General features: G+C 42.8%; 1 protein-coding gene and 2 non-coding genes across 4 annotated transcripts; all 3 read right to left on the bottom strand.

Annotated features, from left to right (window-relative positions):
• Positions 1-9,309: 9,309 nt before the first annotated feature.
• LOC126162418 (tubulin alpha-1C chain) lies at positions 9,310-123,082 on the bottom strand. 2 transcript variants are annotated; one of them, XM_049918916.1, is made up of 8 exons: positions 122,985-123,082; positions 109,872-110,019; positions 30,574-30,796; positions 30,153-30,454; positions 25,430-25,713; positions 12,921-13,067; positions 11,096-11,192; positions 9,310-10,344 (listed from the first exon to the last, which is right to left on the bottom strand). In XM_049918916.1, exons 2-8 carry the CDS (start codon positions 109,899-109,901, stop codon positions 10,048-10,050), a joined length of 1,380 nt encoding a protein of 459 aa, XP_049774873.1. In that variant the 5' UTR covers positions 109,902-110,019; positions 122,985-123,082; the 3' UTR covers positions 9,310-10,047. The 2 variants fall into 2 exon arrangements, with proteins under 2 accessions (XP_049774873.1, XP_049774874.1); XM_049918917.1 differs by lacking the exon at positions 109,872-110,019 and having other exon boundaries at positions 122,985-123,070.
• Positions 22,349-22,423, bottom strand: Trnas-uga (transfer RNA serine (anticodon UGA)). The gene has a single exon. It is a non-coding gene; the product is annotated as a tRNA-Ser (tRNA).
• Trnas-cga (transfer RNA serine (anticodon CGA)) lies at positions 102,063-102,137 on the bottom strand. The gene has a single exon. It is a non-coding gene; the product is annotated as a tRNA-Ser (tRNA).
• Positions 123,083-252,736: the final 129,654 nt, after the last annotated feature.

The raw sequence follows: 252,736 nt of genomic DNA, 5'->3' as shown, positions 1-252,736 counted from the left end.
CACTTAATAATGAGAACCCAAAATTACTTATAGCAATACATCATGGTAAATAAATACACACTTAAGCACATTGAATTCTCTTCATTCTGTTTTCACCATACCTCCTCAGCTCAGTTATATTTCACAGACCCAAAAGAGTAGACCAGCCTGTAGGCATTGGGGTGTGGGCATTCTGTTACTTCAAATCGTTCATGAAACAATTCAAATAATTTTTCTGGTTTCCTAATCAATATCACTAGATTTTTCTTTAATTCTGACTAACAAGGGGACTGCCAGGGTTGGGAAATGAAGTTTGGAGTGGGACGACGCGTGTTTGCAGCACTACCCCATAGAATTTCAATGCCCCAGCCATACGGCCAGATGGCCAGCCATTCACAAGATAAACGCTCCGAAACTTTCAGTCCTACAGTATATAATACCCATGCTTCCGCTCACTGAACTGAATGACGCGGTGGCCGATGCAATATTGGTAACAATTTGTGCTTCGTATTTTCAAAGTATCTATTTGCTTTTCCTTATTGAGAAAAAAAATACAATGACGTTCAAATTGAAAACTTTTGTTCCTTCAACATTTTCAACTTTTCCAACCAAATTATTTCCTTCAAATATTCGTTCTCATTGTATATTGAAAACTGTGTGCACGGAAGAATAATATTCATATTGTGAAGACTATGAATAATGATATGTTTATTCACTGGATTCTGAAATTACACAAGAGCCAGAATGATATTTGTCATAAAAACACTCGAAACAAAAGATGTTTGAACAATTTGTGCATCGAATAAATGAAGATTTTCTACACAAGCAGCGAGTTTTGAGGATATCTGTTGAAAAGCAGACCTCGTTAACATTTCTAAAGATGTGTCCTTCTGTGGTTGGTTTTGACACGAGCCATGTGTATTGGATCATATTGTGAAAAACAGGAGATGATAACTGATGGTGAATGATCGAGTGAATTTTAATACAATCTTCTCGTGAATTAATCTCTCGTTCCTGTTCAATTAATGTAGTGCAATTTTGCAGGCATTTAATGAAATTTTTCACCTGTCAGTAAAAATAAACATCACAGGACTGCACTAGTGGTGTACACTTTGGTGGAATAACTTTGAGGGTACAGGTGGGATGTTGTTCGTCGTCCTTGAAAACCTCATCATACAGTTCTGGTTGTGTTTGCCCTCCCCGGGAGTCGATGATGAGGAGAAACCTTTTGTTCCCAACATAGGGCTTCAAAGATGTTTTAAGAAATTCGTTGTACATGTCTGTAATCAACTTTCCAGATTCTGATGACGTCATAATGACCTTCTTGTATGTTTTGGCGTATTCATCGATCGTCTTCTGGATTCAGAAGATTCCTGTTGTCTCCTGCAGGCATACGAAAACACTCGGCAGGACATGTCCAGAAAAAGTAATAGCATATTGTGCTGTATATGAATGCGTAACTTTCTTCATGTCCATTCTCTTCACAAGTACGGTCTTGCTTCCTTTGTCGGTGAGAGTCCGGTTGAAAGTAGACTGATACTGACATCCTGGAAGCAAATGAAACAGCACAATATTTAATGACCGAAACAATTGTACAATTACATGATTATATAAGAGAATTATTCAAATAGGTATTTGTTGTTTGAAATACCATTTATAGAAATTGATTTCATTTTGTGTCACATACCTGCTTGATCTGTGTTGATAATATAGACCTTGTCAGAAATGGGTATTAAATCTCAAGTTTGTAGCCAGAAAGTTTCTGCAACAGCTAAGGTTTCTTCCAATGTCACTGTTTCCTTTTGTGATATGAATTTTGTTACTTTCCATTGACGAATTCTGTGCGGTTGTTTAAATCTCACCACCCATCGACTAGAAGCTTTAAATTCAAAGTTTTCATATTGTGCAGCCACTGCTAAAGCCCATTGTTGCAGATTTTGAGTGGTAACTTGCTGGTAATTGTGCCTAGCTTCGACAAAACGATCATAAGTCCACGAATTTATCACTGTTTATTTGTCAAATATAGATCCACCCTTTTTAATTTCATTTTCCCATCGTGATAAATATTCTTTTTTTTTTAAACAATGACATCCTTTACTTTTCAGCATGTGCAGACTCCACCGAGGATGTGCTTTCACAATGTTGACGCATTGTATTTTGCATTCTAGCGAAATATACGTAGACTCTTTGGATTTTTTCCCTGGGGGTTCATACTCATCTGAAGAATTGTCTATTGTAACCTCTTCGAATTCTACATCTTCACCACTTTCATTCTCGAGAAGTAAATCTTCATCAACCACGATAGTGTTTTCACTCAAGAACTTCTGTGTCATCAGCATAGCTTCGTGTGGAATTGACGGCAAACCTTCTGACGCAAGTAAATCGTTTTCAACCAGCAGCGCATTGAAATGGGTAACTGCATCTTTAATCAGCAACTTCGAATTCTTGCTGTATAGAGAATTGTTGGTAATATCTTCTACAAGTCCCTCAGAACTCACGATGTGTTCACTTCGAAGCATTGTAACCACAAAACGTTAGCAACAAGAAAAACTTTCACACACATGTACTCATTCCAAGTGCACAAAAGCAACTGCTAGGTTCTTCTTCCGTGTTTGTGGTGCAGGGAGCGCGGATGCACAGCTATCCTTTCGCTCTCCAAGTTTGTCAAAGGCCCCTTTATGGGGACCCTCGTTTATAGCAGTCTCACGACACTGAAGTCGATCGTGTACCTGAACTAGTCGGGTACAAGCTGTATGCTCCTATTGACAGATGTTATGTATAATATACATGATAGAAATTAAATATTGTCAGTATACAATACGAACGAATATTTGAAGGAAATAATTTGCTTGGAAAAGTTGAAAATGTTGAAAGAACAAAAGTTTTCAATTTGAACGTCACTGTATTTTTTTTCAATAAGGAAAAGCAAATAGATGCTTTGAAAATACGAAGCACAAATTGTTACCAATATTGCATTGGCCACCACGCCATTCAGTTCAGTGAGCGGACGCATGGGTATTATATACTGTAGGACTGAAAGTTTCGGAGCGTTTTTCTCGTGGATGGCTGGCCATCTGGCCGTATGGCTGGGGCATTGTAACACTATGGGGTAGTGCTGCAAACACGTGCCGTCCCACTCCAAACTTCATTTCCCAACCCTGGCACTCCCCTTGTAAGTCTTTATTTCCCCATTTAAATTCAACTGTCTTATATTTTCCATCATGTCTCTTCTTCCTTTCAGAACTCTACTTTAGCAGATGTTGAGTAACTAGTGCCTCCCCCTCTAGTGTGATTAAAAGATTAGCTGATGGAAACCCAGTATTCTCTGCTATCAAATTATCAGGTTTTCTTCCTATCATTACTTCATAAGGAGAGAAACCAGTGCCACTACTTTTAATGATATTCATAAGATCTTCAAATACAGTCACATGCCACACCCAGGTAGTGTGTTTCTTGCTGCAGTAGGTCCTGCACAACCTACCCAGTTCCCTCATGGACCTCATATCCTTATGTGTCTAATACCTGCCCTTTCTACACATTTGTCCCACACTCTAGAAGCAAATTGTGTTCCATTGTCTGATAAGATCTTTTCAGGCAATTTGATGTTCACTATATAGTCCTGTTCTAATTTGTTAACTACACTCTTATTTGTGTCTCTTGATAGAAAGTACTATTTGACAAGTTTAGAGAATACGTCTACAGCTAACAAAATATAGTTCGATCTACCACAAACTGCTGGAAGGTGTCCAAAAACATTGATTGCCTGTAACTCACCCGCTCTACTGATGATGATGTTCTGCATTTCTTCCTGCTTCACCCTTTGACATCAGTATCACTCTTTCCTCTCGCCATGTTCTTAAATATGACATATTCCTGTATTATTTCTAAACATTTTGATGCTCAAAATGTGTCCTGGCTGTGATGAATATAATTAACTAATGTTTCTACCTATCCACCTGGAAACACAACTTCCATTCTTTCCTGTCTAAACTTTTTTGCCTAAATAGTACACCACTTTGTGTTTGTGGCACCCCATTGCTCCCAGGTGTGAGTGACCTTGCTAATAAGGATGCAGACATTAACTTCTTATGAGAGACATTTTCAACATATCGTCCAAGGAGAAGCAGTTAGGTAGTTGTGAAATTTAAACCTTTCCCAGTGTGCACTATATTCTGATAACTCATGAGAATGTGGCCGAATACATTTGTAAAGAACTCTGACGTTACGACAGGAAACCCCTGTCATTTTCAATGCAAAAATTGGCAAATGCCTTAAAATGGTGGGGCAAGGGGCGGGGGGGGGGGGGGTGGGGGGGGGGGGGGGGGATGGAGAGAGGGAAGGGACCTGTTGAGATATCAGTGGTTTTTGACATTACCAGGGAGCAGTCCCTCATGTTCTACATCTACATCTACATGATTACTCTGCAATTCACATTTAAGTGCTTGGCAGATGGTTCATCGAACCACAATCATACTATCTCCCTACCATTCCACTCCCAAACAGCGCACGGGAAAAACGAACACCTAAACCTTTCTGTTCGAGCTCTGATTTCTCTTATTTTATTTTGATGATCATTCCTACCTATGTAGGTTGGGCTCAACAAAATATTTTCGCATTCAGAAGAGAAAGTTGGTGACTGAAATATCGTAAATAGATCTCGCCGCGACGAAAAACGTCTTTGCTTTAATTACTTCCATCCCAACTCGCGTATCATATCTGCCACACTCTCTCCCCTATTACGTGATAATACAAAACGAGCTGCCCTTTCTTGCACCCTTTCGATGTCCCCTGTCAATCCCACCTGGTAAGGATCCCACAACGCGCAGCAATATTCTAACAGAGGACGAACGAGTGTAGTGTAAGCTGTCTCTGTAGTGGACTTGTTACATCTTCTAAGTGTCCTGCCAATGAAATGCAACCTTTGGCTTGCCTTCCCCACAATATTATCTATATGCTCTTTCCAACTGAAGTTGTTCGTAATTTTTACATCCAGGTACTTAGTTGAATTGACAGCCTTGAGAATTGTACTATTTATCGAGTAATCGAATTCCAACGGATTTCTTTTGGAACTCATGTGAATCACCTCACACTTTTTGTTATTTAGTGTCAACTGCCACCTGCCACACCAGCAATCTTTTCTAAATCGCTTTGCAACTGATACTGGTCTTCGGATGACCTTACTAGACGGTAAATTACAGCATCATCTGCGAACAACCTAAGAGAACTGCTCAGATTGTCATCCAGGTCATTTATATAGATCAGGAACAGCAGAGGTCCCAGGACGCTTCCCTGGGGAACACCTGATATCACTTCAGTTTTACTCGATGATTTGCCGTCTATTACTACGAACTGCGACCTTCCTGACAGGAAATCACGAATCCAGTCGCACATCTGAGATGATACTCCATAGGCCCGCAGCTTGATTAGAAGTCTCTTGTGAGGAACGGTGTCAAAAGCTTTCCGGAAATCTAGAAATACGGAATCAACTTGAGATCCCCTGTCAATAGTGGCCATTACTTCGTACGTATAAAGAGCTAGCTGCGTTGCACAAGAATGATGTTTTCTGAAACCATGCTGATTACGTATCAATAGATCGTTCCCTTCAAGGTGATTCATAATGTTTGAATACAGTATATGCTCCAAAACCCTACTGCAAACCGACATCAATGATATAGGTCTGTAGTTCGATGGATTACTCCTACTACCCTTCTTAAACACTGGTGCGACCTGCGCAATTTTCCAATCTGCAGGTACAGATCTATCGGCGAGCGAGCGGTTGTATATGATTGCTAAGTAGGGAGCTATTGTATCAGCGTAATCTGAAAGGAACCTAATCAGTATACAATCTGGACCTGAAGACTTGCCCGTATCAAGCGATTTGAGTTGCTTCGCAACCCCTAAGGTATCTACTTCTAAGAAACTCATGCTAGCAGCTGTTCATGTTTCAAATTCTGGAATATTCCATTCGTCTTCCCTGGTGAAGGAATTTCTGAAAACTGCATTCAATAACTCCGCTTTAGCAGCACAGTCGTCGGTAACAGTACCATCGGCACTGCGCAGCGCAGGTATTGACTGTGTCTTGTCACTTGTGTACTTTACATATGACCAGAATTTCTTTGGATTTTCTACCAAATTTCGAGACAATGTTTTGTTGTGGAACTTATTAAAGGCATCACGCATTGAAGTCCATGCCAAATTTCACATGTCTGTAAATTTTAGCCAATCTTCGGGATTTCGCATTCTTCTGAGCTTTGCATGCTTTTCCGTTGCCTCTGCAACAGTGTTCGGACCTGTTTTGTGTACCATGGGGGATCAGTTCCATCTCTTACCAATTTATGAGGTATGAATCTCTCAATTGCTGTTGCTACTATATCTTTGAATTTGAGCCACATCTCGTCTACATTTGCATAGTCAGTTCGGAAGGAATGGAGATTGTCTCTTAGGAAGGCTTCTAGAGACACTTTATCCACTTTTTTAAATAAAATTATTTTGCGTTTGTTTCTGGTGGATTTGGAAGAAATGGTATTGAGCCTAGTTATAACGGTCTTGTGATCACTAATCCCTGTATCAGTCATGATGCTCTCTATTCGCTCTGGATTGTTTGTGGCTAAGAGGTCAAGTATGTTTTCACAACCATTTACAATTCGCGTGGGTTCGTGGACTAACTGCTATAAATAATTTTCGGAGAAAGCATTTAGGACAATCTCAGAAGATGTTTTCTGCCTACCACCAGTTTTGAACAAGTATTTTTGCCAACATATCGAGGGAAGGTTGAAGTCCCCACCAACTATAACCGTATGAGTGGGGTATTTATTTGTTACGAGACTCAAATTTGCTCTGAACTGTTCAGCAACTATAACATCGGAGTCTGAGGGTCAGTAGAAGGAGCCAATTATTAACTTAGTTCGGCTGTTAAGTATAACCTCCACCCATACCAATTCGCACGGAGTATCTACTTCTACTTCACTACAAGATAAACCACTACTGACAGACACAAACACTCCACCACCAATTCTGCCTAATCTATCTTTCCTGCAGAACTTATTTCAGGCTTTAGCCAGCTTTCTGTACCTGTTGTTCACAGAATATGGTTACTTGCTTGCTTGTTCCATGGATCGTAAATGTTGCCTTTCACTGTAATGTCGAATGAGCTACTTTACACTATAATGCTTGTTGGCAGCAAAAAATATTACATACTCATTTTTTACACAACAGTCTTATGCATTAGTCTTTGCTACCAGTAATTCTTTTTTACACACAGTGATGTACTTTAACTACGCTCTAACATACCCACACACATGCATTATAAAATCACACATTTTTAGAAAACTTCTGTGGAGTAGAAGTAGTTGTCCAGCAGATATAGTGATTTCACTTGGTGTTTGAAGTTAACTTGTATATTACATTTTTATTTTTGATACAGTCCAATTCACAATAGAATGACAAATATTGTATTGTCGATGACCATGTCATTAGGCAATTGTCTTTTTGAGAAAAATTGAACTTGACATCTTAACAAAGCTGCATCATCTGTCCTCAACTTCTGGCATGATGTGGAAGCTGTGGAGCACATTTCTCTCATAGAAAATTCATCAAAACAGTTTTAAAATTTATAAGTCTCCTCACATATCTGAATGTATAATATGGTGTGTCATAGGAAAGTGAAACTGATTGTTGTCGGCAGTAATATGGCCTATGAACCTGGACATTGTTTGTCTGGTCTCTGCCACCACATTACACAGACCTCATCCCCTCATATTACCCTATCGCTCCACCTCTCTGTGCAGAAGCATCTTTCTACATGACACAGACTATAGCAGCAGTCATGTAGCTGTCTTAGTAGCAGTTTCATAGAATACCTGTATTTAGAACGAAAAACATATCATTGGTCAAGCAGTTTTTTGTATGAAATATTGAAGCTGTATTTGATAATGAGATAGCACGAGTTTATGTGACATCAAAGATGCTGATTCATTCCAAAGGTCTCACCAATGTGTGACAATGTGCCAACTTTAACACTAAGTATTCAGTAAGTTCTGTGTTCTCATCCTAAGGTAAAATTGTGCACTAACGGGTGAGTGCCTCAGATTAATGACACTGTTGCCATTGCATATTTAGCTGTAGATAGGAGGGCATGTACTAAGAGGATATCTGGGCCATCAGGGGAGTGATTGGTAGAAGCACTGCCTCACATTTACCACCAGTTTGGAACATTTTTGTGTAGCCATGCCCATGAGTTGCAAAATTTGTAATTCCATTTCTACATATTAAATGGGGTTGCCACAGTGTCAAAGATGACAAATTTTCACACTTTTTCTCTTTTCTTTTTTCATGTTTAGTAGAGAAAATAGCATGTTCTATTTCTGACTGATACATTTGGATCTATAGGTTGAGCATAGCAAAGCACACACCTATGTGTAATATGGTACTATTCTTCAGGGTCTACTACAATTATTTTGGTTTTGGGAACTGATGATGAATATCAGCTAGAAATAGGAGCAGAAGAAGAGGTTGCCAGGGAATTGGTGACAGACTGTGTGACAGGGTGGAGGACAGATACTTTTCAGCAAATAATTTGATCATCATTCAAAGTTTGAGGTCTTTGTTCCGTGAAGATTTTCACATATCTTAGTTATAGGGCAGAGCCAAAATTTCACTGAGTCTCAGGAAATGATACATTTTATCATGAACAATTTGGCTACCAAATAAACTAAAGAGATGTGGGAACTGCTCAAACCACAGTGATTCCTATCATTCTTGGCAATGCACTGCCAGAATAGGCTAAAGCCACAGTTTAGTAGAATCACATTTTTTGGTTGTGGGATAATTCTACAATGAACCCAATATTTGAACTTAAGATTATTGGGGTGCAGGGGCGGGGAGATATTGGGGGGGGGGGGGGGGGGGGGGGGGGGTGAGTCAGTGACAAGTGCTTCTTGCTGTTGTCATGCCCCCTTGCACCCACATAAATATGAGTATACAGGCAATCATCACAGTAATCAGCATGATGCAGATACACAATGATCATTAAAAGAAAGCAAACACAAATTGCTTTCATAGGACCTTAGTGACACACTAGTTTCGGATATATCCATCATCCACTATTCCAAGAACTAAGAATAGGTGAGCCATTTTGTAATACATTTCTTTCTACAAGTTCAAAGCAGCCTGTCCATTTTTTCATATTTTTGTTTTTAGCAATGAAATTTGCTTGATGTAAAGTGGGAGAGATTACTTCTAAAGAATCATGCCATTCTGTTAATGTGAATGGATACTCCAATGAGAATGAAAGAAAATACAGAACTGAAATTAATAAATAAATTTGTTGAGTAATCTTGGAATATTTTATTCAAGAGATTATAACATTACAGTCATGTATTAAAAATAAATGTGCAACCACATATGCAATTTTTATAGTAAAAACTATTCTCTGTTAAGATAAAAGATATTGTGGAACACTTCTGCACAATAAATATTTATGTACTGAATTAAAGTTGTGAAGGTACTAAAACTCTTACACTATATGCATGTTACACAAGACACAAGTTGATACACATATTCCATCGAATGTTAAATAACATAATTATTCACAACCTATAAAACAGGTGTTATATTTACGACTTAATTTTCCAAATATAGCCACAATTTGAGGCTTTACATGTGCAAGGAATGTGGCTAAAATATTTCTCACACCATAGCTATCTTAATAAGTACTACGGGTCTTCATACAATATGACAAGAGGTATCCATAATGGCTCCACAACTACTGGTAGAGTTTTAATGCATATTTCATTTTGCAAACTATAACTGCACTAAAATGTTTATATTATTTGTAGTAATATCACATTTCTGTGTAAAATACATTTATGCTAGGCACATTAAGAACTATTGATGTCATAATGCTGATTATATACTGCCAACATCTGTTTCAATCACTGTCATTATACTATTGGACAAAATAGAGGTGATGTACTTATGTCAAATTTTCCCCAAAATTTTTGTTGGCCACATTTGAGTCTATCAAGGTGACATAAAATAGTTTCATTAATTCTTAAAAAGGCACTCAACCTAGTATTCATCAGCTTCATCAACTTCTCCATCTGCTGAATCCACTCCCACTTCTTCATAATCCTTTTCTAAGGCTGCAAGATCTTCTCTTGCCTCACTAAATTCTCCTTCCTCCATACCTTCTCCAACATACCAATGCACAAATGCTCGTTTTGCATACATGAGATCAAACTTATGATCCAGTCTTGCCCAAGCCTCTGCAATGGCAGTTGTGTTAGACAACATACAGACAGCTCGCTGAACTTTTGCAAGATCACCTCCTGGTACTACAGTCGGTGGTTGGTAGTTAATTCCAACCTGTTACCAGAAAAATAAAAAATGGTTAGGATACCTCAAACAAATAACTCTTTTACATAAAAGTATTTGTAAAATCTGAAGCCATTTTGACTATTTTTCGACTGTGACTGTCTCAAGAAATATGTAAAGGCCTTTTTAAATTATGGCTACCAGCCACAAACATTGTCAACTATTACTTATTTATTTAGTGACATGTTTCAAGGGTTAAATCTCATCTTCAGGCTAAATAGCATTACAAAAACAACTTTACAGTTTTGTAATGCCATTTAGCCTGAAGATGAGGTTTAACCCTCAAAACATGTCACTAAATAAATAAGTAATACAATAGATGAGAAAGTTTGTGACTTGTAAGTGGTCTGGTCTAATGTAAGAGTGGGTCTGAATTTCCAAGGTAAACAATTAATTGAATTTTTTTTAAAAAGTAATCTTCAGTGTTCTTTTTAGTTTTCTCCTTTTCCTTTAGTGAGTGCATGATTTTTTTTTTTGCCAACTGATATTGTTGTGCAGCTGCTGCTCAAATAATATGATGCTTTTTAATTTGCCAAGTAAAATTTGAAACTGAAATGAAAAGAGCACTATATACCTCTTTGAAATCTATTATCCTTTAATAATAATAAAAGAGAGAGAGAGAGAGAGAAAGAAAAGAAAAGACAATTATCTCTGGAAAAAGGTTTTCAGTGGAACTGTGTTTTTTACTTCTTTCTTTTAAAAAAAAATCTACTACAACAGTATCCTCTGATTACTTACTCACCTTGAAACCTGTAGGACACCAGTCAACAAACTGTATTGTACGCTTTGTCTTTATGGTTGCAATAGCAGCGTTTACATCTTTTGGCACCACATCACCTCTGCAAGGAAGTACAGATTTTAAACAAACTCTCATTGCAAAAATAATTGAAAATTGAGGCAAAGTGTTTACAGAAGAATGAAAGCATTGCACAGAAAAAAAGTTTGTTTTGTTGTGTAAACACCTAGATTACATCTTGAAAGAAATAAAGCAATTAATGAAATAAAATAACATTATTAAAAAGAAGCAAGGTAGCACAGCATTGTGTTCACTGCATCGGTTTTTGGGAGATGTGTTGTTTAACTCCCAATGTTACCATCCTGGTTTGGGCTATGATGGCTTGCCTAGACTGCTTATGGTGACAGTCAGAATGATTCTTTTGAAAAGGGCATGGTCAGGTTTGTTTCCCAGTCTTGTACCACCTGAACTTGTTTTCAATCTTTAATTACTTCAGTGTTAATGGAGTGTTAAACCACAATCTTCCTGCATTATATTAATCTTGTGAGTGATGGATAGAATACTCGCAGCTTTCCCAGCTTTAAAGTTGTTTTTGAGTAGACATGGATGCTTGTTATTGTTTGTTGGATTAAAATAAATAATTAATGTTATCATCAATGTGAAAAAGGCTTACTGATTTGCAAATTTAATGTTTTATAACTATTTATAATAGTTACTGAATTTTTCAACTGGTTCAAATTAATATGGAACTGTTCAGGCAACAGTTACAGCTATCATTTGCAGCATATGCAAGTAGTATGAGACTAAGAAGTAGCTGTTATGACAAGAAAAATAATTTTATTTTATTTCCTAGCTGCAAGACTGGGATGCAGTAATGGAGTTCCTTTTTATCCCTCTATCTTTTTAATGTTAAACATGAATGAGTGTGTCATCCTTCAGATGTCAACTGGATACTCTACTAGTGTTCTATATTCTCAGTATTTACAGCATCAGACCAGTGACCTTGCTGTTTATCTCTTCCCCCCAAAACGACCCAATTTATAGCATCTCCTACATTCCCACAATCCCCTCTGATCTGAACACAGTTTAATACTATGTGCTCTCCCAGTATTTACCCTCATTTCACATTCATGATCAAATTTCCAGTTCCTTCCTTAATTTTGTTTATGTATTCATCTTTCATCTCTATTTTGCTTTCTACAATAGTTTCCAAATAACTCTGTATTCTACCAGCTTGCTAGTGTTAGGAAATGCTTCTGATGTACTTTACAACTAGAAAACAAATACGTAGAGATTAAAGATTCATGTTTCATTGGCACTGAGGTCATTAGAGGTGGAGAACAAGCTTGGACTGAATGATAATGAGAAGGAAATCAGCAGCATACTTTTCAAAGCTACCATTATAACATTAATAATAATAATAATAATAATTTTATTGTCATTACACCAACAGACAATGTCTCACACACACAGTTGACAATCTTGTCAGACAATGGGATAAATGTATTAACAGTTATGACAATTACTTTTGAAATAATAATCAGTTTACTTACTTTTTTCCATCTGTCTCATTTTCAATTGACTGTCCCTTATACATTCATTTTTTTTCTGTTGCTTATTGAATGCTATGAGCTTTGTCTCTGAAGTGATTGAAGATGTTTCTTATCAAACAAAATGAATACTAATCAGGCTATGAGTGTTTTGAATAATATTTCTTTGTATGGTGTACACCCTACCTATGTTTTCCTCTTTACTATATTATTAAGTTTGCACTATGTCCACCCTCTCTTCTCCTTGTTTTCCATTTTATGGATGACAGAAATATGCTTACCTGTACAACATACAGCAGGCCATATACTTTCCATGGCGTGGATCACATTTTACCATCTGATTTGCTGGTTCAAAGCAAGCATTTGTGATCTCAGCTACTGTCAGCTGCTCATGATATGCTTTTTCTGCAGATATCACTGGTGCATACCTAGAATAATACAGATATGAAAAGCAATAACAAACAAATCATGATATATGTAACTATCAAAGATGTAAATAACTGGAAAATCATGCCAGTCTGTAGTTTGTGTAAGCAAAATCAAACAATGCACAATCCAGGATGAAATAATGACAGTATTATGAAAAGGAGACAAGAAGGGCTTCTGACTGAAAGCCTACGCGTTTAGTAGCCTTTTTGTTATGCCTGTCTGCCACTCAGCATCTCTGCTATATGGTGAGCAGCAGTCTATCATTTTCATAATATTGTCTGTTTGTGGAAGACTTTGATATACCATTTGTGTATGGGAACCTTTCTGGATATTTTTTAAGAAAATATTTTTGAGGTTTGTCAAAGCAATGCTAATGTTTTCATGTGAGTATTACTGTATCTTACTATCACTGCTTTGTTCAGGCACGCACTTTCCTCAACTTATTTTATGTTTCATCAAGAATATTTTGAGCAGACTGAAGGTGTCGCCATGGGTAGCCCCCTGTCTCCTTTGGTCGCCAACCTTTTTATGGAGGATTTTGAAGAGAGAGCACTTGACTCAGCTGCCCTGAAGCCAACAGTTTTTTGGCGGTATGTGGATGACACTTTCATAGTGTGGCCTCATGGAGAAGATAAATTAATGGAGTTTCTACATCATTTCAACTCCATTCATAGCAACATCCTGTTCACCATGGAAATAGAGAAAGATGGTTGTTTGCCTTTCTTGGATGTCCTGGTTTGAAGGAAGAATGATGGTTCTCTAGGGCATTCAGTTTACCGGAAACCCACTCATACTGATTTGTACCTGCAAGCATCGAGTTGCCATCACCCATCACAAACCATGAGATTGCTTAAAACGCTTGTTTATAGAGCTCATACTGTCTCAGATCTAGATAGCTTATCTCAAGAACTCGCCCATCTAAAGACAGTATTCAGCGAAAATGGGTATTCCATCCGGCAGATTAACAGGGCACTAACAGTTAAAACTAAGAAGCAGGAAGCGAATAAAGAGGAGAACATGCCAGAACAATCTTTAACTTTTCTTCTTTCGTTGGCAACACTTCGTTTAAAATAGCAAGAATCCTCCGAAAATTTCAGGTAAAAGTGGTTTTCCGCCCACCATCGAAGATTGCAGACCTCGTGGGATCAGTTAAGGACAATCTGTTACTACGAAAGGCCGGAATTTACAAGATACCGTGCCAATGTGGTATGGCTTACATACATCAAACCACATGCACCGTGAAAGAACGCTGCACTGAACATCAATGTTACACCTGCCTTTTGCAGCCAAGCAAGTCTGCTATTGCTGAACATTGTATTTCTACTGGACATTCAATGGAGTATGAGAAAACAATGATTTTGTCCACAGCAACGTCTTTCTGGGACTCCATTATTAAAGAATCCGTAGAAATACGACTGGCGGAAAATCTGTTAAACCGTAACAGCGGCTACCAGCTGGACAGTGCATGGAATCCCATCATCTCCACAATTTGCTCAAATCGAAGATGACAGAGTGCGTCGACGGCCATGGCAAACAGCAACGCAGAGGGCGGCTGAGTTCCACTATTCCACCAGCGAGGGTGCTGCCGGCGGGCAGTGTTGGTTCAACTATCAAGTTTTCGACGCATGCGCAGAATAGTTACAGTACGCTATATATTGCGGAGTGGAGGACGTTATCGCCAGTCTGCGACAGCTCAACTGAAGATGACTGGCAGGTGCCCAGTTGAAATATCGTGCGAAGTATTGAACGACGACTGGCTGCAAGCCCGAAATTTGTTTGAACATTTTTACTCTTACCTCTAGTACAAAAAGCATAGTACAATGTTCTCACACATACTACTTGTAGTTTCTTACACTGTAGTGAAAAGTGTGATATTGTGTGTAATGTCATTAAATTTATGTCAGATGAGGCAAATGAGGGAGTTAAGCATTTGGTCTACTGCAAAGTGGTTATTCAAAACACAGTCACTACCTCCACTGCTGTCTCCTCTTTCCACACATCCATGCAGCTGCGGCTACAGTTACAAGTTGACTTATATTGCTCAAACTCTAACAGTTACACATTGCTACATTGCCATACACTGTTTGTACTTACACAAGCTAAATTTTTCAAGGTAAAATTAGCATGAGACAGCTACTTTTGAAAAGATTCTGCCTCCACAGTTGTGTTATATATCTGTGTATCTCCTACTGTTACCTTAATACATGACCACACCGATATCTATAAAAGAATAATAGTCCTCAGTGTCTACATCAATAACAGCTAGTTTCTCAACGTTGTTACTTCATTTAAAGCTAACATGACTCTTCAAGCCCATAATTATATTATTTGTAGAATGAGTGGCTCATTAGATACACTTTCAAGGAATACATGTATCAGAATACAAAACCCCATAAAACCCATCCTAAAAGGCAAAGTAAATATTACATTTTTTTTCTTCTGTGTTGTGATTTTATTTAATTATTTATTAGGATGTACTTTGTTAACTTACATACACACCAGTAATCACCAGTAATCACTGAATTTTGTGACTTATGGTTTGTGTGAAACCTTAATTTCATTTACCTGGTCGTTTGTTGTTGAGCCTTGTTTAATAATGATACTGATTGTTTGATTTTTTCCAAGAGTGTTTTACATTTTATCTCCATCCCTGCTTTGCAAACCACTTTGCACAGTAGGAATACTTCTCATTGTTAACCTTCTGCCGCCGAGCAGTGTGTCAGCAGTGCACAAGTAGCAGCAAGTGGCTTATTTAGTGTTCATAGTGTAGTAGTCAAGTTGAAAATTTATTTGAGTGTTCTTAGAGCACTTGTTTAGTTAAATGCGTCAAATCATTGTGTAGTTTTGTAATTAGCAGGGGCAGATTTGCATTTTAATATCTGTGATGTGTAAAGTCACATAGTCTGTAATTTGTTTATTTCTTTCAAATAGTCTTTATATGTTACTGACAGTACAGTTAGCCTTCTGCCACCAAGCAGTGTGTCAGCAGGGCGCAAGTAGCAACATTACTGAATTTACTAGGCAGTCTTGTATTTTAATAACCATTTAAATTTTGTGTCGAATTATTTGTGCTCTCTGTAGATTAGTTCAGACGTTCTTTGCACAACAGTATTTAGCATGGATAGGGACTGCAACTGCTGTGTTCAGATGTGGGCTGAGTTGGCATCCCTTCGCTCCCAGCTTCAGGCAGTGTTGGCTTCGGTCACACAGCTTGAGGCTGTTGCCAATGGGCATCGCTGTGGGAATCCTGACGGGGGGTTTTCGGGGACGGCCAGCTCGTCCCATGCATCCCTCGATTGGACTACAGCTGTGGCTGCCCGGGATACTGCCCACAGTGAGGCTGACCCCTCACCCATGGTAGAGTGGCAGGTCGTCTCCAGGTGTGGCAGGAGGCAAAAGACATTCCGGAGGGCTGAACAGAAGGCCTCTCCAGTTTGTCTGATGAACCGGTTTCAGGCTCTGTCTCCAGCTGATACTGATCTTTGGCCAGACATGGCTGCTTGCCCTGTTCCAGAGGTTGCCCCTCAGTCTGCAAGATCTGGGCAGTCACAGAGGGTGGGCTTACTGGTAGCTGGGAGCTCCAACGTCAGGCACATAATGGGACCCCTTAGGGATATGGCTGCAAGGGAGGGATGTGGAAAGGGTCCTTCTGGATGCCATGAAGGGTACAGGGTGCACCCATCTGCAGGTGGTCGCTCATATCAGCACCAATGATATGTGTTGCTATGGATCGGAGGAAATCCTCTCTGGCTTCCGGCGGCTATCTGATTTGGCGAAGATTACCAGTCTCGCTAGTGGGATGAAAGCAGAGCTCACCATCTGCAGCATTGTCGACAGGACTGACTGCGGACCTTTGGTACAGAGCCGAGTGGAGGGTCTGAATCAGAGGCTGAGACGGTTCTGCGACCATGTAGGCTGCAGATTTCTCGACTTGCATCTTAGGGTGGTGGGGTTTTGGGTTCTGCTGGATAGGTCAGGAGTCCAATACACACAGCAGGCAGCTATAGGGGTAGCAGGGGTTGTGTGGTGTGGACTGGACAGTTTCTTAGGTTAGATGCCCTAGGGCAAGTACAGAAAGGGCAACAGCCTCAAAGGGTGTGGGGCAAAGTCAGGACATGCCGGGACCAAGCAGCAATCCGTATTGTAATTGTAAACTGTTGAAGCTGCATTGGTAAAATAACGGAACTTCAAGAGCTGATAGAAAGCACCGAAGCTGAAATCATTATAGGTATGGAAAGCTGGCTGAAGCCAGAGATAAATTCTGCCAAAATTTTTACAAAGGCACAGACGGTGTTTAGAAAGGATAGATTGCATGCAACTGGTGGTGGCGTGTTTGTCGCTGTTAGTAGTAGGTTATCCTGTAGTGAAATAGAAGTGGACAGTTCCTGTGAATTACTATGGGTGGAGGTTATACTCAACAACCGAGCTAGGTTAATAGCTGGCTCCTTTTATCGACATCCCGACTCAGCAGCATTAGTGGCAGAACAACTGAGAGAAAATTTGGAATACATTTCACATAAATTTCCTCAGCATGTTATAGTCTTAAGTGGAGATTTCAATTTACCAGATATAGACTGGGACACTCAGATGTTTAGGACGGGTGGTAGGGACAGAGCATCGAGTGACATTATACTGAGTGCACTATCCGAAAATTACCTCGAGCAATTAAACAGAGAACCGACTCATGGAGATAACATCTTGGACCTACTGATCACAAACAGACCCGAACGTTTCGATTCTGCAAGTGCAGAACAGGGAATCAGTGATCACAAGGCCGTTGCAGCATCCCTGAATATGGAAGTAAATGTTGTTGATGTTGTTGTTGTGGTCTTCAGTCCTGAGACTGGTTTGATGCAGCTCTCCATGCTACTCTATCCTGTGCAAGCTTCTTCATCTCCCAGTAGCAAGAAGTAAATACGAATATAAAAAAAGGGAGGGAGGTTTATCTGTTTAGCAAGAGTAATAGGAGGCAGATTTCAGACTTCCTAACAGATCAAAATGAAAATTTCTGTTCTGACACTGACAATGTTGAGTGTTTGTGGAAAAAGTTCAAGGCAATCGTAAAATGCGTTTTAGACAGGTACGTGCCGAGTAAAACTGTGAGGGACGGGAAAAACCCACCATGGTTCAACAACAAAGTTAGGAAACTACTGCGAAAGCAAAGAGAGCTTCACTGCAAATTTAAACACAGCCAAAACCTCTCAGACAAACAGAAGCTAAACGATGTCAAAGTTAGCTTAAGGAGGGCTATGCGTGAAGCGTTCAGTGAATTCGAAAGTAAAATTCTATGTATCGACTTGACAGAAAATCTTAGGAAGTTCTGGTCTTACGTTAAATCAGTAAGTGGATCGAAACAGCATATCCAGACACTCTGGGATGATAATGGCATTGAAACAGAGGATGACACGCGTAACACTGAAATACTAAACACCTTTTTCCAAAGCTTTTTCACAGAGGAAGACCGCACTGCAGTTCCTTCTCTAAATCCTCGCATGAACGAAAAAATGGCTGGCATCAAAATAAGTGTCCAAGGAATAAAAAGCAACTGAAATCACTCAACAGAGGAAAGTCCACTGGATCTGACAGGATACTAATTCAATTCTACACAGAGTACACGAAAGAATTTGCCCCCTTCTAACAGCTGTGTACCGCAAGTCTCTAGAGGAACGGAAGGTTCCAAATGATTGTAAAAGGGCACAAGTAGTGCCAGTTTTCAAGAAGGGTCATCGAGCAGATGTGCAAAACTATAGGCCTATATCTCTGACATCGATCTGTTGTAGAATTTTAGAACATGTTTTTTGCTCACGTATCATGTCATTTCTGGATTGGTTGGTTGGTTGGTTTGGGGAAGGAGACCAGGCAGCGTGGTCATCGGTCTCATCGGATTAGGGAAGGATTGGGAAGGAAGTCGGCCGTGCCCTTCCAGAGGAACCATCCCAGCATTTGCCTGGAGTGATTTAGGGAAATCACGGAAAACCTAAATCAGGATGGCCGGACGCGGGATTGAACCATCGTCCTCCCGAATGCGAGTCCAGTGTCTAACCACTGCGCCACCCCCATCATTTCTGGAAACCCAGAATCTACTCTGTAGGAATCAACATGGATTCTGGAAACAGCGATCGTGTGAGACCCAACTTGCTTTATTTGTTCATGAGACCCACAAAATATTAGATATAGGCTCCCAGGTAGATGCCATTTTCCTTCCAGAAGGCATTCGATACAGTTCCGCACTGTCGCCTGATAAAGAAAGTAAGAGCCTACAGAATATCAGACCAACTGTGTGGCTGGATTGAAGAGTTTTTAGCAAACAGAACACAGCATGTTGTTCTCAATGGAGAGACATCTACAGACGTTAAAGTAACCTCTGGCACGCCACAGGGGAGTGTTATGGGAACATTGCTTTTCACAATATATATAAATGACCTAGTAGATAGTGTGGGAAGTTCCATGAGGCTTTTCGCATATGATGCTGTAGTATACAGAGAAGTTGCATCATTAGAAAATTGCAGCGAAATGCAGGAAGATTTGCAGCGGGTAGGCACTTGGTGCAGAGATTGGCAACTGACCCTTAACATAGACAAATGTAATGTATTGCGAATGCATAAAAGAAGGATCCTTTATTGTATGATTATATGATAGTGGAACAAACACTGGTATCAGTTACTTCTGTAAAATATCTGGGAGTTTATGTACAGAACGATTTGGATTCCTTGGGAGAGTCCTTAGAAAACGTAGTCCATCAACAAATGATGTGGCTTACAAAACACTCGTTCGACTTATACTTGAGTACTGCTCACGAGTGTGGGATCCGTACCAGGTCAGGTTGCAGAGGAGATAGAGAAGATCCAAGGAAGAGCGGTGCGTTTCATCACAGCATTATTTGGTAAGTGTGATAACATTACGGAGATGTTTAGCAAACTCAAGTGGCAGACTCTGCAAGAGAGGCGCACTGCATCATGGTGTAGCTTGCTGTACAGGTTTCGAGAGGGTGATTTCTGGATGAGGTATCAAATATATTGCTTCCCCGTACTTATTTCTCCCGAGGAAATCACAAATGTAAAATTAGAGAGATTTGAGCGTGCACGGAGGCTTTCCGGCAGTCATTCTTCCTGTGAACCATACGCGACTGGAACAGGAAAGGGAGGTAAAGACAGTAGCTGATAAAGTGCCCTCCGCCACTCACCGGTGGGTGGCTTGCGGAGTATAAATGTAGATGTAGATTGTTCCATGAATTACCATTCAATTCTATTTGGATATGGAGCATGGGAAGAAAGACTGCTTAACAGCCTCTGAGCATAATGTGATTAGTGTAATGTTGCCTTCTAAGTCACTATGGAGCAATACATTCGAGGCTGTAGTATACCTGTATTTCTCCACAGCTTATTAGGATGTAGTAAATGTATTTTGATTTTTTAATGTTGGAAGGATTTTGCGATGTCACTAGTAGTTGAGTATTGACTAGAACAGGTCTTCTGAGACACACAGAGCCCTCCCTTGCTCGTACTAGATAAAGACAAAACAGTGTTGTAGGAATATGTTAAAGAAATAGTTAAATTTCTCATATGAACTATTTACTATGTAAATCTCTTCCCAACACCCGTCCCCACACTGCAAATCAGTTAGTCTCTGTGATTTGCTTATATAAACCTAGGATTTTCTTTTTATGATCTGGCTTTTATTTGGTTGGATTGTTTTATTGTCAACATCTGACCAGTTTGATCTTCATTAATTGTACATCATTTACTGGTATTGTGGTTCAATCATATATTGATTTTCATTTTTTAATAGCTCATTGTAGTGGGACTTTGAATTTTGCCGTGCTACACTCACTCCCTCAGATATAAATTATACCGTCGCAGTGGTATGAGCGCTTGACGGCAGAGAAAATATATAAGAAAAGGAAAGTACTAAAAATGTAACTCTTTTTGTTTTCTATCCATTTTTTGTCTCTCAAGAGTGGAAGCTTCATGCAGACATAAAAACTTATTAGCTAGTCTTGGTCTGATTAAGACGAAAAACAACTTATTGATATGCAGACGTACTGTGGAAATTTGTATGAAATTCAGAGGATGGAAGCAGCAACATAAAATACATTGCATTTAATCTCAAGACGATTTTGATTTGTATAAATTAGTGATTCCTGGACGACTGCAAGATTTTGGAGCAGCTACTACTTTTCACTCAGAAACGAAGTAGGAGATTTTTGAAGACCTGGACGCCACACGAAAGAAGACATGTTAACATGGTATAGGATGAACTCTTATCTACGCCATTGCCCCCTGTTAATCACGTTTTGTTATTCTCTGTTCATTTTCAAATAATTTTTGTAGTGCAAATTGGTTTGACTTTTGCTCAGAAACACCACAAGGACCACCCCAACAATAGCTTTCCCGAATCACGAAGTCCGATAACTTTTCTGTAATACGAAGTAGACTTGCATTTCATTCTTTCCCTTTTTCACAGTCATTAACGATTTTAAAACCCCCTTTTTATTCTCCATTTCTTCCCACATTTTCAACCTTTTCTTTTCTTCCCTTTTTCTTTTTTATTAACGACTACATCATGTTATATAAATTTACTAGAATTGATCAAATAGTGTAGGTTTGGTGAGGCTATGCAAACAAATTACGAGGCTTGTAATGTCATTATTGCATCTTTTGCCTAAAGTGAATGATGGAAAATATATGGAACATAAATTTTTTAGACTGGGGTGAATCTGCTTCTTCTCAAATATTGTTTCTATATGTTACCATTGCAACAAATTATGCAGTAAAATGTATTGAAACAGTTGAAATGTATTGAAACAGTTGACACTTCCAGTTTGGGCATTCCAACCAAAGCTCATCACTGTTGAAGATTATAATTTACAAATTAGGAGCCACTGTGAAAAATGTAAGCTATGGAATTATTCCAGAATGAGATTTTCACTCTGCAGCGGAGTGTGCACTGATATGAAACTTCCTGGCAGATTAAAACTGTGTGCCCAACCGAGACTTGGACTTGGGACCTTTGCCTTTGGCGAGCAAGTGCTCTACCAACTGAGCTACCGAAGCACGACTCACGCCTGGTACCCACAGCTTTACTCCTGCCAGTACCTCGTCTCCTACCTTCCAAACTTTACAGAAGCTCTCCTGCGAACCTTGCAGGACTAGCACTCCTGAAAGAAAGGATATTGCGGAGACATGGCTTAGCCACAGCCTGGGGGATGTTTCCAGAATGAGATTTTCAGTCTGCAGCGGAGTGTGTACTGATATGAAACTTCCTGGCAGATTAAAACTGTGTGCCCGACCGAGACTCGAACTCGGGACCTTTGCCTTTCACGGGCAAGTGCTCTACCAACTGAGCTACCGAAGCACGACTCATGCCCGGTACTCACAGCTTTACTCCTGCCAGTACGTCGTCTCCTACCTTCCAAACTTTACAGAAGCTCTCCTGCGAACCTTACAGAACTAGCACTCCTGAAAGAAAGGATATTGCAGAGACATGGCTTAGCCACAGCCTGGGGGATGTTTCCAGAATGAGATTTTCACTCTGCAGCGGAGTGTGTGCTGATGTGAAACTTCCTGGTAGATTAAAACTGTGTGCCCGACTGAGACTCGAACTCGGGACCTTTGCCTTTGGCGGGCAAGTGCTCTACCAACTGAGCTACCGAAGCACGACTCACGCCCAGTACTCACAGCTTTACTCCTGCCAGTACCTCAGCTCCTACCTTCCAAACTTTACAGAAGCTCTCCTGCGAACCTTGCAGATCTAACACTCCTGAAAGAAAGGATATTGCAGAGACATGGCTTAGCCACAGCCTGGGGGATGTTTCCAGAATGAGATTTTCACTCTGCAGCAGAGTGTGTGCTGATATGAAACTTCCTGGCAGATTAAAACTGTGTGTCCGACTGAGACTCGAACTCGGGACCATTGCCTTTCGCGGGCTAGGGCTCTACCAACTGAGCTACCGAAGCACGACTCACGCCCGGTACTCACAGCTTTACTCCTGCCAGTACCTCGTCTCCTACCTTCCAAACTTTACAGAAGCTCTCCTGCGAACCTTGCAGAACTAGCACTCCTGAAAGAATGGATATTGCGGAGACATGGCTAGTTTTTCAAATGTCATCTAGGAAATGATGTAAGCTCCTTTATGTTAGCAAACTGTCCACCATAGTAAGCAACAGTTTGGGGGGAAGGGAAAAAATGGGAGATCAGTCAGCACTAGACTTATGGAACATTCTAGAATGTATGAGGAAATTGCAAAAATCCAACTGTACATTTTCACAGAATTGCTTAGAAGTAAGAGATAGACACAGCAAATTTGTTGAAATCCTATATGCGGGGCAAAGAGGACATGAAGTCTACAAATAAAAAATTAAAAAAGTATCATAAGGGCCATCATGAACAGCTATGCTACTCCAAGGTCAAGCAGATCGCTCACTCACTGCTACTGGATACTATAACAACAATTAAAGGTGAAGCTGGTTGAGCCCCTGTCTTCAGTGTTTAGTCAATTATTAATACTTCAGTACTACTCCATGGCTATGTACTTGTAGTAAAACATCACCTTCAAATTCTGTTAGGATACAGGGGGGGGGGGGGGGGGGGTAGGTGGGCGGCGTGGGGACTTTTGGTGACACTTATTCCCTATGTTCTGTAGGGAATCATACTCCACTGTCATTACAGTGTAGATGTCAGCTTATACGAGGGTTGACTGAAAAGTATTGCCTCTACCTTTGTAACTCTTCAACAGTTAGCAGTATTGGTATGCGGCAGGTATTGTCTTGTTCCGTAGCCTCTTCTCTACTGCTCCAGTTGGCGGGAAGCCTTTGCATTGAAAAGTTGTCTTGTTACAGTGTGAAATATGGAACCCTGTGCAAATGATCGGCCATTGCGATTTAAGCAACTTGCAGTCATTGAATTCTTGACAGAAGAAGGTGTCACCCCAAAGGAGATTCATCAGAGAATGAAAACAGTTTATGGTGATTGCGTTGATGTGAGCACAGTCTATTTTTGGGCAAGTAAGTGCAAAGATGTTGAGGCAGGAACATCTGACCTGCATGACAAACAAAGAGTTGGATGTCCTGTGCCAGCAACCACCTAGTTTCACAAGCAAAATATTGACAGACTGATTCAGGCTGTTTGTCGTATCACTCAGAGAGAAATTGTAAGCACAATCGGCATTTCACAAGAACATGTGTGTCACATTATTGCTTTGCTTGGCTATCGGAAGATCTGTGCATGATGGATACTCCAGATGCTGACTCCTGAAATGAAAGTGCACAGACTTGAAATTTGCCAGGAACTCCTCTTGTGTTACGAGAATGAAGGTGACACCTTTCTCCAGGAGATGAAACATGGGTACACCATTACAACCCGGAGACGAAACATCAGTCTACGGAATATCAACACAAAGACTCACCTCAGAAAAAGAAATTCAAGACACAGCCCTCAGCTGGAAAAATCTTGGCCACAGTGTTCTGGGACGCAGATGGTGTTATCTATGTTGATTTTCTTGATCATGGAACAACAATAAATACAGAGTGTTACATCACAATGCTGCCAACTCTGAAACAATGGCTAACAAGGGACTGAAAGAAAAAGGGAAATGTTTTCTTGCAGTGTGACAATTCCAAACCACACATTCCATGTGCCACCAAAGCAGAACTTCAGAGACTGAATCTCACCAACATATGGCATCCTCCATACAGTCCAGAATTAGCACCATCTGACTTCCATCTGTTCCTGATAATGAAAGACAATCTGCGGGGACATCATTCTGCTTCTGATGAAGATGTTGAGAGAACTGTGAGACTGTGCTTGCAGAAACAGTGTGTCAACTTCTTCTGTGACAGCTTCAGAAAACTTGTTCATCGTTGGCAGAAATCTATCCAATTGGCTGGTGAGTATATGGAAAAGTGAATATTGGTAATTAAAGATCACATTTAAGGATTATTTCTGTGTTTGATTTATTAAAATGGTCCCATCCAAACCCAATTAACAAAGGTGGAGGCATTACTTTTCATTCAACCCTCCTACGTTTAAATTTACAACAAAAGATTCCAATGAAGCATTTAGAGTTATCACGTAATATCAGTAATAATGTGCTTGAAACTGTGTAACAGAATTAATTGGGCTTGAAGGTCAAAACCTCTGAATGAAAATTGTAAAACATAGGCATAAGTGTATCTTTCTGTGTAATAATATAATTCAGGGCTGTTGTTTGTTGGCCCAGGCTTAATATATCTTGCATAAAACTAAACTTTCAATATTTTTTTATATCCACTGTCTACATATATCTAACAGCAAAAGTTAATAAAAATGGTAGCAGCATTGTACTATGTCTATGATTCATACTAAATAACTTTGATATACTTACGTTGCTAACGGAAAGTGTATGCGAGGATATGGCACAAGGTTTGTCTGGAATTCAGTTAAGTCAACATTAAGAGCACCATCAAATCTGAGAGATGCTGTTATAGAAGAAACAATTTGTCCAATAAGGCGATTTAGATTAGTGTAGGTTGGTCTCTCAATATCCAGATTCCGTCTACAGATGTCATAAATAGCTTCATTGTCTACCATAAATGCACAGTCTGAATGCTCGAGAGTTGTGTGAGTTGTCAGTATGGAATTGTATGGTTCCACAACAGCAGTTGATACCTAAAACAACACACAGGAAACTATTCCAGTTTACAGACAAGTCATTTACATTTATTTTGTGTAGAATGTTTAAACAACAAGTGGTACCAAAGCAAAAAAAAAAAAAGAGTTCTTTTATAGACATATGGTATACCAAAACACAGTTGTCATTCTAAGATGTTAAAAATAAATGAGATTTGTATCAAAGACTTTCTACGCAGTTTTTCCAGTTGTACAGAACTTATTTTTGTATAGCTTCATTAAACGTTCTGCGTACTGCTTGTTTTGCTAGATAAGCTCCGTCTAGGACATCTGTGATTTATCAGGATCCTCAGGCACAGCTTTTATGAATTAGCTCTTTATGAAGTGCTAATGAAGTGCATCATAGATAACTTAGATAGGGTTCAGACAGCAGAACAAACAATACTTCAATAGAATATCAGCAGCAAGGTTTACAATTCTGGTTCATTCTTTGCTCAAGTATGGATTGCAGTCATGTAAGTGATAGTGAAAGAATAGTGTTGGTAGGATGCAAGATACAAAGAAGTTTTATTAATAAAGTTGTTATGTATGCATCAAAAGATAAATGACCATGAGAATCAAAATGTTTTTGTAATCAGTTTCCAACTGTCCTGAATGAATGCTTCAGAAATGGGTCACATGATATTTGCAGGAGATCTTAGTATTTTAATCTTTTTTTTTTGTGGTATTCAAAAAATTTAAAAACCTCTCTCACACCGGCCTGATTTAGCTTCATTGATCAGGATAGTAAAAAATATGCCTATTTTAAGAGAATTTTCATTCCCAAAGCAGGCTTATCACATTCACACAGTTCAATACTGTTCTATCCCGATTAAATTGAGCTTAACTTAAATTTCATAAGGCAGTGAAGCAATTTCGAAGTCTCGGTGCGACGAAAATTGTCAGTAGATCTCCTGAAAACATTTGTAATAATTATCAACTTTCGGTGATCACATGGGGAAGACCGGAGATCTGCTGGTAAGACCATGTTAGCCTATTTATTTGAAGTAACTGGATATCTTGAGCATACAAAATGGCAGGTTCATCCAGTGTAAATCAGACGTTCCCCACTATTCCTGTGCAACACAGCGTAGTAAGCAGACACTGTCAATAATAATCAGTTAAATAATACGCGAACACACTTACTTTAGTTTTGTTCATGTATTCTCATACAGAATCTCATCAAGATGGCGATTAGCTCAACAATACATACATATACATCCTCCTTCTTTCACAGCTAATCGGCAAGATCCGAATCCTCATTCTTTTCATAAGAGAAAACAGATAGCAGAGAAGCTATTCCATGGAGTAAATGGACACTCCAAGGAATAATATGGCTTGAAACTACTTTGCATTGATAATCATCGTATATTTAAGTTTAGGAATCGGTAAGATAAGAAGAGATATTTCGAGATATGTACTGAGTTATATAATTTATAAAATTTCTGAAAATATCGCGGAGAGACCACTGCAAGAGACATTACAGTGTGACAACCAAAAAATGGAACAATTACTAAGGGGCTGGCACATATGGTGAAGTATAAGCAATCTAAATGAAGAATCGCTTTGGGATTTTTCAAAGTTGTTACGAGTAGCCAATAAATTTTGGAAAGTACATCTCTTAAGGGTGCCATCAAGTAATATATGAAGCAGAGATTGATCAGTACTTTAAAAGCTATTTTCAAAGTAACAACAATAACAGAAGTGGGATATTTTAAAAGGAACGGAAAGGATAGCAAATTAATATTTAGGCATGAGAAAGAACAATGAGATTCAATAAAAAATTGTTGTAATAAAAAGAAAGTCTTCACAAAATGCTTGCCAATGAAGAGTTCAGGCAGCCAAATTGTAATTCACAAGAGGAATCGATGGAGTCTCATGACTACAATACATAAAGAATGAAAGAATCAGAAGAAGAATCAAAAGTGCATGATATTCTGAAGGCAGTTGAAAAATACTGAAATAAATGGATAAGCCACATGCAATGTATGGATGACAGCAGGTTCAACAGTACTGTTGTAAACTATTAGCCTGCAGGGAAACCAAGTGATGGGTAGTCAACCACAACATAGGTGCAACAGTAAGGGCCATAATAAGTCTTACTGCCTAATGCTTGAGGAAGAAGGATGAAAAGGAAAATAAAAAGAAAAAAGAATCTCAAATTCTGCTTCATTTAACATTTGTCAACTTTGAAAATATTTAATTCACTTAGTCACATTGCAGTCATAAAAGCCCTGACAGAACAAGGGGTAGAACAAACTTACATTAAGATCACCCAAGACATCTACAGCACATTAGCAGCATTAGTCACCACTGACAGAACCCACTGAGGAATTTTCACTGAAAGAGGCACAAGGCAAGTAGACTCAGTATCATCAAAACTGTTTATAGCTGTGCTGGAAATGGCAACATCAAATGGAAGAAATGGGAATCAGAATTTGTGAAAAGCAGATAAACTAATCACACTTTATAGATAATTTTGTGTTCATAGCTAATGACTTAGAGGAACTACAATTTCTGGTTTGCAATCTTTCATAAAATGTGGAGAAAATGGACTCATGATAAAAGACAAAAAACTAAACTTAAAGTCAGCTGGTAATGGACATACTAGAGCTAGTTGAGGAATATGTATACGGTATACCTTACACAGCTATTGAACAATAGAGGTAACTTAATGTCTGTATAAAACCAGAAGAAATTTGATCATCTTCAAGACCAAATGCCAATAAATGTGAAAAATAAGATTTCTCAACCATGCCTGCAAAACGTGAACACTAAGTCAAGTCTCAACAGGTAATTTGATTGTTACAGGATCCACAACCATGATGTAGCAGACGTGTATTTAACAGGTTAAAGTTTTACTTAAAAATGGCTACACAACAAAAACATTGTATAACACAAAATAAATATAAAATTGAAATAAATAAGAACCAGGTGCACAAAACTTACTTCTTTCAAGAAGATCACAACATATAAGTTACGAATTGTGTGTAGAGGTATGGATAGATTGATAATAGGCCTAACTAAAATGGATCACAAAAGAGCTGATGATATTCATGCAATAATACCAGTCGATGGTGTACTGCAGTAATTCAGGAACTGAAATGGAAATAGCCAGGACATATGGCAAGAAGAATTAATGGGAGGTGGATGAGAGCAGTCAGTAAGTGGAATCTAGAAGAACAGAACTATTTGCAAAGAAGGCCTCCAGACACTGAAAAAGACATAAATAGTGTGAACTTTAATGACTTACCACTCAACTTGAGGAGGCTTAATCTCTTCAGTGGTTGAAAATAGATGTATTAAAAAAATAAAAAATAAGAAAATGGTACAGCACGGGCTTTTGCTCTAATCCTTGATGAAATTTGCAATGGTTGAATAAAAAATTGTACCTTCTAATTCAAGTTTCTGTTAATGAACAAGAAAACAACATTAAATTTATACAGTCTGAAGTGCCAAGATTCATGAACAATTGTTCATTTCCAGTACAATTTCTGTCTTTTGCAGTAGGATCCATCTATCTTTGAACAATGGCATGTATTCATGCATGATGAGTGTGCCAGATAAATGGTAATTTACTGCATCTAGTGAATATGGCAGATTAGAGAACACTTATCATGCAAGTTTTGTTATCTCAGCACTGGTCTTGGATTGTTATTCAGAAGCAGCAGAACTGTGGGCAGATAAAGCCTGTGAAGGAATTATTTAAATTTTGTCTGTGTGCTGATGTTGTGAGGGAACTGATTTTTATTCCATTGTAAAAAAGATGCATCAGGATCTCAAAAGACAATTATCACAATTTTGTCTTGAGATTGCAAAGTTTAGAATCTTTCTTTTTCAACAACATAATGTTGATTAATTTTTCAATCAGGTTCAAAGAAACAGGCCTTACATCTTACCTCCTATCATAATATTAAAACAGAGTCCCTCTCATTTTAATCTGATGCAGTACAAAAATATCAGATGCTGATATTTACAAACAGTCTGGGAGGAAGTTTGAACATCAACTGTATAGTGATACTTGTTATATTATTATAATATTTTATGAGACAAAAACAAAATCAAGTATTTACTGACCACTCTTTTTACTTTTTCAAAAGTATGATTTCTTCATCTGTATGCAACAAATGTAAAATATATATGGGAGAGATATCAGACAAACAGAAGAAACATCATTGTCAACATATGATGGGACTGTAGCAAAATGACAAGAAAGACAGAAATGATTTTCTAGTAATTGGAAAGGAATTTTAGAAGATATTAATAAAGAAGGACTTTATTCACAGTTTTGATACACACAATTATAAGAATATAGCATCTTTTCAAACATTAAATAGTGCAGCAAACATACAGCAGCCATCAGAAATTACTCCGCATATCTGATACTTAGATCATATGATTATTTTTTTAAGTTTCATAAATTATACAGTAAGATGTACCTGTGGTGCTGGGTATATGGAGAATTCCAGTTTGCTCTTCTTTCCATAGTCAACAGAGAGTCTCTCCATAAGAAGAGATGTAAACCCTGAACCTGTTCCTCCACCAAAACTGTGGAAAACAAGGAAACCTTGCAAGCCTGTGCACTGATCTGAAAGCTTACGTACACGATCAAGAACAATATCAACAAGTTCCTTGCCAATGGTATAATGTCCACGTGCATAGTTATTTGCAGCATCTTCCTTTCCAGTAATTAATTGTTCAGGGTGAAAAAGTTGACGATATGTTCCTGTGCGAACTTCATCTAAAAATTGCAAGAAAATGTATGCCATAATCAAATATTATGAACTGAAATCATATAGTATCTAATCTGAATTATTTATACCATATCCATATATTTTTAGATTAAATGTGTGTACATACCAACAACAGTAGGTTCCAAATCTACAAACACAGCACGAGGAACATGCTTTCCAGCTCCAGTTTCACTGAAGAAAGTGTTGAATGAATCATCCCCAGAGCCCAGTGTCTTGTCAGATGGCATCTGCCCATCTGGTTGAATTCCATGTTCAAGGCAATACAGTTCCCAACATGCATTGCCGATCTGGACTCCTGCCTGCCCTATGTGGATTGAGATACACTCCCTCTGAAAGGTGATAATGAAATGCTCAGATAAATAGTTGTTTGACACAGAATCACAGTTTAGTGTTATTCATGTTTTCCATTCATAAAATTCCAATTACTGCAAAGGTGTTGATTATTTGCATAGGTTAGAGACTACAAAGTTTACATTTCTTATCAAAATTACATGGGGACAGAAGAAAAAATGCACTTGACAACAATAAAAGCTAGAACATGAGTACAACAGCATTACAAGTATAGAGGCAATCAATATCACTAATGTCACTGAATTTAGGCTCTCTGTGAAAGGGCAGTTCTTTTAGTAATTTCAATTTGTTAACAGACTGACAATCTAGCTAAGAGGTTAGGTCATCACCTGACAAGTCAGTTTATTGGTCAAGGTGGTGGGTAGGAGCTTGTTAAAATATAAACAATTCATATCAATTAAAAGTTAATGTACTGGTCTTACCCTACTTTCCCGTACATAAAATATATTTTATTACTAATTTTTAAGAGTTCTTCAGCTGAATAAAATTCATTGTACTTGTGGGGACATCATCAGTGACAGCAGGAATTATAAAATAAATTTTGTAATAATCTTTGGCAAAGATATGCATTTAGCACTCCTTCAGGGAGGAATATCTTTGACTCTCTAGCTCTCCTTAGTCACTGTGAACAATTGTTTTGTATTCACATGATCTTTCTGTATGCTTTATTATTCGTAATAAAATTTGTGTTAACTTCACTTGCTGGCTTCCAGCTTCCCACAAGCCACTCACATCAGAATTCCTACAGTGGTGCCCACGCAATGAACAGCAACAACTATTTCAGCATAACAAGGATACTTTGTGATATAGTGTTAGCACTGGCAATGGAGTCATTCCATGATCACTGTCTTTTTGAGCAATTTGAACAGAATGATGACTTTGAAAGTGATTCACATAGTGTTCTCTTCCATCCTGAGCAGCCCATGAAAGTGACATTCTGCCATGTGTCACCATTGACAACAACACTGGCGAATGTGTACACAAACAATGTGTAATGCATTTCAAACTCCACAGTGATTTTAATGATGAGACAAATCTAGCATCATATCAACAAGACAATGTTCAGGCAACTAGTTCATGTCTGCACGATATCATCGCAAGTGATTTTATCATCAATGTTCAGCACCCCAAGGGTTCAGTCAGTGTCGTGGTGTATTATATATCTCAAGTCAGTGCACTATTGATTAAGATCAGATATGATGATCTCACCAAAGCTCAACAACATGATCCACAAATCTGCAAACTTCTACAAGGTACTATCACTGGACGAAATTGGAGCAGTGCACCATCCCTGGTTCCTCCACACAAGTCTGGAGTGACATACTGTAACACCAGCTCCATCCATTATTTCTGCTATGAGGAAGCCTGTCATCAGTAGCTTACACCAACAGTCACACCTGGGGTATGCCATACTACTCAGCTTGCCAAGAACCAATTTATCTGGCTTGCTGTGAAGTGATACTGCAAACTATGGACTCAAACCTGCATGGCTTGCCAGCACGCCAACATACACATTCAAATCTCAGGAAGTATAAAATACCAAAATGCTGGTTACAACATGAAACCTTGATTTGGCCAGCCTGTTACATGAGTCAGAAGGTTACATGTACATTCTTTCTGCAATCAATTGTGTCACTTGCTGGGTTGAGGCAGCAACTTTGCTGGACATTATGATGGAAATTACGGTGACAGCATTTGTAAAATTGTGGGCATTGCATTTCATCAGCCCAGTGTCCATCACTACTAACCAGGGCTGCCAGTTCAAATCCATATTGTTTTCTGGGCTATGTGACATCTGTAGCATTCAGCACTAATGCACCACAGCCTACCAAATGCAGAGCAACAGATTTGTGGCATCGAATACTCAAGGCTACATGTATGTGGTCTGAGAGCCAATGGACAGAGTCCTCACATTGGGTACTATTGGATGTTTGTTCCACGTTTAAAGAAGACCTCCAAGCTTCATTAGCAAAGATATTATACAGCAAGCCACTCAACCTACCAGCACATTTCATCTCTCTAGTACATTCACTGGCCACTACATTGCTACCAGCCCTAGTCTGGAGAGTGAAACAACATGCTGTGGAAATAAGAAAACTGCCACCCCAACCCCAAGACTCACCAAATATTTTCTTGCACAGGGCTCTAGCAGACTGTGAGTTTGTTATGTCTCAAGATGATACAGTCAGCACTGCAGCCACTGTATTCTGGACTACATTGGATACTGGGACGAGGAAACAATAATTTCAACATAGTACTACATGGGATGTTAGTCATGATCTCCCCTCATCACCTCAAACCTGCCTGGATTTTGGAAGGTACACCTTGAACAGATGACGCAAATGCTCCTCAGACAGAAGATGACACACAAGAAGAGGGGGTGACAGCTCACCACCTCATTCAACACCACCACAAATGACCTGTTTTCTGCTGCAAGACAAGAACTTCGACACCAACCAGCAATCTCCCTAAGGTCGTATCTCACAATCTCTCCGATACATTAGCTGGTATCTCCTGGACTAAGGTTGCTTCTCCAACTAGAAACAGTCCAGTCATGTCCTGCCTTGCAGCTGGCCACAGCTGGGCTAGTCATGCACAACTGCACAAAGTACGCACTAGTGGCTGGGACCTTCATTAGCCTCCTCCAGGTAGTGTTCTGCAGTGCAATTTGGAGGAGGAGGGGGGCGGGGGACCTCAGCACTGATGAAGCAAATTATCATATAAAAAAATCTCTTTGGCAGTGATATGAGTTTAGCCCTCCAGTGGAAGAATATCTTTGACTCTCTAGCCATCTTCAGTTCACTGTGAACAGTTGTTTTGTATGCACACTATCTTTCTATACACTCTGTTATTAATAATAAGACTTTTCGTAACTTCACTCATTGGTTTTCAGCTTTATTTTGCAAGCCATCCGCACCATGATTCCTAGATACTTATGCCAAGTTTGTGATACTTTCTTATATTTATTTAAGCTGTATGCCAGCTTGAAAAAAATTGTGCTTCCAAATTAAAGACATAGTGCAACACAAAGTACTTCGTTTTAAATGTCTACCCTCAAAGACACAGAGACAGGTTCTGCCTCGGTAGCTGCATGATCAGCGTGGCAAATTTGCTAAGCAAAGAGCTCCGGATTCAATTGCTGAATTTAAAGTGGTCGTTTATGCAATGAAGATGGTCAGTACTCAAGACATCATCGAAAAACATGTCCGACCGACGGAATTATGGTCAGTGATACAGCGGTACTAAAGCTCGCTAATATTGCCATAATCTCGAAGACACTGTCCACTATATTTTATACGACATTTTGGGCATCACGAAGCTTTGCGATCATTGGTAAGCTAGAAGAAGATTCACATCATATGAAATAATTTTCATGAAGTTGATCAAATCATATTTTGGAGGGGAGGATTAAAAATTGAAATATCGTTGAACTACGGTAGAAGGTGGTTTTGTTGAAATAATATGAACCTTGATAGCTTAAACTGCTGCCACATTGAGCACCTTTTGACCGTCCCTTGCAGTGCAAAGTTAATGTTTCTCAAACTGGAACAGAAATACCATTAGTATCGTGAAAAATTGCTTCATGGGCGCACTATGAGAATTAAAGCAGGTCAAGTATCTAGAAGGCTGCAACTTCAAGGGCAGCTGAACCCTTCATGAAAGTACACTCACTGTCAGAGAGAGGAACTGTAGAAAAATAGTCCGACGGTGGTTTGCAGAACCCTCTGGTAGGCACGTAAGTGTGAAGTGCAGAGTAATCATTTAGATGTAGATGCACTACGTTGGTCCTAGTGTAGGAAAGCAACTACTACAGGAAAGCTTCATACAGGACAAGCGCTGCATTTGTTGGATTCTTACCAAAAGCAAATACTGAAACGGATTTCTCTCCAATGCTGAGACCATTTCAATATTCAAGTAACTGACTTGGTGCGACGATTTGTGACTGTAGATGATACGTTGCTCTGCCAGCTCACACCAGATACAGAAATCAGTCAAAGTAGTACGTGGAAGCTGGTGGCTCTTCACGATGAAGTAGATTTTATATTCCGGATTTTTTTTCTAGAAAGCAAAGCGTTTCTTGCAACTGTTTGCTTTTTAAAAGATAAAATAAAATCTTTTTAATTCCGCGCGAGTCTTCTTGACTATATGGGCGAAGAAGAGAGACAGAGTGGATTCTGTTGTTGAACGACTCGCTATCAACGTAGCAGATCACAGTTCCAGAACTTAAATGTACATCTCGGATTCGGATGAGGAAGGAGCTCAGAGATTACCAGACGACTGACTGTAATGAATACATTCAGTGGCTTCACTATTCAACAGTACAGTGAAATCCCTGCAGTATGCTTTTGCGTCACATAGTAGCTCGCTCAGAAAAATTATCCTGTGTTTAAGTTAGGAATTTTCATCACTCTTGCTTGTAATTAGAGTACTATGTTGGTGAGAATGTGAGCATTTTATGCTTTCCGTCTGGTCAGCTAAGAAGCATGCGGTAGTGCTGGAGTTTTGCCGAATATTATTTCATTCTCTTCCAAATTTAATGACATTCGAAGCTACATTGTTTCTCTGCTCGTCCCTTTTTACGTCTGAACGTTAACTGCTCACATCATTGCAGGTTAGTTGGGCCAACTGGCTGACCGCCTGATCAATGCTGTACAAGTTTAATGCCCCGGTCGCTGATGTCCCGCATTATCGTTCGCGTGTAACATATTTTAAAAACTTATCCTTATTACCGTACTTGACTGTACAGGGCACAGCTTGCCTTCCACTCTACGTGAAACAAAATCCAATGAGATTCAAGCAAACGCGGAAGAATACATGGCGTAATGTTTACATCAGGTTTATTCTAATGATGAAAAAGTATAGCTCTCCATCGTTGAACAACAGGGGATACTGAACATATACACTGATGGGCAGCACGAATGGTCACAGGCTTGTTTGACCATGGGAGTTGTTATGCAAATGCTGAGAAACCACCCAGCTAGCACTCAAGCTTATTTCAAGGTGGATATTGAGTTTAGGTTCAGTTGAAAATTCAAGATTGATAAATCAACCTGTTACACAGCTTGTTTCAAGGTGGGTATTGAGTTTAGGTTCAGTTGAAAATTCAAGAGTGAAAAATCAACCTGTTACACAGTTTACATCAAGCTGTAAAAATTTAGCTTGAATTAAAATAATTTTCCCAAGCTTGAAATAAACTGTAATTTCCCTGGAAGGCTGTACAGCAGATGCGCGCGCAGCATAGCTTCCGTAGACGTCCACGGGAAGCGCCACAAGCGTTTATAAGCCGTGACGTAAGGGTGTTGTCGTGTGTGACGTCATGACGGCGCGGAGTTTGGTTTGAGTGTGGCTGTCTCCAGTTCTGTTTTATCTTATTTTATTTACTTTTCTGAGCCTTGCTATGTTTACGGCCATTTTACCTTTGTGACGCGCGTTAATGGTTGTGGTTTGTTGACAAGTTTGTTTTATACTAGAAAACAGTTCGGTACGTTAATGTTACAAATGTTAAATATTACGTAACGTAAAGTTACGTTTACGGCCATTTTACCTTTGTGACGCGCGTTAATGGTTGTGGTTTGTTGAGAAGTTTGTTTTATACTAGAAAACAGTTCGGTACGTTAATGTTACAAATGTTAAATATTACGTAACGTAATTAATTAGGTTCAATAAATTCAGATTAATATTTATATAGCTTAAAACAAGCTGTAAATACCAGGCTGTATTCCACGTGTGTAGATACAGCTGGAGCCAAGCTTGATAAGTCAAGCTTGAAATATAGCTTGAACTCTGCCAACTTTGATGTTTGTTTCAAGCTTGAATCCAGCTAACAGGCCTGAATATTCCAGCTTTGATCAAGCTTATATACTTGAACTTTACAGCTGGAAACAAGTTTGAAACCGGCTTACTGTGCTATCTGGGCAATACTGGCAGACGCTTGAAGCTAGATGCCACCCACCCCACTAAAGTCTATTTACAAAGTTTCAAGAACCGTCGTTAAATGAGGAATCTGGGAATATAATACAGCCTGCAATGTATGGTTCCCACAGGGACTGGGAAGACAAGATTAGACGTCTTACCCTGCGTACAGAGATAAAAAATGGTTCAAATGGCTCTGAGCACTATGGGACTTAACATCTGTGGTCATCAGTCCCCTAGAACTTAGAACTACTTAAACCTAACTAACCTAAGGACATCACACACATCCATGCCCGAGGCAGGATTCGAACCTGCGACCGTACAGAGATATTTAAACTGTAATTCTGCTCGTACTACATACGCGAATGGAACGGGAAGAAACGCTAAAACGTGGTACAGTGCACCTCACAGTGGTCTAAAGAGTGTGGGTGTAGGCGTCGCCTGCAGAAAGTCTTCCATTCTGCCGTTTTGTTTGACCAAAATTTCAGTGACTAGTTAATGTCAAAGTTGTAGGAGCGGCCGTAGAAAACCGTGTATGGCCAGAACAGACACGCGTACGCAGATGTCAGAACAAGCATCTGCGCGCGACGCTTCACGATCTGTTTTGAGAATATGCAGCGGATACGTACAAGGGAAAGTACTCGACGATACTCAGCAAGTAGCTCACTGACAAGACCGCTAAGCCCCTTTTCACGTGATTCACTATTGAACCTTTTTGTGCATTATGTAACGAACGTACTTTGTTTAGACGAAGAACCTTCATGAAATTGTCATATTGTGATCATTTAACGTATAAATTAGTTGCCTTTGTGTTTTTCTGATTTGTTGTTTATCAGCTACAGAAAAGTGGCGATTGATCCGTAAATACTGGATTGTGTGAAAAATGGTACATCAGTTTTCGTACATTTTGAACAATTATCTTATGCGTAGAGGTTGATCCCTTTATATTGATCACCTCAAACAACTTTTTATCTTGGAAGCAAAATAAAAAAAATGTATTAAATATGGGCGTGCGGAGATAAATAAGAGGGGGCAAAACTCCAAAATTACCATTCTTTATGCAAGTGAATCGAAGAATTTGGAGACATACCACGCCCGGAGAATTCATTTTGACAAGAAGTCCACAATACTTTCTGTATCCCACAACACCGATAGTTATCCACTCAATGTGGTTATTAAGATGAATTACTTGGATACATAAAAAAGTAAACGTATTTCATTATATGTTTTATATTATTAACATGAATATTGATGCCATCTTTTCGGAGTTAATGTTCTGAATCTACGTCCTGAGATGATTAAATGAAAAATATCACTCGAGTTATGTATTAATGTCGGAAAACAATCACAAAATACAATTCTGTCCAGATAGTGGTAGGTTAATACTGAAATTTAATCATCGTAAATAGAAAAAGCGTTAGAATGACGGGAAAAAATTCTGGATATAAGAAAAGCGCCCCCTTTTGCTCCACCCTTGCGGATGCCTATGGTGTCATGCAAACGTTGTTTAGCTACCAGGGGGGCATTAATGAGCATGACTGTCTTCCTTGCGTCCTTGTTCGTTACGAAGATACGAACAGCAGTAAGTCTTTTTTTTTAATAGGACCCTGTACGTTTTACTCGATCTCCTCAAGACCTGCTCGAAAACGGGACTACAGGTTTTTCGGAAGAGGGAAGGGAGAGAGAGGAGGTACTTTTCTTGTATCCAGGTTTTTTTCCTCGTTGTTGTAACTTTTCTTCCATTTACGATTAGGCTACTACGTTTCAGTGTCAGGCTACCATTATGTGAACAGAACTTATTTTGCGAATATTTTCCGTCTTTGTAACCTGACTCGTGTGATACGTTTGATTTCATCACATGAGGACGTAGTTTAAGGTCAGTAATACAGAAAGAGTGGCATCGGTAATCGTACCATTGACGTAAACAAAATGTTATTAAGAACTTCATGCAAAACTGACTTGCAGGCACCCAGGATTAAGTTGCCCGTCGACTGGTTGGAGTTGACAGTAAACAAATGAAAACACAAGGAAAATGCACCCCAGTCATTCAGTCAACCATCTTCTGTTGAAGGTCTGTGTAAGTACAGTGTCAAAGACAGTTGACTGAATAAACAGTGTACATTTCCCTTGTGTTTTCAGTTGTTTACTGTCAACTCCAGCAAGTGGATCAGCTACGTCAGTCCGGGTACTTAACACTGTGTGCCGCTACGGTAGAGTGAACGTCGGTTTTGTGTGAAGCTTTTCAAATGTTCAAATGTGTGCGAATTCCTAAGGGACCAAACTGCTTAGGTCAATGGTCCCTAGACGTATACACTACTTAAACTAACTTACGCTAAGAACAACACAAAGACCCATGCCCGAGAGAGGACTCGAACCTTTCGGCGAAAGGGGCCCCGCAGTCTGTGACACGACGCCTCAAACCGTGCGGCCACTTCGCGCGGCGTGAAGCTTTTAATAACGCCATGTTTACGTGGATGGTACACTGTGATAAGTTTTTGAACAGATCTTGAGGAGTGGAAATGGATTACGTAATGAGGAATACGGAGTGCTATTTTAGACCGACGTATTGTTGTTCATATCTTCGTAATCAGCAAAGTTACAAGAAAGAAAGTCGTGCCGATTAATGTTCCCCTGGTAGCAAAACAACATTTGCTTGATATATTATTTTGCTTCTGGACAAAAAGATATTTGATGTGGTCAACATAAATGGGACACGCTACTTGGCGAACCTGAATTTTACCGACGAAAGATTCTTCACGTATCTACGGTGGCTCGTTGCAGGGTAATAATGTAATTACTAGTTCTTCGGCATCTTACCCCAATTACCTTTATTTCTGTGAAAAAACGATCACAAAGAATTAGCCTGTAATATACAATCACCATTCGTTGAACACAAAACAGGGCGTAAAGAAATGCAGATGCAAAAGTACGAGGGCGCGCTGATTAGTAACGCCTCCGAATTTTATTGTGAAAATTTTTGAAGCCGTTAAATAAAACAAACGCTATTAACATCCTACATCTTTGTTCTTTATGTCTACATATTTATCCCTCTGTGTAGTCACCCGTGGCGACGAACGCATTTCTCGAAGCGAGAAAAAAATGGTTCAAATGGCTCTGAGCACTATGGGACTCAACATCTGTGGTCATAAGTCCCCTAGAACTTAGAACTACTTAAACCTAACTAACCTAAGGACATCACACACATCCATGCCCGAGGCAGGATTCGAACCTGCGACCGTAGCGGTCACGTGGTTCCAGACTGAAGCGCCTTTAACCGCACGGCCACACCGGCCGGCTTCTCGAAGCGAGAGACCAGTTTGTTGATACCGTCGCTGCGAAATGTTTGACGTTGTTGATGGAGCCACAAACACACCTCTGTTTGCACCGCTTCATCACTATCAAAGTGGAGTGCTCGAAGGTGTTCTTTAGGTTTTGGAAACAGATGAAAATCGGATGGGGCCAAGTCGGGACTGTATGGAGGATGACAGATGACGAAGTGAACCCAAGGCGTTACATTGTTGCAGCTCGATTACAGCAGGCTGTTTCTCACACATCGATACAGTTTTGTTACACACCGCCTTGTTACGCGCTACAGTTCGAAGCCCTCTAGTGGCAGAGGGGTGCAAATACGTAGACATGAACAATAAATATGTAGAAGGTGAATAACGTCTATCTTATTTAAAGAGCTGTAAGAGTTTCCACAAAAAAATTGAAGACATTTCTTATCAGCACGCCCTCGTACTGTGATGTGGTTCCCACTGCTGCGGAGACGGCTCAGCACAGTGCCGTCGTGCCGCTCTGCCATTGCATTCAATCAGCCCATTGGCGAGGTGTGCACCGGTCAACTCTTCGTCAGCTAACCTCTCGACCCTGTTGTGCACCGCTGTTAACGAACGAATAATACTGCCGGGAAAACAAACTGAGACAGAACCGAGCATCACTCAATTGAGGCTCGAGGGCAAAGAGTAAAGTGGGCATTATGATTGCCAACAAGTATCATGAGTGCGGGGGACATGTTTGTTTCTAAATAAGGCAGATACCGTCGATATTTTCAGCGCAGTACAGGAACAAAGATAACTGGGGATGAGAAATTAAAGTAAATGAGATGACTGTGTAATATGCCACAGGAGACCACGAGTCCCTTCTACATCGTACCCCGTAAGCGAACGGACGGTGTGAGGCAGAGGGTGCTTATGTTATCACTAACTGAACCCCCCTTTCCTCTCCCACTCGCGAATGGTGTGTGGAAAGACTGATCATCGGTAGGCCTCTACATGAGCTCTAATTTCTCAAATTTTCTCGTCGTGGTCATTTCGCGAGATGTATGTGGGAGGAAGTAATATGTTGTCCGACTCTTCCCGGAAAGTGCTTTCTCGAAAATTCAACAGTAAACCTCTCTGTTGTAACGTCTACCACTGGAGTTAATTCAGCGTCTCGGTAACGCTCTCACGCGGAGTAAACGATTTTGTGTCGGAACGCGCCGACGGGATTAGCCGAGCGAGGTGCTGCAGTCGTGGACTGTGAGGCTGGTCCCGGCGGAGGTTCGAGTCCTCCCTCGGGCATGGGTGTGTATGTTTGTCCTTAGGATAATTTAGGTTAAGTAGTGTGTAAGCTTAGGGGCTGATGACCTTATCAGTTAAGTCCCATGTCCCATAAGATTAAAAAAAAAAAATACGCGCCTATCTTCGTTGGATCTTCTCTATGTCTTCTACCAGTCGTATCCAGTAAGGATCCCAGATTGACGAACAGGCTCAAGAATCGGACGAACAAGCTCCTTGTAAGCCACTTCCTTCGTGGATGAATTACATTTTCTTCAAGTTATTCTTATGAATCTCAGTCTGGCACCTGCTTTTCCCCGATTTTATTTTATATGGTCATTCTACTTAAGTTCGCTCTGGATCGTTACTCCTTGACATTGTGCGGTAGATACTGTTTTCCGCAATTTTTCATCTGTGGAGTAATTGTAAAATGGTGGATTTATTTTCCCGTGTACGCTCAGTGTGTTACAGGGCAGAGCCTGCTCCATTTATTAATCCTCTGTAGGTCATTCTGCAAATCGATGCTGTCTTCTGGTGTTGCTACTTTCTTATAGACAACCGTCGTAGGGCCCTGCCAACGCATCAAGATGGAAGCTAAAGCCATCTCCAGTTGTGAAAGTGGCTCGCGCAACTCGTAGACCAGGTGTCTGAGAATACAAGCTGAAATATTTGCAGACAGGGGAACTCGATGGGGAACGGATGATGAACTCTGACAAATAACTAACAACAGAGTAGGATAGGAAATTACTACCGAATGCTACGAGACACCAACACACTGACTATGTTGTGCAGTCCTGCATGTGCCCAGTACAGCTAAGTGCCACGAGAAACTAAACCCGTCCCGGGGGCAGAGTAACGCAGGTATAGCGTCTGAGGCGGACTGATTCCTGCACCCCCAGCAGCGCCGGCGGCGGCGCTTATAAAGGCTCGCATGACGCGCCTCCTACGCGTTCAAGCGTCGTCCTCCTACCTTTGTTCCTTCCGGAAGCTGCTTCTAAAGCCCCCCACGTTCCTGCTGTCCTTAGGTTACCTTTATACGCGTACACATTTTGCAACATCACTATACTGGCTACTTACTCTTAGTATCTCGCGCAACTCTCGTTGGTGACGCCGTACCATCAGTGAAAAGTCTTAAACAGCTTCCGACGCTTCTACTGGATCACTTACATACACTGTAAACAGTAACGACCCTGTCACACTTATAAGGGGCATTCAAAAAGAAACGAGCCGGAGGCATTAGTACAGAAACCAGTATCTGTATGTTAGAAGTATTGACCCTGGCTGTTGAGACAATTGTCCCACTGCGACACAAGGCGGTGAATGGCTGTCTCATAAAATTCCCGCGGCTGTGGTGTTTCCGCACGTACAACTGGACGTCGTCGTCCGAGGTGAATCGTTGACCCATCAGAGCCTTTTTAAGGGAACCAAAAATGGCGCAATCACTGGGAGAGAGGTCCGGACTCCATCGAGAGTGGCTGAGAACCTCCCATTTGAATTTCTGCAGGAGTGCCGCGACTGTGTAGGCCGTATGAGGCTTTGCATTGTCGTGGAGCAGAATGACCCCACTGGTGAGATTGCCTGGTCGTTTTGGTTTGATCGCTTGTTCAAGGTTTGCGAGTAATGCTGGGCATTCATTGTTGTCCCGTGCTACGGGAAATGAATCAGAAGGAATCAATTTTTGGGCCCCTTAAAAAGGCTCTGAGGGGCAAACGAGAATTTGAAAACTGTTTCCCCAAGAAAGTAGTTAAACTAATGATAAGAAACCATGCAAAAAACCTTGGCTTACTAAAGGAATAAAAATATCTTGTAACCACAAAAGGGAACTGTATCTAACAACAAGAAAGAGTAACGACCGAGAAACAGCCAAAAATTATAAAAACTACTGTGCGACATTAAGAAAGGTTATTAAAAAGTCCAGAAGCATGTGCATCATGTCTGAGATTAATACCCCAGATAAAAAAAAATCAAAACAATTTGGAATATTATTACAAGGGAGTCAGGGCAACCAAGAGTACAGAATGACGGCATTACCATCAAAGCGAGTGGAAACTTGACAAACAACAAGCCGGAAGTCGAAAACATTTTGTATAATCATTTTTTAAATGTTGTAGAGAAAATAGGGTCTAAATGTTTAATAGAAGAAGCAAGGCAGGTAATGGAAGAGGCCTTACCCACACCATTTGATACAAATGAAATTCCACCCAACTCTCCTTCTGAAACTAGGAAGATAATAAAGTCTCTTAAGAATAAAAGCTCACATGGAATTGATGGCATTTCTAGCAGGATGATAAAAGCTTGTTCCCAAGAAATAAGTGGGATTCTTAGCCACATATGTAATAGCTCTCTGAAGCAGGTTATTTTCCCAGATAGACTGAAGTATGCCATTGTTAAACCACTGCATAAAAAAGGGGATACGCCTGATGTCAACAACTACCGCCGAATCTCTCTTTTGACTGCCGTATCCAAAAATCTTGAAAAAGTAATGTATTGTAGAGTAGCTTCACACCTGTGTAAAAATAAAGTTTTAACAAAATGTCAGTTCGGTTTGCAGAAAGATTTTTCAACGGACAATGCTATGTATACTTTCAGTAATCAAATATTAAATGCTCTGAGTAACCGGAAGTCACCCGTTGGGATTTTTTATGATCTCTCAAAGACTTTTGACTGTGTAAATGATGAAACACTTCTAGATAAGCTCAAGTTCTGTGTTATGAATGGGACAGCGCTCAAATGGTTTAAATCATACCTAACTGGAAAAGTGCAGAAAGTTGAAATAAGCAGTTCACATAATATACAAAAAACTGGTGATTTCTCAAACTGGGGAACAATCAAGAATGGGGTGCCGCAAGGTTCGATCTTGGGTCCTCTGCTGTTCTTAATATATATTAATGACTTGCCATTCTATATTCATGAAGATGCAAAGCTGGTACTTTTTGCCGATGATACAAGTATAGCTATCACACCCAACAGACAAGAATTAACTGGTGAAATTGTAAACGATGTTTTTCAGAAAATCATTAAGTGGTTCTCTGCAAATGAGCTCTCATTAAACTTTGACAAAACACAATACATACAGTTCCACACAGTAAATGGAATGACACCATTAATAAATATAGATTTCGATCAGAAATCGGTAGCTGAGTTAGAATATTTTCTAGGTGTTTGCATTGATGAGCGGTTGAATTGAAAAAAAAAAAAAACACACTGAAGATCTGCTGCAACGTTTGAGTTCAGCTATTTATGCTGTTAGGGTCATTGCAAATTTTGGCGATATACATCTCAGCAAATTAGCCTACCACGCCTATTTTCATTCTCTGCTTCCGTATGGCATCATATTCTGGGGTAACTCATCATTGAGTAAAAGAGTGTTCATTGTACAAAAGCGTGTAATCAGAATAATTGCTGGAGCTCATCCAAGATCATCGTGCAGACACTTATTTAAAGAGCTAGAGATCTTCACTGTAGCCTCACAATATATATATATTCACTTATGAAATTTGTTGCTAACAATCCGAGCGAATTCATAAGTAATAGCAGTGTACATTGCTACAACACTAGGAGAAAGGATGATCTTCACTATTCAAGGTTAAATCTAACTGTGGCTCAGAAGGGGGTAAATTATGCTGCTACAAAAGTCTTTGGTCACTTACCTAATAGCATCAAAAGTCTGACAGATAGCCATATAGCATTTAAAAGGAAATTAAAAGAATTTCTTAATGGCAACTCCTTCTACTCATTAGATGAATTTTTGGATATAGTAAGTGGGTAATTTCCCCAACCCCCATAATAAAATTAAAAATATTAAGTGTCATGGAATATTTTGTGTAATGCAATATCTTGTATAGACACCTTTTATTAACCTGACACATTCCACATCATTAAGAAGTGTCGTATTCATGGTCTACGGAACATGTAGTAATCTAATCTAATGTAGTCACCACCTTTTGTCGCAGTGGGACAAGTGTCTCAACAACAGCGAGGCTCTGTATTTCTAACATACAGGTACTGGTTTCTGTAATTATGCCTCCGGTTCGTTTCTTTTTGAACGCCCCTTGTTCTTGAGCATGCGGTAAATTACCTATACATCTGACGATTTTGTTCCGTTAGGAGTGACGTGTTAACTTTCGTCTATGAGGAAGGCTGGTATCCATTCGTAAATCTGGTCCGAAGCTCGGTAAGTTCGTTTTTTTTTTTTCACCAAACGGCGCAATGTTCAGGAAACATTTCTGAAGAACCTCCGAATTTTTACCGGCGGGGTTGGGGTTCGACGTGTATAGTCAGCTCCGTCGGCACGAGTGCCCGAGGGGGAGGGGGGTTTCCTGGCAGTAGGGCAACAGCTGAGCCTCCGCAGTGCGTCGGGAGGTCGTTGGCTCGCGGCGCTAAAGATGGCGCGAGATAAGCCCTGCCGGAAGGCCCCTCTGCGGAGGAGTAGCGCACCCCGCATCAGCATACGGCCGGCCCGGCCTATCAGCTGAGCGACGGCCGGCGGGCACGCGACGCACAGCGCAGAAAGCCGCGCCGCTGCAGCCCGGAGCCTCCGGCGCCCGGTCACGACCCCGCAGCGTCCAGGTCAGCCGTCCCTCTCTCTCTCTCTCTCTCTCTCTCTCTCCCTTCCCCCCCCCCCCCTCTCTCTCTCTCGCTCCTTCTTTGTCAAGTGAATGAGCGGAGGCAGACTCCCTAGAAGTTACGCAATGGAGTTTTGTCCGAATTGTTGTAGCCGAACGAAAAGCGGAAATTGACAAATAGGGTGTCAAGTTGATCAGCGTGGGGCCCAGTTCCGAAAAATTTAATTGCTTGAAAGTGATCAGGACACTTATTAAAAACTTAATTAATGATTTTTAGAGAAAACTGAAATATTTCGCAAACAGTTGCTGCCGGCTATGTAAACGAAACAATATCAGATCACAGCATAAACTGAAGCTTCTCTTTTTTTAATAAACATTTTTGGACCAGTGATCAAATATTTTTAAAAATTTTCTTTTTAAAATTCAGTCTTAATCACACCATGTATGTTACAAGAACATAGCTGACCGGTTTCGGTCATATCACATGACCGTCATCAGGCCTGTAATTTAATTTAGAAAGTAATAGAAACCTTACTGCATTGACAATAAAATATGGCAAAAGGATAAGGATAAAATACAATAGGACGTGTTATACCCATGGCATCCTTCTAAGATGGTACCATGGGTATAACACGTCCTATTGTATTTTATCCTTATAACCATTTTGTCATATTTTACTGTCAATCTAGTAAGGTTTCTATTACCTTCTAAATTAAATTACAGGTCTGATGACGGTCATGTGATATGACCGAAACCGGTCACCTATGTTCTTGTAACATACGTGGTGTGATCAAGACTGAATTTTAAAAAGAAAAATTTGAAACTTCTCTGCTTTCTCTTAACCTATGCAGTCTTAATAATAATGGAATATCGATCGATGTTCACGTTATTATGTTTAATGCTTTCTTCGCTAAATTTTAAATAAAAAACCTTTTTGAAAAAAGAGGTAAAATGTTTTGTGAAATTATTCGTCTGAAAGTAAAAAAATAAAATAGGCTACAGAAACATTTCAAGCTCCTTTGAATGATGCCGGAAATGATGCACAGCTAATGAAGTGCCTATTGAGAATTTAAAGTTCAGGATTTAGCTTAATCTTCGAACTTCAAGAATACTATAGGATATCTGTCCGACGGAATTTCACTCAGTGGTCTCCTTACGCCACTAACGTATGAGAATCTCAGCTACTACACACGATTTCGAGCATCATTGAAGGACGCACTTCTAATTTGTTTTATCTCTTATTTTTAGAGAAACCTGTTCACACAACATCTGAGCGGTCTTTTTTTTTTTTTTTTTTTTTAAATTTCGTGTGCGTTTATCTTTTAAGTTGGTCAGTGTCAGACTAATAACGCTCAAAAACAAGGGACAAAAACAATGAAAATGCCGTGGAAGAGGTATATTTGATTTTAGAAAAGATAATTTGTCAAGCTTGAACTTGGCTTAGTAACAGAACGAGGAATCAAGAAGTGACAATAGGTCCATGGTATTTGTGGACTCGAAGAAAGTCTTTGACAGTGTAAGATGGAATAAGTTATTGGTAATATTGTTGTGAACACATTAAATAAGGAACATTACAACTAATTCGAACTCGAAACGAGGTCTTGATAATTTAGTCGTTAGCCATGATATACCGTAGTACTCCAGGGAGGATGTGAGCATCGGGAATGACATATCGAAGAAATGCTATACGGCCGGAAAGGACGCAGTGCTTCGCACATAAGTCTTTCTGTAAGGTCTTTCTAGAATGACAATAGCCTGGTTAACTTAGGCGACGAAGAAATAATAATCCAAGTGACATAGAACGCCAGATGACGCATTAAAATACAAGTGGAAGATACAGAAGTGCTAAGATTCATAGACGATTAAGATCTTCTGCTCAGATGAACAGAAGACATAGAGAAACTGCTGTGTGAAACTGGTAATATACCTAGCAACAGAATATTTATTTACGATAAATAAAGCCAAATGAATTCTTTGGAGAGAATTCGAAATTAGAATAGTGACATGCTTAACATAAAAATTGGTGAAGAGACAGAACTGAAAGAATTCTATTTCTAAGGCCTCAAGATTACACAGGATGGCTGAAACAAGGGAAATGTCAGAAGTACGCTACAAAGGGGAAAGGGCTTTATTCATTTACTTACGTCCTGATCTTGGCGGTGCATAAATTGTACCCTAGGCCTTGGACAGAGTTATGCACCTTTTAAGTACTATTAAATAAAATGTCTTCAACAAAATAAATCTACTGGTATTGACATGGAATGGCGGAATAATTTGCTGGAATTGTACATCAGTGCGGCTATACTGCTTCGTCTCTGGATCCGTTTGGTGGAGTCATGTTTAGTCATCAACTATGGCGCTGAATACAGACTTTGGTGATATAACTTGAAATTCTAAGTCTACTATGTGGAATCCGTGTCCCGCTAATGTTTCGGTCATGAAGCTCCTCCAGGAAATTTTTATAAATCTCTGGCGATGCAGCCGCAAAATTACTAGGAATATAACATTAAGTGTGGCAGGCGTTCTCTTCAAGCGTCCTCCTAAACCGAAACGCACTTTCATTTGGCAGGAGACGTTGCCAAACGCCCGAACCGATTTGATTTCAAGATATTTTCTCTCGTGTATGAATTCATTAAATTAGCGCCAGACCTTAGCTGTGATTAGAGAGGACCCGACATGTCATGTTCAATTATTCCAGACACCGGTTCTCCCAAAAATAAACTTGGCGTTCATAAAAGTTCAACTTCACATCTGACGACATACAGGATCTTTTGGTGTCAATTTCAAGGGCGTATCCAGCGAGCTGCATGGGAGGGTGAAGGTGTAATTGTTCCCCCCAACTCCCATCCGCCCACACCTCATGCTATATATATATATTAAAAAAAATCTTCGCACATCAAACTCGCTTCCTGCTCCGCCAGACATATCAGTTGAGTATCACTTTGAAGAAAGCCTGAAAATGTAACGATGTATACTAGCATCAAGTGTATCCAAAGTCAGCTGTCGTCAAATCTCAAAATTATTTTGTCATTCACGACGAAACTAATGCGAGCTGCCCCCTCCTCCTAACCCAGATCCTGGGTACACTGTTGACCAGTTTCATTTATTGGTTTTCAGTTATGTAACCACGACACTCATTTAAAAGAAGAGGGAGAAGTGTCGGTCATCCTAGCGGAAACTTTGATATTATCAAATGAAAGTCATTAGTGAGTATGGGCAGGGATCTACGTTTCCAGGATAACGCTCAACACTCCGTCTTGTGAGACGACGAGGTGAACCACAAGCACTAGAACCCGAGCGACATATTTACAACTGTTCGTCTGGTATACCGGGCAACCTGTGTATGGTATTTACGTGATTTTCCATACTTGTCTATGCGAACAGCGGATTGGTTCTCGTCTCCGCCTCAGAAACATTATACACAGACAACTAAAACTTAAAGCACAAATTTAGTTTGTGTGAACTGCAGATACGAACACGAAAAAAGTATTCCGTTAGGTTTTGGCAGTAAAAGGACACAAAATCTCTAACAGGTGTACCCCTCAGTTTCACGAGTATTTGTATGGGATAGGAAGGACATTCGGCCACAGGAAGGAAAAGAATTATTGGCAATCGCGGATGGACAGTTTCCCATCATTATAGGTATCTTTCACGTGCGGGACAAACGATAAAGGAAAAGAACAAAAAGAAGGTGATTAGCGCAGGAAGGGGTGCTATGTTTTGTTGCTTGTTTTGAAACTCATAGTGAGAAGAGCACTGATGGAAACAAAATATATCTACGATTATCTAAGACGTCGATATGTTTCACAAATGGAGATTAGGACTTCCCTTTCCGAGAAACGGGCAAACATTTCGATTATTTATTTCTGAATTGCTACAATAAGAGCTATATGCACCTTGTTATCTGCAAGGTCTGCATCTACATAAATATTCTGAAAACCACTGTGAAGTGCTTGAGATGTGTTACTTCACATTGTACCGCGTGTTAGGATTTCGTTCCGTTCGTTCTCGTATGAAGAGCGGGAAGAGTGGCTATTTGAATGCCCCCATGTACGCCGTAACTAGTCTAATCTTGTATCCGCAGCAGCGCTAAGTCGGAGGCCCTAACATGTTCCAACATTCCTCGCTTAGTACTAGGTCTTAAAACATGGTAAGCAGGCTTGCTTGAGATAGCTGACGTCTACCTTCAAGGATCCTACAATTCACGTGTTTCAGTATTTCCGTGACGTTCTACCGGAAGTCAAACAAACCAATGACCATTCATGCTGTCATTCTTTGTGCACACTGACTATCTTCTGCTAGTCCTGTTGAGTTTGCCTGCTACACATCTAACAATATTCTAGAATAGGTCGCACACTTACGTTGTATGTAATCTCCTTTGTACGAGGGCTATTTTTTTCCAAGGTCTGATCGGTCGCAAAATTAACACCACAGCGAAAAGCCGATGAAGGTTTGCGCCGATGTGTTTCATAGTTTCTCTAGTATGCCCATCGATCGCGTCGCATTCCACTATTCAGTTCTGAATGCACAGCGAGCACATTAAGATTACCAGAACAATAGTCTCGCGCCAACTGTGAAGTGCGTGCCATCATTCGAATTCTTCATGCTGACGGATTACGCCTGATTTTATGCACCCCATATAACGTAACTGTCTCACGTGACAGAAAAGTGCGGCAGTGGTGCAGGAACTTAGGAGCAGGGCGTACAAACTTTCATGATGCAGGTGCTCAGGGAAGAAAGCGAGTGTCAACCGATGATCTTGTTCAGCGAGTGATCAGTTTATTCGAGAAAATCCTCTAGGAGGAGAACAAGTGAAGAAACATGTTGTCATTAGACATTGTTCATGATAATGCTCGAGCTGCACATTGCACATTGCAGCTGTAACAAAGACGCTCCTGCCCCGTTTTCAATGGGGAGTGTTTGATCACTTACGGTACGGTCCGGACTTGGTTCCACTGATTTTCATCTCTCTGCTCAGTTGAACGGCTGGCTAGGAGAACAACATTTTGGCGCAGACAGCTAGCTGCAGACCAGCATAGAGAATTGGCGGAAAGCACAGCCTTCTGTGACGAAGGTATTGGTAAGTACGCTACGACAAATGTCTAATTCGGAACATCGAATATGTTCCACAGTAGCTGGAGAGTGTAGTTATATGTTGCAAGTAAAATGTTTTTGATTTTGAGCGTGGTTCGCATTTTGCCACTGATCGGACTTTGAAAAAGAAACTGAATCCACTCCACAGGCTTCACCTACTTCTTCCATTTCATATTTTCACATATTATTATGATAGGGTATTCGTATGAGTTGACTGATTCCGGTTGCGACTCATTGACATTGTAGTCATAGGATATTACGTTTCTGCATTTTTTGAAATGTACAATTTTACATTTCTGCACTTTAGAAGGACGTTGTCGATCTTTGCAACACTTTTAAACGTTTTCATGATCTGACTGAACATTTGTGCAGCTATTTTCAGACGACACTACATTGCAGATAACTGCATCATCCGCTAAATGTCTGAGGTTGTTATTAATAATGTTTGCCACGTCATTAATTAGAACATGAACTAAATGGTCCCAAGACATATTTCTAGGGACTGCCTGAAGTATTTCTACATCGCCTAAGATAAAGCAACGTGTTGAGAAGCAGCCTCCTTAAGTGTTGACACTAAAGTAAAATAAAAGTGGTAGAATTTCTGAATATACTTCTACGATGTTCATATTTTTCCCAATTGTAGAGCGTAGAGCCGTACACAGTGATAGAGACGCAAAAAAAGCTCACATCACGCACAGTAGAAAGAGTTGCAGGAGGTGAGTGGGAGGCAAAGATCGAACGTCTGTCGGTCTTCGGTCTGCCATCAGAAAGACGAGGCTATAGAAATAGGATCAAGCGTAGGAGAAGTCTGCTGTCATGGATGAAATCTTCCTTTTCATTGAAAACCATTGTTTGGAATTTGGAATTTACGGTACCTCACGTGACTACTGTAAGGCTTACGTTGGGTAGACTATTCGGATAGTTATTGGTGACTATGTAAGCCATCTAAAGAGAGTTAATTATATCTATTGTGGTAAGGCATAGACTACCCATGAAACAAAATTCAATGGGATCATATCTTTCCATGTTTTACTTCATATTTTTACTGTGTTATAAAAGATGTTGCTGACATCAGAATCTATCAGGCAATTCCAACTGTGAAAGAAAATATTTGGTGCGTGGTAGCACTGATCGGGTATTAAATGACATCTTAAAACGGAAGCCAGTAGTCCAAACGGATACGTGTATAGTCGCATGGAAATCGGTGACCTCGTGTAATCGCCCAGAATGAACTGTGTGTTAGTGAGAATGGTAGTACCAGAAACGATTATTTACAGAAGAAAATTTCTAGATCCATTTTTACTGTCCAACAATGAACAGATGAAACCATGACGACCCCTTAGTGTAACGACGATGGAGTTATCGAAAGCCCGATCTCTGTGACGTTACAAGCCTCTTGAGAGCGCTGCTTTTGGAGTCACGTTGCTTTTTACGCACGCAAAGATGGGTTACACACACATTTCCATGTTCACAAGGGACTGATTTGGATACGTGGCCACGTGGGGTCTGCGCCACAGTAGATCCCTACCATCAGCTCTTACCAACTGACATCTGGACTAATCTGACCAGGCCACAGTTTTCCACTCGTCCAGGGTCCAACCAATATGGTCACGAGCCCAGGAGATGCGCTGCAAGCAATGTCGTGCCGCTAGCAAAGGCATTCGCCGCAGTGTCCTCACGGATGCGTTTGTCGAACGTCCCACATTGATTTCTGCGGATATTTCATGCAGTGTTGCTTGTCTGTTAGCATTGACAACTCTACACAAACTCCGATGCTCTCGGTCATTAAGTGAAGGCTCCGCTACTGTTTTGTCCGTGGTGTGAGGTAATGCCTGAAGTTTGATATCATCGGCACACTATTGATTCTGTGGATCTCGAAATATTGAATTCCGCGACGACTTCCGGAATTGAATGTCACTTGCGTCTAGCTCCAACTACCATTCCGTGTTCAGAGTCTGTTAATTCCCGTTGTGCGGCTATAATTCATGTCGGAAACCTTTTCACGTGAATCACCTGAGTACAAATGACAGCTTCACCAGTTGACTACCCTTTTACACCTAGTATACGCAATACTACCGCCATCTGTATATCCTTATCCCATAATGAGATTTTCACTGTGTAGCGGAGTGTGCGTTGATATGAAACTTCCTGGCAGATTAAAACTGTGTGTCGGACCGAGACTCGAATTCGGGACCTTTGCCTTTCGCGGGCAAGTGCTCTGCCATCTGAGCTACTCAAGCACGACTCACGCCCCGTCCTCACAGCTTGCAAAGGTCCCGAGTTAGAGTCTCAGTCTGGCACACAGTTTTAATCTGCCAGGGAGTTTCTTATCCCACGACTTTTGTCACCCCGGCGTATAGCAGTTAAATGACTGACGTGGGCTAACCGAGCATCACAGATCTGTCTTATGTTAGCAGGGATGTAGGACAAATTCACAATTTCCTACCTAACTTGTAGAAAACTGCAACAGTACAGTGAGTGTTGTCTTTTACTTCGGTGAGGATAGTCTTGCTGAATAGAAATCCAGAAGTTGTATAAATCTGATTCTTGGTACTTAAGTTTTAAATTGCAGTTGCTCTTCAGGTCTACTAATTTCCCCTCTTCAACAAGCTGAAGTTCACAAGTACTTAAAGCGCGAAAAGATTTCTTATCCACTAATGCTGGTTTGTATCTAATGTTGGTTAATATTCATCCAAACTCTCTTTCAATTGCACTAAATGGTTATGAATTAACGGCTGTGACTATAGCGGTAAGGTGAATTGCACCCTTACCTTGCGGACTAGTATTTGTCTTGCTGAATATTTCATATAAATCAGAAAACAAAGTTAACTTTGTGCTCCAGAGCTCGTCTTTTAATGCATTCACAAACTCGGCTTTGTATTTTTCAACAAATAACTACAGCATTGCATACTTCAGTTCATACACACGACTAAGTAGTGCCCGCCTGGACAGCCAGCGGCCTTCTGCGTGAAGGGGGAGGTTGCAATGCTCTTTTCCTAGCTCGTGACGTATTTGAACAAAAAGTCTTGACTTGAGGGTCTTGCTCTTAAAGTGATTCATCATTTTAACAGTTTTGTCCAAAACTGATTTCAAAACTTTCCCAACGGTTTTTGCTTCGAGCGCCTCACTATGTAGAAAGCAGTGCGTAATAATAAAGTTTTCGTTTCGCTATTTCGCCAGATTGGTGAATCCTTCTATGGAACCTGTGATTGAATGGGAGCCATCGGTGCACATGTCGACACAATTCTTCCAGACAAATTTATTGTCTCCATGTATCCATTTCCTTTGGTAGTTAAGGGAATTTCCTTGCAACAGAAACGAGCTGAGCTCACATCGATAGACTCATGCTGTCGAATGGCATCCGTTAAATTTGTTTCAACAAATCGAGTATCAGCAGAATATATGAATTCATGGTCTCGTGGTGACACGAATTAATAGAATCTTCTCGGACTTCCAGCCGCGTCAGGCGGTTAAAGTCCCACCTGACGAATGCGGCTCGAAGCCCGAGAATATTTTTGAATATTCATTGTTTTCAGACATCTCCTGTATACGTCTTCCAGCTGTATTATCAGTCAAGGACATTTTTTTCACATCACATACCATGTTCATACTATACGAGGTAATGTATTTTTTGAAATAATTTCAGCTACAAGATAGCTAGATTCTTGAGCTTTTAAGAGATCTTAAATTTTTTAGTAAACAATGAACTATGTTGACTCTTCTGTCTTAGAATTGGTTTAAATAGTCAAAACTTTTTCGTTGTGAATGTATGTGTTTTGGAGTTGAAATATATCGCAGCAATTTATTTGGTACTATGCTTGCACTGGAAAGTTTTTCTCAACACATCACACACTCTGCTGTCTTGGCGACAAGTGCCACACGAGTCTGAGTATTTGAAACCGGCTGTTTGGTGAATACGTTAGAGTAAAGCCGACAAGGTCCCGCAGCTTCATTCATTTCTTCCTTTACTCTAATCAGAAGCGTCATACACATACACATATAAAATAACACATTTATAGGAAGAAAACAGAATCTAACTAATTATTTTTTCCAAACTAATGCGAATTTATTATACTCACCATCTTCATCTTTTTCTCCTTCGTGTTAACGGTTGACACCTGTTGTGACATTCATTACTTTCATGACCTGCTTAGGTACCCTCATCCACTTCGTTTATGACTTGTATGTGTCACCGGTGGACCCAGCAAAACAGACTTATACTGATTGTGTAACCGTAACATCCAGAGTGCAGAAAATGCTGTACTAGTTACCATTTAATCGGAGAGATCTGATTGGAAAGCTGCTAGACGACAGTGTAACTAGTTTTGGATCAGTAACGTAGAAAGGGGCTTTTCAGTTACACTTAAACCCTCAAATCTACTTCAGAGGCTAGTTAAACTTCCCGACAGTGAATCACAGATTGTACAAAACAGTCGAAACAAGAGTGTGTGTGTTTGTGGGTCAGCGGCGCTCAACAACGAGGTTAAAACGTAGAAAATGCGAGAAAAGAAAAAAAAAGCAAACACAGACAAACTGCACACATTCTCTCCCAGAGTCACCCAAGTTTACCCGCTGCATCACATGGCATGCGTCGTAGACTATATTTCGGTGTTGTCGCAGCAAACTTCGAAGTGAAAATGTATAGACAGAGTTTGCAGCTACTATAAGGCACGGCTGCGAGATGGTGCATAAGGGGCGGCGTGAACATACACAACTGGCCATTACAATTGCTACGCCACGAAGATGACACAACAAAACAAGAGGAAGAAGATGCTGTGATATACAAATGGTTAGCTTTTCAGAGCATTCAAACAAGGTTGGCGCCGATGGCACCTACAATGTGCTGACGTGAGGAAAGTTTCCAACCGATTTGTCATACACAAACAGCAGTTGACCGGCGTTGCCTGGTGAAACGTTGTTGTGATGCCTGGTGTAAGGAGGAGAAATGGGTACCATCACGTTTACGTCTTTGATAAAGGTCGGATTGTAGCCTATCGCGATTGATGTTTATCGTATCGCGACATTGCTGCTCGCGTTGGTCGAGATCCAATGACAGTTAGCAGAATATGGAATCGGTGGGTTCAGGAGGGTAATACGGAACGCCGAGCTGGATCCCAACGGCCTCGTATCACTAGCAGTCGAGATGACAGGCATCTTATCCGCAAGGCTGTAACGGATCGTGCAGCCACGACTCGATCCCTGAGTCAACAGATGGGGACGTTTGCAAGACAACACCCATCTGCACGAACAGTTCGACGACGTTTGCAGCAGCATGGACTATCAGCTCGGGGACCGTGGTTGCGACTACCCTTGACGCTGCTTCACAGACAGGAGCGCGTACGATGGTGTATTCAACGACATACCTGGGTGCACGAATGGCAGAACGTCATTTTTTCGGATGAGTCCAGGTTTACAGCATCATGATGGTCGCATCCGTGTTTGGCGACATCGCGGTGAACGCACATTGGAAGCGTGTATTCGTCATCGCCATACCGGCGTATCACCCGGCGTAATGGTGTGGGGTGCCATTGGTTACACGTCTCGGTCACCTCTTGTTCGCATTGACGGCACTTTGAACAGTGGACGTTACATTTCAGATGTGTTACGACCCGTGGCACTACCTTTCATTCGATCCCTGCGAAACCCTACATTTCAGCAGGATAATGCACGACCGCATGTTGCAGGTTCTTTACGGGCCTTTCTGGATACAGAAAATGTTCGACTGCTGCCCTGGTCAGCACATTCTCCAGATCTCTCACCAATTGAAAACGTGTGGTCAATGGTGGCCGAGCAACTGGCTCGTCACAATACGCCAGTCACTACTCTTGATGAACTGTAGTGTCGTGTTGAAGCTGCATGGGCAGCTGTATCTGTACACACCATCCAAGCTCTGTTTGACTCAATGCCCAGGCGTATCAAGGCCGTTATTACGGCCAGAGGTGGTTGTTCTGGGTGCTGATTTCTCAGGATCTATGCACCCAAACTGCATGAAAATGTAATTACATGTCAGTTCTAGTATAATATATTTGTCCAATGAATACCCGTTTATCATCTGCATTTCTTCTTGGTGGAGCAATTTTAATGGCCAGTAGTGTATTAGTAAGTGTTTACATTTTTATGGTTCAAATGTTTCAAATGGCTCTGAGCACTTTGGGACTCAACATCTTAGGTCATAAGTCCCCTAGAACTTAGAACTACTTAAACCTAACCAACCTAAGGACATCACACACACCCATGCCCGAGGCAGGATTCGAACCTGCGACCGTAGCAGTCCCGCGGTTTTACATTTTTATGATTATCGGATACCAAGTTTCCCAGATAAAATAGTTACTTGAAACCTAAGATTCTCAAAAATGGCAAGACTTCTATAAAACCACAAACTGCCTTCAGCCCAGGATAATCGCAAGTTGACTGCCTGGGGTCCAAGCCCACGCGGATGTGCTTCGGCCTCACCGGCCGCAGAAAACATTTCAGTCACCAAAAGGCGCTCTTTGACACGGTTAGTAAATGCATCTATAGAATCAGCAAACCGCAACAGGTAGCGTAAGACAACAAAGGGGCAGTCCCTCTCCTAAGAAAACAGGAGTTTGCAGAGATTGGCTTTCCCGAGCGCGGGTGAAAACGACGGAAAGAAACAGCGTTCTCACCATTTAGACGCTCACTTAGAGGTAATCTGAAGACGTGTGTCCACAATCTTAGAGCGAAGTGAAGTACACTGACGAGGGAAAAGTAATTGGATAATAATTTTATGGTGTCACACTTCCTTTTGCCCAGCGCAGTGCAGCAGCTCGATGTGGCATGGCGCAACAAGACGTTGGAAGTCCCCTGCAAAAATAAGAAGCCTTGCTGTTTCTATAGCCGTCCATAATTGTCGAAGTGTTGAAGGTGTAGGAGTTTGTGCTGGAACTGACTTCTCATTACGTCCCATGAATGTCGGATGGGTTTCCTGACGGCGATCTGGATGGCTAAATCATTCGTTCGAATTGTCCAGAATGGTCTTCAAACCAATCGCGAAAAATTGTAGGCCGGTGACGTAGTGCGTTGTCTCCATAAAAATTCCATCGTTATTTGGGAACATGAAGTGGGCTAAGAATGGTCTTTAAGTAACCGAAAATAGCCATTTCTAGTCAGTGATCCATGTAAACATAGCCCATACCATTATGGAGCCACCACCAACTTACACAGTCCCTTGTTGACAAGTTGGATACATGGCTTCGTGGGGTCTATGCCACAGTCGAACCCTACCGCCAGCTCTTACCAATTGACATCGGGACTCATCTGATCACGCAATGGATTTCCAGACGTCTAGGTTCCAACCGATATGGTCACGAGCCCAGGAGAGCCGCTGCAGGCGATGTCGTGCTGTTAGCGAAGGCACTCGCGTCGGTCATCTGCTGCCGCAGCCCATTAACGCCAGATTTCACCGCACTGTCCTAACGGATAGGTTTGTCGTATGTCCCACATTGATTTCTGCGGACACTTCACGCAGTGTTGCTTGTCTGTTACCAATTACAACTCTACGCTAACTCCTCTACTCTCGGCCATTAAGCGAAGTCCTTCACCAGTGCGTCGTCCGTGCTGTGAAGTAATCCCTGAATTTGATATTCTCGGCACTCTCTTGACACTGTAGATCTCGGAATATTGAATTCCCTAACGATTTTCGGAATGGAATTTCCCGTGAGTCTAGCTCCAACTACCATTCCGCGTTCAACGTTGTTAATTCCCTTTGTGCGGTTTTAATCACGTCGGAAACCTTTTCACATGACTCACTTGAGTACAAATGGCAGCTCCGCCAACACGCTACCCTTTTATACCTTGTGTGTGCTATACTGCCGGCTCTGTATATGTGTATATCTCTATCCCGACTTATGTTACCTCAGTGTATTTGTAATGATGATTGTACACTACGATTTTAATCCGAGTAAATTATGACGTTCTCAAAGTTGTGCGAATTTGCTGTTATTATGTTGTAGTTCTTAAAATGCTTGTACGACGTGTAAATTTCAATTTTTCGGGCGAATACCTTCCAAATTATATATTTCCCTGAATTAAAATTTGTTTGGAGTTATATAAAACTGTTTTACTAAACAGTAATTGAAAATGAAAGTATTATTATTATATTAAAACATTTTATAATTTACATTTTATTCTTATAACTATTGAGATCATATTCATCTGTTCCATTTTATCTGTTCCATTTCATATTTGGGGGCTGTGTGTGTGTGTGTGTGTGTGTGTGTGTGTGTGTGTGTGTGTGAGGGTTGGGGGGAGGCAGAGGCAGTAATAAACGATGCTCCCCTACCCCCGAGAACCGAAACATGGAGCCACGCCCCTATTTGACGCCAGTCAGGGACGCTTTCGTGGTTTAGTGGCTGGTGTCGCGTTTCACCGTCTCAAAACTCCCGGCTTCGATTCCCAATAAGTGCACCAGACCCTCCTGTGGCGGCAGAGTCCAACTGAACTTTATGAGGCCGACAGACTAGCGACGTCAATAAAGCGGTAGCGGCGCTGACACGCAATTCATCGAAGTGGCGTCAAATATGAACAGCCCGTCCCGGTTGTAAATCAAGCAAGTTTTGACCGATGTGAAGGAAAATTGTTTGCAGAGTAACAGTTTCTGAAGCTTATAAAGTATATAAATGCTGAATGATGACCAACTGGCCTCGAGAACTGCTCGCAGAAATTGAAGTTTGTCTGGAACCGCGCGACCGCTACGGTCGCAGGTTCGAATCCTGCATCGGGCATGGATGTGTGTGGTGTCCTTAGGTTAGTTAGGTTTAAGTAGTTCTAAGTTCTAGGGGACTGATGACTTCACAAGTTGAGTTCCATAGTGCTCAGAGCCATTTGAACCATTTTTTGGAAGGAAGTTTGAGCGCAGAACCTGTTACACAGATTAATGTGCTGGTTTCTTGTTCGCAAAAAACTCACACGGTAGATGATCATGACCCAAAACTGACAGCCTAGAAAGCCATCCCGTTCGCTGTTCGTGGGACGAAGGTCGTTCTGCAAGTAAGACACGGCCGCCGTGTCATAAACCTTTCTAACAGCGAGTAGGTCATTTAACTCTTATTTGTACCATTTCAAAACGTGTGACAAAATTAACGATCCCGCCAAGAGTGAGATTCTTAGTTTTTCTAAACGCAAAAAGTGTCCGCACTATCGAAAGTTCCATACAGATAGCCGAAGTTTATGGAGCTGTAATGAATGAATGCATCATGTTTAGTGGCGGACGAACGAATATTTATGCGAAAAACGATGAGGCCGATCTTCAGAATTGATTGATGAACTCAAATCATGCCCAGATTTCGAGTGGTTTCCTAATTCCGAGTAGCTGAATATCTCCCTTGCCTGGTGCTGCACTCCACATCTCGCTCCGACAACGAGTGGCGAAGCTCTTTCTGATACGCCATTGTGACTTTGGTGCCGGTGCTGTAAACGGTTCGTTCTCCGCAGCTATTTTTGCATTGTGATCAAAACAATTTCTACAGAGTTAAGTTGGAAGTCCTTCCTCAAGCCAGGTAAGACGTACTTTCAAAGTATTTCATGCGAGGCAGTAGTCTGAATCATAGTCTTTCTTATCTAATGGATAAAACGCATCGTCCACAGTCCATTGAGGGTTAGGTTGTGCCTAGATAAATGTAAGGGATGGTCCTTAATAGCAGGTAGTAACAGGTTGCACTATTTCGAGTACCGGTAATTTGGCGTCAGTTTATATAAAAATATGTTCTGAATTTTATTCCAGATTCCACATTTCCAATGTTTGAGAAACAAAGATGTTGGGTCATTGATGGGTTGGGCATATTGTAAAGCCGCAACAATGTAAGTGGATGAAAATAGTTTCAAAAACTGTGAGATCCATCCTTGTGACCCATTGGTTCCTTCATCTACGTATTTTCCTCCTCACAGATCTGCAGCAAATGCAGATAAGGCCTCAAAAGCCACAGCAGGGCCATTGTTGACTGCAATTAATGGAGTGAAAGAAACACCTTAAGAAACAGCTATTTGTACTTTTGAAATCAGCCCACCTCCTGTACTTCAACCATAAACACAACACCAAGAGCAGGTAAAGCAATAGCGTTTGTGTTTACCTGTTTCTATAAATTGACGCCACATTTCTGATACCGGAAATAGTGCGACCATTTACTACCCGCTATTAGGGGCAGTCTCTTGTTCTATCTAGGCCCAACCTATCCCTTAAGTAAACTGTGGACGACATATTTTACCAAAAGGCTTTGGAGCAGTACCCGACTAAATGGAAAAAGAAAGCAAGTGCCTAGACTACGGGGAAGACACCAACTTCAACAAAAACTACTCCATGAACTTCGTTTGATGTATGTGATAGACCTTCAACATCTGGGGCTAAAAACAGGAAGCTCTTTCTAAGAAAGAATCAGAGAGTCATGAAGCAGCAGGATCATTGTGAGAAGGACTCCGATTCAAGCATTCATGAAACCATGTTGAAAGACTGATATGAAGAGGAGCGCATGTACGGCGACCAGCTGAGGTTGAACGATATCTATAAACAGACCTGGATTGCGTGCATCGGTTACTTTCGACGATTTATGATCTTTTTGTGGGTGTCGACGACGTTGCTTGGAAAGTTTTTAAATGTGACTTCTGTATCAAAAAGCACAAAGATTGGGCATTTTTCTTGTTATGGTTGAAACATCTGCAGAGCAACCGACAATTGTGCAGCACTCTACTTTTGAAACAAACATTCCGTGCGAGTAATCACTATATTAGTCTAATTCATCAAATTTTAGAGTTTATTTGCAACCTGCAACTAGGAAACCCAAAACTATGAAATTAGGAACCATATTTTCCGGGAGAAAATTATAATACATATTTTAATTCTTTGTTCAGCTATTTTTAAGGGCAGCATTTATTAAATATTCTCTAGTAGTAGTACAGCACCTTCTCCATAATTTATAGACTATTAATTTATTGTTTAATTTTAAATTTAAAAACGGTACCCGATAATAGGACAACTGAACTAGCGCGTTACTGAAATTTCACGATCAGTTATTTAATCAAATTGCTAGCGGTGATAATTGTTTACAGAAGAGTGTGTATCAGATGGATTCCTCGACTTTTGAAAAACACGAAGAACAACGAAACAGAGATTCACCAACTTTTATTCCTCGGTACGACAGGGATGGCGAGGATGTCTTGAATCACATTGTTACTAGTGACAAGACCAAGGTTTCGCGTAAAGGTTCAGAAACAAAGCCCCAATCAATAGAATGACAACCAACAAACAAACCCAAAGAAAGTCTCAGAAATTCTGAACACCAGAAAAGTTATGGCCATAATGCTTCAGTATCGAAGGGGCGTTCGACTCATCGACTAAAGGAGAAATCCTGCTGTCAAAGCCTTCAGTGACTGCGGCGCGCCGTTCAGAACAAACGGCGTGGATCGTTGTCCAGCGGTTCAAATGGCTCTGAGCACTATGGGGCTTAACATCTGAGGTCACCAGTCCCCTAGAACTTAGAACTACTTAAACCTAACTAACCTAAGGACATCACACGCATCCATGCCCGAGGCAGGATTCGAACCTGCGACCGTAGCGGTCTCGCCTATCCAGACTGTAGCGCCTAGAATCACTTGGCCACTATGGCCGGCGTTGTCCAGCGGCTTTGTGTTCATTCAACACTGAGTTCGGCCGCATTTTACTCCGTTAGCGAAGGCTTTGCTTCTGAGGTTAAAGTGGGAAGGTTTCGAGCATCCGCCTTGTAGCCCGGGCTTGTTTCCGAGCGAATACAGTCTTTTTCGCAGACTGAAGGATTTTTGGGTGGAGAGCACAGTGAAAATGACAACGAACTGAAAGACGACGTTATTGACTTCAACAGACCGGTGGCAAATGAGTATGCAGATATCTTAGGGAACCCGATGACAGATGTTTAAATCTGAGCAGTGGCAACGTAGCAACATAGTTAAGATATCAAAATATATTGTAAAATTTGTTTTGTTTCATTATATTGAATAAAAATATCTGGACAAACAAACGTTCTTTACTCTTGGAATGACCTTCGTAACGACGTTCATACTTGCGTGTTGCATTGTAACGTATTTCCCCGTAACATGTATAAACATTATTTCGCCAAGACAGACGGCGTTCCTCAAAGAAGACAATTTATCGAAATTCCTATATTTCGTGCGCCTCTCCGGATATAATGCGCGATGTCGATGGGTCAGAGGGAAAGCGTGTCGTAATAGTGAGCGGGGAAGACGGCATCTTGCAGACAGCAACAGATGACTTTCCTGGAGAGAGGAAATACATTATAGGCCATACGACCTGTTGGTTCCCTCTGATGCACCACACGTGCAGGCTTTCATAGAATCGTGTGGTTATCTTCCCTCTGCGTAGTGTGTCAGTGCATCCACAGTTTGCAGCTATGGCTGAAAGACGATAGAGTACGACTGCAGCACGGGAGAACGCGGGTTATAGCCTCGACACCGTTCTGGAACTTCTGTTGGTGAGAGCACTGTAGGTCGATGCCATTCTTCTGTACGCTAGTCAGTTTAAAGTGATGAAAATTCTATTCACCCTCGTAACCCGAACTTATTCTCGACCTCTACACGACGTTTAGCTATAGGCGTTCCGTTTTCTTTCTTTCTGGACTGGTTATATCGGTGACTAACACCATCGCATCACCACAAATTAGTCAGTTCGACGGCCGATGCCTCATACGTAGCAACACCTCACTTTCCAATAATCATCAGAAGATCTGCTTCTTGTAACATGTAATGACAATGATAGGTGAGCTCTTTTAAAAGTGCTGATCAGTAACGTGAAGGAGGTGACTGTTTCACCAACGGTGAGATGCGAATGCAACAAACGAACCAAGATTCTCCACCGTGTGCTTTCTGAAAACAAAGTGGATAAAGATGGAACTCAGGATGTAAGAGGAGCACAGAGACTGGAATGTTTCTCGAGCACATACTAATCCGCCTACATCACTGAACGGTCCGAGTGAACGACTTTCTGTTCACTTTCCGGCAGAAAGAATCGGGACCTCATTCAGCCTCGTGAGCAGCTGAGGACCTTCGCGACAGAGAAGCAATGGCTCTAGTTACAAAAATCGACGTCAATGACGGAAAATGTGTAGAGTGCTAGGTACAATCTTCCGACGCTACCGTCCAATGACGCGGCAGGCGATGGGTCAGACAATGAGCGGTTAATAGGGCAATATCTATAGGATGACAGCGCCACTTACTTTCGTAGTGTACTCAAGAAGGGTCAGAGCTATAAGGAAGAGTCAGATGATAACTTTTTTAACGAGATATGTACAAAATGTTCAAATGAGTGTGAATTCCTAAGGGACCAAACTGCTGAGGCCACCAGTCTCCAGATTTACACACTACTTAAACAAACTTATGCCAAGAATAACACATACACCCATGCCCAAGGGACGACTCGAACCTCCGGCGGGAGGGGGGTTTGTACAACAGTTCCGCGAAGCACTTATCATTTTTCAATAATTTCTCCACTGCTATCTATGCAAAACTGGTGTTATTCTTACACCTTAATTTCGTATGAAAAATAGTTTTGAGATCTACTGGCCAAATGGTCGTATACCGCCTGTTTTACTTCAATGCTAGCAAAAATTCTTTCCATTTCGTGCTACCTCGAATGATTCAAATACAGGACTCTTTCAAACGAATATGCAGGACGTGGTAGATATCCAAAACGTTCTTACTTTTCACACCGTTAACTGAACTGTGGGGCGTCTCAAATCATAATGTTGCCACGGTACACCAATTCCTGGAAGACTGTTACGTTTCCATCTGACTGTTGTCTTCAGATAGTTAATCAAGTCCCAATATGATTCTTTGTTTGCTGTTCATCCTCTGTGTGTGCAATGTTCCAGAATTACACCTTTCCAGTTGCAGCTGAACGTAGGAATTACTTTTCTTGTGGTAGGATCTGTACGGCATTTCTTGGATTTTAGTAATGACAAACCCTGATACTCTGTCTGTTAGCTCTCTGGCTGAAAGTAATGTAACTAGCACCCGTCAAAGAAAACAACACGCTTTAAGGCGAGGAGATAGGTTATTTCGCTACTATCTAGCACATACACTGTGATACTGCAGCAAGCTTTGAATGAAATGTCATACGTATCTCGGATTAATGTGCAATTTACACCAAATGTAGCAGCTAATTCTTTTGTATCATTTATCTACAGAAGTGACATCACAGTACGCAGATGGCGGTATATTAGTCCATGTTGCCGCTCCTCTTTAAAAATTCCTGTACCACTCCCTTGAGCGTCAAAGAGGAATCCACGTACTTAATTCTCCAACGAAATTTTGTTGGTTTCTCACGGACAAAACTCAAAATATGACTACGAAAAATCCTCTACCGCGCATGCCTCCAGAGTGGCTATAGTTGCCGCCGCCACTCTACACGTAATTCCACGCTCACTGAGACTATGCCTTACTTTTATCCCCAGTTTCATTCTGATGTTGATTTTTTTGCAACGATGATTTTCTTTTCCCCACGGTTCGGCACTTGGTAAATGCTCCCTGACTTCCGTTTAAATGACATGTTTTATATATTGACATACTGGCGATGGCCCTTGAAACATTCACCGTTCTCCTTAACCAGCTTTTCTACAAAACAACGTCTTGCAAAAAGCTCGAATATCGCTTTGAAGTGTCATTTCTTCTACATCTCAATGAACATTACGAGAATAAGTCAATAAGTAAGTTCCAAAAGAGAATAGCACCTTCAGGGCAACGAGTAAATATCGCTGTGGGCAAAGGTTTGCAAGGTTCCCAATGGAACGTTTGTAATAACCCCTGCGTTTGTCTTGCTGTTGTTCAAAATAGCACCGACCGCTGTTGGGAAATCCAGGTCGTTTGCGGCATACGGTTTATCTCAGTTCACAGAGAGTGGTGCAGCAGGATAGTACACGAGGTGCTGCATCGACAGGCTCACTCTGCTCCATTCGTGCCATGGAATCAAGTAGTGGGAGACCAAAGAATATAATGTTTACGAAAATTCGACTAATTACGAATGTGTACGCGGTACCACGATAGCAACCTAATGCTCGCACTCCGTCATCGATTGTCACACGACTATCATCACGTATCATCTGTTTGATATGTTACACTGTGGCACCACTGGAGACTAGAACGTTTCTTGCTTGTGATTCTGCATCTGTGTACATGCATATTCCTCAAGCCAATACACGGTGCATAGCGCAGGGTCCCTAGCACCGCTACTAGTCATTCCCTTTCCTGTTCCACACGCAAATGGAGCGAGGGAAAAAACGACTGCCTATGTGAATCCATAGCAGCTTTATTTCCCTTATCACGGTCCTTATCCCATACGCGACTCCTTTATAGATGAGCTACACTTTCCAATAATTCTCCCAATCCGCTGAATCCAGCCATTTGCCTTCCCTACTACTGACATTACGCGCTTGTTTCACTACACGGTTGCGGTTGCGAATGGTCCTCGCCGATACCCCAGGAGCAACAGTGTCCCTAATTTGCTGGGAAGTGGCGGTGCGGTCCCCTACGGCACTGCGTAGGATTCTACGGTCTTGGCGTGCATCCGTGCGTCGCTGCGGTCCGGTCCCAGGTCGACGGGCACGTGCACCTTCCGCCGACCACTGGCGACAACATCGATGTACTGTGGAGACCTCACGCCCCACGTGTTGAGCAATTCGGCGGTACGTCCACCCGGCCTCCCGCATGCCCAGTGTACGCCCTCGCTCAAAGTCCGTCAACTGCACATACGGTTCACGTCCACGCTGTCGTGGCATGCTACCAGTGTTAAAGACTGCGATGGAGCTCCGTATGCCACGGCAAACTGGCTGACACTGACGGCGGCGGTGCACAAATGCTGCGCAGCTAGCGCCATTCGACGGCCAACACCGCGGTTCCTGGTGTGTCCGCTGTGCCGTGCGTGTGATCATTGCTTGTACAGCCCTCTCGCAGTGTCCGGAGCAAGTATGGTGGGTCTGACACACCGGTGTCAATGTGTTCTTTTTTCCATTTCCAGGAGTGTAGATTCTCTGTAGCCCTTCATACGTGGATCGTAGGTTATCGTGCGAGAAAAGAGCAAGCTAAGTTCGCAGGAATGATGGTTTCTAAATCCTTCCCAATATGTAAACAGAAGATTTTGTGTCTCGAGGAAATTTATTATATTCGAACTTACAACTTATTAGTCCTTCGGTGATTTCATGTATACTATTGACCTCAGTTTTCTGTGAAATATGTTTCTCACCACATACGAGACGCACTTAGCCTTTGAACATCCTCTGTCGACAGTCCCTTGGCACACAAAAATCTCACAACTGCGCGCTTTTGTACTCGGGTAAGCTCTTGCAGCACACGTGGCAGCTTGCACTGGCAATGGAGCAGTTCGTTAACCTTTGGTCGCGCTACATCGGCCGCCGCCATCTGGAAACACACGGATGCGAAATTTGAAAAGGTATGGTATCCAGTGTCCTGGAGTCCGTTACTTATTTACTGTCTCACCCTCGTACATTTCATCACTGGTGTAGCTCTGAGCGCGGGATTAGCCGAGCGGTCTGGGGCGGTGCAGTTATGGACTGTGTGGCTGATCCCAGCGGAGGTTCGAGTCCTACCACGGGCATGGGTGTGTGTGTTTGTCCTTAGGATAATTTAGGCTAAGTAGTGTGTAAGCTTAGGGACTGATGACCTTAGCAGTTAAGTCCCATAAGATTTCACACACATTTTTTTTTTTTTTTGGTAGCTCTGAACTGGGCAGTGAGTGGATGATTTTTAACGTAGCATTTTCCACTGCAGTCAGTTTATTTAAGAACCGGAACTTTGCAACCTCTAGTGGGAGCCAGTGGCTGGAATTGTGCTCCTTCTGAGAAAGTTGTGAAGGCCAGGCGTGTTGCGCGGAGGCAGCGACCTCGCACGTGTTCCGGAGCGCCAGTGGCAGGGGAGGAGGTCGATAGTGACGGCGCGTCGCGTCGCGTCGCGGTGTCCGCACAGTGTCTGCGGGGCCGGCTGGCGCGGTGTCAGGCGGCCGCATTGTCCCACGCCTCCACCCCCGCCCACGCCCCCGCCGCCCCCGCAGCCACAAAAGGCGGCAGCCGTGCCCGGCACCGCCGGCCACCCCCCGCGGCGGCCCTGACCCCGCCATTCGCGGGTAGCTGGCGAATTTTCTTTTCTTCGTCACGATGGGTTCCCTACCCACGTAAATCCGGTTAGTAATTTAAAAATTCTAAATTTGCTCTCAAGTAGTCTGCAGTACTTCCGTGCTAAACCTCATCTACCGCACCTTTATTACGCCCACCCCAGGCCCTGTTCTAAAAGATGTTCTCTTTTTGCGAACTGTCTTTCCAGATAGATCTCTAAGACGTTCAGATGTATTTTCTAATAACGTAAAAAATTAACTCGGCGATCACGCCCAGAGAACCACGCGATGGCCGCTTGGTTCAAAATGTTCAAATGTGTGTGAAATCTTATGGGACTTAACTGCTAAGGCCATCAGTCCCTAAGCCTACACACTACTTAACCTACATTAGCCTAAGGAGCCCGAGGGAGGACTCGAACCTCCGCCGGGGCCGCGTGGTCTGCGGCGTTTTGTCACGGTTCGCGCGGCCCCTCCCGCCGGAGGTTCGAGTCCTCCCTCGGACGTGGGCGTGTGTATTGTCCGTAGCGTAAGTTAGTTTTAGATCAAGTAGTGTGTAAGCCTAGGGACCGATGACCTCAGCAATTTGGTTCCTTAGGCAGTTACCACAAAACCACGCGATGCCGACCAACCGCAGTGTCATCCTCTGCTATTTCGCATCATCTGGATGCGGTGTGGATGGCCATAGGGGCAGCGTAGACCCCCAACCGTCATCATCTTTCCAGATTTTGAAACCGCTACTTCTGATTCAAGTAGCTCCTCTGTTGGTCTCGCGAGACTGAGCTCAACCCTTTCCAGTCTACCCAACAAGGGAGCCGCCTAGACTGCACCGGGAATGGAACCCCCCCCCCCCCCCCCCCCCCGCATCGCAGTCAGACACGCTGCCCGCTACCGAGTCTGGCGGTATAGCGGTAAAGTGTCAGCCTGGAGACCGGAAATTTTCAGTCTGCCTTTGCGCTAGCCTTCACCTCTCAATGACGTGGACACGACGCTGGGGCGCACCTGAGCCCCCATCTTAGTGTTACTCGATCCTGTGAACGGGAACGCGTTATGCAGATCTTGGTGTCTCTCGCGTCCACCTAGAAAACATAACCTGAAGATGTCTAAATAAGGCGAAACGCGTCGTTGAAAAATAAAAAAAAATAAAATTGCAACCAAGACTGTTTTTAACCAATACGTTAAGATATGCCAAGAACGGTTCGTGTTTCGTACTCGACGTTAAAATGTAGACCCCTTTTCCCCAGCAAGATTACTGGCGTAGGTTAAGGGCGCGCAAAACATCGAAATGGCACCCAACTGAAAGATTTTCCAACGGGTGATTGAACATCCCTGTTGAGGGACTCCCACACAGTCATTACATACGAATTAACCTTTACTTTTTTTGTGTTACTTCTTCAGCTACGGAGGCGGACATCTACTAATAATGTATGTTTGGAAATTCCACTAAACTGTCTTTATTTGTGACGATCGTATTTATTTCATGTTATCAGACGCCAGTAGGTTTGTCGATGTAGGAGAGAATAGGGCGGAATGGACTACAGGGGTAGAACGGTCTGGGTAGTCGTCTATAGGCGTTAGAGTGCTCTCAGATTGACAAGTGTTTACCAAAACAATGCCTCCTTGGTTTAGTGAAGTTGAAACTGTTGTCGGCGCCAGTGACGTAGTCTGCCTATAAAACGATCGAATTCGCTATTCAGTAATAACTTTCCTGACCGTTTCCAGCTAAGGTAAGTCCGTCATTTTTTTCTTCATTATCAACGTTTAGTCCACCTAAATCAGCATGTTCTTAGCTATCTTTGTGTACAATGCGGTTACTAAATATTTTGTCAGTAGTTATGCTTTTGGGGCGGAATGGTCTACTGCGGAGGCTTAGAAGACTTTGGAGAAGTACTGAGCGGGGAGCGTAATTGGTGTGCAAGAAGAATTGTGTTTGTGAGATTTAAAGAGGGTGGCGGAATACCCCAAACGTAGGTATGGGTTAGAACAAGAAGGCTGAAAATTTGTGTGGATAATAGTAGATGTGTAATGCCGTAGGGTTGAGTTGGCTGTTAAACTGCATGCGACCAATAGCCTCGATTTCCCGAGTTCAGAGTTTTTCTGCTTACTAATCGGAAGAACTTCTCCATTTGCGTCTTGGGGTTGAATCACTTCAGGCCTCTAACCCTCCTCCAACTACGTACAAACCTACAACTCTCAGCGGGAACTTAACATAGGATGTCCTCATTAGTAGCCAACCATACAATTCACTATAGTGCGATTAAAATTACTGGATAGTTGACGTCTATCACTTGCCGTTACAGTGTTGCCACAACCGCTACCGTCTACCGCTCGGTATAGGCGACACAAACACGGCGAGTCACTTTATAGCCTACACGTTGTTAATGTGTAACACGGAGGATGTTGGAAGCGGCCGACGGAAGGAAAGGACAGATGCTCTGTCCACAGTTGTTTTTAAGTGACCAATGACAACAGCGGCAGACGACGTGTTTTGTAGCCTCTCCGACCCTCACGATAACCTAGTGATGTGCTGTGTACTAATACCCAAGAAAATAGTGATCATCAGTTTGCGGCAGAACTAAAATTACGATCGATTTGTTGATGGCGATTAAAGTTAACCCCTATGAGCAACGTCAACACAGGAAAAGTTCAGTTTTAATTTCTCGCTGTCATTAGTTGTCTGAAACCACCCTCACACTAGCTACACATACTACCGCGCTACCAACCGATGAGCAGTCCTGGTTGGCACGTGGTTGCAGATTATAGGCGACACAAGCAGATTACAAACGAAAAAAGAATGATAGGAAGAAAAATAAGAGCAAATGAAAAAGTCAATAGGATTTAGAAAATGACGCGGTGAAGTATTAGAAACACAGAAATTATATTTAAAAGAATGAATTAATTGAAAATAATAAAAGTGTTTTGATTAGATTTAGAAATTAAAAAAACTCCATTTGACGGATTTTGAACCTAGCACCTTCCGCAGGCGAAGGTCATACGCTAACCAATCCAAGTCACTCTGCTGTTGACGGTGGTTGTATTACTGGCGGGTACCGGTAGCAACGATTAACTGCAGCTTTCAGAAATTCGGTTTCACGCAATGTCGTGTGAAGGTTATCTAATAAACCTACCTCTATGATTATAACAACTTTATGTGTGACGCTGAATCGCGTCTTGTGCAGAATGACCCAGTAGTGTCTGATTAGTGCTGTGTATGCATAGCGTGTACTTCGTTAGCATCATTTCCTGTGTGTGTATCTCTCTCTCTCTCTCTCTCTCTCTCTCTCTCTCTCTGTCTGTGTGTGTGTGTGTGTGTGTGTGTGTATGTGTGTGTGGGTGGGTGGGTGGGTGGTGTTTTGGTGTGGTCATAATATGTGATGAAATACGAAATAAAAGGACAGACGCAGGAGTTCCGATCAAAACAAATCAAGAAAGAAAGCCGTACAAGAAATTAGAAGTGAACTAATTGTTGTGGCAATTCCGCAACGGCGAATGGTTCGGGCGTGACGCTGAGCGCTCTGACTGAAGGAAACCAGCTCTAACTCAACTATGAAGTAATTTTAATCGGGTATAGATTTCTGAGGTAGTTTTCTAGCAACGAATTTCAAGTAAACAAACGTCCCTCCGAAGACCCGCTCGGATAGCCGAGCACGTTGACGTGCCGCTTCTGGGATTCGGGGAGGTGAGCCTTAGCCGGATAGCATCCGTCTCGCGGATTAACGACGAGGGCCGGTAAGCCGGTCAGCCTGGATGTGGTTTTTAGCCGGCTTCCCATATCTGACTATGTGAATACCCGGCTGGTACACATGTCCTGCCTCAGAAACACGCATTTAGGAAACGTTGTCTCACTTGAACATGAGATTAACTGTAGACGCAGACAGATGGGGTACATAAAATTCCGTCCAGGGATGGAGGGGAGTGGACGTTATGAAGGGCATGTGCCACCACTGTCACTAACATTGCCACAACCCTCATAGCAATACCGAGCATATAGAGAACAGGGACAAGGCTACAAAGAAGAAGAAGAATTATCCCTGCGCATCTCAGTAACATACAGTGACGGGTGTGGGGTGGGGCTGTGTTTACGCGGGACGCGAGCCGACATCCCTGCAGAGCGCTGGCCTGGTTGTTCTCGGAGCCGTCGCGTCGCGTGCACAGCGTAAGCTGTCCGAACGGTGGCGCCTGCAGAACGGCTACCTGTACAACAGACAGCCTGCAGACTTCACTTCCGGCAGCGCGGCGGGCCCTGACGAGGCGCGCGTGATGCATGCGAGGCGCCGCCCCGGCGCCAATATTGACTCTCCTCGGCTCGGACGGATGCCGGTCAGGCTCATTAGCCTCTCTCCAGGGGCTACACGCCTGCAACGGTCATTCCGGTAATAACACGGCAAACTCTGGCTCTTCACGTCACACCGCACCATCGGGTAACAGAGAAACCCGTCCGTACTACTGCGGATGATCAATATAAGCGAAATTACCTCAGGCTAACAAAGATACCCTCAGACTTCAAGAAGAAAGTAATAATTCCAATTTGCAAAGAGAGTAGGTGCTGACAGATGTGCACATTACCGAACTATCAGTTTAATAACTCATGCAACACGCATTCGTTGAAAAACTGGTAGAATCCGACCTCGGGGAGACCGGTTTGGATTCTGTACAAATGTACGAACACGTGAGGCAATACTGACTCCACGGCTTCTTACAGAAGATAGCTTAAGGAAAGACAAACCTGCGTTTATAGGTTTTACTTTTGACAGAGTTGACTGAAATACTCTCTTCGAAATTCTGAGGGCGGAAGGGGTAAAATATAGAAAGTGAAAGGTTACTTACAACTTGTACAGAAACCGGATGGCGGTTATAAGAGTCGATGGGCAGGAAAGGGAAGCAATGGTTGAGAAGGGAGTGAAACGGTGTTGTAGCCTATCTCCGATGTTATTCAATCTGAGCAAGCAAGCAGTAAAGGAAACAAAAGAAAAGTTTGAAGTAAAAATTGAGGTCCATGCAGAAGAAATAAAATCTTCGATGTTTGCCGATGACATTGTAATCCTATCAGAGCCAGCAAAGGACTTGGAGAGCAGCTGAACGAAATGGAGAGTGTCTTGAAAAGAGCGTATAAGACGAACATCAACAGAAGCAAAACGAAAATTATGGAATGTAGTCGAATTAAAGCAGGTGATGCTCAGCGAATTAGGTTAGAAAATGATACACTTAAAGCAGTAGATGAGTTTTGCTACTTGAGTAGCAAAATAACTGATGATGACGAAGTAGAGAGAATGTAAAATGTAGACTGGCAATGGCAAGAAAAGCGATTCTGAAGAAGAGAAAATTTTTAACATTGAGTGTAGATTTTAATGTCAGGTCGCCTTTCCTGAAAGGATTTGTATGGCGTGCAGCCACGTATGGAAGTGAAAATGGACGATAAACAGTACAGACGAAAAGACAATAGCAGCTTTTGAAATGTGGTGCTACAGAAGAATGCTGAAGATTAGATGGGTAGATCACGTAACTACCGAGGAGGTACTGAATGTTACTGGGGAGAAAAGAAATTTGTCGCACAACCTAACTAGAAGAAGGCATCGGTTGATAGGACACATTCTGAGACATCAAGGGATCACCTATCGTATTGGTGGGAAGCGTTGGGGGGAGGGGGGGGGGTTAAAATTGTAGAGCGAGACCAAGAAATGAATACAGTAAGGAGATTCATGGGGATGTAAGTTGCATTAATTACTCGGAGACGAAGAGGCTAGCACAGGATAGAACGGCATGGAGATTTGCATCAAACCAGTCTTCCAACTGAAGACCACAAAAACAACAACAACAACAAATAACAAAGATATGTGAGAAAGGTTAAATATGATTGACAGTTAAAATAAAGATGTACTGATTTTGTATTGTTACGTCTTAATGTGGATTCCGTCTACGAATAATTAGTCTCGCGTGCCTTGTTCAAGAAATTATCTTCATGTTCAACAGACGTGATCTACGAAAACAACAGTGGTTTTTAACCGAGACGGCGTGATATGGTTTGGTCCTGTTGTCAGCGAGAAATGAATTCTGAATTTTGCTGCCGAGTGAGATGCCGGGGTTTATAAAACAGTATTCCAATTTCAGATGAAAAAGGAGGCGCGAGAAGGGGCAAGGTTAAAGCACTGGTCCTTAATCCTGAATTATGTTCTCTGCAGTTGCTCTAGAACACTTATCGTTATTGCTCGAATACACCATTAGATCAAAAGTGTCCGGACACCACTATCTAATGCGAAATTGACCACCAGATGTCACGAGAGGCGCACCCACTAGTATAAAAGGAGGCGGGAAGTGTTGAGTTATCAACAGAGAAGCATAAGAGAAGAATGGGCCGGTCAGGAGGGCTCTGTGACTTCGAATGTGGACTAGTCAGTGGATGTCACCTGAGTAACAGATCCATCAGGGACATTCCAACCCTTCTAAAGCTGCCCAACTCGACTATTGATCACGTGATTGTGGAGTGGAAAAGGAAGAAATAATCACAGCTAAACCAAAATCAGACCGACCTCATTTACTGACAGATTGTGGCTGTCAAACATCGCGGAGGCTGAAGCGAAACAATCGTGTCAAATCAGCGGAAGAAATTACTCGTCGGTTCCGAAGTGATACGAGCAATCCAGCTGGCACAATTAATGCCCGTAGAAAGTTAAAAATACCTAGCAGTTCCTCACAAGCCACACATATCTGTAGTCAGTACTGGGTGACGCTTGGCGTGGTCTAAATGACGACGCCACTGGCCAGTGGGTGACTGAGTGATTTGAGGTAATGAATCACGCTGTATCCCGAGACAACCCGATGGAAAGGTTTGGTTTTGGTGAACGCCTGTAAAACGTTACCCTGCCATCATGTGTATTGCCAGTAGTGAAGTACGGAGAAGGTGGTGTTACGGTAACGAAATGTTTTTCGGGATTATGTTGTGGTCCTCTTTCTGCAATTAGGAAAACGATACATTTGAAAGGATGTAAAAACGTTTCACGGCACTTCGTACTGCGTACAGCAGAAGTACTGTTTTAAGACGATGACTGTGTTAGCAGAAGAATGGAACCCTCTCATAAAGCAGCAAAGCAGCATATGTAACGCTACGGTTTGTGGACAATAATATTCCTGTAATGGACTGACCTGCGCACCGTTCCGACGTCACTGCCTTCTCTGGCTTCGGCTCTTGAGGAAGCATGGGCTGCCATTTCTCCACAGACATTCAAACACCTCACTGAAAGCGTCTCCGGCAAAGCCACTGGTCGAGCCACAGACATCTAACGCTTCACGTGCTCGGCACTACCGGTCGAGCTTCCCACGGTTATGAAACTTCCTGGCAGAAGTAAAGCTGTGAGTACAGGGCGTGAGTCGTGCTTCGGTAGCTCAGTTGGTAGAGCACTTGCCCGCGAAAGGCAAAGGTCCCGAGTTCGAGTCTCGGTCGGGCACACAGTTTTAATCTGCCAGGAAGTTTCATATCAGCGCACACTCCGCTGCAGAGTGAAAATCTCATTCTGGTTCCCACGGTTACTTCGTTGTTTGGAGAGCTTGTTCCTACCTCAGTGTCTCACGCCTCACTGTGCAACACACACCCCGAAACGGACTAGACACGTCAATATGCCGGCCGTGGTGGCCAAGCGGTTAAAGGCGCTACAGTCTGGAACCGCGCGGCCGCTACGGTCGCAGGTTCGAATCCTGCCTCGGGCATGGATGTGTGTGATGTCCTTAGGTTAGTTAGGTTTAAGTACTTCTAAGTTCTAGGGGACTGATGACCTTAGAAGTTAAGTCCCATAGTGCTCAGAGCCATTTGAACCATTTTTTTTGACACGTCAATATTACTAAGATGCCGCAATGGGGTCTACATCTGTCTACCTTTATCCTCACATATGAATCAATCAGCCGTCCCGTCCTAACCTACATCAATGTTGCCTGGACCCCTGTCCCTCCAAATTTTTACAGATCCTTTGCAGTTACGAAAAAGATGCACTTTGCCTTGCCTTCCCCATCCGTCTGCCTTCTCCAATTCGCTTATCTTTTGTACTTTCTTCTCTTTCTAGGTCACTTTCGAACTCACAAGGGAAACTCCCCATCGCACCCCGCTCAGATTTAGTGGTAGAATGGCCCAGATCACAGTTCAAACATGAAAGCAGGAGGAAGGTGTACTGAACTGTAAAATAGAAGCAAAATAGAAATAGTGAACGGTCCAAGCTCAAGATATGCAACATCGAACGGAACCCAAAAACTGCAGCCTCGTGGTTGTGTGGTCACGTTGTTGGACAGTAATGCGGGAGATACGCGTTCGAATCGCCCTACTGCATTTTTTCCCTCAGATTCATCAACTTTATGTCCGGTCATTGACGTGTCTGTTCTCCTTCTGTAGACTTGATAATTGTCATACTATTCATTGGTTATAGAATATGAGTTATGTGGTAAGAATGTATTACCGTCGCAAGTAAATGTAATGAATGGTGAGAGCAGGCGAGATACCGCATCGATCTCTCAAAGAAATGAAAACAACAATAAACGAGTGTGGACTATGTTACAACAAAGGAATTCAGGAGTCAAAACTTCCGAAACGGAACGCAAGAGTCATAACATGTGGTACTTGTGTAGAACAAATAGGAGGTGCGTCAGTCTGGGGGTCTCTTCATTATACTGTTGCAAACGGACGTTACACCACGACATAGACACAAATTTGAGTACAGCGAATAGATACGTCAATGGCCGGACTGACACTTCATAATTTTTTGGGAAAAATGGGATATAAGGGAGCTTTGAACGTGGATCTTCCCATTCGCAGTCCACCACGGTATCCAGGTAACCATCACAGCGGAGTTATTTCTGTTCGCTCAGTGTTGCACATCCTGAGCGTGGACAGTTCTCTGTTTATATTTTGCTTCTTTTTTCACAGTCTAGTACACCTTCTTCCTGCTTTCATGCTTGATCTGTGTTCAATTTTGGACGGGCAACGCACTATGCCATCTTACCACTAAATCTGAGGGGAGTGCGATGGGGAGTTCCCCTTGTCAGTATGTAAACCGGAGAGCCCAGTCTCAGCATCCATGTACTAACCTTTTATCTGCAATAAAGGAAACCTGCGCTCCCTTTACACGCATATCGTACCTTTTATGCACCACCATGACTTATCCATCCTCTACCGCTAGAACTTCAACCAATTCTCACTTCACAATTACTAAAACCACCCCATCCGTCGCACGGTATCAACGATAACCTGCAATGCTACATCCCAGATATATCCTAACGTATTCCCCATTCTGATTGTCTGCTCATGCAGTATTATATATTCTTTATGGTACCATAGCCGTAAATATTTTTTCGTCTCCATAGCATAATAGCTTTTGATACGTCATAAGCACCACCATTATTTCATAATAGCACTGACATAATAATTATATTGTTGTCTAAACAAAAATAATCATCTTTTTTGCTTCACAATACATCTATTTGACACATCCAAAAATTATTTGACTGAAGAGTGGTGTTATCCACTGCTAGCTCGCAACTGACGGGTGCTGCAATCACCATCACCGTTAACGCCTGCTCAGCTGTACTGGGACTCCGTTATTCACTGCACCGTTGCAGCTGCAGATTTCCCATTACTGTACCGTATTTCTCCTTCTAAGCATCGCCTGTCTTTATCCCAAATTGTGTTCGGTGTGATTGCTGTCTTCTGTCTTTTGGCTTTGTCTTTTGTCCAAGCGCCAAATCAAGCTGTGTTTATTGATTGTTTTATTGTGTTCCCTGCCTTCTTTGAATTTATATTCCTATCCAACATCTAGGTTTTGGGGCTGCAACAGAGACCAAAGATGGTTCCTATCCCCACTTTTCCCAAAACTGATTCGGTATTTCTTGAATAATGGTCATGGTGCCAACTGGTTATTAAATGGAAAAGGAAAAAAGAAGCAGCTTGCGACCCACGTCAACTGTAGGAAGAGATTTTATGAAGTACGACATTTTTAAAATGTGGAGACGACCGTGATTGACATACTTGTGAAAATATTTCTATTTGCAGACACAATCACATTTATATTTTTGGTTTAATAGTGTCGACCATACCTATGGGTCATCTTCAGACTAAGGTGTAGTATTCTCTCCAGTGCTGCACATTCAGCTAAGGGCGTCTATTTGATTTGGTGGACTCTGATAATATAAAGGTATAAACGTGATTGTGTCTGGAAGGTGGCAGTTTTGGAATTGAACGTCTCGTCATCGCGGAGTTATTAGGGGCGGGACTCAGTTGGCAGACGAGGAAAGGAGGATTCAGAAGCTGATTTCCTTTTAGAATCATCTGAAATGTGAGTAACCGAAGCAGTATATAAACTCTGATCTTCAAGAATTCTAACCAGTATTTTTTAATTTTTTATTTGCATTGATATAACAGATATACAGCCATATCACATATTATACAATTGTCGCTATTACTTTCAATGAAATTCGACAGTCAATAGGATATCCCTTCATTTATCGTTCTAAGAGGAATGAAAAACGTATTTCTCTGTGCCGTCTAGTTAGACGTTTGTAACTGATGACTTCTTGGTAAACATTTAGAGGTGCTTTCTAGATACAAAGTGCTCTTCAACCTTCCTCCACTCAATGAACATGTAGTATTTCTCCAAATATACTTCCACGTTAGGAATTTTATCGCCAGTACTAGGAAACTGGATTATCGCCTGTTCGGAAATCTTAGAATTACGAGGAAAATCTGACACATCATTAATTTACTATCAAGAATGGTGCCTTTGAAAATTTCGTGGGCTTCGCAGGAAATTACCTGCAGTTTGAGGATCTGTTAAAGCATATAATTATCTGTGTCATCCTACGAGAAGCAACGTGTATTAATGTAGGAAAATCATATTAACTGTACCTAAGGCGAGGACGGTCGTTGTTCTCATTAATAACCCAGAGTCCTGCTTTGGCATTATAGTGTTAAAGCGCATATAAACATATGCCATTCGTTTCCTCAAGTAGAAGAATTCCCAAATTCTAATTTCTTTCTTTCATTTTCGTGAGCTTGGGAGGACAAAAGCTGGCACTGAGAACTGTAAAAGAAGAAAAGAGAAACAGCATGAGTAAGAGAAAGAGCATGAGACGAAGAGGACGCTCGTCTATTGTTTACAATTCTTCTTACTTTAGAGATTCCAGAAAAACAGTTTCTGAATTAATGGTTCGACAATTAGACAACACAAATCGGCCGAAACTGCTAATAATAATTAAATACAAACATGAGGCTCCTTGATAAAATAATAGAACAAGATCACTGCAATCTTCTGTGACACAATTCCATCTTTATGTATGTTTAGGAAACTTACGAAAGGTACAGGAATACGGTATGGGGTCACAGACACGAAGAGTGACCACAGGGAACAGCACGTCATTCATACGAAGCGTATACCGTGTTTTATCTTTTCAGGATACTTGTACAACTGAGGCAAATGAACTTTCTGGATTTAAGACTAGTCAGTCTACAAATGACATCACACAGTACAATTTTTTTGAAAGAAGTATCCGCCATTTGACTGTTAATTGTTCATTTATTTTACACAGTCATGATATCGGCTTTATAGCCATTCTCAAGTGCATGTTGAAATGTTAAGATATGCCTTACCTATCTGTGAGATTTCATCTTCGAAAAACACATATTTCTAGTCTTATAAACCAGTTGTTTATAAGGTCATATATATGTTTTTTTGGCAATGACATGTCACAGAACAGTTGTCTGTAAGACCAGAAATATGCCTTTTTTTTTCGACGATACATGTCACAGGCAGGTCAGACATATTTTAACATTTCAGTATTTCAGTAGGCGCTTGAGAATAGCTATAAAACCGAAATCATGACAGTGTAAAATAAATGAACAGTTAACAGTCAAATGGCGGATTTTCTTTCAAGAAATTCTACATGACTGTGGTCCTCCATGAAGGAAAGATCATTAGCTCAGTACAAATGCTATCGATCGTATACAACACGTACTGTTTGTGGACATTACAGCGGCCGCTTTCATTCATCTTAATGTGTTAACTTAATGACCCAGAAAAATTATGTTCAATTAAACTGTTGCATAATACTTCTGAAGCTATGAGTTACCGAAGAATGTCTGTCTGAACAATAACGTGACGTAAGGTGGGCGGAGCACGGATGGAGAGGGCGTGCCCCCAGAATCCTTCCTGTCGCGTGACGGGGATCTACGGTCCAAGGCGATCACCGATTTAAACAGTGGGCGCCAGACAATGGAAGACAAGGAATCCCTCTGGCACCACTGATCAGCTGGACGTGCGTGGCTTCTCGAAACGCGTTGTGCTTCCTCGACTTCTGCTGCACTCATTTCGGAATATCAATGATCTTGCATTTGTAGAAAAACGGGCAAGCCTGTAAACCTCCTCTGAAAACTCAGTTGTGTTTTTGATATAACAACGTTCTTTGCACATTTTTTTTTGATTTTCAAGAAAACCACTGCCACACAACTCTAATATTAAAAAACAGATTACTTGTTCTGCAAATGATGATGATTTTCATTTGTAATGGCAGTCATTAGGCAAAGTGTTGTTGGTCCAAATTCTCCTGCTGAACGTTACCAGTAGTCTACGTTTTTTATAAAAGTAAATATGACTAACTACATTCTCATATGCATTCAGTTAAGAGATCCAAAATTAAAACGCTGAATGCTCAAGAGAAGATAATATTGATGTACATCAGTTGTGATCAAAATGAAAGTGAATACCGCTATGGCCATTTACAAAGATATCGTTCTATACAGTGAACTGCCCCACAAAAGGGTTCACAGATGGAAAAATACTGTGAGGATAATGTTAGAAAAGTAAACTTACTTAAGTCTGGCGTCTTTATGCTCCAAGTTATATATCTGAGACCAGTTTGGTACAAGTTATATTACTTTAATCCTCTGATAGACAGTAACACTAAAACTGAATAATTGAAAGAAACGAACCCATGGAAGAAGGAAGATAATAGATTAGCCTCCAATTGACAAGACAGGGTTTGGATATGATGCTGAAGTGGAATGTGATGGACATTACCATTTTGAACAAAATCATCCCAGCATTGGCCTTAGTCCATTTAGTAAAGTGCAGAAAAACTACATCCGGGTGCAGCAACGAGGATTTCAATCTGATCCTCCCGAATGCCAGTGCAAACCTAGGTGTCGCTCCTGTTTATCGCAGCTAAGCCACTATACTACTTAACAACGCTTGAGTTTTTAAAGTTTAAGAGCAAAACGTGTTTTGATCCAAGTACTGGATAAAGTAAATTATGTGGAGATTCAGATTATGTTAGTGCACCGTGGTGTTCAAAACGGTGTCCCATACTCTTAAGGAGACTATATTGGTCAGGCTAGAAAAAAGTCCTGGAAATATCTGGGAACAAACAGCTGTGTCATATGGCAGCGATTCATCCATAGGGATACATTACCGGATTTGCTCAACGGTGTTACATCTTACATATTCTTGAGTCCTCCTCAAAGAATCACGAAACCATGTGAACACACTTGGTTGGCTTTGGATTTCCCACATCATGGGGACACATTTTTCTTTAAAGAATGCGCTTTCTCAATGAGCGTGGAGCACACCAATTCTTTTAAGTGCCCCATAGCCAGAAGTCTAAAGGATTAAGTTCACGTGAACTGAGAGGTGTTACTACTGGATCTTCTCGATCAATCCGTTGCTCACTAAACGTTTGTGCGAGGCGGGGACGTTTCATCGCCCGAGTGCTTCCACACGTTGTGAGTAGTATGTTAAACAAACTTCTGCTGCAGAACTGACCACGCAGTTGTGTGATTTATGCATTCGGCACCTCCAATTCTTCACACGCTTGTTTCAGAATCATCACCTACAACTCACAGCAACATATGCTCCTCCATGTCCAGCGTGTGAACAGTACGAATTCTACTGTGATACCTTATCTTTATTACATATAATCCTGTGCCTGCAAGTGGCTGGAGCAACCTGCCGATCTTTTTAGTTGAAATGTATCGTTCGGTGTACATAATGCATGCCTGCCGAAACACGCCATAGGGTAAAACATATCGGAATACCACGTCCGCCGCTTCCCGCGTGGGGAATCACTAATACTATTCTAATGGAAGTACAACCGCAAGACGATTGCTAATAGGATGATGCTATTACTGAGCAGTGTATATCCATCCTTTATTCAATGGAATACGAAAGCAAAACATCTTGGATACTGCAACATCGTTTTCGGATTCCGTTATCAGAGTCCGTGGAGTTACGCACAGTGGAAAAAGGAGGCAGGCATGTAGAGAACCAGTTTCTGGCAGTCGAAGTGGCGCTGTTGTATGCCTGTCCGATACAGAAACAACACAGAGAAGGGTAAACAAAGTGAGATAATGTATTGTGATCAGAGTACCTTAGCCTGATCAGCGCGGCAATCGGACCAAAGTGTTGACAGCAGGAAGCAGTCCGGTGCACGGGGTACCATTCATCCTTTACCACTCTCGCCGGCTTCCAGGGCACGGGCTCTGGTCAAAAGCAGCTTGAATTTCGGAACGAAACAAAAGTCAACAGGTTTCGGCGAACAACCGGGTCAGCTGGATAACGTGTGGAATCCCGTTATTTCCAAGATCTGCCAGAGAGTGCGCCGAGAGCCCCGGTGAGCGGCAGCCCACCGGACAGATGAGGTTCGCATTTCCGCCATCAAGGAGCTGTCCGTTAGCAGTCGGCGGTCCTGCAATTGCGATCTCGACGTATACAGCGCACTACCATATTGTGCGTGGTCGGTAGTCGGTGTCAGTCTTCCGTCGCCCACTTGAAGATGTCTGGAGGTGCGCAAATGAAAAGTCGTGTGTGATGACGACCAACTGCGATCCCAGGACACCAACGAGTAACTGCTGCGATACTTCTATCGGATGTGATACCTACGCCTACGCAACGTCACATGCCAATAATATTGAAACGCAGAATTTGTGTGCTTCATGCTCGCGTACATCTACGTAGAAATCTGACGTAACGAGACTGTGAACTTGCGCCTCGTCCATGTATGAATAATAACCTACAGTTTGCGGGTTTTACGGAAGAATGCAACCATCTCAATATGTAATTCTTTCAAAGTGTATCATATTTTACGTAAATATGAAAGACATTAAATTTGGGTTTCGTTTTTTTAACGAAATGTCACTGGTTCTGCACATGAAGTAAAGAAAACGGAGGAGTAGTGTGCATATTTGCGGTCACCATCATCCAGATGCTGTACGTATCAGGTGTGATAAAAAAAAAGAAACGGCGAATGAATTTTGTAGTAGCAACTGCTGACGCTGCAACCGTTGGACATTTCACGTAATTTGTCCGATAGCCTAATGCGTTGAGACAGGCAGCGTCAAACACGTTTGGCTTGTCAGTCAGCGTCCAGAGGCGCTAGACTGAGGACATGTTTACCGTGTCATGGATTTCGAGCAACGCGTCAACATTAAGTACTGTTTCAAGTTGCAAAAAAGTGCCAAACAATCTCATGAAACGTTGAAATTGGTGTATGGCGATAATGTTGTAGTTCTGAAGTCTGTTTACAAGTCGTATGAGCGTTTTAAAAGCGGAAAAGCCGGCCGCGGTAGTCTAGCGGTTCTGGCGCTGCAGTCCGGAACCGCGGGACTGCTACGGTCGCAGGTTCGAATCCTGCCTCGAGCATGGGTGTGTGTGATGTCCTTAGGTTAGTTAGGTTTAAGTAGTTCTAAGTTCTAGGGGACTTATGACCTAAGATGTTGAGTCCCATAGTGCTCAGAGCCATAAAAGCGGAAATGGGTCGGCAGAAGACGCAAAGTTCGTGACGCCCATTAACCTCATAAACAGAAGAAAATGTGCCAAAACTGGCAAAAACTAAAACTGTTCGTTCAAACAGGCCAATAACTTTTCGAGAACTTACCGAAGAACTTATCATCTCATACGGGTCCATGCAAAGCCTTTTTAACTGGTGATTTGCATATGATACGAGTGAGTGCCAAATTTGTTCCCCGAATTGCGAGTGATGAACGGAAGAAAAGTCGTATGTCAGTTTGCACGGGGGTGAAGAATCGTCTTCATTCAGATTTGAACTAAAAAAAAAAAAAAAAAAAAAAAAAAAAAAAAAAAAAAAAAGATGGCTCTGAGCACTGTGGGACTTAACATCTGAGGTCATCAGTCCCCTAGACTTAGAACTACTTAAACCTAACTAACCTAAGGACATCGCACACATCTATGTCCGAGGCAGGATTCGAACCTGCGACCGCAGCAACAGCGTGGCTCCAGACTGAAGCGCCTAGAACCGCTCGGCCACAGCGGCCGGCATTTGAACTTCATGTTAAAACTTGTAACTGGAGATGGTAAATGGACATAAAACATGGGGTCTATGAGTATGACCGTGAGACGAAAATTCGGAGTTCCTGATGGGAAACCAGTGAATTTTCCTCCACGTTAGTCAAAATACAATATCGAACGTATACTCATTGTTTTTGTTTTTTCAATATCAATGAAATAGTGCGAGTAGAGTTCGTTCCAAGGGGAACAACTGTAAAAGCCTAATTCTGCAAGGGAGTATTGATATGTTTGTGAAATGATGAACAAATAAAGAGGTCAGAAAAATGGGCCTATGGCTTCCTTCTTAATCACGACAACGCAACGTGCCAGACCTCGCTTTTGATTCACAAATTTTTGGTCGGATATTTGTTCCTGTCTGTCCACAGCCGCCTTACTCATCAGATTTAACACCCTGCCCGACTTCTGACCCTTCCCAGAAATTAAGTATGCTTAAAGGAAAACCTTTTGACACCGTTCCTGACACTGATTGGACCACCACGCAGTAGCTGAACACCCTTCCAAAAGAAGCCTTCCAGAAATGCTTCCAGTCATGAGTTCAACATTAGGATAAGTGCATTGCTAGCCAAGGACACTACTCTGTAGAAGATTAAATCAAATTCCGAATAGGCTTACTACTTAGTTTTTAATAAAATTATTCGCCGCATTTTTTGCTCATACCTTGTATTTATTGATTTTAGAGGTGACTACGGAAAGGAGGGATTCTTCGTTGAACATGAGGTAATTAGAGACGGAGTACACGTTAAAACTGCACAAGAATGAACAAAAGGCATTGGCTGCGTTCTATTCAGAGGAATCTTCCCGCGATTTGCCTTAACTGATCCAGAGAATCCACGGAAAGTCTATAGTTATGACCGGGCTGAGGCTTGAATCCTGTTCCATCCGAAACTGAGTGCACTGTGTGCTAACCAGTCAGTGTGAGCGCGGGTAAGAGAGGCAGAGACAGAGAGAGACGGTGCGCGCTTCTGAGAGAAAGAGAGACAAACAGATAGAAAGTAAGAGAGAGAGGAGAGGAGAGAACATACCGCATTTGTGTAATGTTAACAACAAAATAAGAAATCGCCATCTTTTACTTCACATAAAGTACCTAAGACTGACGTATAGAATACCTGAACACTTCATACTTGAATAAAAGATGTGACAGTTCGCGCGTGATATTATATTGAAATTTATAAAGCAAATGAGAAAAATCTGACTGTCAATTCTATTTCCTACAAAGCGTGATGACAGGGACAGCCTTTCTTCCACCCGCCACGTGAATGTGGTTTCAAAGCTCAGTAGGGCAGACAGGGACGTACGGATCTGTATGTACCTATGACCTAAGGTTTCATTTAACAGAAACTGGAATCGCGAGTACCTAAGGCATCACAGACAAGCATGGAAGTATACATTTCTCTAACGTAGAAATATCAGTTCATGAAAGTGCTGTCGGCTGTTTCAAACGACATAAGTCTTGAAAGAGGGCGATATTTTCGTGTCATGCCTCGACATTATCACAGAAGTCAGTAGTATTGAGTTGAATATCAAGCGAAGTGGCGCAAGTGACCGTCGTCGGCAGCCCGCCTACGTAGATAGGCCACCCGAGCTGCACCGCAGAATTCACTAACAAGGCGAGGCCACAAGTTCAGTTTTTAGAACGGCTCATCTGAAAGCTTTATGTTAGCAATTATGACTCGACAATGTTTAGCTGCTAATGACTCACCATGTGCATCAGGAAGGCGACAGAAAATTAGCGTCTGGGAGGTGCAGAGATCAACCTCCTATGGGATGTATGTATTACACTTTACAAAATGGACTATGTCGACATTCAAGAAATGTTCAAAACAAACCATTAACTTGCACCATAAGCACCGAATGAAATACGGCGTGCCACAGTGATCACAAACGTTCGCACAATCAAGATCGAAGGCGAACTCCTTGAGAGTTTCAAACCGTGCTGGACGTTCAGTTAGGTATCCACTCCTAAAGAATGCGTATAGAATCATATTCGTGTAATGGGGTGATGAGAACTGATGGAAATGATGGCATGTAGCCGAATACCAAACAGTCTGTCGTGCAGCTTATCGTGAAACTAGTTATCCTTTCAGATGTAGGTGCAGGTGGTGCAATAATATGCTTTATAGGCACGGAAAAAGAAACATCCAGAGGCTGAATTTTGCTCAGTGGTTCCAGGTGGTATGAGTTCCAATGTCATACACTTCTCAAGAGGGACAGCTTGCTCTAAAGAGGTACGATTTTTATACGCAGACCAGGAATTAAGCAAAAGAAAGGAATTTTGACCAGCTATTGGCCAAAAGCAGTGCTCATACCACTGTTGTATTTCTCTTACGCTCATTTTCCCACTCTTGCTTGCTGTGATGTAAATATTCCCCACTGCCCTTGCAAGCTCGCGCACACGAGAAAGAAATGCATGGGTCAGAGAACCTCCAGCTTCTAGCAACACAATAAATAACTCTTCAACCAATTTACCATACAGATTAACAGTCGGAATAATTGTATACGAGTGCCTTAAGGTGTTGATACAGTTCTCTTGGCACCTCTGATTTCCAGGGTCTCTTTCATACACATTTCCTCTTCAAATCCGCCGGCCGCTGTGGTAGAGCGGTTCTAGGCGCTTTAGTCTGGAACCGCGCGACCGCTACGGTCGCAGGTTCGAATCCTGCCTCGGGCATGGATGTGTGTGATGTCCTTAGGTTAGTTAGGTTTAAGTAGTTCTAAGTTCTAAGGGACTGATGGCCTCAGATGTCAAGTCCCATAGTGCTCAGAGCCATTTGAACCGTTTGAACCTCTTCAAAACTGATTTTTTGGAGTTGAAAACAAATTCCTTTGTGTTCAATGCGATAAGGTTGTTTATCTCATCTACCAATTTTCGGGCTGATTGTGCAGTCAGTTGTGCAGCGTCAAGTTGACGCTTTGTTTGACATTTTGTTATCTTACGTCTTCAAATACTGTAGCACTGATGTCATGCAACCATCCAATGCTTCCTTGAATTCACTGAAGTCCCTGTCGCGTGCAGTTTGATGTACATAACATAGTACGGCACTATCATGCTCATCCTGCAAATTGTATCGAGCACCCTTGAAACGCGCAAACACCAGTTTTTGTAACAAGTGCGCCTTGTCCTCTCTTCAATATCCGTAGTTCAGTATCACTTTCACTTGTTAAGCGAGTACACGTCCCAGGACGCATCTTGCAGAAACGCAAAAATTTCATCTACCACTTCCTTCTCACTGTGCGAAATTCCTTAGGTTCCCTTCTGACTTCGGCAACTGTTGTTGTAGATGTAATGCAATATCTGCTGTGTATCAACACCACTAGTTCTGTTGTGAGTTACTCGTCGAGGAAGCAGTTCAACTGCGCTCCATGGCCTCAAGCTGTGCTCACCACTGGATACCTCCAGTCTCTCCCACTGTTGCCATTAGCAGCCAATGTTGTAATTGCCTGGTAGACGATATGTGATGCGTCGAATCCCGTAAACATCTTTGGCCTTTTGCGACCTCGCACTGAAGGGGTTCCTTGTGAGACTGCTGTTCACAAACAAAATCTGGCCGATTAACTTGACCGTATGCCACTTAGGGGCGTAAAAATTGTTCCTGCAACACATAACGATTCCGACAAGATTTTCTGTCGACAGTTTTATGTACACCTGACATTTCTAATCTACTGGATATCAGATGAAATTACAAGTACCCTTGGTCTTTCTTCAAACAGGATGTGAGATCAACCGGTTTATCGGCTAAATTTTCTGTTCTACGTTGGCTAGTATTTTAATTATTCTCACCCTGTCACTAGCAACAACTGTATTTTATATTGAAGAAAATACAAGCATTTTGTGTGGCTCAATTAATATTTACCTGTATCTTGGCTTGGCTCTGAGCATTATGGGACTTAACATGTTAGGTCATCAGGCCCCTAGAACTTAGAACTACTTAAACCTAACTAACCTAAGGATATCACACACATCCATGCCCGAGGCAGGATTCGAACCTGCGACCGAAGCGGTCGTGCGGTTCCAGACTGAAGCGCCTAGAACCGCTTGGCCAGTCCGGCCGGCTATTTACCTGTATCCATCGACTTCATAAATGGAGTGAACTGTTGGGTGGCTGGTACACAGTCCTATTTGACCAAATAATTTTAGCTCAAAGTTCTGAAAGTCATATGATCAAAACATAACACATTCATCAATACAACGTCAACATATAGGTGCATTACGCTACCAATTGCCAGTCTGGACTCGCCACGATGAGATTAGACAACCTGAAATTGAAGTGTGGCGGCTGATAACGCAGGAGTTGTAACAAGTCGCGACTGAGTGGCGGCTCGTAGCTACAATTAGTCGGGGTGTTACTAGGGAAGTTTTAAGCCTTTGTTTTAAAACTGTGTAAGAGAAAACAAACATGCGTATAAAGAAAATTTATCCAGAAAATTTATAAAATTCTAAAAGAACAAAATCAAACATTTTTTTGCGTACTTTAACTTAAATTGTTGCAGTTGAAGCTCGATCTATCCATTTAAAAACGAAGTCCATTCTTCCTTTTTTAATTTGTGGGAAAAGATCGATACTTTTCTCTTTGATCTCTGGATGACAAATGAAAAAATTTTTCTTCGTTGAAAACACTAAAAGCGCATCTATTCTTTCCGTATTCATAGTGCTTCTTAGAAAAGAATTTTCTTTATTTCAGTGTTGGAAAGCAGCCTTCTGCCTATGATGGAGTCTTCAGAACTGTCGAGAAGACTTTTATGTTTCATAAATTTACTAAGAACCTTATCAAGATTACCTTCCAAGATAAATTTCAACAGAATTTCCAGTATTTATAAATATAAATGCTACAGTAGAATACTTTTAGTTCAGTTTCAAGCTTTTCTTTCTCAGTCATGCTTCGGTAGGCAGTACTACCATTTCCGTAGGATGTTCATTCTTAAAAGTAGTGAAGCATTTCTTCTTAAACAGTTTACCTACTACTAAGCGTTTAGTGGAAGAATATCTCTCCATTATATCAATACGTACACAATGAAAACCTTCCTCAGTACCTACCATGAATATATCTGAAGGATTCTCACAATACTCTGAGTTTATTAACTCTAAATATAAAATGTAGACTGGCAATGGCAAGGAAAGCGTTTCTGAAGAAGAGAAATTTGTTAACATCGAGTATTGATTTAAGTGTCAGGAAGTCGTTTCTGAAAGTATTTGTATGGAGTGTAGCCATGTATGGAAGTGAAACATGGACGATAAAAAGTTTAGACAAGAAGAGAATAGAAGCTTTCGAAATGTTGTGCTGCAGAAGAAGATTAGATGGGTAGATCACATAACTAATGAGGAGGTATTGAACAGAATTGGGGAGAAGAGGAGTTTGTGGCACAACTTGACTAGAAGAAGGGATCGGTTGGTAGGACATGTTCTGAGGCATCAAGGGATTACCAATTTGGTACTAGAGAGCAGCGTGGAGGGTAAAAATCGTAGAGGGAGACCAAGAGATGAATACACTAAGCAGATTCAGAAGGATGTAGGCTGCAGTAGGTACTGGGAGATGAAGAAGCTTGCACAGGATGGAGTAGCATGGAGAGCTGCATCAAACCAGTATCAGGACTGAAGACCACAACAACAAATATCAGTTGTTATATATTCATTAACTTTAAATACACTTATTTCTCGAGATTACATTTGGTTGTGAATTATTTCAATATGAAGCATAATGTGATGAAAAAGCTCTAATCAAAACCTGAAATTATCATCATTCGGGTACTTTAAAATTCCTGTTGCTTCTGATATGGTTTAATCTGCATTTGATGTTGACTGGATTTCGGCAAGGCAGTTTCTTAAACGTTGCAAGTTTTCATGAATTTTGTTTATAGTCCGTAAATTTAACTTACAACTCATAAAGGATGGACGTCGAATGCTGACGCTCATATTGTTCTTGAGAGAGTTTATACGTTGCGGCGATCTTGAGAAGAAAGTAGTAGTAACCAGAGTGTTAGAGAAAAATATTCTTGCTTTTCATTTAACACTTGATGCATTTATGATTATTAAATTAAGCTGATGTGCATAAAAGTGAATGAGATGCGAGTTACTACGAACTATTGCTTGAACTCTTGCTTTTCTGTCTTTTGTGACATTTTCACCATCAAATACGGGAGCTATCACCTTTCCGAATTTCCTTGAAGTATCATGTCCATTTGTTCTACAATACGTTTTGATGTGCCTTCTGATGTTTGATTTTCCGAACTAAAGAATCCCTAAAAGCCCTAAAATATTTTTTCTTTCAATACGTACCATAGAACAAGGACCTTTGACTGGGTTCTGAACCATCTATTGTGCCATCAGCCATAACCGCTGTAGAGGAAGCTTTTCTAATTTCCGTCCATGCCTCCTCATGGTATATTTGTAGCAGACAGTCAGGTATCTCCTTCTCAGCGGCCTTAGAAACATCTTTGAAGACTGCATTGATTCTTCAAATCTCAATCTAGTTTAGATGCAAAATTTAGTTATCCTCTAAATACCCCTGGATTTACCGAATCGTATTTTTCATTATGTCCAGCCAAGGGAGTTTCAACGTTTCCACAATTGAAAATATAATCTATTATTTTGAACAAAATTTCGCACTTCTTTTTAACGTTTGTATTTTGTTAATTGATTGAAGATATGCATGCTTCACTTAGTTTAGCCGTAATATTTATGATATCTAAAATGGGCAATAGGACTACGTTATCAATGCGCTTTTTTGGCTTCTCGTGTTTTTCAGTTTTTTCATTCATTTTGTTTATATTTCTAAAATTATCTTGTGTCCACAATATATCATCTCCAAACAGGAAACACGGAAAGCAAAACAATGCATTCTTTGCTTCACAACTCAGAATTAAATCTACGAATATATTTCTTGTTGTAGCTTATGTCTGCATTAGAATATCAGATTGAAACGTCTCAGCTTTACGCTTCATTTAACTGAATGATTAATTTCTACATGTTTAATCAATCATTTTACGCCGAGAGCGTCCTTTCAATGTTTTGTCTATCTAATTAACCTCTGGATTCAAGAATGCTTCCGTGTATATTTTTTCTTCTGTTGGTGTCACACCTCCTCTCTCATCCTTTGATCCCATGATGTAAACGTAAGTATGCATTGAATATATAACAATCTGGGTTAGTCAAAGATGGTAGCATTAGGGTAGTTAAGCACCAACATAACAACGTGAGCAGATTCAGCTGAGAGTTCGTGATTCCAAAGATAGTGGGGATGAGCAGGGCAGAGTTTGTGAGGTTGGTTCTTACTGAGGTCCTACCCCCACCACCAGTTTTTTTGAACGGTTGGCGATTGGTTCTGGAACGAACCATGTGAGGACACTCTGGGGCCGCCTATTGGACGAGACGTACGCAGGGGTGCGGCGCTCGTCATTGATGGTAGGAAAAGTTATTCATAATGTATGTTTTTTGGGGTAACATTGATTATGAAGCATGTTCTGGTGTCACTCAATACTGGGAAACGTTCAGCGATATTTTATTGGTAGAAATTTTTCAGATTAATGTGTTTCAAATTTTTCAGATTAATGTGTTTCAACTAGTGGACTTAGGCGCGAGGTGATTGAGGGCTTGAACCAACGGTTCTTGTTCTTAGGTCAATAGCGGATAGGTTCATTAATGTTTCATTTGTTGCATAGTTTCGTTCTGGATACAAGCAATATAAATTTTTCATGATTCTAAGGTTTATTTTACTCGTTTCTTTGTTGTCGAACATGGCCACGTGTTGCCAGCATTCATAACGGTAGTCACTGGATTTGCCATTCGTTAATCATAGTATGAATAATGTGGAGTCATGAAGCCTGGGCTGGTTTGCTCACGTTGCATTGCGGTTGCATAATACGCGGTTTCAACATGAACTTATCCGCATGGTACTACATGTGTAGTAACACAAGTCATCTTTGAGAAAGTGAAAGGTAATATCCTCCCCTACTCCGCGCGTTAAATAGGTGTGACAATGACTAAATGGTGTTAAGAGGCCACCATTCAGTAACATTCATTTTTACCCATTTTAATCATTAGTAGATGTAACTGGCGACGAAGTGTTGTCTATATTTCCGTTATGAGGAGATGGAAGAGATAATGAGTGCTTCATGTAGGTTTTGTCACTGAGAGTGGTAGTTTTCTTAAATATAACAGATTTCATGTATGTTTCGTCACAAGGAGTAATAGTTTCCTTAAATGTTTTGTCACAGAGAGTAATAGTTTTCTTAAATGTTTTGTCACAGAGAGTAATAGTTTTCTTAAATATTATCGAAATAAATCAGAATGATAATTGAAATTCTCTCAGCGTTATTTAGTATCCTTCCCCCATACCACTGAGATAATGACTATATTCTATGAATTTTCAATCCAGGCATATCCATTGTATGCATTACGCACTTCATGCGACTAACTGAATTCATAGTATCAGAAAAAGAAAGTCTTAGCATCCCTAATGTGCACGTATTGTTCCATGGCCACTCACCGATGTTGCGTTATCCGTTGCTTCATTTTTAAATTAGAATACTACCTTTTCTACCGGGCTTGATTACCCATATCTCAATTTATCGGGCCTAATTGAAAGAATTAGACACATAGCGATAGAAATGGGAACCATGGAGCACTGCGTCCGCTTATATTAAAGGGAGGTACTTCTTACGTGAAAATTAATCAGCTTAACAAACAAGGGGTAGACTTTCAAGATGTTGAACAAACTCTTTTGTTAGTGTAATTTTCTCATGGAGAAACACCTGCGAAAACTTTAGCTGTTGAAGATCAGTTACAGAACTTATTCTACATCTACATCTACATCCATACTCCGCAAGCCACCTGACGGTGTGTGGCGGAGGGTACCCTGAGTACCTCTATCGGTTCTCCCTTCTATTCCAGTCTCGTGTTGTTCGTGGAAAGAAGGATTGTCTATATGCTTCTGTGTGGGCTCTAATCTCTCTGATTTTATCCTCATGGTCTCTTCGCGAGATATACGTAGGAGGGAGCAATACTGCTGGACTCTTCGGTGAAGGTATGTTCTCGAAACTTTAACAAAAGCCCGTACCGAGCTACTGAGCGTCTCTCCTGTAGAGTCTTCCACTGGAGTTTATCTATCATCTCCGTAACGCTTTCGCGATTACTAAACAATTCTGTAACGAAGCGCGCTGCTCTCTATTGGATCTTCTCTATCTCTTCTATCAACCCTATCTGGTACGGATCCCACACCGCTGAGCAGTATTCAAGCAGTGGGCGAACGAGTGTACTGTAACCTACTTCCTTTGTTTTCGGATTGCATTTCCTTAGGATTCTTCCAATGAATCTCAGTCTGGCATCTGCTTTACCGACGATCAACTTTATGCGATCATTCCATTTTAAATCACTCCTAATGCGTACTCCCAGATAATTTATGGAATTAACTGCTTCCAGTTGCTGACCTGCTATTTTGTAGCTAAATGATAAGGGATCTATCTTTCTATGTATTCGCAGCACATTAAACTTGTCTACATTGAGATTCAATTGCCATTCCCTGCACCATGCGTCAATTCGCTGCAGATCCTCCTGCATTTCAGTACAATTTTCCATTGTTACAACCTCTCGATACACCACAGCATCATCTGCAAAAAGCCTCAGTGAGCTTCCGATGTCATCCACCAGGTCATTTATGTATATTGTGAACAGCAACGGTCCCATGACACTCCCTTGTGGCACACCTGAAATCACACTTTCTTCGGAAGACTTCTCTCCATTGAGAATGACATGCTGCGTTCTGTTATCTAGGAACTCCTCAATCCAATCACACAATTGGTCTGATAGTCCATATGCTCTTACTTTGTTCATTAAACGACTGTGGGGAACTGTATCGAACGCCTTGCGGAAGTCAAGAAACACGGCATCTACCTGGGATCCCGTGTCTATGGTCCTCTGAGTCTCGTGGACGAATAGCGCGAGCTGGGTTTCACACGACCGTCTTTTTCGAAACCCATGCTGATTCCTACAGACTAGATTTCTAGTCTCCATTAAAGTCATTATACTGGAACATAATACGGGTTCCAAAATTCTACAACTGATCGACGTTAGAGATATAGGTCTATAGTTCTGCACATCTGTTCGACGTCCCTTCTTGAAAACGGGGATGACCTCCGCCCTTTTCCAATCCTTTGGAACGCTACGCTCTTCTAGAGACCTACGGTACACCGCTGCAAGAAGGGGGGGCAAGTTCCTTCGCGTACTCTGTGTAAAATCGAACTGGTATCCCATCAGGTCCAACTTATTTGTTGGGAAACCAAGGCCATGTAAGTAGTTTACTATAGAATCAATGACAAAAAAAAAAGAAATAATCATATAGAATAGCTGGAAGTAGGATAATATTCCAGTTCTACACTTTGGCACATTCAACTGGTACACGGTTTTTAATAGCAACACCCGCGGAGAAAAGAAAGCTGCCTTCCACAGGCACGCCAGGGTCGGCTCTGCTGGAGCGACAGGGCCCTCCCTCTCCCTGGCAGCCTCGCGTGCAGCCTCCTGTGTGCGCCATGTACACAACTGAAGACTACGCCCCGGGAACTGTGAAGCGCACAGTTCTATGCCAATATTTTTCATAAACTCGGGGGTGGCTACTGACATCAAGTGTAAGAGTAACATGTTGTACAAGTACAAAGAACGAATTACAGCAAAAAGGCCTCATTATTTTCGTTAAATGTTACGGAGCAAATAGGGGATGTTGCAGTTCCACTGTGCCTGTACGAGAGCCACCAGTGACAGGGAGCCGCTCCGTTAAATTGAGAGGAGGTGAATGTCTCCTCCTCGTACCCCGTCCATGGTAACATTGATTATGGCTTCTGGTCTGACTCTTGACCGACAAAGGCAATCGGATTCGTCCTTACTTTCAGGGAGTTCTGCATTGATTAATTAATAAACTGAGGAGGAGAACGTCGGTTACGGCACACAATGAATCAGGTTGTCATTAAAGTTAATCACGTACCGTATTAAAACAAAGAACTCAAACATTGCGGAGGACAGCCTTCACATAAGTACAGATACAACCAATAATTCACTTCAGACAACCATAATCAAAACTGTGACACTGCAAAGGGAACAGATATTATTAATAAATTAGTGCGCAAGTCGAGGTTACAGAGTGATGATGATGTTTGGTTTGTGGGGCGCTCTACTGCGTGGTTATCAGCACCCGTACAATTTCCCAACCTTTGCTCAGTCCAATTTCGCCACTTTCCTGGATGATGATGAAATGATGAGGACAACACAAACACCCAGTCACCTCGAGGCAGGTGAAAATCCCTGACCCCGCCGGGAATCGAACCCGGGACCCCGTGCTCGGGAAGCGAGAACGCTACCGCGAGACCACGAGCGGCGGACGGGGGTTACAGAGTGGCAGACAGTGTGCCGTAATTTTAAAACGGTGGTCGTCAAATGTTTTCGCCAACACTGACATTGCGGGTCGACACCTCGAACGCGTATGTACCGATCGTTTTACTAGTTGATAACCTACAAGGTTTCAGATTGCTGCCACTCTAAGCGACTTCAAAGTTGTGACTAATTGCCTGACAAAATTGTGTTGCGTTGTCTGTGTAAGAGGATGGTAAACTGATTAATAACAGTAATTCTAGTTATATTTCTGTGTATTCTATATGAGACACCATCACAAATGTTTACTAAATGTTTCTTCTACTCATTGCGTTACATTACACAGTCTTAATTTACTTTCACATTCCTTGCTACAAATATAAACCGCATTTGAAAATGACCGCCTGTATGAACGATATGCTGTGCACCTGTCGAACGTAGTCTGTGTAACGTAAGTCCTCAAACTACCTACCAACTCGAATCGTTTCCATGTGAGCACCACATCACGTTGACTCTGGTACACACGTCGAGTAACTTCCCTGGTTGACAAACCGTCTGCACGTAGCGTGGTGATGCGCTCCCGATCATTGCTCGCGACTGTCCTTCGTGGCATGATGTATGGTCACTGCTGTTCCACGGATGTTTCTAATGCATCCCTACTGGTGCTTTACTTTCATCTAAATGTAATACATTCGAGTGCGGCGTCTACACGTAGGCAGCGCTTATGGTAAATGTGTGTACGCTTGTATTTATAAATACAAATTGTTGATATGCAGATATTAATGTGCGTTCTTGAACCAAAAATTTGCAGGGAGGTCCAACACTAAATAAAGTCAGCAGACTTTTATAAGTTCCACGGTGTATGCGCTGGGCGTCCGAGAAGTCCCCGTGTCCCTCTTGATGTTATACAACTGAGGAAATAAAAAGTTATATTGAGATCCCTGCTTTGAAGTAGACAAAAGACTCTGTAGTCAGTACTGGTCTGTGTTGTTTCAGTCTATCAATGTTTCAATTGTAAAGCCATAGATGGCGACGACCGATTAGGAGCACTGGCGTGTGAGTGCACGAACGTCCCCATAGAAAGATAATGAGTACGATTAGGGATCATTTTAGCTGGGCCCCATCTCTTACAGCAATCCGCTTGCTTGAGAGAACGGACTGAAATATCATGACTATACATATTGGACCAAATTTTTTGAAGGGTTCACGAATGAATTCACCAGGACGTGTTCAAACATAGTTATTTCCCGAGCTCGATACCAAGGGAATCGTGGATCATGTGTTGTTAGGGCAGGACGACACTTTGCTAATCAGGTGCATGAGTTCCTTGATGAACAGTTTCGAGGCCGCTGTATTGGGCGTGGTTCAGTAAAATCTCCAGCCTACCACGAATCCTGGACATTACCACGCACGTCCAGCCAACTTACTATCGGTAATAATCAGTCCCATGTGGCTCAACGTCAGTGGAAGACTAACAAGAATTCCGAAGTAGTGTTGAGGAAGCCTTTTGATGCATGACGCCTGAGATGCTCCGCAACAGGAGGACATGGAGACGCAAACGTTTCTGTGTAAAGCACGACGGAGAACTCACAAACGCGCTCGACGAGAGCATTTTATATATGAGTACTCCAATGTACGAAGTGTCCAGCACTAAAGTTCTTGAACAGCGTATTATTTACGCAGGGGGAAAATTCATGGGACAAAAAAAAAAAAAAAATTGACCAATAGATGACGCTGTAAGCCTCACAATATGCTTACCAACAGCCACGCGGCACACGGAAATTCCACAGTTTGCGTCCGAAATGGCCAATATGACTGTCTCCATAAACGATCGCGCGCTACTGGTAAAGCTGTTATACAAGAACGGTCACTGTGCGCCAGTAGCCCTGCAGACGTTCCGGACACGCAAGGGTATGAGAAAAGCCATTAGTACAATGTCTGGTAAGGGTCTGGAGAAAAGAATACAAAATTCTAAAAAAAAAAACAGGTTTTTTTGAAGTGCAATGTGGCAGATGGAGGAATGCAGTTGATCCGACGTCTGTCGAAGATGTGGCCACAGCATTGCAGCAGGGGTCAAGAGGTGATGTACAAACATGTAGTGCACGGGGAATTGCCTGAACGTTAGACAGACCTGCGAGGACGACGCATAAAATCCTAAGAAACATTCTTCATTGCAGCCCATTCAAAATCATTCCTGTTCAGGAGTTTCTTCCTGGTGACGTGCTAACGAGACGAACGTTAGCCTGGAATTTCTTGCTCGCGTGGAAGTTGGAAGAAATGGTCATGCAACATTCTGTGCACAGGCGAAGCACGTTTCCATCTCGAGGGGCATGTCAGGATGCAGAACTGCATACTATGAGCACTGGAAAATACGCACACCGATCAACGACTTCATTCTGCAAAGGTGACTGTGTGGTGCGGGTTGACGGCATTCGAGGAGATGTGTCCTTCGGGTGTCGTTATCTCTGTCGTCACTGGTAAACGCTATGAGAGTCTTTTGCGCACCATTGTCATTCCAAGCCTTCGACGGCGTCGATGTATGGGTAGGATCATTTTTATGCAAAACGGCGCCCCTCCGCACATTGCACAGGCAACGAAGCGGCTGCTGCTTTTCGGAAATGTTAGAATTATCAACCGTTAATGTCCCTACAGCCTAGCCATCCAGATCAGCTGACGTCAATCCGTGTGAGTTCTGGCTGTGGAATTAACTGAAAGATGATGTGTTCAATGCATCAATTACGAACGTAGTTGAACTGAAGGCACGTGACCCCCGAAACACACCGATCTATTGTGGAACATGCTGTTTCTTCTACATCTACATCTACATAAATACTCCATAAGCCACCGTACGGTGCATGGCGCATTGTTCCCTGTACCACTACCAGTCATTTCATTCCTCTTACAACTGCAAGTAGAGCGAGGGAAAAACGACTGTCTGTATGCCTCCGTATCAACCCTAATTTCTTGGGTTTTATCTTCGAGGTCCTTACGTGCAGTGTATGTTATTGGCAGTAAAGTCGTTCGGCAGTCAGCTTCAAATGCCGCTTCTCTAAATTTTCTCAATAGTGTTTCTCGAAAAGAACGTCGCCTTTCCTCCAGGGATTCCCATTTGAGTTCCCGAAGCATCTCCGTAACGTGTTGTTCGAACCTACCGGTAACAAATCTAGCAGCCCGCCGCTAATTTGCTTCCATATCTTCCTACAATCCGACCTGCTACGGATCCCAAACACTGGATCAGTACTCAAGAATAGGTCGCAATAGTGTCCTGCATGCGGTCTCCTTCACAGGTGAATTATTGTTTCCTAATATTCTCCTAATAAATCGAAGTCGACGATTCGCCTTCCTTACCACAGTTCTCACATGCTCGTGTCATTTCATGTCACTTTGCATCGTTACGCCCAGATATTTAAACGACTTGACCGTGTCAAGCAGGGCACTAGTAATATCCGAACATTACAGGTTTGTTACTCCTACTCATCCGCATTGACTTACATTTTTCCACGTTTGGGGATAGCTGCAGTTCATCACACCAAACAGAAATTTCGTGTAAGTCGTCTTGTATCTTCCTACAGTCCCTCAACTTCGACACCTTACCGTACACTAAAGCATCATGAGCAGACAACAACAGATTGTTGCCCACATTGTCCGCGAATTCATTTATGTATATAGAGAATAACAGCCACCCTTTCACACTTCCCTGGGGCACTCCTGGCGATACACTTGTCTCTGATGAACACTCGTCGTCGAGGACAACATACTGGGTTCTATTACTTAAGAAGTTTTCGAGCCACTCACATATCTGTGAACTTCGTTAACAGCCTGCAATGGGGCACGGTATCAAACGCCTTCCGAAAATCTAGAAATATAGAATTTGCCTGTTGCCGTTTATCCATAGTTCTAAGTATATCATGTGAAAAAGGGCAAGGTGAGTTTCGCAAGAGCGATGCTTTCTAAAACCATGCTGATTCGTGGACATAAGCTTTTCAGTCTCAATAAAGTTTATTATATTCGAACTGAGAATATGTTCAAGAATTCTGCAGCAAACCGAAGTTAGGGATATTGGTCTGCAATTTTGTGGGTTCCATCTTTTACTCTTCTTATATACTGGAGTCACCTGCTCTTTTGTACAGTCGCTTGGGAGTCTGTTCTGGGCGAGAGATTCACGACAATTGCAGGCTAGGTATGGAAAGAGCTAATGCCGTACAGTACTCTTTGTAAAACCGAATTGGAATTCCATCCGGACCTGGTGATTTATTTGCTTTCAAATCTTTCAGTTGTTTTTCTACGTCAGGGATGCTTGTTACTATGTCGTCCATACGGGAGTCTGTCCGACGGTCTTTATTTCAGCTTATGGCAGAAAACGGTGGGCAGCATATTGAACATGTCTTGAGTCAGTCTCACAACAATTAGAAACTAATGTCATTTTGATTTTTAGGCGGTTTTTGGCCTCAGGATAGTTAAAATCCGATTTTCCCATCCGACCTTGCGTGCTTCCCTTACTGACACCCACACTGTTGACTGCTGAACTAGTCGAGTAGTGCACATTGAACAGTACGGATGGTGTAATGTGCAAGTCAGACCATATCCGTCGTATTGCGATTCATCCATCATTTGTAACCGTCCCATTTACGATAAGACGCTTACAGCGACATTTATCTATCAAATGTTTGTTACATTTCTTTTTGTTCCACGACTTTTCCACCTTCGTCAATAATATTCTGTTCAAATTTGACGTCTTTCTGAGCAGTGGTTCCCTTTCTGCAGCGTTTTGAAACTGGAGCTTTAATTACCGACACTCTGCACAATATGCTGTTTTTATCTAGGAGTATGGGGCTTCTCGGATACACTGTATAGAGCAGACATCGACGAGGAAGACCGTATAGATCATCGGAGTCGTATAACAGCAAGAGCAATTTATTTGACCAAACAACTTGGTTTCATTGTTCCACGGGCTAAAAGCTGTCTTTCCGAGTCAATTTAATTTGTAACTGAGGTTGATCTTGGGTCATCAAAGGCAAATGCACGCGTCGTCAGCTACCGAGACGTAAGAGGAACAGAGTGTGATAGATGGTGTCCTCTGAAACACTGGAGCTAGCTCCGTCATCGCATCCCACTGTCTGAAACGCTTACGCTGTTTCTTACACAGGGCATAATGCTCGGACGTCCACCTCCTTTGGCAATAGCAACGCGTCAAATGACGTCTCATCGGAAGCCCACTTCCTCTTTCTGCTGGTAACTCGGCAGCTAATCTATCCCATTTGTATACGCTGTGGAGCCCAGAATCTTTCGAAAATAGTTTCTGCAACAAGTTTCTAGCCCGAAAGGTTGCGATGCAAGACATGATCGGGTCCTATGGTTTATAATCCAAACCGGTTCACCTGGCCGCTTGCGCTCGGGCTGGGACTTGGTAACAAGAACTAACTTCCGCGCCGTGTGCTCGCCCTTCATGACAGAAACGAGTAGTGCGGGTTCATGAGGAAGCGGTCTCAAGTTGCCGCGGACGCGTAACGCGATAGCCGGGACGCCCTTCACGGCGCTGCATGCGGCAGCTGCAGCACCTGCTGGTCCCCAGCTCTGCCGGCTGCTCCGGCACCGGGCTGGCGCGAGATAAGCGCGGACACCCTACATCGATAACAGCGCATTCCCACCGGTGGTTTATTCGCTTGGTTGTGGAAGAGTATAACAACGCCACATGCCGCTTGTGGCGTATGGATTCAGAAGATCACCAATGTATGTATAGCCCTCGGTTGTCGCCCCTGACAACACTCAGTGATCTTACATTACTCTACAGACAGCACAGACTTTCTGAATGATAACATATTATTACATTTGCTGTCACCGAATGAAATAAAATTGGACGGCCTTACACTCCTAAGTGGTACACTGGATAACTACTGTTCAAGATACTTTTTGTTACGCCTTCAACAATGAAGTCTGACAATGTGGACGACCTCCTATGATTATCACACTGCGTTTTGACGCGTTCTTGGACTCTGAAGCAAGTACGCCAGTTTTGACGGTTTCTCCTTGTTCATACATTTGGAAATGGCTTTAAAGTTGATGGCGCACAATAATGGAAACAAAGTAAAGGGTAATATTACTTCATCCAACAACAACCAGTGTCGTAACACGTTACCATTCTGAGATACAAATATGCTAGAAGTTTTTACAGATACTACGTCTGGTGTCATGACAACGCACATTTCATGGATAAACTTCGTCTGCTGAACACAATAGCAGGAAAAAAAAACTAAAATTACTGCGAGAGACAAAGTCATTCCAGTGAACCTCAGATCTAACAGGAACACCAATGAAACTTCCTGGCAGATTAAAACTGTGTGCCGGACCGAGACTCGAACTCGGGACCTTTGCCTTTCGCGGGCAAGTGCTCTACCAACTGAGCTACCCAGGCACGACTAACGCCTCGTCATCACAGCTTTACTTCTGCCAGTACCTCGCCCCTCCCTTCCAAACTTTACAGAAGCTCTCCTGCGAACCCTGCAGAACTAGCACTCCTGAAAGAAAGGATATTGCGGAGATATGGCTTAGCCACAGCCTGGGGGATGTTTCCAGAATGAGTTCGAGTCTCGGTCCGGCACACAGTTCTAATCTGCCAGGAAGTTTCATATCAGCGCACACTCCGCTGCAGAGAGAAAATCTCATTCAGGAACACCAATGTCCCGGAAGTGGCTTCTGAGTTTAAAAAGGCTCTACATGTCACAATGTCCGAGATGACAGTGATGTAGGAACTATTCACAAAACGTATATGTTATTATTGATATTGCCAACCTTACAGTCGACTTGTGAATGCCAGAAAAGGCTTTAGTGCGACAAGGAGTACGAGGGCTGGGCCACCGACAAACAGACACTCCCTCCCAGAGGACGATGTACCTCTGAAGAGTGCCAGGCTTAGCCGAACTGTCTCCATCCAACTCTGCAGCTTAGAAGCCGTCATGTAATTTCCATATCTTGGTTTTCTGAGAGCTCAGCGCGTCACTCAGAGGACCATAAATGTTAAAGTCTAGGATATGAGCACGAGAATGGATCAACGCTGTGTCTCCAAACTTCGCGATGTAGATGCTTCACTCAACTCGGAACTTGATCTTTCTTTATTTTCTAGGGGAAAAACATCAGCCAAACAGGTACATTGTTTTTCTTCTGAACTTGATTTCCAGACCGATTTCGGAATATTAGATTCCCATTATCACTTATCTGTGATGCTCCAGGACGACCCTACACCACGACAAAAGCCGACGATAAAAACTCTCAAGACCCGCTCCTTTAGGATGGAATTAAAATACACGCAACGTCATTATTATCCGTAATTATACTGCTGAATTGCAGTTTGCAATAGTAACCTTAATGCAGCAGTCATTCATGACAAACCTCATAACCTGAAAAATATTATTGCAACTGAATCCTGCTACGGATGCCAACGACGCACGAGCAGTGTCTGTCTTATACTGTGACTCCAGGGAAATTACGAAAGATTTTGGGAATTAGCCTTATACAATAATGCAGAAGCCACTTGTCTTAACCTGCACGTTACGATTTTTCCACTTTTGCCTAATTGTAGTAATTTTACCTAATTGTAGTATTGAAAATAATTTCACTACAAGGAATCGAACAAATTACTACGCAGTCGACCAATACCTTGTCACCGCTAATTATCAATGTAGTGAATAGTGTAAATGGATCTCCGGCGGGGTCAGGGATTTTCTCTGTCTCGTGATGACTGGGTGTTGTGTGATGTCCTTAGGTTAGTTAGGTTTAAGTAGTTCTAAGTTCTAGGGGACTGATGACCATAGATGTTAAGTCCCATAGTGCTCAGAGCCATTTCAACCATTTTGTAAATGGAAGAATGTCTATTAGTGTCATAACATTATTCCCATATCATTGGTTTTTCCAGCGATCCAAGCTGACACAATTAAGGAACCTTGCAGTGAAACACATTGTGCAGATACCAGTCTCCAATTAACTGCTCAAGACAGACGAATAGGTACACACGATCACCCAGCATTTCTTTGAATCTTTCGTTTCCGAAGGACGATAGCAGAAATACTGAAGCCTCATTGACGACGAGTAACATTCATATTATCGCAACTAACCCGAACATTAACCTATGACAAGAGGGATCTACACCCGCGTGTATTATTCACGCACGTCTACCAACATATACCTCCAGGCAACGATCCGGCTGCATCGTTAGCGTCCGCCCATACAGGGAGGGAACATAAGCTGCTTTTTCCACTGTGTAATCTTAGTGGAAGTGGTTTCCTGTTACGTACTTTCAACAAATAGATGGCGTCTGTGATCTGGTGGTTTACCGCGTAAGAGAGTGATTAGTGCTTGTCCAGTGAGGCGTTTTATTTGTATCGCTGTCGATAGTCATGGAAACGAGAGGAGCGGAGATGATAAAATCCTGCGCCGGCACACACTGACGGATCATCGTTTCGTTAACTGCCCAGTAGGGTTCCGGTTAATTCAAATTTCTTCTGTTACCATCTTTTGAATCACATTAACTCTGTTTAACGATCTCTGACATGGATGTGAGCACATATTTGCCAAACAATCCTAGAAATTCTTGGCTTAAGCGCTTTCAAAATGCAAATGTCACAGCATAATATGAAGGATTATTCGTTGTGCAATATACAGGGTGGTCCATTGATCGTGACCGGGCCAAATATCTCACGAAATAAGCGTCAAACGGAAAAACTACAAAGAACGAAACTTGTCTAGCTTGAAGGGGGAAACCAGATGGCGCAATGGTTGGCCCGCTAGATGGCGCTGCCATAGGTCAAACGGGTATAAACTGCGTGTTTCTTTTTATTGGATAGGAACCCCCATTTTTATTACATATTCGTGTAGTACGTAAAGAAATATCAATGTTTTAGTTGGACTACTTTTTTCACTTTGTGATAGATGGCGCTGTAATAGTCACAAACATATGGCTCACAATTTTAGAAGCTCAGTTGGTAACAGGTAGGTTTTTTAAATTGTTCAATTGTGATACATGTACCTTTGTGAAGTTATCATTTCTGAGAACGCATGCTGTTGCAGCGTGATTACCTGTAAATATCACATTAATGCAATAAATGCTCAAAATGATGTCCGTCATCCTCAATGCATTTGGCAATACGTGTAATGACATTCCTCTCAACAGCGAGTAGTTCGCCTTCCGTAATGTTCGCACATGCATTGACAATGCGCTGACGCATGTTGTCAGGCGTTGTCGGTGGATCACGATAGCAAATATCCTTCAACTTTCCCCGCAGAAAGAAACCCGGGGACGTCAGATCCGGTGAACGTGCGGACCATGGTATGGTGCTTCGACGACCAATCCACCTGTCACGAAATATGCTATTCAATGCCGCTTCAACCGCACGCGACCTATGTGCCGCACATCCATCATGTTGGAAGTACATCGCCATTCTCTCATGCATTGAAACATCTTGTAGTAACATCGGTAGATCATTACGTAGGAAATCAGCATACATTGCACCATTTAAATTGCCATCGATAAAATGGGGACCAATTATCCTTCCTCCCATAATGCCGCACCATATATTAACCCGCCAAGGTCGCTGATGTTCCACTTGTCGCAGCCATCGTGGATTTTCCGTTGCCCAATAGTGCATATTACGCCGGTTTACGTTACCGCTGTTGTGAATGACGCGTCGTCGCTAAATAGAACGCGTGCAAAAAAATCTGTCATCGTCCCGTAATTTCTCTTGTGCCCAGTGACAGAACTGTACACGACGTTCAAAATCGTCGCCATGCATTTAATGGTGCATAGAAATATGATACGGGTGCAATTGTTGTTGATGTGGCTTTCTCAACACCGACGTTTTTGAGATTCCCGATTCTCGTGCAATTTGTCTGCTACTGATGTGCGGATTAGCCACGACAGCAGCTAAAACACCTACTTGGGCATCATCATTTGTTGCAGGTCGTTGTTGACGTTTCACATGTGACTGAACACTTCCTGTTTCCTTAAATAACGTAACTATCTGGCGAACGGTCCGGACACTTGGATGATGTCGTCCAGGATACCGAGCAGCATACATAGCACATGCCCGTTGGGCATTTTGATCACAACAGCCATACATCGACACTATATCGACCTTTTCCGCAATTGGTAAACGGTCCATTTTAACACGGGTAATGTATCACGAAGCAAGTACCGTCCGCACTGGCGGAATGTTACGTGATATCACGTACTTGTACAAAACGCCATCTATTACAAAGCGAAAAAAGTAGTCCAACTAAAACATTCATATTTCTTTACGTACTACACGAATATGTAATAAAAAATGGGGGTTTGTATTTAAAAAAACGCAGTTGATATCCGTTTGACTTATGGCAGCGCCATCTAGCGGGCCGACCATAGCGCCAACTGGTTTCCCCCTTCAAGCTAGACGAGTTTGGTTCTTTGTAGTTTTTTTGTTTGATGCTTATTTCGTAAGATATTTGGCCCGGTCACTATCAATGGACCACTGTGTATATTGTCGTTTGGTTGTACCAACATAGCAGAGTCGTCATCATATGTGCTACTAGTTTTTGTATGTCTGTCCGCATTATACTGAAAGCCTCATTACACGTATTTTCATATTATTCATTCTATTTTCGCCATGGTTATTAGAAATTACCAACATTTCCACACATTATATTGCTATGTTTTATTTGGTAAGGTATACATGTGCATTTACGGCGAAGAAAATGCAGTAAAAAGTTGTTTCGCGGAGCGACACATCTGTGCAACAATTTTTCACTACACTGTCAACATGTCTAAGAAGTTGACGGAAGTCTAAAAAGCAGCTGAGCTTTACGTTTTTTTTTCACATCTATACTTAGCGCAGTGTAGCTTTTCCTTGGAATATTGCCTAATGCAATTAGTTGTTCACTAAATCAATAGGTCCAGTTGTACCACATTTACCGTCCAAGTTTCGAAAACTACGTGTTATGGAAATAGTTTCAGATAAGCGACAGACGCACCAAAAAATCTCTTCTTAATTATTAAACTGTGAATTACACTAATCAGCCAGAACATTATGACCACCTAACTAATAGCCGGTATGTCCGCTGTTGTACTGATAACAGCGAAGACGCGTCGTGGCGTGGAAGCAATGAGGCAGTGGTAGGTCGCTGGAGCGAGTTGGCGCAACAGGAACACACACAAGTCACCTAACTCCCGTAAATTCTGGGCAGGGGGCGATGAGCTCTGACGCCACGTTCAAATCACATCCCACATGTGTTCGATCGGTTTCAGAGCTGGTGAATTGGGGGGGGGGGGGGGGGGAGGGCAGCACATCAATTGGAACTCGCCACTGTGTTCCTTGAACCACTCCATCACACTCTTGGCATTGTGACATGGCGCATTATCTTGTTAAAAACTGCCACATAATCGTCATGAAGAGGTGTGCGTGGTCGGCAACGAGTGTACGATACTCCTTGGCCGTCTTGGTTCCTTGCACGAGCTTCACTGGACCCATGGATGCCCACGTGAATATTCCCCAGAGCATAATGGAGCCGCGGGCAGCTTGTCTCCGTGCCGCAGTAGAAGTTTCAAGGAGATGGTCCCTTGGAAGACGACGGATTTGCGCCCTCCCATCGGCACTATTTAGAAGATATCAGGATTCATCAGACCATGCAACACTGCCACTGCGCCAACGTCCAGTCCCGATGGCTGTGTCCCTATTTCAGTCGCAGTTGCTGATGTCGTGGGGTTAACATTGGCACACGCACGGGTCGTCGGCTGCGGAAGTCCATCGTTAGGAGTGTTCGGTGCACTGTGTGTTCACACACACTTGTACTCTGTCCAGCATTAAAGTCTGATGCTAGTTCCGCCACAGTTCGCCGCTGACTGTCCTGTTTTACTTTCCTGCCCAACTTACGACGTCCGACATCTGTAATGAGGGGTGGCTGCCCAACCTCATGACGTTTAGACATGGTTTCACCTTTGTTCCGCCACGTGTTGAAGACACTCACCACAGCACTCCTCGAACACCCTACAAGTGGTGCAGTTTCTCAAATGCTCGTGCCGAGCCTCACACTCTGCCCTCTGTCAAACTCAGATGGATCTTCCGCCTTCCCCATTGTACACACGGGCACCACGCTCATTGATATACACGCGTTTGTTGAAAGAAAACTGTTTTGCCGCTTTCCTCATTAAATCGGAATGTAAACCTCCATATAAAATAAAAGGTTTCAAAGGACTTTCATCCTGATCTGGGCAACATAAATGCTGAATTTCCTGATTTTTCTTGGTATCGAAAGTAAAACAGCTAGCTTAGTCTTGTATTTATTCTTCTTAAGCAACGGAGTGACTAAGTGTTGGCCGTTAAAATTGCAACACCGTGAGGGCGGCAAGTAACAAACTTCAAAGTGGCATGAAGTATCCTACATGCTTCGATACGCAAATCATTAGCATTTCAGCGCTGTCGAACGAAGTAGTAGAAGCAACGCCATCTCCACTCAGACCTTAAAGGAAGAGTATGCAACGGCTTTTTCTCGTTCATGAATCGCATTTGAATGTTGGTTTTTTGTGAGAGGATCGTGTTATGCCTCCTGTAAGAACGAGAAACGTCTACCAGCACATGCCGGAATTCGAGGGCAGCCGGATAATGGCCTATCGAGACTTCGTATATCTTTCAGCATTACTGCATATCATGTCGGTCAGGATCCCACTTCTGTAATGCGAATGTGGAATCGATGGGTTCAAGAGGGCCATGCTCAACGACATACAGGATCTCAACCACCTCACTTGACTAGCGCCTGGGAGGACATACATGTTGTTCGCTCGTACGTGAATGATCGTACAGTTACGTCCTGTACCTTGAGACAGGAGATATCTTCCTTGCACCTAGACACGTATCCACAGTGCGGTGACCTCTGAAGGAGGAGGAGGAGGATATTAGTGTTTAACGTCCCGTCGACAACGACGTCATTAGAGACGGAGCGCACGCTCGGGTGAGGGAAGGATGGGGAAGGAAATCGGCCGTGCCCTTTCAAAGGAACCATCCCGGCATTCGCCTGAAGCGATTTAGGGAAATCACGGAAAACCTAAATCAGGATGGCCGGAGACGGGATTGAACCGTCGTCCTCCCGAATGCGGTGACCTCTGAAGCACCGCGGACTGTCAACACGGCGACCATTGTTGGGTTCCCCTTGACGCAACAGCAAGAGGAGGCGCATAGACTGTGCTGCTCTGGAGGACAACAATGGGCCCAGGAGTGTCACCACGTCGTCTTTTCAGACGAGTCCCGGTTCTCTCTGAACAGCATCAAGATAGATGTTTCCGTGTGTGGCGACTCTGAGGGAAACTACGTTACAAGACTGCATTTGCCGCCATCATACGGGCCGGGCAACTGGCATGATGGCATGTGGTGTAACTGGGTACGTCAGACGGTCATCTCTGGCTCACATGGTCAGTAATTTTGTCAACAGCGGTATATTTCTAATGAGTTAAAATCAATTACTGTGCTCTGTATTCTGTGGCTTCCTGATGTCATATTTCAGCAATATAACGCAAGTTCGCACGTTGCCCGCGTAGTGCAGGCCTACTCCTGTATCGAGGGTGTTCAACTACTGCCCTAGCCAGCGCGTTTTCAGATCTCTCATCCGTTGGAAATTTGTGTTCAAGAATTACCGAGACAGGCATGCCACGATTATTATTACGCCATTACGATTGATGAACTCTGGCATAGACTCGAAAGAGCATGGAATGACGTACCCCCACCTGCCATCAAAGTTGAAATACGACTGGATGCCCAGCCGAGGTAGAGCAGTTACTGCCTTGAGAGGTGGAAGCTCTGTGCACTAAATTTCGCAGCCTGTACACCCTATCTACAAATGTAATGTTGTATTCTTTCTACTATACTGCGAGTACACAATAAGTAAAATTTCCTTAATCGCTGTCCTTGCTGGTGTTGCAATTTTAATGACCAACAGTGTAGATGTTCCATAAAGAAATTGAAAGTTTTCATAACAAAACATTTTAGGACAATCTTCTTACAGGTAAGTAAATAATTGCTGTTGTTATTTCAGTACGACAGTTAGATTCGGGAATGTTAGGGGATCAAAGAGAAGCGTGCATTATGGACGTATTAATGAGACGAGCGCTCAAGTATAAGGAGAGATGCCTTACCCCTTCCTTAGCCAGCATATTCTGGTACATGCTACCGGCCTGGACTTCTCGCTGCGGGGACCGCGACTGGAAACGTCGATAGGGGCGGAAGAAAACGCGACTACAGTCTGCCAAAGCGCGCTACCGACTCGCTGAGGTTGCTATCATACTGCAACAGAAACAAAATGGACGTCGGAGAGGCCACTGCGCTACACAGGCAACAGGAACACCAGCTGGCCTAATCTAAACAGCAAGAGAGCCATGATGCACCAACCCGCAGCCCAGATCCCAAAGACTTCTTGCATATGGAGCAAAGGGTATAAAGGCGCCAACGTTAGTAACATTTATTAGGGAAGGTTAGTTAATGCACTGTAGACCTACTATAAATCACACAAATTAAACTTTAGGAATGAAAGAAGTATACTACTGGGAGTAAACAGCACAGAAATTAAGAGTTAATTGAATTTCTGATGATATTGAAGAGACATATAAAGTAACACTGAGGTTTGTTGGTGTGTTTTTATAACACAATTGGGTAACATAAGGTGGCAGCTCAGATACAGCATTAAAAGTTCTGTGCTATGTTCTTATTTGCAAAAAGGTACTGCTGAGCGACAAACGACCGCAGCGTTGGTTTGCCAGCGTGACGTTTTAGTACTACTGTACTGTCAAGTGTCACACATAGTGCATTTCCAACTCGCGTGCATTCTGTCGTAAGTAGAGCGTGCGACTTGTGAACTTTCTAAAAACACAAGTTACTGGTGTGTTCTCAACTGAAGCGTGTTTCAGAGGCTTGTATCACATCTGATACATTTAAAAGGACTGTGGATATTGTTACGGAAACTTACATACGTAAATCGTGAAAAAAAAAAAAAACAGCAGCGTCAGAGAGAAACAGTGATCACAAGTTTACCTTGCCGTCGTTGAATTTAACTGAAAAAAAGAGTGGAAAACGAACTAAATCCACACACTTCAAAGTACCAAGGAGGCTTCAAAAGAGATCATGTGTAGAATAAATTTTGAATCTGAAACTGGTAATAGCGTATCAAAAACAGGAGTAATAATTTCGTACTCTCAATCGTAGACTTATCGAAAACTTGTGGTTCAGTAGACAGACTAACACTGGTCCAAATTTTAGAGGAGATGGGGTTGGATAGAAAATCAGTGAACTGATTAAACAGACCTTAAGCAACACAACATCCAGTTAAAGTTTTCAAAGGCCCTCAAGATTAAAACTGGAGTCAGACAGGGAGATGGACTCCTTTTGCTCTTTAACTGTATATTTGACAAGATGATCAGGAAGTGGCGACGAGAAATGGAAGGAATGGGTGGAATACGACTGGGGCGCAAGAGAAAAGGAACACGGGTAGATTATCTAACATTCGCAGACGATATTGTGATATTGTCGAAATGATTAGAAGAGGTGGTTAAGCAGACCACACTGCTACAAAGAGAAGCGGCGAAAGCAGTCCTACCTCAGATCTCCATCGAAAAGACACATAATATGACAAACATCAATGCAGGTCCTAGATGGATGAAGTAAAAGGAGAAAAAATTCGTGAAGTGGCGAGATTTAATTACCTAGGACGATGGAAAGAAACTGGTTTGCCAGAAAAGTAAGCGATAGGAGCACGAACAAACAAAATGAATTCAGCATACAAACTGACTATGCACATTTACAATTAGAATATTTCGATCAATGCAAAACTGACTTATTAACAGAGAGTGATCAGCGCTGAAATCTTATACGCAGCTGAAACTCTTAACCCAGTAAGAACTGAAGGCTTAAGAGACTAGAACTGGTGGAACGAAAGATCCTCTGGAGGCTTTTGGGGCCTCGAATAACAGAGACGGACAATTTATAAGACTAGCGAACCAAGAACTGTATACCAAGACAGAGAGACTCCTCGGACATCATCAGGAAAAGAAAGAGCGTTTTCTTCGGACACATCCTAAGAATGGACCAGCAGACATTAACACAGCAAATAATACGGTTTCTTTGAAACAAGAGAACCAAAGCACGCTGGATCCGAGAGATGCAACGGGATCTGGAAAAATGGGAATACAATAATCACAGATATACAATAGAATGACTTTAAAGTAAAAAACCCAGGTTTCCACAGGTTTTAAGTCAGAGCTAGACGCAGAACAAAATCATCACGGAGAGAAGACTGAAAGAGGTTGTAAAATATGGGAATGAAAGCTTGTTGGACAAGGAGAAAGACAAGAAGAAACGAAGCTGACGCGAATTAACATGGTCGTCAGACGGCAAAAACGAAAGGAAGAAAAAGAAAAAACCGCATCGTCCACCATGGTTTTCTCTTCTTTAACGTAGCTTTTAATGAGCTGAAGGCATCTCTTTCTATATATTCTCGCTTGTGAGCGGTTTTTCTTTCGGCAACCCTATCGATGTATCCTCTTTTACCAACAAATAAGCTTATTGTTTGACGATGTACTCTATGTTTCAATCCCTCTCACATTGTTGCCATTTTAGGGGAACTGATTCTGGGATTTTTCTCTGTCTTTGTAAAAATGTCACTCTTTATATTTAGTCTATTTCTCTGGCTGTTCTTTTCAAGACAGTCTCTATACTCTACAGTTCTTCTCAGGTAAAGTTATTATTTTCTCTAGTATTTTACGAATATCTTTAATTTCATCCTCATTTTTTTCATATTACGTGGTGGAATGCGGCCTTTTGTCGCTATTCAACAGCAGCGCCCTTTCGTTATAGTGTGTGGTCTGTGGTCGTACTTGCACATTGCCACTAGGAAAGTGGTAGCGGATTCTAAACACTGTAGTTTGGGATTTGGATAGTTTGAGATTTGGAACCAATGGTCAGAAGTACTTACTCCTAAAATAGATATGACATCTTTAATGAGTAATACGTGAGAGGTACCTGCTTGTAAACTGTTTGTTTCCTCACAAGCAACTGCCTGTCGCATTAACTTCCGTGACGCTACGTTGATGAATGATATTCTACCGTCTGAGATGCGTCCACAGCGGAGGGGTTCCGGAGTAGGTGTAATCCTCGTTGGAAGGAATTTATCGCCGTAGAACAGAAACTTGTGGGAAACTGGATTGTTCAAGTGACGTAGAGCTAGGCAAATTTCTTGACAAGGATTATTGGTAGAGTAGAATGAGAGGAGACGATAATGGTTCCCGTATCAGAAAATTCATCAAACAACACCCTTTAACTTGTTTGTGCAATGCACGCTTCGAAGAAGACTGTATGAAGTGTTTGGTGCTGCGGTAATTACACCCTTGTCATGAAAACGTCTACAAGCGATAGGGCCAATTTGTCTTGGAGCAAAGGTTCATTTCCAGCAACAGGTTACATAGCGTAATTATGAAACGACGAATTTCATGAAATAAATGTTTCTCGTGGTTGATGCTTGTTTCAACCGTAATGACATTTTCAATGACTACAATAACTACATCAGGACTGAAAAATGTCCGTAAGCCACGCTCACCACCAACGCCTCTCTGTAGAGTTTTGCAAGAGTAACCGCATTTGTGCCGCCTTGGGCAGGTACTGTGAGCGTAAATTGTTACCATATGGTTTTACGTGTATTATGTCAGTAAAACTAATTGTTCATTTCCTGCCATTAATTTCTTATCTTATAGTACTCACTTTAGAATCATCTACTATCTGTCTCAAAAATAATATTCACCACTGGCACTGCAATCTTGTGTGAAGCTGAGAAAGGATTATAGAATGTGTTAAGGTGGAATGAAGTGACAAGTGAATACAGAACCTGGATTGATACCGAAGTAAAGAAAGACGGACGTAATAAGAAGTGCAGAAATGAGATTAGTAACAAACTTAGCACCAAAGTTGGGAATCAAGGAGTAGTCAAAGTGAAGTACAGGCTATTACAAATGATTGAAGCGATTTCACAAATTCACTGTAGCTCCATTCATTGACATATGGTCACGACACACTACAGATACGTAGAAAAACTCATAAAGTTTTGTTCGGCTGAAGCCGCACTTCAGGTTTCTGCCGCCAGAGCGCTCGAGATCGCAGTGAGACAAAATGGCGACAGGAGCCGAGAAAGCGTATGTCGTGCTTGAAATGCACCCACATCAGTCAGTCATAACAGTGCAACGACACTTCAGGACGAAGTTCAACAAAGATCCACCAACTACTAACTCCATTAGGCGATGGTATGCGCAGTTTAAAGCTTCTGGATGCCTCTGTAAGGGGAAATCAACGGGTCGGCCTGCAGTGAGCGAAGAAACGGTTAAACGCGTGTGGGCAAGTTTCACGCCTAGCCCGCGGAAGTCGACGAATAAAGCAAGCAGGGAGCTAAACGTAGCACAGCCGACGGTTTGGAAAATCTTACGGAAAGGGCTAAAGCAGAAGCCTTACCGTTTACAATTGCTACAAGCCCTGACACCCGATGACAAAGTCAAACGCTTTGAATTTTCGGCGCGGTTGCAACAGCTCATGGAAGAGGATGCGTTCAGTGCGAAACTTGTTTTCAGTAATGAAGCAACATTTTTTCTTAATGGTGAAGTGAACAGACACAATGTGCGAATCTGGGCGGTAGAGAATCCTCACGCATTCGTGCAGCAAATTCGCAATTCACCAAAACTTAACGTGTGCAATCTCACGGTTTAAAGTTTACGGCCCCTTTTTCTTCTGCGAAAGAAAACGTTACAGGACACGTGTATCTGGACATGCTGGAAAAATGGCTCATGCCACAACTGGAGACCGACAGCGCCGACTTCATCTTTCAACAGGATGGTGCTCCACCGCACTTCCATCATGATGTTCGGCATTTCTTAAACAGGAAATTGGAAAACCGATGGATCGGTCGTGGTGGAGATCATGATCAGCAGTTCATGTCATGACCTCCACGCTCTCCCGACTTAACCCCATGCGATTTCCTTCTGTGGGGTTATGTGAAAGATTCAGTGTTTAAACCTCCTCTACCAAGAAACGTGCCAGAACTGCGAGCTCGCATCAACGATGCTTTCGAACTCATTGATGGGGACATGCTGCGCCGAGTGTGGGAGGAACTTGATTATCGGCTTGATGTCTGCCGAATCACGAAAGGGGCACATATCGGACATTTGTGAATGCCTAAAAAATCTTTTTGAGTTTTTGTATGAGTGTGCAAAGCATTGTGAAAATATCTCAAATAATAAAGTTATTGTAGAGCTGTCAAATCGCTTCAATCATTTGTAATAACCCTGTAATTCTGATACAATGCGAGAAAAATAACACTTCTTGGAAGAAACGAGGAGAACGTAAGATGCAAGCGAAACGAGTATTTCTCTCCCGAAAAAGTCTACTCGTACCGAACGTTATTCACAGTGTGAGAAAGGAATTTATAAGAATATATGTCTTCTTCACAGCATTGTATGTAAGGGAATGATCGACTTGGAAAAACCGGAGAAGAATAGAATCGAAGCTTATGTGATGTGGTGTTGCAGAAAGATGACAGAGGGAAGCATGTACATCAAATAAATGAGAACGTTCGGTGTTGATGCTACTCTAAAATGCTGAGTTTGACAAAGGAGAGGTAATGGTTGTGACCTTGCAGCAAACCAGACAAAAAAGCTTGTTTAATTGTCATCCTGAAGGTACGAGACACAGCTGTGTACTTCACGGTCACTGGCTCTAGCTGCGCTCGTTAGCGGCTTAAGCGCACGTCCGTCAGCAAAGCTACGCTCTATCTAACCGGCGCCACCATTTCGCGGATCTGCACGGCAGCCATCCGGAAAGCGGACACGGGAAAGGGCCGGTGGGAAGCGGAGCCGGTCGTCAGCAGCCAGCTTTCTGGCCTCTGGCCGTGACGGGCGGCTGACAGCGGCCTCCTCGGCCACAAACCCAGGCACGACTGAGCACATGGGACAGCGCCGCTTTGAGTCCGTAAGACTTGATTCTCAGTCGCAGGATATTGCAAATACGCAGATAGAGGCCCGACAATCGAGTTCGTAAACTCACTGTCAACGTATGAGGTACATACCTCACTTCCCAATAACGCTGAGGTCATCGTCAAAAAGACGTCAACTGATACCTACAGGTCTAAATAGATACCAGTTCTTATTTCAACCTTCAGGCTTTGAAACACTTTATCCTGTTACCAGCTACAGAACTATCGTTGTATCTTCAGTGTCATCAAAATAACTTTCTTCCTAAAATTGTTTGATCTTTGTGTACAGAATACAAAATTGCCAGAAAGATCAAGTGAGTGTAGCCGTTGGTCCCACGAAGTTATTTCTTTCCTGAACAAAATTCCCGTACATTTAGCGCCGTGTACAAACTGTACTGAGATGCAGGGTCGTTCAGTTGTTGATTAATCTATGTCACTTCTGATAGGATGCCTGCAGACCAGTGCTATATAATGAAACACTGCTTTAGATTTACGTTGCAAGTTGTTAATACACTCGCTCGTAGTTGGAAATGATTAGGAATCTTTACCGCTCATCCAAATTTAAATTTTACATCTGTTAATCATTTGAAGAGAACATTGGAATTGTTCCTTCTAATAGGCCGCGGCATGACTGTCCATTTCAAGCTTGTGCTCTGTGTCTAACATTTTCATGGTCGATTGGAGGTTCAGGATTATCGCAGTTCTGGGTAGCATCAAAAATGCGTATAATTTTAGTGCTGTATTAGTATTGCTGTAGAACACGAATCGTTTTTTCACACCTCCATCATCTATGTGTGACAGAAAGTTAATGCTTTTCTCGCGGACGTATCATGTTATCGCAAAAGCTTTTTTGCTGTTGTGCAACTGTGTAATGGGATGCCACTGGCGTCGTCTCTTTCACCAGTCGCCTAGTTACCAGGTGAATGAACATCTTAAATCGGATTTATTTTGAACATAACTTGTAGCACATTGTATCTGACTGAACGAAGCTCCAGCAAGGATTCCATGAATTTTGATTAATCGCTTCCTTTTATGTTGACTCCTAGGTCTTGCTTGAAAAGAGACGTTAAAGCAGTGACAATAGAGCCGGTAATGAACAGCATAAACACGCAGAAAGGCACTCTCGCAGTCGAGGAACAATTTAACGCATTTATTTTAAGAAAGGCTTGAAGGGCGTTGTATTTAATGTAGCAGTCTCAAGTTCTGGAGACAGTTTTGAAGAGCGAGGGAAAAGTCGGACTGCTAACTCGGGAAAAGAGACCTATTGCCACGAAGACACCCACAAACCTCTGTCTATTACGAACCCCTGCACAAGATATTACAGTTGTGAAGGTAACCTCACTGAGAGTGCACACAAGGCAAGGAAAAAAAATTATTAAGGGTTGTTCTGCAAGTGTATGGTTGTCCACGTCGTGTACGATACACAAAATTCAAACTCATTTTCTCTATTTAAAAAAAAGTCTTACTTCGTTTTCGTTATGATAGTGAGACTCATTCAAGAATTTCGTAAGCCAATATATGACTGCGAATGAACGAGGTGACAGTAGGGTTTAATCTGCCTTAGACGACAAGGTCTATGGAACACAAACGCGGTTAGGGAATGAGCCACCGTCGTTTTAAAGAGACTTTCTTCATATTTGCCTCCAGTTACTAGGGACACCTAAATTTGGGTGGCCGGGGTAAGGCTGGAAACCAACTACTCCCGAATACTGAAATTTCTCTTATCATTCATCTCTTACACACTGAAAGTACACTACTGGCCATTAAAATTGCTACACCACGAAGATAACGTGCTGCAGACGCGAAATTTAACCGACAGGAAGAATATGCTGTGATATGCAAATGATTAGCTTCTCAGAGCATTCACACAAGATTGGCGCCGGTGGCGACACCTACAACGTGCTGACATGAGGAACGTTTCCAACCGATTTCTCATACACAAACAGCAATCGACCGGCGTTACCTGGTGAAACGTTGTTGTGATGCCTCGTGTAAGGAGGAGAAATGCGAACCACTACGTTTCCGACTTTGATAAAGGTCGGATTGTAGCCTATCGCGATTGCAGTTTATCGTATCGCGACATTGCTGCTCGCGTTGGTCGAGATCCAATGACTGTTAGCAGAATATGGAATCGATGGGTTCAGGATGGTAATTCGGAACGCCGTGCTGGATCCCAACGGCCTCGTATCACTAGCAGTCGAGATGACAGGCATCTTATCCGCATGGCTGTAACGGATCGTGCAGCCACGTCTCGGGCACTGAATCAACAGATGGAGACGTTTGCAAGACAGCAACCATCTGCACGAACAGTTCGACGACGTCTTCAGCAGCGTGGATTATCAGCTCGGAGACCATGGCTGCGGTTACCCTTGACGCTGCATCACAGACAGGAGCGCCTACGATGGTGTACTCAACGACGAACCTGGGTGCACGAATGGCAAAACGTCATTTTTTCGGATGAATCCAGGTTCTGTTTACAACGTCATGATGGTCGCTTCCGTGTTTGGCGACATCGCGGTGAACGCACATTGGAAGCGTGTATTCGTCATCGCCATACTGGCGTATCACCCGGCGTGATGGTATGGGTGCCATTGGTTACACGTCTCGGTCACTGACGGCACTTTGAACAGTGGACGTTACATTTCAGACGTGTTACGACCCGTGGCTCTACCCTTCATTCGATCCCTGCGAAACCCTACATTTCAGCTGGATAATGCACGACCGCAAGTTGCAGGTCCTGTACGGGCCTTTCTGGATGCAGAAAATGTTCGATTGCTGCCCTGGCCAGCACATTCTCCACATCTCTCACCAACTGAAAACGTGTGGTCAATCAATGGTAGCTGAGCAACTGGCTCGTCACAATACGCCAGTCACTACTCTTGATGAATTGTGGTATCGCGTTAAAGCTACATGGGCAGCTGTACCTGTACACGCCATCCAAGCTCTGTTTGACTCAATGCCCAGGCGTATCAAGGCCGTTATTACGGTCAGAGATGGTTGTTATGGGTAATGATTTCTCAGGATCTATGCCCCCAAATTGCGTGAAAATGTAATTATCTTGTTGGTGTAGGAATTTTAATAGCCAGTAGTGTATACGGCTGGTCTCAGTAAGGGTCTTGCAGTAGCGTCGAAACGTTTCCCTAAAAGACGAAAGTTTGGTTTTCGATATCTTTTAAGAGTGACATTACTCTATCCAGTAGCATTAATGTGACCGTCTGTCAGAAGCCTGAATAATCACCGTTTGCAGCGCAGGCCGCTGCGAGACGAGCACGGAGAGAGTTGATGAGATTTTGGAAGGTACCGATAGTGATGTGGAGCCAAGCCGACTCCATTGCAGCGGTCGTCTGCGCTAGCTTTCAAGGTTGAGGATCCACGGTACCAACAGCCCGATCGAGGTGGTCCCACAGATTCTCGATTGGGTTTAAATCCGGGCAGTTTGGTAGCCAGGGAAGTACGGTAAACTCAAAATGGTGCTCTTCGATATACCCATGTACATTGCGAGCCGAGCGACATGTTGCATTGTCCCGCTCGTAGGTCGGTCTAAGGCGCTGCAGTCACGGACTGTGCGGCTGGTCCCAGCGGAGGTTCGAGTCCTCCCTCGGGCATGGGTGTGTGTGTTTGTCCTTAGGATAATTTAGGTCAAGTAGTGTGTAAGCTTAGGGACTATGACCTTAGCAGTTAAGTCCCATAAGATTTCACACACATTTGGACATTTTTTTGCTCGTAGGTGGACACGTGCCGAGGAGAAACAAACTGCATGTAGGGTTGGACATGGTGCCCAAGGATAGATGCATAGTTGTGTCGATCCAGAGTGCCTTCCTAAATGACGGGTCACCAAGATGTGCCACGAAAACATTCCCTGTACCGCAACATTCCCTCCTCCGACCTACACCTTTCCGACAATTATTGCAGGGTTTTTACTTTCAGGTGTTTGACGCCGATGGAGCACAAAACGTGATCCATCTGAAAAGGCCCCCTTCGCCACTCAGTGGACGTCCATTTGCGGTATTGGCGTGAAAATTCCAGCCTTCGTCGCCGATGCACGGCAGTCAGCATGAGTGCATGAACCAGGCGCCGGCAGCAGAGGCCCATACGCAGCAGCGTTCGTTGAACGGTCGTTGAGGAGACACTGCTGCTAGACCCTTGGTTCATCTGGGAGGCTAGTTGCCCAACACTTGCAAGTCTATTCGCCACACATATCTCCGCAGCCGTTGTTCACTTCTGACATTTATGGCCCGTGGTGCATTTCACTTGCCTCGGCGCCAGTTTTGGATAGCGCCATTTTGCCATGCTCGGTATACTTTAAACATGACGGCAGGCGAACAGATGACAAACTTAGTCGCTTCGGAAATGATTCTACCCTTTGGACGTCAAATAAAGCGCACCGTTTCCGCCTTACGGCAATGACTGCACCGTTGTCCGGGTCGCCCCGGAATTTGCTACGAGAGCCTGGCACATATTTCTTCCATGCATGCATTTATGAATTAGTGTTACGAAGACATAAATATCTGGACAAGACGAATGACTTCTTTGAAGATTATAGGGCTCCAGTTTATGCTGCTCTTTGAAACTGCTTATGTAATTAAGCTGTCCCGCGACAAAAGGTATTGCTAATTCTTTGTGTCACCTTCGGACGTACACATACTCTCTTCATCACTAGCTGAGCTCCAACTTCTTGACTGCCAGTCAACAATTTTACTTTATCTTCCAAAACAGCTCTACAATCGCGCGGGATTAGCCGAGCGGTCTTAGGCGCTGCAGTCACGGACTGTGCGGCTGGTCCCGTCGGAGGTTCGAATCCTCCCTCGGGCATGGGTGTGTGTGTATGTCCTTAGGATAATTTAGGTTAAGTAGTGTGTAAGATTAGGGACTGATGACCTTAGCAGTTAAGTCCCATAAGATTTCACACACATTTCAACATTTTTGAAGCTCTACAATCCGTTAACAATGTGCAGCACTAACAGCTATCACGAAACACATGTTAAGGTGTTTCAGAGAAGCTGAACATTCCGCAACATGCAGGAACAGCTGGTTGCATAGATCTAAAGGAAGTGACAGCGCATTTGCTGGCAGCAGTTTGGATTGCCCCCGAAAAGCAACTATGCTCACGATGTTATAGCACTCACAGTACTATATTGCATAAAGGGGGCATCAAACAAAATGAGAACGGCACAAAAAGTCTCCAGTTTTAAAAGAAAAGCTGGAATTCGAAAATAATTTTACGTGTCCAGTTACAAAGTACTTCCTGACCGCTGACATGCATATTAAGTAAAATGGAACTTTTTTACGTCAAATCAAAACATTTAAAAAGTTTATTGCAACAACAATATAACCATCCGGAAAGAGTTCTAAGTGTATGTGAAATTAATCAACGAAGTGCTCCTTTATAGAAGTGTCATTGGTAAGGTAGCTGCACGCCAAGAGGTTACTGGCGGATTTTTTGACTTATTCCTAAGACCGATGGACGTAGCAGTCGCAGAGTGGCTCGAAATTTGCACTCACCCTTCTTGACATATTTCGTTCTACGTCGGTCGTCGTGTTCTCTTATCCTCTAGTACTTCAACAGGAGCGCCTTTCCAGAGAACGGAATTACAGTTCCCGCACTACTGCCGTCGCTGTTAAGTGCAGTGTCTTGGTCGGCTACGTGCCTTAGTGTTAGATCGTTATCTTATACTCGTGAGAAGACAGTAAATTGTTTTAGCACATTTAGTCTGCACTTGGCTGCGTTAATACCAATACGCGAGCGACAACTGTGTCAGACCTAGATTACACTACCTTAGTTCTCTTATTCTAGGGAAAATTTACATGAAATCAAAATTGTTTCCTCTTTTAACTTTATAAATATTTACCGTTCCTCGCGAGACGCGTGTCGCGTGCTTGTGCCCATTAATTTATACTTAAATCTTCGCGGCCGTGCCGTCAACATGAAATGGCGACAACTGCTTGCACGTGTGCTGTTATACAGATTTATTGAGTTACCCGAAGTGTCAAGCCAAAATATTCCCGACACTATTGAAGAACACGAAACAATGTATTTCACAACTCACGGTACATTTATTAGCAAGTGATCTGCTATATGGCCAAGACTTATACCAGTATATATTTTCATGGCTATTAAATGAACTACTTTAAAAATAGAACTATGTACTTGAGTTATAGTGTGCACGAGATCTTGGGAACGGAAGTATAATGACACGAGCCCCTTTTATCCTGCAGCGAATTTTTTCGCAAAAATAGGAGGAAGATGTGCTACATATGAAGAAGACTTGCTCCTCCCACTTACTCAATGTTTACGTGATGAAGAAGGTGAAACTGTACTGGGCGAGCAGTCCTGGCTTTTGTATTTCACACGTTCTCTTCCGAAAATTTTCGTTGTAATGCTGCCAAGCATGACATTAATATGCTTTACTTTTCGATCGGTATCGACTGTTGGGAAAAGAACATAAGTGCTTCACTACACCGGTAAATAAAAAGTGATGGGCTACTACTTCACTATACACCAAAATACTAATCGCTTTACTATCAATGACACGTCACAAACCTCGGACCAATGTTTTCAACATCTCCTGAAATACCAAGTTTACGTAAATCACCGTGAATATGATGTCTATAGGTGTATGTGCTTCTGACCGGAATATAAATCATAACATGTAAGTTACAGATAAACGGCTATAAGTCGCGTGTTATTGGATTTATTTGGCTAGTTTTCTTCGCCGGACCCGAGTATACTCAGCTACTCATTACCCTAGTGGCAAAAAGTTAGACTTCTAAAGTAGAATGCGACACCATCGTCATCACAGAGTACACTTTGTGTTGACGATAGTGCTGTGCGGTGTTTTAAACGACTAACTTGTTGCCACTAGCACAATGACTAAACGAGGATCCTCGCGACTGAAGAATGGACTTAGTCAATAAATCTAATAAGGCCCGACGTATAGTGGTTTATCAGTACATTAATTACGAAGGCCGCTGTGCTTCCCCTGCGTTTGTTAAATTACAAAATTTATGGTGTTGGAGTGGACTGTGGGAGGGGACAAGATTACGAGAGAAGTGTTACAGAATGTGTGAGAGAAATGGGACGAAACAAATAATGCATCGCTGACACTGTTCCAGTTCCCGAAATAAACGAAACCGGCTCCACTACAGTACATGACGGAAGCTAGTGCACTAAATGCTGCAGAAGCAAGCTGCGGTGATCCTCGCTAGTGGTGCGGCACAGAGAGGTGGTGCGAGTGGCTTCGCGACTCACCATGACGCGGAGTCGTTCTGCGGTACAGGAGGCGGCGGCGGCGGCGGCGGTGCTCTGCGCGTGTCTCGATGCGACGCCCCCAGAGGCTTGCCAGAGAGTGAGGCGGCGCGCCGCTGCCCGCCTTATATAATAAAGCGCCACGCCGCCCCCACCAGCCACCCCCGCCTGGCGCCGGCACCGTCTGTCTGCCAGGTCCCTGGCGCCGCCCACCTCACTTGCTCACAGGTCATGACCCAAGTACGGCCTCAACAGAGGCCCTCAATCCCCATCATAAGGTATGCTGCCTATTGGCAGGTTCCTGACACCATTTCTGTCTCTATCCGAGCCTGTTCGAGGTCAGCTGCTAAGTAGTTGGGTATCTTCCTCTTTTCACGTTATCGCCGACCGAGGTGGCGCAGTGGCTAGCGCAGTGGACTTGCATTCGGGAGAACGACGGTTTAAATCCGCGTTCGGATATACAGCTTTAGGTTTTCCGTGATATCGCTAACTTGCTCCAGGAAAATTCCGGAATGGTTTCTTTGAAAGGGTACGGCCAATCCTAGACGCAGACCGAGCTTGTGCCCCACCTTTCACGACCTCGATGTCGACGAGCCGCTAAAATAAACTTCCTTCTTTTCCCACATTATACAATAGTTTTATTCTTCTTCTTCCTACTTATTTCTGCCCTTCCACTGTACCGTCGATAGCTGTTAGAATTCCTTTGGTTCAAATGGCTCTGAGCACTATGGGACTTAACATCGGAAGTCATCAGTCCTCTATAACTTAGAACTACTTAAACCTAACTAACCTCAGGACATCACACACATCTATGCCCGAAGCAGGGTTCGAACCTGCGACCGTAGCGGTCGTGCGGTTCCAGACTGTAGCGCCTAGAACCGCTCGGCCGACTGCTACGTCCATCGATCTTAGGAATAAGTCAAAAAATCCGCCAGTAACTTCTTGGCGTGCAGCTGCGTTACCAGTGACACTTCTACAAAGGAGCACTTCTTTGATTAATTTCACATACACTTAGAACTCTTTCCGGATGGTTAGATTGTTGTTGCAATAAACTTTTTAAATGTTTTGATGTAACGTAAAAAAGTTCTATTTTACTTGTCAGCGGTCAGGAAGTACTTTATAACTGGACACGTAAAATTATTTCCGAATTCCAGCTTTTCTTTTAAAACTGGAGACTTTGTGTGCCGTTTTGGTTCAAATGGTTCAAATGGCTCTGAGCACTATGGGACTTAACATCTGTGGTCATCAGTCCCCCAGAACTTAGAACTACTTAAACCTAACTAACCTAAGGACATCTCACACATCCATGCCCGAGGCAGGATTCGAACCTGCGACCGTAGCAGTCGCGCGGTTCCGGACTGCGCGCCTAGAACCGCTAGACGTGTGCCGTTTTCAAATGGCTCTGAGCACTATGGGACTTAACTTCTAAGGTCATCAGTCCCCTAGAACTTAGAACTACTTAAACCTAACTAACCTAAGGACATGACACACATCCATGCCCGAAGCAGGATTCGAACCTGCGACCGTAGCGGTCACGCGGTTCCAAATTGAAGCGCTTAGAACCGCACGGCCACACCGGCCGGTGTGCCGTTTCCATTTAGTCTGATGCGCCTTTTTGCATTATAGTACTGTGAGTGCTATAACATCGTGAGCATAGTTGATTTTCAACCATTTTACTTTATCTTCCAAAACAGCTCTATAATCCTTTAACAATGTGCAGCACAAACAGCTATCATGAAACACATATTAAGGTGTGTCAGAGAAGCTAAACATCCGCAACCTGCAGGAACAGCTGGTTACACAGAACTAAAGGAAGTGACAGCACATTTCCTGGCAGCAGTTTCGATTGCCCCCGAAAATACCGGGCGATGTGGCGTGGTGATTTATAATCTGGACTCGTATTCGCGAAGACTCCGCCCAGTTTAATTAGCATTGAAATTAACCAATCAGGTAGTTGCACGTGCCAATTTAATCGGCTTTTCAGAGACGGTGTTGCTAATCATGTTCTCTGTTTTCTTTCCTAACAAACGTTGAATATGGGACGTCAGTAAGGGTCGAACGCGAGATAACGGCTGAGCAGTCTCGTGTGCTAATAACTACACTATGAGAACATGGACACTAATTGTATCTGCAGTCTGCTTGAATTTGCGCACACAACGCTCTGATTGGCTAACTTCAGTGTTAATCGAATCGAAAACGGCGCAACACATCGAATTTTTTTTCCTAACAATTATTTCTCAGATCAGCTTACCCTACAACACCCTTACAAGTTCTTCAGACTACTTCTGATCACCCCGCACGTTCCACCCAGCCTGTTTTCCTTTTCTTAGCCGGGTTTAGGAGTGTTCTTTGTTCCTTTACACTTTTCAGTGCTTCACTATTTTTCACTTTACCCACGCATTTTATTTTCTCCATTCCCCTTCAGATCCACACCTCGAATGACTCAGTTTTGTTTATTATTCAGTGTCCTACTTTTACAGCTGTACAGAAAAATACTCCGCACGGAGCATTAAACCATCATTTTTCTTCCTTCATAAGTTTACTTTCTGGTTTAGAAGTGGGATTCTCTGTGAACGTAAATCCAAATATGCTTTGATTTGAAAATCATGCCCTTTCATGTACAATATTTTGGCCAATGAATAAAGTTTAGTAACGTAATATGACTGAAAAGAAGTTGTAGAAACTTATTCAAACAGAGAATACTTACATGAGGTGCGCAGTGGTTTGTAATGGGCAGAAGGAAACTGAACTTCATTGAACATGACAGTCCTATCAGCTATCTCAACAAGCATAAAGCGCTTACACAACAAGATTTATAGTCAGCTGTAGCGCAGTTGGGATGTGAGCCCCAAGCTGTTGTAACAACAGTCAAATATGCTGTCTCGAATCACGAACCTTTTGTAGAACAAAGCACAGAGTCTCTGCAGTCAGCATCAGAGTAAAATTCTCACCTTATCTGCTGAAAATCAAGCAGAGAACTAGGTGTATAATCCTCAGGGAGACTGATATTAGCATTGGCGTGAATTTCAGTGAGAAACTAGTACAATGCTGAAGGCAAGTGATTCGTTTCACATAGTGCGAGCACATACGGACTGGAAGTCACTGTAACTCCTTCAAATAGAAAAACGAGTGGAAGGAGATCTGAATGGCAATAACATTTGAATGCAAACTCACGTAACTGACTTCATAAAAACAAGTAACTCGTACTAATACACAACTAGAACACAAAGGCACGCGCGATGCAGAGTTCCATTACGAGATTGATTCAAACAAACAAAGGTCATTATGATTCGTGAGGCGTTTACAATGATTCACTGATAGATCCACTAGACTCACTGGACTACGATGAAGATTAACTTTTTACTGAGTCTCGAAATGTACTCTCTTCACAAACACAAGTAACTGATGTCCGCATGAAGAATAGGGCTCCAGCACATGAAAGTCACGAGTTAGTGATGCAAACTAAGAAATTAGTTAAGCTTGAACCACCCGTTCGTCGTGAAACTTCAGCAAAATCATATAGTGAGTATGCATTCCCTGCACACAGCTTAGCCACATCTCGCTACATTACCGACCTGCGGCATTCAGCAACCAACACGCCCTTTCTCTACCCGACGAGAAAGGGTCCTGTTCCTGTTCGAACTCAAGACCCAGAATTCATAGTGCGGCAGGTAGCGATTCGACTGGCTGGCTCAACCAGAAACCAAAAGCCTACTTCCCAAGTACTTCAAAGACTACCCAAAGCTAACGAAGCTGTTCACGTGCGATACTGGGCACAGAGTGGCATCTTGGGATGAGTCTGCAACCGCTGTTATCCGATGACGATGATGATGATGTTTGGTTTGTGGGGCGCTCAACTGCGTGGTTATCAGCGCCCATACAATTACCCAATCTTTGCTCAGTCCAATTTCGCCACTTTCCTGGATGATGATGAAATGATGAGGACAACACAAACACCCAGTCATCTCGAGGCAGGTGAAAATCCCTGACCCCGCCGGGAATCGAACCCGGGACCCCGTGCTCGGGAAGCGAGAACGCTACCGCGAGACCACGAGCGGCTGTTATCCGAAGTAGCTGAAATGTAAAAATAGTAAATGAAATATCGAAGTTGCAAAGTAACAACGAACTTTCAACCTCAAATCCCAGTTTGCTGCACAATTAGCCTTTTTTCCTGGAAATCTTACTTTACCGTAGCAGTTGTTAATCGTATTTCGTTTTCACCCGTCCTGTTGTCAATTACCGTATTACACAGATATCTGAAAGTGCAACTTGTTCAACGTGACTTTCGGTTGTTTTCACTTTCACATCTTCTTTGTCACATACTTTCAGCACCTTAGTTTTTTGTGATAACTTTCATTCCGTTTTCTTGAAAGATTTTCAATGTTGTCAACAGTAACAGAATCGAAATAACAACTCAACAATTGTTTTGGTCGTGTAGTTTCTCGCCTCCAACATTGAACAGTTCATTCCTACTGCTGGAATCCCAGTGCGAAGTCACAACTTAAAAAATTAAAAAAAGAAAGGACTGTTGGTGTTATACATCCCGTCGACGACAGCTTGTTAGCACAATTTGAACATGCAAATGGAATAAAGTCGGGGTGTTCTATTTGATGAAACCCCAGCGACATTCGCCTCGGTGACTAGGATAAATAACTGGGAAAACTAACTCTAGATGTCCGGGCGGAGTCTTCGCGAATACGAGTCCAGATTATAAACCACCACTCCACATCACCCGGTAGTAGTGAAGTAACGTAAAATGGGTCCTCTTTCCTCTGTGAAGGACAGGTAGTCGATAAGTTCTATCACCTCACAAAAATAAAGCTGTGACCATGGAACTTCTCTGCACAGAGTGTTGTGAAACAATTCGTTCAAATTAATACAGGAGGTAAACATCAAAACAAATGTATTTTGATTGGGGATGTTTGGTCTCCGAAATCAATTTATAATGTTACTTGACTTACTTGACTTAATTCCTTTGGCCCCTATGGGGGCATAGGGCATCCAGGAGAACTCGCCATCCGTCTCTGTCTTTGGCCATTTGCCTCAATTTTGCCCAGGTCTTGCCAACTCTTTTTGCTTCCCCTTCCACTGTCCTCTTCCATGTGCCCCTTGGTCTTCCTCTCTTCCTTGTTCCCTGGGGATTCCATTCCAATGCTTTTTTCTCGATGGCTCCATCTGGTTTTCTCAAGGTGTGCCCCAATCAGCCGCATTTTCTCTCTCGTATCTGGTCTTCTATAGGTATCTGGTTTGTTATTCGCCAGAGCTCCTCATTACATATTTTTTCTGGCCACCAGATATTCATGATGCGTCGAAGACATCTATTTATGAAGCTTTGTAACTGGGTTGTTATCTTTCTATCCATTTTCCGATACTGAAAGTACTGTTAAAATGCTCCATCCTTTGCTGAAGCATATTTGGCTTGAAGAGAAATCTCCAAAGGAGTGGAAAAATGGCTTGGTGGTAAAGCTCCCAAAAAAGGGAAATTTGTCAGACTGTAACAACTGGCGTGGTATTACATTGTTGTCAGTGCCCAGTAAGGTCCTCACCAGAATTATTTTAAACAGAATTAAAGAATCCCTTGAAAAGTGACTGCGTAAAGAACAGGCCGGTTTTAGGGCACAACGCAGCTGTGTTGATCTTATTAACACTCTTAGGATCATCTTAGAGCAAAGCAAAGAATTCCAAGCAACCATGTACCTGGCATTCATTGATTTTCAAAAGGCCTTCGATTCCGTGAAACATAAAGTGCTCTGGCAGGTGTTGCGGAAGTATGGCATACCACAGAAGATCTTAAACATCATAAAAGATCTATATGATGGCTACGAATGCTGCATACTCCACAAGGGAAATATGACAGAGCCCATAAAAGTAACAACTGGAGTCCGGCAGGGTTGCATTTTGTCACCAACACTTTTTCTATTCATTCTAGACTCTGTTATGAGAAGAGTCACAGCAGGCAGGAGACGAGGAATCCAGTGGGGGATCCACGAACGTCTGGAGGATTTGGATTTTGCAGACGACATAGTTTTATTAGCTCCAAGGCTGACTGATATGGAAGCTAAATTAAGCTTGCTGAAAGAAGAAGCAGAGACTGCTGGCCTCAAGATAAATACAGGCAAAACAAAGGAAATGAGAGTAAATTCAGGTAACATGGAGATGCCCCTGTTAATAGGTGAGCAGCGAGTGGAGACTGTCAACTCATTCCTGTATCTGGGTAGTATAGTGGCGGAAGATGGCGGAGCTGGAGATGACGTGAAAAACCGCATTAAAAAGGCAAATGCTGCCTTCATACAATTGTATCCAATATGGAAAAATAGAAATATCACATACAAAACAAAAATCCGTATTTTAATACAAATGTGAAGGCCGTCCTTCTGTACGCCAGTGAAAGCTGGAAAATTTATAATGTTAGGGAACATTTTATTAGTGATGCTGAACTAAGCTGTTGTGTAGGTGTCGGTGACTGGGAATGTATACTGACATTCAAACCTGCTCTGTGTAGGATTGGTTAGCTCTGAGGTCTGCCTGGATACACACCGATTCATTCGCAAGCAGACACGATGGGGTACAAGCCCTTTTTAACACTGCTGTGAGGAATCGTCTGTGAGACATCTCCCGGAATCGATGGATCAACCGAGGAGCGCCTTGGCCTGGCCGTCCACGTCAATTGAGGAGGAGGAGGAGGAGGAAATTAGTGTTTAACGTCCCGTCGACAACGAGGTCATTAGAGACGGAGCGCAAGATCGGGTGAGGGAAGGATGGGGAAGGAAATCGGCCGTGCCCTTTCAAGGGAACCATCCCGGCATTGGCCTGAAGCGATTTAGGGAAATCACGGAAAACCTAAATCAGGATGGCCGGAGACGGGATTGAACCGTCGTCCTCCCGAATGCGAGTCCAGTGTGCTAACCACTGCGCCACCTCGCTCGGTACGTCAATTGACCTTACGTGTCTGGATTCTACCTCTAAAGGCGTATGCTTTATGGAACTGTTGTAGAAACAGAAGAAGACCTCGTCACTAGAGTCGCCATTGCTGTTGGTTCCATTGCGGAAATGCCAGGAATCTTCGAACAGACACAACAGTGAATGCTCCGGCGATGTGCTGCACGAATACGGAACAATGGTCGTGTATTCGAGCAGTTCCTGTGAATACCACTCCTGTAACTAGTATTCTAACCTACCATCTGTGTAAATCGTCCCAAGCATCGGAAATTGCTGTCAGGAACCATATGCACCATAACTAAGTGTGTTTATTCTGATGTTCTTTACCTCCAGTACTGAACGAATAGTTTCGGATAAGCATGTATATTCACCCTTCAATGCGACACTTCTTTCTCATCCATGGATGATCTCGTAAAGACCTATGTTGTATAAATAATATACAATTTAGCTATTCAGCAAACATCACATATCGAAAATCACCCCATAGTCATCCTGGGAATTCCTGCAACGCACTGGATTTTTCATCGCAGGAAAACGGAAGAAGTCATTTGTTGCCGTGTCAGGAGAATAGGGGGTAAGGTAAAATTTGACAGCCCAAAGAAACAGCATTTGTGACTGTGTCCTGTGCCGAAAAGTGATGGGGCGATGATGTGGATCAGAAACGCCCCCTACAGCTTCCCGCGACGCTTCGTTTTGACAGCTTCCAGAGTTCGAGTCTCGGTCCGGCACACAGTTTTAATCTGCCAAGAAGTTTCAGCTTTCAGTAAGCTCGTCATATTTCTGTAACCATGTGCTTCCTACGAGTGCAATGTGATAGGACGACATCACAGTAGGCAATTAAAGAAAGAACACTTAGCCTCACCTTGCGCGACAGTGATGGGTCCTCTCCTTTTTCGGCGATGGTAACCCACATGTTTCCACTGCTTGCTTTGTTCTTACTTCGCAGGGTCATAGCGATACACCTAGAGGCGGGCTACGGTGATCAGACGGCTGAAGAAGTCCTCTGTATTGATATTTACTATCAAAAAGTCTTGATCACAATTTATTTATTACGGCGACCGGTTTCGACCACTACTGTGGTCATCTTCAGACCAATGAGTAAGAACCTCTTTCTGCTGGAGAATCACCACTGATAGTAGTGATTATCCAGCAGAAGGGAGTTCTTACTCATTGGTCCGAAGATGACCACAGTACTGGTCGAAACCGGTCACCGTAATAAATAAATTGTGATCAAGACTGTTTTTGATAGTAATTATTTGTAACACATCGATCACTGTCACTCCCATAATGTATTCAAAAGTAATTCCTCGGTATTGGCCTGACACAGCCGCTACATCTCCGCTGATGCTTCGGTTCGGCGGGTTGTATGAAAGGTTGTGGTCTGTCGCGAAGCCCAGCGGGTGGTGAGCCTTCTCATGTCCACAGTTTCGTGAAAGATGTTGAAAATTAGTCTGCAACTGAGTTTCAGTTTTTCCACTATCACTATCGTTATATGCCGCTCTTCTAACGCCAGAACCTCCACTATCTTGCTATTCCTAACCCTTAGTTCTTCGTCGTTCAGACTTTTTCGAACACACTGGACACGTCTGCGCCACCTAACCACCGTGTCATTTATTGGTGTATTTTTGCCGTACACTTCTACCAACTCAGTATGGATTACTGCAGCGTTGTTCCTCTTCAAATGCAAAAACTAACTGCGCACTATACTCCACCTTAACAACGAGCTGTATCATTTTGTTTCCTTTCTTCTGGCGGCTTGCTACGCCGTTGTGACCTAGAAAGTTTAATGTGTTCAGCTGCTGCAGACATGTAACAGCAAATAACCAAACACTGATTGCGTAACTTTATTTTTCAAGGTGATAATTAAAGCTTTGCGGCTACAGCCCAGCGTCAACGGGTTCTCGTGCAGCGCAGTGTTGTGTTTGTGTTGTGAGCGAACATGGAATGAAAGGAAGGGAAAAGTAGAAAGGTTACAGGCAATGTCCAGCTGACAGCTAAGCCGTTACGAGCGGACCACTGACAGTTTGGCCCAAGTTGCGAGCAGCTTAGGGTGACGGCTTTGAACAGGGAACCATTGCGGGCTTTGTTTGAATTCCTTTACAGATACAACACAAAACCTAAGTCAGGAGAATAGAGGGGAAATTCGAACATCGCTGTCTCCGTACCTGAGCGCAGTTTATCAACCATTGCGTGCGCCTTCTCGGAGGAAGGACGATTGTTTAACTCCCATTGATGCCCTAAATTGCTTAAATTAAAATCACTCCACTCCATGACTACCGCAATGGCACCGTTGCAGCAACCTTAATAGATCTCTAGAACAGAAAAAACAGTCTTGGTTGCACAGGATAGGTTTTTTTAATCCTCACATGAGACACGTTTCGACTTTTCTAGGCATCATCAGACACTTTGGGGAAATTACAAACTGGTACAAGTATAAATTGCTATTGAAGGCAATATTAAATGAACAAACTAAAAATAACAAGAGAAAGACATACACCGAATGTACTACGGAGCACAGGGCCACATTTGTGTTTCTGGGGTTGGTGCAGGGTATAAACTTCAACTCATAAAATATTGCACCATATCTGATCTTACCGATAAAAATTATTTCTAATCGTGAGCGTGGCGTCGAAGTCCCACAGAACAGGGCTGTAACAGCCAGATAGCCATTGTCAGTGCTTCACTAAATCACCGACAAAATTCTTCCTACTCGTAATCTGAAGCGTCAAACGTGGTTAAGAGTCCCAAAGAGCTGGGAGGAGACATTTGCCGGCCGTTGTGGCTGAGCGGTTCTAGGCGCTTCAGTCTGGAACCGCGCGACTTATACGGTAGCAGGTTCGAATCCTGCCTCGGGCGTGGATATGTGTGATGCCCTTAGGTTAGTTAGGTTTAAGTAGTTCTAAGTTCTAGGGGACTGATGACCTCAGATGTTAAGTCCCATAGTGCTCAGAGCCATTTGAACCACTTTTAGACAGTTGAAATTTATACCCCTCACCACACCCTGAAAACAAATGTGGCCCTGTGCTCCATAATCCAATCGGTGTATATCTTCCTCTTGTTATTTTTTAATTTATTTATTTATTATTGCCTTCGGCAGCAATTTGTACTTATACCACTCTGTAATTTCCCCAGAATGTCTGATGATGCCTAGAACAGGCGAAACACAACACATCTGAACATTATATAAACCTGTCTTGTGCAGCCAAGACTGTTTTTTCTGTTCTAAATCGCCGCAATCTTTCCTCTCAAAAACGTGCAGCCTTCTTCCCCAGCCATTCCCAAGCCGAGTTATTGCTTTATAAACATCGGCGTGTCGCTAAATCTTAATCTTCCTTTCTACTCTTTTGGAAAGAAGGCGAAATACGTTGCTGACACAGTCTACTTTAAAAACGGCCATGTTGGCGAGTTTAATGTATCCAGCGTACGGATGACCATCAACAGTGTCATATTCCCCCATATCATGAGACACTGCAAAGAGGTTTACAGCGTAATCCAGGACCCTGATTCTCGGTCTGGCGATCAGCCACTGTAGATCAACAGCGTTTCACCCGTTTGCAGCCGTTTATTGTACGAATATAGTTAGGAAAATTTTTCCGGCGCTAAGACTCGAACGAACTACTTTCTTGTCTAGCCTCACTTCGCTAGCGTGCGTTGGCGCCCTCTCCCCCCGGAAGCGGCTGTGGCCGGACTACAGATTTAATTTTGATTTTATGAAAATATTCCATTGCAAATTCTAGCCATAATCTTTGACATATCATTCGATTTAACAAGCCAGGTGTCCCATTAGGTTGTGGCAAAAAGTGTATGAAATACATTACTGGTCATTAAAATTGCTACACCACGAAGATGACGTGCTACAGACGCGAAATTTAACCGACTGGAAGAAGATGCTGTGATATGCAAATGATTAGCTTTTCAAAGCATTCACACAAGGTTGGCGCCGGTGGCGACACCAACAACGTACTGACATGAGGAAAGTTTCCAACCGATTTTTCATACACAAACAGCAGTTGACCGACGTTGCCTGGTGAACATTGTTGTGATACCTCGTGTAAGGAGGAGGAATGCGTACTATCACGTTTCCGACTTTTATAAAGGTCGGATTGTAGCCTATCGCGATTGCGGTTTATCGTATCGCGACATTGCTGCTCGCGTTGGTCGAGATCCAATGACAGTTAGCAGAATATGGAATCGGTGGCTTCAGGAGGGTATTACGGAACGCCGTGCTGGATCCCAACGGCCTCGTATGACTAGCAGTCGAGATGACAGGCATCTTGTCCGCATGGCTGTAACGGATCGTGCAGCCACGTCTCGATCCCTGAGTCAACAGATAGGGACGTTTGCAAGACAACAGCCATCTGCACGAACAGTTCGACGACGTTTGCAGCAGCATGGACTATCAGCTCGGAGACCACGGCTGCGGTTACCCTTGACACAGCCTCACAGACAGGAGCGCCTCAACGACGAACCTCGATGCACGAATGGCAAAACGTCTTTTATTCGGATGAATCCAGATTCTGTTTACAGCATCATGATGGTCGCATCCCTGTTTGGAGAGATCGCGGTGAACGCACATTGGAAGCGCGTATTCGTCATCGCCATAATGGCGTATCACCCACTGTGATGCTATGGGGTGCCACTGGTTACACGTCTCGGTCACCTCTTGTTCGCATTGACGGCTCTTTTGAACAGTGGACGTTACATTTCAGATGTGTTACGACCCGTGGCTCGACCCTTCATTCGATCCCTGCGAAAGCCTATATTTCAGCAGGATAATGCACGACCGCATGTTGCAGGTCCTTTACGGGCCTTTCTGGATACAGAAAATGTTCGACTGCTGCCCTGGCCTGTACATTCTCCAGATCTCTCACCAATTAAAAACTTCTGGTTAATGGTGGCCGAGCAACAATACGCCAGTCAGTACTCTTGATGAATTGTGGTATCATGTTGAAGCTGCATGGGCATCTGTACCAGTACACGCCATCCAAGCTCTGTTTGACTCAATGCCCAGGCGTATCAAGGCCGTTATTACGGCCAGAGGTGGTTGTTCTGGGTACTGATTTCTCAGGATCTATGCACCCAAATTGCGTGAAAATGTAATCACATGTCAGTTCTAGTATAATATATTTGTCCAGTGAATACCCGTTTATCACCAGCATTTCTTCTTGGTGTAGCAATTTTAATGGCCAGTATTGTTACATTTCAGGAGCATATGCAAACGTGTATGAGGAGTATCTTTTCGGTTTTATTTTTGTTGAGCTAAATACTGCAACGGGTAGGCAGCCAATAGAACACTTTGTTATTTTTCGTGAAGCAATTTACTCTCTTTAAGAATGTAAGACATGAATCTGTATATGTTCCACGGTCTTTAATGATTTCGGGAAGAGATTTCCGTCATGCTAACTGAAAACATTTGCGAAACAAATACAAATATGCATGACAGTTCACATATTTGCACTTTTCACTCTCAAGTATGAGACTTTTCTGGGAAGTATACAAGGATGACTCCAACGAAAAAATTACTTTATTTGTGTGGAGTAACTTAGCAGATATATTGGAGCAGCTAAATACCAACATTTCTACTGCCATCGGGAAAGATTTTTACTGCTCTGTCACTGCTCTTGGTTTAACAATAAAGACCTTATGACGCAGCACCAGGGCCCGCACGAGCCAAGGAGCAGTCTCATTCTCGCCTTTTGCTTATTTTGATTAATGGTCGGAGGTCCGGCCATAACGAGGTCCACAGAGGGAGACTGCGTGGAACGGGGAAATGAATTGGCCTTGGTGGACGTGTTTAAGAAAAAACGGAAACCTCAGTTTGAAAGGCTGTACCGTTACCTAAAACGACTTCTATCAACTCCTCACCAGCCGATGCGACGAGTTTGTCTGAGGAGTTCAGAACATGCCGCCGCACTGGAAATTGCCATACTACGTGTCAGATACGAAACTTTATGTAATTATCAGTCTAGAGCAGCACACGCATTTAGTTATCTATACATGAATCCTTAAATAATGGGATTAAGCATGTCAGTATGTCCATAAAACATGATGATAAGTGATTAATAAATGATAATTAAAAGTTAAGAATTTTTTTAAATGCAGGCGTATAGTCACATTTAGGTCTGGCTACACAATAATTTATACACTGTGTTTGAAGCTACCTCTAATTGAATCAACTGATAATACCGAAACTAATTTTACAGTATTTACACACATTTCATCACAAGTCATTGCACACAAACCACTGCAGCTACATTCGAGATCACTACGAAAACTGTATTTTTCCATTAGTGTTTGGTAAAGCGTATTTATATGTAAATGAAGACGGCTTTGAGCTGAGAAAGATGAAATTAGATTTATAAATATATCTTTGGGTATGAATTTCCAGATATCTGCATTATGCTGTGAATTTATATTTTACTATGACAGAGGTGTGATATTATTCATTAATGTCACTTTATTACTAACATTTATTTTTTTGTGCTATATGGTATGTATTATTTAAGCAGAATACTTTATCTTATTATTTAAGAATATTTTTGTTATTAGTGCAACGTACGCAGTCACATTATTTTATTTTGCTGCTGCAGCCTAAAGCCTTTTAAAGTTACAGCTCAACTCTGAAGGACTACATTAACTTTTTTGCGTGTTACATTTGCTTAAGTTTGTCATCTAGCAGAAAAAGAACGGTACACTTTTAGGCGGAAGGACATTTAGGACTCGAGAAATGAAATAAATAAACTATTATTAATAGATAGTTTCATTTGGTCACAAAATGTGAATGCAGAAGATGACATTTGGTGTTCAAGTGAAAGAAGTTGTTAATAATAGCTTATTTATTTCACTTATCTCGTTCGAACGGTTATTTGCGTGAAACTGGCAACTATATCCCTATATCGTTCATTTACTGCTGGGTGATAAATTGAAGCAGACGTAAGCTCCAAAAAGCCAATGTGGTCCTCGAAAACAGGGTTGTACCTGTGAAATGCTTGGGACTAAAACAGTAAATAAAATAGCGTGACTGATGACGACGTATTAATAACAAAAGTAATTCTGACCAATAAGTTAATAAGTTAGCCACTGACAGCTCTTTCCAAAATTTATGTTAATAATAGACTTTAACTGTATTTTTAGTGGTGTCTTTACTATTTTGACAAGTTTATTGTAAATTTTGATCTCCTTCTATAAAATGATGTTTTAAGTAGAAGTAAATTAAGTCTCGCTCTTATTCCTTGATCATGGATAGAGCTGTTAGTGGAATACTTATAATTCTTTTTTTTATTAATGTACTTAGTGAACTTCTAAATCTACTCAGACCATGCGTTGTGGAATCCCAAATCATTATTTTATGGTTTTTGTCGGTAGTTCGAAAATCACATCTATATTTTATGCATCTCATGCTCAAAAAAGAATCAGTAGCTAAGGAAAGGTTATATATAGGAATGGCATGTAACTACGAAACATTTGTTATTACATAACGATAATAGGACCTCAAAGTCATGTTCTATTTGCTAGTGACCCGTAAGCACATTCCACTTCAAATAACTGAATTCATTCCAGAAATTTTGTGTTTGTCACACGCTCCACGGCATTGCATCTACGTTTACTTTGACAGTATTATTCTTGAACTGAGATTAATGTTAAGTTGGAATTCTTTTCCTGCACGTTTAAAGTTAGTCAACTGCTAATCGGTTTTAAAGGTCCCCGGATATTTCATTTGCTTTCTCTAGTAGGAATTGTGGTGTTCTATTTGTGATTAACAGTCTGCAGTGTGCGGGATAGGTTTCTGTGTATACGGAATAGGTTCTTAGATACGTGTGTGGCTCAGAGACAAGCAATAGATCCCAGTTGTCCTGGACGGCGAATGTTCAGCAGAGACGAGGTTACCGCCGTGTGACAGTACCATCCTTGTTCTCTACATACACAAACGATCTGGCGGATAGAGTGAGCAACAATTTGCTACTCTTTGCTGATAACGCTGTAATGTGCTGGGAAGTGTCTTCGTCGAGTGACTGGGTATACAAGAGAGTGTTTCTCAAATGTAGAGAAGTATAAATTAATACGCATGAGTAAGCAAAACATTCCTGTAATGCTCGAATACTATTTGTAAGGGCGAATGTTCGACTTCGGTTGTTGGGAGACTTGCGGTAAAGTATGCTTCATTTGTAAAGGATACCATATATAGGACATTAGTGCGACCCATTCTTGTGGACAGTTCGAATGTTGGGGATCCCCACCAGGTGGGATTAAAGAAAAACATCGAAGTGGTTCAGACGGGGGGGGGGGGGGGGGCTGCTAGATTATCTACTGGTGGATTCGATCAACACGCGAGTGTTATGGAAATGAACCACGAACTGAAATGGAAATCCCTGGAGGAAACATGCCGTTCTTTTCGCTAAAAACTACTGAGAATATTTAGAGAACCGGTAATTACGGCTGATGCAAAACGATTACTGTACCACCAATGTACATGTGGTACAAGGACCACTAAAACAAGATAAGAGAAATTAGGACTCGTCCAGAGGCTTATAGGTAACTGTCTTTCCCTCGCTCCATTTGCAGGTGGAACAGGAAAGGGGACGATAAGCAGTGGTAGAAGGTTCCCTCCGACATGCTCCGTATGATGGGTTGCAGAGTAAGTCTGTAGATGTAGATGCAGATTACAGTGATGCATATCTTTCGTTAAGTAATACAGTTGTTAACTAAAAGAGATATTGGCACAGTGATTCATATGCTGGTCCCATGTGCGCAAGGAGCGTATTCAGGTCACTGTGTTGCCGCCCTGGTTAAGCTTTGCACAAATGGACCCATACGAATGCTGGGAGCGTTCCATAGTTGGTTCACTGTATGAGTAAGGAAGTGCTCCATCCCTAGTGACGTAGATCTCGACGAGAAATAAACTCTGAAGTTCCTTCCAAACATCATTCTAAACTATGATTTCGTGTGGTAACGCTAAATTCCCCCTCCCAAACGCATTACAACCGCGCCACAAATAAAAATAAAACAAAATATGCGCAAGAACAGCGCACACTCGTCGTGTACGCTGATGACGTCACGACACGGGCAGGAGCGCCATGTTGGGGCGTCGACGCACCTTCCGCCCCGCTGGATGTCACAGGCAACGTAAGAGTGCAGCACGGGCGGGCGGGTGTAGACGGCTGCGTCCTGCGTCACCGACACGACAGCGTTGCCCTCGCACGACACTGTCCTAGTTTCGGCCTTTCAGCAGCTGTCGGGACTCGGGGGGAGTTTCTGTGACGCACCTCACAGTTAATACTTAATGTGTCATCGATCTTTCTTGTAAACGGCCATCTCTTGACTGGTACTGACCGAGGTGTCACGGTCTGGATATCACAGGTCGCCTACTGGGATAAAGCCGTACACAAACCATTCCGGCTATTCATAGTTCGCGGTTTTCTTACATCACCTAACGCGATGCTTGTCTCAAAACGGTTTCCATCGATTCCTTGTCGTATTCTTCTCAATTGCAAACTTAGTGTCTCCAGTGCATTAGTCTCTAGAAAACGTTAGAACTTTACAGCTAAGCTATGTGTGCTTTAGTTTCCGTGCTCGTCACTGTGTACAATGTGTACCTCAGCAACTGATAATGCGCAAATGGCAGAATTAAATAAACCAAACTTACACGAAAAAGTTGTTTTCCGAAATCACATAGCCACAAAAGCCGCCCAACAGACAAAGGTGAACAGGACTTATCGGAAAATTCGTGGACACTGCTGAAACATAGCAGCTTGTATCCTTCCACATGCCTCACTCTCTCCCTTACTCCGCCATGCCTCTCTAACTTCAACTCTCCGCTCTCTCCATCTAACAAGAGCCACATTTCTTTCTCCTTTGTTCTCTTATCCATTACAACCGAACCATTTTTATAATCACCCGATTATTTTGCAATACAACTTATCTCGTTACTGTATGAGTATTGCCGCGCGGAGTGGCTGCGCGGTTTGAGGCACCATGTCACGGATTGCGCGGCCCCTCCCGCCGGAAGTTCGAGTCCTCTCTGGGGCATGGTGTGTGTGTTGTTGTTAGCATAAGTTAGTGAAGTGTGTGAGTCTAGGGATCGATGACCTCAGCAGCTGGTCCCTTAGGAATTCACACATATTTGAACATTTTTGGTATGAGTATTATATTCCTGAAAGCTCGTGGTACTATCCATTCCGTAAAACAAAATTTGTTCTATTTGCAAGCAACTATTGTGGATGCGTTTTGACGTCTTACTCCATTACTGTGTTCAAATTGGTTAAAGTGGTCAGTAACACATAATTGTTTCTAGTGTTAAGGAGTAATGTGTAACGAACTAAAATTGTGTGTTGTACCGAGACACAGATCTAAATCTCTTTCTACTGCTTCCACGATGTTGCAGTAGTAAAACTCCTGAGAAAAAATGCATCATGAGATTCGTCTATGTAATACGCAATGACCACTAGATGTCACGACAGGCGGACCCGCCAGTGTAAAAGGAGGAGTATCGTGTCGTCAGTAGATAAGCAGTAACTGCGGAGTGGGTCCGTCAGGAAGGCTCAGTGACTTCGGACGTGGCCTGGGCATTAGATTTCACCTGAATGACAAATCCTTCATGGCCATTTCAACGCTGTCCAGGTCGATTGTTGGTGGAAGAGTGAAAGAACAACCAGAGTCAAACCAAGACCAGGCATACCTCATGTACTGATGGGCAGGGGCCGATAAGCATAACAGAGGGCTGTAGTAATGACATGAAATCCGGGGAAGTACAACGCCCTCAGTGACACTGCAGCGAGAAGGAAGTGCTTCTCTGGGCGGTATCACTAACTTGGTGTCCTGCTGCTTCGGTAAGTCCCTCGTAGCACAGTAGTAGCGCTCAGTCGCCAGGTTCCACGTAAGTGGTGATCCTGCTGAAGTGGAGTGTTTACGGGTCCAGTTGCTAATTGTCAACAACTTTTGTACTACACTTGTTTTAATACAGAAATTGCTTAGTCACACACGTCGTAGAATCAGAATTTGCAATATGGCGGCTCTGGGCTACGCCGTTATATTCGACCCTTTGCAACACATTAACACAGTTTTCTGACTTTACATAATGATAGGCACTGCCCAGGACACGTGGCGTTCTGGTAACTAATAACTTCACTTTATACCTTGTTTAACAGCTGAAATATGCACTCGCGACCGTTCTTTTAGAGCCGCCCCGGATACTCGACCGTCCGTTTTGAGTGGCTCCTCGCGACTAACTCGCCCTGTCTTCCCGAAGGACAAGAGAGATCCCCCCCCCCCATCCCCCCTATATATATATATATATATACAGGGTTATTACAAATGATTGAAGCGATTTCACAGCTCTACAATAAGTTTATTATTTGAGATATGTTCGATATTTGCCCCTTTAGTGATTCGGCAGACATCAAGCCGATAATCAAGTTCCTCCCACACTCGGCGCAGCATGTCCCCGTCAATGAGTTCGAAAGCACCGTTGATGCGAGCTCGCAGTTCTGGCACGTTTCTTGGTAGAGGAGGTTTAAACACTGAATCTTTCACATAACCCCACAGAAAGAAATCGCATGGGGTTAAGTCGGGAGAGCGTGGAGGCCATGACATGAATTGCTGATCATGATCTCCACCACGACCGGTCCATCGGTTTTCCAATCTCCTGTTTAAGAACTGCGGAACATCATGATGGAAGTGCGGTGGAGCACCATCCTGTTGAAAGATGAAGTCGGTGCTGTCGGTCTCCAGTTGTGGCATGAGCCAATTTTCCAGCATGTCCAGATACACGTGTTCAACCGTTTCTTCGCTCACTGCAGGCCGACCCGTTGATCTCCCCTTACAGAGGCATCCAGAAGCTTTAAACTGCGCATACAATCGCCGAATGGAGTTAGCAGTTGGTGGATCTTTGTTGAATTTCGTCCTGAAGTGTCGTTGCACTGTTATGACTGACTGATGTGAGTGCATTTCAAGCACGACATACGCTTTCTCGGCTCCTGTCGCCATTTTGTCTCACTGCGCTCTCGAGCGCTCTGCCGGCAGAAACCTGAAGTGCGGCTTCAGCCGAACAAAACTTTATGAGTTTTTCTACGTATCTGTAGTGTGTCGTGACCATATGTCAATGAATGGAGCTACAGTGAATTTATGAAATCGCTTCAATCATTTGTAATAGCCCTATATATATATATATATATATATATATATATATATATATATATATATATATATATATATATATCCAAACTTTCAGCCAATGGGCGTTCATATCGCTGTTGCTAGGTGGATGTGACGTAACGTTTGCGGATATTGTGACGGAAGTTTGTCTCAGAACACTGTCTCAGATTGTACTCCAGAATAATCGGATTTTGTCCCTACTAAGGTTGCACAACATTGCCTCCTATGATGTCATCACTAATGCTCCTTGCTGACGCTAAATTGTTAAATGTACATGTAGCCTGGCTGCTACTGAGCATCCCGATCGCATAAATATGCATAATAAAGTCAAGTGCTCATACTTGCATTCGTCGAATAATTACTTCTTACTTGAAATTTCTGGAAGTCATTCAAATTATTGGTTTGTTAAGTTGGTAAGAGGGAACGATAATCTATTGACTTAATTCTCCAAACTGTCATTGTCTCGGTGCTGTAGAATGTGTTCATATCCTTCTGTATTTGTCGTCTCCTTATGCTCAATAACGGGCTCACACCCTAGCTTCGGGAACCACCGTCGTACCGTGACACCACCTCCTCCATACTTCACTGCTGTCGCTACACATAACGGCACGGCACAATCTTCAGGAATTCGCCAAAACGAACCCTTCCACCGGACCGCCACAGGGTACAGCGTGATTCATCACTCCAAATCATTCGTTTCCAGCCATCCACTGTCCAGTGGCGTCGCTCTCACCTCAAGCGTCACTTAGCACCGACTGCAGAAATGTGAGACTTATGAGGAACTACCTGACTCCTTTAGCTCCCCACGCATAGTCGGACTGTTGGTAGTACTTTGGAACTCCTGATAGATTCCTTCTGTAATGCACATGTGCATTCCCGTCACGTGTTTAAGCCAAGTATGACACATATTATGCATATTTATGCGATCGGGATGCTCAGTAGCAGCCAGGCTACATGTACATTTAACAATTAAGCGTCAGCAAGGAGCATTAGTGATAACAAATCAGAGTATTATATGTCAACTCGTGCTGAAATTAAAAGCAATATGTTTTCAACACAGTTTTTAGTTGCTTGCACGTAGTTTTTTGAGCCAGGCCATGTGAATAGAAACAGTTAAATATTCATTTACCTTTTACAGGAATTTTAATGTTTGGTTACTCCGTACAATGGGCGCCCTTTACATTTCTGTAAAAACAATGAAAATATCGTACAGACTGCTCTCGTATTCCTCAAATACTCACCTTGAAAATTTATATACTTCTGCATGCGTTCACTCCAAGTTTGTAAACATTTTCGCCGCTCCGATGTCGGTACTTAAAAACTATGGTTTTGAAGTATGTAACAGCTTTTTCATAGGGAAATGTAGCAAATGATATACTAAATCGATGTTTTTCTCTGTCAAACAATAAACTGTTTGACGTTCTGTGTGACCGCTGGCATTGGCATGATGATGAACGACGCAACCTTTTCGGAGTTGTTGCTGATTTCACTGATGTTTCACAAACAGATTATTATATACCATTCAGCGTTAATTGTAATACAGTCCTCTAAAGCAATGACATCGCCAGACTCCCCAGCCATGAGCATTATTGAGCACGTCTGGGATGCCTTGCAACGCACCGTTCTGAAGAGATCTCCACCCCCTTTTCGTCTTATGGATTTATGGACAGCCCTGCAGGATTCATGGTGTCAGTTCGCTCCAGCACTACCTCAGACATTAGTCGAGTCCGTGCCACATCCTGTTGCTGCACTTCTGCGTGCTCTCGGGGGCCCTATGCGATATTAGGCAGGTGTACCAGTTTCTTTGGCTCTTCCGTGTATATTTGCGTCGACAGCCGATGAAGCTAGAACTCAGAAAACAATTGTTGTTTGCTCACTGGCACTGATTCTTACACGTTACATTTTTCAACTTTCGAATCATATTCACAACATGTTTAATATTTCCATATAAAAAAATACCGACGTTTTCTTTGTTAGCCGATGAATGTGTGCAAAGAGGAAAGAAGTAAGCAAGGCATGCCGTTATCCACGCAGAAATGAGTTCTGCTTTTATTAGACTGCACTGCGTCATTGTCATTGTAGTTTGCACATCTTCTCGCTCTGAAAGCTTATCCATGGAGTGGCATTCACTGTGCAGTCATTAATAGCAAAACACGATAAATTCATTTTTGAAAGCTATAAATTCATTTATGAAAGCATGTTCTATCAATTAGCAATTCCCCAAATATTACCAGCAGGTAGTTTTGATAGTATTAATGAGGTTTTAAACTAATATCTCCTATATCAGTTAGCGCAAGAGACCTCATTCTGAGTAGAGGAAAGATCTCAATAGCCTAGAGCTTGTAAAATGGATTTTTGCTTCATCAAGCATGTAAGTCACTTTTTCGTACCTGCCGGTAGTGACCGACTAACCTCTAAGCTCAATTATGAACGTAAGTGTGCATAATAAGAAATATTATGTATACTACAAGGGTGCACAGGAATAACGATTATGGTCCATCAAAATTTCATATTTAGTTCGTAACGCCATCTTATAGAGCAATGGTAGTAGGGTCTAGTATAATGTGGCAAGGTTTGTTGTTTGTAAAAACGATCGAGGTGCTCGAAAATCTATGCTAAAGTTTTAATGTGCGTGAGGAAAACAATCAAGTCTAGTCGGTGCTGAGGAGGGACGATTAATATCCATTTTCTACTTAGAGCTTTTTCCTCACCTTTTATGCTTCATCTTATAATGCTGTAGATTCATCTCCTGGTTTTCCAACAATACTTTTCAGTAACTCACACATTATCAACGAAATTCGAACAGTTACATTGTTTAGGAATAAAGCAAAGACCGATATAAAATTGCTCCACATTATGCATCGAAAGTAGGTTTGAAAATGAGTTTTCTCGGTAAGTTGAGCAGAAACACTCATCGGTTACTGTTAGCGAGGTAATGTTGCTTCTTTATTGAAATCAAGACATCAGAAATGTCTGAGAATGAAGATGAACATTCCGGACTTGTGCAGGACGCAAGTACAGGGAAGAGAAAAGTGTTGGGCGTATTTCTGATTCTTCAAAAAGATTGTAGGCCTTGAGTAACGTTGCAGGTGGCGATTGTAAGTGATTACGAATGAGATGTTTCCAGAATGTTTCTTTTATATAAAGGAATAGATTAATGGAAGAATTCAATCAAATAACTGCGTATGATGCACAAAACTCACCTGACTGGACTATCAAGTGTAAATCCTAGTGATGCGAAGAAGCAAAGAAAAGTCCAGAAGAAACTGATTTTTCCTAGGTCTGTAAGGTGCGTAATAACAGAGATGGTCAATGCCAATGCTCTCATGGGATTGCATGGAATCATCAACAGAAGTCTTAATACTCTTAAAAAGGCATTGGTTACTATAGGGAAAGGACACGTGGAGAGGGGAAAACATAATACTAGACCAAACAAACTTACACCAGAAACCGTGTCTAAAGTACATCAACGTATACAGTCACAGAGACTTCGCAAATCACATTATAGCATTTATGATGGTAAACGGTCATATTTAGCAGAAGAACTTCATATTCGAAAGTTACGCCTTTTATATTCAAAGAAAAATCCCATAAATCATGTGCCGTACGAACAACCTCGACTGTTTTTGTGATTAACAGTAACATAAGTTTTGCGTAACCCAGAACTGACACTTGTTTAGTATGTTACAAATTTAGAGCTGACTGTTCTAAACTTGTTTTACAGATAAACAATGAGGAAGAAGCAACTCAGATACAAACTCTGAACAAGCAGAGAAAAAGGCCAATGACTTAGTTTGCACAACATAAGAGGAAAGCAGGCAAGTTTTAATAGATTAAATGTTCCGAACATTTGAAGTCCACAAAATCTGTGACTAAGAAAACAATCTATATGGATTAGCAAAAGAATCTTTCGCTTCCTGATGTTTCAGTCAATGAAGCATATTACCACAGCCAGCTCTCATTTTATTCCTTCAATATTCATTTCTTTTCTTCTGGGAAATCTGAGTTGTATAAGTATCACGAAACAATTACCAACAAAGGACCATGATGAAGGATGTTCAGTGTTGTGGCATTTCTGTTCAGAAACTTTGTCTGACTCTGTTGTGTGAACTCTGTATATTCTGTGATTCCTGCTCTGAATTGAATAAAAACACCTGAAGGTAATGTTGTGGAGCAACAAGTATGGCAGATATCTGCTTCAAATTTTTGACATGACAACTCCCCTTATTTTTACCTCCATCTGTCCTAGAGGAGAAACTGTGATGAGTTTACAATTTATGCTCATTGTTTTGCAATGATGTGCTTAAGGTCGGTGGTGAACTGTAGGCTTAATTAATCCTGTTTAGAAGGAAATCTTCGACTGCTACCTCTGCAGCACATTAACGCTGGTGAAATGCTAATTTTGTTACTGCTATTTTTGAAGACAAATTAAGTTACACATGTTCAAACCACTAGCTAAAAATAAGAAAGCAGAAGAATGTATTCAGATTTTCCTACTGTTATCATGTAAATCAGTTTTAGTGTTTCCAGAATGAGATTTTCACTCTGCAGCGGAGTGTGCGCTGATATGAAACTTCCTGGCAGATTAAAACTGTGTGCCCGACCGAGACTCGAACTCGGGACCTTTGCCTTTCGCGGGCAAGTGCTCTACCAACTGAGCTACCGAAGCACGACTCACGCCCGGTACTCACAGCTTTACTTCTGCCAGTACCTCGTCTCCTACCTTCCAAACTTTACAGAAGCTCTCCTGCGAAACTTGCAGAACTAGCACTCCTGAAAGAAAGGATATTGCGGAGACATGGCTTAGCCACAGCCTGGGGGATGTTTCCAGAATGAGATTTTCACTCTGCAGCGGAGTGTGCGCTGATATGAAACTTCCTGGCAGATTAAAACTGTGTGCCCGACCGAGACTCGAACTCGGGACCTTTGCCTTTCGCGGGCAAGTGCTCTACCAACTGAGCTACCGAAGCACGACTCACGCCCGGTACTCACAGCTTTACTTCTGCCAGTACCTCGTCTCCTACCTTCCAAACTTTACAGAAGCTCTCCTGCGAAACTTGCAGAACTAGCACTCCTGAAAGAAAGGATATTGCGGAGACATGGCTTAGCCACAGCCTGGGGGATGTTTCCAGAATGAGATTTTCACTCTGCAGCGGAGTGTGCGCTGATATGAAACTTCCTGGCAGATTAAAACTGTGTGCCCGACCGAGACTCGAACTCGGGACCTTTGCCTTTCGCGGGCAAGTGCTCTACCAACTGAGCTACCGAAGCACGACTCACGCCCGGTACTCACAGCTTTACTTCTGCCAGTACCTCGTCTCCTACCTTCCAAACTTTACAGAAGCTCTCCTGCGAAACTTGCAGAACTAGCACTCCTGAAAGAAAGGATATTGCGGAGACATGGCTTAGCCACAGCCTGGGGGATGTTTCCAGAATGAGATTTTCACTCTGCAGCGGAGTGTGCGCTGATATGAAACTTCCTGGCAGATTAAAACTGTGTGCCCGACCGAGACTCGAACTCGGGACCTTTGCCTTTCGCGGGCAAGTGCTCTACCAACTGAGCTACCGAAGCACGACTCACGCCCGGTACTCACAGCTTTACTTCTGCCAGTACCTCGTCTCCTACCTTCCAAACTTTACAGAAGCTCTCCTGCGAAACTTGCAGAACTAGCACTCCTGAAAGAAAGGATATTGCGGAGACATGGCTTAGCCACAGCCTGGGGGATGTTTCCAGAATGAGATTTTCACTCTGCAGCGGAGTGTGCGCTGATATGAAACTTCCTGGCAGATTAAAACTGTGTGCCCGACCGAGACTCGAACTCGGGACCTTTGCCTTTCGCGGGCAAGTGCTCTACCAACTGAGCTACCGAAGCACGACTCACGCCCGGTACTCACAGCTTTACTTCTGCCAGTACCTCGTCTCCTACCTTCCAAACTTTACAGAAGCTCTCCTGCGAAACTTGCAGAACTAGCACTCCTGAAAGAAAGGATATTGCGGAGACATGGCTTAGCCACAGCCTGGGGGATGTTTCCAGAATGAGATTTTCACTCTGCAGCGGAGTGTGCGCTGATATGAAACTTCCTGGCAGATTAAAACTGTGTGCCCGACCGAGACTCGAACTCGGGGCCTTTGCCTTTCGCGGGCAAGTGCTCTACCAACTGAGCTACCGAAGCACGACTCACGCCCGGTACTCACAGCTTTACTTCTGCCAGTACCTCGTCTCCTACCTTCCAAACTTTACAGAAGCTCTCCTGCGAAACTTGCAGAACTAGCACTCCTGAAAGAAAGGATATTGCGGAGACATGGCTTAGCCACAGCCTGGGGGATGTTTCCAGAATGAGATTTTCACTCTGCAGCGGAGTGTGCGATGATATGAGTGCTAGTTCTGCAAGTTTCGCAGGAGAGCTTCTGTAAAGTTTGGAAGGTAGGAGACGAGGTACTGGCAGAAGTAAAGCTGTGAGTACCGGGCGTGAGTCGTGCTTCGGTAGCTCAGTTGGTAGAGCACTTGCCCGCGAAAGGCAAAGGCCCCGAGTTCGAGTCTCGGTCGGGCACACAGTTTTAATCTGCCAGGAAGTTTCATATCAGCGCACACTCCGCTGCAGAGTGAAAATCTCATTCTGGAAACATCCCCCAGGCTGTGGCTAAGCCATGTCTCCGCAATATCCTTTCTTTCAGGAGTGCTAGTTCTGCAAGTTTCGCAGGAGAGCTTCTGTAAAGTTTGGAAGGTAGGAGACGAGGTACTGGCAGAAGTAAAGCTGTGAGTACCGGGCGTGAGTCGTGCTTCGGTAGCTCAGTTGGTAGAGCACTTGCCCGCGAAAGGCAAAGGTCCCGAGTTCGAGTCTCGGTCGGGCACACAGTTTTAATCTGCCAGGAAGTTTCATATCAGCGCACACTCCGCTGCAGAGTGAAAATCTCATTCTGGAAACATCCCCCAGGCTGTGGCTAAGCCATGTCTCCGCAATATCCTTTCTTTCAGGAGTGCTAGTTCTGCAAGTTTCGCAGGAGAGCTTCTGTAAAGTTTGGAAGGTAGGAGACGAGGTACTGGCAGAAGTAAAGCTGTGAGTACCGGGCGTGAGTCGTGCTTCGGTAGCTCAGTTGGTAGAGCACTTGCCCGCGAAAGGCAAAGGTCCCGAGTTCGAGTCTCGGTCGGGCACACAGTTTTAATCTGCCAGGAAGTTTCAGTTTTAGTGTTATCACAACTCAATCCTTGCAAAGTATGAAATTTTTAATGACGCTAACACTATTCATTGTAGCCAGTTATCTATTTCGATCTGTTGCTGTGTCACATCACACTGAATCATCTTCGTTTACCTTTTTTGCTTGATAGTTAAAAAGTTATGTTTGCACTGTAGTCGCTAAAGATAACTCACTGTAGTAGTAATGAGCAGCATTACTTTCATGACAACATTTACGTGTACGAAGATGAAGTATGGGCTAAGTGATCTTAGGCAGAAGTTACTGTATGTGAATTCTGATAAACTTGTGTGAGTTTATGGTTTCACTGGAAAATTCCAGTTGCTGGTTTGAAACAACGGTATTTAACACTACTGCGAAATCAGCGTTCTTTGAGATATAGTATCATAATAGGGATCATGTGCTTGGCAGTTTTTCGCTTGTTTTCTGTGTTTTGTCATTGTTGTCAAAGTATTTTTCAAACAAAATGCGTAGATCCCGATGAGGATATTTTTTGTATTTTTCCCATGTCCAAATAGGTATTATTCTCACACAGTGAGCCAGTTAGCCTTGGCCAAGCTTAGTTCGCAGTGCTGTGGTTAGACAGTACCGTGTCTGTTCAACAGAATAAACTTACGAATCTGCTGGTAACAGCGGTGACTTCATGGCCGGCTGAATTCATTGTGAGTGTACTTGTCAAAATCAGATTTTTTTCTTTTTCATTTCGATTCTTCAAATGAAGCAAAACTGTCTCACTTCGACGATTACCTGGTTGTGAATGATAGCGAGATACAGGACGTGCACATACAGGGATTAACTAATCAAGACCTAAAGACACTTTAAATTTTCATACGCTCAAGTGAATACTCCAGTTGCTCTATAGAATAACGAATATCAGAGCCCATTTGGGCCAGTTCGTGCTATTCACATGAGTTCTGTCTAGATAGTACGTTGAATAGTTCTGGGGCGGAGAGGGTGTTTTATGTTGTAAGAGATGTGTGACGTATTATCTATGGTATTTCTGGAGGCACTGAATATTTGTTTGACTGTATTGTCGACTGTCAAAACTTAAGCTAACAGTTTTCGAAAAGTATTGGTTTTACTATAATATTTATGGCAAGAATGCAATTTTCACTGATTTCACGTCAGTCCACACCAACGGTAAGTCTTTAGTACATGTGAGAAGAAACCACAATGCGACGCCATGAGCAGGAAGTAGCACCTCATTTGCAAGTATATGACAAGACGAAATATTTTCTGAATGTCCTAAATCCATTTATTTCCAATAACGTATCAATAGTTGATTTTCATTAATAACACTGGACAAATAACTCACACTTTGCTATAACAAAGCAGGTGATTCACTTTCCAACAGAATCAGTTTCAAGTCCCTTCTTAAAAAAATTGCTTTAGAGAACTTCGAAATGAGATACGAACTGACTTGTATTCACTTTTAGGTAATGGGTACCTATATGGGTACTTGTAAGTAGTTCATCAATGCAGTCAGCACGCCATGAAGCCTTTTTGGTTACTGGAAGATGCAATTCACATGTAACATCCGTTAGCCTGAATGTACTAGGCGTTATTCCCCTTGTGTATACTTGTACCTTGCCCCTAGTCCATCTTATATTCCTTCTACCGTTCCAGTTTCCTACTTTTACCTGTTTTTATTTACGAGAGAGGCAAGTGCTTGCGGTGCTGCGCATGTGTATGAACCATTTCCGCGATACCATCGGCCACTGCTGCCCAATTTTCAACCAGCACGCCAACATCTGTTTAGAATTCAAATACATCACGTAGCAAGTGCTGTTTCTGCACGCTCGTGGTTACATAGTACAATGTTTGAATTCCAATCCAATTGCCCCTCATTTTACCACATCATTCTCCTGTTGAATTTTTTAGGCACTTGGCTTCTTTTGCGCATCTCTTATGGCTCTTCTTTAGTTTGTCTGCTCGCTTCTATTTGCTCTCTCTAACGTTTGTTCTTATAGCATGTTACGCAAGGATACGATGCCATCAACAATGGAAAAAACACTTACTTCCTGTAGACACAATCACAGTGAAAAGATTTCAAACGTTACCAGTTTCGGCAGTTTTTTAATCTTCTTCAGAAACCCCAAGCTTTAAGCGCATATGGTGAATAGAGTATCCATTACAATGCATATCGTGTACACTCCGTTCACCGTATGCTGCGTAAGACTTGTGGTTTTTGAAGATGGCTGCTGTATTTCCTAACTCGGTCACGCTTAAAAGCGTATTGTGGTGATTGTATTTAGGAGAAATACGACATAAGAGAATATTCGTAAGACATTAGATACAGTTCTTTAAGAATCATGAGATATCGACAAATATTACTAAAGTAAATAAACGATACATTCCTGTGAATTTTTGGTTTCATCGTAGCTGTTCGATGGTACGCTTTTGAGTAACCCATCGTATTGACGATACCAGATTTTATGCACAACAATCCGACGATGACAAGCCGTCTTCCGCTGATGCTGTCAATCGTACTGAAGTCTAGGCAACCAGCACATCAAACACCTAATGAAAAGGAACAGACTGGTCGTCGAAAAAATGTGCACAAAATGCAGTTATCAGTAAGAGTACAACTGAAATTTAACTTCTGTGTCCTGACGGTTTATGCTCCTACGTAAATGAAATGTGAATGAGAAACAGTCGAGGAAACGACGCATGTAATTCTCAATTTTGTCTGTAGGTTTTTATTAAATCACATTGGAACCCATTAATTCGTAATAAAGATACATATAAATATCTAGGCCAAGTAATAACAAAATAGAATATTACGACAGACATATAGAAAAATTCAACTCTGAAACAGAACCTACTGTGAAAATTTCCCATTTTTAAAGAGAACAACAGGAAGACAAAATGCAGTCTCTCTAAAACAGCAGTTAAATATATGTAGCCTGGGCAGAACTTTTGCTACTAACAAACATTAGCAGCTTGAATTTTATAGAGGGAAATAATGTGGAAAATGTATGATCCTATCAGTGAAAGTAATGAAGGGCTTGAGCACACAGGTGAAAAGACATACAATATTTTATAAAATAAAAAAATCACCAGATTTAATAAATTACAGAAACTAATACGGCTGCATCATCTACAATGAATAGGATATGACTGTTTTCCACCCAAGACTCTATGGGATAGGATGTTTTCCAATAGGCAAATGCGTTCACCATAAACAGGGGCGACTAGGCACTGTTACCAAGGTCATGGAAATAATGGATTTGTGTAGCTGCAAAGTGGAATTTTAAAACAAAGAAGAATACGCGTAAATGGTGAATGACATTAAAACTTACGCTGTACTATAGAGCCTTGTGGTCAGATACAGTAATATAATATAATGAATTTCACCTTCTTATCTCTCTCTCTCTCTCTCTTTTTAAATTTTATGTTCAACAACGTTGGATTACAAAAGTGAAGTAACAGTGTGCATGGTACAAAGCGTTAGTGCCTCCCATGTGCTATGAATAATAGTAATACCCAGCATTTGCTTTATCCACAAATGAACTTCTGAAACTCTTCCGCCTCATATTCTTGGCGACTTTAATTCCATGTTTTTAGTGGAAAATGAGTATATGTTTTATAAAGTGCAAAACTTTACCTTCCATTATGATTAAAATCAGCTGTGAACCTTCGTTCCACGGTAAAATATTCTCATATCCAGTCTGAATTCGTATGCAGTTGTCTGTAAATGACACTTCACAGGTAAACGTATCTTTCAGTCTGTTACAACTGATATGCAACTCTTGAACGTAACAGTGTATTTATTACGCCATTCTCTACCAGTTCAATCCCGTTAGACAAGAGCGCATCCAGAGAGGGGCAGGGAAAGCAGCTGCCTCCATCCCCTCCCTCTCCCCACTCAATCAGAAAAAATTCTACACTCGCGAACCGAACTCCCATTCTATCCGCCCCCCACACACACGCATACTATCTGACCAGATGTATCCGGACACCTATTAGCGCACATTAATATGGGGTGTGTCCACCGTTCACTCTTATGACGGCTTCAGTTCTCCTGGGAAGCCTTCCAGAAGGGTATCTGAATGCCCGTGGAGGAATGACAGCCTGTTCTTCCTCAAGACTCGAAGCCAGGGAAAGTAGTGGAGTAAGAAAAAAATGGTTCAAATGGCTCTGAACACTATGGGACTCAACTTCTGAGGTCATTAGTCCCGTAGAACTTAGAACTAGGTAAACCTAACTTACCTAAGGACATCACACACATCCATGCCCGAGGCAGGATTCGAACCGGCGACCGTTTCGGTCTCGCGGTTCCAGACTGCAGCGCCTGGAACCGCACGGCCACTTCGCTGGCAGTGAAGTAAGACACTGGGGTCTGGAGTGAAGACGACATTCTAACTCCTCACCCGATCGGTGTTTCATTTGGTTCAGTCGGGACTCAGGGCACGCCAATCAATTTCAGGAATGTTACCGTACACAAACCGATGCCTCACAGAAGCTGCCTTAGGGTGCACTGTCATGCTGATACCAGCAATCACCGTCTCCGAACAGTGGAGACAGCGCAACATGCTGTAACGTGTATTCATATCCATCCCACATTTAGAGTTTCCTTAAGCACAATAAGGGAACCAAACACTAACCACAGAAAACACCCTCATATCATAACACCACCTCCTCCTGGCGCTATATGAGGTGTGAGTGGAAAGTTTTAAGAATGGGCTTGTAATTGTTCAGTGGTGGTACTTACATGCTACTGTGATGCATATCCTTCAAAATAGTCCCCTTCTGACTGAAAACACCGACTTCAACGGTGTTTCCACTTTTGGAAACATTCCTGGAAATATTTTTCCTGAAGTATGTTAAGGACACACTCCGTATTTGCCTGGATGTCTTCAAACGAGTCAAATCGTTTCACTTTCAGTGAAAAATTTCATTTTAGGAAACAGGTAGAAGTACGCAGGGGCCAAATCAGGGGAATATGGCGGTTGTAGAAGCACAGGAATTTTGAATTTGGTCAAAAACTCAGAAGGCACAATGATCTGGAGCATTGTCATGGTGTAGCATCCAGCTCCTGTCTTTCCACAATGCAGGCTTTTTCTTCCGCGCCTTTTAGCGCAAACGCTCAAGGACACATTTGTAGTATTCCTGGTTAACTGTCTGTCCTCGAGGGATAAATTCATGATGCACAATATCGGCAGAATCGAAAAAGTCACCAATATTGTCTTCACCTTCGACCGACTTGGCCGTGCTTTTTTCGGTCGCGGTGAACCTGGAGTCTTCTACTGCGAAGACTGCAGTTTCAGGATCATATCCATTTACCCACGATTCGTCACCTGTAATTACCCTAGTTAACAAATCTGGGTCGTTTTTAGTCCGATTAATCAATTCTTGACACACTTCTAGACGGTATTGTCTCTGGTCACTTGACAACACTTTTGGAATGGATTTTGCAGACACTCGACACATGTTCATATCTTCATTTAAAATTGACTGAACTGCACAGAAATTAAGTTCGTCAACCATCTCCCTAATTGTAAGTCTACGGTCAGAGCGCACTAATTCACAAACTTTCACAACATTTTCATTCGTTTTTGAGGTGCAAGGACGGCCGGAACGTGGTTCATCTTCAGATGATTCACGGCCATTTTTAAATCTGTTGAACCAGACAAAAACATTTGACTGGCTCATACAATTATCTCCAAAAACTGTTTTTAATAGTTCGTAGGTCTTAGAACCTGATTTCCCTGTTTTAAAACAAAATTTCACACAAACTCGTTGCTCCGTTTCCATGTCCATTTTCGCCAGACAGAATCCGGCAACAAGCCCTAACAGACCCGCACTCAACCAGCTGCCACAACGAACTGAATAAAAGAAATGCAGTTTCCTGTCAGAGGGCGTTCAAGGACAAAGTAATGAGTCACTCCCCACCCTCTATGTACCTGCCCGCCAAACCAGTAAGCAGTTGTGGATCCTTTCTTAAAACTTTCGAGTCACACCTTGTACATGATGGCTAGTATTATTCTCCAGGTATTCGCCAAAACCAAACCTTCCAAACGATCGTCACCGGGTAAGCGTGATAAATTAATCAAAATCACTCGTTTCCAGTCACCCGTTGTACAGTGACATGACTCTTTACTCCACCTCAATCAACGCTAAGCATTGACTACCGGAATCTGTAGCTTACGAGGAGACCTTCGACAATTTTACCCAATTCTGTTTAACTCGCTACTCACAGTCGTTGTGCTACTGGACTGCTTGTTGGTAGCACTTTAGAACTCACGAGTGATTCCTTCCACTGATTTCAAGCGATTTTTTATAACCACCCTCCACAATGCTCGACGATCCTGTCTGTTGTTACATAGTCTTGCTTTAGTTGTGGTTGCTCCTTTGCGTTCCCACTTCACAATAACATAACCAACAATCGACTTGGCAATTTCAGAAGGGTTGAAATGTCCCTGATGTGTTACTCAGGTGTCATCCAGTGATTACTCCACGTTCGAAGTTTCTGAGCTCACCGGAGGGACAAATTCCACTGCTATTGCTTCTCTGCTGACAACACTATACTTCGAACCTTCTTTTATAGTGGCGGGTCTGCCTTTCGTGACATCTAGTGGTCAGGCCGCACTACCAGCTACTGTACAGACATATCGGTTCAGTATCAGTTTCAAGAAAGTTAGAAAAGGTAAAGGATTTTAACTGGCAGGTGCATCTAGAGACTATTTTACCACTCGTCGCTATTTTTGTTGCGACTGAAAATGTCAGCTGGCTCTGGATTCTGAAAGCTTCCAGTAAAGTTGTACCTTCATTCTCGATGTACTAGCAGTCAGTCTACACAACTACCTAAAATGTGAATGTAGAAAGTATTCGCATTTATCTGAGTTTCACTCACCTGACAGCGAAATAATAAGTACAAATCTCATGCAAAGTACACTCTTTCAGTGAAGTACATTGTATGAAGGAGGTAACTATTAAAAGGTTGTCGTATTATAATGTTTGATTATCATAAAATATAGCTTATGAATTTTACTTTGTGTGAAATTTGGTTCGTTTCCTCCATCCCTTCCCTTCCGAGAAATTAATGAGCTGCTCTTTGGGTCAGATCCTGAGCACATTCTTGTTGTAGGTATATTGCATGAAACTGTCTTTGCTATGCGTCTGTGATGAATGGAAAGCTTTTCGCAAGTGAAGAGAGTCAGATCAGTTTGCTTACTCAGATCCATTTCTTTTGCGCTATTGGGAGAATTGCACGCAAGGTACACACATGTATGATTACCGCTCCCCTATTTATTGTACATCTGTGTTTGGCGGTTAACATTTTACTTTTAATAATAAGAATGGGAGAAAGCCTCTTTACTGTTTAATTATGTGAGGATCTCGAATTGAAAAATAACAGAATCTGATCAGTAAATGCAAAGTTTCAAATAATCTGTAGTAATTAAATAAATATTCTGAAAAGAATAACCAATAGAACTGATATTTCACCCCGAAATTAGAATTCGTGGCAAAGATTTAAAATTCTCCAAAATACATGTTGTTGTTGTTGTTGTTGTGGTCTTCAGTCCTGAGACTGGTTTGATGCAGCTCTCCATGCTACTCTATCCTGTGCAAGCTTCTTCATCTCCCAGTATCTACTGCAACCTACATCCTTCTGAATCTGCTTAGTGTATTCGTCTCTTGGTCTCCCTCTACGATTTGTACCCTCCACACTGCCCTGTGCACTGTGATCCCTTGATGCATCAGAACATGTCCTACCAATCGATCCTTCTTCTAGTCAAGTTGTGCCACAAAGTTTTCTTCTCCCCAATTCGATTCAGTACCTCCTCATTAGTTATGTGATCTACCCGTCTAATCTTCAACATCCTTCTGTAGCACCACATTTCGAAAGATTCTATTCTCTTCTTGTCCAAACTATTTATCGTCCACGTTTAACTTCCATACGTGGCTACACTCCATACAAATACTTTCAGAAACGAATTCCTGACACTTAAATCTATACTCGATGTTAACAAATTTCTCTTCTTCAGAAATGCTCTCCTTGCCATTGCCAGTCTACATTTTATATCCTCTCTACTTCGACCATCATCAGTTATTTTGCTCCCCAAATAGCAAAGCTCCTTTACTACTTTAGGCGTCTCATTTCATAATCTAATTCCCTCAGCATCACCTGACTTAATTCGACTACATTCCATTATCCTCGTTTTGCTTTTGTTATTGTTCATCTTATATCCTCCTTTCAAGACACCATCCATTCCATTCAACTGCTCTTCCAAGTCCTTTGCTGTCTCTGACAGAATTACAATGTCATCGGCGAACCTCAAAGTTTTTATTTCTTCTCCATGGATTTTAATACCTACTCTGAATTTTTCTTTTGTTTCCTTCACTGCTTGCTCAATGTACAGATTGAATAGTATCGGGGAGAGGCTACAACCCTGTCACACTACCTTCCCAACCATTGCTTCCCTTTCATGTCCCTCGACCCTTATAACCGCCATCTGGTTTCTGCACAAATTGTAAATAGCCTTTCGCTCCCTGTATTTTACCCCTGCCACCTTCAGAATTTGAAAGAGAGTACTCCTGTCGACATTGTCAAAAGCTTTCTCTAAGTCTACAAATGCTAGAAACGTAGGTTTGCCTTTTCTTAATCTAGTTTCTAAGATAAGTCGTAGGGTCAGTATTGCCTCACGTGTTCCGATATTTCTACGGAATCCAAACTCATCTTCCCCGAGGTCGGCTTCTACTAGTTTTTCCATTCGTCTGTAAGGAATTCGCGTTAGTATTTTGCAGCTGTGGCTTATTAAACTGATAGTTCGGTAATTTTCACATCTGTCAACACCTGCTTTCTTTGGGATTGGAATTATTACATTCTTCTTGAAGTCTGAGGGTATTTCGCCTGTCTCATATATCTTGCTCACCAGATGGTAGAGTTTTGTCAGGACTGGCTCTCCCAAGGCTGTCAGTAGTTCTAATGAAATGTTGTCTACTCCCGGGGCTTTGTTTCGACTCAGGTCTTTCAGTGCTCTCTCGAACTCTTCACGCAGTATCATATCTCTCATTTCATCTTCATCTACATCCTCTTCCATTTCCAAAATATTGTCCTCAAGTACAATCGCCCTTGTATAGACCCTCTATATACTCCTTCCACCTTTCTGCTTTCCCTTCTTTGCTTAGAATTGGGTTTCCATCTGAGCTCTTGATATTCATACAAGTGGTTCTCTTTTCTCCAAAGGTCTCTTTAATTTTCCTGTAGGCAGTATCTATCTGACCCCTAGTGAGATAAGCCTCTACATCCTTACATTTGTCCTCTACCCATCCCCACTTAGCCACTTTGCACTTCCTGTCGATCTCATTTTTGAGACGTTTGTATTCCTTTTTGCCTGCTTCATTTACTGCATTTTTATATTTTCTCCTTTCATCAATTAAATTCAATATTTCTTCTGTTACCCTAGGATTTCTACTAGCCCTCGTCTTTTTTCCTACTTGTTCCTCTGCTGCCTTCACTACTTCATCCCTCAAAGCTACCCATTCTTCTTCTACTGTATTTCTTTCCCCCCATTCTTGTCAATTGTTCCTTTATGCTCTTCCTGAAACTCTGTACAACCTCTGGTTTAGTCAGTTTATCCAGGTCCCATCTCCTCAAATTCCCACTTTTTTGCAGTTTCTTCAGTTTTAATCTACAGTTCATAACCAATAGATTGTGGTCAGAGTGCACATCTGCCCCTGGATATGCCTTACAATTTAAAACCTGGTTCCTAAATCTCTGTCTTACCATTATATAATCTATCTGAAACCTGTCAGTATCTCCAGGCTTCTTCCATGTATACAGTCTTCTTTTATGATTCTTGAACCAAGTGTTAGCTATGATTAAGTTGTGCTCTGTGCAAAATTCTACCAGGCGGTTTCCTCTTTCGTTTCTTGCCCCCAATCCATATTCACCTACTACGTTTCCTTCTCTCCCTTTTCCTACACTCGAATTCCAGTCACCCATGACTATTAAATTTTCGTCTCCCTTAACTATCTGAATAATTTCTTTTATTTCATCATACATTTCTCAAATTTTTTCGTCATCTGCAGAGCTAGTTGGCATATAAACTTGTACTATTGTGGTAGGTGTGGGCTTCGTATCTATCTTGGCCACAATGCGTTCACTATGCTGTTTGTAATAGCTTACCCGCATTCCAAGATACATAGAAATGCGAATCGGTAAAACAGAACGGTTAGCAAATTTAAATATCTTCGAGAAGCCATACAGCAGAGGGAAACAGAACGATTACAATAGATGTAACAATTAGTAAAACTGAAGGAGCAGATCGTTTAACTAAAAATATCTACAGCAAGAATTCATCTCTATGAACGTTAAAAGACTGTAGCTCAACTGTAAGACCGGAATGTTTATATGCATGGACTATAAAGTGGACGGAACAGAGACACCTGAAAGACGAAATATTAGAAAAATAAGGGTTGCCATACAAATAATAGAGGGTTGGAAAATGAGAAATATTGAGGAGCTCTACCGAAGTGTACAGTAAATATCACAACTAATGACAAAGCGGAGATAATCTTCTTAGGTCAACTTCATTGAATAAATGAGAAAATGCTAACGAACAACTATGCTATTGCCAACAGTAACATTCAGGTTGCTTTCAAGATAGAAATAATATGAAATAGGGAGCAGCATGGACGGAAATAAGAAAAGGACAGCATGGGGAGAAGATGAAAGAGTACAGGAAAACATCTAAGAAAGGAGACGGAATGAATTTGTTACGTGATTACAGTTGGTCGATAAGAAGATTAGAAAATATGAGACCAACTGACAGGAATCAACAATGTAAATAGGCGCCGATGGTTTATTGTAACTGCGGGGTATGTGCTCGCTGCACTCGTATTTTTGCCCCTATAGAGAGCAAATGAAGGTGTCTGATCGGTACAGTTTGTAATGATATTTTGGAGTTAAATGCGGCAGCTTAGCCCTGTTAAGAGGATGAAGTAAAGTTGTTGCTAAAAGTGAGCTCTTTGCTCGTCGTCGTTTGTTATTCAACGCACAGAGTGTCACTCTCTAACGAATACTCATTTTCTCCAACTCATTTAGTCCACGCTGCCGCTACAGAGGCCTAGCGGCGGTGTAACATGAGCGAGTTGATTTCATACACTGACTGAAATGAGAAGAGTTGCACCTTGAAGTTACTTTCTAATGGGATGATGGTTTAATCATTTTATATCCGTTATGTTGGAATAAAAGCTTAAACATTTCACAGCCGTTGTGTGATGAAAAATTTCACGAAATATGATAAATGTCAAACTGGAACTTTGATATTTGTCAAATTTTGCGGAGATTTTCATCACATAACGGCTGTGAAATGATTAAGCTCTCATTCTCACATAACAGGTATAATATGATAAAGCTGTCATTCCATTCGAAAATAATTTCCATCATCAAAACCAATATGAGGTGTGACCGACATGGTTACGAATACATTCATGTGTTCGTTGTGGCACGGAAGCAAAGAGATCCCGAATGCCATCTTGAGGAATTTCCTGCCAAGCCTGAAACACATGCTATTTCAATTCATGAAGAGTGCTTCCTGGAGTCTTGTATGTAAGTATTGATCTTCCCTTCCGGTCGTACTCTACGGGTGACAAATCTGGGTACCAAGCAGGCCAGTAAAGGTTTCTGAGATTCCTAAGGTAGTTTTGTTGTGATCTCCAACGAGGAGTCTTCCATTATTCTGTTGGAATATGTGATCTGGTACCATTGTCATGAAGGTACGCTAGCAATAATCATCTTGGGGTTGAAGCTCTTTTCTTCCGTGTTTTCTTTTAACAATACGTATGTTTTTGGATAGGTTCCGCCTTTAGCAAAACACAATTTTATTTTTTAACCCAAACATGTTTTACTGCAGCTGCAGCATCTTCAGTGGGTTTTTATTTTTCATCTGTTAAAGATAAAGAGTGTTCTTTTATGTTTGTATACATGTAGCTATTAGTTTTTAAATCGTAATTACAGATATTTGAAAAAACACATAAATTACGAAATAATAACTTTTTACCACATGATGTGGTTTTTCTGATGTGTTGTGTTTCTACAGTGACCGTTTTGTTCCACAGTGTCATCTGCAACAAAACTGTCCCTGTAGAAACACAACACATCAGAAAAACCACATCATGTGGTAAAAAGGTATTATTTCGTAATTTATGTGTTTTTTCAAATATCTGTAATTACGATTTAAAAACTAATAGCTACATGTATACAAACATAAAAGAACACTCTTTATCTTTAACAGATGAAAAATAAAAACCCACTGAAGATGCTGCAACTGCAGTGAAACATGTTTGGCTTAAAAAACAAAATTGTGTTTTGCTAAAGGCGGACCCTATCCAGAAACATACGTACGATAGTAATGTTTATCATTCTTGCCACATACTGTCGAGCATTTAGCGTCTCTTCAACTATTAGGAAATAAGTAATGTTGTTATATCCAGTAGCTCCCAGTACGAGGATTCCAGGGGCTGGAGAGACGTCGGTCTCGAGAATCACTGCTTCCTGAGGTGACATTTTACCATGTCGTCTGCAGACACGTTGGCGTCGATCTGACCGCTACAAACAGTGTTGAACACCACAACATACCACTCGATTTTATGATTCTGGTTCTACACAAACCTCTGTTGTCTGTGGTGTGGTGCCAGCGTTGACTGCCGTGTGGCAACTCGAGATCTCAGGTCGGATTCCAGTAATATTTTCTAGACGATACGTTGTGACACTCTGGCTATACCCTCAGCCTGGATTTCAATTGTTGTAATCCATTTATTTGTCAGAGACACTCGAACAACCGTAGGATCTTCTCGTGGCATAGTCTTTCCGAAGGTAACTATGACTACCCTTCTTGCCATACTGTTATCATCCATCTCGTCATCACTAGTTTTGCTGGCGGTGCACCATAGCTAGCTGTCTCTGCGATCCGTCTGTACGGTGCTCTCAAGCCCTTCATGTCAACGATTCAACCGTTCTCATGGTCCAGAAGATAGTGATAGGCTGCTCGTGATGCATGCAGTATTGCAATTTCCAATAACTTTAGTCACACCTGCCAATCTTAAACTTCAGGAATGATTTTTTTCTGAACTGAAAATAAGCTCGACTAAGGATGATATATTAACCAACATATGCCACACGCATCGGAATACTGGAGTATCAGTTTGGCAGCGTTTGGTTAAGTTGTCTACGATGCAAAACGTTACATTTCCTTTAACGTTCGAGTCATGCTAATCACCACTTATAAATTCACCTCGTTCAAGGTGCTTTTCACAAATTAACAATGACATTAGAATACCATCCTAAAGCTCGAATCACTGCTTTTCGCCGGCCGCTGTGGCCGAGCGGTTCTAGGCAGTTCAGCCCGGAGCCGCGCTGCTGTTAGGTCGCAAGTTCGAATTCTGCCTCGGTCATGGATGTGTGTGATTTCCTTAGGTTAGTTAGGTTTAAGTAGTTCTAAGTCTAGGCGATTGATGACCTCAGATGCTAAGTCTCATAGTGCTTGGAGCCAATTGAACCATTTGAACTCTTTTTCCCCATTCCTACCCATCGTGGCAAGTGCTGCGCAAGACATAAGATACATTGCAAAGTCCAGATGATTCACAAATCTCAATAGTCGCTAAGAACTCACTGAGAGTCATTGGAACAGAGTCCATGGTCTTCACCTTACTCTCGAAAGGTCCAAGATGAAGTCAAAAGTACGGTGGTGCAATAACGTCTGTTGTCAGTCATCTATACCCACGTCGCAATACAAATTAGAACCAATGTGGTGAAGCGTTGCGTTGTTCTACATAGTTCTTCCTGCGATTGATATATATAGACGATCACATATTAACCACCAGCAGATCTCTGTTTTGTTGACCATTCTCCCAACATCCCACACTGGCAGACGGGAATCATTCGGCTATGTGTTTTCGAATCATTCGTATGGTACCTTCAAAGATTGATTACTCATTGAACCTGAATCCAGTGAACTAGCTGCGACCAGTTCCATAGTTTCTTCCCAGATTTTCTCGCTTCGCCTACATTTGTATCCTTCGTGATTTGCAAGTATTATTAAGTGTCTTTATTTCTTTAGTGTAGATGATACGACGAATACTTGCAGAGAGTGGCCTTGTGCTTTCATTTTTGATGCAGATATGAGAGAATTAAACCGAGTGATGGCAGATTATCTACTGCTACCTAAAACACAAAAGAAGCCCCTGCCGTTCCCTTCCGACAGTCAGATCACCATCACCTGCACCAGAAGCCTTCATTCATTGAAGTATTATGAGAAAGTTTGGTATTTAACCTAGAACACTGCCACATCGACGCGCTGTCCTGTGTTGGCCAGTTCCAGTAGATGACAATTTTTTTCCTCAAGAGGATGCGAACCGGCAAACTTTGGGTCAAGCACCACAGCACTAACGTTTAATATTAACATTTTTTGTGGAGGCTGGAACGACACGTCATCTAACACGTAATTATAATTATTACATTTTTGTATTTTTTATTTAAAATGCTAAGTGGCTAATTACAACTTTTTTACGAAGTTTAGAAAAGTCCACATGTGACTGACAAGAACATCTGCTAGTTGAAGCGGGATGTACTAAACCCACTGCATGTTCTATGTACAATGAAGAGCCAAAGAAACTGGTACACCTGCCAAACATCGTGTAGGAGCACTTAGACGTGCTGCAACACGACGTGGCATGGACTCGACTAATATTTGAAATAGTGCTGGAGGGATTTGACACCATGAATCCTACAGGGCTGTCCATAAATTCGTAAGAGTGCGAGGAGCTGGAGATCTTTTCAGAATAGCTCGTTGCAAGGAATCCCAGATATATTCAATAATGTTCATTAGGGAGTTTGGTGGCCCATGGAAGTGTTTATACTCAGAAGAGTTTTCCTGGAGCCACTCTGTAGCAGTTCTGGACGTGTGAGGTGTCTCATTGTCCTGCTGGAATTGCTCAAGTCCGTCGGGATGCATAATGGACCTGAATGGATGCAGGTGATCAGACAGGATGCTTACGTACGTGTCACAGGACAGAGTCGTCTCTAGAGGTATCAGGGGTCCCATATCACTCCAACTGCACACACCTCACACCATTACAGAGCTTCCACATGCAGGGTCCATGGATTCATGAGGTTGTCTCCATACCGGTACACATCCATCCGCTCGCTACGATTTGGAAAGAGATTCGTCCGACCGGGCAACATGTTTCCAGTCATCAACAGTCCAATGTCGGTGTTGACAAGCCCAGGCGAGGGGTAAAGCTTTGTGTCGTGCAGTCATCAAGGGTACGCGAGTGGGCCTTCGGCTCCGAAAACTAGTATCGATGATGTTTCGTTGAATGGTTCGCACGCTGACACTTGTTGATGACCCAGCATTGAAATCTGCAGCAATTTGCGGGAGGGTTACACTTCTGTCACGTTGAACGATTCTTCTGAGTCGTCACCTTCTTGCAGGATGTTTTCCTGGCCGCAGCGATGTCGGAGATTTGATGTTTTACCGCATTCCTGATATTTACGGTACACACTTGAAAGGGTGGTAGGGGAAAATTCCCATTACAATGCTACCTCGGAGATGCTGTGTCCCATCGCTCGAGTGCCGACTATAACACCACGTTCAAACTCACTTAAATCTTGATAACCTGCTATTGTTGTAGCAGTAACCGATTTAACAACTGCGCCAGACACTTGTTGTCTTAAATAGGCGTTGGCGACGGCAGTGCCGTATTCTGCCTGTTTACATACCTTGGTATTTGAATACGGATACCTATATCAGTTTCTTCGTCGCTTCAGTGTATATACTTTAAGAAACTTTTCTATATTGTTCCTCAGGGTTTGTTTTGTTTTATTGATTATTAATGAACTTTTTCCAAACAGAATTTATACAGCAACTACTATGCATTACTACTGTAATCGCCTGCATTTTTCGCAAAGGAAGTATAAGCCAGGATAACGTTGGCAACACTTACCATAAGACCATGCCAAAGGGTTGCGAATGATGAAGGCAGGGCTTAACATAGAGAGAGAGAGAGAGAGAGAGAGAGAGAGAGAGAGAGCAAAAACGTCGCTGTTGCTTGATGCTTGCTTTGCTGGCAAGAGGACATGCTGCAGGCCCGTTCTTGGTGACTATGCGGTGGTTGACAAAGGAGTAGCAACTGCGAGACCTGTATGTAAGAAGTCCGACATGCGCGACCGAAGTGTGGCTGCATGTTCCATAATGAAATAGCACGCAACATAGCCCAAGCTTGATTTACTTCATTTCTGACACCGAGAAAGAAAGAAAAAGCAAATAAGTAGTTCAAGAATGTTTAGAAAAGTATATGGGCTTGTGATGGACCATGCATCTTTTACTACCTGATGATAATTCTTCGAATAAATATTGCTTTATTCCGATTATTATTTATTTATTTAGCGTATGGCTAATACAGACATATCATGAAATTAAATTACATATACATATATACATATTGACACACACGAAACTTAAGTTTGCCTTTACAACTGAATATCCAGTCCTTCAATCCAGCATCTGGAGTTGCTAGCAGAAAGTCCTTTTTGGCGCCGTGATAGGCTCGAATCCTACACGTGCCTCCTGGGTGGTGGTAATTGAGCAACAGTGATTACAGGCAGCCAGACTATCCAGACTATCCTGGCAATGACATATCAACTAAATAGCAGAAACAGTTCTTTATTCCAATATAATTAACGAAGTTAATCTCTGAAGTGAGACTCCTCCATCAAACAGCAGGTTCGGTTTTACGAAAGAGAATAATAGTTACAAGTTCTTCTGAAAGTTATTCTCACCAGTTTGTACTATATTATTAAATCTACCATCAAGCTTCTCAAACACATTTTGTCAGTCATCAGCCAATACATAAGTATTTTAGGCAGTCGTGTGCGCTTTATTTTTACTTTTTATTCCTCAGTGAGAACTAGTTTCACAGTACTTGGCTTTACAATATGTCCGTAACAGTTGCTAAACACAAATAACAAGCAGTATACTTTGCAAGCAAAATATGTTTATAGAACAGACATTAATTCGAAAGGAAAGCGCCCTTTTGTACCAAAGTTCTTTTCAATGAAATTAGCAAGCAGCAAGGAATACTGCACGGACTCTAAATAAATTACTACGCGAAAAGCAAGCAGAATTTACGAAAATAAGCTCCCTAAACTGTCACACTACAGGCTCTCCTAACTCAACTGCGTGCATTACTTGGCAGTGAAAGGTGGAATGTGAGAGCACTGATATTACCTGTGGCGTTAGTAATGTTAGCAGTTCTTAGTGTTAGCGTCCGCTTACAGTGCACAAGAACAATACAAAGTGAAGTGAATTAACACAGTGCGCCTCCTAACGTATTATTAATTAAATACCAAACTGAAATTGTTTACGTAATCTGTGATGTACGCTGTGTGTTAACTGGGCAAAAGGGTAAAATATTTATTCCTACAAACGATGTTCCTGAAGCAATATTTTTATGGTGAATTATGAAAGTGTCGTTTCATAACGCATATTTCAAACGGCAAAGCTTTCAGATTGCGATTTCACACATGTATTTGTTAAACTAACGGATGTTATTGTCACAGTTTTCAGACTGAGATAATTTAACTGATGTTGTCACACATTATAAATTACAATTATTATTATTATTAGTCGTAAAGCTCCCAACATGGAAGACGCTAAGTAAAGATGGTTCACTTCTGGGGCTTCTTATTCTTCTTGTTTGCCACCAGGTCTTCATTCTTTGCGAGAATTCAGCTTTTCTTTCTTCGCTCCATTTTGTTCCAGTTCTCGGCGCTTTTGTCTCTGGTTTGACCTCCCATTTGTCAACTTTAAGTTTGAAATTGTTTCTTTTGTTCATGTCTTCAGTAGTAATGTTGGCTAATTCCAGATCTTTCTTTACATTTTTGATCCATTCTCCTCCATTAACAAGGGATGCTACGTATCTTACTATTCTTTTTGTAAGTCTGTGATCGGGAAGTCTCATTATGTGGCCATAGAATTTTAGACGCCTCTTCCTCATGTCTATCTCTATGTTAGAATATTCTTCAATTTTAGAATTTTTCTGTAATCTATACTCCTCTTTGGTCCATCTTGGTCCCAGAATTTTCCTAATGATTTTCCTTTCCTCTTTCTTCAGGTTTTCCATATCTGTTTTTCTTTTAAGTGTCAAGGTTTCGCTGGCATATAGCATTATTGGTTTAATTACCGACTTATAATGTTTAATTTTTGTATTTATAGATAGACATTTTTATTGTAAATGTTTTGGACCAGCCCTAGACCCCTACGAGCTTTTAATATTCTTTCTTGTTGTGAGTATTTTTCAGAAATTATCTCTCCTAAATATTTAAAGTATGGTACCCTCTTAATTTCTCCATATTTGGTTTGTAACTTAGAAATTTCTAGATTTGTTGTTGTAAACACCGTTTTCTCAAAAGATATTTGTAGGCCAACTTTTCCTGCACACTCTTTTAAGGTTTCTATCTGTTTGACTGCCATTTCACTAGAATCTGCCATTATTGCAAGATCGTCTGCGTAGGCTAAGTAGGGGATTTGTAGGTCATCTTTTTTGGTTCCCAGTGATATTGGTTTCCAGTACTTTTCTTTTTTGAGTTCTTTTTCCCATTCTGCCATGACTCTATCCAGAACTAAGTTAAATAACAGAGGTGATAATCCATCACCTTGTCTAATCCCAGTTTTTATCTCAAATGATTTTGAAAGTTTTCCCATGAATTTCACTTTGCATTTTGTATTTGTTAATGTCTGCTCTATGATGTTCCGTGTCTTCTTATCCAGTCCTTGTTCTTCAAGAATTTTAAATAGTGTGGGTCTGTGAATTGAATCATATGCCTTTTTAAAGTCGACAAAGACATATACTGTAGGCTTCCTTCGCATTTGTCTCATCCTTGTAATCAATTTCAAGTTTAAAATTTGTTCTGGACATGATCTGTTTGGTCTGAAACCAGCTTGGAAATCTGAGATTTTGGTTCTAGCAGTTTTTGTGTTCTTTCAAGAAGACAAGCTGATAATATCTTGTATGTGACGGCAAGTAAGGAGATTCCTCTATAGTTGTTCACATCCGATTTATCCCCTTTTTTATGTAACGGATGTATTAGGGCACATTTCCAATCTTCTGGTATTTCTTCAGTAACCCATATGTTTTGAATAATTTTAACTAGCTCATTTCTTGAGTTAGACCCTAGACTTTTGAGAAATTCGGCTACAATTCCATCTTCTCCTGATGCTTTGTTATTTTTGAGTTTGTTTATGTGTTTGATAATTTCTTCTTCAGTTGGCGGTACAGAGTCTTGCTGTTGCGGGGCTTTAGTGCTGGATATTGGAAGAGCTTCTGTTGGTTCTGGACAGTTTAGTAGCGTTTCAAAATATTTGGCTAATTCTTCACAGTTTTCTTCGTCGCTTAGTGCCAGATTCCCATCTGATTTCCGAAAACAGACATTTTGAGGGATATACCCCTTAATTTGGTTTGCAAAAGTTTTGTAGAATCCATGCGTATTATAATTTTTAAGATCTGCTTCTATTGATTCCAGTTGCTGAGTTACATACTTTCTCTTCTCTTGTCTAATAAGTTTATTTGAAAGTTTCCGTGTTTCTAAAAAGTTTTGAAGAGTTTTCTCATTTTTATTTGAACTGTACTTCGCAAAGGCTTCTGTACGAACTTGAATTGCCTTTTCGCATTCCATATTCCACCATGGATGTTTGTGCTTCTTCTTCAATGGTATTTGCTCCTTCGCTATTTTTGTGATTTTTTCCTTGAATGTTTCCCAGTTGTTTGCGGGAGAATTTTCCCATTTTTTAATTGTTTCTGATTCTGTTAGTTTTTGTAGGTCGAATTTTGGGATTGCTGGTGGAATTCTTGGTGTTTTCCTTCTTGGGGTGAATTGGACCCGAACTCTTGTGAGATAATGATCTGAGTCAATATTTGCACCTCTCCTAACCTGGATATCTCTGATCTCTTTTTGGAAGTTATATGAGATGGCCACATGGTCAATTTGAAATTCTCCCAATTGGCTTATAGGGGATCTCCAGGACTTCTGCTTTCTTGGTTTCTTATTGAACGACGTTGAGCTGATTTTCATGTTGAATTGTTGACAAAGTTGGATTAGTCGCATGCCATTTTTGTTGGTCAATTTGTGTGCTGGGTATAGCCCAACCGTCTTCCTGTATTTCTTTTCTCTGCCAATCTGTGCATTGAAATCTCCAAGAAGTATTTTGACATCATTCCTCGGTATCTTTGACATTTCAAGTTCTAATCGTTCCCAAAATTTATCCACATTGTCTAGGTCCTTTCTATTGTCAACGTTGCAGGGTGCGTGAACATTAATTAGGGTGTAATATTTATTCTTGTGTTTCAACCTAAGAAACATTAGTCTATTGCTAATAATTTTTACAGATTTTACAAATTTAACTGAGGATTTTTCGACCCTAAAGGCCATACCAAGCATGTTTGCCCCTTTACCAATTTTTCTGTCCGTTCCACTTTTGAAAATTCTGAAGCCATTGTAGTCAGTGATTTGATTATCAGGAAATCTGGTCTCTTGTACTGCTAGGATTTGGATTTTCAGCTTCTTTAATTCTTCTGTTAATGTGTATAATTTTCCCGTTTGTATTATTGTCCGTATGTTTACTGTTCCAATGTAATCTTCATTTTTGGGAAGTTTTCCAGAGTGCTCCGATCCACTCACAAGTCGTGTAGGTCCGGTCTCCCCAGAATCCGATAGACCGGTTGCCACCTTTCTGCTAGGTGGGTGGATTTCACCACCTGGGGTACTTTTGTTATTACATACACGAACCATGATTTTACTTGTAATTGTATTTTGGTCTGACATGTGCCAGTTGGTAGGATCAAGGTTGTGGAGCCTTGAAACACAAATCAGCCGCCACTAACATGTGGAACAGACGCTGTCGGGAAACCGCCACTGACATGTGGAACCGTCGTGCCCTAGTTTGCTAGTTTTGGTCCACCCCGGGTATTTTATTTCCCCGGTACCCACCATATCTGGTGAGCATTCCCCTATCCTATTACAATTATTTAATATAAAAGTAGTTAAAATTATATGAAATTATTAAATATTATTAAAAACGTGATATGGCAAACATTCCTATTAAAGCATGACAGTACTCAATTGCAGTGCTTACCACAAATTTAATGTGTGGCAATTGCTATCGTTTACAGTATCTGGCCGGCCGCGGTGGCCGTGCGGTTCTAGGCGCTCCAGTCCGGAGCCGCGCTGCTGCTACGGTCGCAGGTTCGAATCCTGCCTCGGGCATGGATGTGTGTGATGTCCTTAGGTTAGGTAGGTTTAAGTAGTTCTAAGTTCTAGGGGACTGATGACCACAGCAGTTGAGTCCCATAGTGCTCAGAGCCATTTGAACCATTTTTGTTTACCGTATCTATTCTACAGTGTTTTAATGTGATATCTCGTGTAACTGCGCATAGAAATTCGATGTCAACATCGTCAGTTTTCATTGTCACCTGAATTTCTCCGCGTCTATGGAAATCATTAGGTGTCCGGATAGAACTGCCTATTTCCGTAGTCAAATTGCCTATTTTACTGGCAATTAAACAGATCATTCGGTAACATTGCTTTACAGCTCTGCGACACTCAGCTCACTCTGTTCCTCCATGAGATCCATAGTGGTGTAGACATCAGTGATCAGGTTGATGCCGTGTTACTGACTTCAGGAAGGCATTTGACACCGTCCCACGCTACTGTTTAGTGAAAAAAAAAATGCGAGCTCACCTAGTATCTGACCATATTTGCAGTTGGATTCAAGACTTCCTTGCAGATAGGACTCAATACGTCGCTCTTGAATGAATAAAATCGACATATGTAACGGTAATTTCCGGAGTACCCCAAGGAAGTGCCCGCTTACAATGTATATAAATGATCTACTAGAATGCGTCGGGCCAACGGCCTTGCCGCACCGAAGTTAAGCGCTGTTGGGCTGGGCTATCACTTGGAGGGGTGACCATCCGGTCTGCCTAGCGCTGTTGGCAAGTGGGGTGCACTCAGCCGTTGTGAGGCAATCTGAGGAAATGCTTGAATGAGAAGTAGCGGCTCCGGTCTCGGAAACTGACATACGGCCGGGAGAGCAGTGTGCTGACCACGTGCCCCTCCACATCTGCATCCCGTGACGCCTGAGGGCTGAGTATGACACAGCGGCCGGTCGGTACCGTGGGGCCTTCATGGCCTGTTCGGACGGAGTTTAGTTTTTAGTTTTAGTAGAATGCGTCGGAAGCTCCTTAAGGCTGTTTGCAGGTGATGGTGTTGTCTGTAAGAATGTAGGAATGCCAGAAGACAGCTACGATTTGCAGAAGGACTGTAAGGTGTCAGGCAAATCCAACACCTTCCATGAAAACGCTGACATGATAAGCAAATCCAGTAGTATGTCACATAGCTCCGAATAAATCGTGACATTAAATTAACCAAAGTAATACGAGTAACGAGTGAGCAAATGGAATACCACAGACTAACACAAGAATGCCTAAATGCATGTCATACTTTCCCACCGTGAGACAGACGCCCATGTTAAAAGATAGAGCTCTCCAGAAGAACAGTATAGATCTTACGATAACACTAAAAGGACCACACCAACTGCAAGTTTTAGCGTGAGACTTTTTCGCGTCTCTGTTATGCTGCAAACTTTAAAAACATTGCCCCACCACGAAAAGTATAACGTTTCTCATTGGATAGACAGAATTTTTGTAGGCAGAGCTTAAGGTTAACATTGAGACCCTGATTGGTCAGATGAAAACACAGCCAGATAGTTTTTTTAAACCAACTTCGGTAAATTGTAGTAAGGAGAAGTTAGGAGAGAGTTGCTTCCGAGACGGCGAGGTGAGCGGAGCTGTGCTGTCCGCCGCCCCCTGACGAACACCGACAAGGTAATGAACGCACGCAATGCCGCATAACAGTGCATAAAGCTTCACTCAGAACTGCAGAAGTCTCATCTGTTACATCCCCTTTTTACGTAATACTAGTGTCGATCGTCAATTAAATCTCATGGTATTCACATTTGCTACGTAAGTTAAAATCTGAAACGCGATGATTTTTCTGTTATATAATTATCGAGAAGCCACATCAGCCACTGTAATTTACGACAAGTTAGATAAGTAATTAAAGTTAATTGAGGGTCACTGTAGACCATTTTGATAGTTTTCTCTTTTGTGAAACTTAATTTAAATCTAGATTATAGATGTGATATGGCATAGGTCATCCTTCGATCCATTCTAGAACTTGGAAACCCATTCAGGGAATATTCGTTCACATTTTTGTTGAACGCAGTTGGTTTTTACCATCCTGTATTAAAACATTTCCTTTTATCAATAGTGCAATTTATAAACAATGTTTTGTGAGTAGAATAAAACTTCCAATGGTAAACTTAACTGCTTTTTCGACGTTATTTTACCAGCTAACTAAAAATAGGGAAGCCTTGAACCCCTTCCACTAAATTTAGTTAGTATTCTTTTAGAGGGAGTGCAGTGGAGCTGACGCTGAAATCATTAAGTATTTGGTTATATCATCGCTAGTCTCACTGAACTCTTCTGAACTCTACATGTCATGTGTGGTCTGGCGTCTCCTTACCCGCAACAGGTTCCAGGTTCAAACTAGTCAATTCCCTAAAAAACACTCTCAGAGCGTCGTTGCGCGAAAGTGGTAGGGAGACACGATATAGAACAGACACCACGCAGAATGTTAGAGGACTTAGGGGGATTGATGAATGGTGTAGGGGATGGAGTTGAAACTCGACGTAAAAAAAAAAAATATAACATATTGCGCATACATAGAAAAAGAAATCCACTACTGTGCAAATACATTACTGATGACAAATTGCTGGAAACAGCAACTGCCGTAAATATCTAGGAGTACCTATCTCGAACAACCTAAATTGAAATAACCACATAAAATAAATTGTAGGAAAAGTACACGCCAGATTGAGATACATAGGAAGAATCTTAAGAAACGTAATTCAGCCACTAAAGAAGTGGCTTACAAGGGGCTTGTTCGATCGGTTCTTGAGTACTGTTCATCAATCTCGGACCCTTACCAGGTAGAGATTGATAAAAGAAATAGAGAAGATCCAACGAAGAGAGGCGCGTTTCGTCACGGGATCCTTCAGTCGCTGGGAGAGCGTTACAGAGACGATCAACAACCTCCAGTAGCAGACGCTACAAGAGAGGCGTTGTGCATCACGGAGAGGTTTACTACTGAAATTTCGAGAGAGTAACTTTCGGGAAGAGTCGGCCAGCATATCACTTCCTCCCACATACGCCTCACGAAATGACCGCAAGGAGAAAATTCGAGAAATTAGAGCTGATACAGAGGCTTACCGACAATCATTCTTCTCATTCGCGAGTGGAACAGGGAAAGGGGCGAGGAAGGGGGGGGGGGGGGGGGGGGAAGAAATCAGTTAGTGGTGCCAGAAGTAACCTCCGCCACATTCAGTCAGTTGACTTGCGAAGTATTAATGTAGATATACATATGAATATAAGCTATTTCAGTCACGCAGGATTATTTATGGGTATCTGGACATGTATTTGAGCCCTGTCGTGCTAACTTTGACGGAAGTCGATGGAGAGCGTGTTATTTTTTTTTTAATTCTTAGTATGTTGGTCAGAAGATATTGTTTTTTGTTTTTGTTCACTTGCTAAATCTGCTAATTGATCTCCAACGCTATAAATCTATTTATATGTGTACTTATTTCTATATTCGGCAGCGAGCAATTACCTTAATAGTTGAACGACACCGAATAGCTGGCTGTGTGACCATTTGTCGGCTTGTACGTAGAGGATACTCAAACCATGTATGCAAAGCAAGATGGGACAGGGCGAGTGGTGTTGTTGCAGCCTCCCTCCTGCCCCTCCAGTTCGCCACAGCCAGGTCTGCTCTCGGGCATATTGGGTTTCCCCTGTGAAGCACGACAAGTAACAGATATGTAAGCTCACAGCCACACTTGCCACCTGCGCCGCACAGCGCTGTGGAAGCGTGTGTCCTAGGCCAGCATACCCAATCTTGCCGATTCAGTCAGGATGTGCTTCGATGCTCCCTACATTCTTCTCTTCTGACATTCTTATAATCACATTTTGTTCTTTTTTTTTTCAGAACGAGAGAAATACACTACTGGCCATCAAAATTGCTACACCCAGAAAAAATGCAGATGATAAACGGGTATTCGTTGGATAAATATATTATACTAGAACTGACATGTGATTACATTTTCACGCAATTTGGGTGCGTAGATCCTGAGAAATCAGTACCCAGAACAACAGCCTTGACGTGCCTGGGCATTGAGTCAAACAGAGCGTGGATGGCGTGTACAGGTACAGCTGCCCATGCAGCTTCAACACGATACCACAGTTCATCAAGAGTAGTGACTAGCGTATTGTGACGAGCCAGTTGCTCAGCCACCATTGACCAGACGTTTTCAATTGGTGAGAGATCTGGAGAATGTACTGGCCAGGGCAGCAGTCGAACATTTTCTGTATCCAGAAAGGCCCGTACAGGACCTGCAACGTGCGGTCGTGCCTTATCCTGCTGAAATGTAGGGTTTCGCAGGGATCGAATGAAGGGTAGAGCCACGGGTCGTAACACATCTGTAATGTAACGTCCACTGTTCAAAGTGTCGTCAATGCGAACAAGAGGTGACAGACGTGTAACCAATGGCACACCATACCATCACGCCGAGTGATACGCCAGTATGGCGATGACGAATACACGCTTCCAATGTGCGTTCACCGCGTTGTCGGCAAACACGGATGCGACCATCATTATGATGTAAACATAACCTGGATTCATCTGAAAAAATGACGTTTTGCCATTCGTGCACCGAGCTTCGTCGTTGAGTACACCATCGCAGGCGCTCCTGTCTGTGATGCAGCGTCGAGGGTAACCGCAGCCATGGTCTCCGAGTTGATAGTCCATGCTGCTGCAAACGTCGTCGAACTGTTGGTGCAGATGGTTGTTGTCTTGCAAACGTCCCCATCTGTTGACTCAGGGATCGAGACGTGGCTGCACGATCCGTTACAGCCATTCGGATAAGATGCCTGTCATCTCGACTGCTGGTGATACGAGGCCGTTGGGATCCAGCACGGCGTTCCGTATTACCCCCCTGAACCAACCAATTCCATATTCTGCTAACAGTCATTGGATCTCGACCAACACGAGCAGCAATGTTGCGATACCATAAACCGCAATCGCGATAGGCTACAATCCGACCTTTATCAAAGTAGGAAACGTGATGGTACGCATTTCTCCTGCTTACCCGAGGCATCACGACAACGTTTCACCAGGCAACGCCGGTCAGCTGCTGTTTGTGTATGAGAAATCGGTTGGAAACTTTCCTCAGGTCAGCACGTTGTAGGTGTCGCCACCGGCGCCAATCTTGTGTGAATGCTCTGAGAAGCTAATCATTTGCATATCACAGCATTTTCTTCCTGTCGGTTAAATTTCGTGTCTGTAGCACGTCATCTTCGTGGTGTAGCAATTTTAATGGCCAGTAGTGTAGTTAAACTCAAATTCCATAAACTTTCTGGGTGCAGTAAGCTAAAGACTTGAGCACATTGCACCTGAGATGGCCTCTTGGACACGTTGACTCAAACCACCACTTACTGAACTTTGTGACCCTTCCCATCCCTTACGGTCGTTGCTTAAGATTCTCATTTTTACAGCACATTTGAACTCCCTGTTGTGCGTTTTCCAACATGAGAAGTGTGTCACTCTGACTTAGGCTAGTACTTTTAGAGAGCACACACTACTATTGATAAGGGGATGTACGTGAGTGATATTACGAACTCTACCCACAGTATTGTTTCCACCAACATACCATCTAAACGTGTTATTAAACGTCATTCACATAGAAATAAGCGACCTGTTTGCAGGCCAGTGTTTCCTGGGGAAGAAGGAGAATCTGTGAGAGATACAGGTACAATATTTGGAGTGAGTCACAAGACACGTCCGCTTGCAACTGAACGCAGTTAGTAGTATATTATACCTTCTAAGACAAAGTAGTGGCCGCAGAACACTCATCACAAGTTTTTAAATAACAAACCGGAGTGGTGTTTGCAAAAGTCATATAGTAGTCTGGTCTCTTATATGGAAATAAACATCCCGTGGATAATTGAATGATGTCTTCATATCAGAGCTGCAACTCCTCTTTTCTCCAACGTTCGCAGCTCTACATTCAACATGTAAACAATTAATAACCTTTCGCAATCGAGCGTGCCCCCTACACAAATACCCACACATCCCGCTTTGCTTTGACTTTCTCAACAGGAACATGAATTTTATGCATAAATCCCATGATACGCACAAAAGTTGAAATATTTACCTATGCTGGTTTCCCTCCTCCCTTCCTGAATACAATTCCACGCTGTGACGCGGGCCGGAGGTACACTGCTTGACAGTTGCTAAGGAACAACTGACACTTGCTAAGATGCAACTACCATCTGCTACGGAACGACCGACAGATGCTCCGGAAAATCCGACGAGAGATAGTAAAAGGAAATATAGAGGGCGGGGCGTGATAACTGCAGCGAAGGCTGTGCACGAACGCTCTGTACGCATTCGACAGTTGATGCAGTGCGTGTTTGACGAAGGTTGTTGTGGAAGCGGATTCGTGCGACATTCCGTGTGGTACGGCAACATGTCTGCAAGACATAATATGAGTGCTTACGATCGTGATCGAGCAGTTGAGCGGCTCGCAGGCAAAGTGCCACTGCTGTGGCCACAGTAACGGGTGGGCCCAAAGTGTCATCTCGCGAGTAGAAAGGTCGCTGAAGGTTGGAAATGCTATGCGAAAGCATGTCAATGGACGTAGAGGGACCATCACACTGCACGAGAATTGATACGCAGCGCCAGCGGTGAAAAGGAACAGACATCTCACTCCTAAGCAGATCGCTACAGATCTTGCAACCGTTACCGGTACACTTATCGGTGCCAGAACCATTTCGTGGCACTTAAATCAGGCTGGTTTGTGTACTTGGAAGACTGTTAAATGCATTCCACGTCAGTCACGCCTTCGTGGAAAAATAATTCGTTGGCGTAGCGAGCGTGTTGGTTGAGGTCAGCAACAGCGGTCCAGAGTGATGTTCTCCGACGAATACCGCTTCATTGCGGCAAGTGATTCTGGCCACCGTTATTGTAGAGAGAGAGGGGAACACGTTACACACCACAGAATGTTCATAACTAACACCCTTATGGCCTAGGCTTTATGTTGTGGGCAGGTATTATGCACAACGACTGAACACCCCTACGTACCTCTACATGATGTATCGTTACAGCACAGCGGTAATGCTGGGAGATTATTCTGGATCATGTCCCTCTTTTTAGGGAAGTGATATGTCCCGAATTTCTGTTTATGGACGACAATGTCTGCCCACAGAGTACCGCTGGGTTGTTGGACACACTGAGAAACGAATATATTGAACGTACGGAAGGGCCTGCGCACTTCCCGGACGTAAACCATATAGATCAGGCCTGGGATACTCTTGACAGGCGTGTTTCTCAACGAACACCCCCACCCCGAACCGTGGAAGAACTGAAAACCACGTTGAGAGAGGAGTGGACAATATCCGCCAAGAACTCAACAGTTTGGTAGCCACCATGAAAAACAGGTGCAAAATGTGCATTAGTGCCGAGGAGGACATATTCCTTTCAAACTGTCCGATATCGATCTTTATGTTGGGAGTCTGACATTTGTCAAACATTAACGTTATTTATGCCTGTTATCCTGCTTTCATATATGGTGAAATCTGTACCTTTTTCGTTTTAAGTACTACGTTTGTACTGTATTTCATGTTGTCGCGGACATGATACAGGATTTGTGGCGGACATTTCCAAAACAAAGAAGTTTCTCGTTGCGGCGGGATCTTCTCACGAAATTTTAGTCACCAACTTTCTCCTCCGAATGCGAAAATATTTTTCGATGTCAACCTACATAGGGAGAACCGATCATCATAATAAAATAAGGGAAATCGGAGATCGCACGGAAAGAAATAGGTGTTAGTTCTTTTCGCACGCTGTTCGAGGGTGGAATAACACAGAATTATTGTGAAGGTGGTGCTATAAACCCTCTGACAGGTACACAAATGTGATTTGCGGAGTACCCATGTAGATGCAGATGTAGATGTATGCAGCTGCGCCAGCAAAATTTGAAATACAAGATAATATGTTAACAGTGGACTGATTACTTGTGCAGCATAAATATGGAATTATATTCATGAGAAGGAGATCCCAGGTCTGCAGTAACAAGATATAAGTAATATATAATAAGAATGAGGTGTGGGACGTGAACAAAATTCTGCTAACATTATTGTGATGACAGAGACAAAGCAAAAAGTGACAAAGGTACTATCAAAAAGTGACAAAGGTACTATTCTAGTGACTGAATTTGCAGCTGCAAAATTAAAGTTCTAATCAAATAAATGTCTACAAAACAGGTATGTGCCACTTGTTTATACTGAAATGACAGACAACTATTCGTACCTCTACGGCTTTCCCAGTACCAATAAATACTTTTCCCACGCGTCTGCTACGATAGGGATTGCAACACAGAGCATCGTTGTAGCTACTGCTACGTTAATTAAACGGCTTCTTCAGTGTAATGAAACTAACACTTTCAACAACAATGAAACAATAGTAGATTTTTCTCGACAAACAAAGAGAACGTTACTGCCTAGCATACATTGGGGAGAAAGATTTCACGTCAAGTCACCTCACACGAGCAGAAAGTTGTGAAGACAGGAGCGTTTCCTAAGTCAACACGACGGGACTACACAGCACGACACGCGTGAGGTGATTTATTTGAAGTAAATAATGGGTCGATGTGATGAAACCTGCCTATACTCCTCCTGAGCGGGACTTTTTTTTAGTTTGTTGGCTTTCGGACCGCGCCTATTCGGTCATCTCAGGAGTGTAATGTCAATTATGACGAAACGATCGTAAGGACATCACAACACTCAGACCCAGAGCGGAGAAAATCTCCGACGCGGCCGAGAATCGAGCGCGAGCCAATTTTAGCGAGAAATTGCCGTAGCGACGAAAGATAGCCCAACATTACACATGCGAGAAGGATAGAAGTTGCTATTTTTTATGTTTATAGCACAGGCCATGAAAGCCTAGCGGTACCGACCGACCGCCGTGTCATCCTCATACCACAGGCGCCACTCGATGCGGATATGGAGGGGGGCATGTGGTCACCACACCGCTCTCCCAGCCGTATGTCAGTTCACGGGACCGGAGCTGCTACTTCTCAATCAAGTAACTCCTCAGTTTGCCTCACGTAGGCTGAGTGCACCCCGATAGTCAACAGCGCTCGGCAGACCAGATGGTCACCCATCCAAGTTCAAAAATGGTTCAAATGGCTCTAAGCACTATGGCACTTAACATCTGAGGTCATCAGTCACCTAGACTTAAAACTACTTAAACCTAACTAACCTAAGGATATCACACACATCCACGCCCAAGGCAGGATTCCAACCTGCGACTGTAGGTAATATAATTATACTATTTTTCATCGCTAAGGCAGCTCAATTTGTTTTTCATTTTTTAAAAAAAGTATAGTACGAAGGTCTGAAAACCGTTTCTGTCTATTTCATGAAATTGTTTTGCCTTTTTCGTCTCATCGTATTAAGTAAAAGAGAGAAGTAGAATTCTGCGTTCTGTTTGCAGACAGGCTAATCGGGACCGATCGAGTGCTGTGTCATTTCTGCCAGTGGCGTCACTGGTGTGATATGGGCGGGGGGGATGTAGTGAGCACACCACTTTGCCGATTGTTTCAGGTTTCTGGACCTTGGAACCGCTAGTAATCGGTCAAGTAGCTCCTCATTTGGCCTTGTGAGGGTGATTGCACCCCGTACCAGTCTTCCCACCAAGGGAGGAATCCCTGGCAGTACTGGCAATCGAAGCTGGATCCTCCACGTGGCAGTCAGCTGCTCGGATCACTAAGCTACAGAATCACGAATTAGTCAATAAAATTATGAAAAAAGCACCATACAGCACATGTTGCACAGCATTACATTTACTCTGTGCTGTAGACGTTCGTTACTTTAAAATGACAGAGGTTAATCGAAACTGATCGATACTAAATGAAACCTGTGGAAATGGAGGTATTTCATGATTATTTATCTTACAGTTGTTGTTAATCATGGTGCAATTACGAATAAAATGGAAAAAAATTAAGACACATACGTAATTACGGAAACACCTTCCGTCGGCCAACATACGAAATCGTCAAGACTATACGAAGCTTCAATTGTTGTGTTTTCAGCCGGCCGGGTGGCCGAGCGGTTCTAGGCGCTACAGTCTGGAACCGCGCGACCGCTACGGTTGCAGGTTCGAATCCTGCCTCGGGCATGGATGTGTGTGATGTCCTTAGGTTAGTTAGGTTTAATTAGTTCTAAGTTCTAGGGGACTGATGACCTTAGAAGTTAAGTCCCATAGTGCTCAGAGCCATTTGAACCATTTTTTGCTGTGTTTTCCTCTTGTCTCTCAAATACTACTGCGCTTCATCCAGAAAATGTCGACATTCTTTATAATGTGACTACTCAGAACAGATGTGCTCCAATCTGATACGTGGCTTGCAAATGCTGTCCAATCTGATGCGTGGCTTGTGCTATCGTTACAAGTAGGGAAAAAGTTAGCGGCATAAATACGGATGTGTGAAGGAAGACAACGTGACCATTTCACAACATGAAACAGTCGTGCCAAAACAAATTATTGTCAATGAAAACTCACCTCACTACTGCGATACAGAAAGAAAAAACGGCATAAAGAGCGTCACCATTTCAGTTGAAAGTGACAAACTAATCCAAAGCGCACTGTTGTCAGAGGTCTTCTGGAATTACTTGTATTACCTTACCTTTGTTGATTGTCCGAGAAAAAGCCAAAACAAGTATCCACAATATCACTCATCCCTTCTCTTCTTATGAAATTAAAGAAAGTTTCTAAAAAAATCTCTGAAACAAATCGTAAATCTCCCACGCGGAAAAACTTCCACCCTCCACCTTCACGCGCACCTCCACCTCACCCCCCCCCCCTCTTCTCCGCCAACCCAATCTACCGCCACTGACAACACAGCAACAATCTCAGATGGCGTGCTGAAAAATAATGCCTCCGAATTTTTTATGGCAAATTTCTTAAAGCTGTTATATGAAACAAACGTTATTAACATTCTACAGCTTTATTCTCTGCCACGCTCCGAATTGTAGTGTGTAATATGGCTGTATGTAAGGTGACTGCGTGCTGTAATCGAGTTTCGAATTCGAAGATTTCGTCCACACACTGAATACCCTCCCCATCCGTATGACAACGCCAGACCACACATGAGGATTGCGGCATATATATCCTTGGTTGCCTGTCATCGATCATCCTCCGTGTAGTCCCGACTGGACCCTATCCGGTTTTCATCTGTTTCCAAAAGGCTTCGAAGGGTTCACCTCGATAGTGATGAAGTAGTGCAAGCAGATGTGGGTTGTGACTCCGTCAACAATGTTAAACATTACGAACAACTTAAATTGGAAAGAACACATAGAAAATGTTGTGGGAAACGCTAACCAAAGGCTGCGTTTTATTGGCAGGACACTTAGAAAATGTAACAGACCTACTAAGGAGACTGCCTACACTACGCTTGTCCGCAGTCTTTTAGAATACTGCTGCGCGGTGTGGAATCCTTACCAGACAGGACTGACGGAGTACATCGAAAATATTCAAAGAAAGGCAGCACGTTTTGTATTATCGCGAAATATGGGAGAGAGTGTCACAGAAATGATACAGGATTTGCGCTGGAAATCATTAAAAGAAAGGCGTTTTTCGTTGCGACGGAATCTTCTCACGAAATTCCAGTCACCAATTTTCTCCTCCGAATGTGAAAATATTTTATTGCCACCGGCCTACATAGGGCGGAACGATCACCACGATAAAATAAGGGCCGGCCGCGGTGGTCTAGCGGTTCTAGGCGCGGGCATGGATGTGTGTGATGTCCTTAGGTTAGTTAGGTTTAAGTAGTTCTAAGTTCTAGGGGACTGATGACCGCAGATGTTAAGTCCTATAGTGCTCAGAGCCATCTGATAAAATAAGGGAAATTAGAGCTCGTACGGAAAGATATAGGTGTTCATTCTTTCCGGGCGCTATACGAGATTGGAATAATAGAGAATTGTGAAGGTGTTTCGATGAATCCTCTGCCAGGCACTTAAATGTGATTTGCAGAGTATCCATGTAGATGTAGATGTAGATGTAGATGTAGATTCTACAGTGATGGTATCAGCAAGCCTGTCTCTCACTCTTATTGAGAGAAATGTTTTCGTCGCCATGGAGACTACGTCGAGAAATAAAGATGAAGACGTGAAGAATAAAGATGTAGAATGTTAATAAAGTTTGTTTTATTTACAAAGCTTTAAGAGTCTTCATTTTAAAAAATTGGAGATATCACTTTTCTGCTCACTCTCGTAAATCTACGATTCATATATATTCGTCACAGATATTATTTGTGATATCTGAGTTCTTCAGTCTTTTAGCTGCTAATCCTCGAAATCTATAAACATTTCAACGTGGAAAAGATGTTACCGAACGAGTACACCTTATCCGTAAAGAAAATTGGTATGTATAAAAATATTCGTCTTTGTTATTACAAGTATCTGGACGGGAAGGGAAGGGGGAAGGCACTTGGGTGCCTCGTTTAGCTGAAAACCAATCTAATCAAACAACCTGTTAATAGAGACATTAATGCAAGAGGAACGAATTTGTGAAGGTGACTGTGTGAAAATTAAATCTATGAAGCGAACAAACCGAACAAATCTGTATCGGAACATCTGTATTCGTAACTATTAAATCGCTCCTCCGATAACCGACTCAAACTTCTGTCTGCCACCGCTGCATACTAACTTCCAGAATTTCGGAGTTGTAATGAGATCCCTTGGAATGTAGTTACGTTTTGAGTTGCCTGAATCGTTCGTTAACAGACAGCTATTAGCGAGAACATCTGAGCTTAAAGACAGGTCAAGGTCACCATTTAATCAGCTAACATGTGTCTCGGTGACGAAGTGGGTGTGAGTAATACGCAATCCTGGAATTTTTTTCTGTTTCTTATCACGTGATTCATTAATTTGTTAATGTAAAAATTACTGAGTTGCATCACCCTTTAGAGTCCCTCCAGAAGGGGCTTCGAAACAGTCAAAGCCGAAGGAAGGTAAGGGAAAATCACTCACAAAACAAGCATGTCTAGTAAAGTAGTACGATGTTAAAATTAATTTTCTGGTTGGAGACAGCTTTGCTTTTCCTGAGGTTCAACACACAACCCTCGTATTATGCCGACGATGCAAGCGTAATAGCGTGCGGCTACCCGTGGTACAGTTTACGATACTTTTCCCAGTTTCTTCAAGTGTTAAATAGCGTTGAGAATAACAGTCGTATTACACGGTCAAGCAGCACGGCAGCGTGCTAATGAAAGCCAACCTAAGCAGCGTACACGCAAACCACGTATCAGTCACTCTGGAGCAGTCTGGCACAGGGCCAGCAGCCACCACTTGTACCCGACTGCCACCCTCCCCACCTGGGGTCACTCACCTTCAAGACAGTACGTTCTATTTGTATCACCTGCTGTGTGTGTTACCACTGGCCGTAAGTTTCAGCTTCGTAACAGGAGAGAGCATTTTAATAACTGTCTTTGACTGATAGTTGCGACTGTACTCCAAAATTAATTCGAAATTCAATGCTTCTGGCACGAGTGCAGTGAATGTGCGTCACCATTCTGGAATCGAGTCTCTTCAAGGAAATTAATTTAGAGAGAGAGAGAGAGAGAGAAATATTAAATCGCCTCACCAATTCAGTACACTGACACTTCCGAAATAATATCGATCACATTCCGTATTTTTGTGCGCATATTAACAACTGCTACATTAAAAATAGATTATAAATACTTGTACTGTGTATGCAACAGCTGAAATGGGTTTTAGGTCACATACATGTTTCGTTTTATTCAGTCGCCAATGGTAAGGCTTTGTTTTCTATTCACTTCTTATAATATGGATGTGATGTCTACGTATAGGTTTCGATAGAATTTTCCTATCTGTTACTGGTGCTGCACGTAGAAAATAGAAGACACTGGCAGACCATGAACGGCGAACAATGGAGTCTATTGATAAGGCAATATTTTTCGGAAGGTCAATAACACAGGGTGAAAGCGAGCGAAGAGTAGGTCTGTTGCCGCCCTCACCCCCTCTCTCCTTTCAGGTATTCTTCTCAGATGCTTGCTGGCGACAGGTTAAACAGTGGAAACAACGTGATACTTATCTGTCACACCTTCGTGCAACGAATAATTTTTCTTAAATAATGAGTAATTGGCCATATTTCAACTAGAGAGTGGCAACGGTTTTGTACACTGTATCACACCTCAGCCTCATTGTTTTGTAAGAATCTTTCTGACAGATTAAAAGTGCACATGGAACAGGATCTCAGAGTGGGGTCCTTGCCTTTCGTGCGCAACGCTTTAAGCACCTGAGCTATTCGTGCAACTCCCACGGTGTGCCTCCTCTCTTACTGTGTACACTCCACAGAAGCTCTCTTGCACGTCTTCCTCGGCTAGTAAAATGGCTCCGAGCACTATGGGACTCAACATCTTAGGTCATAAGTCCCCTAGAACTTAGAACTACTTAAACCTAACTAACCTAAGGACATCACACACATCCATGCCCGAGGCAGGATTCGAATCTGCGACCGTAGCGGTCACGCGGGTCCAGACTGAAGCGCCTAGAACCCCTCGGCCACACCGGCCGGCCCCTCGGGGGTACCACTAAGACAATTGCTGTGGCGGTTTTTCCCAAAACGAATATTGCCCTTAACTGCAAAGTGTTCGCTGTTGTGAAACTTCGTGACAAGTTAAAATCCGGTGCCGGAACGGGATTCGGGTTTTAGGAAAATTTGGAAATTTGTGGTAAGTTACTATGGGACCGAACTGCTGAGGTCATCGGTCCTTATCCTTAGATACTACTTAATCTAACTTAAACTAACTTACGCTAAGGACAACACACACACCCATGCCCGAGGGAGAACTCGAACCTCCGACGGGGAAGCCGCTCGAACAGTGGCGGTTACCCCGCGCGGCGGGGTTTTAGGCATTCACAGGCAACGTAGTAGGGAGTTTCTAGCAAATTGAACAGGGGAGGCGATCCAGGATAGGTGCTCAAGTGAGGTAAGGCAGAGGCTTCTTCGAGTACCAGTCTTGTCTTCTTCTTCCCTGACGACAGAATGGACTGGACGCTCTCTACTTCCCTCAGTCCTGACCTGCTGGTAACTTTGTCCATTTTCAGTGCCATCCAGCATTCAAAGCCTTCTTCCTCTCGTTCTCTTCCCTGAAATCCTTTCTTCAGCAACTCTTTGTTGCAGGCAATTTCTTCCTGTGTATACACCTTCCAAGAAGTTTTGCTCATTCTCACCAGTTCCACTAGTTTTCTTTCTTCACTTATTCTAAGCACTACTTCTTAATTACTCATTCTGAAGTCCATTTCACTTCAAGCAATCTTCTCCACAACAACGTTTCAGAACTACCGTATGATTTCTTCACTGCTGTACGAGACGACCACATGAAACATCCCCGATTTCCAAATATTATTAAGAAAACCATGAAACATAGATACGAGGATCTTTCAGTAAGTAATGCAACATTTTTTTTTTCTAAAATCATGTTGGTTTTATTCAGGTTTCCAGTAGGCATATTATTCTCCACTCTTTTGGCTAGAAACTCCTTTTTTCTTTTCAGCACAATCTCCGTTCAATGTGACGGCCTTACCCCACCTTACTGGCGTGGTCTGTGTGCGCGCATGGTACCACCCTACTGATCGATGTCGGAGCCAACGTCTTGCCACGTCAGTAACATTCCCATCATCCACTTACTGCTTCCCGAGAAGTTCATCCTTCATGGGGCCAAACAAAAGTCGGAGGATGCCAGATCCGGACTGTAGGGAGGAAGAGGAAGAGCAGTCCAACGAAGTTCTGTGAGCTCCTCTCGGATACGTAGAATTGTGTGAGGCCTTGCGTTGTCATGGAGAACGAGAAGTTCTTTTGTATTTTTGTGGCACCGAACACGCCGAAGTCGTTTGTTCAGTTTCCTGAGGACGTGCGCGGCCGGCCGGCGGGCAGTAGATTGGAGGGATTTGCGCAACCTTGGTGTGATGATGACAAACGCCTCGCCCAACAACTCGCGGTGATTTCGTTCACTGCCTGGTCTTCTTACACATTCTAAAAGCGCCTAGGATCTGGAATGCTCTGGCTTTCCGCCAAAGAAACGCAATGATAGCTCTCTGCTTGGAATACACTTCCGTCACAGATGCCGTTTAGAAGACTGCTTATAGCGCCGCCACCTGTCGGAACTTCATGAAACTTTAGGGTCTGAAGCGGGAATATTGCACTACGCCCCACAACAAAATTTTCAACCGAAACTGGTCAAGAAAAAAATGTGCTGCGTTACTTATTGACCGACCCTCGTTCTTGCGATTTGCGTTGTCATGTAAGGCAACTCAAGAAGTTTTGAGTACAATTTATTCAGAACGATTACTTTTATTTTACTTAGGTGCTAAATAACTAGCGGCGCGGGGTAGCCGTGCGGTGTAAGGCGCCGCCTTGCCACGTTTCGCGCGGCTCCCCCCGTCGGAGGTTCGAGTCCTCCCTTGGGCATGGGCGTGTGTGTTGTCCATAGTGTAAGTTATTTTAAGTTATATTAAGTAGTGTGTAAGCCTAGGAACCGATGACCTCCGCAGTTTAGTCCCATAGAACTTACGACAAATTTCTAAATAATTAACAGAGCCCAATTTGAGGTGGGGTATACGGAAACATAATTACCCACTGCTGTCGACAGAAATTTCCCATGTGAATTTCAAAGCGAGCCACCTGACGTTAAGACGATTGAAGCTTGGTATGCCCAATTCTTAACCACTGCGAGATTGAAAAGTCAGTCAGATTCCGGCAGAAAACGCACATCTGATGAAATGGTTGAGGAGTTCAGAAAGATCTTCCAAATAAGCCCGTCGAAATCAGTTCGCTGAGCTCAACCAATCACAAGGTGCTGCATTCACAACTATGCTTCCACGCTTACAAAGTTCAAATTCTGCACTGAATCTTGCAGATTCGCCTCGAATTTGAGATGTTGGATCAGATCCGTCAAAATCCCACATGCAGGAAGGTTAATCGGCACAGCATTCGCATTTACGACTCGGAAATCACTCACAGTTTTCGGATACTTATAACAGACAACATAAAGCAGAATGTGTGTTGTCCGCTGATAGCTGGACAATTTTTCTTCATCGAGCAAACAGTAAATTGAACTGTTTATCTAGACATACTTGAGAAATTTCCTGTCCCTCAACTCCTTCCCCTTCAACAAAACGTGACCTTCCCACAGAATGGCACACCACCGCTCTGGAGTTACATGTTCGTACTTCCTGGACCGAAAATTTTCACAGTGGGGGGATTGGACATCTTGGACCAACCAAGTAGCCACCACGATCTCTAGACATAGCCCCTTTTGATTTCTTTCTGTAAATTATGTGAGAAACATTGTATTTGCCTCGCTTGTACGTGACACTGGCGACCTCCGCGGAAGAGTTGTAAATGTACACTGAAGAGCCAAAGAAACTGGTACACCTGTCTAACATCGTGTAGGCCCCCGCAGGCAGCAGAAGTGCGGCAACACAACGTGATATGGACTCGACTAATGTCTGAAGTAGTGCTGAGGGAATTGACACCTTGAATCCTGCAGGGCTCTCCATAAATCCGCAAGAGTACGAGGGAGTGGAGATCTCTTCTGAATGGCTCGTTTCAAGGCATGCCAGATATGCTCAATAAAGTTCATGTCTGGAGAGTTTGGTGACCATCGGAACTGTTTAAACTCAGAAGAGTGTTCCTGGAGCCATTCTGTAGAAATCCGGGACGTGTGGGGTGTCACATTATCCTGCTGGAATTGCCCAAGCCCGTCGCAATGCACAATGGACATGAATGGATGCAGGTGATCAGAGAGGGTGCTTACGTCGTATCTAGACTTATCAAGGGTCCTATATCACTCCAATTGCACACGCCCCACGCCGTTACAGAGCCTCCACCAGTTTGAACAGTCCTCTGCTGACTTGCAGGATCCATGGATTCATGAGGTTGTCTCCATACCAGTTCACGTCCATCCTCTCGACATAATTCAAAACGAGACTCGTCCGACAAGCCGACGTGTTTCCAGTCATCAACAGTCTGTTGTCGATGTTGACGGGCCCAGGCGTGGCGCACAGCTTTGTGTCGTGCAGTCATCGAGGGTACGCGAGTACCGATGATGTTTTGTTGAGTGGTTCGCACGATGACACTTGTTGATGGCCCATGATTGAAATCTACAGCAATATGTGGAACTGTTGCCCTTCCGTCACGCTGCACGATTCTCTTCAGACGACGTTGGTCCCATTCTTGCAGGATGTTTTTCCGGCCACAGCGATGTTGGAGATTTGATGTTTTACCGGATTCCTGATATTCACGGTACACTCTTCAAACGGTCATACGGGAAAATCCCCACTTCATCGCTGCCTCGGAGATGCTGTGTCCCATCGCTCGTGCACCGACTATAACATCACGTTCAAACTCACTTAAATCTTGATAACCTGCCATTGTTGTAGCAGTAACCGATATAATAATTGCGCCAGACACTTGTTGTCTTATATAGGCGTTGCCGACTGCACCGCCGTATTCTGCCTGTTTACGTGCCTCTGTATTTGGATACGTATACCCATACCAGTTTCTTTGCACTACAGTGTAATAAACTCCATCACCTTAGACATGCTTGTATGCACGTGGGTTGAGATAGAGTGTCACCTACACATTTCAAAGGTTACAAAATGAGCCCATTAGAAGGGTAATAATTATTTGTACAGTAGGCCCACATTATGAGCTGCTTTGCATGATGCCATAGTATAATATTGGACTCCAGAGAAACCACTTTGGGAATCTCTTCCTTATTTCTATCGGAATATTTTTTTCTGTCAACAAACGTTTCACCTTTTCAAAATGTTTTACCGTACTTGTACTACCTTAATATCGTGCACGGAGCTTCAATTTCCTGCCACCAAACTAACAAAGCACCTGAAATATTTGACTTCTATAAGGTTTCTCTTTTCAGTTATATTTTCACCAAAATCCATCTTTGTCATTTCTCACCATTCAGTCCTTTCATTTATTCATCCTCATTCCATTCCCTTTTCCCACATTTACAACAATCTCCAATATAAATTGTAGTTCTTCCTCTGATTCTGCAACAACAGGTGATCATTTGCACACTTAATTTCTTTATCCTTCCTCTTGCTCCTATTAATCTTTCTTACAATTCACATGTCAGTTCTCAACCGGGTACTTTCTTTTTTCGTTCCTTATTATTCTGCAACATTCAACATTACTCTCCTGAAAAAGTTCCCACCGGTATGCTTGTGAAAGTCATCCATCGGGGCAAGGCATATCACTAAAGTATTTAATGCAGTGGTTTCCTGTTGTCTTCTGTGTTCTATAACATTGACCTACATAGGTTCATCGGCCTACGGGAATGGTTTCCCATTCCAGAAGCGTGAGATTTCCCCCACCTTCTACTTGCTCATACTCCCTCAGAACAGGGAGTTAGTGCTTGGCTGGGAGTGATCCCCTTATTCCCATAGATACTCGGTCCCTGTATCGTTGGCCGTTTAGGCGGATGTTGCCCTCTCTCAACTATAACGAGATGACGTCAGGATTTACCCTTTCCTTTCTCAAGTCTTGTATCATATGGCATTTCCGAGGCTCTCACTTACTTTCAGAGAGGCTCAGTTTGCCATATAGTTTTAAAATGTCAGGAGCCTTCGAAATGCGAAAGAATCATTACTGTAACTATTCGAATTAGTATTTCTTAAATATAACACAGACCTCGAGAAGGAAGGATAAACTAAAGATAGAATAAAATGAACTTCCGCCTGCCGGCAGGATTCATGAAAAAGTGAATCACATAGATTTCAAAACAGTTCTGAAGGGACAGAGCATTATGATTCTTCTCCAAAAGAAATATTTACTTCAGTTTCAAAATTATTTCTAAATATATGTAAAATTTGTGGTGTATTTAAAATTACAATATTAAAGAGGACGAACAGTCGAGTTTCAACTGTGTGGATTAAATTTAAAAGTGAAAATCAAGACTATTAAGAGAGTGCACGCTGACAGATTTAAAATAAATAGAAACCCGCTCGATGTTAAGAACACCCGCGAAGGAGAAACTGGTGGAACGATATTGCGTGAGTCAGTCCTTTCAAAAAGTATGGTTCCGGTAGCGGAGTTTCGAAGAGTTCTCATAATCGATTGGAACTTGCAAAGAACTCTGAAGTAGCGAATATTGCTCGAAAGTCGTAGCTTTAAATGGCCACTTTGTATAAACGCGATATATTGCACGTAAGTAAGAGAAGGAATTTCATATCTAGTAATATCTGCGTTATGACGTCTTTTGCTTTAGATTACCTTGCGAATGACAAAGTTGCTCACTGCAACGAATGGCTGATAATATAACTTGAGGTAATAGAAAATGTAATTCGGAAAAGATTTTTCTGGCTTTAGAGTAAAAGAGATTTAAATCGTTACCGGAATACAGGAAGATTTATCTCCTTAACGAAAGTGTTAGTAGCTCTTTCAGATCACATTTGAGCTCCTGATATTACTTTGTCTGTACTGAAAGAGAGCTTTGAAGGGATATGGAGAATTTTAGCAAAATGTACAATTTTTCAAATGATTTCTTTAATTCGCTCGAACAGCTTACGGAAATTTTGGACATATCACATTAGTGAACTGTGAAGAAAGTATGGCAGTTATTTCATGAACAGAATCCATGTACGAGTACAGAATCCAGAATAGAACGTAAGACTAACCACAAGACATGAAATCCAAAAACAAGGTCATCAAAATGCTGCCGACTCATGCTCGAAGTTCATTTTTTTCTGGCATGCTCACGATCAAATAGGAACTTATCCAAAGTGAAATGGAATGAATGTGGTTCACAATTTTCCTAGTGACAGGTGACAAAACATATGAGCTTATTACTGAAGCCGGTCGCGGTGGCCGAGCGGCTCTAGGCGCTTCAGTCCGGAACCGCGCGACTGCTACGGTCGCAGGTTCGAATCCTGCCTCGGGCATGGATGTGTATGTGATGTCCTTAGGTTAGTTAGGTTTAAGTAGTTCTAAGTTCTAGGGAACTGATGATCTCATATGTTAAGTCCCATAGTCCTCAGAGCCACTTGAACCATATTACTGAAATTGAAGGAGGAGGGGGAGGGGGGGAGAAAGGAAAAGGACTATTGATGTCAGCGGCATCGTGTGAAAATGTGTGCCGGACCGGGACTCGACCCCGGTACCTTCCGCTCACGAGGCAATTCGCTAACCACAGCGCCACCCGGACTCAGTGTTCATCGCACCTACGCGGGCTACCTCGGTACGCCTTTCGACCGATCCACATTCCCTGTCCATGCCCTCTGTGCTCGCTACATGTCCGAAAGAACAGACAACACGCGGAATCCGCAGCTATAGTACATATTACGTAAGCTGGAAGAGGAGGGGGCAGAAAGGAAGGGACCTCCCTGCTGTGTAAAAGCGCTTAACACTGTCCCTACCAGAACTCTTGTCACGAACGCTGAGTTTCTTCCTCTAGATTCAAAATGTAAAGATGGCATTATTTGTTAGCAACAACAACAACAATAAAACTTACAGTACCTGCCCGCACATATAACTGAGGTTATATTTAACACTACTGTAATTGCTATAGACTTTTTAGATGACGCATGTGATCCTGCCTCGACGTTCTTACGGGCGTTTACGACTGTAATACATGCAATACTCTAGCTACTAAGCTTATTCGCATATTACTTTGCATGTTCATTGCTGAGAACCATCGCCGTTGGCAATTGTTAGCGGAATATTCGGCGGGAGAGCTGCTGAGAACAGCAGTGATTAGCATTGGAGGGTGACATCACTTCCGCGCTCTGAGACGTCAGCGAGTCGTCGCGAACAAAGCGACTGTGACATTCGATTAACTGAGACGATCGGCGGCCGCATCGTTTGTCACGGGCCTGCCTCTGAGATGAAGTCACGTCTGCACCGATTTATGCCACATACCAGTATGGAGGTCCGAAGCCCTTCCGCATTCTACCTAAGTTAAATTTCCTAGTGAGGAAGAAACACGGGTAATAAAAGAATGCGACTTCCAAAAAATTCGCTGTCCAATGATGTCGTCTCTTATCCATATTAATAAACGGCTAATCCGGTTCATGGCACTCAGTCCCAGTTAATGGTTGCTTATCTAGCGGCTTTCAGAGGCAAAAAAGGCCTGATTTTGAACATGTAATATAATTACTGACCGAATTCAAAATTTTAAAACGATATCATAACTTACTTCTTAAGAAGAATAGTTTTACATTCAAGTTACACTCTAAGAAGGATAAATGACACACCTGGAAGGAACTATCCGAATGGGACGGAAATCGGTGGATGTGATGTACTTACATATACAAAAAAAAGATTAGATTTTCAGAAAAAATTGTTAGTTGATTTATTGCAGAGAAAGATCTTCCTAAACTGAGCAAATCAATAACGCGTTGGTCCACCTCCGGCCCTTATGCAAACAGTTATTTGGCTTGGCATAGCCGGCCGCTGTGACCGAGCAGTTCTAGGCGCTTCACTCCGGCACCGCGCGACCGCTACGGTCGCAGGTTCGAATCCTGCCTCGGGCATGGATGTGTGTGATGTCCTTAGGTTAGTTAGGTTTAAGTAGTTCTAAGTCTAGGGGGCTGATGACAGATGTTAAGTCCCATAGTTCTTACAGCTATTTGAACCATTACTTGAGCTTGGCATAAATTAGTAGAGAGGTTGCATGTCCTCCTGAGGTATATCATGACAAATTATGTGCGAGTGGCGCATTAGATCATCAAAGCCCCTAGCTGGTTGGAGGACACAGTCCATAATGCTCAAACGTTCACAATTGGGGAGAGATCCAGCGAGCTAGCTGGTGAAGGTAAATTTTCACAAGTACGAAGACAAGCAGTGGAAACTCTCGCCATGTACGGGCGGCATTATCTTGCTGAAATGCGAGCCCTGGATCGCGTGCCTTGAAGGGCAACAAAACGGGACGTAGAATATCGTAGACGTACTCTTGTGCTATAAGGGTGACTTGGATAACAACCAGAGGAGTCCTGCTATGGAAAGAAATGACACCCCTGATTATCACTCCTGGCTGCCGAGCCACATGGCGCACGACAGTCAGGTCGGTACCCCACCGTGGTCCAGGGCGCCTCCATCCGCCGCACTCTTACAGCACAGCTGTACGTTGGCGATATTCTGCGCCCCGTTTTGTTGCCCCCCCCCCCTTTTTTTAGACTGTAGAAACTGCGTACACATCGCGAAACACCGTAACTCACTGCCCCCCGACCCCCCCAAATCCCAGGATATATATATTGAAACGTCCCCTTTGAACATTTATCATGACTGTGCTTAAACTGACACACAATATTTTTTAGCGCAACGCAATCTGACTTTCAGAAATCCCTACAAAGGAATGGCCCTGACTAACATTAACCTATACCTTTCACAAATCACTTACCTCACAAAAATCTTCGTTACTCGAACTACTGCAATACGGCGAGCGCCACTACTGCCAGCTAAATAAAAGATTCAAACTTCTGAAGGCACTAACTGCTGATAGGCATAGTTAGCAAATGAAAGATTTTAATAGAGAACAAACAATGTATTTACCTTAATAATCATAATATATATAGCAGTTCATGACATCCATTTTTACAAATTTCAAAACTGCGCCATTTCTCTCCCCACATCCACCACTGCTGGCGGCTCACCTCCAACTGCGCAACGCTACGCGCTGTTAACATCCAGCTGCCCAACACTACAATGGCAGACAACAATGCAAACTAGCCACAGACTGCACACAGCACAGCCAGTGATTTTCATACAGAGCGCTACGTAACGTTGCCAATAAGAAAACATAAACAGCCTACTTACATAGCCCCCATGCTCCCCACAAAAAAATTTACAAATTGTTTTGGGCAGTGGCCAATAATGATTTGATAAAATTTTTCATAATTACAATAACAAAGATAGCAAATGCACACACTTATTGATACAATGTTGGTCAAAAGCTAAAATTTTCTCACAGTCCATAAAGATAGTCCTGATCATTCATCATAATAGTAATTACAGTTTTTTTTCACAAAGTCTCATTAGTAAAAGAAATTGCACACAGAAGTAGTGGATTTCCATGCAGTCTTGAAGAAGTAGTGTAGTAAAAGAAATTGCACACAGAAGTAGTGGATTTCCATGCAGTCTTGAAGAAGTAGTGTTGTCCTTCCAACGGAAAGACAGTGGTGACTCTTGACATGCTGACAGGTAATGGGCCACAACAGAGCAAACCCACAGCAGAGTCATTCGACGTTTTGAAGAATAGTGGTAGGTAGGTCATCAAAGAGCAGACCCACTGTAGTCCTGGTAGAGAATATGGTATTGGTGGGCCACCAGAGGCGCAGACCCACTGCAGTCCTTGTAGAAATAATGGTATTGGTGGACCATCAAAGATGCAGACCCACTGTAGTCCATGTAGAAATAATGGTATTGGTGGGTCATCAAAGATGCAGACCCACTGTAGTCCATGTAGAGATGGCCAGCAGCCATCTGCTGCGACTGTGCAGGTGCACAATCACCATCGAAGAGTCTTGCAGAGAAGATAGCAAGTCCATAAACCACCACTTGTGCACGCACAAAGTTTTTGGAATTGTCCTTAGAACCAGCAATGCTGTTAATCAGTCCCTTGCTGAATTATTAACACACGTCCAAAAACTAACAGTCCTCTTTTTTTTTACATCTTGTGCATATACTATGACCAATAGAAACATGTGCAGTGAAATGTAACTTACAAGTTACTTAATTTGATGAACTGGTGTCAATTACGATTTTATAACATAAAAATACAATAACAAAGGTACAAAATACATCATTAAAAACATAACAATACAGATAACATTTGTAGTACAAGCTTTACAAAAGAATCGAAATAACATATACATCAGTGTTACAGGAATTATGACATAAGTAAATACATAAAGATCAGAGTAACTTTTGAAACATCAACTTTACACATGAGCATTAAAACAAAACACAATAAATAATGTTTAAACATCTTTAAAAAGTGAATGACATATTATTAGAAAAATTCTACAACATAACAACATCAGCTAAACACATAAAGACAGGAAAAACACAAGGTGCACCAACACATAGAGGGATAAGACAAAAGGAAAGGACAGGGTTTGTTTTACTGCAGTATTTTGCATGGAGATCTCCCTTCGTTCATCATTATTCTCAAAAAGTCCTATCTATACCTGCTTCCTGTACTTTTTTCGTATAACTTCTCAATGCATTTCTTCCAATTCATCGCAACTCATTCTCTTATATAGTCTACCCCCTCTTAAGCTAACTTAAATCTACTGAGCTCAGATGCTAAACTAAGGGACGAGGCAATGCAGCAGCACAAAACAATTAACACAAACATCAATGACAGAAAATTTAAATAGGCAGGAATGGCCCTGACTAACATTAACCTGTACCTTTCACAAATCACTTACCTCACAAAAATCTTCGTTACTCAAGCTACTGCAATACAGCGAGCGCCACAACTGCCAGCTAAATAAAAGATTCAAACTACAGAAGGCACTAACTACTGATAGGTATAGTTAGCAATTGAAAGATGTTAATAGAGAACAAACAATGTATTTACCTTAATAGTGTTGAAAAATCATAATACACATAGCAGTTCATAATATCCAGTATTACAAATTTCAAAACTGCGCCATTTCTCTCCCCACATCCACCACTGCTGGCGGCTCACCTCCAACTGCGCAACGCTACGCGCTGTTCACGTCCAGCTGCCCAACACTACAATGGCAGACAACAATGCAAACTAGCCACAGACTGCACACAGCACAGCCAGTGATTTTCATACAGAGCGCTACGTAACGTTGCCAATAAGAAAACATAAACAGCCTACTTACAACATCTAGTATTTGCGAGTGAGAGCATTTAATGACTCGCAACAAACGTTAGACATAATTTCAAACCGCCACAAAACTTTTTTCCTCTCAGACCCTTCACAAAATGATGATAGGAAAAAAGTTTACCACTTTCTATATTTCCGTTATTCATGTGTAATACAGAGACTTCTCAGAGACTTTTAGAACAAGTGTCGAAGTCTCTATGGCGGTGCTGCCCAACCCCTACACAGACACAGTAAAAATCAAAACTGCTGTTCCAGTCATAGATTCAGGTTGCTTAAACATGTTCACGGAGCTGTAACTCCTTTATTTAAAAGCTCATGAATTTAATTCACTTCATTGGGCATTAAGAGTAATTTCCTAAAGCAGGCTATAACCATATGTAGCCAGCCTGAGCACAGGACTATCAAGTGGCGCAGATGGAGAGATTTCTGGGTTCAACTATCAGTTAATTCATAAATTCCTCAAAATGGCGTAGAACTGCAGAAGATCTAGAGGCCGTTGGTTCCCAAAATCAGCGTGAAGGCGATTGAGGCACGGAGCGACACTGGTCTCCCGGCGGCCAGAACCCTGGCATCCCCCCCCCTCCCCCCCAATAACACCAACGTGTGCCTGTGCGCGCCGGTCGGTCCTTCGGCCGAAAGCGTAAGCAAAAGTCAGCATTCCCGTGCTCGCTCATGTTGGCAGTAGGGACCTTTTGTTCTCGGGGGAAACATAATAGTGTGCGAGAACCCTCCTAGTTTGCACCGAGCGTGGTGGCGCAGTGGTTAACACACTGGACTCGCATTCGGGAGGACGACGGTTCAATCTCGCGTCCGGCCATCCTTATTTAGGTTTCCCGCGATTTTCCCAAATGGCTTCAGGCAAATGCCGGGATGGTTCCTATGACAGTGCATGGCCACCTTCCCTAATCCGATGAGACCGATCACCTCGCTGTTTGGTCTCCTCTCCCAAACCAACCCAACCCCCCCCCCCCCCCCAGCCCCCCAGTTTACAAAACTGTTGAGAGACGCCGTCCCCGTCTCACATCATTGCAACGCTAAGTAGGCTCAGCTCGTAGCAGTACTTGGTAGGCTTTACTTCGTGACCAGCAGTCGCGCGGTGGTACACGCGATTTTGCGATTCATGTGTTCGTTTCCACCGCCTTGGAAGCATCCATGGGTAGTTATGGGCAGTTTCTATAAAGTCACTGGAGGTAGAACGCTCTTAGTAAAGCGGAACGCGTTTCAGATCCGAATATTGTTTGCATCGCGACTGATAGGCCTCACGGCTTTATCATTGTTAGTTAGTTAATCGTCGTAGTGCTGCCACTGTCCGTGTGTTCGCAACGTCTTTCTACTCGTGATTTTTCACCTTAATTCCTGATTTGTCCTTGTCAAGCTGCTAGGGACTGGGATGGTTATCGTTATCTTTGTTCGTGTTTTACCTCTCTCCATGTGCTTGTGGCTTGGCCCACAGCAAGCCTGCGAATCACCTGTATAGTTAGAAATTGTGGACTGGCGAGTTACTATCTATTTCTATCGAGACTGCCTCTCATTTCGATGTTTTTACGAGAATATACATGCTTTTCTTTTAGCTGTCAGTCATTGGTCTGCAGTCTCGCCCTATAGTCGGAACCCCTGCAGTATGTGAAGAAGAGTCCGACGCCATCACGGTCTGGAGACCAGCAGATCATCAGGTGGTGTCCCCCTAATCTGATTGCAGACAATACGGTGACAGGCAGAACTCATTTCTTTCTTTCGGTCCCTCCAAAAAAAAAAAAAACGAGCAAGCTATTCGTACACCATTACCAGACTTGATCTCCAGTGCCTCTTGCATCAGGCAGATCGTTTTAATTTATTACTTCTGTGCTACTAACTCAATTTGCTACGAATTTTCAAACAGTATTCACATATATCATTGAATACCTGCAAAGTTATATCATTTTCCGGCACATAAATCAGGGAGCATACGTCATAAACATTGAGCTGCGTGAAAAACTAGCTTTCGGTTAAAGTGGAGCAAAAATTACACAGACTGTACTGTTTCAGTATTTGATAATAAGAACACTTAGCGACCACCAACAAACTTTAAACATAATTTTAAATCTTTTTTAACCATTAGCTCACTCATATGCTTCACGTGAAATATTTAACGCATTAACGTTTTTTTTACATCTGTAGAGTGTATACGAACACAATCACAGACTCATCTACCTGTAGCCAGACTCTATCGGGAGACAGTTTCAGTGTCTTGTACAGCCTTCTCAAATTAAAACGCAGTTCTGTAATCGTGCACAGAGACGATCATCGACATGTGGCGTGTCCTCTTGGAAACTAATATTCCTTACTACTTGCACCTTTCGTCGCCACTAGCAATGGAGAGTGGCCAATGTCTCTTTTATGCGCACTGGGGATCAGGTCTGGTAACTAGACAGTCTGGTAACTAGACAGTGGAGTTAAACAGCTTAGGGAGCGCGCTGCATAACGGTACAGGTATATCGAAGGGTTCGGTCAACTAGAAGACCTGACATTGAATGAAAGGCGACAAATGAGTTGGATAATGTCCATAGCGTTTCCTGTACTGCTTGAAGCTCACTCAATAAACACGAGGGAGGTACGGTCAGTGTAGATTCTGGAGTTGCTGTTGTACGCTACGGCTAATACACTCTTGTCAGTCGCGTTCTTCAGATCGACGCCACCCTTCCAAATGGCTAACACACAAAATTAAGATTTGCCTCGTCACTGAAGGCAACTGTGTGTCTTTTATTCGGCAGTTGCGTCTCTAATAACATCATACGCAGCAAGTTACCATGTGATGAATTCAGAAAAGAAACCTGGTGGACGGACCTCTTACTTTCAAAATCACGGTAGGCTTCCTTGGAGCAGCATTATAGCATAAAAAATCTAAACTCTTAAGTTCTGCTGTAAACTTCAACTGCAGTCAGAGAATGAACCGTTTAATAATCATTAGAGGAAGAGGAAAAAGGCCCAGAGACACGCAAGATAGGATTGTAAGGCATACCCAGGAGCAGATATAGACTCGGAGCGCAATTTAGCAATGATCAAGAGTGAGCTAAAGTTTAAGAGAATCGTCAGGAACAATCAACGTGGTAAGAAGTGGGATACTGGAGTACTGAGAAATGATTATGTGCGTTCGAAGTTCTAAGGGGCTGTAGGGTCTAGATGCTGTGTTAATGAATAGAACAGTAAGCACTTTGGCTGAAGGGGAACGGACATCTCTAAAAAGGGCAGCCATAGAAGTTGGGGGAGAGATATACGTACAAGGAAGGTAATGGTGGGTAAACATTGGGTAATAGAAGAGATACTTCAGTTGATCGACTAAAGAAGTAAACTACAAAAATGCTCAAGGAAAGACAGGAATACAGCAGTGTAAGTCACTTAGGAATGAAATAAGTAGGAACTGAAAGGAAGCTAAGGCGAAATGGTTGTAGGAAAATGTGTAGAAATAGAAAAAAATGGTGGTCCAAAGGAAAGAAACAGCATATAGAAAAGTCTTTGGTGAAATTAACAGTAAATATGTTCACATTAAGAGAGCAGGAACAAGTCAGCTGTTAAACATAGACAGCTGATGGGTGGAAAGAAGACATTAATGGCCTCTACGAGGAGGAGGAACTGTCTGTGACGTGATAGAAGAAGAAATGGAAGACGAATTAGAACACATAATAGGGGATCAAGTATTACAGTTAGATTGACAGAGCTTTGGAAGACTTGCATTGAAGTAAGTTGGGAGGAGTAGATAACATTCCTCTGGAATTTCTAATATCATTGGGAGATCATTAGGGAGGCAGAGGAAACAAGTGACTATTCACGTTGATGTGTAGAACCTATGAGACTGGAGACATATCATCATACTTTCAGAAAAATATTATCCACACAATTCCGTAGATAGCAAGGGCAGATAAGTGGGATAATTATCGCACAATCAGCATAACAGCTCATTCATCCATGTTTCTGACAAAAATAATATACAAAAGATAGAAAAATTTATGAGCTCGTAGATGGCGACCAGTGTGGTTTTAGGGAAGGCACAGCCACCAGAGAGGCAGTTCTGACGTTGTGTTTGACAATGGAAGAAGGACTTTAGAAAAATCAAGACATCTTCATAGGATTTTTCGACCTAAAAATGTTTTACAAAGTAAAATAGTGCAAGATATTTGAAATTTTCAGAAAAATATGTGTAAGGCATTCTGAAAGACGGGTAATAGATAATATGTATAAGAATCAAGTAGGAAAGCAGGAACAATGAGAATGGAAGACAAAGAACGAAGTGCTCGGATTAAAAAGGGTGTAAGACAGAGATGCAGCTTCTTCCCTACTCCTCAATGTGTACATGGATGAAGCAGTGAAGGAAATAAAAGATAGATTCAGGAGTGGGACTAAAATTCAGACTGAAAGGATATCAGTTGATAAGATTTGCTGATGACATTCTTATCGTCACGAAGCGAGGAAGAATTACTTGAGATACTGAATGGACATACTGAATTGAAGGAAAACGAAAAAAGAAGAAGGTAATGGGGAGTAGCAGAAATGAGGAACTTAACATAAAAACTGGGGACAACAAAGTAGACGAAGAGAAGGATTTCTGCTACTTTCGTAGGAAAATAACATTTTACGTACCAAACAAGGACGACATAAAGACCAGGTTAGCACAGACGAAGAGTGCTTTCCTAGCCAAAAGAAGTCTGCTAGTATTAATATTTTTATTAATTTACGTACCAAACAAGGACGACATAAAGACCAGGTTAGCACAGACGAAGAGTGCTTTCCTAGCCAAAAGAAGTCTGCTAGTATTAATATTTTTATTAATTTGAGGAAGAAATTTCTGAAAATATGCGTCTGGAGCACAGCTTTGTATGGTAGTGAATTATCGACTGTGATGGAACCGGAAAGAAAGAAAACCAAAGAGTTTGAGATGTGGTGCTAAACAAGGATGTTGAAATTTGGATGAACTCATAAGACGAGAAGTAAGGAGGTTCTCTGCCTTCTAAATGCCAGTGAAATTTGGAAAGTAGACAAGAATATAACATCACAGTTACAGAGCTTTATAAATAAGTGTCTCCGGCGCATCATGAATATCTGTTGGTCAGAAGAAAGTAAGCAGTGAGGAGCACTGGAAGAAAATATACCAGATACGTATAAAAGACCAGAGACGTGGGAGAACGTAGAGATGGCTGGGGCACACACTGAGAAAGCCAAACGGAGCAGTTGAGAAGGCACTGGAATGGAACCCCAGGGAACAAGGAAGGGAGGAGGACCCATAGCTACATAGCAGAGGACGATGGAAGGGGTAGCAAGGAGAGTTAGCGAGACGTGGGCGGAACTGGGGGAAATGGCCAAAGAAAGGGATAGATGGCGAATTCTCCTGGACATCCTATGCTTACAAAGAGGCCAAAGGAATTAAGTAAGTAGGTCAAATAAGTTACTCTGCAGAACAACGAGGAAAGGAACATATAGAAAACACTTGCAAGAAGAAGAAACAGGTTGATAGGTCGTGTTTTAAGACGGCAAGAAATAACTTCCACGGTACTGGAAGGAGCTGAGACGGTAAAAACTGTAGAGTGAGGCAGAGGTTGGAATGTATCCAATAAATAACTGAGTTCGCAGGGTGGAAGCGCTAGTCTGAGATGAAGTGGTTGCGTAGGAGAGAAAGTCGTGGCGGGCGTCATCAAAACACTGGATTGTGAAGAGCCAAACCGTCGTGATCACTAACCAATGCCCACCGCAAGGCTCCATGCCGCCTGAAGGCGTTGCGTGCACACGACGCGCTAAGGAAGGTATATAAGCGTAGAAAAGACTAATGGAAAATCCTTCCAGCAACGAGAAGGGCCGCAAATGGGAAAATCTACTAACGTAAGCGACTTTCACAAAAAATGGTTCAAATGCCTCTGAGCACTATGGGACTTAACATCTTAGGTGATCAGTCCCCTAGAACTTAGAAATACTTAAACCTAACTATCCTAAGCACATCACACACATCCTTGCCCGAGGCAGGATTCGAACCTGCGACCGTAGCAGTCACGCGGTTCCGGGATGAAGCGCCTAGAACCGCACGGCCACCGTGGCCGGCGACTTTCACAACGGGCAGATTTTTATAGCCCAGTGCCTGGGAACGAGCATGTCGAAAACGGTGAAGATGACGTGCTTCATGGAAAGGAGCTGAAGGACGGTGAAACCGCGAGCAGACAACAAGGTGTTGGACGTTCACACCTCACAACGAGAAGGCCGAAGGCTTGACTTCCCTGTAATGCAGGATAGACGACAATCTGGCGATAGAGCACAACGCTCGTGCAGGCCCAAGTCTTTCAGAGCACACCGTTCAGTGTACATTGCTGAACTCATGGCTCTGCAGCAGACGACGCCTACATGTTCCCGTGCTGACCGACTGCCGTGGGCACATGATTGTCTAAACTGGACCGTAGATCAATGGAAACGTGTCGCCTAGTTGGATGAATGGCCTTTCTCGTTACACCAGTTCGACTGCCGTCTCCAGACAAGCCGTCATCCAGGGGCACGGCTACTTGTAACATGCACCGCCCCACGGGCATAGGCTGATGGGGGCAGTATTGTGGTATGGGAGACATTCGCCTGAGCTTTCCAAGAATCTGTGTTAGTAACATAAGGCACCATGACGGATGAGGACTACCTGAAAGTTATTGCGGACTATCTACATCCGTTCATGCATGGCGATGGCATCTTGCAGTAGGATAAATGAGTGTGTCACGAGACCAGAATCGTATTTCAGTTGTTTCAGAAGCATAACAGTGAACGCCCGCTGAGGTCTTGGATAGCAGATTCGCCAGATCTGAGCCCGACGGAACTCACCTGGGACGCTATCGCGCCGATAGTTTACGGTGATTCGGGAGCTGAGTGACCCGTGTGTAGTCACTTGGTGCCAAATAGCCCCCGGAACCTACCCAGGGCTTGTCGAATGGGTCACACAGAACAGCTGCTGTACTACTTTGAAAAAGTGGACCAAAAGCTATAATGCATGCGGCCATACTGTTTTGGCTCCTCAGCCCGTATGTGCCCTTGAGGAATGATCAGAACTGACTTCGATAAAAATAGTCATATATAGGGCGTTAACTCTTTCTATAAGTTATTATTTTGCAGGCATATAATATCATTTTTAGGTTCCGTACCTCAATCGATAAAAGCGGAATCCTTGTAGGATCACTTTATTCTCTGTTTGTCTGTCCTTCCGCCTGCTAAGACCCAGTTTTTAATGAACGAATAGAGGTATAAACTTAGAATGCATGTCAAATACTAAGGTCTACTCTCTCCTGGCGACGTAAAATACAGGGTGATTCAAAAAGAATACCACAACTTTAGGAATTTAAAACTCTGCAACGACAAACGGGAGAGCTAAGCACTATCTGTCGGCGAATTAAGGGAGCTATAAAGTTTCATTTAGTTGTACATTTGTTCGCTTGAGGCGCCGTTTTCTGTGCCATTTCAGCCAATAAAGTTTTTGGTCCCTTTTTCTTCGAAGGTGCTACTGTAACTGGACTACAGTATCTGGAGATGTTAGAGAATTGGCTGTTCCCTCAGCTCGAACAAGAAGCACAACAATTCATATTTCAGCAGGATGGAGCGCCACCACATTGGCACTTATCTGTCCGTAACTACCTGAACGTCAACTACCCGAGGCGATGAATCGGCCGCCAGGCAGCCCGTGACAGAGCACTTCATCACTGGCCTCCAAGAAGCCCTGATCTTTACTCCTGCGATTTTTTCTTATGGGGGTATGTTAAGGATATGGTGTTTCGGCCACCTCTCCCAGCCACCATTGATGACTTGAAACGAGAAATAACAGCAGCTATCCAAACTGTTACGCCTGATATGCTACAGAAAGTGTGGAACGAGTTGGAGTATCGGGTTGATATTGCTCGAGTGTCTGGAGGGGGCCACATTGAACATCTCTGAACTTGTTTTTGAATGAAAAAAACCTTTTTAAATACTCTTTGTAATGATGTATAACAGAAGGTTATATTATGTTTCTTTCATTAAATACACATTTTTAAAGTTGTGGTATTCTTTTTGAATCACCCTGTATTTAAGTTTCTATGTCAATGCTATCAAAAGATACGGCCATTTACGTCACCCATGTTGATACTCACAAACTCACTCAACAAAATCTACAGATGAACTATATATACGTGTAATTACGTTTGTGCAGAACCCTCAGAGTGCGAGTCCTGTTGGAACTTGTCCGGTTTTTTAAGTTATTGCTATTACTGAGCTCATCTGAAGCACTCGACTTAATAATGCCGGCACAACTGAATAACCTTCATTCAGTAACAGCGTGGGTGGCTGGTTGATTGATTCGGGGGAGGAGACGAAACAGCGGGGCCGTCAGTCCCATTGGGTTAGGGAAGGACGGGGAAGGAAGTCGGCAGTGCCGTTTCAAAGGAACCATCTCAGCATTTGCCTGAAGCGATTTAGGGAAATCAAGGAAAACCTGAATCAGGATTGCCAGGCGCGGGTTTGAACCGTCGTCCTCCCGAATGAATAACGGCATGATGCAAATGTAGAGAATACGAGAAACAGTCACAAAATTTTAATTGTCACCTCCGAAAAAGGAAAGGTACAATTCTCTCTGTCTCTCTCTCTCTCTCTTTCTCTCTCTTCCTGTCTCTCTCCCTCCACCCCCCCTCCTCTTCTCCCCCCTCTCTCTCTCTTTTCTCTCTTTTCATATCTGTAGTCCAGGTACATACTGAAATCCCAACGACACAGAAACCGTATTACGTTAATATAAATGACACAACCCGCTGATAAATGAGAGTGTCTTGTGGTAATTACTTTCCTGCATTTTAATATAAAGCGCTGGAACAATCCATGGCCATCTGGTGGATATGTACGGCAACAATGCAGCATCGTATGACACAATGGTTGGCTGGTGTAGACAATTCCAGTGTGCTCGAAGCAAATCCGAATAACGAAGAACTAAGTGACAAATCATTTCTCTGTGAAAAGCTGGTATTCTCAAGTGAGGTGAAAACTCTGGTGTTCGAAGACCGGCATTCCACAATCGAGGTGACAGTAGAAAAAATAGGAGTGAGGCATGGATCAATTTTGACCTACTTCCACGACATTTTGAACATGGCAAATTTCGCCGCTAACAGAATTCCAGAGCTGCTCCCAGTGATTTAAAATGCACGCAGTATCGAGGCATCAGCGAAAATGTTGCAGTCGTGTCAGGCCAATCCAGATTAATTTATTTTGGCGCCTGACGAGCACTGACGATTGTTGGGTGCATCACTGTCACTTCGAAGCAAAGGATGAAAGCAAGTGATGCAAAGATGTTGATTCCCCACCGGTCAAAAGGGCGACGACGCTACCGATATCAGGCTTGGTGATTGTGATTGTTTTTGGGGACAGTCGTGGTGTGATATGATCGTAAGGGGCAAACAGTCACAAGAGCACGCTACCGGACTCTCCTGACTGTTACAGGAGGCTGTTAAAGCGAAGTGTTACAGGAAATGGCCGGAGGTGATGCTTCAGTAGTCCAAGGGCGTATATTTGCTCCACGACCACTCCCCAGCTCATTCTGTACATGACACAGTGACACACGCTGCTTTCTTTGTGCTATTAACTGTTTCCTACACCCCTCCCCCTCCCTTTCCCACCGTATTCTTCTAACGTGACGTCCAGTGACTTCTTCCACTTTCCTCGGATGACAAAAACCGTTTTCAGAATGACGAGGAGGTGTTTTTCGGGGTAGGACGTTTTCTGAACGGCCAAAACCATCAACAACGAAGGTCTCCCGTCATGTCATCCATCGTTAAGAACAGATGCATCGCATTGAACGGCGAGTTGTAGCGATGGACTAACAACATCACCGAATTTCATGGTCGTCTGGTGTATTTCGTGGTGGAAATTAAAACTTTAGGAATACGTCTCGTGAGTACGGATTTGGTTGACACATTGAGCATAACGGATCAAACGGACGAAAACCTGTTGCTGCCGTATCAGCCCTATCAGTTCGTTGCTACTACCAATGGAATGCTGTTGTCAGATTTTTAGCCCACGCCACAGGGGTGTTTCACATTCCATACGTTAAAAGCACCGAAAATTGCAATGGAGAAATGGACAACAAATTGAAGAACTATGGTCGAGACTGTCTCAACAAACAGTAGGGCTCGCTCAGCCGTCCCTCAGCTGTCAGCTGTTCTGGAAACCACTCTCCGTGACAGCTCGCGAAAGGAACACCATCTGCGCAGAGCCACTCGCGTGTCAGGCACGGTGGGCTCTGAGCGGAAAATGAGATTCCTTGCGATCACGCAACTCGCGGTTTGCTGCTGTTTGTCCTCGTACGCAGTTTCTGAAAGAGAGGCAGCAAAATTAGCTTCATTTACAGCAACTCAGAGCTAAAATTAGCACGACGGGTACTCATAAAGTTTCAGTTATCACTTCTAAAAACCAAGCTGCGGTCGTTAAAGTTGGTCATGGTGTTATTCCTTCTCTGCATAGTCATTGTTCAATGTGTCACTTTTTTTTGTAGAGGTATAAATTTCGGCTGTTCAGGAGACATAAAACCTCGAAAATAACCTCGTCGTCATTCTGGAAATGATTACCATACAACCAGTTCCTCATTCGAGGAAAGAAATAGAGTCATAGGGTGCTATCTTAAGAGAGTTCAGGGCGAGGCGAAAACTGACTGCCATTAGAAGTAGCATGTGTGTCTGTATCCTGCACAGAATCAGCTGGTGTATTGTCATGGGGCGATAACTCCCCTTAGAACAGCGTCCCGTAACACTTCTGTATTCCATAATTTAGGAGATTTAGGTAGTATGCTCCAGCGATGGTTTGCCCCTCAGGACCATGATATGTTAGCACCACACTATATCAGTCCTTCAGTCCTGGACAACATTCAGCAAGCATAGTTGGGTGTTCGTCTTTTTCGGCGGTGCTCAACAATCTACATTTACATCACACTCCGTAAACCACTTGACCATGTGTGGTGGAAGGTACTTTTGGTACCACTAACTGATCCCCCCTTCCCCGTTCCACTCGCGAATGGCACATGAGAAGAATAATTGTCGGTAAGCCACCGTATTAGCTCTAATTCCTCGAATTTTCTCGTGGTGGTCATTTCACGAAATGTACGTTGAAGTTCGTTGCCCGACTCTTCCGGGAATGTGCTCTCTCGAAATTTCAATGGTAAATCTTTTCGTAACGCACAACACTTCTCTTGCATTGTCTGAAACTGGAGTTGTTTGAGCATTTCTATAACGCTCTCGTGCAGAATAAATGATCCCAGGACGAAACGAGCCGCTCTTCGTTGGATCTTCCCTATCTCTTCCATCAGTCCTATCTCGTAAGGGTTCCAGGTGGGTAAACAATACTCATCAGTCTGTCGAACAAGTGCCATGCAAGCCACTTCCTTCGTGTATGTGTTACATTTCCTTCAAAATTTTCCTATAAATCTCATTATGACACCTGGGTTTTCTATACTCGTTTTATGTGGCTATTGCACTTAAGGGCGCTCTATATAGTCACTTCTGGATTTTTTACGGTAGATTCTGTTTCCGGCAATTAGTCATCAATAGATCAATAGTGTAACCGCGCAAGAGTGTATGCACAATATGTTTAATTTATTTACGTTCAGGGTCAACTGCTAGGGTCTGCACCATTCATCAATCCAGCGCAGGTCATTCTGCAAATCGGTACTGTCTTCTGGCGTTACTACTTTCTAATAGACAACCGCACCATCTGCGAATAGTCTTAAACAGATTCCGACGCTTGCTACAAGATCATCTGTATACAGTGTAAACAATTACGGTCCTAACACACTTCCTTGGGATACTCCGGAAATTATCTTTACATCTGTCGATTTTGTTCCGTTAGAAGAGATGTGTTGAGCTGTCTGCTAGTAAGTCTTGAATCCAGCTGCAAATGTGGTGCGATACTCGGTAAGCTCGTTCCATTATTTTTTCTTTCTCTAAACGGCAGAGCAAGATGTGAAAGTTTAGGAACGCGCCATCAACCTCAACGTCGTTGTCTACAGCCCTATGAATCTCATGGGGGAACAGAGCAAGCTGAGTGTCCCAAGATCTCTTTTTGAGGGACCCATGCTGACTTTTATGCAGGAGATGTGTGAGAGCAGTGACGGAACCCAGCGAGCGCCGACCTGCGCCATGTTCAAAATTTCGTGCAAGGTGTTGGAAACTGACTCTTGGCTGATTCTCCCTTTTTTGCATTGTCCCTGCGGTTGTTATACGCCGGTCTTCAGGCATCAAAGCCTCCAATTCTCGGCTCTTCATAGAGAGATGGTCTCCCACTTCCTCATCCGGCATTCAGATTTGCTTGAGCATATTGAAAACTGCGTCACGTAAGCACTGTCACACAACATTGAGCCGTGCTGTTCCACCAACTCAGGATGGACTGTTCCACCGTTCTCCTTCTTCAGACGCTGGAATAGAACTACCGTACTACACTCCACACTATCAATGCACTGCACAAATTTGTTTTGGCGTCTCTAACAGCGAGCTACGGTACTGTAGCGCGAGGACTTCAATGTACTAGAAAAAATTAAATAAACAAATAAAAAAGGTCAGAGAGTGAACAAGAGAGAATCGTACCTTTATTTCTCTGAGGTTATAATTAAAATGTTATGACTACACTTCGTACTCTGTGCTGTCGCTTTATGACGTTACTGAATATTTTCTTATTCACTTGTGTCAGCCATATTAAGCCGTCTGCTTCAGACGAGCTCAGTAATCGCTATTTCCTAAAAGTGGCATTATTTGCCTGCAAAATGAGATCTTACAGAAAGAGTTAACGTCCTATATATTCAATGTTTTTATGGAGGCATTCATAATCATTCCTCAGATGTGCATCTACTGATGAATCGAAACATTAAGGCCACAAGTTTAAGAGCGTGTTGATCCTCCTTTGGAAACGCATTGCGACAGAGATCCTGCGTGGAATGTTTTCGACAAGTCGTTGGTAGGTTTCCGGAGCTATACAGGGTGTTACAAAAAGGTACGGTCACGCTGACATTAGGGTTATCGTCAACTGCACGAAGAATTGCCTCGTCCATTGCAGGTGTCCTCGTCGTTCTAGGTCTTCCCCAGTCGCGAGTCATAGGCTGGAATGTTCCGTGCTCCCTAAGACACCGATCAATTGCTTCGAACGTCTTCCTGTCGGGACACCTTCGTTCTGGAAATCTGTCTCGATACAAACGTACCGCGCCACGGCTATTGCCCCGTGCTAATCCATACATCAAATGGGCATCTGCCAACTCCGCATTTGTAAACATTGCACTGACTGCGAAACCACGTTCGTGATGAACACTAACCTGTTGATGCTACGTACTGATGTGCTTGATGCTAGTACTGAAGAGCAATGAGTCGCATGTCAACACAAGCACCGAAGTCAACATTACCTTCCTTCAATAGGGCCAACAGGCGGTGAATCGAGGAAGTACAGTACATACTGACGAAACTAAAATGAGCTCTAACATGGAAATTAAGCGTTTCCGGACACATGTCCACATAACATCTTTTCTTTATTTGTGTGTGAGGAATGTTTCCTGAAAGTTTGGCCGTACCCTTTTGCAACACCCTGCATAGTACCAGATGTCTACGTACTGGTTTTTCATTTCCCCAATTCCAGTAAAGTACGCGCTGGTGTTTGTGGCTGTGAAAATGACGCCCGGTATCGTTCCAAAGTGTTCCGTCGGCTTCAATCTGGCGAATTTGGTGGGCAAAACATCAACGTCAGTTCATTATCACGCCCCTGGCTGTGTGACGTTCACATTTTTCCTGCTGGAATATGCCATCGCTGTCGGGGAAGACGTCAAGCATGAAGGGATAATGTTCAAGTAGTCCACATCTGTTATGGTACCTCGGTTTCCTGCAAAAGGTCCCATGAAATGCCGGGTGAGTGTCCCCCATAGCATTACACTGGCCCCGTCGGGCTCTTCTTAGGTGTGGTGCATGTTTCGAGGAGCCATTCGCTTGGATGACAGCGTATCCGGACACGATCATTGACCTTGTGGAACAAGAAACTGTAGTCATCGGACTAGGTGCAACGGTTCCATTGATCGACAGTGTCCACTGAGCAATGTCGTTGGTTCAACATGGGGATGTACAGGGTTATTACAAATGATTGAAGCGATTTCACAGCTCTACAATAACTTTATTATTTGAGATATTTTCACAATACTTTGCACATACATACAAAAACTCAAAAAGTTTTTTTAGGCATTCACAAATGTTCGATATGTGCCCCTTTAGTGATTCGGGAGACATCAAGCCGATAATCAAGTTCCTCCCACACTCGGCGCAGCATGTCCCCATCAATGAGTTCGAAAGCATCGTTGATGCGAGCTCGCAGTTCTGGCACGTTTCTTGGTAGAGGAGGTTTAAACACTGAATCTTTCAAATAACCCCACAGAAAGAAATCGCATGGGGTTAAGTCGGGAGAGCATGGAGGCCATGACATGAATTGCTGATCATGATCTCCACCACGACCGATCCATCGGTTTTCCAATCTCCTGTTTAAGAAATGCCGAACATCATGATGGAAGTGCGGTGGAGCACCATCCTGTTGAAAGATGAAGTCGGCGCTGTCGGTCTCCAGTTGTGGCATGAGCCAATTTTCCAGCATGTCCAGATACACGTGTTCAACCGTTTCTTCGCTCACTGCAGGCCGACCCGTTGATTTCCCCTTACAGAGGCATCCAGAAGCTTTAAACTGCGCATACAATCGCCGAATGGAGTTAGCAGTTGGTGGATCTTTGTTGAACTTCGTCCTGAAGTGTCGTTGCACTGTTATGACTGACTGATGTGAGTGCATGTCAAGCACGACATACGCTTTCTCGGCGCCTGTCGCCATTTTGTCTCACTGCGCTCTCGAGCGCTCTGGCGGCAGAAACCTGAAGTGCGGCTTCAGCTGATCAAAACTTTATGAGTTTTTCTACGTATCTGTAGTGTGTCGTGACCATATGTCAATGAATGGAGCTACAGTGAATTTATGAAATCGCTTCAATCATTTGTAATAGCCCTGTATATGGCTTGCTGCAGTGCCCCACATTCAACACTGTGCACTGTACGGTGTGCTCCGAAACGTTTGTGCCTGTATCGCCACTGTAGTCTGTCGTCAGAGCAGCAAAGCGGGCAAGCCTCCGACTTACACGTTCTATGATGAGACACGGACGTGTGACACCTCGTTGGCAAAAGCTCCCTGACAGTTTAAAGTAACAGTGAGCCAGAGACTATAGCCTTTCACGGTGAAGTGCTCTGTCGACTATGCTACCCAAGCACGACTCACGATCTGCCCTCAGAACTTCACTCCTGCTAGCAACTCTTCCCCTGCATTCCAAATTTCAGAGGTACTGACAGTCAAGGAACTGTGAGGGCCGATACTGAGTCATATTTCGATAGTTCAATAGGAAGAGCTCTTGCCCGCGAAGGGGTAGGTCCCATGTTCGATTCACAGTCCGGCACACGGTTTTAATCTGCCAAGAAGTTTCACACCAGAGCACACTCCACTGCAGAGAGAAATTTCATTCTGGAAACCTTGTTGTCTACTCATGGTGTCACCGTTCTGTAACCACTTTTCATAGACACAATAGTAGCACGCGAACAGCCTCCCCGCTTTGTCGTTTCCGACATGCTAGTTCCACGCATCTTCTCGTTTTCCATTCTGATTCACTCCTCGCCGCCCGATTTAATTCGGTTACAATCCATTACCCTCGTTTTATTTTTGTTGGTGTTTATCTTACAACCTGTTTTCAAGGCGCTGCTCATTCAGAACGAATTCGCTATCCATCCAGTCCAGCTGCTCTCACAAGTCCCTGACATCTTTGGTATAACTACAATAATACGATATTGCAGTGCCTGTGTTACTCTGATGACAGTGCACTGCGGCGACCACAGCCGTCACGAAACACTTCAAATGAATTCGCAATTGCGAATAATGACTACCATGAGCTGTAGAACGGAATGACGACAATGATTTTTTCTTTGTGCGACTTTCAAGCACAACGTCTGATCTGTACAGGAATATACATAATGGATGTGCGAGTACAGATCGTAGACGTATGGTTGATAATATATGGAAGTTTGGGGCTGGCCGTGAATCGTGTAAGGATAGCCGAATTGTAAGGCAACTGCTCGCTGTAAGCGGGAAATCCGGGTTAGAGTCTCGCTCCGGCACAAATTTTCATTGTTGTCATTGCATTCTACAGCAAATGGCAGTCATTATTCACAAATGCGAATTCATCTGACGTGTAACTGTAATAACGTCGATGAATCCTGACGCTTCTATTTTCTCTTACTGAACTACATTTCGTTTCCCAATTTTTCTTTACCCTCCTTGCTTTCCATTTGCTCTGTGCATCGCTAAATAACTTTAAGGTATAACACTGTCCCACACCCTTCTGCATTACTGCCTCCCATTCATGGCCTTCGACTGTTATAGCTGCAGCCTGGTAGAGAAAGCGAAATAGTAACATATGATGCTTAAACCGTTCAAAATGTTGTCGAATACATAAATTACACAAATCATACTATAAATAACAAAATGAAAGATTTCCATGTTGGAGGTTTTAATATTTCAGAAAAATAACGTACCTTTCCACAATGCTATAAATGTCCTAAGTGACTGAAGAGTACATTCAGTACTTCTCCGGGCGGGAAGGAGCGCCGGTCCCCGGCACGAAACCGGGTGAGCCGGCCAGTCTGTGGATGGTTTTTAGGCGGTTTTCCATCTGCCTCGGCAAATGCGGGCTGGTCCCCCTCATTCCGCCTCAGCTACACTATGTCGGCGATTGCTGCGCAAACAAGTTCTCCACGTACGCGTACTCCACCATTACTCTACCACGCAAACATAGGGGCTACACTCGTGTGGTGTGAGACGTTCCCTGGGGGTCCACCGGGGGCCGAACCGCACAATAACCCTGTGTTCGGTGTGGGGCGGCGGAGGGGTGAAGTAGACTGCGGTAGTCGTCGTGGGGTTGCGGACCACTGCTGCTGCGGCGGGGACGGAGCCTCTCCGTCGTTTCTAGGTCCCTGGTTAACATAACATAACATAACACTCAGTACTTGGACGTAATTTCCTGGGCGCCCAATTCCCCGCACTAAACCAACTGAGGAACTTTGGGATCAACTTCAAAAATTGTTCAAATGGCTGTAAGTACTATGGGACCTAACATCTGAGATCATCAGTCCCCAAGACTTAGAACTACTTTAACCTAAGGACATCACACACACCCATGCCCGAGGCAGGACTCGAACCTGCGACCGTAACAGCAGCGCGGTTCCGAACTGTAGCGCCTAGAACCGCTCGGCCACAGCGGCCGGCGGATCAACTTCAATGTCATGTTTTGCTACGTTACTCCTCCACCAAGCACCTCAACGTATCTGTAAAATTCTGCAATCAGATGGCTCCGTATACACGCGGAGAACTGTTAGCATCTGACGGTCAGCTACAGGCCGCTTAGTTGCGGCGTGTACTTCTAACTAGCAGATTGTGACTCAACAATGAATAAATAGTTGAAGACGGATCGAACAGAGGGTAAAACAGCCATAATGTAAAGTCCGTTACATGAGCGACTTTGATGCTTCAGCCGGCTGGTGTGAGTCTGCCACAACACCCATGGCGTATTGGTACTCCTGTACTGAGTCCCGGCTGTCACCAGTGTCAGTTGCTTTACACTTCGGCGCCAGAATTGCGTTTGTTGTGACTGCTGTCTGCTGTGCAGTTTGGCACCTGAACGTTGAAAGTGATGTTATGAGTGAGCATCCTTCTCACAAAAAGTCAAAGTATAGTAACAGAATTAAAGCATTAGCAATGAGAATGGAGTTTATTAATGACCGGAATAAAATTCATTTTGGATGTTGTTGACCAAGTTGGTATTGCAAATTTTCCACGTTGCTGACAATTGAAAGTGTAGACAAAATATAGTCTAAACTGTTCATAATATTATTATTTATTTCTGGAAAAAATATATTCGTATAACCACATCAAACAATATTTAGAAGGTGGTAAATAACGCCTTTTTATTTTGTCCTTTGTGTCTCATTTTTCCAAATTGCAAATAACATTGTTCTAAGTGCACAATGACATCGTCAATATTTTTTACTTTTTGCTATTGAAACAGTTTTCATTAAAAAAATCTTTAATCTGTTTACGTTCTTGTTAATGCACAGTGTAAACTTTTCCGTTCTCGAGATATTGTCTTGTAAAACCTAAATAAATTTTTTCAGGTATCTGGTCTCTCTTACGGGAGAGGAAAAATATCAAGTCCTTTTGTAACCTCCGGCCGCTAAAAACCTTGTTGTCATGTGGCCACACTTGCAACCGTTGTAATGTGTCACGAACAATAAAATAAAGATTAGGAAGGCTCAAAAGTACAAAACACTCTACTACAACATCAACGAACGGGGCGATAATAAATTAACTTCCAATGTCAACAGACGACGCCACAACCCATGGCTCTACGCCTGCACAATCTGCTGCATACTGCATTCGGAATAGTCAGCTGATCACTGAACCAATCACGACACCGTGACGGCGGATTAAACATAGTCACGTGACACACACCAAGTACGAGTAGACGATTTTGACCAGAAAGCCGCTCGTGTAAGTTTAAGGCTGCTCAGAGACTAGCTTGCTATCCGGTAGCTGAAAGTACATGACGTCAGCCCATCTCTTCTAACATATCACGTCCACAAAAGGCGCAGCACTTTGTCATAATTACTTTCTACGAGCAAGAAACTCCGGGAGCGTACTGTAAACGACAGCAGGTGGTTTAGATTTAAAAACACTGCCGGCGTTAATTGGGAGAATTGTGTCTGGCCGCCGCTGTGAGCGCGTCGACTGGGCCAGGCGCCACTGCCGTCCCCGCAGCGGCGCGTTACTCACCGGCGGGCAGGCTGTCACGCGATACGCACGCCGAACACGCTTCCGGGAAGCGGCTGGCTCCGAAGAAGCCGCACCCGTGAATTACGGCACCGCGCACCGGCGCACGCCGGGCCCCGCTCCCTCGCACCAAGGAAACGAGGTGGCAACGATGATAAGTGTGGTGTTGTTGTTGTGGTCTTCAGTCCTGAGACTGGTTCGATGCAGCTCTCCATGCTACTCTATCCTGTGCAAGCTTCTTCATCTCCCAGTACCTACTGCAACCTACATCCTTCTGAATCTGTTCGGTCTATTCATCTCTTTGTCTCCCTCTACGATTTTTACCCTCCACGCTGCCCTCCAATACTAAATTGCTGTTCCCTTGATGCCTCAGAATATGTCCTACCAATCGTTCCTTCTTCTAGTCAAGTTGTGCCACAAATTTCTCTTCTCCCCAATTCGATTCAGTACCTCCTCATTAGTTATGTGATCTACCCGTCTAATCTTCAACATCCTTCTGTAGCACCACATTTCGAAAGCTTCTATTCTCTTCTTGTCTAAACTATTTATTGTCCACGTTTCACTTCCACACAAATACTTTCAGAAAAGACTTCCTGACATTTAAATCTATACTCGATGTTAACAAATTTCTCTCCTTTAGAAACGCTTTCCTTGCCATTGTCAGTCTACATTTTACATCCTCCTGCTTCGACCATCATTAGTTATTTTGTTTCCCAAATAGCAAAACTCATTTACTACTTTAAGCGTCTCATTTCCTAACCTAACACCCTCAGCATCACCAGATTTAATTCGACTACATTCCATTATCCTCGTTTTGCTTTTGTTGATGTTCATCTTATATCCTCCTTTCACCACACTATCCATTCCGTTCAGCTGCTCTTCCACGTCCTTTGCTGTCTCTGACAGAATTACAATGTCATCTGCGAACCTCAAAGTTTTTATTTCTCCTCCATGGATTTTAATTCCTACTCCGAATTTTTCTTTTGTTTCCTTTACTGCTTCCTCAATATACAGATTGAATAACATTGGGATAGACTACAACCCTGTCTCACTCCCTTCCCAACCACTGCTTCACTTTCAATGCCCCTCGACTCTTATAACTGCCATCTGATTTCTATACAAATTGTAAATAGCCTTTCGCTCCCTGTATTTTACCCCTGCCACCCTTCATAATTTGAAAGAGAGTATTCCAGTGAACATTGTCAAAAGCTTTCTCTAAATCTACAAATGCTAGAAACGTAGGTTTGCCTTTCCTTAATCTATTTTCTAAGATTAGTCGTAGGGTCAGTATGGCCTCACGTGTTACAACATTTCTACGGAATCCAAACATATTCCCCGAGGTCGGCTTCTACCAGTTTTTCCATTCGTCTGTAAAGAATTCGTGTTAGTATTTTGCAGCCGTGGCTTTGGGATTGGAATTATTATATTCTTTTTGAAGTCTGACGGTATTTCGCCTGTCTCATACATCTTGCTCACCAGATGGTAGAGTTTTGTCAGGGTTGGCTCTCCCAAGGCTATCAGTAGTTCTAATGGAATGTTGTCTACTCCGGGGGCCTTGTTTCGACTCAGGTCTTTCAGTGCTCTGTCAGACTCTTCACGCAGTATCATATCTCCCATTTCATTTTCATCTACATCCTTTTCCATTTCCATAATATTGTCCTCAAGAGAGCAACAGCATCAACAATAATATGGTTATGATAGCCAATACATTTCGTAATGGCTCTGACACCTCCAGATGTCAGACACGTAGATCGGTACCAGACGTTGTGTGTCGGTAGAGCATGAACCAAAACACCGGTTTAGTTCGTGCTGTGTGCTGTCGTCCAGTAGAACAGGCGTAAACGGTAATTAAAAGTATCATCAGTGCTACGGAGCACAGGAAAAGCTTGCAATGTAGATCTCGCATCAGTGAGAAGGTAGAGCGTTGGAACCCCACTCATGACAATCTTTCTTTAACTGTTTGCGAGCGAAACTATTACGTGGGAGAACATTCTTCTGACACGTACAAGGACTTTTCAGGGTTTGTAGCAATGTCCTTTTGGCAAACTGCTTTCCCTTCCAGAATGAGATTTTCACTCTGCAGCGGAGTGTGCGCTGATATGAAACTTCCTGGGAGATCAAAACTGTGTGCCGGACCGAGACTCGAACTCGGGACCTTTGCATTTCGCGGGCAAGTTGTAAGGTGCCTCTTACGTGAGGAAGACATTTTTACCAGTTTTAATAAATTGTCTCTCATTGATGTATTCGCGATTGTCAGGAAGTGCTGTAGTCCGTAGCCGGCCATGAATCGCAGAGTATTTCCCACGCTGGCTAGCTAGGTGACGAAGCGACCGTATCTCGCGCGTAGTGAGATGGTGCTCGGCACTGGACCGTAGCAACAAGCGTTAGCCTGGGAAATATACATGACGGGAAGTACCGCCATCTTGGCGCCAAAGTCACCGATTTTGTTTATTTATATTTAATCATTAAAGTCATTTATGACAGCCGGCCGGAGTGGCCGAGCGGTTCTAGGCGCTACAGTCTGGTACCGCGCGACCACTACGGTCGCAGGTTCGAATCCTGCCTCGGGCATGGATGTGTGTGATGTCCTTAGGTTGGTTAGGTTTAAGTAGTTCTAAGTTCTAGGGGACTGATGACCTCATCAGTTAAGTCCCATAGTGCTCAGAGCCATTTTTGATCAGTTTATGACAACATGAATACTATGAGGAGCCTCTGCATGTTTAAAGCTATTTATCATAATTTTGCCTCGTTAAAATTCACAGCCGTTCATTTCCAAATGCATATCTTAGTAAGTACGAACTTGATCGAAAATCCACGAACTATGACGAAGCTAGTGAGAGATACGGACTGCGCGCCAAAGTAGGCAGTCGGCGTCAAGAGCTCTTCCTGTCTTGTTCGATGGTAGCCATGCTCTCGGTTACGAGTGGTTTGTGACATGAGTGTTTCATTATTGATCTAATAGGAATAAAAGTGATATTACGGCATTCTGAATGTTAATTTCGACTAAATAGATACCCCAAAGTTGATCGACACCAATTTCAGATAATTAGCTTCCACCGACAGAGACATCCAATGCGCTAATGAAGAACCTGCACGGGACGACATTAACGAGAGCTGCACCGCGCACAGGTAGGAGGAAATCCGACGACACGACCCACCAAGGCGGATCAAGGAAGGTCCGACTTACACTCGCAAATTTCGGGTGGAAATGCTGACCAGTTATACTGCACGTCACATATACCACCCTCTACGGACTCGCGTCTGAGTAATAACAGTATCAGTTTAGAAGCGAGAGAATCTTGCAAAGTGCTCTACCACTGAGCTACCCAAGCACAACTCAGGCCCCGTCCTCACACCCTTACTTCCGCCAGTACCTCGACTCCTACCTTCCAAACTTTACAGAAGATCTCCTGCGAACCTTGCAGGACGAGCACTCCTGAAAGAAAGGATATTGCGGAGACATGGCTTAGCCACAGCCTGGGGGATGTTTCCAGAATGAGATTTTCACTTTGCGGTGATATGAAACTTCCTGGCACATTAAAGCTGCACTTGCCCTCGAAAGGCAAAGGTCCCGAGTTCGAGTCTCAGTCTGGCACACAGTTTTAATCTCCCAGGATGCTTTCGCTTCGTTAGTTTATCATTGTGTACTTATTATTGATCTTTCATTTTGTTTATTATTAATTATTATTATTATTATTACTATTACTTCCGCATGTGTGATGCAATTGTTTTTTTATTTTTTCTGTTAAAGAAACGAAGTGAAAGCAGACTGTTAAGAGAACATTGCTGTAAACTCCAAACAGCCCTTTTACATTTCATAAGCACATTGTCCCATGTAACGCTTTCACACATAATACAATAAAAAAATTGTCGTCATTGGGGTTCTAGCCCAGGATCTTTGGAAGGAGGATCTATTGCTCTTCCAACATCCGCACGGTAGCAACATACGACAGTTACTCACAGTTATGCTCTTGATGCGCTCCATAGTTCTGGTGTTACTTTTAATTAACCTTTACGTCCTTTCTGCTGGACGACAGCACATGGTACGAACTAAATTGGAGTTTTGGTCGATACTCTGTCTACATACAAGGTTTGATGCCGATCTGAGTGTCTGACATCTGGGGGTCTGGATGTCAGCAGAGTCCATTTTAGGTTGTCTATGGTATGAAACGATTATGACACGTCGCGCCAAACACAGTGCTTGAGAGGTATGAGGGCCGCATGTGGGGCAGGAACCCAGACTGTCCCGGCTTTCCTCGGCCCTTCTCGGAAGTACGCGGAAAGCGCGCCATTTCATCGAGTACTGTGGTGCGGCATTTCTCGGTCGGCACAGCTCTCTTCAGTTTGGCAAAACAGTGGTGTCTGTTCGCCCTTCGTTATTTGTCCTTGGTGTGAAGGACGTTCCAGTGGGCGCATGCACAAAAAGAGTCAGTCCAGCGATCTATCCTGAAAAGCATTTAAATGTCGGCTAATAGACGTAACCATGTATAACAGTATACAGGGTGATTCAAAAAGAATACCACAACTTTAAAAATGTGTATTTGATGAAAGAAACATAATATAACCTTCTGTTATACATCATTACAAAGAGTATTTAAAAAGGTTTTTTCTCACTCAAAAACAAGTTCAGAGATGTTCAATATGGCCCCCTCCAGACACTCGAGCAATATCAACCCGATACTCCAACTCGTTCCACACTCTCTGTAGAATATCAGGCGTAACAGTTTGGATAGCTGCTGTTATTTCTCGTTACAAATCATCAATGGTGGCTGGGAGAGGTGGCCGAAACACCTTAACATACCCCCATAAGAAAAAATCGCAGGGGGTAAGATCAGGGCTTCTTGGAGGCCAGTGATGAAGTGCTCTGTCACGGGCTGCCTGGCGGCCGATCCATCGCCTCGGGTAGTTGACGTTCAGGTAGTTACGGACAGATAAGTGCCAATGTGGTGGCGCTCCATCCTGCTGAAATATGAATTGTTGTGCTTCTTGTTCGAGCTGAGGGAACAGCCAATTCTCTAACATCTCCAGAAACTGTAGTCCAGTTACAGTAGCACCTTCGAAGAAAAAGGGACCAAAAACTTTATTGGCTGAAATGGCACAGAAAACGTTCACCTTAGGCGAGTCACGTTCATACTGAGTTGTTTCCCGCGGATTCTCAGTGCCCCATATACAGACATTCACTTCTGCCGTACTCAATAACACAAAAAGCTTTGTGTTGAGCGGTCGCCATCTTAGCATCAACTGACGCTGACGCCTAGTCAACAGCGCCTCAAGCGAACAAATGTACAACTAAATGAAACTTTATAGCTCCCTTAATTCGCCGACAGATAGTGCTTAGCTCTGCCTTTTGTCGTTGCAGAGTTTTAAATTCCTAAAGTTGTGGTATTCTTTTTGAATCACCCTGTATTGTTTTTGTCCCACATACGTACAGAAGTAAGATGTATTCCTGTCCTCATGTACCAGCGATATATTGTAATGCAAAATGAAACTGGAAACTTAAGATATGTGCTTCAAAATGACCAGACGTCGAAATTTGGCAATCACATAAATAATAAAAAAAGTAATACAGCCTACCTGGACCACGTTTTCATTTACAAAACACGTTGAGGCTGTGGAACCCCACAAAACTAACATTTTAAAGCATTTAAAAATGAACTGGAATGATAGAAAAAACGGTGAGAATTCTCAATATATTTTATGCAATCGCGTAAGCTATGTGTACTGAAAATTTACGATGAAACGACATTACAACACCATGCAGAAAGAATTTGAGATTTAGTTGAGAATGAAACAGCAAAAATTTACAGCGATCATTGTTCTGTACGTCAAGAAACACTTTGTGCTAAATTTGTAAGCATGGAAACGTGAAGAAATCGGTGGAACAAATAGTAAAGTTTGTGAAGTCGCATGCATTATTTCACTGCCAGTTGCAAGAGTTTTCGATGGAACTGAACGAAGAGTATCGACACTTTATACAGTACTGCCATGTACGTTGGTTAAGTCAAGCGGTATGCCTGGAATGATCTTTCGATTTAAAACTCGCTATTCTTGAATTTATGAACGATAAAGGGATGTAGGAGCGAAAATTAGCCGGAAGAAGTGGCCGAGCGGTTCTAGGCGCTACAGTCTTGAACCGCGTGACCGCTACAGTCGCAGGTTCGAATCCTGCCTCGGGCAATGATGTGTGTGATGTCCTTAGGTTAGTTAGGTTTCAGTAGTTCTAAGTTCTAAGGAACTGATGACCTCAGAAGTTAAGTCCCATAGTGATCAGAGCCATTTCAACCATTTTGAACGAAAATTAGAACATCTACAATTGACTGCCCACTGCCCACAGGACAACATTAGAAGGTGAGAAACAACTTTTTCTGACTGATGGAGATACATTTAAGAAGAAAGTCTATTTGTTGAAGGAACACGTTTTTACAAAGTCCAGTTCCCTAAATTCACTGTCATTAAAGGAAATAGGGTTTGCAAAAAAGAATCACACAAACAGTTTCCTAAGCGTTGAAAACACTGCCAATATTACATATGTTACATTGAGAGGTGGCATGAGCCCCCTCTCATATTTCTATCTTACGATTCTCCTCTCTAATTGCATGCGGTGGAAAGTTGCTATTCCTTCACACGCGGACTTCTCACACAGCGTCTCTCGTCACCCGGGTGGTCCAGTGACAGGCGGGCTCTGTTTGACTTTGAAAGGATAAGCCGACAGGTGTGAGGGAGTCGAGTGAATGCTTTGCAGACACCGACATTGTCAAGAGGCACGCCCCCAGGGCCTGAAGTAGCGGCTGGGCTAGAGGTTCCAATACTTCACAGAAACTTAGCGAAAACACTTTCTGGCGGGCTACCAGCGAGGCGTGGGAATGACTTGTGTACCCAGGCAGCTGTGGCGGGAAAATTCCCGCGCTTTCTGCAAAATAGTAACTGTGATTGGCTTGCTCAGGGCATAGCTCCGTGACGTAGCAAGATCGGCGCAGAAATTGGCGCCAAGAATCTCCATTGGTGGAATGGTAGCGTTCCGGCAATGGAGTGGAATTTTCCGCCAGTTTTCGAGTTGCTGATTGGAACGTTTAACCACGGCCACTGTCGTGGGGGCGGGAATGTTCTGTGTTCGGTTTTGTACGGGTGCTCTTGTGAGGAGTCGGCTCTCGCCTTTCGGTCGAGGACGTCGAAGCAACCAGCCAACGGCTCCGGTACGCCAGATCGTGTCCTGGCAGTCAAGAAGACAGTTTGGTAATGTATGTCCGCAGCACCGGCAGATAGGGATTTTCCTAGGTGATAATCAGAGCTCAGCAGAGCACGCCTGTTCGTCTTTTTTCTAACTTTGTTCTGTCTTGGGTAGCAGCAATTAATGTTGGGTTGGCTATGTGTTTTCTCTAAGATTTGAGTTGCAAGGAATTGGCTGCACATACCACTTCGTCATAATCCTCACAATTTAGTTTAGGGACAACTTCACATTCACAGCGTTTGTTTGAGTATCCAATTTGAGCCAATTTAATGTATTGTAAATGTTTAATGTGTTTTTGTTTATTATTTTGTGTTTAGTCTTAATAAATCATATTGTTATTTTGGACAGAACTTTCATTCTGTTAATCGGTAGAGCAACCCCATCATTCCTCACTATGTTAATGAAACCTTCGTTTATTTAACTTATTTATCAAATTAAATTATCGCAGGTGCCAAACTCTCTTCTACTCCACTGGCAGGGTTGATTAGAGTCAGTTCGCGTATTTTTTTTATCCTTGTGCAACAGCAAAAGTTGGAGTTAGAATAGGGGGGGGGGGCTTAGAGCATCATGTACATATGTAGATTCTAGAAGAATTGAGTGTTAAATACACTGCTAGCCCCGGCACCTCGCAACATTTTCTCTTCTTTGATTTTTTTTTTTTGCCTCTTTCTCTGCAGTTGCACACATGTTGTACAGTTAGTTGCCGTCTTTAGCAACTATAATAAACGTCTTATTGAGACCAGACGCATCTTCAGTGGCCACTGTAACAAAATTTTTTATCTTATAATTTTGTTTGTTTTGGTTAATAAGAGTTCGCATGCTTTACTTATTATTATAGAAAGTTCTTATTCTTTTCGTTACGATTTTTTGTTGCTTATTCCATACTTCTTCGTCTTCCATGTTTATGTGTTGAGTATTTGCATTTGCACATAGCGATTTCACTGCACTTGACACATTTTTTCTTCTGTGCACTGTCCTCTCCTTATTTTACGCGAGATGCGTTCGTGTTTTGTTTGTTTTGATAGTGGTGGAGGCGGCGGTCTTCGCTCCGTTACTGTTTGTGCGCTTGTGTGTGTGTGGGGGGGGGGAGGGGGGGGAAGAGAGATTACTTTTTCATTAATCTACTTCTTTTTTATTGTTATTATTATTATCTTTTTTATGTTGGTGTGTTTATCTTTGTGTGTGTGTGTGTGTGTGTGTGCGCGCACACACGGAAGAGAGAGATATATATTTTTTTTCCTGTAAAGTATTTTGCAGTGGCCAATCTTTTCATAAATGGAAGTCAAATACTTCAAAGTTTGGTTGGAGTCAAACTGTATGTATTGTCAAATAACAGTACTCTTGTGAGAGATGAAACTCAAGTGCTGGTAGCTGCTGCCGCTGTGCTACAGCCTAGTCGAATGACACCAGGTCAGGATGATGTCCTATAGACAGTGACAGCTGTTGCTGCTGAAGCACTACTATGACTGGGAACACCTGAGTGTCCTTGTCTAGCATTGGATCAAGACCTCACTGCTGCATCTACAATAGTGCTACTGTGTGTTGAACGACACTAGGTCAGGAAGTAGCCTGTGGAGAATAACTGCTGCTGTCGTTCAGGTGGAAACTGTGTATCCTGATCCAGCTGTTCGGCCAGCACCAGATCCAGGTCTGTGACAATAACAAAGCAACCAAAGTGTAAACAGAGAATTTCGTGACGTTAGTAATTTATCTGTGGAAAATATATACATTGAGTCATGCAAGGAAGCAGTATAATGTTGGCTGGTGGGCTTTGCTAAGAATAATCACATTAAATAAAATATTTACCGACAGTCTTCTTCTTCGTAGGCAACTGCTTCCACTGCTGCTGCTGGTGGCGCTTCATGCTGGACAGCAAATGACAGCAAACATGCGATGAAATTATTAAAACTGCATGAAGGGTGGAGATCTTGCACGGAATTGGCAGACAGCATGGTGACGTCAAAGAAAGGGGTTGCAGGGGGCAGGAGCACTGGCGGTGGGGTAGGCCAGGAGGGGGGAGGGGCAGGAAGCGGAGTTGCTGGAGATGAGGATGTGTAGAGCAGGTGGCTTTGGAGAGGGGGAGGGCCGGCTGCGGTGGCCGAGCGGTTCTAGGCGCTTCAGTCCGGAACCGCACGACTGCTACGGTCACAGGTTCGAATCCTGCCTCGGGCATGGGTGTGTGTGATGTCCTTAGGTTAGTTAGGTTTAAGTAGTTCTAAGTTCTAGGAGACTGATGACCTCAGAAGTTAAGTCTCATAGTGCTCAGAGCCATTTGAACCATTTAGATGGGGAGGGGGTGGCCTTCACAGGACGATGTGGCATTGATGTCAGAATTCTCGGAGTGCGACGATAAAAAAGTGCGGGCAGATACTAAATTCCGCCAGAACCGGCAGTGACCCCCTACTCACGTTCACTCGTCAACATATGGGCAGATCAAAACGCGACGGCTCATACATAACATTCTATCATGTCTTCACGTCGACCCATCTAACTGCGCTGATTGCATACAACTAGCTGGCGTATACACACCATTGAGGGTGACTAACATTTTACCCGGAGGACTTACTTTCCTGAATACAAAAGCATCGTCAGCGAACAATTTTAAATCTCTGCTGTTGCAGTCTGGCTAAAATTTTGCCAGTTAACGGATGGACTCAGTATAAAAATGCAGCAAATGAAACAAGCAAAAGGGAATGGAGACGTCTAAGAAATGAGATTGACACGAGGTTCAAAATGACAAAGATCGAATGGCCAGAGGATAAACGCAAGGCTCTAGAAGCAAGCGTAGCTAGGGGAGAGATAGATGACACTTGTAGGAAAGAGGGAAAGAGACCTTCTCAGAAAAGAGAAGCAGCTGCAAGAATACCATTAGCTCAGATAGCAAACCATTGTTAAACAAAGAAGGGTAAGCTGAAAGACGGGAGGAAAATACAGAGGATATATACACTGGAAAGAAACTTTCGGACAGTGTTATAGTAAGAGAAGAGGAAGTAAGTGAAGATGAGATGGGAGATATACTGCTAGAAGAATTTGACAGAGCACTGAAAGGCGTAAGTGTAAACTAGGTACCTGAAGTACACGACATTCCCTCAGACTTATTGAGATTCTAGAGACAGTCAGCTGTGACAAAATTATTCCAGCTGGTGTGCAGGATATATGAGACAGGGAGAGTACACCCAGATTTCAAGAAGAATATAATAATGCCAATTGCAAATAAGGCAGGTGCTGACAGGCGTGAATCCTACCGAACTATCAATTTCTAAAGTCATGGTTGCAAAATACAGATGAATGCAAAAAATTGGTAGAATCCGACCCTGGCGGAGATCAGTTTGGATTCTGGAGAAAAGAAAGAACGCACGAGGCAATACTGAACCTATTTTATTTTGGAAGATAGGTTAAAGAAAGGCAAACCTATTTGCTAGCATTTGTACGTTTAGAGAAAGCTTTTGGTGACGTTGACTGGATTATATTCTTTGAAATTCTGGAGGTAGAAAAAATAAAATACAGCGAGAGAAAGGTTATTTACAACCTGTGTAGGAACCAGACTGTAGTTGTAAGAGTCTAACGACTTAAAAAGAAGTGGAGGCAGTGGCTGAGAAGCGATTGAGGCTGGGTTGTAGCCTGTTTCCAATGTTATTCAGTATCTGCGTTAACCCAGAAGTAAAGGAATCCAAGGAGAAATTTGGGAAAGGAATTCATGTTCAGACAGAAAAAAATATGCATGCATGTACGAAGGAACATTGCATCGTTCTTCTTAACAACTGAGATGTCGCATTTATCTCCCGGTACCAGGCAGCGACTTTCAGTTAAAATGTCCTCGCCTCTAAGTGAATTACACAAAGTGTGTACGAATACGGGTTGTGACGCAGGAAAGACAGCATATGGAAGTTTGGGGGTGGCCTTGGGTCGTACACCGATAGCCAAAGCGGTTAAAGCAGCCACTCGAGTACTGGAAAATCCGGGTTCGAGTCTCGGTCCGGCACAAATTTTCACTGTCGTCATTCCCTTACACAGCCTATGGTATCTCGTATCCGCAACTTCTAATGCGTTTCATGTACTTTCATAAATATCTAGGAGTAAGCTTACGGAGCGATTTTGAATGGAAATACCACATAAAATTAATTTAGGGCAGATGCTAGACAGGGATCCATTGGAAGAATTCTCAGAAAGTGTAGTCCATCAACAAAGGAAGTGACTTACAAAACACTTGTCCAACCAATATTTGAATATTGCGCGTCAGTGTGAAATACGTACCAGATAGAACTGATAGAGGAAATAGAGAAGATCCAAAGAGGAACAGCATTTTTTGTTACAAGTATACCGCTGGCCATTAAAATTGCTACACCACGAAGATGACGTGCTACAGACGCGATATTTAACTGACAGGAAGAAGATGCTGTGATATGCAAATGATTAGCTTTTCAGAGCATTCACTCAAAGTTGACGCCGGTGGCGACACCTACAACGTGCTGACATGAGGAAAGTTTCCAGCCGATTTCTCATACACAAACAGCAGTTGACCGGCGTTGCCTGGTGAAACGTTGTTGTGATGCCTCGTGTAAGGAGGAGAAATGTGTACCATCATGTTTCATACTTTGATAAATGTCGGATTGTAGCCTATCGTGATTGCGGTTTATCGTATCGCAACGTTGCTGCTCGTGTTGGTCGAGATCCAATGACTGTTAGCAGAATATGGAATCGGTGGGTTCAGGAGGGTAACACGGAACGCCGTGCTGGATCCTAACGGCCTCGTATCACTAGCAGTCGAGATAACAGGCGTCTTATACGCATGGCTGTAACGAATCATGCAGCCACGTCTCGATCCCTAAGTCAACAGATGGGGACGTTTTCAAGACAACAACCATCTGCACGAACAGCTCGGAGACCATGGCTGCGGTTACCCTTGACGCTGCATCACAGACAGGAGCGCCTGCGATGGTGTACTCAACGACGAACCTGGTTGCACGAATGGCAAAACGTCCTTTTTTCGGATGAATCCAGGTTCTGTTTACAGCATCATGATGGTCGCATCCGTGTTTGGCGACAACGCGGTGAACGCACATTGGAAGCGTGTATTCGTCATCGCCATACTGGCGTATCACCAGGCGTGGTGGTATGGTGTGCCATTGGTTACGCGTCTCAGTCACCTCTTGTTCGCTCTGATAACACTTTGAACAGTGGACGTTACATTTCAGATGTGTTACGACCCGCGGCTCGACCCTTCATTCGATCCCTGCGAAACCGTAGATTTCAGCAGGATAATGCACGACCGCATGTTGCAGGTCCTGTACGGGCCTTTCTGGATACAGAAAATGTTCGACTGCTGCCCTGGCCAGCACATTCTCCAGATCTCTCCCCAATTGAAAACGTCTGGTCAATGGTGACCGAGCAACTGGCTCGTCACAATACGTCAGTCACTAATCTTGATGAAGTGTGGTATCGTGTTGAAGCTGCATGGGCAGCTGTACCTGTACACGCCATCCAAGCTCTGTTTGACTCAATGCCCAGGCGTATCAAGGCCGTTATTACGGCCAGAGGTGTTTGTTCTGGGTACTGATTTCTCAGGATGTATGCACCCAAATTGCGTGAAAATGTAATCGCACGTCAGTTCTAGTATAATATATTGTCCAATGAATACCCGTTTATCATATACATTTCTTCTTGGTGTAGCAATTTTAATGCCCAATAGTATACATTTAGTCTAATTCCAGTGGCAAACGCTGCAAGATGGGCTTTCGACATCACGTTGTGCAGGGCGGCAGTATTGGAGAGGGAACTCAGGTGGATGCCGTCCCCCACACGCTTTCTCCGAGGGGTACACTGTCCCCTTGCTACTTTGCACGGGGAACATTTTCTTATCACAGTAATTCACTTTCATCGTCTCTGTTAATTAAATTGTACTCAATGCTCAGTTACAACTCATAGAAAATATTAGTTGTGTTGTCAACTGAGCGTTGGTAATTCGCCCGGACAAACAACGCAATAAAAAAGAACAATGAACATAGAGGTACGTGGGGTCGGGCATAAGCCAAGCTTTGTGTAGATTGTCAATTTAGGTACATCATGTAACACGTTCCACGAAAATAATGTCTGGCAAGACAATCCTTAATACCCTTCTTCCTCACGCTGATGTTGCGTTCTTTAGTGATGGAAGCAAACTTTACTCCTATTTTAAACTTAAGCTACAAGATACATCAGTAAAATAAAAACATTTATCGTTTACTTATGCTGATACTGCATTCTTCAGTTATGCAACAACAATGTCGAATGTCGCCTCTTGACTTGATCCTCTGCTATCAATGATATTATTGTTGCGTAACGAACAGTAGGCCTCTTTATTATATTTTCAGTCATTGTCGTGCCTTCCGTTTGCGCGTTTACAGTCCGATTGTTAACAGCTTTAATCGTTAGTCACTGCACGGACGGCACGGGTTGTGGTTCAGTTTTCTTCCCAATGAAGTTACAGGCGTTGCAGTGAACAGTTCTGTTGACTTATATGGTACTACGATTTACTTCGCTGTTTCAAGTCCTGGCATATTACATTATCAAGTGATAAGTGTATAAATTGTGCTAGTAATTGAGAGGTGTCGTTTTTCAGTATGAAACGCAGTATAGCAGATTACTGCAGTATATCTCGTTATGTGGTTTCAACTACAGATAATGGTTCACATGGTTCGAAAGAACGTGAAAGTGATAACGGCCCACCTACGGCATATACGAGTAGTAGAGCCGGAACAAGAAGATAAATCCAATCATGTGAAGTAATTCCATGATATTTTGAGTCCCGCCAATCATGTGAAGTAGTTTCTTGATATTTTGAGTCCCAAAATACATCTAATTATCCTGTTCGTTGGGACGACTGTACATGGAGAAAATTTAAGAAATGGCTCTGAGCACTATGGGACTTAACTTCTGAGGTCATCAGTCCCCTAGAACTTAGAACTACTTAAACCTAACTAACCTAAGGACATCACACACATCCATGCCCGAGACAGGATTCGAACCTGCGACCGTAGCGGTCGCGCGGTTCCAGACCGTAGCGCCTAAACCGCTCGGCCACTTCGGCCGGCGAAAATTTAAGACACGACTGGTGTGTACAGAAGGCAAATTGAGGTGCTCAGAGTATAAATATAAGACTGAGCAATCAACAGGGAGTGTGTTAAGATGGAGTAGTATTTAGGTGCGCCCATTGTGCCGAGCCGGCCGGTGTGGCCGAGCGGTTCTAGGCGCTTCAGTCTGGAACCGCGCGACCGCTACGGTCGCAGGTTCGAATCCTGCCTCGGGCATGGATGTGTGTGATGTCCTTAGGTTGGTTAGGTTTAAGTAGTTCTAAGTTCTAGGGGACTGATGACAGATGCTGAGTCCTATTGTGCTCAGAGCCATTTCAACCACTGTGCGCAAGTAAACGAGCTCAGTTAACGTCACTGAGAAAAATAAATCGAAATAAAAATTTCGAAGCCCATTTAACTACATGCAGATACGAAAAAATACAGTGATCTAAAAAAGTTTTCGTTGAACAACAGGAAAGCTCAATACACTTCGCAGCGAAAAAAAAGGAAACCATATGACTTTCACGAGCTTGTGGCTTTGCAAATTTAAAATGGGCCCACATGGGCAAAACACTGCATATTAAAGTCAGTTGTGCCATCATCGTAGACTCCATTACGGACACTATGAGGAAGGAGCTCTGTTCGTCCATAATATCGAAGAATGGTCGCATTATTGACTTTCCAATTAGTTTTAACAGTGTATGTAAGGTCAGAATTATTAATGGTAATGTAAATATTTTTTTCTTGAATATCATTGAGCTTCAAACAGCAAGTGTCACTTCTGAAATTTATCCCGTAGCACGGTTTTTCTTCAGGTTATTTGAATGAAAATTTGATTGGAGTATGCAATGAAGTTACTACTGCAGTGCTAGATAGGAATCCAGTGCTTGAAGAACGACATAAGAATAATTACAAGAAAATATTCAAATGGCATAGTTTGTGCCACAGAATTGAGTTACGGGCTACTAATGCAATTGAAGAGGTTCTCAGTGTGAATCATTGCACTCCGCCTTCAGGCCACGAGTGACCTACCGGCACCATCCGACCGCCGTGTCATCCTCAGTCGAGGATGCGGATAGGAGGGGCGTGGGGTCAGCACACCGCTCTCTCGGTCGTTATCATGGATTCGTGACCGAAGCCGCTACTATTCGGTCGAGTAGCTCCTAATTGGCACCACGAGACTGAGTGCACACAGAAAAATGGCAACAGCGCATGGCGGCCTGGATGGTCACTCATCCAAGTGCCGACCACGCCCGACAGTACTTAACTTCGGTGATCTCACGGGAACCGGTAGTGTGAATCATATTATCAATTATTAACATGCTGTCTGCATTGCATCATCAGTCACCAAAGAATCGACCTGACCTATCAGCTGTTGCACAAGTGTTAGATGCAGGATGTAAGAAGATACCTGAAGTACACTCAGTGCACTGTGTGGCCTCAAATCCTACCAGGCTATGAATGCTCATTTTAATAGATATTCGAATAACGCGACTAGAAAATCAAACATAAGGGAAGAGTTCAAGGGATTGCAGAAAACACTATCAAGCCCTGCGCCCATGTGCAACATTGCACTGCTTTCTGATGTTCTTGAAGAGATTAGCATCCTCTGACAGTATCTCCAAAATGACAGTGGTAATATTCTCGCATCATATAGGACAGTTACGTCATCAGTAAGAACCACTGAACAACTGAAAGAATTGCCAGGTACTTGCATGAAAGAAGCAAAGAAAGTTATTCCAGAACGGTTCTTGAAAGACGTTTCACTGGTTCCCAGCAGAGAATCAATCAGAACGACTACATAAATTTATATAGCCTACAATTAAAGTACTGAGACCGTACGTTCCTAGAAGAGCCAACCAATATATTGCTCCGTCCTACGTACATCTCGCACAAAGAGCATCAAGATAAAACTGGAGAAATCCGAGCTCACACACTGAGGCTTACCAGCAACCGTTCTTCCCACGAACCATACGCGACTGGAACAGGAAAAGGAGGAAATGACACTGGTACACAAAGTACTCTCCCACACACCCCGTAATGTGGTTTGCGGAATATAGATATAGACGTAGATGAAACGTGAACGAGAAGCCGTTCAAAAAAGAAGAGAATAGAATTATTTATTTCTAGTTTCTGCTACCAGTCACTTTTTTATTTTATGTTTAATCTAACATAATACAACGCGTTTGGAACATGTTCTGTCATCTTCAGGCGTTTATACATACATACAGAGAAAACTAAGAGTTCTAGTTTAAGACTGTTTATCCTTATGTAACATTTATCTGTATGAATGTATGTATGTATAAACGCCTGAAGATGAACAGAACATGTTCGAAACGCGTTGTATTATGTTAGATTAAACATGAAATAAAAAAGTGACTGGTAGCAGAAACTAGAAATAAATAATTATCCCACACAGTCACGGTTCACAAACATAGCCACTATGGCTGAAAATAATTAAGAGAATAGAAGCTTTTGAAATGTGGTGCTACAGAAGAACGTTGAAGATTAGCTGGGTAGACAGAGCGAGTAATGACGTTCTGAATCGAACTGGGGAAGAAAGATATTTGCGGGCCAATTTGACTGAAAGAAGGGATCGGTTGATAGGATACATCCTGAGTTATGAAGGAATCGTTATTTGGCAATGGAAGGAAGTTTGTCTGTACAGAGGGGGAGGGGGAAATCGTAGAACGAGCCGAAGGTGTGAATACAATATATAGGTTCAAATGGATGTGGGGCCCAATAGTTGTTCAGAGATGAAAAGGTTCGTACCAAGTAGACATGGGAAACGGCATCAAACAGTTTTCCGACTGAAAAGAATAACACCATTACTAGTACAAAAGGAAGGCCTGACCTACGTTGGTACATGGTGGACACTGGCCGTCCAGTAGGAGACATTAAGTTCCATCAGACGAAAATTCCCAGGGTCCATTGCCTTAGCTTCTGGGTCACGCTGCGCTGATCCTCCACCACTGCGGGACAGGTTGCAGCCTCGCAGTGCTCGGTTTACGGTTAGCGACGGACTTCAGTCCTGAACCGTGAAGGAATGTCCGACAACGAGCGCAGCCCGCAGGTCCGGACTGCAGCCTGCGTCCGCCTGCTCGCGAGTCGGCGTCCACGCAGCCGCGGCTGCTTCCAGCGGCCGTCGCGCTGTGGCGGCTGACCGCCGTTAATTGCATGTCTGCCGCGGCGAGGCGCCACGCTCCGTTTGCGCCGCCTGAGCACTCTCAGTGCCCGGGGAGAGCTAACTGCTGCATCGCCGAGTCGCTGACGTGCCACTGCAACATCACACTTCTGGCGTGCTCCCTCAGTGCAACGGTACCGTTACTAACCGTGCGCTGTTCCTTATACCCATGCGGTACAATGACGAAAGCCTTTCGGGAGTCTAGGAAGACGATCTACCTGCAACTTCGACTTTTAATATATCGTGCATTAATAATGGGCGCTGTGTTTCACACGACCCTCAGCCTCCCCATCTTAACATATTGTAAACATTTGCCTATAAAGAATGACTAGAAAATGGATTAGGAAACACATTGACAAACAAATATTAACCACCTACAGTCCTCCTCAGATTCTTAATGGACAATGATTTTCAAAATATTTGTAACGAAGTAACAAAGTTTATCAAATTGATCATTATATTCCTTGTCACTACAGTTGCTTCTGAAAGAAGTATGAGCACCCTTAGAAGAATTAAAAATTGCATTGGCAATTCAATGACAAAAATTGTCGATGCATAATTACCATAGAAAATGACGTCGTTAAACAACTTACAAGTGGTCAGAAATTTAAAGATAACCTCACTGATCACTTCGCTAGCGAGAAGAATCGATGCACGAATCTCCTGTATAAAAACATATGAAGTTAGGCTACCCGCAATTAATCCATTAGCTTCACCAGTGGGTAAGCCACGCTTCATTCAATTAATGAGTGACGTGTTCCGACCTCATAACGTTTGTTAGCCGTTTACAGTCATATATTGAAATCTACTGTTTCCCGTTCTATCCTGGTTCAAATGGCTCTAAGCTCCATGGGACTTAACGTCTGAGGTTATCAGTCCTCTAGACCTAGACCTACTTAAACGTAACTAACTTAAGGACCTCACACACATGCCCGAGATAGGATTCGAACTTGCGACCGTAGCAGCCGCGCGGTTCCAGACTGAAGCGCCTAGAACCGCTCGGCCACAGCGACCGGCTTATCCCGGTTCCGAACATTGCAAAATACCACAGTTTGCAATGACGAAGTGCATTAATATACCTGTAATTAGATTAAAGAATCCGCAGGACGCCCCGAACAGTCCGTTCTGTTCGCAGTGGGCGCCGTTCCCTCACGTCAGTCACGTGCCTCTCGGCACACCGTACATTCAAGATTAATGTTCTCAGTGTCTATTCAAGATGAGAAAATGCGTTGTATTTCCAGGTTAATTAGACAGTACACTGTGTGCACTACACAGTCCGTGCAGTTCACTGTCAAAACCTTACACGTAGAGCATTCACGTGATTTGAGGATATGCACATCTTAATTTAAAATTAATCTGCCGAGTATCGTTCAGAATGAAGCAACGCGACGCAACTGGCTATTTGTTCCTTGTCTACGGTAAACAACGAGATCAAAATGCTTATCACCGTTAAAACAGTTATTTAACAATGGCGAAGAAAACAGTACACAAGCACGCACGGTCTTCGGCAATCAGCACACGTCCTCTCTACATAGGATATTTGGTGGTTTCTCTCGACCTGTGGGTTATTTCTGCAGCCCAACAAATCTCACTTAACATTATACCACTGTCTATGTCAAACTTTGAATATATCAAGTAGAACAGTTTTCAGTTTTATGCAGAATCATTCAAATCAACTCCATGGCGTAAACAAAAACGTAGTTGCAAAAACCCCAAAATTAATCTTCCACCGTAGGTCTACCAAGAAAAGAAGGAAGGAAAAAGGAGAGCATAGGAAAAAAGGAAAAAAATATCTACACCGTACTGCAGAGTCGCCTTCACAACTTCTTTCGTAGACTAATTATAGTTCCTTAAGAGTCTCCCAATGAATCTCAGCCTGTCATCAACTTTACCTACAATTTTTTTTTTTTTTTTTTTTTTTTTTTTTTTTTTTTTTTTTTTTTTTTTTTTTGTGGTCACTTAACTTCAGGCCGTTGTAGACGTTTACTCCATTGTCCTCCAATCATCGTAAAGTTCAGAACTAAAAAATACGATTACAGGAAATCGGACAGTATTACTCAAATATAAAAATATTTACAATCGTATTAAGATAGATAAAATCTCTATAACAACATCGAAACCCACTACAGCACACGACTATTCCGCCAGATTGCTACCTTTTCCACCCATGCCACCCTTACCTTTCTATCCTCTTCTAACCCCAGACACCCCCCCCCCCCCCCCCCCCTCGTCACGGGTGTGAATACGTAGATCACAGTGGAGGAGATCGTGTGGGAAATAAACTCCAACCCTGACTTAGAAACGCGAACCGCTTTCCGCAACAATAAGACCCGTGATCCCACCTACCTAGATCGCATTTCCACAGAATTCCCCCCAACCACTGACCACCTACTCAAGGACATGACCTTCAACACTTCCAACACCATAAAGTCGGAGCATTCAAACCCCAATCCCAAGCCTTATGTTGGATTTGCTCTCTCCAGAATAATGATCACAACACAAGCTGCTAGGGCAATAATTTGCTCACGTGTCCCCATTGTAAATCTCACCACTTCCTTAAAGACGGTGCTGGCTTAAAAATATCGTCCAACCTGTAACACCTGCATTGAGTTACATTCAACATAGTCCCATAAGTGCAAGGCCAAAACTGCTCCAAAGAATCTGCCTAGGTGATACCCCAATCAATCTCACACGCTCTCCTTGGCCGACTACTGCATCTGACCATGTAGTCCGGTCTGTTAACATAATCTTCCAAAATATCTATCCTTTCGAACGTCCCCAAACCTTACATCAAATTTCCTTGGCCCCCAAGTATGTATGGCTCCTCTCCCACAACCAAAGCTACATTATCCTAGACTATTTATCAACCTTATTTTAACCTGCCGAACTCCCTCTTTTACTTTCCTAACTGTGGTACAACAGCAGTGAAATATAGCCGCTGCCACACCTCTGTCAACATATCCCACCTTCCCTCCATCCAGACTCCCCGTGTCCTTCCCAATCACCTTACCCTCCCTGATCATGAACGCATCCCTGAAGTTCACCCATTTTTCCAACAATCCCCATGCAATCGCAAATGTAGGCTCCAATTCACCCTTTCCTTACCTAGCAGGAATCACTCTCACCACCTAACACCTACATCCCACTTATCACTTCTGTCCAATATTCTATGTAGCGTCATCTCCAATAGTCCAAACATTCCAATACCTTCTCAGAATTACCAGGAGCCCGCCTCATAATGAAGGGAATGAACATTACATAACGATAATCTTGTCATAAGCATTATCACATCCTTTTGAATTCCTAAAATATTTTATCTTAATATAATTCTATGCAATCAAGTGGCCCAAGAATGACAAGTTTATATTGGTCACAAAATCTACTGAGGAACTGTACGAACACACAGACGACATCGCAGATAAATTTAGGAAAAGACGCCTATCATTGTACGGACACCTACGTTGGAGGGATGAAAAGAGACTCACAAAGAAAATATTAACATTCCAGGATGAGATTTTCACTCTGTAGCGGAGTGTGCGCTGATATGAAACTTCCTGGTAGATTAAAACTTTGTGCCAGACCGAGACTCGAACTTGGGACCTTTGCATTTCGCGGACAAGTGCTCTACCATCTGAGCTACCCAAGCACGACTCAGGCCTCGTCCTCACAGTTTTAATCTTCCAGGAAATTTCATATCAGCGCGCACACCACTGCAGAGTAAAAATCTCATTCTGGAAACATCCCCCAGGCTGTGGCTGAGCCATGTCTCCGCAATATCCTTTCTTCCAGGAGTGCTAGTTCTGCAAGTTTCGCAGGAGAGCTTCTGTGAAGTTTGCAAAGTAGGAGACGAGGTACTGGCGGAAGTAAAGCTGTGAGGACGGGTTGTGAGTCGTGCTTGGGTAGCTCAGATGGTAGCCGACCGGTAACTCAGCGTGTTCGCTCAGAAGGCTAGCTGCACTTTGTAATAAAAAAATTAAAAAAAACTGAGTTTATGGATCAGCAACGAACTGAAAATGGTGTCTTTCGACGTCCGCCCCGAGCAGATACAACGAACAAAAACGAACAAAATGAGATTTAAAAAAAAGAGAGAGAGATACTAGAGCACTTGCCCGCGAAACGCAAAGGTCCCGAGTTCGAGTCTCGCTCCGGCACACAGTTTTAATCTGTCAGGAGATTACATTGTTAATATTGTTACTGCGAGTAAATTAAAGACCAGTTGGGTGAAAGAACCACATCAAGACCTGCAACGGATATTTTCAGAAGAAGAAATTTAGGACAGAAAACAATTCAGAAGTAAAATCAAATCCAGGAAACGTGAAAATGCCTCAACGAAAGACACAACAGGAACGGTAGGAAGAAAAAACAAAGTGCATAAATAAAGAGATTTTGGGAAGAAAAGAAAAGAAGAAAACGAAATGAAGCTGTAATTGGCTCACGTTCACATGCTCTTCTATAGTGGAACTAAAGGGGTATAACTGAGAATTTTGTATATATAGGGTAATTATAATTAAACTTTCAAACAGCAGTAGAAATAGTACCACTGGTCGGAATGACATCAAACTGCAACGGAATATTATCAGAGAAGGAGGAAAATGTATGGCAGAAGAAAAATAAATAGTTACAAAATGTAGCAATAGATGGCGCTGTAAGCATCATAATTTAATAGTGGTCGACTGCAAAAGACAGATGAATCATACAACAATGCCTAAGGTGCAGGTGTGACGTTAAACAAACTGTACAACTCAGTGTGTATGGGTATAAGCCTATCCACCACGGCAAGGTCATATCCCATCGGATGGGAAAAATCGGTTTTTAATTGTCCTGAGGCCAAAAACCGCATAAAAAGCATCAATCAAAATCAAATCGGATGTGACCGGCGCAAAACATGTTCAGTATGCTGTCCAACGTTTTCTGCAACAAGTTGAAGCCAAGAAACAGACTAGAGTGTTTCTGGGGTCACGTTCAGAATGTGTTGTGGAATGCGTGCCGTCAATGCAGCTAAGTTTGCAAGCGGAACACTGAACACTATATCTTTCAGATATCCCCACAGATGATTGGGACGGCCAGGCTGTAGGGAAATGGCGACTGATAATTCTAGCATTTCCGAAATGGCGCTTCAGCAGCTGCTTAAGGATACAGAGTACTTTACCCACCCAATATTATGTAAAAATCAACACCTATTTCTTTCACCACTGTTTATAATGTACACAACTGGCCATTAAAATTGCTACACCAAGAAGAAATGCAGATGATAAACGGGTATTCATTGGACAAACATATTATACTAGAACTAACATGTGATTACATTTTCAGGCAGTATGGGTGCATAGATCCTGAGAAATCAGTACGCAGAACAACCACCTCTGGCCGTAATAACGGCCTCGATACGCCTGGGCATTGAGGAGGACAAGTATAGCTGCCCACGCAGCTGTAACACGATACCGCAGTTCATCAAGAGTAGTGACTGGCCTATTGTGACGAGCCAGTTGCTCGGCCACCATTGACCAGACGTTTACAATTGGTGAGAGATCTGGAGAATGTGCTGGCCATGGCAGCAGTCTAACATTTTCTGTATCCAGAAAGGCCTGTACAGGACCTGCAACATGCGGTCGTGCATGATCCTGCTGAAATGTAGGGTTTCGCAGGAATCGAATGAAGGGTAGAGCCACTGGTCGTAACACATCTGAAATGTAACGTCCACTGTTCAAAGTGCCGTCAATGCGAACAAGAGGTAACCGAGACGTGTAAGCAATGGCACCCCATACCATCAAGCCAGGTGATACGCCAGTATGGCGATGACAAATACACGCTTCCAATGTGCATTCACCGCGATGTCGCCAAACACGGATGCGACCATCATGATGCTGTAAACTGAACCTGGATTCATCCGAAAAAATAACGTTTTGCCATTCGTGCACCCAGGTTCCTCGTTGAGTACACCATCGCAGGCGCTCCTGTCTGTGATGCAGCGTCAAGGGGAACCGCAGTCATGGTCTCCGAGATGATAGTCCATGCTGCTGCAAACGTCGTCGAACTGTTCGTGCAGATGGTTGTTGTCTTGCAAACGTCCCCATCTGTTCACTTAGGGATCGAACGTGGCTGCACGATTCGTTACAGCCATGCGGATAAGATGCCTGTCATCTCGACTGCTAGTGATACGAGGCCGTTGGGAGCCAGCACTGTGTTCCGTAGTACCCTCCTGAACCCACCGATTCCATATTCTGCTAATAGTCATTGGATCTCGACCAACACGAGCAGCAACGTTGCGATACGATAAACCGCAATCGCGATAGGCTACAATCCGACCTTTATCAAAGCCGGAAACGTGATGGTACGCATTTCTCCTTCTTACACGAGGCATCACAACAACGTTTCACCAGGCAACGCCGGTCAACTGCTGTTTGTGTATGAGAGATCGGTTGGAAACTTTCCTCATGTCAGCACGTTGTAGGTGTCGCCACCGGCGCCAACCTTGTGTAAATGCTCTGGAAAGCTAATCATTTGCATATCGCAGAATCTTCTGCCTATCGGTTAAATTTCGCGTCTGTAGCACATCTTCGTGGTGTAGCAATTTTAATGGCCAGTAGTGTATATATTTTACAGATTTTTTTGTTGATATTAGCTATTGCAGCACACCTTCTAAACAAATTAGAAGTATTATTTTTTGATCCTACTTATGGTTATTAATCAGAATTACAAAGAAGTTGATGCAATTTTTTTCCCAAAATGCTTCCTCAAACTAAGGTACTATTTAACTCAATGTTATACATTTGAAGGAGACCAAATTTTTACCAGATGTGCATGACATGATGGCTGAGGTACTAGACCTGTTTAATTTTATCTATTGTGTATATTACAAGGATAAAAAATATTTTATCTTACATTTCAATTTTTACAATTTTTTTCCTAATAAAAATGTTATCTTTTTCTATAATTTAATTGATTCTGCAATAACGCTTAGGTCTACTACATAAGTATGGACTATTGCAAGTTACATAAAAAATTAGAGCAATGCTTTAAAAAATTTTGGGTAATATTTGTTCCTGAATCGCCGCCCGCTGTGGCCGAGCGGTTCTTGGCGCTTCAGTCCGGAACCGCGCTGCTGCTACGGTCGTAGGTTCGAATCCTGCCTCAGGCATGGATGTGCGTGATGTCCATAGGTTAGTTAGGTTTTTAAGTAGTTCTAAGTCTAGGGGACTGATGACCTCAGATGTTAAGTCCCATAGTGCTTACAGTCATTTGAACCATTTGTACCGGAATTCTGAAAAAAAAACAACTTGCAGGAAATTGCGAATGAAGATACAAGTCCAATTAAACTGTGCCTCAGAACATTCTTGAAGCATAGTCTTCATCCTGTAGCATTTCTTCATCTTGAAGCTTCCTCTTGGTATTCCTTTTAGCACCTCTTGATTCTTTGGTAACTTGAAGAGCGAATCTTTCAACTTCATGCAAACTGTTGTTTGCCACACTCAAGCAATTAATCTTTCTTATCAGAGCCACATTTTATGCCTAAATTTCTCAGGACTTCCAACCTTCCTATCACTCCAGCATTGAAACATATCACTGCATTTAGTACATCAACTTTTAATGTATTTAGTCCTACAAAAACATTTTGGGTAATCTCTCCCATATGCAATGGTTGAAACTTTCATGTGTATTCTGAGTGCCCTCATGAAGACATTTACTAAGCAAAACAGGGTCATTCAGGTCTCTAAAAGTTGGTTTTGTTTCATTCATAACAGGCTCAGGAAGAGAATACTTATGATGGTATATTTGACCACTTTCTTTTGCATTTTGGTAACCATACCAAGAATCTGCTGCTTTAGGGCAAAGTCTTTGAACAGTGTGGTCATCTGTGGAAAACTTATGAAAGAAGGTGGCCCATACAGCTTTTCTCATTACTGTAACATCATTTAAAGGTGCAGTTCGTCTAATGGCCAGTCCATAATAACTCTGAAGAAGGTCTGTTACAGTTTCTGTCAATCTGCCTCGGCCAGACAGATTTTCCATCAGATAGCAACTTTGCTTTCAATTCTCTTCGTAGCTTCCTCAATCTAGCACCCATCCTCTTTTGCATATGTCCACAACGCTCCAGTTTTGTTACCAAGGTATCACCATAAACATTAAACTCATTAATTTTATTGAAAGCTTTAGAGTCCCCATCGCCTAGGTACTTCGTACATCTAACTTTATAAATAGGCACCGACCTCTGAAATATTTTTAGAGTTCCATGAATCAACAACTTTCCCATTCTCCAGAGAAGTAGCACTTACAACACCATTCAAGGAACGATGTCCTCGACGTTGCCATGTCCCATCAAGTGCAACAGCAATATTCCTGGTTCCATTAATATTTACAGTTTCTTCTACCGCACATTTCATAGATGCTTTAGACACAACCGTCAAGGCACCTAAAAGTATTTTTGTGTACTTGCTAAACCTACTGGGAGGAGGAGGAGGAGGGTCCATCAAACCACAAAACGTTTGAGCAGCCTTTTTTTCCTTTTCATATTCCACGCATTGCATACACTAACTTCAAATCCACATCATATTAATTAAGCAATAATGTTCGAAGTCGTTTGCGAGAATCGACAGAAAAACTAATTTTGACGCTAAACCTCTCCTGCTACTTTGTTATTCAGTTACACTCCTGGAAATTGAAATAAGAACACCGTGAATTCATTGTCCCAGGAAGGGGAAACTTTATTGACACATTCCTGGGGTCAGATACATCACATGATCACACTGACAGAACCACAGGCACATAGACACAGGCAACAGAGCATGCACAATGTCGGCACTAGTACAGTGTATATCCACCTTTCGCAGCAATGCAGGCTGCTATTCTCCCATGGAGACGATCGTAGAGATGCTGGATGTAGTCCTGTGGAACGGCTTGCCATGCCATTTCCACCTGGCGCCTCAGTTGGACCAGCGTTCGTGCTGGACGTGCAGACCGCGTGAGACGACGCTTCATCCAGTCCCAAACATGCTCAATGGGGGACAGATCCGGAGATCTGGCTGGCCAGGGTAGTTGACTTACACCTTCTAGAGCACGTTGGGTGGCACGGGATACATGCGGACGTGCATTGTCCTGTTGGAACAGCAAGTTCCCTTGCCGGTCTAGGAATGGTAGAACGATGGGTTCAATAACGGTTTGGATGTACCGTGCACTATTCAGTGTCCCCTCGACGATCACCAGTGGTGTACGGCCAGTGTAGGAGATCGCTCCCCACACCATGATGCCGGGTGTTGGCCCTGTGTGCCTCGGTCGTATGCAGTCCTGATTGTGGCGCTCACCTGCACGGCGCCAAACACGCATACGACCATCATTGGCACCAAGGCAGAAGCGACTCTCATCGCTGAAGACGACACGTCTCCATTCGTCCCTCCATTCACGCCTGTCGCGACACCACTGGAGGCGGGCTGCACGATGTTGGGGCGTGAGCGGAAGACGGCCTAACGGTGTGCGGGACCGTAGCCCAGCTTCATGGAGACGGTTGCGAATGGTCCTCGCCGATACCCCAGGAGCAACAGTGTCCCTAATTTGCTGGGAAGTGGCGGTGCGGTCCCCTACGGCACGGCGTAGGATCCTACGGTCTTGGCGTGCATCCGTGCGTCGCTGCGGTCCGCTCCCAGGTCGACGGGCACGTGCACCTTCCGCCGACCACTGGCGACAACATCGATGTACTGTGGAGACCTCACGCCCCACGTGTTGAGCAATTCGGCGGTACGTCCACCCGGCCTCCCGCATGCCCACTATACGCCCTCGCTCAAAGTCCGTCAACTGCACATACGGTTCACGTCCACGCTGTCGCGGCATGCTACCAGTGTTAAAGACTGCGATGGAGCTCCGTATGCCACGGCAAACTGGCTGACACTGACGGCGGCGGTGCACAAATGCTGCGCAGCTAGCGCCATTCGACGGCCAACACCGCGGTTCCTGGTGTGTCCGCTGTGCCGTGCGTGTGATCATTGCTTGTACAGCCCTCTCGCAGTGTCCGGAGCAAGTATGGTGGGTCTGACACACCGGTGTCAATGTGTTCTTTTTTCCATTTCCAGGAGTGTATTTCCAGACAGCCTACACCATCATATTTCGCCACTTCCTTTATCAAAGAAGATAAGATGCCCACATCAACAACAGCAAATCCACTACAAACAGCATTGTTAACACAAAAATTTGAATCACCAGAAGGCGTACATGTGGGAGTTTCTTCCCTGAAGAACTGATACAGAGGTTACCTTCAACAGTGTGGCTTGCTTTGTTTGTGAACTGGTTACCACGCAATTTCCTTTTATTGAATTTCTTGATGCGTGGCATAGTTCGTATTTATTGTACACTAAAGGATATGTACTTCCACAAATATATGTAGCACTTGGGCAACAAACATTCAGTAACACGTGAACAAACTGCTCCAGCAAAACAAAAGTAAGTACTAGGAAATATAATCATTTACAGACACTAGAACCTGCACTGTTACCAACATATACAATGTATCATACGTATAATCGCTGTAAACAGAAAGATGACGGTTCTTTTCTTGTTTCTGTAACAGAAATGAAGGGGGCATGGCGGCGTACATGACTGTAACTTCAAAATTTGGTACATACAGATCTTTTGAAACCATGTAATGTATATATCAATGTAATCAGGAAAGACTATAGAATTTAATAAAGTCATAAAAATTTCGATTTTTCCACCATTTATAAGTACCCTGTATCCTTAACCGGGTTTGCAATGTGCGGAGGTGCGCCATCTTGCATAAAAATGATTCCATCCACACATCCACGCTGTTGGAGAGCTGGAATGACCTGGTTGCGCAAAAGACACTCATAGCGCTTACTAGTGATGGTACAGGTAACAGGACCGAAAGCACCTGTCTCTTCGAAAAAATGTGGTCCTACGATAAACGATGCTGTAAACCCTCACCACACAGTGACCTTTTCAGGATGAAGTGGTGCTTGTTGATTTGCGTGTGGATTTTCCGTTGCCCATATTCGACAATTCTGTGTATTGACATATCCTGTCAGATGGAAGTGGGCTTCGCCTGTCCACAAAATCTTCCACAGCCAATCATTGTCCACTTCCATGCGAGCAAGAAATTCTAAAGCAAAGGTCTCTCTTGCTGGCAGGTCAACAGGAATCAACTCGTGCACATGGGTAATTTTGAATGGAAAGCGAAGAAGTATGTTTCGTAGGATTTTACTCATCGTGCTCGCGGGTAGGTCCAATGTTCGGGCAATTTTCGGTGCACTACACGTTTGCCCACCACCACTCGTCTTCTCCTGCATCGCTGTGGCCACTGCTTCTACTGACGTCGAATCAATTCGTTTCCTAACTCTACCAGGTTGCACACCAAAAGAACCCGTCTTTCCGTATCACTTTCTCCAGACCCACGGCAGTCATCGGACCAACGCCTTTTTTCAAACCTTCAGTGTCCGGAACTTCTGTAGCGAAGTGTGCACAATCATCATTCTTGTAATACAGCTTTACAAGCAGAGCGCGAGCCTGCATTGAACAGTCACGGCGAACATCGCAGACGCGAAAGGAGGAAAAGCCGTGTACCCTGCGTGTTTATACCAACTTCATTAGGTCGTGCGCATTCATTTACGTATTCTGACACGTACAGCGCCATCTCTTGATCAAGTTTCACACTATTTTTTTCTTCTGCCATACGTTTTCCCCCTTCTGCGATAATATGCCGTTGCAATTTGACGTCATTCTGACCAGTGATGTTATTTCTACAGCGTTTTAAAAGTTTAGCTTTAATTATAATCACACTATATATATACAGGGTGGTTATAATTAAAGTTAAACTTGTCTCCAGTAGCTCAATACCATGAGCGCCCTCTGCTGCCGCGTTGCAGCACGGCCGGCAGCATCCACACAGCCCACTCGCACTCAAAGCCAATTCGCTACGTGATCCTACGCAGACGCCGTCTAGTCGCGGCTCCGCCACCATCGTTCATACTCCTCCTTGGTGCTGTTGTATGAGCTGGACTATTTCTTGCTGCATTGTTTATAATGAATCGTCGTACTCTTGAAGAATAGGTCCCGGATTCGATTTCCGGCGGGGTCAGGGATTTTCACCTGCCTCGAGATGACTGGGTGTTTGTACTGTCCTCCCCATTTCATCATCATTCATGACAGTGGCGAGATTGGGCTGAGCAAAAGTTGGGAATTTGTATGGGCGCTGATAACCGCGCAATTGAGCGGCCGACAAACCAAACATCATCTTGAAGAAAAACGGGTTAAGTAAATCTTCTGTTTACTGTGTTAACTTGTTCGCTAATCATTTCTGCTCCTGTCCAGCTTTCCTACGATGACAGTTGACGCACCATTGCATAGCCCACTCCTCCTTACCGTTGTTTATGAAGTCGTACATAACAATCTTCTAACAAACAGTGCTGATATTTACTCGCCATATAGATCAATAAGAGCCTTTGAACAACTGAAGGAAACGCCAGGTGCCTGTATGAAGGAAGCAATTTCAGAAGGTCGCTTCATAGACGTTTCGCTGGTTTCCAGAAGAGCATCAACAGGATGTCTACCTAAATTAGTAGGAAACAGTTCTGTCAAAGCCTTAGTCACAGTTTGAGGCAAAGGCAAATTTCGAAAAACAGTGAAGAATTCAATTCCTTGATGTAAGAGATTGACATTTTGGACAGTAAAAAATGGCCCTATCACATTGCGAGTTCATGGCTACAAGGGGAATAAAATATAAGAAGAATGTATGGCCTTTTTCTTCTTTCTATTCCAAATGTAAGAGAATGTTTCAGACATTGTATAGGCAGCAGTGGAGAGACCATTCCTGAAACCGGTTTTTGTTTGTGTTGATACACTCCCTGTGAGCAAATCGGACTGTGAAAGAGGTTACAGTACTATGAACTTAGTCGTGACGACATTGCGGTTTTGCTTTCTGTTTGCCATCCCTAGTTTTTAATGTTTATTCCAATTGTGGTACTCCTACTGCAGGGTGGAACACCGACGATTACATCAAAGTATGGTTCAAAACATATAAGCATGCAGAGGACAACTAATGGAAGAAGGCTAATCGACGTGTGCAGTAGTAGTCTGAGCGACAGTCCAACTCATTGGGTCTTCTGTAGGTGAGTCCCTCCCCACCCCCACCTCACACCCCTATTTTTGTTAGGAATACAGCACTGCTCTTACAGCGACCTATAATACACTGCTGCTGAAACAGGAGCAAGTATTTTCGCATACTCTGTGCAGAATCGCATAGACATCCCATAAGCTCCAGTGTCTCTTTCTCTGTTGAGCGAATTCAGTGGCTTTCTATCCCGTTGTAAGTAGGCTGTTTGGGTTTTTATGTTGGTAATGCCACATAGCGCTCTGTATGAAAATCACTGACTGTGCTGTGTGCAGCATGTGGCTGGTTGGACTCATTGTTGGAATATTCGTTTGTGTTGTTGGGCAGTTGGATGTGGACAGCGCGTAGCGTTGCGCTGTTGGAGGTGAGATGCCAGAGTTTTGAAAGGTTGCTATGAGCGGACGATCTGGACTTGTGTCCGCCAGAAAAAGGAAATTTGCAAAGATGGATGTCATGAATTGATATATATGATGACTTTTGAACACAATGAACGTAAATATATTGTTTGTTCTCTAGCAAAATCTTTCGTTTGCTAACTATGCGGCGGCCGAAGTGGCCGTGCGGTTCTAGGCGCTACAGTCTGGAACCGCGTGACCGCTACGGTCGCAGGTTCGAATCCTGCCTCGGGTATGGATGTGTGTGATGTCCTTAGGTTAGTTAGGTTTAAGTAGTTCTAAGTTCTAGGGGACTGATGACCACAGCAGTTAAGTCGCATAGTGCTCAGAGCCATTTTGAACTAACTATGCCTATCCGTAGTTAGTGCCTTCAGTAGTTATAATCTTTTATTTAGCTGGCAGTATTGGCGCTCGCTGTATTGCAGTAGTTCGAATAACGAATATTTTTGTGAGGTGAGTGATTCATGAAAGGTATAGGTTATTGTTAGGGCCATTCTTTTGTAGGGATTTTTGAAAGTCAGATTGCGTTGCGCTAAAAATATTGTGTGTCAGTTTAGTGATGATCAGAATAAGTAAACAGAAAACTGTTTGAGTATGCCGAGTTTTGCCCAGCTGTTTTAAAATCAAATAACATAGAAGTTTACTAGCACAGTCATTCATAATTTTTCTATGGGGACGTTTCACCGTAATCACTTATTTCGACGCCCGTCAAGTTCTCGTTTGTGTGACGATGTAGAGGTGGAATTGACTCATCTCCCGTAGGGGAAAAGTATTCGGGAAAGGAGTTTAGTATTCCGATCATTCATGTCCAAAGGAACTTCACATCGTAATTCAGAATAACAGAGGCACTGCAATTGTGTACTGCCCGCCGACACCGGGCAAGCGACATTCAAGTAGAATGTCTCACATGTACAGGAATACACATAAAAGATGTACGAGTACAGATTGTAGACGCGTGGTTGACAACATGTGGAAGTTTCAGTCCGGCTGTGAGTCGTGCACAGATATCCAAACGGTAAGGCACTGCTCGCAATAAGCGAGAAATCCGCGTTCGAACCTATATCTCGCAAAAATTTTCATTGTCGTCAATCCATTCTACAACTGATGGTTGTCCATATTCGCAACTGGAAATACACTGAATGAAACCAGAGAAGGTAGTGATGGACGCTGTGGTCTAGACTCTAGAGCGAAGTTGACGTTGTAACTCATCCCAAAGGTGTTCCATTGGGTGCAGGTAGGGACAATGGGCAGGCCAGTCCTTTCGAGAACTACTGTTGTCCGCAGATGCTGCTTTATGTGAGTTTGCATTGTCATACTGATGCAGTCATCATCTCCGAACTGTTTCTCGGCTGTATGCAGTACACAATGCTGTAAAATGTATTTGTATACTTCTGTATTTAGCGTTTTCTTGTGCACAATAAGGGGACCACGACCTAACCAGGATAAGCTCCCCATTTCGTAACACCACATCCTCCGCACTCCACTGTTGACAATACATATCATGGTTGATAATGTTCACCGGATATTCCTCAAACTCTTCAGTCGGACTGCCACTGGATACAGTGTGACTCATTACACTGACTGACTCGTTTACGATCACCCACTGTCCGCTCAAGCGCCGCTTCGCATTAACTACAGAAATGTATGGATTATGAAGAACAGCTCGAACATTGTACCCAGTTGTTTTTAACACCTTGTGTACCGTCATCGTGCTAACTGGGCTTCTGGTAGCACTCTGAAACTCACCAGCAATTCCTTCTGCCGACTTCATGCGATATTTTTACAATCACCACAGCAGTTCTCGACAGTCCATGTCCATTAGTAGATGTGTTCCACCTGCTCTTGGCTTCGCTGTAGTTGTTCCTTCGCATTTCCACTTCACAGTCGCATCAGGAATAGTCGCCTTGGGTAACATTAGAATGATTGAAATGTCCATGATGGATTTGTTACTCGGGTGACATCCATTACTCCAACTCACTCGTTTACAGTTATCCACTGTCCAGTGGCCTCGCTCTTTACACCGCCTCCAACGCTGCTTAGCTCTGAGTGCAGAAGTGTACAGTTTATGAGGAGTTGCTCAGCCATTGTACTCCATTCTTGTTAACGCCTTATGTACTGTCATTGTGCTCACTGGACTACTGTTAGCATGTTGGAACTCACCATACCATATTTGAAGTCACTGAGCTGTCCTGACTGGCACATTCTGCTGTTACCGCTTCTCTAGTCACGACATGATACTGCCACTCCTTATGACGTCAATTCCACATTGCATTGAGGTGTCCAGATACTTTTGATGAGTTTGATCAGATAGTGTATTCATCACCTTCCAGAAGTCAAGGAACACATTTAAATAGAACTTAAGAAAACTATTATATATATATATATATATATATATATATATATATATATATATATATATATATATATATATATGAGAGAGAGAGAGAGATTGTATATATGTGCGGTTATCCAGGATCTTTTCCCAAATTCCTAGATCCATTCCAACCAAATTTGGCACAAAAACAGCAAGCCACATGAGTATCTGTACTGTGGGGTTTATAACCTACTAGCTCGACCAGTAGCGTAGATACAACCAAAAACATGTTTCTTTCAGCCCCTGGGATGCAGGCTGCCCAGTATGACAGGTGCGTTGTGTTGGAGTAGTATCGCCTACTTTATTGAACTGTTTTGCATGACCACCCATACGTCAGAGGAAATAAACGATTATCAGGCTCCTAATATGTAGCTTGCCCTTCAAGACAAGTGTGTTGTGGGAATAGTATCAGCCTGCTTTATTGAACTATACTGCAGAGGCTACACGTGTCGATGAGCATGGCTGGGGACAGGTTGAGATGGACAGAGGAGGGGATGAAGAGAGTGAGGGGAGGACGAAATGGATAGAGAGAGAAGAGGAGAGGGAGATGTATGAGGCAAGTGGAAGGTGTAGTGGGCAGGTGGAAAAGAAGGGGGGTAAGACGGAGATGGAAAGAGAGAGGAAGAAGAGGTTATGACGAGGGAGAGGGGCAAGGAAAATATGATCAGAGATAGGGGCTGGAGGAAATGGACAAAGAGAGAAGGGGAGGAGATGAAGAGACAGAGAGAGTGGGGAGGAGAAGATAGATAGAAGTGGGAGGATGAGGTGGACAGATGGAGGGACGAAGAAGTGGTCATAGGGAGGGGGAGAATGTGTGTTTAACATCTGTGTCGATCGCATATGCGGATGATGGTGTGCACTACTTGGTTGTGAAGTGCGTAGTTGCTGTACGCATGTGAGGAACACTGTAGGGTGTGGCTTGGTGCTGTAGCGCGCCACATACACAGAGAGAGAGGACACACGCAGGTTCTCGTGGTCCTACCTCGGCGCGCCTTGTGTGTCGGGTTGCGGCAGCCTCTGCCTCGGGCTCCCCGCCGGCCGCTCTCGAGTTTCCTCCGCCCGTCACGGCGGCGCGCCTCTCCCACAAGTACTGCAGGGCACACCTCGCGCAATTGACACTGCCTTTCATACTCAAATGGACAAAATCGAAACTCGTGCATAATCTGGCACGATACTGCCAGCCTCTTTCCTCTGCTCTAGTGCGCATTTATGTTGCACAAACCAACGCATGCGGTGCGATGCAGATAAGCGGTGCGCCAACAATGAATGCCCCTCCACCTCTGCATTCTTCAACCCCATCGGCCACTTACGCCACTCGTGGATGTAGATCCAAAAGAACGATACGCTTACTTGTAAATGGAAAGTGTTGAAGTTTTCGTGACCACTTGTTGACGTATTACCTTGTTGGTTTGTGCCTCGGGATCAACTGGTTCAAATGGCTCTGAGCACTATAGGACTTAACATCTGAGGTCATCAGTCCCCTAGAACTTAGAACTATTTAAACCTAACTAACCTAAGGGCATCACACGCATCCATGCCCTAGGCAGGATTCAAACCTGCGACCGTAGCAGTCGCGCGGTTCCGTACTGAAGCGCCTAGAACCTCTCAGCCACCGCGGCCGGAGCCTCTGAATCCTTGACCGCTTTTGTTTACCGGTTTTTCTGACGTCCCGCCAATACGAATGGCGAACATGATCAAAGGTTAACCCTACATTGCTGGTGGTGGACTGGAGTCTATCCTGTGGTCGGAGATTATGTGGAGAGTGGAAATGGAAAACGTTCTAAGAGCCAGTTTTTCAACAACAACAAAAGCATATCCGGTGTTATTTTTGTTCTCGGTTTTGTGTTACATATCCATAGACTTGATGCCGGTGCCGAATCGTACAGAAAGTCTTTCGAATATGCGTTAGCAGATGGCGCATGGTCTTCACACCAAGCTGTTCTTCCCACTGGAGCTCCAAAATTTAAAAGGGATGAGAAGTGATTTTTGTTGACTACAGTTCTACAAATTAAAAACTTAACGCTGTATTTCTGTTCTTGTATTATCACAAATAAAACGTACAGCCTCACTATTAATGGTACTTCGAACAAAAACTTTCTTTCTGCTCTTCTATCGAAAACACATTTTTGAGGCCGTAATTGTGTACAAAATACAAGTTGATTCTTGCAAAGAAGAAAACAGCAGCCAGCCACTGTAAATAACGCTGCCGATTTACGCAAATAGCGCCGTTACCAGTTTCGGACCGGCAGGTCATCTTCAGAAAGGTTCAAGTTTGTATTACATTTATTGTAATTTGAATTAGCTGTCGGAAACAGCCAACAACGGATGTAAACAACAACAAATCTATTCTAGTGTTAGTCGACCATAACGGTATTTCACCTGAGAATGAGGGCGGTTCAGTCGGCTTATTGTGGACATTTTTCGTGATATTTCACGCGAACCGCTGAACCACTTGATATTGTATGCTCAAATGTGTTGAAATCATTCAGAGTAGAATGTGTTCTCCGTAAGAAATTTTCTGCTTGAACCAATATCGTTCTTCGAACTAACAGTGGGAATTAAATTCAACATCATTAATGTCGTTAACTATACACAGTTTGACAGTATGATTAGCAAAATATTTTAGAAGTAATGCGGCAGAAAATTGGATCACGAAAAAAAGATATCCATACGTATTATAAAAATGTATGTATGTATGTTCCACGTCTGCTCCGAAATCGCTGTACCGATTCTAACCAAACTAAGTGCACATTATCGCTTACTGTCTCTAAAGAACCACTGTGGGGGTAAGAACCACCTACATATCAAAAGGATGGGGGTAGGTATGAAAAATAAAGGTAGACCGCGACACACGGAGACCCAGATTTTATTCATCCAGTATTTGAGAATGAGTGCACTTAGTGAGTTGCAACAAACTTTACGCATAATTTCAAACCATTACTGCTCCACCTTCCTCCCCCCCCCCCCCCTTAAATGACGAAGGGAAAAAAGTTTACCGCTCACTACATATTTGCTATTCTTGCAGTAATGCAGTAACACCTCGCTATTCATGCAGTAATGCAGTAACACTATCGCTTCAGGCATCACGTTTTAATTTCTCACTTCTTTACTACTTACTGTATTTACGACACATTTTGCAGACAATGTTCACAAAAAAAATTGTTAAAATGGCTCTGAGCACTATGGGACTCAACTGCTGTGGTCATAAGTCCCCTAGAACTTAGAACTACTTAAACCTAACTAACCTAAGGACATCACACACATCCATGCCCGAGGCAGGATTCGAACCTGCGACCGTAGCGGTCGTGCGGTTCCAGACTGTAGCGCCTTTAACCGCTCGGCCACTCTGGCCGGCCAATGTTCACACATACCGCTGAATGTATGTCTTGTTTTTTCAGTGACCGTACGGAAAGAGAAGAATAAAAGGTAAGTTCCTTCCCCATGTGGAAAATCCTGGACCGTCAAGGTTATGCAACAACAGACGACACGTATATTGGCTCCAAACATTTTCGGCATTACTATTACAGTACTTTTCTCATTATTATTTACAATCATTCCCTCATAAAGAGATTGTCTGCATTTGAATGCCTTTACAATGATTTCTTTGTGATTTTTTTTCTCTTCGCAAGTTCTCTTAATGCGTTCCCTGCGATTTTTCTCTTTGTGCTTTACCCATTTACATCCTGTCTTCTTCTTTTGGCTTATGGATTCAAGTTCGCGTTTGTTGATGGTATTCCTGAACTTTTCCCGATCTTGCTTGTCGTCTGTCGTCATATTCAACTTCCTTTATTCCACTTAGTTTTTCCCCTGTTTCAGTTAATAACTCCGTGAATTTTTCTTGCGATTCTGTTCTCGTCCATCCTCTGAATGTGTTCGTAAAATTTGAGTTTTCTATTCCTGGGAAGCCCGTGATTCTGTCCAGGTGTTATTTTGTTTCTGATGTTGGTCTCTTCATGCAAATTATTTTTCTATTTGTAAGTCTAACACAGATTTTTTTTGCGTCCTGTTTCTACAATTACTTTTTTTTCACACCAATTTGTGTTGTTCCAATTGCTTGTAGAGCGTGCTGAAATATGACTGTGTTGCAGTGCATTAATTTTGTTTCGACAGATTTGGATTTTTGTTCTAGTTTTTTCCACATAAACATATATACATTTTGGAGTTTTCTGATTATTTCTTAAT

The sequence above is a fragment of the Schistocerca cancellata genome, chromosome 2 (genome assembly GCF_023864275.1).
Source record: "Schistocerca cancellata isolate TAMUIC-IGC-003103 chromosome 2, iqSchCanc2.1, whole genome shotgun sequence".
Lineage (NCBI taxonomy): Eukaryota > Metazoa > Arthropoda > Insecta > Orthoptera > Acrididae > Schistocerca > Schistocerca cancellata.
Note: the sequence above shows the minus strand (reverse complement) of the source record. Positions and strands in the feature narration are given on the sequence as shown.

Excerpts from the sequence above, each read along its gene's own strand:
- LOC126162418 (XM_049918916.1), bottom strand. The coding sequence starts at position 109,901 with ATGTACCAGAATATGCTGGCTAAGGAAGGG. Across the intron at positions 30,797-109,871 it reads ATATGCTGGCTAAGGAAGGG|AGGGAGTGTATCTCAATCCA; the intron begins GTAAGGCATCTC and ends ATCACCTTTCAG. Across the intron at positions 25,714-30,152 it reads CCATATACCCAGCACCACAG|GTATCAACTGCTGTTGTGGA; the intron begins GTACATCTTACT and ends GTGTTGTTTTAG.